This window comes from Bubalus bubalis, chromosome 3, assembly GCF_019923935.1.
Source record: "Bubalus bubalis isolate 160015118507 breed Murrah chromosome 3, NDDB_SH_1, whole genome shotgun sequence".
Classification (NCBI taxonomy): domain Eukaryota; kingdom Metazoa; phylum Chordata; class Mammalia; order Artiodactyla; family Bovidae; genus Bubalus; species Bubalus bubalis.
Window position 1 is genome coordinate 133,228,949 of NC_059159.1, and position 288,358 is coordinate 133,517,306.

The 288,358-nt window shown below is 38.8% G+C and overlaps 2 protein-coding genes across 3 annotated transcripts; both read left to right on the plus strand.

Annotated features, from left to right (window-relative positions):
* The first annotated feature begins 16,786 nt into the window (after positions 1-16,786).
* Positions 16,787-41,818, plus strand: ADAMDEC1 (ADAM like decysin 1). Of its 2 annotated transcripts, none has more exons than XM_006069536.4 (14): positions 16,787-16,964; positions 17,200-17,318; positions 18,101-18,177; positions 19,610-19,688; positions 22,145-22,221; positions 23,449-23,635; positions 23,861-23,923; positions 24,614-24,685; positions 25,679-25,848; positions 26,211-26,292; positions 27,571-27,701; positions 28,500-28,674; positions 34,108-34,191; positions 34,665-34,683. In XM_006069536.4, exons 1-13 carry the CDS (start codon positions 16,916-16,918, stop codon positions 34,186-34,188), a joined length of 1,362 nt encoding a protein of 453 aa, XP_006069598.3. In that variant the 5' UTR covers positions 16,787-16,915; the 3' UTR covers positions 34,189-34,191; positions 34,665-34,683. The 2 variants fall into 2 exon arrangements, with proteins under 2 accessions (XP_006069598.3, XP_006069597.3); XM_006069535.4 differs by lacking the exon at positions 34,665-34,683 and adding an exon at positions 41,115-41,818 and having other exon boundaries at positions 16,788-16,964.
* A 19,939-nt stretch (positions 41,819-61,757) lies between these two features.
* ADAM7 (ADAM metallopeptidase domain 7) lies at positions 61,758-179,732 on the plus strand. Its single transcript, XM_045164721.1, has 26 exons — positions 61,758-61,803; positions 62,962-63,101; positions 69,977-70,118; positions 71,553-71,656; positions 75,221-75,297; positions 78,719-78,797; positions 80,323-80,399; positions 83,822-84,014; positions 85,580-85,633; positions 86,864-86,935; positions 90,038-90,207; positions 94,425-94,509; positions 96,139-96,269; positions 97,817-97,991; positions 99,479-99,568; positions 100,632-100,827; positions 101,485-101,587; positions 108,977-109,163; positions 113,635-113,715; positions 115,165-115,243; positions 116,157-116,262; positions 116,639-116,738; positions 122,889-122,945; positions 151,603-151,725; positions 179,456-179,538; positions 179,612-179,732. Exons 1-26 carry the CDS (start codon positions 61,758-61,760, stop codon positions 179,730-179,732), a joined length of 2,871 nt encoding a protein of 956 aa, XP_045020656.1.
* Positions 179,733-288,358: the final 108,626 nt, after the last annotated feature.

A 288,358-nucleotide genomic window follows, 5' to 3' on the forward strand; every position in this document is an offset into this window, starting at 1 on the left:
CATATAAATGGAATCATGGAATATTTGTCCTTCTGTGATTCATTTATTTTATTTAGCATAATGTCCTCCAGGTTCACCCATGCTGTTGCCTATGACAGGATTTCCTTCCTTTTTAAAGATTAAGTAATACTCCATTGTATGTATATACCATATTTTTAAACATTCATTCATTTATTGATGGGCATTTACTTTGTTTCACATTTTGGGTATTATGAAGCATGCTGCAATGAACAGGGGATTGCAGATAACTCTTTGAGATCCTGATTTCACTTCTTTTATATAAATATCGAGAGATGGAAGTGCTGAAACATATGGTAGTTCCATTTTTAATTTTTCTGAGAAATTTTTGTACTGTTTTCCATAGTGGTGTCCCAATTTACATTCCCGCTAACAGGGTACAAAGTTTCCCTTTTCTCCACACCCTCGCCAACTCACGTTGTCTCTGGCCTTTTCAATACTAGCCATCCTAACAGGTATGAGGTGATATTTCATTGTGATTTTTATTTGCATTTCCCTGATGATCAGTGAAGTTGAGCACCTTTTTATATACCTGTTAGTCATTTGTCTGTCTTCTTTGGATAAATGTTTATTTGGTTCCTTTGCCTGTTTTTTAAAATCTAGTTGTTCTCTTGAAAAAAATAAATAAATAAATTTTACCATTTTAACCAGTTCCAACTTCACAATTCAGTGGCATTAAGTACATTCACAATGCTGTGTTCCCATCACCACTATCTATTTTCAGAACTCATTACCTCAAACACAAGTTTTGTATCCATTAAATAATTCCCCCTTATTACTTCCCCCAGGCCCTGATAACCTTTCTTCTACCTTCTGTCCATATAAATGTGCTGATTCTAGGTACTGTAATAGGGGGGATTATACAGTATTTTTTTTTTCTTTCATGTAACTTATTTATTTCACTTAGCTTTTCAAAGTTCATCCATGCTGTAGAATATTTCAGAATATCATTCCTTTTAAAGTCTGAGTAGCCTAATATCATTTTTTATAAAGTATTTTTAAAGTCTTTATTGAATTTGTTACAACATTGCTTCTGTTTTACGTTTTGGTTTTTTGGCCATAAAGCATGTGGGATCTTAGCTGCCTGACTGGAAAAGTGAAGTCTCAACCCCTGGACTGCCAGGGAAGTCCCCTAATATCATTTTAATATATTTTCTGTGTAAAACCGCCAGAGACAATCTCTGGGTGTCCACATCCTCATGCACACTATCATTGTGTTCAGACTTTCTCATTTCCTGACCCAGTCATGCTTTTTACACTTGGCTTCTTGGTGAGTGTCCTTTTAAGTGATAATTTTACTCACTTTAGTCTTAGTGTTTTAGAACCTTGTTTTAAAGCAAAGTTCTTGCTATTCTTTTCTTAGTAAGAACCACAGCTCAGGTTGTTTTCTCAGCCTTACCAAGCATCCATGTGAACTTAGTGTTGAAATCCTTATTGTATAACCCTAATAGGGAGCTAAAGAAAGCCCATAAGTTTGTCTAAATAAAAAAGAGGATGATGATAATCTGACTATAGATAATGGTCTCCATCTGGTCATCTTAGTAACTTCTAAGGAATGGGATCTCAGCCCCTTGACTGCAAAAAAATTGTTGCTTTTCTCATAGAGAAGGAGCTTGCCTGGTGGCTCAGATGTTAAAGAATCTGCCTGCAATATAGGAAACCTGGATTCTATCCCTGGGTTGAGAAGATCCCCGGAGAAGGGAATGGCCACCCACTCCAGTATTATTGCCTGGAGAATTCTATGAACAGAGGAGTCTGGTAGGAGGGCTACAGTCCATGGGGTTGCAAAGAGTCGGACATGACTGAGTAACTAACACTTTCATAGACAAGGACCCCGAGTCACAGGCCAAGTGTTATGACTCAGCTCATAACATTTTCCTTCTAAGTCAAAGCACTGTCACCAGTCTGGCTTTGTAAACTCTTCAACTTCTGTGAAGTAGCTCACTGTGATTTGTGTGTCTCTGGGGGCTTGTTGTAACTATAACGGTAATGGAGTCCACAGGAGTCAGTTCTAGGCAGACATTCCTTTGGTCCTATTTTCCAATAGCAGGCTGAGCAGATCTAGTGGTAAGCTGAAGTGTCAGAATGGGAACTGGAGAAAGTCAAGAGAAAATTGAATGAAAATGTACAGAAAAGAATAAGGAAAAGTAAAAAAATGAATTTATGCTTTTGAATTGTGGTGCTGGCATAGACTCTTGAGAGTCCCTTGGACAGCAAGGAGATCAAACTCAGTTAATCCTAAAGAAAATCAACCCTGAATATTCATTGGAAGGACTGATGCTGAAACTCCAATACTTTGGCCACCTGATGCAAAGAACTGACTCATTGGAAAAGACCCTGATGCTGGGAAAGATTGAAGGCAGGAGGATAGAGGATGAGATGGTTGGATGGCATCACCAGCTCAATGAACATGAGTTTGAACAAACTCCAGGAGATGGTGAAGGACAGGGAAGCCTGGCATGCTGCAGTCCATGGGGTCACAAAAAGTCAGATGCAACTTAGTGACTGAACAACAACAACAACAAAATTGCTATCTGGGGAAAATATACAACACATAGGGATAAAAGCAGAGACAGTTCCCCTGGTTTTACCATTAACTAACTTTTTAGACTTAGTAAATCACTTGAACTCTGTGGGCATCTTTAAATTTCCACACCTATGAAATGCAATGAACAATTCATAAATTGCCAATATCTAAATAGGATTTTCTAAGACATGTGTTTTTCTATGAAAACATAAAAAGAAAAAGAGAAAAGAAGAGAAATATCCATTGTGTAGAAGGGCAGATAATGTCCATATGTCTAGGATCTACCCATAAGATAATTGCATTCTTGGCTTTGTCAAAGGTGTGGCCTTCTCTGTACAGTCTATTGTTTCACATGTCTTTGAGCAGGAAATAGGGCCGAGTTACTTATTATTTGTAGATATTTCATCAATGAGACTCTATTTTTCTTTGTGCTTATTCTGCCTATGAAGTGCTTTTAGAATTTGCTTCATATCCTCATTCATATTCCTCTTCTTCCATTACGTTTAAATCTCAGCCAAAACTTCTGGGTTAAACTCAACACTGTCCAAGATTTGGGGCTGCCATGTGAAACGACCCTGAAATGATAGTTGGGGGAAATCAACAAGCACTGAATGTATAAAACTTTTATAAAAAAGCAAAATTAAAACTGATTGTAAATTTGGTGATTTTTTAAAAAGGTTAGAATACCATAGGGTAGTGTAAAAATTTATAATTATAGAATGCAATATGATTTATACAAGTCTGTATATATATGAGTGCACAGATGTCTTCATTTAATTCTTCTAACATTGTCTTCATTGGAGCTTCCCTGGTAGCTCAGATGGTAAAGAATCTGCCTATAATGCAGGAGACCTGGGGTCAATCCCTGGGTCAGGAATAATCCCTGGAGAAGGAAATGGCAACCCATTCCAGTATTCTTGCCTGGAGAATCCCATAGATGGAAGAGCCTGGTGGACTATAGTCCATGGGGGTCACAAAGAATCAGACACGACTAAGCAACTAAGCATGCAACATGCATTTTACAGATGAGAAAACAAAGATAAAATGAGAATATTTTTCTCTAGATTACTCAGCTAGGAAGTGTTGAAATAGGGACTCAAACCCAACTCTTCTGACTCTTAAGAGTTTAGTTCCTTCTGCACAAACTGTCTCAGAGAAGGCAATGGCAACCCACTCCAGTACTCTTGCCTGGAAAACCCCATGGACGGAGGAGCCTGGTGGGCTGCAGTCCATGGGGTCGCTATGAGTAGGGCACGACTGAGCAACCTCACTTTCCCTTTTCACTTTCATGCATCGGAGAAGGAAATGGCAACCCACTCCAGTGTTCTTGCCTGGAGAATCCCAGGGACGGGGGAGCCTGGTGGGCTGCCATCTATGGGGTTGCACAGAGTCAGACACGACTGAAGTGACTTAGCCGCACACAAACTGTCTACGTCAAAACTATCTTGCACAGGAAAGCACATTTAATGTTACAGTACTAAGTATGGAAACTCCATTTCATCTCCAGCTATCATTTCTTTTCTACAATATTACTAGTGACAATCTGTCTGATGTTGAAGTCAAATCTTATGTCTCTTGGCTGTCCACTACTATTTTTTCTCTCCATTCTGGCCACTAATGATTAGCAAAGAGTCTTGAAATGTTATATACTCAACAAGTCCTTAACAGAATTCTTCTGTCCAGATTCTAGATTTATGCATTATGCAACTTACACTTACCTGTGTTTCTTGTTCTTTAACTAAAACATTTATAAAAATGCCAGTTTATTTATATTATGTTGACCTTGAAGACAGAAATATTAACCTCTTTCCATGCTGTTCCAAGGCTCACAGCCTCATTCTAAAAAATGACATAAATAAATATGGAAATATAATCATTGCTAAAATAACAGCATAAGGGAGCTCATGGGAAATATTTGTCAAAGAAGGGAATGAGAAGTTTCTCAGGAAGGTACCATTTAAACCTTAAAATAGTAGGTTTGTCAGGCCTACAAAGGAAATAAAAAGAAAGGGACATTCTAGGAAGATAATGAGATTCGAGGATAGCATGTATAAAGTCATGGTTCAGCAGGTTTATCAAGGTTAGACTGAAATAAAGCATTTTATTTACTTATTTTTGAGTCTTTTTGTGTATTTATACACATTGCACGCACAAATTGAGCAGGTTTCAAGAAGCATAAAAGAAACAGGAAAATTAGAAAGCAAAACAAGATGTTTCAATGGTTGCCCAGGGAAAGGATGGAGGAAAGGGACAGTTAGGGATTTGGGGACGGACATGTACACACTGCTATATTTAGAATGGGTAACCAAAAAGGACCTACTTTATAGCACAGGGAACTCTGTTCAATGTTAAGTGGCAGCCAGGGTGGGCGGGAATTTTGGGGGAGACTGGATACATGAGTATATATGGCTGAGTACTTTCGCTGTTTACCTGAAACTATCACAACATTGTTTGTTACTTGGCTATATCTCAATAGAAAATAAAAAGTTAAAAAAAATAAAAATCTTACCTAGGGAAAAAAAGCAAGAACGTTCCAGAAACCATAAAGCCATGGGTAAGATGAGACCAGTGAAATATAAAACATACAGCCCTACATGGCTGATAAGTATGTGCTCCAAGTTCTCTTCTAAACTATTGGAAAACAAAACAACAAAAAAAATCAAAGAAACGAGAAGTAAACAAGATTGAAAGGAGATTTATAGCATCCATAAAGTAAAATTAATGTACTATCAACAAGGATAATAAAATTACATAAACAGGACAAAGCCAGCCAGCTAAGTTCAGTTCAGTTGCTCAGTCCTTTGCAACTGCATGGACTGCAGCACGCCAGGCTTCCCTGTTCATCACCAACTTCCAGAGCTAGCTCAAACTCATGTCCATCAGGTCGGTGATGCCATAGCCATCTTATCCTCTGTTGTCCCCTTCTCTTCCTGCCTTTAATGTTTGCCAGTATCAGGGTCTTTTCTAATGAATCAGCCCTTCTCATCAGGTGGTGAAAGTATTGGCACTTCAGCTTCAGGATCAGTTCTTCCAATGAATATTTGGGATTGATTTCCTTCAGGATGGACTGGTTGGATCTCCTTGCAGTCCAAGGGATTCTCAAGAGTCTTCTCCAACACCACAGTTCAAAAGCATCAATTCTTCAGCGCTTAGCCTTCTTTATGGTCCAAATCTCACATCCATACATGACTACTGGGAAAACAAACCAGCCAACCAAATAATAAAAATCAATGATTCAGAAGGAGCACAGTTCTTCCTGCTTGGCTAGGGGTGTGGGAGGAATGAATCTGCAGAATAAATAGGCTAGTGCCATACAAATGCTTCCCTGGCGGCTCAGCAGTCAAGCATCCACCTGCAATGCAGGAGATGCAGTTTGGACACCTGGGTAGAGAAGATCCCCTGGAGAAGGGCATGACAATCTACTTCAGTATACTTGCCTGGAGAAGCCCATGGACAGAGGAACCTGGTGGGCTGCAGTCCATAGGGCCACAAACAGTCGGACATGACTGATGCAACTGAGCACGAGCGTGGACTATAAAAATTAACAGAAACAACTTGTAAAGAATCAAGAACAAACAATACTTATATTTGAGATGCTTATATTTATCTTGCTGGTTGCTGAATAAGAAATTTGTGTAAGGATATCAAGTATAAGCAACAAAATATATGCAACTATGCATGTGTGCTCAGTTACTTCTGTCTTTGTGAACCTATGAACTGCAGCCCACCAGACTTCTCTGTTCATGGGATTCTCCAGACAAGAATACTGCAGTGGATTGCCATGCCCTCCTCCAGGGAATCTTCCTGACCCAGGAATCTAACTCCTGCACTGCAGGCGGATTCTTTACCACTGAACAGCCAGGGAAGCCTACATGCAACTATAGCAGAAACCAAAGCAATTGGGGTAATCTGATTAGCTGCAGCAAACACTCACTTCACTCATTTTATTTTGGTTCATTCTCATGACCGTAGAGAAGAGACAAAGATTTTATTTTCTAGAGAAGTTTTAGATTCACAGTAAAATTGAGTGGAAGGTACAGAGATTTGCCATATACTCCCTGCCCCTCACATGCACAACCTCCCCCATTATCAACATTCCCCATTGGAGTTGGACATTTGTCATAGTAGATGAAACTACGTTGACATATCATTACAATTCAAAATCCTTAATTTACATTCAGTTCAGTTCAGTTCAGTCACTCAGTCGTGTCTGACTCTTTGCGACATGAATTGCAGCATGCCAGGCCTCCCTGCCTGTCCATCACCAGCTCCCAGAGTTCACTAAAACTCATGTCCATCGAGTCAGTGATGCCATCCAGCCATCTTTTCCTCTGTTGTCCCCTTCTCCTCCTGCCCCCAATCCCTTCCAGCATCACAGTCTTCTCCAATGAGTCAACTCTTCGCATGAGGTGGCCAAAGTAGTGGAGTTTCAGCTTTAGCATCATTCTTTCCAATGAACACCCAGGGCTGATCTCCTTTAGAACGGACTGGTTGGATCTCCTTGCAATCCAAGGGACTCTCAAGAGTCTTCTTCAACACCACAGTTCAAAAGCATCAATTCTTCGGCACTCAGCTTTCTTCACAGTCCAACTCTCACATCCATACATGACCACTGGAAAAACCATAGCCTTGACTAGACAGACCTTTGTTGGCAAAGTAATGTCTCTGCTTTTGAATATGCTATCTATGTTGGTCATAACTTTCCTTCCAAGGAGTAAGCATCTTTTAATTTCACGGCTGCAATCACCATCTGCCATGATTTTGGAGCCCCCCAAAATAAAGTTTGACACTGTTTCCACTGTTTCCCCATCTATTTCCCATGAAGTGATGGGACCAGATGCCATGATCATCGTTTTCTGGATGTTGAGCTTTAAGCCAACTTTTTCACTCTCCTCTTTCACTTTCATCAAGAGGCTTCTTAGTTCCTCTTCACTTTCTGCCATAAAGGTGGTGTCATCTGCATATCTGAGGTTATTGATATTTCTCCCGGCAATCTTGATTCCACCTTGTGCTTCTTCCAGCCCAACGTTTCTCATGATGTACTCTGCATATAAGTTAAATAAGTAGGGTGACAATATACAGCCTTGACATAGGGTCCATCTTTAGTGTTATGTGTTCTAGGGATTGGACAAACACACAGTGATGCCATATATCCACCATTAGAGTACTAGACAAAGTATTGTATGGTTGTTATTGTTTAGACTCTAAGTAATGTCTGACTCTTTTGAAACCCCATGGACTGTAGCCCCCAAAGCTCCTCTATCCATGGGATTTTCCAGGCAAGAATACTGGAGTGGGTTGCTGGGTTGCCATTTCCTTCTTCAGGGGATCTTCCTGATCCAGGGATCAAACTGACCCAAGGATCAAACCTGCGTCTCCTGCATTGGCAGGCAGATTCTTGACCACTGAGCCACCTGGGAAGCATTTATAAGGTACTTGCCTCTTTTTTCTGCAGATTCTTTCCTCCCACACCCCTAGCCCCTGGAAACCATTGTCATACAGTTGAAATCAAAAGGTATGTAACTTTTCTTGTATTGGCTTCTGTCACGTGGCCATATGCATTTGCTTCTTCCATGTCTTTTCATTCTTGGTAGTTCATTTATTTTTACTGCTGAATAAAATTCCATTTCTAGATATACTGCTATTTATGTATCCATTCAACTACTGAAGGATATCTTAGTTACTTCCAATTTATGGCAGTTATGAGAAAGCTGCTGTAATTGTCCATTTTCAGGTATTTGCACAAACTTAAATTTTCATTCATTTGGCTAAATACCAAGGAGTGAGATTGCTGGACTGTATGGTTATGCTAAACTGTCTTCCAAAGTGGCTGAAACATTTTGCTTTCCCACTAGCATATAATGAGAGCTCCTATTGCTTTACATCCTCCCCAGCATTTGATGCTGTCAGTGCTCTGGATTTTGGCCATTCTAATAGGTGTGTAGTGATATCTTCAGTTCATTTCAGTCACTCAGTTGTGTCTGAATTGTTGCGACCCCATGGACTGCAGCACACCAGGCTTCCCTGTCCATCACCAACACCCAGAGCTTGCCAAAACTCATGTCCATCAAGTTGGTGATGCTATCTAATCATCTCATCCTCTGTCATCCCCTTCTCCTTCTGCCTTCAATCTTTCCCAGCATCAGGGTCTTTTCCAGTGATCATGTATGGATGTGTGAGTTGGACCATAAAGAAAGCTGAGTGCTGAAGAATTGATGCTTTTGAACTGTGGTGTTGGAGAAGACTCTTAAGAGTCCCTTGGACTGCAAGGAGATCCAACCAGTCAATCCTAAAGGAAATCAGTCCTGACTATTCATTGGAAGGACCAATGCTGAAGCTGAAGCTCCGATACTTTGGCCCCCTGATGCAAAGAACTGACTCATAGGCACCTTTTATTTTGTTGTAACTGAAGATAATGCCATAAGCAAACTTACATTTAAGTCTTCTAATTTCTCTTGAGATGGTAAATCTTCCACATGCTATGGCTCAAGTGACCTCAAACAATACCTCCATTAGCAATGTGTGGCTCTCACAACTAAAGATACAAGACCTGTTTGGTTTAGGCTTCTGCTTTTTTCTTGAAACACTAAATAGGGAAGCAAATAGGAAAAAAGAAGCAACAATGATACAAATTGGTTTCATAACTAGAAAGGGGATTTGAGGGACTCATTCAACAGAATGATCTAATTCTAAGCAAATTTAGTGAGGAAAGAAAACATGCATATCTTGCTTATATTTAAAAATCATCCAGGGATTTGGAGCAAAGAGCTGATGTGGCCCAGCTGACTATTTCTTTGGTCCAAGAAGAACTTAAGACAACTGGAAGACTTCCCTGGATAATGTGGGAGTGACTGTGGGCTTGTTTTTAGATTTCTGTGTGTGGTTTTGGCTTGGATCAGGAGGCAGCTTGGGCAAGTCTGTGAGAGGGTAAATAAGAGAGGAACAGGATGTATTGTGCTCCTCTGGCTGTTTGCCAGCTTTGCTTTGACTACGCAGTGTTGTCTACTATACCTACCACAACTGGGATAAGTCCTGGCAGACTCAGGGATAAAATTATGGCAAAAGAGAAACCCTGAGAAGTAAGAATTCAGAGGCAATGAGACTAATCCCTGAAAGTTGCTTTCTCACCCCACCAGCTCTAAACTGACAGAGGAAGTTAACAACTAAGGACTTTTTCTTATTAATACTATTTTTCTAGGTGAAACAGTGAAGATCTGAGAACTGTCTGTGAGTGTTGAGTAACTGACTTGTTTCTTGGTCTTTGAGGTTTTTCAACCTGTGGGAAACTCATCAACTTCCCACTTTCTAGCTTTTCTAGCTGATAATATCTGAGGCTGTCCATCTCTACATGTATTGCTTAATAGAATAAATAGCAATATCATGTAAAAATGAGGTAGCTGACTCCAAAATAACACATTAAGGAAGCAAACATTTCCAAAGATAAATGATAGTAGAAATGTTAAAATCCAAATAATAGAAATGCCCCAAAGACAGAAAGTTCAAAAAAGTAGAGATAAGGAAATAACTTGAATAATGGAAATGAATTTTCCAGACTTAAGAAAGAGAAAAGAGCATGGTGTGAGAAAAACCATGGAAAGTCAAAAGGAGAAGAGGAGCAAAACATTAAAAAAAAAAAAAATTGTGCCCCTAGGTAGTTATAGAAAATTTAGAAACATTAAAACAAAGAAAAAAAATCCAATGATTCCAAAAGAAATAGTATATCACATAGAAAACAACCAAGATTATATTGAAACCACATTTTCCAACAGCTGTAATAGATGCAAGAAGAAAATGCAATAGCAATTTTAAAATATTGAAGGAAAAGAACTTAGAACTATGATTTTATGCCCGACCAAACTCTTTATTCAATTATCAGAGTTTGATTCAAAAATATTCTCAAGCATTAAAGGTTTTAAAAATTAATGACATAAAGACCCACTTGAAAGACTTTTATATAAATTAATAAATAAGAAGAAAGAAAATCCAGTGTATACCACAAGAGATATATGAAACAGAGATGATCAAATACCTTGATAAAATGTATGTATCCTAAAACAAAATCATTATACCCCCCAAAAGTGTACTCATAATTTCCATGATTTGAAAATCTAGGTAATTCTATCCAAGAAAACTTTCTGTTTTGATGGACATCTTCTATATCATCACTCTGCAACCTGGGAGTCACCAGCAACATAGTTATTGAGTACTTGAATTATGACTTCTGTGACAGTGGAACTGAATGTTTCAATTATATTTAGTTTAATTAATGTTAACCTTAACAGCCACATGTGGCTAGTGACTATTTTTTAGACAGTGTAAGTCTAGGTAGTACTTTCACAGCATCATCTTTTACAACTTAAAATATCTCAACTGGAATTCCATCACCTCCACTATCTTTGTTCGTAGTGATGCTTCCTAAGGCCCACGTGACTTCGCATGCATTCCACAATGTCTAGCTCTAGGTTGGTGATCACACCATCATGATAATCTGGGTCATGAAGATCTTTTTTGTACGGTTCTTCTGTGTATTCTTGCCACCTCTTCTTAATATCTTCTGCTTCTATTAGGTCCATACCATTTCTGTCATTTATTGTGCCCATCTTTGCATGAAATGTTCGATTGGTATCTCTAATTTTCTTGAAGAGATCTCTAGACTTTCCCATTCTGTTGTTTTTCTCTATTTCTTTGCATTGATCACTGAGGAAGGCTTTCCTATCTCTCCTTGCTATTCTTTGGAACTCTGGATTCAAATGGGCATATCTTTCCTTTTCTCCTTTGCCTTTCACTTCTTTTCTATTCACAGCTATTTGTAAGGCCTCCTCAGACAACCATTTTGCCTTTTTGCATTTCTTTTTCTTGGGGATGGTCTTGATCCCTGTCTCCTGTACAATGTCACAAACCTCCATCCATAGTTCATTGGCACTCTGTCTATCAGATCTAATCCCTTGAATCTATCTGTCACTTCCTCTGTATAATCTTAAGAGATTTGATTTAGGTCATACCTGAATGGTCTAGTGGTTTTCCCTGCTTTCTTCAATTGCAGTCTGAATTTGGCAATAAGGAGCTCATGATCTGAGCCACAGTCAGCTCCCAGTCTTGTTTTTGCTGACTGTATAGAGCGTCTCCATCTTTGGCTGCAAAAAATATAATCAATCTGATTTTGGTATTGACCATCTGGTGATGTCCATGTGTAGAGTCTTCTCTTGTGTTGTTGGAAGAGGGTGTTCGCAATGACCAGTGCATTCTCTTGGCAAAACATTGTTAGCCTTTGCCCTGTTTCATTCCATACTCCAAGGTCAAATTTACCTGTTACTCCAGGCATTTCTTGACTCCCTACTTTTGCATTCCAGCCCCCTACAATGAAAAAGACATCTTTTGGGGGTGTTAATTCTAGAAGGTCTTGTAGCTCTTCATAGAACCATTCAACTTCTTCAGCATCACTGGTCGGGACACAGACTTGGATTACTGTGATATTGAATGGTTTGCCTTGGAAACAAACTGAGATCATTCTGTTGGTTTTGAGATTGCATCAAAGTACTGCATTTTGGACTCTTTTGTTGACTATGATGGCTACTCCATTTCTTTGAAGGGATTCTTGCCCACAGTAGTAGATATAATGGTCATCTGAGTTAAATTCACCCAGTCCATTTTAGTTAGCTGATTCCTAAAATGTCGATGTTCACTCTTGCCATCTCCTGTTTGACCACTTCCAATTTGCCTTGATTCATGATCATGGCAAATAGATGGGGAAACAGTGGAAACAGTGAGAGACTTTATTTTCTTGGGCTCCAAGGTCACTGCAGATGGTGACTGCAGCCATGAAACTAAAAGACACTTGCTCCTTGGAAGAAAAGTTATGATCAACCTAGACAACGTATTAAAAAGCAGAGACATTACTTTGCCAACAGAGGTCCATCTAGTCAAAGCTATGGTTTTTCCAGTAGTCATGTATGGATGTGAGAGTTGGACCCATAAAGGAAGCTAAACACCAAAGAATTGATGCTTTTGAACTATGGTATTGGGGAAGACTCTTGAGAGTTCCTTGGACAGCAAGGAGATCTCACCAGTCCATCCTAAAAGAAATCAGTCTTGAATATTCATTGGAAGGACTGATGCTGAAGCTGAAACTCCAATACTTTGGTCACCTGATGTGAAGAACTGACTCATTTGAAAAGCCTCTGATGCTGGGAAAGATTGAAGGCAAGAGAAGAAGGGGATGACAGAGAATGAGATGGTTGGATGGCATCACTGACTCAATGGACATGAGTTTGAGTAAACCCCGGGAATTGGCAATGGACATGGAGACCTGGTGTGCTGCAGTCCATGGGGTCGCAAAGAGTCACACATGACTGAGAGACTGAACTGAACTGAACTGAAGTCTAGGTAATATCAACACAATGTAGGACTTGGGAAAGAGGAAGGAGTATGAGAGCCAGGTGAATTCTTATATTTGGGGGAGAAAAAATTGTCAATTATTTAGTTGATGAGTATAAATAGGTTTTAATTATAGGCCAGAAGACTTGAGTGGGCTACCTTGCACTCCTTCAGGGGATCTTCCTGACCCAGGGATTGAATCTCCCTGGGTCTCTCACATCTCCTGCATTGGCAGGTGGGTTCTTTAACACTAGCACCACCTGGGAAGCCCATACATGTCCATACACATACATATATCCCCTCCTTTTGTACTTTCTTCCCATTCAAGACACCAGAGTGCTTTAAGTAGAGCTCCCTGTGCTATACAGTATATTGTCATTAGTTATCTATTTCATATATAATATCAATAGTATATATGTATCAACCCCTATGTTTAATTATTCTAAACCCTCTCTTCTCATCTCAAACCTCTCACTCAACCCACTAATTACTACCCTCTCATATTTTTAAAATAGACTTTTTCCTTGAAGCAGTTGAAGCCATCATGGATATCTCCCTCAATAAAATATTTGAAATACTTTAGTTCTCTTATCAAGCAACTCTTCTATGTCAGTGACCTAAGAGACAGATATTACATACCTTCTGGATGATTTGTACTAAGTATCTTTGAGTCATCTATAAATTGGGAATCATAATCTTTGAACCAAAGACTTAAATCTATTACAATTACCAAATAAAAGAATGCATGCAAAATATTTACATTTTAAGGGATTTTGTCATTTTTATTCATGTTGCTGTTTTATTTATAGTTAAACAGTATTTAAACAACTTTCCTAATCACCAAGTATACTTCATCATGAAACTTTCCAATTACTGTTAAGTTGTTAAGTTTTATGGGAACAAAATTCTCTGTGGTCAGGATATTTGCCATGATTTCTTAGTTTCATGGTCATAAATTAAGCCCTATGTTTAGTAATTCCTTGGATATTTTATTCAGAAGAGTACATGTATATATCATTCCTTGTTCCCTCCAGATGCATTAAGTAAATAACCCTTTCATTGTTATTTCCCCAGCTTTAATTTATAGACTGATACTCAACTCTCTAACAAACAGCATCAGTATCTCGGGCAGATAGTGCAGTTTACAAACTTTTTTCACTGAACATTCATATTTTCAAATATCTGTTATCTTCATGGTACTGTGCTCCTGAAGGACACACCAGAATTTATATATCCTGCCCTTAAGAGTTTTAACTAAACTGCAACTCTCACTAACTGACCAAATTGGAAGATAGCATCTGTCAAATTCATACAGTTGCTCAAACTTCACCTTAAAAATCATTCAAGATGTTTCTATATCCCTTAGTTGCTACATCCAATCAATTAGCAAATGTGATAATTTTATGAGCTAACTATTTCTAAGATATGTACCAATATGCACCATTGTCTTCAAGGCCTTTAATATTTGTCTCTCCATAAGCTTATTGTTGGTTAGTCGCTAAGTTGTTTCCAACTCTTTGCAATCCTCTAGATCATAGCCCACCAGGCTCCTCTGTTCATGGGATTTCCCAGGCAAGAATACCAGAGTGGGGTGAAAACATACTTTTTATGCTGTATTTAAGTCATGGAAATGGACTGTAGTTATACATACATTTGTGTTTTCTACATATCCATTGGCTTTTCTCACTTAGTTTTCTCTCACCAGAATACTCCTTCCACTATTTCTTTTCTAGCTAATAATAATCTCTCTCCCCCCACCCCACCCCCTGCACCAAATGATGTATTCTAAAATCTACCTGAATATAATGCACAAGCCTCAGTCACAATATTTACCATTTGCATAAACTGTATCTATTTGTAGATTAATCTCTATTATTAGACTTTATTACAGGAATACTAAGGATAGTATCGGGCTTCCCTAGTAGCTCAGCTGGTAAAGAATCCACCTGCAATGCAGTAGATCCGGTTCAATTCCTGGGTCAGGAAGATCTGCTGGAGAAGGGGATAGACTACCCACTCCAGTATTCTTGGGCTTCCCTGGTGGCTCAGACAGTAAAGAATCCGCCTGCAATGTGGGAGAACTGGAGTTCAATCGGAAACCACTGAACAACTTACACTTTTCATTTTCAAGGACAGTATCAGGGTCATCTTGAAATGCCCAGAAATGTAGTATTAATTTAGTGTAAACTCAAATTAACATGATCTCAAAAAATATTTAATTTATCTTGCAATATTAGTAGTATGCTGCTGCTGCTAATTTGCTTCTGTCATGTCTGACTCTTTGAGACCCTATGGACTGTAGCCGGCCAGGCTGCTCTGTCCATGGGATTCTTCAGGTAAGAATACTGGAGTGAATTGTCATGTCCTCCTCCAGAGGCTCTTCCCAACCCAGGAATGGAACCTGTATGTCTTATGTCTTCTGCATTGTTAGGCAAGTACTTTTATCACTAGTGCTACCTGGGAAGCCCTGTTATTTGTATAAATAGCAAATAATAATAATAATAATTTGTTTTTTAATAGTCTGAAAGCAGAATTTTCAACAGTAATATGAGTTGCCCCCCCCAAAAAAAAAACAGTAAAATAGTTCCCAAATGCTGATACATTTATTGTCATCCTAAAACTGTATTCCCACCTAACTACCATTAAAGAATATAGTGAAATAAATATAGTCTCCTGGGAAAGAATTTTAAAACACAGTACTCCGTTTACTCTAAGAGATGGTTTGTTAGAAAATATGTTTTACAAAAAGAAATCTTGGAGAAAAGAAGATGGTATGCTTATGAGTAATTTCAAATAGCATCTGTATAAAACACAAAACTAACTATAAAGACCAGGGGATGAAAATCATGGTAGAATTAAAACACCTGACAACAACATGTAAGGTGGCTAGGGGTGGGATGCTGAGAGTTACACCATTGCAGGATCTTGTATTAGTTGATGGTAGTTAGATGTTATTAAGATTTTATTTTCTAAATTTTAATGGTAACTACTATAGGATATGGGAGAAGGAAATGGCAACCCACTCCAGTATTCTTGCCTGGAGAGTCCCATGGGCAGACGAGGGTGGTGGGATGCTGTCCACGGGATCGCACAGGCACAACTGTAGAGACTTAGCATGTATGCATGCATACTATAGGATACATGTAGAATGTTGATCTTCTAGACCAGCAAAAGATATAGAAAATTATAGAGCAAACTTAAATGACTCAAAAGAATGTAGAAAAACAAAGAGAAGCATAGACATGGAGAGATTACTATAAAACTTACAATCTGATGCTTGCAAACTCCCAAATGTATCAGTAAAAAATAAACTCAGTAGTTAAAGAGCATTGATTTTTAGATTGGGAAAATTCTACTAATAGGAATAAAATTTAGAGTTAACTGAGAAATACCAGGCCAATGGATACCAAGAATCTCAAATTGTTTTACCTTTTTTACTAAATAATACTGTTTCTAGTATTTTATCCAAAAGAAGTCATCTGAAATCAAAGAAACATAAGCATAATCTTGGGCCATTGGGTGACCAACTATTTTTCTCTCAATTTAAGTTTTCTCTATAAGCATTTATATCTTTCGCTGGTCCAGAAAATCAACACACACTTTTTCAAACATGTACAGACTGATAGATTTTCTTATATATACAGATATCTCAGTCTTAGTAGGTACTTTCCCATGCTATTGGAGCACCAGGGCCAAGCAGTTGCCCAGATGTGAGTGCTTAACAAGATGTAACCACAGACGTAAATACTTCTCAGAAATGAGGAACATTCTCACGATCTTGACAGTGCAATGTCTTGGCAACTTTTCAAAGCCATTAGGAAACATTTCCCAAACTTCCAAAGAAGGTTTGAGATTTTTAAAACTTTTTTTCAATTTGTAAAGAGAAGTAGGGGGAAGATAAAGCTGGACAGTGAGGTAGGGGAGATAAAACTGGACAACTGGTCACATCACAACTTTGTGCTGAGTAGGACTTCTCAGCTACCTGCAGTAGCCAGCATGTCTTTGGTCCTGCTCTCCATCCTCTGCCTCATCATTCAGACTCAAGGTAAGCACTAATATATTGACAGTTCCAAAGAATTTTTTCATCATTGTCATGTCTTTCCAGGAGAGGGAGAGAAAGCTAAAGAAAAATTCTTTGTTATCAAAGCTTAAGTAGAAGAAGGAAATTATTCTTCTCAGCGTTTCTCTTCTCAACGGGAATTGTCTTCCACGCAATTTCAACAAACCAGTCAACAAAAACATTTACATATTTTATATCAATATTATGTCTCTTTCTCTAGCAATAGCCATAAGACAAACACTTGGATCAGAGCTGTATGAAGTAGTTCACCCTAAGAAACTACACATTTTACACAAAAGAGAGATACAGAATAACCAAACAGAGAAGCATGGCAAAGAGGTAAGCAATGGATTGACCATGGTGTCATCTAATGAGGCAGCAAAGTATCTTTTTACTAGTAGATGTGATGTCACAGTCAACATCTAATAGTTTAATTTTGAAATCCATTTATACAAAAGCTCCCCTTTGCCCTGGAGAGGGCATAGATTTTCTTCAAATACTTTTTTGCACTGAAGCAGCAGGAAGGAAGTTAACTGACTCCCTGGATCAGAAAGAATAAAGCAGCTTGGATATTCTCCAAGTTTGTGGGGAGAACAAAATAAAGGAAGACAGGAATGGCAGCCATTTCTAGGAGATAAAATTATCTCATTAATTTACAAGATTTTTTTTTTTTACTGTGTTGAAGATACTCTTTGACTATTACATTTTTGCAAATATTTTCCTCATTTAATAATTTTTATTTTAATCTTTAGTATGTTTTTGTTTGAGCTTTTTTAGTATACTTGGTTTAGCTTTAAAGCAGTAAAAATATGTGCCTTATTATTACCCTATTAGGATCCATTAGAGTACAGAACTGTATAACATACGTTAGAGCAAATGATAAGTCCCTATCTTACATATTAGAGTGAATTTGATCTGTATTGTTACCATGTTATTGTACTTTTTGGAAATCTATCTTGGTGTAAAATTTGTGTTTTCTTTTACATATTTTAGAAGCATGAGAACTGCTTTTATCTTACATGCATTTGTAATTATTATTCTGTACAGCTACCTATATCATTATAATTATTTTAGATAGATTCAGAAATGTAAATTATCATTATGTTATTAAATATTTTTAGGAAAGATATGAACCTGAACTTCAATATCAGATGATGTTAAATGGAGAAGAAGTCATTCTTTCCCTACAAAAAGCTGAGTAAGTTGCATTTTCTGCAAGTCTAATCTCTGGATTATTCTAAAAAAAATGTAGGAAAATATATCTTGAAACTCTATATAGTCTAATTTCACAAAGAAGACATAAAGCATATTGATCATTAGATGCTAATAGTTTGTGCTAATTTTATTGAAGAAGCTTGATGTTTCTTTAGGAAATTATATGCAAATTATAAAACAAAGGCAGCTGCACAAACGACTTTCTTCCTTGGTAATTTTGGAATTCGCTGCAAATATATTCTACCCAGATAAACTCAAACCTTTGATGTGACTTACCAGTACTTTTATTTAATTGGAGTATATTTTCTTTAAAATATTATGTTAGCTTCTACTGTACAGAAAAGTGAATCAGCTATACGTATATGTATATCTCCTTTCTTGAATTTCCTTCCCATTTAGGTCACCACAGAGCATTGAGTAGAGTTCCCTGTGCTATACAGTGAGTTCTCATTAGTTATCAATTTGATACATCACTTCAGCTCAGTTTTGTTCAGTCGCTCAGTCGTGTCCAACTCTTTGCGACCCCATGGACTTAAGCAAACCAGGCTTCCCTGTCCATCACTAACTCACAGAGCTTGCTCAAACTCATGTCCATCGAGTTTGGTGAAGCCATCCAACCATCTCATCTGTCATCCCCTTCTCCTCCTGCCTTCAATCTTTCCCAGCATCAGGGTCTTTTCCAATGAGTCAGTTCTTCGCATCAGGTGGCCAAAGTATTGGAGTTTCAGCTTCAGCATCAGTCCTTCCAATGAATATTCAGGACTGATTTCCTTTAGGTTTGACTGGTTTGGTCTCCTTGCGATCCAAGGGACTCTCTAGGGGAGAAGTCTAACACCACAGTTCAAAATCATCAGTTCTTTGACACTCAGTTTTCTTTATGGTCCAACTCTCACATCCATACATGACTACTGGAAAAAGCATAGCTTTGACTAGACAGACCTTTGTCAGCAGAGTAATGTCTCTACTTTTATATCTAAGGCTCATTCAGGGCACACAGCCTTGAGATACTCAGGGAATGGGGTTACACCAAGTTCTATAATAGTCAGTAAACTTCTCCCTGAATGCAATTCTCCTTGATGTGTACTTGTGACCAAACACCCTTCCGAGATTGCTTAGAGGCTGTGTTCTTGGTGTGAAGAATCCCAATAATACATTTGAAGTTAGAAAAATCACTCTCTGATTTCTGTGTTAGTAAAATATTGGAAGACATTTCTGTCCTCAGATCTAAGAGGTATAACTGAATGTTTGATTTGCTTCAGGAGCAGACTCATGATATTGGAAAAGTATCAGTGCATCAGAAATTCAGCTCTTTCTCACCATAAACATTATCATTCCTTTAATGCTGAAGATCGAATCAGGGATATTAGCCTTAATTATCACCATGAGAGTATTGTTTAACTTTCTGCTCTCTACAGGCATCTTCTGGGACCAGACTACACTGAAACATATTACTCACCCGGTGGAGAAGAAATCACCACAAGACCTCAGAACATGGTAGGTCTGAATGCTTTCTGGGACTCTTAACTTGGATCAGCTGCTTACATCATGAGATTCATAAGTCCAAGGTCAACTTAAAAAAAAAAATCAAAGGACTTGAAAGCAAGGGGCTCATCTATGACCAAGGAGACAACAGGTGAAAAAAAGAATTAAATCTTTTTTAAAAAGATAGGAGTAGTAGGAGGTTCTCCAGTGTTGCATTAAACTTTTTTTTTAGTATTCATGTATTTGAGTGTGTTGGATCTTAATTGTGGCACACAGGATCTTCACCGCAGCATGCTCAATATTTCGTTGTCATGCATGGACTCTCTAGTTGTGGTGCACGGGCTTAGTTGCTCCTCGGCATGTGGGATCTTAGTTCCCTGACCAAGGAGTGAACCCACAACCTCTGCATTGCAAGGCAGATTCTTCACCACTGGACCACCAGGGAAGTCCCTCAAGTGTTGCATTTTAAGAAGCAACTAAAAATCTATTTTCCCTTAAACCATTTTATCACCAGGTTAGAAATATCTCTCCTAGGTACTCAAAATGTTATGCCACTATTTACTATTTTGTAGTGATAAATGCATTTATCCTGAAATTCACAATGGTATATCAATTATTTAGTTAATAAAAATTTTTATCCAGTTAAAACACCATCATAGAAATGATGCCAAGGTGTAGGTGTCAGACATAGAGAATCAAGGCCAAGAAAAGAACAGGAAGAGAATATAAAAAGGCTCAGTCATATGTATACCTATGGTTGATTCATGTTGATGTTTGGCAGAAACCAATACAATACTGTAAAGCAATTATCCTTCAATTAAAAATAAATAAATTTAATTAAAAAAAAAAAGGCTCAGTCATGAGTATTATCAAGCTAGGGTGTTTCTCAGAGCCACCCTCCATGGTGTCCCAAACATCTGCTGCTGCTGCTGCTAAGTCACTTCAGTCCTGTCCAATTCTTAGAGACCGCATGGACTGCAGCCTACCAGGCTCCTCTGCCCATGGGATTTTCCAGGCAAGAGTACTGGAGTGGGTTGCCATTTCCTTCTCCGGTCCCAAACATCTATGTCTCTATAAAAAAACAAACAAGACTTTGGCCACAGAATGGTCCTTTGTTCTATTCTTACTCTCTTATTTCAAGGGCATCTGGAGTTTTGCTAACATTGACCTTTGGGGAAAGTATCTGATAAATTCGTTCATACTTAAGTGTGGCTTCCCAGGTGGCTCAGACAGTAAAACGTCTATCTGCAATGCTGGAGACCCAGGTTCGATCCCTGGGTCGGGAAGATCCCCTGGAGGAGTAAATGGTAACCCACTCCAGTACTCTTGCCTGGAAAACCCCATGGACAGAGGAGCCTGGTAGGCTACAGTCCATGGGGTTGCAAAGAGTTGGATATGACTGACACACTTACTTTAAGTGTGAATGGCCAGTGACATCTTAATATGGTACCTTTTCCAACTTGTCTACAAGAAAATGTTAATGACATTGTTATAATGAAAATGTTATAATGACAAGGTTTCTTGTAAAGGCAAGAAAGACACAGATGGAATGTCAGACCCCGAGGAAAGTCAATTTGTTTTGAACAAGAATTTATTCATTAGCTTTCTTGGACTGTTCTACACAAGTGATCCCCTACTTTGCTTATATGAAATGCCAAAATGTCTGAATCTCTGTGTGGTGGTTTAGTCGCTCAGTCATGTCCGATTCTTTGCAACCCAATGGACTCTAGCCCACCAAGCTCCTCTGTCCATGGGATTTCCCAAGCAAGAACACTGGAGTGGGATGCCATTTCCTTCTCCAGGGGATCTTCCCAACCCAGGGATCCAATCTGTGTTTCCTGCTTGGCAGGCAGATTCTTTACCACTGAGTCACCCGGAAAGCCAGTCTGAATCTCTAGCTGTAGACAAATTCTCTGGGCTTTCGAGGCTGATAAAGGGCTATCACTAACACACCAGTTTTTAAAAAAAATGAGTTGGACCCATAAATCAGAGGGTCTCAGACATGGTGGTATGGCCTCTTGAGGACTCTAGAATTTAGAAAAATTAATACCTCATTTTATTGATATGTAAAGCATAGTGGAGCTTGCACAGAGATACTAAATTCTCCAAAGTTGGCACTCGAACCTGAGAGTTCTTGGGGAGTGCTATGGACCACATAAAGCAACTGGTTACTTCTCAAATGCAGTGTCTACTGTTGCCCTGAGTCCATTTAGGTTCAAATTTCCTGAACTTTTCTTTAGTGTGAATTAGTGTCACAAAGACAGCTCAACCACCAGATATGGAGAGTTTCCAAGGTCATAGATGGAGAGGTCCATAAAACTGCTGAGATTCTCCATGTTTTGTTTCTGGGAGCTAGTCTGGTCACAGCCACTATTTGAAGAACATTCTTACATATTCAAGATAAGAGTTTTCAACACAACTGTGATACATTCCTTTTTGTAGTTAAATTTTTTTTTCCCCAACCTTAGGAACACTGCTACTATAAAGGACACATCCTAAATGAAAAGGACTCTGTTGCCAGCATTAGTACTTGTGATGGATTGAGGTGAGTTACCGCTTGTAAAAATATTAAACATCAAGCACTATTTTGTTGCATAATATTGAGTCTTCCTGGACACTATGTCTTCTTACTATTTTGGTAAAATTGTCTCCATTGATAAAATGCTGAATCTACGTGGTTAAAGTGAAGAATAATCCTTGCAGTTACCTCATTATCTGCAGTTCTAGTAAAAGTTAGAGTTAATAATTTTTAAACAAGTACTATATTTGGGAACATGATGACATTTGGATTCACTTTCATATTTATTATCCATCCACCCTTCATTCCCTGAAACCATCTGTTTTATCTTCTTAAAGATGCTACCCGTCAGTTGTCACATTAAACATAATTTTTAGAAGTTTGTGTGTATGAGTGTGTTTATGTTTCTGTGTGGTATTTCTGTTTACAAAGGTGATTCTTGCCACTTAGGGAAAATTTGTAAAGGGTGAGAAAGCACAAATAAGAAAATAACCACCAAAAAATTTTACCTCTGATTATCACTATTATTAGTGTTTGATCACGGTTCAGTCTTTTATACAGATAAACAAAAATATCATTTATATGATTGAAATGTAAAATAAAATACACATTCTTTGTCCAACATGGGACATACCACATGACATCAAAAACCTCTTCCCATATCATACAATGCTTTTGTAGATGAAATTTTTTTTTACCAGCTGTGTTAGCTTTCTAATATTTCATCATACAGTTTCACTGTATATTTCTGAACTAATTTTCCTTCTAAGAAGAGAAAATCTTTAAGTTACTACTAGTTCCAACTTGTTCCTCTGGCTGATCTGCTCATCAATCTTTCTCTTTGGGATTCTTGGTATCTACAAGATATCTACTCCTTTGCGAGGTATCCTTTGAAAGGTATCTACTCCTTTACTACATTCTTCCTTATATCCCTGGGATCTGCCAAGAAATATTTGCTAAATGTGAAAATAAACTATGGACAAATATTTACTGAGCTCATGGTATAAATTTCAAATTTGGGGGGATAGCTTCATCTTAGTACTTCTTGTTCAGGATGCCCTGGGTAATTAAAATAGGATCTATTTTTGTATTGACAAACACTGATTATAACTTAAATTAGCAAAAGTTAGCTGTAAGACATATGAATGAAAACTACGTGTGAGCTTGGTATTGAGGGAGAGGAATACCTTCACTCTGGTCAGCGGGTGTGACTCTGGCAGAGAATCTTGAAATAGGAGCCTCTGTGTCTCACAGGGGCTATTTTACACATCACGATCAAAGATACATGATAAAGCCTCTGAAAAGCACAGACGGAGAAGAACACGCTGTACTCACATACAACCAGGAGGAACTCAACCCAGCTAATCACACCTGTGGTGTAAGAAATGTTGGCAGGAAACAGGACCTTATTCGAACCTCAAGGTCACTCAAAAGTCCAGAGGTGAGTGCAGTTTCCCACCATCATTCATTTCGACTGACCCAGTAATGATGTATGAAATACTGGTATACCCAGAAATGGCTTGTGTGAGTAAAGTCCAACCCTTATTTACTTATTCTTCAATTTACTTTTCCTTTGAAGCAAAATAAATAAATAAATCTTTTTGTAAGCTTTTTAATCTCTTAGGTTGAAGATATTATTAACAATGTTCTTTCATTCTTCACAAAGATAGAAGAATTTCTTCAGGGTGAGAAATACATTGATCTGCTTTTGGTGCTGGATAATGCCTTTGTGAGTATGAAGTGAGCACTTCTTGGGTAGTTAAGTCAACTTTTCAGTTTTCTTATCAAGCAGACGCAAGCAATAAACTATTCTCATGAAAAATACAAAGCCTGTCCACGTGGTTGTCTTATCTGTTCTACCTGCCATGTCAGAAATAGTTTTCATTCATTCCTGCTCTTTTAAAATTCATCTGCTGCCAAAATATTCAGATATGGGAAATAAACTTAATGACAGATAGCAACAGTAAAACAACCACAATAACTAAAACCATAAAGGAGTTGGTTATTAATATCTTTTTAAAGTTCTCACTGTGACATATAAATATAAAAAATATATAAAATTATATATAATTTATTAATTACAGTCATATATTAAAATATATAAGAATTTATGCTTCATAACCAAATTTTAAAAATATCAAATTGGCTTGAAAACATTAAAATTAATATGATTTATTCAACTTAATTTGAATTGATATTTTATATGAATGCTTAAGTTTTCTTTTGCCAAAAACTTCTTACATTTGAAATAGAATTTGTTGAAACAGATTCTTAGATAAGTCTCATATAAGGTAGGTGTGGAATGAACAGACATTTATTTACATTGAAATGTGTACGTTTTCTTAAACTATAAAATCCCCATCAGCTTTCTCACTTTAATTTGTGGTTTTAATTACTCTTTGCATTTTGTATTTTACAGTATAAGATGTATAATGAGAATATAACTGTGATAAGAAGCTTTGTGTTTGATGTGATAAACCTACTCAATGTGGTAAGATATTTGTTCTATAAACATATGTTTCCACATAGGAGTTTAGGGCTTTTCTATATTTTAAGCAAATAAGAATTGGTAGAATTACAATGGATTAAGGTCAGCAGTTTGGGGAAATTTGGTAGACAAGGATTAACATCAAGGTAAAATCACTGTATACTGTAGCAAAGGCAACTTCTAGATTTTCTGTTTTCAAAATGGGATACATTTATCCATCACTTGCAATCAGTGAAATATCTAAAAAAAACTAAATAAATCTTTCCTACTGTATAGCACAGGGAACTACATACAATATTCTAGGATAAACCATAATGGAAAAGGATGAAAAAGAACACATATATGTTAGGTAGTTAGAATAGAAAACAGGAGTCCAGAGTGGCGGTGGCTAAAATATAAGGAAGGGAAAAACCCACAAAAATAGAACAAAGGAAGGTCTGAGGACCAGAGTGAGGACCTCAGGTAGAAAAACACTCCTGGCTAGCCCAATTTACATATGGCAGGCCTGGGGCAGGGAGGGTGGGGACATATAAAAAGAGGAGCCAAAGGGCAGGGGGTCTTTCTCTTTCTCTCTCTCCCGTGCGCTGCTCTTCTCTTCCATCTTTGGGTCGACATGCCTTCACGCCTAGAGGATGGATTTTCCTGCTATTTCTAAATAAAATAGAGCTGTAACACGGAGCTGTAACACTGATTTGTCTAAGAGCTATAACATGGTCTGTCCAAGACCCAAGAGCTGTGACACGCCGAGGGCTTTAATGTCTGTCACTCCAAATCTTTGTTGCGACGAGAGAGAACTGAGGAGCATAAGCTCGCCTGACATATATATATATATACACACACACACATATATATGTGTAACTGAAAACAAACAAACAAAACTCAGTCACTTTGCTATACAGCAGATATTAACATAACATTGTACATCAGCTGTATTTCAATAATTTTTTTTAAAAGAAATATCAAACATTTTCATAATGAAAAATGCTCTTCCCTCAGATTTACAATACCATAGACGTTCAAGTGTCCTTGGTAGGTATGGAAATATGGTCTGACAGTGACAAGATAAAGGTGGTGCCCAGCACAGCTGCCACCTTCAAAAACTTTCTGAATTGGCATTATTCTAACCTGGGGAAAATGAAGACCCATGACCATGCTCAGCTACTCAGGTAAGCACACACTGGTCAGGGCCAGGTCTATTTTGACAGAGAAGATAGTTATCCCAAAGGTTTCTTGGCAGAGATTCCTGTTCAATTCTACCTCCTTGTTCAGTGATCAGAGAGCCTAAAGTTCTATTATTAGCAACTCACCTGTGGGATTGTTGCAGACCCATGTCAGATCACTAAAATTGACTCTTGGATGTGGGATGACCATATGTGGTCATTCTAATGCTATAGAATAGCAGTGGCTTTTCTGGGACCTCAGGAATATGAAGAGGGTAGGGGAACTAGGGAAGTCTCAGACAGAGTTGACGGAAGCTGATGGTTCAAAAGACTCAGATTGTGACAATGTACCCGTAACTTTCACGCAGTGGAGTTGGCTTCAAAACTCAAATGGCAGGACTGGCGACCTCGAATTCCTTGTGCTCCCCATCATCCGTCGCTGTTATTGAGGTTTGTAAACATATAGATCCCTGAGGTTCTACAACCTCTATGAAGACAAGCACAATGTCTTACTTAGAGTTAGCACAATGTATATCTGCTGAGTCAGTAAATAAAAGTAGAAATGAACCCGTATTAGTAGATCACTATACTGAGGATTCCTTGGATTATGAAATAGAATATCTCTTTACATTGACCCTCCCAGAGGTTTCACTCTTTAGTTGGTGTTAGGGAGTTAGAAGAGGAAGATCAGAACAAAAACAAAATCCAGGTGCCCCCTGGGATCTGAGGTAACTTCAAATTAATCATCGCTAGTATCTATGGCCGGAGAAGGTAATGGCACCCCACTCCAGTACTCTTGCCTGGAAAATCCCATGGATGGAGGAGCCTGGTGGGCTACAGTCCATGGGGTCGTTAAGAGTTGGACACGAGTGAGCGAATCCACTTTCACTTTTCACTTTCATGCATTGGAGAAGGCAATGGCAACCCACTCCAGCGTTCTTGCCTGGAGAATCCCAGGGATGGGGGAGCCTGGCGGGCTGCCGTCTATGGGGTCTCACCGAGTCAGACACGACTGAAGCGACTTAGCAGCAGCAGCAGCAGCATCTATGGCCAGGGAAGTTGGGCAAAGTTCATGTCAGTGTCACAGGGCCAAACACTGCCGGTGTCATAGGCATCATAGCAATATTTTTTGGAATTGAGGACTTAGTGTGATATCTTTTAGTACTTCCTGTGAAGAATGAGCTTCCCTGGTGGCTTGTTGGTAGAGGATCCATTTGCCAGTGTGGGAGATGAGGGTTCTATCCCTGGCTTGGGATGATCCCTTGGAGAAGGAAATGGTAACCCACTCCAGTATTCTTGTCTGGGAAATGTCATAGACAGAGGAGCTTGGAGGGCTACAGTTCATGGAGTCACAAAAGAGTCAGACTCCACTTAGCAACTAAACAACAACAATGAATAATGGAATTATCATGATTTAACCATGGTTTATCAATAATCCATATCGATTGAGCAATGGCTCAGCAGTTAGATTTCCAATAGCAAATCATTTCAAATATTTACAATGTCATTTTTTATGTTTGAAGTGTAAACATTTTTAATGTTTACAATGTCCTGTCAGCTGTCTCAAATGTCTATAATTTACAATAACAATGACAGGGGAAGAAGCTCAATGATTCATTAATTTTCATGTGAAACTATTATTCTTTGTAATACCAAACATCAATGATAATGAACAAATAATTGAATAAAACCACAAATAATAGATATTTATTTTTTTTTTTCCACCAGGGCAAGAGAAAGAACAGTGTCTCTCTTGTAGGAGTGATGTCACACGAATTGGGTCATGTCCTTGGTATGCCTGATGTTCCATATAACACCAAGTGTCCCTCTGGGAGTTGTGTGATGAACAAATATCTAAGGTGAGACCTTGTCATTCTAGAGAAAAAAAAAAAATCTTAAATCTTAAAGAATTCAGATGCAGGCTGTATAATTGGATGAACATTTTTTAATGTAATGGCTGTGTTTCCAATGAATTCATGCTCTAGTTTCTTGATATACAGGATTTACTAGCTAGCAGAACTCATTATTTAAGATTTCCAAATATGCCAAGGTAGAGTTTATAAGTATAGTGATCATGTTAATCTAACTTAAAATAATTTTAGCTTAAAACAGTCTTTTCTAAAAAATGTATATAATTAAGATGAGAACATCCTTATAAATCCCTGTCACCAATCAATTCATTTTTATGTTATTAATGTTGCCTTTTAATTCTAAGCACTTTGCAAGGACTTGTGATAGAAAAATCAATAAACATATCTTACTGTTGAAGTGCTCATAAATAGGAAGTTTAATATCTCCATTGAACCTCTAAGTCTACAGTTATTTCCTTTCACTATTCATTGTTATTATCATTTACCTCTCAGCCTTCAATAGTGAGATGAGTGAATGATAACAAATGGTGAAGCTCATCACTGCTGCCATTTAGGGCAGAATTGAATCTGCACAGGAAGTGAAATTCTTCCAACTCCTACAACTGGGTATCTAGAAAAAGAATTTTCCAAGGAGAGTAGTATTCATGCTCTATCACACTCCGCATATAACATGGCTCATTTATACTAAATTTGGAGTTTTTGTTGAGCTAGTAAGACAAGTCAGATTATTATGTTAACTTATCACTGTATATAACATGGTATTTCTCATTTTTCTTCTGGTTACAGTTCAAAATTCCCAAAGGATTTCAGTACAGTTAGTCGCTCACATTTTAAAAAATACATGCTATCTCAAAAGCCAAGATGCCTACTGCAAGCATTGGTTCCTAAAAATATGACAAAACCAGTGTGTGGGAATCAACTTTTGGAAGTAGGTGAAGACTGTGATTGCGGCTCCCCTGAGGTATGCAAATACCCGCGCTCTAAAAAATCGACTAGAGACTTATTGTGGCTTTCTTTTGGTTTTAATTAGAGTTTAATTGCTTTACAATGTTGTGTCAGTTTCTGCTGCACAACGTGAATCAGCTATATGTATACATATATCATTTCACTCTTGCACCTCCCTCCACTCCCAACCACGTCCCACACCTCTAGGTCATTACAGAGCACCAGGCTGAGCTCCCTGTGCTGTTCATAATGTTATCTTTTTTTTTCCCTTTTAAAATGCTCTTTTGGAAATTCTTTCTAAAGACAAACTTGGCATCTTAGTAAAAAGTAGGCTTGTATTTGTTTTCAGTACTGACTTTAGTCATCTTTTGAAAAGCATTTCAAAAACCAGGATACGCTTATTATATGATTGTATAAGAACTTCAGTGAAAAGAGGTAAATCATTAAGGTGAAAAGACAGCTCTCAGAATGAAAAAAATATTTGCAAAAGAAACAAATAACAAGGGACTAATATCTCTTGTGATACAAACAGTTCATGCAGCTCAGTGTAAAAAAGGGGAAAAAAAATCTAAAAATAGGTAGGAGACCTTAATAGATATTTCTCCAAAGAAGATATACAGATGGCCAAAAAATACATGAAAAGATGCTCAACATCACTAGATATTAGAGAAATGCAAATCAAAACTATAATGAGGTATCACCTCACGCTGCTCAGAATGGTCATCATTTAAAAATCTACAAAAAATAAATGCTGAAGAGGATGTGGGAAAAAAGGGAACCCTCCTACACTGATGGTGAGAATGTAAATTGGTACAGTTACTATTGAGAATAGTATGGAGGTTCCTTAAAAATCTAAACATACACTACCACGTGTGTGTGCTAAGTTGCTTCAGTGGCGTCTGACCCTTTGCGACCCTATAGACCATAATCCACCAGGCTCCTCTGTCCATGAAATTCTCCAAGCAAAAGTACTGGAGTGGGTTGCCATGACCTTCTTCAGGGTATTTTCCCAACCCAGGGATTGAACTCATGTCTTTTAGTCTCCTGCATTGGCAGGCAGGTTCTTTACCACTAGCACCACTTGGGAAGCCCCCAGAGCTACCATATGCCCCAGCAATCCCACTCCTGAGCATGTATCCGGAGAAAACCATAATTCAAAAAGATACAAGCATCATAATATTCATTGTAGCCCTATTTACAATAGCCAGGATGTGGAAGCAACCTAAATGTCCATTGATGGAGGAATAAAGAAAATGTGGTACATATATATAATGGAATATTACTCAGCCACAAAAAGGAACAAAATTGTGCAATTTGCAGATATGTGGATGAACCTAGAGACTGTCATACAGAGTGAAGTAAGTCAGAAAGAGAAAAACAAATATCATATGGTATCACTTACATGTGGAATCTAGAAAAGTGATACAGATCAACTTATTTGCAAAGCAGAAATAGAGACACAGACATAGAGAATGGATGTATGGATTCTAGAGGCTAGGGGTGTGCGATGAACTGGGAGATTGTAACTGACATATAAACACTATTGATATTATGTATAAAATAGATAACTGTTGCTGCTGCTGCTGCTAAGTCACTTCAGTGGTGTTGACTCTGTGTGACCCCATAGATGGCAGCCCACCAGGTTCCTATGTCCCTGGGATTCCCCAGGCAAGAATACTGGAGTGGGTTGCCATTTCCTTCTCCAATGCATGCATGCATGCTAAGTTGCTTCAGTCGTGTCTGACTCTGTGCGACCCTATGGACAGTAGCCCACCAGGCTCCTTCATCCACAGGATTCTCCAGGCAAGAATACTGGAGTGGGTTGCTATATCCTTCTCCAGAAAATAGATAACTAATGAGAACCTACTGTCTAGCACAGGGAACTCTGTAGTGCTCTGTGGTGTCCTAAAGGGGAAGGAAATCCAATAAAGAAGGGATATACATAAGCATATAGTTTCTACTATACTCTACTTTGCTGTACAGTAGAAACTAACACATTATAAAGCAAGTGTACATTCTTTTAAAAAGTAAATCCTTAACTATATGTGTCACTTATGAACTTTCTTAAATGTATTAGTCAAATTTCTAAATCACATAAACTCCCAGCTGATTGTTTTGTTGAACAATAACAATTAAAAAGGGGTTTCCCATGTGGCTCAGTGGTAAAGAATCTGCCTGCCAATGCAGGAGATGTGGGTTATATCCCTGGGTCTGGAAGAGCCCCTGAAGGAGGAAATGGCACCAGTATTCTTGCCTGAAAAATCCCATGAACAGAGAGAAGCCTGGCAGGATACAGTCCATGGGGCCGCCAAGAGTAAGACACAACTGAGAGACTAAGTATGTACACACAGATGCAACAATTGAAAATCCAGAAGTAAATTCTCTCTGTTGAGAGAGAATTGGTCTTCTTTCATCAAGCAGTGGGAGAAGGCAATGGCACCCCACTCCAGTACTCTTGCCTGGAGAATCCCATGGATGGAGGAGCCGGGTGCGCTGCGGTCTGTGGGGTCGCACAGAGTCAGACACGACTGAGCGACTTCACTTTCACTTTTCACTTTCACGCATTGGAGAAGGGAATGGCAACCTACTCCAGTATTCTTGCCTGGAGAATCCCAGGGACAGAGGAGCCTGTTGGGCTGCCGTCTGTGGGGTCGCACAAAGTCGGACACGACTGACGCAACTTAGCAGCAGCAGCATCAAGCAGTGTGTGAGAAGGAGAAATTAAAACGTAAAGAGGAAAAAGAAAAATCACACAAGTCTGTAGAAGATGGATTAACATAGAACATCTAAGATAATTACTATACATCTGGCTAATCTTGATAAAAATCTAACCCCTTCGAGAAATCAGTGTACCCTAAAGAATATCTCTGATGGAATGTTCATTAGCAGTCTCAGACTAGGTTTCTAAAAGAAAGCGTTCTATTTAAGACTAAAAAAATGAATTACGATTTGAAGAGACTTTTTACATGTCAATCTGCCGAATGCTTTTATAACCACAGCCTCCTTTATTACTCACAACAAACCTGCAAAAAGGTTTGTTATTTTCCCAATTTAGAAAAGAAGTGAAACTCAGAAAAGCTAAGTAACTAGATCCAAGGATACAAAGCTAGTAATTGGTGAAACCTGTTGCAACCCAAGATTTATCCATTACTCTAAGAGACTTTGTGACAATGGGGAAGACATATAATCATTCTATGCTATTTATTTATTCAGAAATTTAAAGTTATTGAGGGCTCCCCTGGTGGCTGAGTGGTAAAGAATTTGCCTGCCAATGCAGAAGACATTGGTTCCATCCATGGTCTGAGAAGATCCCATGAAGCAACGAAGCCTGTACATCAAAAAAGAAAAACAAAACAAAAAAAAGAAAATTTAAGTTATTAAATTACATTAAAAGTTTACATGGTGCAACTTAATTATTCACAAAGAATAATGTAAATATTCTATTAATTATAATGAGATATGAAATTTTACCAGTGATTTGATGCTTTACAATAATTTAGATTTATGTTTATCAATGGCACCGCACTCCAGTACTCTTGCCTGGAGAATCCCATGGACAGAGGAGCCTGGTGGGCTGCAGTCCATGGGGTCGCTCAGAGTCAGACACAACTGAGCGACTTCACTTTCACTTTTCACTTTCATGCACTGGAGAAGGAAATGGCAACCCACTCCAGTGTTCTTGCCTGGAGAATCCCAGGGACGGGGGAGCCTGGTGGGCTGCCATCTATGGGGTCGCATAGAGTCAGGCACGACTGAAGTGATGAAGCAGCAGCAGCAGCATTATTACTTATATTCTCATATGGTTTCTAGAGTGGAGGATAACTGAAATTGTTCACAATCTTTGGTATTTCTAATTTCAACAGGTAAAATGCTGTGTGTTCAGTACACACACACACACACACACACACACACACAAGAGAGCGGGAAGAGAACAGGAGAGGAGAAACTACTATTATACCGTGTTTAATATCTTATTTTCTTTAACTATATTATCCAGTTCCCATATGCTTTCCATATCTTGTTGATTTTCTTCTTCTGTAGCTGAACAAAATTAGAAAGCTAGAGAGTCCAAACTTAAGAACAACTGAATTTTTAAATAGCTGTTTTTTATCAAAAAGTAGTATAAATACTTTATATAGAATTCTTTAATGAAAAATCCATTTTCCAGGATCTTACATGATATTTTATTAATTTTAGTAATCATTCTTTCTGTCTAGATATTATCAAATAACCATCATGCTATTTTAATGATTCTAACTATGTAACACACTTTAATATCAGTAATGGAAAATTTCTTCACTGACATTTTCTTTGCAGTGTTTGCATAGTAATTATTCAGTGTTCATTCTTCCATAAATATCTTGGTTTTATTTTTATTTTTTGTCAATTTGCCTGAAAATACATTTGAAATTCTGGTTGATATTTTTAAAATTCACAATTCACTCTAAAGGCCACTGGCATTTTCACAATATTAAGTATTGTCTTAAAAGATAAGTTGCCTTTGAAGTTTTTCAGAGAAGTTAAATAAAAAATTCTTCATGCAGTTCTTGCACATTTTGAAAGTTATTTTGAAATATTTTCAATTTTTTTCTTTTTGCTGTTAATACATATGTTTTCTTTTTATTTAGATTCTCATTTATTACTGTTTTTGACATTATTTTATTATTATCTTAAACAGCTATCTTAGTGACTAACTCAATGTTTTTAGAATTGATCCTCTTTTTTTTCTAGCTCAAGAATTATATCATATATAAACAGTGAAAACATTATTAGTATTATTTATAGATAATAATTATTATATATCTGATTATTATGTTTTCATATATTTTCATCTCATAGCATTTGTCAGAATTTACATAATAATATAGCATAAAAATAATTCTTTCTTTATACTTTATTGGATGTGTTTTACTATTCACCAGATAGATTTTCTTTATCATGATGATCAAAACACTGTTCATAGTTTACTAATATGTGTTAATTAAATAATGCTTGCCTAATTTGTACTAATTTTTGCCACCTATCACATTAGTATTAGTTGTTTTCTTCCCTCAGTCTTTTAATATAATGGATAAAGTTACTTTATTCTGTACTGTTGAGACACCCTTGCATTTTTGGTGACAAAAGGCTCTGCAGAATTTGTAATGGAGAATTATTATATTAATAAGCTAGTGTTTGGCTAATATTTTACTCAAGTTTTTGCATTTATACACACAAATGAAAATGGTATGGTGTATATATTCATTACCAGTTCTCATTATCAGGATTATGCAGGCTTGGTAAAATGAATTGAAGATTAAAAATAATTTTTTTCTCTATTGTCAAGCTGTTTGAAGAGAATAGAAAAGTGAAATTTCATTGTCGTCATATGCCAGAATTCTGCTCACCTAGTCTATAGGGGAAAAAAATGCTTGAACTCACTTTTGCATTGTGTGTGTGTGTTTTAAAGGAATGTACCAATCCTTGCTGTGAAGCCGTGACCTGTATGTTAAAACGTGAAGTTAATTGTGGAAAAGAGACTGAACAATAACATGTAAGACCTTTTTTTTTCTTTCTTTGTTCTCAAACATTTTCACATTTTTATGTGATTCAAGAAAGATATGACACTGAGTTCAACAAAGCTAAAACTCAATTTATTTCATTTTACACTTTTTAAATGACTCAATTTCAGAAATTAAAAAAAGCCACTATTGTGAACATAAATAGCTCAGACTTGTGTATATACTAATACACTAATGAGAAAAGTGGTTATTTTGTCATCATGAAACTAGGACTTCTGAAACCTGTGCTAAAATTGTATGAAATTCTGAAAGGTAATAATGAGTTTAAGTATAAAGTAATATGACAAACAGAAAAGTGAAAGTGAAAGTTGCTCAGTCGTGTCCAGCTCTTTGCAACCCCTTGGAGTATACAGTCCCCGGAATTCTCCAAGCCAGAATACTGGAGTGGGTAGATCCAGGGGATCTTCCTGAACCAGGGATCGAACCCAGGTCTCCTGTATTTCAGGTGGATTCTTTACCAGCTGAACCATGAGGGAAGCAAAGACCTCAATTGATGAGCAAATTCTTTTCTTGTGTAAGTGCTGATCATTGAAATTGAAAGGTAGTCAGAAGATAAAATTTAACAACACACTACAAGATTTGACAATTTTATTCCTTTTAAAATGCCTAGGGAATTCCCTGGTGGTCCAGTAGTTAAGACACAGTACTTTCACTGCCATAGGCCTGGGTTTGATCTCTGGTCTGGGAACTATAAGCTGTGTGGGATGGCCAAAAGATTTTTTTGAAATAAATAAAATGCTTCAATAATGCATAATTCATGGATTATTTTTGTATTTTACACACTCCTACATAAGTTGGGCTAGGAAACCTAATTGTTTTTGATATATTCCTTTCAGTAAAAACTAGTCTCCAAATCTGAAAATGGCAGCAACAACCAAATATTATGAATAGGAGAAAGACTTGGGACAAATTATTAATATATGAATGGAGTTATTCTTACCAACTACCACCCTTTCCTGAATTTCCTGAATCTTTTCTGGAATTTTTTAAAATTTATTTATTTTAATTGGAGGCTAATTACTTCACAATATTGTTGAGGTTTTTGCCATACATTCACATGAATCAGCCATGGGTGTACATGTGTTCCCATCCTGAACCTCCCTCCTACTTCCCTCCCCAGTTCCATCCCTCAGGGTCATCCCAGTGCACCAGCCCTGAGCATCCTGTCTCATGCATTAAACCTGGACTGGCAATCTATTTCACATATGATAATATACATGTTTCAGTGCTAGTCTCTAAAATCATCCCATCCTCGCCTTCTCCCACAGAGTCCAAAAGTCTGTTCTTTATATCTGTGTCTCTTTTGCTGTCTTGCATATAGGGTCATCATTACCATCTTTTTAAATTCCATATATATGCATTAGTATACTGTATTGGTGTTTTTCTTTTTGACTTACTTTGCTCTGTATAACAGGCTCCAGTTTCATCCACCTCATTAGAACGGATTCAAATGCATTCTTTTTACTAGCTGAGTAATATTCCATTGTGTATATGTACCACACATACATGTACCACACGTATGTCCATCATTTGTCTGCTGATGGACATCTAGGTTGCTTCCATGTCCTGGCTATTGTAAACAGTGCTGTGATGAACATTGGGGTACACCTGTCTCTTTCAATTCTGGTTTCCTCAGTGTGTATGCCCAACAGTGGGATTGCTGGGTCATATGGCAGTTCTATTTTCAATTTTTAAGGAATCTCCATGCTGTTCTCCATAGTGGCTGTACTAGTTTGCATTCCCACCAACAGTGTAAGAGGGTTCCCTTTTCTATGCACCCTCTCCAGCGTTTATTGTTTGTAGACTTTTTAATAGCAGCCATTCTGACTGGCGTGAGATGGTACCTCATTGTGGTTTTGGTTTGCATTTCTCTGATAATGAGTGGTGTTGAGCATCTTTTCATGTGTTTGTCTGCCATCTGTATGTCTTCTTTGGAGAAATGTCTGTTTAGTTCTTTTGCCCATTTTTTGATTGAGTTGTTTATTTTTCTGGAATTGAGCTGCAGGAGTTGCTTGTATATTTTTGAGATTAATTCTTTGTCAGTTGCTTCATTTGCTATTATTTTCTCCCATTCTGAAGGCTGTCTTTTCACTTTGCTTATAGTTTCCTTCGTTGTGCAAAAGCTTTTAAGTTTAATTAGGTCCCATTTGTTTATCTTTGCTTTTATTTCCATTATGCTGGGAGGTGGGTCATAGAGGATCCTGCTGTGATTTATGTCAGAGAGTGTTTTACCTATGTTTCACTCTAGGATTTTTATAGTTTCTGGTCTTACATTTAGATCTTTAATCCATTTTGAGTTTATTTTTGTGTATGGTGTTAGAAAGTTTCATTCTTTTACAAGTGGTTGACCAGTTTTCCCAGCACCACTTGTTAAAGAGATCGTCTTTTCTCTATTGTATATTCTTATCTCCTTTGTCAAAGATAAGGTGTCCATGGGTGCATGGATTTATCTCTGGGCTTTCTATTTTTTTTTTTTTTTTTTTACATTCTACACTCATACACATATTACATATTTTATTAACAGATGTCACTGCACCTGCCTTAGCTCACTCCTTGCTGGAGCAGTGACTTCCTGATTGGTGAATTTAAAAGGAGAAACTGAATATGTGTAGCCCATCCATTTTTTCCCCCCCTCTTAAAGGAAAGCTTCCATCAGGGAACTATCTTTGTGTTCTTCTCTGATCCATCAGGAGTGGAGCCTGGGGGTGGGTTGAGGGTGCTTGGTCCAGAGCTGCAGAGTTAATAAGCCTATGTAATTCGAGAGTTTAGCATTAGGAAGCTCTCTGTCCACAGGTAATATTCAATACCAGTTTTTTCAGTTGTAGTATACAGAATTACAGGTCCTGAAAGATTTTCATGCCCTTATCTCCAGAACCTGTGAATGTTACCTTTCGTGCCAAAAGGGACTTTGAAGGGTTTTGTTTGCTTTGTTTTTTTTTTTTTTTTGCATGTCGTTTCTTTGGGAGGTTTTTTTTGTTTTTTTTTTAATTTTATTTTATTTTTAAACTTAACATAACTGTATTAGATTTGCCAAATATCAAAATGAATCCGCCACAGGTATACATGTGTTCCCCATCCTGAACCCTCCTCCCTCCTCCCTCCCCATTCCATCCCTCTGGGTCGTCCCAGTGCACCAGCCCCAAGCATCCAGTATCGTGCATCGAACCTGGACTGGCAACTCATTTCATACATGATATTTTACATGTTTCAATGCCATTCTCCCAAATCTTCCCACCCTCTCCCTCTCCCACAGAGTCCATAAGACTGTTCTATACATCAGTGTCTCTTTTGCTGTCTCGTATACAGGGTTATTGTTACCATCTTTCTAAATTCCATATATATGCATTAGTATACTGTATTGGTGTTTTTCTTTCTGGCTTACTTCACTCTGTATAATAGGCTCCAGTTTCATCCACCTCATTAGAACTGATTCAAATGTATTCTTTTTAATGGCTGAATAATACTCCATTGTGTATATGTACCACAGCTTTCTTATCCATTCATCTGCTGATGGACATCTAGGTTGCTTCCATGTCCTGGCTATTATAAACAGTGCTGCGATGAACATTGGGGTACTCGTGTCTCTTTCCCTTCTGGTTTTCTCAGTGTGTATGCCCAGCAGTGGGATTGCTGGATCATAAGGCATGTCTATTGCCAGTTTTTTAAGGAATCTCCACACTGTTCTCCATAGTGGCTGTACTAGTTTGCATTCCCACCAACAGTGTAAGAGGGTTCCCTTTTCTCCACACCCTCTCCAGCATTTATTACTTGTAGACTTTTGGATCGCAGCCATTCTGACTGGTGTGAAATGGTACCTCATAGTGGTTTTGATTTGCATTTCTCTGATAATGAGTGATGTTGAGCATCTTTTCATGTGTTTGTTAGCCATCTGTATGTCTTCTTTGGAGAAATGTCTATTTAGTTCTTTGGCCCATTTTTTGATTGGGTCATTTATTTTTCTGGAGTTGAGCTGTAGGAGTTGCTTGTATATTCTCGAGATTAGTTGTTTGTCAGTTGCTTCATTTGCTATTATCTTCTCCCATTCTGAAGGCTGTCTTTTCACCTTGCTAATAGTTTCCTTTGATGTGCAGAAGCTTTTAAGGTTAATTAGGTCCCATTTGTTTATTTTTGCTTTTATTTCCAATATTCTAGGAGGTGGGTCATAGAGGATCCTGCTGTGATGTATGTCAGAGAGTGTTTTGCCTATGTTCTCCTCTAGGAGTTTTATAGTTTCTGGTCTTACGTTTAGATCTTTAATCCATTTTGAGTTTATTTTTGTGTATGGTGTTAGAAAGTGTTCTAGTTTCATTCTTTTACAAGTGGTTGACCAGAGTTCCCAGCACCACTTGTTAAAGAGATTGTCTTTAATCCATTGTATATTCTTGCCTCCTTTGTCGAAGATAAGGTGTCCATATGTGCGTGGATTTATCTCTGGGCTTTCTATTTTGTTCCATTGATCTATATTTCTGTCTTTGTGCCAGTACCATACTGTCTTGATAACTGTGGCTTTGTAGTAGAGCCTGAAGTCAGGTAGGTTGATTCCTCCAGTTCCATTCTTCTTTCTCAAGATCGCTTTGGCTATTTGAGGTTTTTTGTATTTCCATACAAATTGTGAAATTATTTGTTCTAGCTCTGTGAAGAATGCTGTTGGTAGCTTGATAGGGATTGCATTGAATCTATAGATTGCTTTGGGTAGTATACTCATTTTCACTATATCGATTCTTCCAATCCATGAACATGGTACATTTCTCCATCTGTTAGTGTCCTCTTTGATTTCTTTCACCAATGTTTTATAGTTTTCTATATATAGGTCTTTAGATTCTTTAGGTAGATATATTCCTAAGTATTTTATTCTTTCCATTGCAATGGTGAATGGAATTGTTTCCTTAATTTCTCTTTCTGTTTTCTCATTATTAGTGTATAGGAATGCAAGGGATTTCTGTGTGTTGATTTTATATCCTGCAACTTTACTATAGCCATTGATTAGTTCTAGTAATTTTCTGGTGGAGTCTTTAGGGTTTTCTATGTAGAGGATCATGTCATCTGCAAACAGTAGAGTTTTACTTCTTCTTTTGCAATTTGGATTCCTTTTATTTCTTTTTCTGCTCTGATTGCTGTGGCCCAAACTTCCAAAACTATGTTGAATAGTAGTGGTAAGAGTGGGCACCCTTTCTTGTTCCTGACTTCGGGGGAACTGCTTTCAATTTTTCACCATTGAGGGTAATGTTTGCTGTGGGTTGTCATAAATAGCTTTTATTATGTTGAGGTATGTTCCTTCTATTCTTGCTTTCTGGAGGGTTTTTATCATAAATGGGTGTTGAATTTTGTCAAAGGCTTTCTCTGCATCTATTGAGATACTCATATGGTTTTTATCTTTCAATTTGTTAATGTGGTATATCACATTGATTGATTTGCAAATATTGAAGAATCCTTGCATCCCTGGGATAAAGCCCACTTGATGATGATGTATGATCTTTTTAATATGTTGTTGAATTCTGTTTGCTAGAATTTTGTTAAGGATTTTGCATCTATGTTCATCAGTGATATTGGCCTGTAGTTTGCTTTTTTTGTGTGTGGCATCTTTGTCAGGTTTTGGTATTAAGGTGATGGTGGCCTCATAGAATGAGTTTGGAAGTTTACCTTCCTCTGCAATTTTCTGGAAGAGTTTGAATAGGATAGGTGTTAGCTCTTCTCTAAATGTTTAGTAGAATTCAGCTGTGAAGCCATCTGGTCCTGGGCTTTTGTTTGTTGGAAGATTTCTGATTACTGTTTAAATTTCTGTGTTTGTGATGGGTCTGTTAAGATTTTCTATTTCTTCCCGGTTCAGTTTTGGAAAGTTATACTTTTCTAAGAATTTGTCCATTTCTTCCAAGTTGTGATTTTATTGGCATATAGTTGCTGATAGTAGTCTCTCATGATCCTTTGTATTTCTGTGTTGTCTGTGGTAACTTCTCCATTTTCATTTCTAATTTTGTTGACTTTCTTTTCTGGAACTGAACTTGTAGAGAGATTATAAAGGAAATAATCAACTCAAAGTGGCTTCTCCATCAGTGGTAAAGAATTTTCCTGCCAATTCAGGAGACACAAGGGATATGAGTTCAATCCCTGAGTCTGGAAGATCCCCTGGAGAAGGAAAGGGCAACCCACTCCAGTATTCTTTCCTGGAGAATTCCTTGAACAGAGGAGCTTGGAAGGCTACAGTCCATGGGGTTTCAAGAGTCAAACAAGACTTAGTGATTCAACTACCACCACCCAATCAACTGAAAGATCACTGACTATCACCTCTTCAAGGAAAGGACCAGCAAGGTCATACGATAAGGAGTATCACTCATTCAGGGCTTCTGAATTCATTCCTGGAAAATTCCATGGACAGAGGATCCTGGCAGGCTATAGTCCATGAGGTTGCAAAGAGTCAGACACAACTAGCTACTGAGCATACACATCACTCATTCTCTTACCAAGCATCATTTCACTCAGTTGAACCCCTAGTGTGATCCACTCTACAGGAAATGCTAGAAATTAGTCCCATCTTCTTTCTTTGTGACAGAGATCAGAAGCATGTCATCACAAACCATAACCATTCAATTTTTTAGGGGCTGGGAATGATAGGTGGGCTTGCACCATTACTGGCCAATATAGGCAATTTAGTATCATGGAAAGAAAACTGAACTTGGACTTGGGATACTTTGATCATTTTCTCAGGTTAGGTACAAACTACCTGTAGCACTTAAAGTCAAATTATTTACTTCATTTTCTCACCTGTAAAGTGAAGCTAATGGTATTGTCTTTCAGTAGGGTTGTTAGAATTATTTAAATTCTATAAATATTTGCTATTATTACATAATATTTTATAATTTATAATGACCATGGCTTCCAAATTTTTTCTTTTGATCAGAGGATGAATCCAAACATCTGCTTCATTGAGATGCTACTTGCCAGGACAAGAATCAAGAAATCCAAACATGCCAGGAATCTTACATAGTCTTACCATTGTCCTTAACTATATTTTGCTTTTCACTTGTCCTTATACTTCCTGTAATATTACCTCTCCAGTCAGCAGGTCTATACATGTATTTAGGGAAGCTGCCTATTTTCTAAGTCTGATCTTTAAATGCGTTTTTTAAGGATCTTGAAGCTGTTGTTTAGCTCTTTTCTTTGGAGAACAAAAGAAATTAGTCTTTGACTAAAACACTGCAAAATGCTCTACTGAATTATGCAAGCTCAATTCAGAATTGTATAATGGCAAGTGACTTGTGTTTTAATCCCGCTTTTATTTTAGTTTAGTCCATGAAAAAATAAGATCATTTGATGAGTGTAATCTTTGGTGGAAGATAGGAAAGCAAAGTTCGTATGTCATTTCTTACTCCTCAGTATTCTGCTTTCCTTGCTCTTAGAAGTGTGATATTTTTCTATATCATGTCAAGGCTGATGAAGTATTTTTTATTTTATCATGTATAATCCTTTCACCATCACATTTAGCGTTAATTTGAAGAGGTCTGTATTGCTTACACTGTCATTTAGCCACCAAGAATTGCTTCATTCATCTATTGGTTTAATGAGCCACAGTGTCAGTGAATAAAAGCACAACTTTTTGAGGAATTTGTTTGTGTGGTCATTTTCGGAAATGAATATTTTCCAGCTTTGTTGTAGGTCTGTGTTAGATGGTAAAGCCTCACATAACTAGACAGTTTCCCTTTGGTCATTTGACAACACTGCCACAGACAGCCAGGCATAGTGATGGGGAGGAGAAAGGCACATTCTCTTTTAACGCCCAGAGTGAAATGACTTGAGGCCAGTCACACAAACTTTTTGAAGTTTCTCTAACAATTTACTCAAAATAAATGTCCAAATTTCCACTGATGCCTGGGTCAGGAGAACAAGAACTTAGACATACTGGTAAAAGCAAGCAACTTTCTGAAACAAGCAACTTTCCAGAAAGCCCTGCTTGCTAGTATTGGCTGCCTCCCCCTTCCTTGCCTCCATGTTGTTGGTGGCTTTGGCTCTACAAGTGTTACAGCAACACTCTATGTCTGATGTCACTGGTGGCCATGCTGCAGCCATGACTTGTCAATATCCGCAACTGTCCACTGTGTGTGTGTGTGCGTGCGTGTGCATGTGTGCCTGTGTGTGTGTGTGTGTGTGTGCTTATTTGCTCAGTCATGTCTGATTCTTTTGTGACCCCCATGGACTGCAGCCCACCAGGTTCTTCTGTCCATGGGATTGTCCAGGAAATAACACTGGAGTGGGTTGCCATTTTCTTCTCCAGGGGGCCTTCCTGACCCAGGAATGGAACCCATGTCTCCTGCACCTCCTGCATTGGCAGGTAGATTCTTTGCCACTGAGACACTTGGAAACTCCACCCAAATCTTCCAAGGAAAAAGGGGCTTCTTCAGGCTTATTTCTCCCACACTTCATGAACAGATAGAGGCTTCTTATAATAAAACAGCTTGAGCTACAGGGATTTAGCAAGTAGCATGCTGGTGACAGATAGGACTGGTTCATGAGTGTCAACTGCTAAAATGATCAGGAATATTATGAACTTGTTGTGAAACAACCATTACTAAAAAACCAGCCTGTATAAATTTTCAATTAAAAATCATATTAAAACTTAGAGTTCTGCAGAGAAACTTAACAGATTATGTTAAATAAACTATATTTAATAAATTATATCAAAACTTAGAGTTCTTCAGAGAAACATCATACATCCTATGTTTATATTTATTCACTCTGTGATATATATAAATAGATAGAGTGCTATATAGATATGTATCTATCTAAATCACAGAGTGAGCAAATGTAAATGCAATATGCATGGTGTTGGTAGAGTTCTAATATAAGTTTTAATAGATACATAAATATGTCTGTCTCTATCATCTGCCTATCTATATATATATGTAACAGAAAGAAAGATTGAATTATGTTAGGAGAAAATTGGCTCACAATTACGAAAGCTGAGAAATACCCAAATCTGCTATTTGCCAGTTGGAGACTCAGGAGAGCTAGTGGTGTCCAAGGGCAGGAGAAAATGAGATGAGATGTACCAGTTTGAGCAGGCAGGCAGGAAGAAGAAAAAACAAAGATTCTTCTTTTCACCAACTTTTGTTCTACTCAGATCCTCAACAGATTAGATGATTCCCACCTACCCTAAGGAGGGCACTCTGCTTTACTGGGCCCAATGGCATCCTGTGGTACAGTCAAGTTGACCCATAAAGTTAGCCATCACACTAAAAATGTTATATAAATAGAATTATACTGCAAACATTAAAAAAAAAAAAAACCAGAGACATCACTTTGGAAACAAAGGTCCATATAGTCAAAGCTATGGTTTTTCCAGTAGTCATGTATGGATGTGAGAGTTGAACCATAAAGAAGACTGAGCCCCAAAGAATTGATGCTTTTGAACTGTAGTGCTGGAGAAGACTCTTGAGAGTCCCTTAAACTGCAAGGAGATCAAATCATTCAATCCTAAAGGAAATCAACACTAAATATTCATTGGAAGGACTGTAGCTGAAGCTGAAGCTTCAACACTTTGGCCACCTGACATGAGTATCCAGCTTATTGGAAAAGACCCTGATGCTGGGAAAGATTGAAGGCAAAAGGAGAAGTGGGCAGCAGAAGATGAGATGGTTAGATAGCATCACCAACTTAATGGAGCAATGAACTTGAGCAAACTTTGGGACACAGTGGAGGACAGAGGAGCCTGGTGTGCTATGGTCCCTGGTTACCAGGGGGTAAGCAGGAGGGAATAAATTGGGAGATTGGGACTGACACATACACACTACTCTGTATATAATAGATGACTAGTAAGGACCTATTGTATAGTACAGAGAGCTCTACTGAACACTCTGTAATGGCCTATGTGGGTAAAGACTCTAAAAATGAGTTCATATAATCACACAGGATCACTTAGCTCTACCCCTGAAACTAACAAAGCATTCTAAATTAACTATGCTTCAATTAAAAAATTAAAACTAAATGCATAAGTTTAAAAACCAAAAAATATTAAAAAAAAAAAAAAAAAAAAAAAAGCTCACCAGAAGGAAAAGGTAAGGGTCAGAGAGAACAGAATGGAAAGAAATCTACTATCCTCAATGGATGTATCAGAAAATACCCTTTTCAGGGGCTACCACTCTGTTCTAGATGACTGTAAAAATCATTCTTCATTTTGACCATCCAGCATCAAAATATCAGAAACATAGAGCTTCCCTGGTGGCTCAGAGGGTAAAACATCTGCCTGCAATGCAGAAGACTGGGTTCGATCCCTGGGTCGGGAAGATCCCCTGGAGAAGGAAATGGCAACCCACTCCAGTACTCTTGCCTGGAAAATTCCATGGACAGAGGAGCCTGGTAGGCTATAGTCCACGGGATCTCAAAGTATCACACACGATTGAGCAGCTTCACTTCACTCACATCTATTCAGCTTTGCTCATCCCCAAGTTTACCACCATCTGCTGCTGCAGCTGCTGCTAAGTTGCTTCAATCATGTCCGACTCTGTGCGACCCCAAAGACAGCTGCCCACCAGGCTTCCCCAGTCCCTGGGGTTCTCCAGGCAAGAATACTGGAGTGGGTTGCCATTTCCTTCTCAATGCATGAAAGTGAAAAGTGAAAGTGAAGTCGTTCAGTTGTGTCCGACTCTTAGCGACCCCATGGACTGCAGCCTAGCAGGCTCCTCCGCCCATGGGATTTTCCAGGCAAGAGTACTGGAGTGGGTTGCCATTGCCTTCTCCTAGAGACCGGCTAAAATGGACAGAACTTTGAATTTCTGAAATAAAACTAATCGGGATTTTGGCAACTTCCTAGACAAATGACAATAATCAAAGAAAGATAAACCTGTAAAAGGGAGGTCTTCCCATACCCATCTTGGGGGGTGGAAAAAAAAAAAAAAAGAGTACTGTTTTCTCAGAGAGAATAATGTCCATGAAATTTTTTTTTTAATTTGCTAAACTTTTATTTTCTACCAATTTTATTTTTATTTTTTTTAATTTTATTTTATTTTTAAACTTTACAATATTGTATTAGTTTTGCCAAATATTGAAATGAATCTGCCACAGGTATACCTGTGTTCCCCATCCTGAACCCTCTTCCCTCCTCCCTCCCCATACCTTCCCTCTGGGTCGTCCCAGTGCACCAGCCCCAAGCATCCAGTATCGTGCATCGAACCTGGACTGGCAACTCGTTTCATACATGATATTATACATGTTTCAGGGCCATTCTCCCAAATCTCCCCACCCTCTCCCTCTCCCACAGAGTCTATAAGACTGATCTATACATCAGTGTCTCTTTTGCTGTCTCGTACACAGGGTTATTGTTACCATCTTTCTAAATTCCATATATATGCGTTAGTATACTACATTGGTGTTTTTCTTTCTGGCTTACTTCACTCTGTATAATGTCCATGAAATTTAAGAAAGCAGTGAGAAATTAGGATCAAGGGACAGATAGGAGGACACTGAGAGGGAGAATCAAGGTTTGAAAGGTCAGTGCTGTGGAATTAAATTAGAATTTTATATGGTTAGTTCAGCTTTATAGAGACTGCTTATAAGGAATTGAATCCATCATATAGGAAGCATGCATAACTTCTTCCAATATGTTGGAGCCCCAACTGTCCTCCTGGGCTGGACTCATTCATTTTCCTTCTCCTGATGTTCCATGAAAATTCCTGACATAGTTATTCCTCCCTTGTTACAAGCTAACCTTAAATAAGGAAAAATAATACCTTCTTTCTTGAGTTTCCCTTAGCAGAGCTAACAAAAGTTCTTTTTGAAAAACAAAACAAAACACTTTACTATAATCTTCATAATGGGAAGAGATAAATAACTCTGTAAAAAGCAAACATACATAGCTGTCTTCCCACAGCGTGGCACTGTTCTTTTGACAAACATCAGCCCAAAGGACTACATTTTTGATGTGGACCATTTACAAAGTCTTTATTAAATTTGTTACAATATTACTTCTGTTTTATGGCTTATTTTCTTAGTCACTGAAGCATGCAGAATCTTAGCTCCCTGACCAGAGATGGAAGCTGCATCCCCTGCATTGGTAGGCGAAGTCTTAACCACTGAACCTCCAGGGAAGTCCCAGGATTGTAAATTTTCTGAACTTTTCCCACTCCCCTTGTACCTCCCCTTTATTTCACTGGGAGGGATTTCATTTTATTATTAAGTTATTAATTTAAAATAAATAAATTAAAAACTTATTTATTTATTACCTATTAATGTTTCTTCCTCAATTTCTGATCCTTCAGTTCAGTTCAGTTCAGTCACTCAGTTGTGTCCGACTCTTTGCGACCCCAGGGACCGCAGCATGCCAGGCCTCCCTGTCCATCACCAAGTTCTGGACTTTACTCAAACTCATGTCCATTGAGTTGGTGATGCCATCCAAACATCTCATCCTGTTGTCCCATTTTCCTCCTGTCTTCAATCTTTCCCAGCAACAGGGTCTTTTCAAATGAGTCAGTTCGTCGCATCAGGTGGCCAAAATATTGGGGTTTCAACTTCAGCATTAGTCCTTCCAATGAATAGTCAGGACTGATTTCCTTTAGGTTGGATGGGTTTGATCTCCTTGCAGTCCAAGGGACTCTCAAGAGTCTTCTCCAACACCACAGTTCAAAAGCTTCAATATTTTGGTGTTCAGCTTTCTTTATAGTCCAACTCTCACATCCATACATGACTACTGGAAAAAGCATAGCTTTGACTAGATGGACCTTTGTTGGCAAAGTAATGTCTCTGCTTTTTAATATGCTGTCTAGGTTGGCTATAACTGTTCCTCCATGGAACAAGCATCTTTTAATTTCATGGCTGCAGTCACCATCTGCAGTGATTTTGGAGCCCCCCAAAAATGAAGTCTGTCACTGTTTCCACTGTTTCCCCGTCTATTTGCCACGAAGTGATGGTACCAGATGCATGATCTTAGTTTTCTGAATGTGGAGCTTTAAGCCAACTTTTTCACTCTCCTCTTTCACTTTCATCAAGAGGCTCTTTAGTTTTTCTTCACTTTCTGCCATAAGGGTGGTGTCATCTGCATATCTGAGGTTATTGATATTTCTCGCAGCAATCTGATTCCAGCTTGTGCTTCTTCCAGTCCAGTGTTTCTCATGATGTACTCTGCATACAAGTTAAATAAGCAGGGTGACAATATACAGCCTTGACGTACTCCTTTTCCTATATGGAACCAGTCTGTTGTTTCATGCCCAGTTCTAACTGTTGCTTCCTGACCTGCATACAGATTTCTCAAGAGGCAGGTCAGGTGATCTGGTATACCCATCTCTTGAAGAATTTTCCACAGTTTATTGCGATCCACACAGTCAAAGGCTTTGGCATAGTCGATAAAGCAGAAATAGATGTTTTTCTGGAACTCCCTTGCTCTTTCAATGATCCAACAGATGTTGGTAATTTTATCTCTGGTTCCTCTGCCTTTTCTAAATCCAGCTTGAACATCTGGAAGTTCACAGTTCACATACTGTGGAAGCCTGGCTTGGAGAATTTTGAGCATTACTTTACTAGCGTGTGAGATGAGTGCAATTGTGTGGTAGTTTGAGCATTCTTTGGCATTGCCTTTCTTTAGGGTTGGAATGAAAACTGACTTTTACCAGTCCTGTGCCCACTGCTGAGTTTTCCAAATTTGCTAGCATTCTTATCCTTCCTAAGGTACTAACCAAGTGAAGTCTGTCAGTCGTGTCTGACTCTGCGACCCGGTGGACTGTAGCCTATCAGGCTCCTCCATCCATGGGATTCTCCAAGCAAGAATACTGGGATGAGTTCCCATTTCCTTCTCCAGGGGATCTTCCCTGCCCAGGGATCGAACCCAGGTCTCCTGCATTGCAGGCAGATGCTTTACCCTCTGAGCCATCAAGGAACTTACTCATCACTAAAAATCCCGTCTAAGAACTGTCCGCGAGGGTCCTCCCTGTAAATTTCCAGGAAAGCCGCTTACTCCCCTGCAGGACACTTTCTTTCAGGAATGCTCTGGACAAGGAACGGGCTTCCAGTGACAGGGAACAGACAGCAGATTTGCTCAGCCTGGCTTCGGGGGACACAGAGCAGAGTGGGCGGGGCTCTCCAAGGAAAGGTGACTGGCAGGACCTCCCGGAGCAAGGATTTCCTGCCTTTTCCTATTCTTGCATCTCCATCTATTCTACTTTTCTCCTGCATCTGAGGAAAAAAAAAAAAAAAAAACAAAGAACAAAAACAAAAACAGAAGACTTCGGGAGAAGGGCGAGAGGACTTTAATTTGAAGTCTGGAAGCTTAAAGAGGGACCCAGGCAGGGCCGTGGTTTGTGGGCTCAAAGCTTGCTTGCCAAGTTGTGTTAGGACTTTGTGCGCCCTCGTGTGGCAAAAATATATGTAGCAGCAGAGCCTATGTAGAAATCCGCTGTTAACCTAGGAAATCCTCAGCGCTTCTATGATCCTGAGACAATACCTTTACTGCAGACCCTCGGTGTGCTTGTGAAGCATACGTGCTACAACGGCAGAGAGAAGAAACATACTTCCACAATTACTTAGCATCTGTCCCTGAATTAAGGCCTTCCTGCAGCCTCAATTACCAGTCCAACCTGCATTTCCTTCAAGTCTTCTTAACAAAGTTGATCCACTGGGTGGGATTGAAAACTGCCTCCCCAGCCAAGCTTTATCCATTCAGTTCAATAGAACAAACTGCTCTCTGGTTAACTGTTGGATGAGAGCCGACAGCAGAGAGAATTATTTGTTTCCTTCTTGTGTGCTAAGTAGCATCAGTTGTGTCTGACTCTTTGCAACCCTATGGACTGTAGCCTGCCAGGCTCCTGTGTCCATGGGATTCTCCAGGCAAGAATACTGAAGTGGAGTATTGGCAACATGGCAACTAGAGGGTTGCCATGCCCTCCTCCAGGGGATCTTCCCAACCCAGGAATCAAACCCATGTCTCTTATATCTCCTGCATTGGTGATGGGTTGTCTTCCACTATCGCTACCTGAGAAGCCCATTCCCTTCTTAATCACACCAAAATATAAATGGAAAGGAGGGTACGGCCTCCTGTGTCCATCAGCAAATACCGGGGCCACCACCATCTTCACCATCCCAGACCCTGTGGCCTCAAACCTCTCTATTGTTTTCTTAAAGCATTGGCCAGCAGGTATAATGATGCTCAGTAGGTACCCTCCACAATTAGGCTCTGCGCAAAGGAAACTGAACTGGGTAGATGTCTGGGACATGGGGAGGCAGTGGCGGGGTGCAACTCACCTGCCACTTGCAAATAGCATGTGGTTAGGGACCATATTTCCTTGGTACTAAGGGTAACATCCTTCCACACTTAAACATTTCTGAAGTTGGGATACTGCTCGTAGCATACTTGGATGTATTTTTTTACACACACACTTGATGAGGCAGTGTTTCCTTTTTCCCTTCACTGTGCATGCTCAGTCGTGTCAGACTCTTTGTGACCTCATGGACTGTAGCCCACCAGGATCCTCTGTCCATGGGGATTCTCCAGGCAAGAATACTGGAGTGGGTTGCCATTTCCTCCTCCAGAGGATCTCCCGGACCCAGGGATCGAAACTGTGTCTCCTGTGGCTCCTGCTTTGGCAGGCAGATTCTAACAACTGTTATTAAATCAATGCTATAGCTTACCAGTATGTTACTTGCCACTGGAGGCAATGCAGTCATGTCAAATTTCACAATGTGTTAATGATACTAGCTGCATATTTTTTAGGGCTTCTCTGGTGGCTCAGAGGTTAAAGTGTCTGCCTGCAATGTGGGAGACCTGGGTTCAATCCCTGGGTCGGGAACATCTCCTGGAGAAGGAAATGGCAACCCTCTCCAGTATTCTTGCCTGGAGAACCCCATGGATGGAGGAGCCTAGTGGGCTACATCAAGGTGATTAGTGCCTTAATATCATATATGAAACGAGTCTCCAGTCCAGGTTCAATGCACGATACTGGATGCTTGGGGCTGGTGCCCTGGGATGACCCAGGGGGATCGTATGGGGAGGGAGGAGGGAGGAAGGTTCAGGATGGGGAACATGTGTATACCTGTGGTGGATTCATGTTGATATATGGCAAAACCAATACAATATTGTAAAGTTAAAAAAAAAAGAATAAAAAAATATTAAAAATAAATAAATAAAAATAAAAAACTTCGAATATGCTTCTCTTTTATTAGGCAATCCTGACACCTGCTGTCAGAAACAAAGCATATACTTCCTAGTCCCTTGCTGGTCTCTCCTATGGAAAACAGCTAAATACTGCTAGAACATGAAAACTTCTAGAAGAAAATAAGCAAATAACAGATGATTTTTTTCTGGCCATTGAAATCCCGGTATAAAGTAGGTAGCATTACTTGTTGAAACATGTAAGCATCCCAAGAGGTGTCTCTGGGTTTCCCCTATATATTCCTGAGGATTTGGTGATGAGTGACTTAGTGATCACTAGATGGACAAATATTTGCAAACATCTACCCATTCTTTGAGCAGATAGATAGCACTCTTCTCTAGTTTCTAGTTCCCTTTGTACCTTTGTCCCCTTTGTATTTTCATACAATTTTATAGAGGTATAATTTGCATACAGTAAAATGTACTTACTTTAAAGATCTATTTCAATGAATTTTGACAAATGTCATCACAACCAACATACAGAGCATTTCCGTTCCCCATTCTTTATGCCCATCTTCCAGTCAACCCCAAGCCTCCTCTCCCCCAGGTTCCAGGCAATCACTGATCTGCTTTCTTTCACTATAAATGTCATATATACAGTTAGACTCATATAGTATGTAATTTTTCAAATTGGTTTCTTACACTCTTTCAATAGTAATGTGTATTTAAGGTATTTTCCTATCTTGCCATGCTTGATATCTTTTTTTTTTTTTTAAGCCCTGAATAATATTCCATTGTCTGGATGGAAACCACAGTGTATTTATCCATTTACCTAGTAAAGAACAACTTGGTTATTTCCAAGTTTTGACAATTATGAACTAAAGAGTTATATTTTTGTGTGGACTGAAGTTTTCAAAGCTAGGATGTGTAAGACAAGTGCAGAGAAAAAGAGAGCAAGCCCAGCAGTCAGGCCAGAAAAGGGAAATTTATTAGAGGGAAAAGAGAGGGTGACTGGCCCTTAAGGAGAACCAGCATCCTCCCTTTCTGTCAGGGTCTTTCTTCTACCCCACCAATGAAAAATTCTCTGAAGGGTGGTCACATAGCAGGTCTGCAATCTGGTGGTCTCGCAGCTTTGAGAAGATAGACACCAGTGAGAAAACAGCGTGCTATTTGGGCAATTTGGTCAGTCTCATGGATCACTGTGATTTTATTCTTTGTTTGAAAAGTTGACATAATGAGCCATCTTATCAATGAGACCCCATGTGGGCCCTATAATTCCAGCCTTTTTGATTTAGGATAAGGGCCTAAGGTCAATCCTCTGTAACTACTTCCTGCGGGACAGGGTCATGGGGATGGTATAAGAAAAGGCTGGAATGTGGGTCAAGGGGATTTGTGTGGGGTCCAAGTTTTTGATAATCTGAGTTAGATAATCTGAGTTAGTTAGCTCGTGGATAGTTCGGTTGGTGAAGGCTAGTAAGCAGTCCTCAAGAAATTTTGAAAAAAGACACATTAAACACGGGCCGAAAATTAGAATAAGTGTAATAGAAGGAGAGGATCTAGAAAAGGTAGGACCCAGGGCATCAAATCCAATTGCTTAACCAGTTTTCCCATGAATTACTGAGGCGATGACGTATCTTGAGGCACTGTTTCTCAGATTTCTTGCTGCTTCCTTTATAACATCTTATTTATTGGTGTAGAAACAGGAGGCTTCCTCTAAAAACAGGCATCAGTTCAGTTCAGTTCAGTCGCTCAGTCATGTCCGACTCTTTGTGACCCCATGAACTGCAGCACGCCAGGCCTCCCTGTCCATCACCAACTCCCAGAGTTCACTCAAACTCACGTCCATTGAGTCAGTGATGCCATCCAGCCATCTCATCCTCTGTCGCCCCCTTCTCCTCCTGCCCCCAATCCCTCCCAGCATCAGAGTCTTTTCCAATGAGTCAACTCTTCGCATGAGGTGGCCAAAGTACTGGAGTTTCAGCTTTAGCATCAGTCCTTCCAAAGAACACCCAGGGCTGATCTCCTTCAGAATGGACTGGTTGGATCTCTTTGCAGTCCAAAGGACTCTCAAGAGTCTTCTCCAACACCACAGTTTAAAAGCATCAATTCTTCGGCACTCAGCTCTCTTCACAGTCCAACTCTCACATCCACACATGACTACTGGAAAAAAAAAAAAAAGCCTTGACTAGACATACCTTTGTTGGCAAAGTAATGTCTCTGCTTTTCAATATGCTATCTAGGTTGGTCATAACTTTCCTTCCAAGGAGTAAGCGTCTTTTAATTTCATGGCTGCAGTCACCATCTGCAGTGATTTTGGAGCCCCCCAAAATAAAGTCTGACACTGTTTCCACTATTTCCCCATCTATTTCCCATGAAGTGATGGGACCAAATGCCATGATCTTAGTTTTCTGAATGTTGAGCTTTAAGCCAACTTTTTCACTCTCCTCTTTCACTTTCATCAAGAGGCTTTTTAGTTCCTCTTCACTTTCTGCCATAAGGGTGGTGTCATCTGCATATCTGAAGTTATTGATATTTCTCCCGGCAATCTGATTCCAGCTTGTGCTTTTTCCAGCCCAGTGTTTCTCATGATGTACTCTGCATATAAGTTAAATAAGCAGCGTGACAATATACAGCCTTGACGTACTCCTTTTCCTATTTGGAACCAGCCTGTTGTTCCATGTCCAGTTCTAACTGTTGCTTCCTGACCTGCATATAGGTTTCTCAAGAGGCAGGTCAGGTGATCTGGTATTCCCATCTCTTTCAGAATTTTCCACAGTTTATTGTGATCCACACAGTCAAAGGCTTTGGCACAGTCAATAAAGAAGAAGTAGATGTTTTTCTGGAACTCTCTTGCTTTTTTGATGATCCAGCAGTTGTTGGCAATTTGATCTCTGATTCCTCTGCCTTTTGTAAAACCAGCTTGAACATCAGGAAGTTCATGGTTCACAAATTGCTGAAGCCTGGCTTGGAGAATTTTAAGCATTACTTTACTAGTGTGTGAGATGAGTGCAATTGTACACTAGTTTGAGCATTCTTTGGCATTGCCTTTCATTGGGATTGGAATGAAAACTGACCTTTTCCAGTCCTATGGCCACTGCTGAGTTTTCCAAATTTGTTGGCATATTGAGTGCAACACTTTCACAGCATCATCTTCCAGGATTTGAAATAGCTCAACTGGAATGCCATCACCTCCACTAGCTTTGTTCATAGTGATGCTTTCTAAGGCCCACTTGACTTCACATTCCAGGATGTCTGACTCTAGGTGAGTAATCACACCATCGTGGTTATCTTGGTTGTGAAGATATTTTTTTGTAGAGTTCTTCTGTGTATTCTTGCCACCTCTTCTTAATATCTTCTGCTTCTTTTAGGTCCATACCATTTCTGTCCTTTATCGAGTCCATCTTTGCATGAAATGTTCTCTTGGTATCTCTAATTTTCTAGAAGAGATCTCTAGTCTTTCCCATTCCATTGTTTTCCTCTATTTCTTTGCAATGATCACTGAGGAAGGCTTTCTTATCTCCCCTTGCTGTTCTTTGGAACTCTGCATTCAGATGCTTATATCTTTCCTTTTTCTCCTTTGCTTTTTGCTTCTCTTCTTTTCACAGCTATTTGTAAGGCCTCCCCAGACAGCCATTTTGCTTTTTTTGCATTTCTTTTCCATGGGGATGGTCTTGATCCCTGTCTCCTGTATAATGTCATGAACCTCTGTCCATAGTTCATCAGGCACTCTATCTATCAGATCTAGTCCCTTAAATCTATTTCTCACTTCCACTGTATAATCAGTCATAAAGGATTTGATTTAGGCCATACCTGAATGGTCTAGTGGGTTTCCCTACTTTCTTCATTTTAAGTCTGAATTTGGCAATAAGGAGTTCATGATCTGAGCCACAGTCAGCTCCCTGTCTTGTTTTTGCTGACTGTATAGAGCTACTCCATCTTTGGCTGCAAAGAATATAATCAATCTGATTCCAGTGTTGACCATCTGGTGATGTCCATGTATAGAGTCTTGTCTTGTATTGTTGGAAGAGGGTGTTTTCTATGGCCAGTGTGTTCTCTTGGCAAAATTCTATTAGCCTTTGCCCTGCTTCCTTCCGTATTCCAGCACCAAATTTGCCTGTTACTCCAGGTGTTTCTTGACTTCCTACTTTTGCATTCCAGTCCCCTATAATGAAAAGGACATCTTTTTTGGGTGTTAGTTCTAAAAGGTCTTGTAGGTCTTCATAGAACCTTTCAACGTCAGCTTCTTCAGCGTTACTGGTTGGGGCATAGACTAGGATTACTCTGATATTGAATGGTTTGCCTTGGAAACAAACAGAGATCATTCTGTTGTTTTTGAGATTGCATCCAAGTACTGCATTTCGGACTCTTTTATTGACCGTGATGGCTACTTCATTTCTTCTAAGGGATTCCTGCCTGCAGTAGCAGATATAATGGTCATCTGAGTTAAATTCACCCATTCCAGTCCATTTTAGTTCGCTGATTCCTAAAAGGTTGACGTTCACTCTTGCCATCTCCTGTTTGACCACTTCCTATTTGCCTTGATTCATGGACCTAACATTCCAGGTTCCTATGCAATATTGCTCTTTACAGCATCTAACCTTGCTTCTATCACCAGTCACATCCATAGTCAGGTATTGTTTTTGCTTTGGCTCCATCACTTCATTCTTTCTGGAGTTATTTCTCCACTGATCTCCAGTAGCATATTGGGCACCTACTGACCTAGGGAGTTCCTCTTTAAGTATCCTATCATTTTGCCTTTTCATACTGTTCATGGGGTTCTCAAGGCAAGAATACTGAAATGGTTTGCCATTCCCTTCTCCAGTGGACCACATTCTGTCAGACCTCTCCACCATGATCCATCTGTCTTGGGTGGCCCCACACAACATGGCTTAGTTTCATTGAGTTAGACAAGGCTGTGTTCCATGTGATTAGATTGACTAGTTTTCTGTGATTATGGTTTCAGTATGTCTACCCTCTGCCTTTTCATACTGTTCATGGGGTTCTCAAGGCAAGAATACTGAAATGGTTTGCCATTCCCTTCTCCAGTGGACCACATTCTGTCAGATCTCTCCACCATGACCCGCCCATCTTGGGTTGCCCCACGGGCATGGCTTAGTTTCACTGAGTTAGACAAGGCTGTGGTCCTAGTGTGATTAGATTGACTAGTTTTCTGTGAGTATGGTTTCAGTGTGTTTGCCCTCTGATGCCCTCTCTCAACACCTACCGTCTTACTTGGGTTTCTCTTACCTTGGACATGGGGCATCTCTTCACAGCTGCTCCAGCAAAGCGCAGCCGCTGCTCTTTACCTTGGACAAGGGGTATCTCCTCACTGCCACCCCTCCTGACCTTGAATGTGGAGTAGCTCCTCTTGGCCCTCCCCGTGCAGCCACAGCTCCTTGGACGTGGGGTTGCTCCTCTCGGCCACCGCCCCTGGCCTCGGGCGGGGGATAGCTCCTCTCAGCCGCTTCTGCACCTTTGTAGGCTGGCACTCTTGGCCACCGCCCCTGACCTCCGTCACTCAAAAGGACTGAGGAAAGACGGGGCCTGTGGAGTAGCTCTAAGGTGAGCCAAAGCCATGGGAAAGAGTTCAGTCCATGGCCTTTGTAGTTCTACAGAGAGTTTGTTTAGGTGCATTTTGAGAATAAAATTTGCCTTTGATACTTTTCCAGAGGACTGGGGTCATTAAGGAATATGAAATTTCTAGGTTATGCCAAGGGATTGGGCTACCTGTTGAGGGATTTGGGAGATAAAAGCTGGCCCATTATCAGAATGGAGAGAGAGTGGGAGGCCAAAGCAAAGGATGATTTCTCATTTGAGAAACTGTGTTACCTCTGAGGCAGTTTCTGATTTCGTAGGAAAAGCCTCAATCTACACTAAAAATTGTCTACTAGAGTGATTATGAGTTTTATTTTTCATGTTGGAGGCATGTGAGTGAAGTCAATTTGCCAGTCCTCTCCTGGGTTATGTCCTTGAGCCTAATGTGTTGGGAATGAGGGAATGGGCTTTAGGGCTCCCTGTGGTGAGACTGAGGAACAGATAATGGAAGAGTGAGTGATTTGTTGTAGGAGTTAAAGAAGGTTATGATAGGTGATAAGAGGTCTTAGGAGATGATAAAGAAGTTTAGTGCCTATGTGTAGGATCTAATGAATGTCTGTAAGAATCTGTGTGGCCTGAGATTGGGGAAGGATATAGCAGCCCTGTTTTCATAACCAGTCTCCTTGTAGTTGGGCTCCCTCTTGTAATAACTGATTTTTCTTCAGGGAGGTAAAGGAGCTTATGTTGGGGATTACTATAAGTTGTTGAGCTGATGATCATAGTGAGGCTTGTTTTGCTTCTCTGTCTGAAGCATCGTTGCCTGGTGAAATGGAGTCTGAGGCCACCTGGTGACCTCGGCAATGCATGATGCCTACTTCAACTGGCATGTTAGCTGCTTTTAAAAGTTGGAGTATAAGTGGGGAGTTAGTTATGGGAGAGCCTTTAGTAGATAGGAGCCCTCTTTCCTTCCAAATGCAGCATATGAGTGTATGACGTGGAAAATATATTTAGAGTCAGTGTATATATTTGCTCTCTTGTTAGCTGCGAGGGTAACGGCTCTAGTTAGTGCAATAAGTTCTGCCTTTTGGGAAGAGGTTCCTAAGGGGAGAGGTTGGGATTCAATAATTTCGGTGTCAGAGACCATTGCATAAACAGCTACTTTTTTTCCTTCTGATGTTGTAGGGGAGCTGCCATCAATATACCAAGTAAAGTCAGGGTTATTTAAAGGGGTTGAGGAAATGTGGGAGAAATGGGGCATCAGGTCTTCTAATGCCTCTTTGCAAGTGTGGATGGGGGGCTCAGAAGAATTAGGGATAAGTGTGGCAAGGTTGAGAGTAGGACAGCGTTCAAAGGAAAACTCAGGAGATTTGAGAAGGGTGACATGAATTAGTTGAATGCATGAAGGAGATAGAAGGATCATAGGTTTGTGAGAAAGTAAGTCCTTAAAGTCATGTGGTGAACGAATGACAGTGGGTACTCTGAAAGTAAGTTTTACTTTTCTGAGCGAGGTGTGCAGCTGCTGCCAGAGCATGTAGGCAGGCTGGCATCCTTGAATTGTGGTATATAAGTGCTTTGATAGGTAAGCGATAGGGGTGAAAGAGAGGCCCTAATTTTGTCCCAAAATTCCCAGGGCAATTTTGTGTCTCTCAGTAGTGTAGAGTATAAAGGAGTGAGAAAGGTCAGGGAGTGTTAGAGCTGGGGCTGAGAGAATGGCTTGCTTAAGGTTGTTAAAGGCTGAATGGACATTTGATTTTAGCTCTAGAGGATCTGAAAGATCTCCTCGGGTGGCTTGATATAGGGGTTGTGCCAAGAGGATGAAATTAGGAATCCAGAGGCATAGATACCCAGGTAACCCCAAGAAGGCCTGGATCTTTGTTTTTGATGTAGAGAGTGGTAGGGTGGATACAAAGGACTTTATATTGGTAGTAATATATCTTTTCATTGGTGTTAAAAGGACTTCAAGACAGATGACTCTAGGAAGAGAGAGCTGAACCTTGGTGGGAGATACTCAATAGCCTCAATCAGCTAGAAAATTGAAGAGTTGTATATAGTGTGTTGTTGAGAGTATGTAAGTGAAGGACTACAAGGAGGAGATTGTCCACATATTGGAGGGCAGTACTTGGAGTAATGTCAAGAGAGGTTAGGTCTGATGCTAGAGCTTGGCCAAAGAAATGAGGGCTATCACGAAAGACTTTTGGGAGGACTGCCCATGTCAATTGTTGGGAGCAATGATTGTCTGGATCAGTCCAGGTAAAGGCAAAGAGGTCTTGAGAGTCTGGGTGTAAAGGAATAGTAAAGAAGGTAAAAAAGTAAAGATCTTTGAGGTCTAGAACAGTGAAGTGGGTAATGGAAGACAGAATGAGAGAGAGAAAAGTTTAGGGATTTGGAACTACTGGGTGTTTGGGGATAACAGACACATTGATAAAGCTCAGGTCCTGGACCAGGCAATAGGAGCCATTTAGCTTTTTGAGAAGTAGGATATATATGTTATAGGGAGAGTGAGTTGGGTGCAAGAGGCCCTGATGTAGGAGTTTAGTGATGATAGGCTTTAACCCTTGTTGATGTTTTTGGGAGATGGGGTGTTGTGGTTGATTGGGGAACTGTTAGGTAGTTAGAATAGGAAACAGGAGTCCAAAATGGAGATGGCTAAAAGACAAGGAGGGGAAAAGCCCACGAAAATAGAACAAAGGAAGGTCAAAGGAAGGTCCGAGGACTGGAGTGAGGACTTCAGGTAGAACAGCACTCCTGGCTAGCCCAATTTGCATAGGGAGGGCCCAGGGGGAGGGACAAAACATATAAAAAGAGGAGCCAAAGAGCTCTCTCTCTTTCCCACTCTGGCACACTCCTCCACTCTCTTCTCTTCGTGTCTTTGGGTTGGCATGCCCGCACACTTCAAGGATGGATTCTCCTGCTATCTTCTAAATAAAATAGAGCTGTAACACTGATTTGTCTAAGAGCTATAACATGGTTTGTCCAAGACCCGAGAGCTGTGACACATTGAGGGCTTTAATGTCCATCACTCCAAATCTTTGTTGTGACGAAACAGAACTGAGGAGCATACGCTCACCTGACAGGAACACAGGGGGTCTTTGAGATGGATATGAATTGGATCATGGTGAGAGGCAACAGATGGGTTATCTGTATCCCAAACTATGGGGTTTATGGACAAAGAGGGCAATGGGGCAGGGGAAGAGGAGGTGGGGTTGAGGAGCAGTAGCCAGGCTAGATCAGAGGGTGAGCTTGGCATAGTAATAGAGGCTTTGAATTTTGAGAGAAAGTCTCTCCCAGGAATAGGAGTGGGGCATTTAGGGAGTATGAGAAAACAATGGGAAAATGAGGTATCTTGAAGTGTGCAAGGTAGAGGCTTGGTTATTCATGGTGTAGATATTAAACCATCAATCCCCATAACAGAGACCTGAGAGGCCCTGGTTTTTCCAGAGTAGGCAAGCATAACAGAGTAAGTGGACCCTGTGTCAATGAGAAAGGAGGCTGGCTTATCTGCCACTGTAAGAGTTACCCTGGGCTCCTTAGAGGTGATGAGAGTTGGGGCCTGGGGCCCTGGGCAACTTCAGACTTCAGCAGTGAGTCCAAGGAGGCTGGGCAGAGCTGGGTCGGAGGACTCCTGCTTGGGAACAGGAGGGGATGTCTGGATTCTTGGAAGGAGATTTGGGCAGTTGACCTTCCAATGTCCCTTTATACCACAGCTGGGACATGACCTGAAGCAGGCCATGACTTTAGGCATGGGCAGGCCCAGTGGTCTTCTTTACCACATCTGAAGCAGGGCCTAGGCGGCCTCCTTTCTTTGTTGGTTGATGGAGGCTTGGAGCCATGTAGGGCAGTGGCTAAAAGGTGGCATTTGGCCTGATTTTGTTGGGCCTTCTCTAGCTTTGCCTGTTCTTCCCGGTTATTGAAAATCTTAAAGGCTAAATTTAAAAGATCTTGTTGAGGGGTTTGAGGGCTTTCTTCTGCCTTTTTTAGTTTCTTTCAGATATCTGGGGATGACTGGGAGACAAAATGGGTGTTAAGGACAATGGTGCCCTCTGCTGAAGTGGGATCTAATTTTGTATATTTTTGTAGGGCTTCTGTTAACCTGGCTAGAAATTGTGCCGGGTTTTCATCTCGTTTTCAAGTTATTTCCTGGAAATTATCAAAGTTGACAGCTTTATGCCTTACCTTTTGAAGACCCACAATGAGACAAGCAGTCATATGATTACGAGCTGCTCGCCCAGGTCTCCCTGCCTGATAATCCCTGTTGGGGTCATCTCCAGGGACAGCGCCTACAGGGACAGCTCCAGGGACTTAGTGTTATCTGTCCTGTGTATCTCATCAGCATGCGCTTGAGAGGCTTGCCATCCTCATTCCTTCTCTTCTGGGAGAAGATGGAGGAATGTATGATGTAAATATCATGCCAGGCTAAGTTGTAAGACTGGATAAGATACTTGAATTCTTTTAGATAATTATTGGGGTCTGAGGAAAAGGAGTCAAGATGCTTTTCAATCTGAGATAGATCGGTGAGGGAGAATGGGACATGAACCCAAACAATGCCTTCTGCTCCAGCTACTTCCCCTAAAGGGAGCAGTGGAGCAGGGGAAGGAGCAGGATCCTGCAATGAGGTTTCCTGTTTTGTTCGGGGAGGGGATCTAGGGACCCTCAGGATAGAGAGTGGGGCTGAGGTCTCAGAGCTTGCCTCAGGCACTGGCTGAGGACAGGGGTTAGGAGCTGTGACCTGCACTTGAGAAGGAGGGAGGGAGGAGGGGACTTAAGGTGGAGGTTGTGGAACTAGATCTGGAATGGGATTAGGAGTGATAGGGGGTGGGTTGTGGTTGTAAAGGTCAAGGAAGAAGAAGAAAAGTCTGACCCAGGGTGGGCTAAGAGTATTTGAGAAGTAGAACAGGACTCACAGAGAGTGGGTCGAGAGCAAAGAGCAAAGAAAGCCTGAACTTAAGTGATTTCTAACCACTTGCCATTGCAGCGGCATAAGTTACCAAGGTCCCATAGAGTATTATAATCGAGAGCTCCGTTTTCTGGCCACTGAGACCTGTTATCAAGTCTGTATTGCGGCCAGAGTGTGTTAGAACAGTAAATAAGTCTTTTTGGTCTTATCTCTCCTTGAAAAACCAAGGTTTCGGAGAGGGCATCCTAGAGGAGTAGATTTTGAGGGCTGGGATTGAGAATTTCCCATTGCAGCTGAATAGGGAGGTTACACAAGGGTGAGAGAAAGCGAGGAGAAAGGTCTGAGAGAAAAGGCGTCCCTGTTCTCAGGACTTTCTCAGAGAGTAATAATAGTCTGCTTTGAAATAGGCGTCCCCTACTTCAAAGTCAGACAGGGGCACAAGGCCAAGGGCCCAAGAACCTTGGGGATCCTCTTGCCTATGGCTAGGACTTGGAAATGAGGTGAAAGAGAGAGAGAGAGGATCCAAGAGAATGGGATTTCACTTACCCTTCTAACGGATGGATGAAATGTGGGCCAGCGTGTGGATGTCAGTCCAGCAAGGCAAGTGGAGAGTCTTGTCCCGGAGCACATCTCAGTTTCTCGGCAAGGTCCAAGGGAGGGACCACCGGAGGTGGGCTCGTGAGAGGAACCCACCCAGTTGCAGTGCTCTTCCCTCCCAGGTTTCAGGACCAGAATGTAAGCCGAGTGCAGAGAAAAAGAGAGCAAGCCCGGCAGTCAGGCAAGAAAAGGGAAATTTATTAAAGGGAAAAGAGAGGGTGACTGGCCCTTAAGAAGAACCAGCACCCTCCCTTTCTGTCGGGGTCTTTCTTATACCCCACCAATGAAAAATTCTCTGAAGGGATGGTCACGTAGCCAGAAGTCTGGAATCTGGTGGTCTCACAGCTTTGAGAAGATAGACACCAGTGAGAAAACATCATGCCATTTGGGCAATTTGGTCAGTCTCACAGATCACTGTGATTTTATTCTTTGTTTGTGAGGTCGACCTAATGAGCCATCTTATCAATGAGACCCCATATGGGCCCTATCAGCATGGTAATGTTCAAAATTCCCCAAGCTAGGCTTCAAAAGTACATGAATCAAGAACTTCCAGATGTTCAAGCTGGATTTAGAAAAGGCAGAGGAACCAGAGATCAAATTGCCAACATCCATTGGATCATAGGAAAAAACAAAAGAATTCCAGAAAAAACATCTACTTCTTCACTGACTATGCTAAAGCCTTTGACTGTGTAGATCACAACAAACTGTGGAAAATTCTTAAAGAAATGGGAATACCAGACCACCTTATCTGCCTTCTGAGAAACCTGTATGCAGGTCAAGAAGCAACAGTTAGAACTGGACATGGAACAACAGACTGGTTCCAAATTGGGAAAGGAGTACATCAAGGCTGTATATTGTCACCCTGCTTATTTAACTTATATGGAGAGTACATCATGTGAAACTGGGCTGAGTGAAGCACAAGCTGGAATCAAGATTACCGGGAGAAATATCAATAACTTCAGATATGCAGATGACACCACCCTTATGGCAGAAAGTGAAGAAGAACTAAAGAGCCTCTTGAAGAAAGTGAAAGAGGAGAGTGAAAAAGTTGGCTTAAAGTGACTGAAGTGACTTAGCAGCACATATTAATTTTGAGTGCTTCCCTGGTGGCTCAGCAGTGAAGAACTTGCTTGCTAATGTAGGAGAGCTGGGTTTGAGCCCTGGGTTGGCAAGATCTCCTGGAGAAGGAAAAGGACAACCCACCCCAGTATCCTTGTCTGGGAAATCCCATAGACGGAAGAGCCTGGAGGGTTACAGTCTGTTGGGTTGTTAAGAGTCAAACATGGCTTAGCAACTAAACCACTACACATTGCCTTAAGGACTTGGGTGTACACATAGCTCCACCACTTGCTGACCACCCTCAAATGGATGAATTTCTTTTTTGAGACTCAGTTTTTTCATTTGTCAAATGACTGAGTTATTGTTTCATTTAACCGCCCCATATCGTTAACACTGAACAAGCAAATGCCTCACAGAGTGAGTGCTCAGGGTGTAAGTTTTATATCATTACAAAGTAGTGGGGTTAATTTCAAGGTTGACTCAAGACTGTACAGTCTGAGTTAAGAGATATCCAGGTGCCAACATCCCCTCCCTCCCTTAATGTTCCCTCTGTGAGAAGACGACGTTGGCCCTGTGGGGGAGCTTCTGGCACAGGCTTGAGGGCCATTCCCAGCCTCTGCCCCACGATTAATGAAGTGCTACTGGTACAGACACACCGAGATCAAGTTGTGCCGGAAGGTATCCTCGTGGGTGAAAGTAAACTGCAGAATTTGAATGGGCAGACTCTAGAGATGGTATCACATCCTTTCCTGGTTTCAGAAGAAAGGCACAATGAATAGCCAAGCTATTTGAAATATTAATATGACCCTGGCTCCTAGTACTTGATGGTCCATGAATAGCTCCTAGTCTCAGGTGACTCTGGGGCTTTTAAGCCTTGGGTTAGCTATAACAGAGATCCAAAGAAGCTCAAAGATTCAGGAAAATAGGAATTTAAGTAGAATATTTGTTAAGTTCTGGTAAACTCATATTTATCATCTGCAAATTGAGTGCAGCAATAATGTCATGATAAATTACAATCAACTTCTTAAATTGGTATTTACTGAGTAGTAACAACATGAAAGCTCTGGTACTCTTAGACTCCACGGGGGACATGTGAATATTCGCAATGGTCTCTGTTTTCAAAGGGCTCGCACATACTTCAGGAGATAAGGTGAAAATTATACTAGTGATCTCTATCATTGCAGATATTTGAGAGCAGTGATAGGCACAGGATAACTCAGACATTGTTGTTGTTCAGTTGCTAAGTCATGTCTGACTCTTTGCCGCCCCGTGGACTGCAACACACCAGGCTTCCCTGTCCCCATCTCTCAGAGTTTGCTCACATTCAAGTCCATTGAGTCATTGATGCTATCTAACCATCTCATCCTCTGCCACCTTCTTCTCCTTTTGTCTTCAATCTTTCCAGCATCAGGATCTTTTCCAATGAGTCAGCTCCTCACATCAGATGGCCAAAGTATTTGAGCTTCAGCATCAGTCCTTCCAATAAATATTCAGGATTGATTTCCTTTAGGACTAATTGGTTTGGTCTCCTCACAGTCCGAGGGACTCTCAAGAGTCTTCTCCAGCACCACAGTTCCAAAGCATCAATTCTTCAACACTCAGTTTTTTTTTTAATGGTCCAACTCTCATTTTACTTTATTAAGATATAAACAAGAAAGCTCACTCAGTACTTCAGGCTCCATTATATCAAGTCTATTATAAAAAGCAGAGAAGAAAGATTCACTCAAAGATGCTTACATACCAATATGCCAACTGTACACCAAAGCTAGGCATGGTTTTAGGAATCACGGGAAGGAAGGACCAGTGTGTGCTATGGTGGCTAACAGAAATATCATGGAGAATGTGTTCCTAGGTGTGTTGGGTTTGGGGAAGGTGGGCAGGGTGGCCCCTCACTGAGAGAGTTATTTATTATATTTGTCAAACTGGAGGCAAAGAAGAGCATGAAATGAAGAATATGATGAAACCACAAAAGACTGACAAGTATACTCTGAGTTCTATTTAACCAACCTTGAAAAAGATGTTTCTGTAGGCAGATGAAAGGGTGGCCAGCTGTATAGGAGAACTCACACGGGCGTACTGATGAAAGGAGCAGGGGCACCAAGAACTGAACAGGTCAACCAACCGAACAATCACTCAAAGTAAAGTTCCACCACTCTTTTAGTTGATGATCTTAAAATACTGTGCAGACAGTGGGTAGCTAGAGTAACATATGTCTCCTTATATTTGACCATTCATGCTACTAAGAAGGGCTTCCCAGATAGCACTAGTGGTAAAGTAACTCGCTGTCAATCCAGGAGACACAAGAGAGTGACTTAAAGAGAGAATGAAGAACTAAGAACAGGAATTACTGAAAACTCCTTGAGAGGATTTTGTTATAAAAGGATCAGAAAAATATCAAGGTTGCTGGAAGGGCATGAGAGATCAAGAAAGTCACTATAATTTATTAAAATATGAATATTACAGTTTGTTGAGAAGTGAGGTGAATGTGTGACATAGTTCTGTAGGAACTGGACTTATGGATAGGATCATGAATGTTGCCACTTATTCAACTGGAGAAAACTTAATTACATTTCATTTCATACCTTGTCACCCATTGATTTTATGTTGTTTAAACATTTTGACCTCACTGAAGTTAATGTATTTCCTAAAGCTGTTATGAAGTAGAGTTAAATTGAAGGTGAGGAATAATGTCAACCCTTCAACAAGATTGAGAGTAGTATGTGTGCTGTGTATTAGTACTCATCATTAATGATCTTACTTAATCTACACAGTGATCTGGTGTAGGAAGCACTATTACCTTTAATTTGCCATGAAGAAACCAAAACTCTAGGAATATTAAGTAATTTGTTCAATGTCATTAGCTAAGTAATTTGATTATCAGAATTAAAGGGTGAAATGTCTATGCACTCTTTTTACTCAGGATCTGCTACTCCCCACGAATAACTTTTTTTTTTTGCATGGCAAAGTAAGTCAATTTTTTTATTGCTCTTGTGGCATCTATATCATGATATTTACTGTATATATCAATTTATAGACAGTAGGATTCACTAGAAAATACCCTGATCCTGAGAAAGATTGAGGACAAGAGGAGAAGGGGATGACATAGGATGAAATGATTGGATGGCATAGCTGACTCAGTGGACATGAGTTTGAGCAAACTCTGGAAGATGGTGAAGGACAGGGAAGCCTGGCGTGCTGCAGTTCATGGAGTTACAGAGACATGACTTGGTGACTAAATAACAACAAAAAAGGATAGTGAGAAAAAAAAAATCCAAACTTGTCTTTATTCTAACAAGTCAAAATTTCTATTTACAATGAAGAGGTCTTAGAAAAGGAAATTCAGTAAAAGCATGGAAACATAGCACCCTGATGTTAAAAAAAAAAAAGATCTTTGAGATCAAACAATCTAATATCCCTAACTTATACATGAAGCACTGGGGCCAAGAAAATAAATGACTTGCCAAAGAAAGAATAATTACTCACAGGTGAACATAGAGTTCCTTATTTTGAATCTAGTGTTCTTTTCAATGCACTGAAAACGCAATTAATGGGGTGAAATTAGCTTCTACAAAAAGAATTGCAAGTTCCCTTTAATGAATGTGACTTTGGAGTACTTTATAATGATATTTCTTTTAAAGTCAGATAGAAAATGCTAATCTTTCATCCAGTATTTTTGTGTTTAGTTTTTGCCGTTTCTATTGTAATTTGGATAAGATTTTCTTTATTCACTTAATTTATTGCCCCTTTTCTCATGTTTCTCTTTGCAAAGGACAGAAGAGAATAAGCTGTTTGAGTCTGCATGGTGGACCGCCTCTTGTTTCTGACTTGGAGTGTATTCTTTATCATCTGTCACACTTCCTGGGTTTCCACGATTGTGAATTCACTCTAAGTCTTTAAGAAGGGTTGAGGACTTGCTCTCTAAGTTGCTAGCTCAGAGAGAGGGAGCAGGACTGAGGAAAAGAAAGGGAGAAGGAAGCTCAAGAGGAAACCTGAAGGGGTATGTGGATTGTGAGGGAGATCAAAGGGAGAAAGCAGACATGCTCTTATCAAAGCTAGGAGGCCCCTGAGACACATACGCCTGCCTGACTTAAAGGGTTGATCCTAGCAACCATAAGGATTGGACACAAGAATCTAAAATCTCAGGATTTCCCTGGTGGTCCAGTGGTTAAGACTCCAAGCCAATACAGGGGACATGGGTTCAATCCCTGGTCAGGGAACTAAGATCCCACAAGCCATGTGATACAGCCAAAAAACTAAATAAAAATCACTTAAATATTAAAAAAAAAAAAAAAAAAAAAAAAAGAATATACAACCTCCAAACCCCTCACTGAAACCAAGATAGGAGTAGATTTGAGAACCTCCTATGAGAGGTTGCTCCACAAATTTGCAGCAGAGAAATAAGGAGGAAACAGAATATTCCCATATTTGTTTAATCCTTAAAATCTGCTTTTGTATGATAATTGGACTTCCCGGAGACACTTTCATTGAAATCTGCTTCAGGGTTAATTGTTTGTTTGTTTTTAAAGTTTTATATACTTTAGTGATGCTGTTATTTTGAAAACAGAAAGCTGTGACTTGAGAGTGAAAAAAATATATAAACTAGCTATCATATTTCACTATGCTACTCTAGTCACTTGGTAGGGTTCAGAATTGAAGTATAATATTCTCCAGGTTTGAATGCTTGATTATAGAGTGATTATACAAAAATAAAGCTTGTGTCTGTGTCCAAAAAACCACTAGCATATAAAAAGAACATGGGGTCAGGCAGAAATTTTAATGCCTGCTTTCCCCTGATTGATTATGCAGCCTGATTAAGTTACAAAAAGTTTTCTTCTTTGAAACTTCTGGGTTGTTTCACCTGGATTAACTGTGGATAATGCCGTATCTCTAATATTTTAGACATGCTGGAAAGTTAGCTCAGCCATAGCTAAAGGTATCAGACAAATGCCTTTAAGCCTTATCATTTAACATGACACCACAAATAATTAGGATTCTACAACTGGTATTTAATTTTTTTTTTCTATTTTTACTGTAATAAAGGCAACTTCAATATGGTTCCTACCTATTATCCAATTTAAAATGCTGTCTATAACCATCACTGTGAATGAAGCTGGTAAGTTCCATCTGATATGTGGATGAATATTTGTTTGATGACAGGTCGGATATATTAAGTATGCCCTTTGGTCTTCAACTATCTCTTATATTGACCTGAAAGAAACTCTGCTGGTAGAAGTGATCACTTAAAGTTATTCCAATTACGTTCAAAATTTTGAGAAACACATGAAGATGGAAGCAGATCCTACTCATATTGCAAATTAGTTTTATTGCATTGAACAAATTTATATTGAATACACTGTCTATATGCAAGACACTTCTACATTTATGGTTCCAGAGTAAGAAAAAGCAAGCAGAGTTTGCTTTCTGGAAGTTATGTTTTGTTTCAGGAAACAGATAAGCAATTGGATAAATAAGTTTGTGATAAACTAACAACTTTTCAGAAAAGAAAAGGGTATCTTGTTTCAACAAGAAGCTTGTTCTAGACCCTGAAGTAAGAGAAGTCTTTCTTGAGAGAGTGACCCTTGAACTAAGAATTGAAGCATGAGGAATTAATCTGGCCACAGAGAAGCAGAGAAACAAGTGTATCCAGAGGTTCTTAGATAAGAGAAAACAGCATGTTGGGGTAAAGAAAGGAAGCCAGAGCTCCTGAGTCTCAGGGAAGGAGAGGAAGATGAGAAGTGGATAAAATAATAAAAGCAAAATTCAACATTTATGTAGTTCTTTAAAAAATCATCACTTATCTAGCCTTTAATATGTAGCAGATACCACTTTTAAGTGATTGAGTTAAATTAACCCCATTTAATCCTGGTTATTAACTCTACCCTCCTCTAGGGGATCTTCCCAACCCAGGGATTGACTCCCACATTGCAGGCAGATTCTTTACCATTTGAACCAGCAGAGAACCCCCAAGATACTGTTGTTATACTTATTTTGGGAGAAAAGAAAACTGAGGTATGAAGAGGTCAGATCTTGTCCAAGGTTTGTAGGTAGGAAACATAAGTGCTGAGAACAGAACCCAGGTGGTTTGGATCTAAATGTCCGTTTTCATTTACTGCATTATAAAACCTCCTCCTAGTTAAGTTAAATAATTATAGTCTACTTTTATTGGGTGCTTACTATTATCGAGTATTTTTCCAAACTCTTCAATATGTTAATATGTGTGCTCAGTTGCTCAGTCATGTCTCTTTTGCAACCCCAGGAATGTAGCCTGCCAGGCTCCTCTGTCCATGGGATTCTCCAGGCAAGAATACTGGAGTGGGTAGATATTCCCTTCTCCAGGGGATCTTCCTGACCCAGGGATTGAACCTGGGTCTCCTGCATTGCAGGCATTTTCTTTACCATCTGAACCACCAGGGAAGTCCGTTAATTGGCTATACCCCAATACAAAATAAAGAGTTAAAGAAAACTTCCAGTTATAGTAGACTGGTTCAGTTTATGGGAATATTATGGGGATAATCAATAATGGAGATAGTGGAGGGATAGAATCCCAAGCAGATATGGGGTTATATTGCAAAGATATAATATAATATATCTCTTCTAATATAAGGAAAGAACACCTGCATATAGAAGGGTTTGTGCAGGTCCTTTGCACATTTGCCCATTAATGTTTTCTTTTTGTATTGATTTGAAAGAGTTCTATATTATCAGGATCTATGCCCTCACATTTTATTATATATGTTGTATGTATTTTTGGAGTTTTTATTTGCCTTTTTTTTGGAATTAATTTGTGATTTATAGCATAAATGAGCTTTCATAAATAAATTTAGATGAACGTGATCTATCCTAGCTATCAGACCAATAAGTACTAGGGATGTACAACATGATTAACAGGGCTAGGTGGTATATTTAAAGTTGTCAAGACAATAGATCTTTAGAGTTCTCATCAAAAAGAGGAAAAAAAGGCGGGGTGGTGGTTGGTGTCTATATGACATGAACCATTTCTTAAAAATACTGTCAAATCTGTATGACATATACCTTATCTGTTGTCAATTATATCTTAATAAAACCAGGGAGAAAGGGAAAGTTATTTCCCTTCATCTCTCCCTCTTACCCTAGTGACTCTCTGGATTCTTTTATCAGGGTGGGGATAAAATATAGATTCATATCTTGTGTTTCATTTAGTACCGTAAACATCATTATCCTCATGTCCTACATGGTCCAGGCCTTTATTTGGCTAAGAAAAAAAGTTCTCAATATTTCTATCTACTTTATTTTATCCAATTTTCCTTGACAGTTCTTACATGTGGCTTTCAGCATAGATGACTTTCTTCCACCACAGTTTATATGAACATGCTTCAGTAATTTTTTCCAAGACAAATGTGATGTTTTCACTTTAAAAATAATTTAGTACATCTGGAGTCATATTTATAACAGGTATTATATAGGGATCTCTGTCCAGCCCACTTCCTCCACCACCACCATCTCAGTGGTTGCCTTTAATTAGTACATGACGTCCACCCTCTAGGTTTTAGCCTAAAGCACCTCACAAATTGTGTAACACGATAAGGAGCACTTCCTTGTGCTGGATCAAAACTGCCTGTCTGTCTGCTAGGGTCTTCATCCTCTCTGTGGCAGCAAGGACCAAGAACTGTGCGCGTCTTTTCTCAAACACATGTGCCCCAGTTTGCCAGAATCATTCAGAATGTTTCCCAGGAGTTTATGTTTCATGATTTTACTCATTTTTCAGATTAAAGGTATGTGTTAATCTTTTTATGATGTTTTCTTAGTATGCTATGAGGCAACATCTCTTTTGTCACCAAGTTTAAATTGTAAATGATAAAATATTAATATTCACTGATTTTGCTGAAAACATAGCATAGAATTTGGACTAGATTATGGTTAATCTTGAGATTCAATAGTTCTATAAAACGCTGTATTAATCTTAAGTACTCTGATAGATGGTGAGAAGGATTTTACTGAATATCTGCAAGGCAGTAGACACCATGTTTGAGCAAGCTCCGGGACTTGGTGAAGGCAGGGAAGCTTGGCATGCTGCAGCCCATGGAGTCACAAAGAATCGGACATGACTGAATGACTGAACTGGAACTGAGACAACATGTTAGCCATTAGCCACTTTGTGTATTAGCACGCTTAAAATTCTATATTATCTCCATTTAGTGGTATGAAAATTGAGATTAATATCTGTAAATCAGAAAGATTAGACATATTACTCATGGTCATGTATGTGTGTTCAGTTGCTCAGTCATGTCCAACTCTTTGCAACCCCATGGACTGTAGCCCACCAGGCTCCTCTGTCCATGGAATTTCCCAGGCAAGAAAAATGGAGTGGGTTGCCATTTCCTCTTCTAGGACATCTTCATAACCCAGAGATCAAACCCATATCTCTTGTGTCTCCTGCATTGGAAGGCAGATTCTTTACCACTGCACCACTTGGGAAACCCCACTCATAGTCATACTGCTAATAAACCAGTAAAACTCTGGTTCCAATAAGAACAGATTCTAAAAGCCTATGCTCTTTCCTTTACATCACTCTGTAATGGGGTTGGCAGGGCTCATCTGACAGATGATTACCAATCTGATAGGTAATATAGAAATTATTTTAGCACTGATTCAAAATATCTAAAATCCCTTTCACATGGGAAAGTCTTACATTTAGCTATGAGAGTTGTCTTCAAATACAAATGCCCCATAGAGATAAAATCAGTAATTTACATTAAAACAAACTATTGCAGTGACTGGCTTCAACAGGAGGCAGGATCCAGAGACAGGCAGGAGAAGACAAAGGTCGCACCTGCAGAATAAAGTGAAAAGATGTAGGAAACTGAAGGACCCCAATCTGTTTGCCTACTTTCCAATGGAATTCTCCAGGCAAGAATACTGGAGTGGGTAGCCATTCCCTTCTCCAGGGAGTCTTCTCAACCCAAGGATCGAACCTGGGTCTCTCACATTGCAAGCAGATTCTTTAGTGTCTGAGCCACCAGGGAAGTCCATATTTTCCTAACTTAGATATATCAGTCTCAATTTCCATACTTGTAAAGTGGGGATGCTCTTCTACTGGGAACAAATGAACTCCATGAGAATAATTCTGTTATCCAATTACCATGGATCAATGTTAATGTCAAATATATCTCCTCCACCCCTGGCCCCCTGCTTATATTCCCTTTTAGAAAAGGTCATCCTTGGAGTAGAGGGTCAAGAACTGGTTCATCCTAAAAGGCTTCCTCTGATTCAGAAGCGAGATGTTTGGCACATCCATGAGGATGACATACAGGTATGGGCTTTGATTTAATAAATGAAATGCATTGTTTCGCAGGTATGCAGAAAGCAAACAAGTGCCATATCGTGTCTTTTCTGAGGATTCTTACTCCTCTTAACACATATGCTTGGGTGGAGAGTGGAGTGGGGCGGGGAGACCAATCCCTTAATGGATTAGAAAACAAACAAACAAAAAAAGTTCAGGTTTGTTGGTGGGTGGATCCTCCAGTTTACATGAAGAGTTCCACTAACAGTTTTCCAGGCTGATTCAAGACAGCCTCATTTGTTCTGAGCTGATGGCCATGGAGTGTCACTCTTGAGCATTTTCTCTCCCAGTGATCTGATCTGCAGGTTTATTGACCTCACAGATTCTACAGCATGGCTGAACAACTTTCACAGGAATACAAAGGCCTGCTGCTGAGCAGAGTGTTTATTTCAAGTGTTAAAATTTAAAAACATTTAAAATGTTAATCCCCAAAATAATAAATATTTATGTAGAAAATGCACAATACTCCTAATGGGGAGGAAGCTTCAAAATTAGGTTCTTTGCAATGCCCATTATTGTCAAAAAGGACTTCTCTGGTGGCTCAGGCTATAAAGAAGGCTGAGTGCCAAAGAACTGATGCTTTCAAACTGTGGTGCTGGAGAAGACTCTTGAGAGTCCCTTGGACAGCAAGGACATCAAACCAGTCAATCGTAAAGGAAATCATCCCTGAATATTCAGTGGAAGGACTGATGCTGAAGTTGAAGCCCCAATACTTTTGCCTGATGTGAAGAGCTGACTCATTGGAAAAGAAACTGATGCTGGGAAAGATTGAGGGGCAGGAGGAGAAGGGGGTGACAGAGGATGAGATGGTTGGATGTCATCACTGACTCAATGGACATGAGTTTGAGCAAACTCTGAGATGGTGAGAGACAGGGAAGCCTGGCTTGCTGCAGTCCATGAGGTTGTAAAGAGTTGGAGATACTTAGCAACTGAGCAACACTGCATTGTCAAAGACATTCAATGATTGTTTTTATTTTTATTTTTAAATTACTTTGTTCAATTTTTAAAAATTTTTTATTTTGTATTAGGGTATAGCTGATTAACAAACAATGTTGTGATAGTTTCAGGTGAACTGCAAAGTGACTCAGCCATACATATACATGTCAATGACTGTTTTTAGATACTTATTATCAGGCATTTCCATTTTGAGACTTAGGTTTTTCATTTGACCCATGGAGCATCCTGACTGTCACTTTGCCTCTGCACACCTTGAGAAAGCCGGCCTTTCAAATGCAATGACTTGTTCTCCCTCCACCATAACAGGAGCTCACTTTTTAGGTTTCTCGGTCACAAGTAAGACACAGTTCAACTTTCCAAATGGTCCCATAAGGCCTCTTTCCCATGGCTTGAGATGATTAAAAAAGTAACTCTTCATCTACTGCCATAAAGTCTATGTTTTTTTTATAATCTCCTTGCAAATAGTTTTTCTCTGTCCTTCTCTTTTCTCTGTCCTTTTCTCTGTCCTTCCTCATCTTCCCAGACCTTTTAATGGTTGGACATTGGTGCTCAGCCAAGAGGTCAAAACCTGCTTTCTACTCTCCATTGTGCAAAAGCTGGTGGGCTCTTTTGGTATCTATTGTCTGAAGACTTAATCCAGACTAAGATGAAAAGTTCCAGGATGAACCTACAAAATAAGCCTGGACAGGGCAGGAAATATGAGTTTGGAGCATCTTGCAGCTGTAGAAAGTAAGGAAGTTCTCAAACAAACCCAAGCTCACATTTATGGGAATGTGTCAAGAAAACAGAGGGATCAACAGAAGGATCTCCTAGTTTCCAAAAGAAAAATTTGAGCAACAAAGTCAATAATGTGGTTTTAGACCATAACGCAAAGTATCAGTCAATATCCATGAGCCCATATTTGCATAAAAAGTGATTGAACAAGGAAATTAATGAGGGAGAATAGACAAATCTCTCTTAAAGAAGAATCAGAAACTTGATGCAGAAATTTACCCCCCTCCCCAGGAGGTGGAGCATAGCACCCCACCTTTGAGCATGGGCTGTACTTCATGACTTCCTTCCCAAGAGTAGATAGAATAATATGGAAGAAAGAAAAAAGTATAACTTACAGTGAAGAAGGCTGAAAAATGTTGCCTCAGTGAGATGGTCCAGGTTAACATCAGTAATAAGTCATATTGACAATATATTCTTCTGATATGATGCTATGAAAAATGACATTTGATTTTGTTGTTTTCTATCAATTCTCCATAACTCCAGTCTAAACATGAGAAAAACATCAGATAAACCTAAACTGAGAGACATCCCACAAAAAACCTGACCAGTATTTTTGACCAGTACTGTTCAAAACCATCAAGCTCATTAGAAATAAGGGAAGTCTGAAAAATTAACACGATTTAGAGGAGCCTCAGAAGAAATGACAATCCCATGGACAGAGGAGCCTGACAGACTATAGTCCATGGGGTCACAAAGAGTCAGACACAACTTAGTGACTGAAAAACAACAACAACAAAAAGATATAAATTGAAAAGTCATATACAAATAAAAGGAAAATATCATTTTCAAAAGTAATCAAAAAGAACAATTTATCATAAAGTTATCATGTCATTATTCAAAAGACTTTTATTAGCAACAATATCTAAAGCAAGGAAACAAGAATGACTATAAATTTCTGTTGAAATTCTAATTTTGAACTTCCTTTATTCAAAGCTATCTGGTAATATTTACCAAAAGCTTTACATTCCCACCCCCCCCATTGTTAATAGTGAAATTCTAACTGCAGTGAATATCCCAAGTGAAATTTCTAATATAGATGTAGATTAAATAAGTTCATTTTGTGTCTTCAAGTAAAAAAAAAAATACATACTGTAAAAGAAGATATATTAGAACAGGAAATGCTCATGGTCATGATTTATTTTTATGTGAAGATGTAGAGTATAGGATAGTGTATACCAACTGTTAAGAATACATAAACAGAAGATCCAGGGGAGTAAAACTATAAGGATATATAGTAACTTGTATACCTCTGAATAAGGGGAAAGTATGCATTTTTTTTTTTCATTTAATTTCATTTTATAACTGGAGAAAAAGTCCACCAAAATTAAAAAAAAATAACTTGACAATTATCCTGCAATTAAAATAAATACATTTTAAAAACTGTACTCCAATATAAAATAAAAATTTAAAAAATAACTTGGGGGGACTTCCCTGGCAGTCTAGCAGTTAAGACTTCACTTTCCAATGTGGGGAGGCTGGTTGGATCCCTGGTTGGTGATCTAAGCTCCCACAGGCTGAGATCTTTGGATCTTGGCCAAAAAAGTAAAATACAAAGCAGAAGCAATATTGTAATAAATTTAATAAAGATTTTTAAAATGGTCTATGGAAAAAAAACTTAAAAAAATAACTTGAAAACAAAATTTTTCATAGAAATTCAGCTTTATCAGTATTTATTATTTTGCCTGAAAGGACTTTTGGGTTGCTGGGTAGAATGTGAAAGATCTGTAATTTTCCCCTCTACCCACCACCAACACAGACTCAATGGGCACACATTTAAGTCACATGATGGATACTGTTTTTCAGGAAGCTTATGAAGAAGAATTGTTGTATCAACTAAACCTAAATAGAAAAATCTTAATAATTCACCTTCTAAAATCAAGGTAAGTTTTATGATAATTCAATAACTTATAGACATATTAGTCTATAGGATCCTAGTTTTCATAAAAAACTTCTGGTAAAGTGAATTCCTTAAGCCCTTCTTATGTATATGTAATCTGAATTCTTACTCTTCTAAAATAAGCTTGTATCATTTCAACAATTTAATAACATTTAACAACAATTACAGACAATGTTCTCCCATTCCTAAATTACTTCCTATGTGGGGCACCTGGAGTATGCTCACTTTAAGAGCTCATACATTAATGCTTTGGAAATCAGTGGGACAAAAGAAACTTGAAAACTAAATTTTTTTAAAGTGACTTCTAAATTATTGAAAATAGACATCAAATAGAGTTCTGCTGGAGAGGACTCTAAGGGATGGGAAGAATTTAGTTTATCAAGCTATTTTGTGTACCTTAAATAATTCTAATGCATTAAACTTTCTTCAATAGCTCTCTTCACAACTGTTGCTGCTGTTTTTATTGAATTTTATTGAATTTCTGTTGGTCCTACACACAATAGCTCTTCCTTCCAGCCTCAAACATTGAAATCATGAAGAATTGTCAAATGTGTAAAATATTTATAAGGATAACTCAAGAAGAATTGTCAAATGAGTAAAATATAAGGATAACTCCACTGAAGAATTGAGACTCTGGCCTATTAGCTAAAAAAATTAAGTAAATAAATAAATTACAACAAAATCTCCTTCCACTTTGAGTCTCCCACTGGACAAATGTACAGAAATATGAACCTATTAACATACTTATATTAATAAATTTGTTCAAAATCTGCATATTCTAACATCCTCAGGATGGAAGGAAGCTAATATTTATTGAGAAATTTCTATGTGCCTTTCCTCAAAGTTCTCTTTTAGTCCCCATAAGTTCTGAAAGTGTTAACCTCTGCATCCATTGAAATGTCCACATGGTAGTTTACACTGATTGATATTTGAATGTTAAACCACACTTGCATCCTTGTGATAAAACCCTCTTTGCTGTGTTCAGTTCACTTAGATTTTGTGAAAGGTTTTTGAAACCATGTTAATGATGAATATTATTAAGCATTTCTACCTTTTTGTGATGTTTGTCACATTTTTATATTAACATTATGTTGGCCTCAAAAATGAGTTAGAAAGTATTCTCTCTTCCTATATGTTCCAAAAGATGTCAGTTTTAGAATGCTTGATGGAATTCATAAATGAAACTACCTGTGCCTTGAGGATTTGTGTGTGTGTGTGTGTGGGAGTGGTTTTATTATTACAAATTCAATTTTATTCAGAGAGGGTTATTCAAATTTTTTACTTCACTTTGTATCAGTTTTAAATTGTAATTCACAAGGAAAATGTACATTCGTGTAAGATGTCAAATTTTTGGTATAAAGTGTTTTTTATAATATTCTCTTATTATTCTTTTAATGTCTATAGTATCTGATAACACTTTTATAATTTCTAATGCTAGTGATCTGAGTTCTCCATCCTTTTCTCTTGACAAATCTGAAGAGCTTTATCAATGAGTTCATCTTTTCAAATAGCCAAAATTTGGATTTGCTCATTATTGCTCTATTTATTTCACAGAATCCATCTATTATCTTTATTATTTAATTTTTCTACTTATCTAGGGTTTACTTTTCTCTTTTTATAGAAACATTTCATCTTTTCTGTCATAAGTATTTAAACTATTTAAAACCATAATATTTCCTTCAAGTATTAATTTAGATGCATCTAAAAAACCTTGACATGTTTTATTTTTATTATCATTCCTTTCAAAATATTTTCTAATTTCTTTTGAGACTTCTTTGACTCATGGATTACTTGAGTGTGTTATTTATTTGATGCCAATATCTGATAGTTTATGGTATAACCTTTGTCAAGATTTGTATGATATCATTTTTTTAATAAAAATTTATTGCAATTTGTTTTATAGCCAAACCTATGTTCTAACTTGTTAAACATATCATATGCCCTTGGGAAAGAAAATATTTTTCAGTTACTGGATGAAGAGTTCTAGGTTGATAGAATTATTTAGATCTTTTATTTTTACTTACATTACTCTTTTATTTGTTCTGTCAATTGCCAAGGGATGAGTATTAAAACATCCAATTATGAATTGGAATTTTTATCCTTTGAATTTTAAAATAATTGCTTCATGTATTCTGAAGCTTAGCAGTTAGACTCATACATATTTATCGTTTTTTCTTTATGGTGTACTGACTCTTTTCTCATTATGTCATTATAAAATGTCACTCTTGCTGGGAAGTGTATTTTACCTGATATTAGTACAGTTTAGCTCTGTCTTCACATGTTTACTGTTTCCATAATGTACAGTTTTTCATCCATTTTCTTCAACCTACCTGTGCTTTAACATTTAAAATGTGTCTCCTGTAAGATGGCAAGTGGTTGGTCACTGCCTTTTAGTGACTTCTGACACTATTTCTAATTGGAAAGTCTGATTTCTAATTGGAAAGGTTAAGCCATTAATATTTAATGTAATGAATGATACATTATAATGTTATGAAAGAATGATATGGTTGTATTTAATTTCTGTTTGTCTCTATTTTTGTTTCTCTGGCCTTCTTTTCCTACTCTTCTTTGGATCTTTGAATTATTTGACTTCTTTTTTACTTTATCTACTGGCTTTTTGTTGTCTATTGTCTTTTTTAGCAATATCTCTCTGTTTTAATTTAAAGTTTTTGTTTTGGAGATTAAAATATATATTTACAGTTAATATTGTATGAAAGTGAAATGAAAGTCTCTCAGTTGTGTCTGACTCTTTGCGATCCCATGGACTGTAGTACATGGAATTCTCCAGGCCAAAATACTGGAGCGGGTAGCCTTTCCCTTCTCCAGGGGATCTTCCTAACCCTGGGATTGAACCCAGGTCTCCCACATTGCAGGCTGATTCTTTACCTTCTTTACCAGCTGAGCCACAAGGGAATATTGTATAATTTTTTATAAAATGTAAAACCTGCAATCATTTTAAGTCCATGTGTCATATGTACATGATACATATATCTTAATGCACATTAACCCAATAGATATATATTTTGATAAAATATATACTATATATATACATATATATCACATATACATATATGATATATAATATCACAAATATTTTGCATTAATTTTGGCACTTAAGGCAAGAGATTTTTCCTTAGATAATATTTTTCCTAGGTTCTTCTCAAAATGATGCAGTTTTAGAACTGCCAGGATCTTTTTCTGTTTCTTTTGTTGCCTGTACCACACTCTGAAATCTAGATAGAGAGTCTTCTCATGTGACCGGGATTGATTTTGCTTATGTTTAGCATAAGAGGATCTTGCTGAGAATTGAAAGCAGCCTAGAGGCATCTCTCTCACATAATAGGCTTTATCTGTTCACTTATTAGAATAAATGAATCTCACCACCTCCCTGTCCTCTTTTCCAGGGAGCTTTTAGCCTTAAATTACAGTGAGACGTACTACTCCACAAAAGGAGAGGAAATCACCAAACATCCTCAGATCACGGTATCTTACAGGACCTTCCTCTGTCTCTTCTTTGAAAATATTTATTTCCTTGCATAATTTTGAAACCATTCTAGCTTTACAAGTAGTTGCAGAAAGCATTACATCAGAATCAGAAAGTTGTGGGAAGTGTTAGTTAAAAAATAATAGTCATAAATAATTTTTAAAAATTTAAAAAACTGAAGAGTTAACTTGGTTCTAACAACTCATGAGAGCTTCTAAGCACTACTGTCCACTTGCTTCTCCCACTAACACTGGTCAAAGAGTGTGGAAAATACATAGAATAAGTATAAAATTAAAAAAAAAGAAATTAATGTTGCATTGACTACCATCACTGAATGAGCCTAGAATAGAAGCTATGATCCTCTGAATGCTAAAGGAGGCTGATCACTGCCTAACAAGCAAATCAATGACTGCTAATGTATCTTATTGATTTCTTTGTCCCCAAATGGTGTTAAGTCTGGAGGAAGGGTAAAGCAGGACTCCAAAGAAGTATGAGGTACCTGATGGAGTAGTAGTTAAGCTAAAGGATAAAACTTAAAGATATGGAACAATTTTAAAACCTCCATCTATTTGACTCTTAGGTGAATAAAATCCCCTTGCCCAGTCCTTCTGATGCACCAACACTGAGTCCTCTCTTTCATTCTCCAAATGAGTTTTGGTTCATTTACTATAGTATTATTTCAGTGGATACATGTTCTGTTTTTATATTTATTTTCCATTCCAGAAGATGCCCACTGAAGCCTTCTAGCCAAGGATGACTTTATTCTCTTCTACCAAATGTATACTTTTTAAACCATATCACCTCTATTTAAGGCAGTTATCAGCTATGAAATCTAAGTCATCATGCACTCTTTGCAAAATAGAACAGTAAGAAAGCTGGATTACATTCTTCTACAAAGGGAGTGGATATTAGTCTGTGAAGGTCTGAGGTTTAGGGCCATAGAAATTGTCACACATAGACAGGAACTGAACAGAAGGAATTGATAGAAAGAGAAATTATCAGTGGAATCACCATGAATGGAGCACCAAGGAGGAAGTAATAAAGATATCAACTGATTGAAGCAGAGAGGCAGGGAAGTCATGAAGGAACCTGGTTAAAGAGTGAGACCTGATTTTTGCAATCATCAAAAACTGATTTGATTTCATATGCAACAGGGGGAAATGTATAAGGATAGCACAGGGAGGGTAATTTGATAGAGATATTAAGATGGATTAAGGAATAATATTTCTAAGTAAAAGGTCACACTTCTGAGGTTAGCATCAACTCATAGACTGTTAAAATTGTGAGGGAAGAATTTATATACTGTTTTAAACAAAATAATCAAGCAATTAAAATAAAAGAATTCTAAAGTAGCTTTAAAATCTTCCAACACAAGAATGCAATGAATGAATGCATTAATGAATATAAGTGTAATTTGTGAAAATAAAATAATGATTATTATTATGAATATAAAATGTATATATATTAATATTTATATAATACCAAAACATGTACTTTTGTCAATAGCCTCTTCATCTCTTTTAGGATCACTGTTTTTACCAAGGATCTATCTTACATGAGTTTGATTCTGCTGTCAGCATCAGCACATGTCATGGTCTGAGGTATGCACTGTATCTTTCTACTTAAATGAGTTATTCTATGAATTTTCAAAGACATTCTCTTTTATTTTTTTATTTTTTTAATTTTTTTTATTTTTTTGCTTCATTCATCTGTTGAGTTTATTTTAAATTTTTTATTTTATTTTTTAACTTTACAATATTGTATTGGTTTTGCCATATAACAAAATGAATCTGCCACAAGTATACATGTGCTCCCCATCCTGAACCCTCCTCCCTCCTCCCTCCCCATACCATCCCTCTGGGTCGTCCCAGTGCACCAGCCCCAAGCATCCAGTATCGTGCATCGAACCTGGACTGGCAACTTGTTTCATATATGATATTATACATGTTTCAATGCCATTCTCCAAAATCATCCCACCCTCTCCCTCTCCCACAGAGTCCAAAAGACTGTTCTATACATCAGTGTCTCTTTTGCTGTCTTGTGTACAGGGTTATTGTTACCATCTTTCTAAATTCCATATATATGCATTAGTATACTGTATTGGTGTTTTTCTTTCTGGCTTACTTCACTCTGTATAATAGGCTCCAGTTTCATCCACCTCATTAGAACTGATTCAAATGCATGGATTGGAAGCATCAATATAGTGAAAATGAGTATACTACCCAAGGCAATTTATAGATTCAATGCAATCCCTATCAAGCTACCAATGGTATTCTTCACAGAGCTAGAACAAATAAGTTCACAATTTGTATGGAAGTACAAAAAACCTCGAATAGCCAAAGCAATCTTGAGAAAGAGAAATGGAACTGGAGGAATCAATCTGCCTGACTTCAGGCTCTACTACAAAGCCACAGTCATCAAGACAGTATGGTACTGGCACAAAGATGGAAATATAGATCAATGGAACAAAATAGAAAGCCCAGAGATAAATCCACGCACATATGGACACCTTATCTTTGACAAAGGAGGCAAGAATATACAATGGATTAAAGACAATCTCTTTAACAAGTGGTGCTGGGAAAACTGGTCAACCACTTGTAAAAGGATGAAGCTAGAACACTTTCTAACACCATACACAAAAATAAACTCAAAATGGATTAAAGATCTAAACGTAAGACCAGAAACTATAAAACTACTAGAGGAGAACATAGGCAAAACACTCTCCGACATACATCACAGCAGGATCCTCTATGACCCACCTTCCAGTATATTGGAAATAAAAGCAAAAATAGACAAATGGGACCTAATTAAACTTAAAAGCTTCTGCACAACAAAGGAAACTATAAGCAAGGTGAAAAGACAGCCTTCAGAATGGGACAAAATAATAGCAAATGAATCAACTGACAAACAACTAATCTCAAAAATACACAAGCAACTCCTACTGCTCAATTCCAGAAAAATAAACAACCCAATCAAAAAATGGGCCAAAGAACTGAATAGACATTTCTCCAAAGAAGACATACAGATGGCTAACAAACACATGAAAAGATGCTCAACATCACTCATTATCTTTTATTTTTTTAAAGACACTTCATACAGAAAAATTAATGGCAAAAAACGTACTGTATATTTTTGGCATGAATATCCAGCCTAGCCCATTTTTAATGTTCATTTTAGACAAAAAGATACAACATGCTCTAAGCAAGACTGATTTTTCAATATATGATCAAGGGATTCAGAATTGGAAGATAACTGAGATTTATCCAGCTTGGCCTCTCATGTTATCAATCAGGATACTGACATCAGAGATTTGTTCCTGAACATTCATTTTGCTGGTGGTTGAACTCTGTCCAAAAACGGGCCTTCTACTTCCTAATCCCATACATTCCTACCACATCACAGCACAATGCTTTGCAGCTTTTTACTAAATTAGGCAGTGTTTCCAGTCTCTGGAAAGTAAAAAAGTCAGAAGTAAAGCCTTTATAAGATGTCTCTAGCTCTTGGGCTCAAGGACAAAGGAAGAAGATGTTGGGAGGCAAAGTAGAAAAACAAGAAACTTGTATCTTCATTTATGAGGATTTTACGTGTTCAGTTTTCAGTATTTGCAAAGAATAAAAAACCCTTTAACAACACAATTACCACATAGCAGTGTCTGTACTTCATATATTTACTTTTTAATTAATACACACAAATTCACAAAATTTTTGCATGAACTCAGACTTGCCAGGGGTCCTCCCCATGAGTGGGAATTGCTACTCTACTCATGCTTCAGAGGAAAGATGGAGCTGTCAAACTTCTGAAATCCAGATGAGTTGTCTCTTAGCAGAGTCACATGCCATATCACCTCTTGTTGTTGTTCAGTCTCTAAGTCACGTCTAACTCTTTGTGATCCCACGGACTACAGCATACCAGGCTTTCCTGTCCTTCACTATCTTCGAGGGTTTGCTCAAACTCATGTCCGTTGAGTCAGTGATGCCATCCAATCATCTCATCAGTATGTCACCTCTTATTCACTCAGAATACCTGGCTACCTGCTGACATGAGGCCTTGACTCCACTTTCTTATTTTTTAAATTTATTTATTTTAATTGGAGGATAATTGCTTTATAATATGTTTCCCTTTCTTAAAAAGGCAAACTCCATAAAGTGGAACAGAGAAATACTGTACTAGAAATATCAATAATCTCAGATATGCAGATGACACCACCCTTATGGCAGAAAGTGAAGAGGAACTAAAAAGCCTCTTGATGAAAGTGAAAGAGGAGAGTGAAAAAGTTGGCTTAAAGCTCAACATCCAGAAAACGATGATCATGGCATCCGGAACCATCACTTCATGGCAAATAGATGGGAAAACAGTGGAAACAGTGTCAGACTTTATTTTTTGGAGCTCCAAAACCACTGTAGATGGTGATTGCAACCATGAAATTAAAAGACGCTTACTCCTTGGAAGGAAAGTTAGGACCAACCTAGATAGCATATTAAAGAGCAGAGACATTACTTTGCCAATATAGGTCCATCTAGTCAAGGCTATGGTTTTTCCAGTGGTCATGTATGGATGTGAGAGTTGGACTGTGAAGAAAGCTGAGCGCCAAAGAATTGATGCTTTTGAACGGTGGTGCTGAAGACTCTTGAGAGTCCCTTGGACGGCAAGGAGATCCAACCAGTCCATTCTAAAGGAGATCAGTCCTGGGTGTTCATTGGAAGGAATGATGCTAAAGCTGAAACTCCAGTACTTGGCCACCTCATGAGAAGAGTTGACTCATTGGAAAAGACTGTGATGCTGGGAGGGATTGGGGGCAGGAGGAGGAGGGGATGACAGAGGATGAGATGGCTGGATGGCATCACCGACTCGATGGATGTGAGTCTGAGTGAACTCCAGGAGTTGGTGATGGACAGGGAGGCCTGGCGTGCTGTGATTCATGGGGTCGCAAAGAGTCAGACACGACTGAGTGACAGAACTGAACTGAATGTAGCAGTAAAATGAGAGAGATTTTAAATAGACATTGTATTCCCAATTTCCACAGGGGGTTCTTCAGGGTGAGAGATCAAAGATACCTCATTGAACCAGTGAAATATTCAGATGAGGGAGAACATTTGGTGTTCAAATATGACCCCCTGATGCAGCAGCCTGCCAATTATTCTTGTACAGAGCTCAACTTTACCAGGACAACTGTTCCAAAGGGTAATACTAAATCCCTGGAAGATTCCAAAATGGAAGTGAGTGCTTTATTTTTAAATCATTTTTATCCCATGTCAAATGCCTCTTATTTTTCGTCTCATCTCAAGAGAGAGATTATAAACCCAATGAAAGCAGCGTACATGCTACCTGAATCTGACTCTTCACTGTTTGAAATCTGAAATGTGAATTTTTTGTTGTTCTTATCTTTATAGGAAGTGTTCATTTCTTATAGCAAATCTCAGTTTGTCTCACCAAGTTCAAAGAAGGTGGATATCTACAACCCTAAATATATAGATTTATAGTATTAGAGCTAAATGTGGTTGGAAGGAATGAAATTTATATCTTGAAATTGCTCCTAAATATTGTCTTTTCTTTCCTTGTCTTTCTTGCCACATTTTTTGGGGGAGGAGTTGTTGATGATAAACCAGATTATCTCCCTCACATCAAGCCAAATAGTCTAATTGTTAAGGTGGAATTTCTAGTGGAATGACACTACAACTATAGTCTGCTGTGTTTTAGGCTTTTCTATACTAGCTCATCGGAGAAGGTGATGGCACCCCACTCCAGTACTCTTGCCTGGAAAATCCCATGGATGGAGAGGCTTGGTAGGCTGCAGTCCATGGGGTCGCAAAGAGTCAGACACAACTGAGCGACTTCACATTCACTTTTCACTTTCATGCATTGGAGAAGGAAATGGCAACCCACTCCAGTGTGCTTGCCTGGAGAATCCCAGGGACAGGGGAGCCTGGTGGCTGCCGTCTATGGGGTCGCTCAGAGTCAGACACGACTGAAGCGACTTAGCAGCAGCAGCAGCAGTATGCTAGCTCATATCTTAAATCCCCACGAGGTGTTAGCCTTAAGATCTGTGAGTGTTTGTCTTCTTCACATATCCATGGTTTAGACTGTGTCTGAAACTTTCTAGATGCCTAAGAGGGGTTTTCTGATTAAATCAATCAATTAATAAATGATTAGTTAGAAAAGAATAACTTAGTCAAATAGTTGAACGATATGCCTCTGGTTTATACTCAAGAGAATATGCATGTACCTAGCGCCTGATACTGAAGGCTGAAAACTTAGAATTTCCTGGAACTGTGCTTTATAAAATAAAGATCTATAATTAGCAATGTTTTACAAGTTTTCTTGGAATTGAATTTCAACAAAGGGAGATTGGGAGACAGAAGAGTAGGAGGAATACAGTCAGTCCTATCGACTGGTTATATGTCCTGCTCTCAACTATAGATGGCCTTTTTTTATATGAACTTACTTAGTAAGTGTTTACTTTATAAAAGAAAAAAAAAACTAAATGTTAAAAACTATTCATGATTCCTTACTTATAACTCTTATTTTACCTGAAAGACTAAACAAAGAAATGAAGGAATATAAAATATGGAATGTTGCTTCAGTTTCACTAAAACCTGATGAATAGAGCCACATGTTTTAATAACATAATGGGTTTTATTTACCTAAATTTCTAGAATAATTAGATATATTCTTGGACCTCACCTTACATAATACCAACATTTTTCACCTTGAAAATTTTAACTTAAAATGTTAAGATAAGAAATATTAACCATACTTCATTTAATTTTCCATACATTTCCAGAGCAAGGAAAAAGAAAAGCATATTGAACTATTCATTGTTGCCGATGATAATGTGGTAAGTTTTCACTTAAACATTTGCTGTCTATTGTAGTTGTGATCTTTTAGCAAAGAGAAAGTAGTATTTTCATCAGAATTTCATTCCAGGTTCAAAGTTCTGTTTTTAGCTTCCCCGGACATATGTAAGAGACTATAAGGTCCTTTGGGTATACAGCAGACTAAGCCAAAATAGAACTCTCTCTCTCCATTATGAACATATGGAAATGATAACAACTTACAAAAAAATTGAAAATGTGTTTACAGTCTATATGTGGGTTTGTGCTCAATTGCTCAGTTGCGTTTGACTCTTGGCCACCCCACGGACTGTAGCCTGCCAGGCTCCTCTGTCTTTTGCAGGCAAGAATGTTGGAATGTGCTGCCATTTTTTATCCAGGGGATCTTCTTGACCCAGAGTTGAAACCTGTATGTCCTGCATTACTGGCAGTCTCCTGCATCACAAGCAGATTCTTACTGCTAAGCCACCAGGGAAGCCCAAGTGGAAAGAAGTGGGGTGGACCACAGTTTCTTGTCCTTCTCCATCATATCTCTGGCTCCAGGATGATCCTTGATTATATGCTCCTGAGCCTGTGGCCACCATGGATACAGGAGGGCTGATGAAGTTGTTTTTTGCAATATAGTGGTTGCTATGCAGCTTTAATAAGTTTTGTTATAAATATGGACTCTAAAGCAGCAGTCCCCAACCCATTTTGGCACCAGGAATTGGTATCTTGGAAGACAATTTTCCCATGGACCAGGAATCGGGGAGATGGTTTCAGGATGATTCAAGTGCATTACACTTATTGGGCACTTTATTTCTATTATTATTACTTCAGCTCCACCTCAGATCATGAGGCATTTGATCTTAAGGGTTGGGGACTGCTGCTTTAAAGAACTGTTATCACTTGGCTTAATAAATAAGTATAATGCTATATAATGTAATGTGAAGAGGGAACAGAGTTATAAAGAAACACCTTTAAATAGGGCCAAGTTAAAGCTGTCTTTAGAAACTGCTATATCTGGTTCTTTTTATTATTATTTATTATTTATTTATTTATTATATATTTATAATATATTTATTATTTTATTATTAAAAGTGTATTTCTGCATAAGTTGTCTAGATTTTTCAGCTCACTGGAAGGAAAGCCAATGAATTTTTTTCTTTGAAATATACCACGATGGGAATAATTTTGTTGAAATTGCATTCAGTTTCTATGATCAATGAATGTTAATTGAATGTCTATTTTTCCAGTATCGCAGAAATAGTCAACCTCATAGTAGACTGAGGAACCGAGTTTGGGGAATGGTCAATTTTGTCAACATGGTAAGATTTGACACAGTTTGAATCAAGCCAAAAACACAAATGAAAGAAACTTTTAGGCTAGATCTCTGCTGGATTTTTGTAGTAATCCTGATACTGATACAGCCCAAAATACAATTCACCAAGGCGGCTAATTAACAAAATTCCATGGGGGGGGGGGGAAATCAAAGCAACAAATGAATCACAACTGTAAGTTTTAAGTTTTCTAAGTAAATGACTTTTAATATTTACATAAGTTTCAAATATTCGTTACTAAGCACAAAATTTACAAGGCAATGTACAAAGACTTGACTACCCACCAAGAATAATCAAACCCATTCTTTGAAATTACTGTTCCATGACCTTGCATTGTATAGCAGAAAGGCTTTCAAGCACTAATTTATAATCCATCTTCAGACAGAGAGATCAGGGGAAATATTTCTATGAAAAGCCGCAAAATGATTACTTTGTCTAACTTAGAATGAACTAGAACCCTTTTAAATAAATAATACTGTGAATTTTACACATCTTTTAAAAACTGACTCCTTCTGAGTTAACCAGCTCCTTTACTAGGATAAAGAGGGCCCCCCCAAAAGACACTGTAGAAATCATCCCTTTAGGTCAGTGATTTTTTTCATTCACCAGCTGATCTGTTTCTAGTTTTTCACTAGAATGTTTGGGGACCTGAACCATCCCTGACTGTGCACTTTCCCGGGGTTAAGTGAGGCCACCAGTTTTGCTCTGCACATAGGGGAAGTCATGAGCTGACCTCTATTCAAATTCTACTGGGCCTAGGGCTGTTGAATGGGCTATGAAGATTCCATGGTGAGGGTCCCTGGTCAGACAGATTGAAGTCTATATTCAGCAATGAGCAGGGCTGCAAATCAGATTCCCTGTTTGGGCACAGCATGAGAAGCAGCTCTGAAACTGGTAAAGCTCTGTTAGCTGTCTTAAGTCAAGTTGACCCCCTTTCCTAGCTGAACAGGATCACTGACTTTGCTTGAAGACTATTAGCTCTGTCTGCCCATCTCTTAGGCCCATCTTTCAGGGGTTTTCACCAGTCCAGAAGGGGGTTTGCTCTGGGGGAATCTCAAGGGCTGCTTCTCCTGTTTCTTGCAGTTATCTTTATTACTCCCCTAACACAGATCTCTCTCCTTGAGTTCCCATCCACAAACTGTTGCACATTGCTGAATTAGTACTAAATATTTTCAGTTCAGTTCAGTGATATTTTCTCACTAGAAGAGAATATATCCAGAGAATGGCAAATATCATTTCCATTTGCACTTGATCACAATTTTATGAACCTGAAGTCCACCCAAGAAGCTATCAAAGAGTCCAAAGAACCCAGGTTAAGAAAAAATCTTACAGGACCTAACTCATCAAGAAAGACAAAGGAGTGGACATCTAGTTAGGTTTGAGATCATGGTTTAACTAAAGATCTAACTTTATAAGAGTTTATGAAAACCATAGTTCTTCATGGTTATGAAATGACCATGAGTCATGATTATGGTGTCAACACATGAAATTCTATATAGTCGTATTAAAAAAGTGAAAAATTAGTACACGATTATTGTTATAGCAATGATGTGAATATTAAACTTCTTAATAGTCAGTTACATCTTCTATGAATATTATCAAGTTGACCTCTCTATTTCTGTTCTTAACTCAGTGTTTATAGTTTATCATCCACTCCTCCTTTCAAGTGACTTGTACTGACTATTTTGAGATATAAAATTGATTTAACACATAGTTCTTTGTCTCAAAATCTTCATAATATTTGCTTAAATTCTTTTTGTCCTGGCATCAAAATATCTACCAACTATGTGTTTACAAAAGCAGATGGGAATAAGGGTGACAAGGCTTGAGCTACAACTATTTTTGTCTGCTTTGAGGCTTTGAGCAATTCCCAATAAGTTTTCTTACACAACAAAGTAATTCCAAAAATCAAACATGGAGCACAAACATGACACCTAGGTTACTGTTTTGTTTTGTTTTAATTTCTACAACTTTTTATTCATAGAAAATTTTAATCACATACAAAGTAAGCAGAACAGTATAATGAACCTCTGTATATTCATCATCCAATTTCAACAATTATCATCATTCTACTCTTTATCAATATCACTAGCCAATGCCCACCACTTGCATTATTATTATTGTATTTTTACAAGTTTGGGGAGGTAAATTCAATACTTTGAAATACACAACTCTGCATTCTTCTTCTTCTTATTTTACAGGTTTGAGAGTGGTAAGTTTAATAGTTTGAAATGCACAAAGTCTTAGCTATAAAAATTTGAATAATGAACCCATCTATGTGAGCCACACTCCTATGACCATAATAGAATCCATTTCCCGCAAAATTCCTGTATCCCTAGGAGTAACCTGCTGGCTCTCCACTTTTCTGAAAAATTTCTCTGTAGATTAGTTCTACTCTAAGAGTTTCACGCAAATGGAATTACACCATGTGTCCTCGTCTGTGTCTGACTTCTCTTGCTTAGCACAATGCCTGAGATGCATTCATGTTGCTGTGTGTATATTGGTGGTTTGTTCTCTGACATTTCTAGGTAGTTTTCTAGGGTATGGAAATCACAATTTGTTCACGCATTTTCCCATTGATATTCATTTGAGTAGTTTCCAATCTGGGCTACTGTGAATGAAGCTGTTATGAACATTTTTGCACAAATCCCTTTGCAGACAATGCAATATCAACATTCTAGTCTACTACCAAACCAACTCATGACCTCAGTAGAGAGATGGATAAGGAATATTCATTCCGTTGTGTGCCAGTGTTCATAAATTCATGTTTTCAGGCCAGGTATTATCTCAGAGCTTTACTTATGTATTTATTTTAGACATATCCTGAGCCCAGTGCCTATCAGAATTATAATTCAAAGAGAATCAGATGTTTTTAGTCAAGTTTCTTGGTTGGCCATGGCAGTTCACCCAATATTCTGGATGATTCAACCTCACATTCTGTTTCAGTACAACTATTTATAAAATGAGGCCTGAACTTTTGACTATGTACTTCACACATCAAAATTACTTTTTTAATATAAAGAAATACAGTCACAATAAAGGATCCTTCTGCAATTTGACATTGTGAAAAATTGTTTCTCCTTTGAACAGATTTATAAAACCTTGAGCATTCATGTGACATTAGTTGGCCTTGAAATATGGACAAATGGAGACAAAATAGAAGTAGATTCAAACATAGAAACTACCTTATTGCGTTTTTCAGCTTGGCAAGAAATAATCCTTAAAAAAAGGAAAAATTTTGATCACAGTATGTTACTCAGGTATGTAACTGCTCTATTTTTCTGCATATTAGATGGATTATTTTTAAAAAGAAAATAATACAAATAAACTAAAATATTTTTAAAGCAGTTGACTTTTGGATAAAAATCACAGGAATAAAACATTATGTGTGGTTATATAGAATATTTCCAAATGACCTTGTAAATGATCTTTTTCCTAATAATGGTCTTTCAGCATCTCTTTTGATGTCCTTAAAGCTACTATATAAGGGTGGTACCAGCTTTACTTATTTCATCTACCTGTAATCCCAGTATTTCTCCTAAGGCCTACAAAACAGCCCACCAATACACTTTCTAGAGATTTCTTCAAAAAAATTGGAAATATCAAGGGAACATTTCATGAAAGGATAAGCAAGATAAAGGACAGAAAAAAATAAGAACCTAACAGAAGCAGCAGAGATTAAGAAGAGGTGGCAAGAATACACAGAAGAACTACGCAAAAAAGGTCTTCATGACCCAGATAACCATGATGGTGTGATCACTCAACTAGAGTCAGTCATCCTGGAGTATGATGTCAAGCGGGCCTTAGGAAGCATTACTACAAACAAAGCTAGTGGAGGTGATGGAATTCCAGCTGAGCTATTTCAAATAGTAAAAGATGATGCTGTTGAAGTGTTGCACTCAATATGGCAGTAAATTTGGAAAACTCAGCAGTGGTCACAGGACTAGAAAATGTCAGTTTTCATTTCAATCCCAAAGAGGCAATTTCAAAGAATGTTCAAATTACCGTACCGCTGCTGCTGCTAAGTCACTTCAGTCATATCCGACTCTGTGTGACCCCATAGACAGCAGCCCACCAGGCTCCCCCATCCCTGGGATTCTCCATGCAAGAACACTGGAGTGGGTTGCCATTTCCTTCTCCAATGCATGAAAGTGAAAAGTGAAAGTGAAGTCACTCAGTCATGTCTGACTCTTAGCGACCCCATGGACTGCAGCCTACCAGGCTCTTCCATCCATGGGATTTTCCAGTCAAGAATACTGGAGTGGGGCGCCATTGCCTTCTCCAAAATTACTGAACAGTTGTGCTCATTTCACATGCTGTTAAGATTATGCTCAAAATCCTTCAAGCTAGGTTTTAGCAGTATATGAACAGAGAGCTTCCAGATATATAAGCTGGATTTAGAAAAGGCAGAGGAACCAGAGATCAAATTGTCAACACCCATTGGATCATAGAGAAAGCAAGGGAATTCCAGAAAAACATCTACTTCTTCACTGAATACACTGTATGGATCACAACAGACTGTGAAAAATTCTAAAAGAGATGGAAATACCAGCCCACCTTGCCTGTCTCCAGTGAAACCTGTATGCGAGTCAAGAAGCAACAGTCAGAACCTTACATGGAACAACTGACTGGTTCAAAATTGAGAAAGGAGTACAACAAAGCTATATATTGTCTCCCTGTCTGTCATATGCCCAGTAAATCATGCCAAATACCAGGCTGGATGAATCATAAGCTGGAATCAAGATTTCCAGGAGAAATATCAACAACTTCAGATATGCAGATGTATACGTGTGCTAAGTTGCTTCAGTTGTGTCCAGTTCTTTGCTACCTTGTGGACTGTAGCCTATCAGGCTCCTCCTCTATCCATGGGATTCTCCAGGCAAGAATAATGGAGTGTGTTGCCTTGCCCTCCTCGAGGTGATCTTCTTGACCCAGGGATAGAATCTACATCTCTTAGGTCTCCTGAATTGGCAAGTGGCTTCTTTACCACTCACACCACCTGGAAGCCCAGATATGCAAATGATACCACTCTAATGGCAGAAAGTGAAGAGAAACTAAAGAGCCTCTTGATGAGGGTGAAAGAGGAGAGTTAAAAAGCTGGCTTAAAACTCAACATTCAAAAAAAAAGATTATGGCATCTGATCCTATCACTTCATGGCAAGTAGAGGGGAAAAAGTGAAAGGAGCAGCATATTTTCTTTTCTTGGATTCCCAAATAACTGTGGACGGTGACTGCAGCCATGAAATTAAAAGACATTTCCTCCTTGGAAGGAAAGCTATGACAAACCTAGACAGTGTATTAAAAACTAGAGACATCACTTTGCCTAGTTTTAGTGTGTAGTCAAAACTATGTATAGTCAAAGCTATGGTTTTTCCAGTAGTCATGTAAGGATGTGAGAGTTGGATCATAAAGAAGGCTGAGTGCCAAAGAATTGATGCTTTTGAATTGCAGTCTTGGAAAAGACTCTTGAGAGTCCCTTGGACTGAAAGAAGATCAAACCAGTCAATTCTAAAGGAAATTAACCATGAATGTTGGAAGGACTGATGCTGAAGCTGAAGCTCCAATACTTTGGCCACCTGATGCAAAGAGTTGACTCATTGTAAAAGACCCTGATTCTTGGAGGACAGGAGGAGATGGGGGCAACAAAGGATGAGATGATTGGATGGCATCATTGACTCAAAGGACGTAAGTTTGAGCAAACTCCAGGAAATAGTGAAGGACAGGGAAGTCTAGCGTGCTATAGTCCATGGGGTCACAAAGACTCAGACACGACTTGGTGACTGAACAACAATAACAACAGCATTATCTCAATGTTAACTTTCAGTCTGAGCTCAGAACTATGAGGCTTGCAAGGCCCATAATTGGAGCTCAGGTCTAGTCATTTGGCAGATTGATGAGCAAACCAGAACTCCAGATATCATTTCTGGTATCACAATGGCTGTAACACATAGCTCCAGGGGAATAACTGTATCTGGTTTAGTTTCACACATTCATGTACTGCTATGTTCCAAAATCATGGGAGGTAAACTAAAATATCATCATGACCTTCATAGCAGGCAAGACTAGCCCCTTTGCCTAATCCATGGATGTATGTCTTAAAATACCTAATAAATTAGTCTAGGAATATTAATTTGTTTTACGTAGACAAACTTTTACTTCCATGAATGTCTCTTATTCTGAGCAGTAGCTTCACACACTAATAGTATGTCTACAAATAGGAATATGGGGAGGGGAATGCTAAATGTTTAACTGAGCATCATATTTGGAACTTCTTATGTGTTGGGTTTCTTATATGTCGTCTTTCTATATTCACATAGATCTAGAAGTGATTGGATACCATATATGACATTATCATGCTGTGACTTGGTTTTCAGTGACCATGAGCTAAGTTAGAATCAAGATGGTGCTTTCTCTGGTGTTTCATCTCCATAGGTGATATTATCTCAAGATCCCCCAAGTCTAGAAAGATCAGAATCCTAAATTCTTCCAAGATGCATAGTCAAGACTTTTAATATAGGGAGATAAATATTTCAGTAGTGAAGACAGAAAAATAACATCTCTTCTTGATGAAAAAATTTGAAGATTGAGAGTGGTCACCTGACCTGACAACCTTTCTTGTATTTGAACTCTCTGTATTATTCTCTGAGTTTCCTTGGTGGCTCAGACGGTAAAGAATCCACCTGCAATTCAGGAAACCTGGGTTCAATCCCTGGGTGGGGAAGGTCCCCAGGAGAAGTAACAGCTACCCACTCCACTATTGTGGCCTGGAGAATTCCATGGACTGTATAGTCCATGGCATAGCAAACAGTTGGACATGACTGAGTGACTTTTACTTTCACTTTATTATACTCTAAGAATGGCCCTCCAACCTATGATAGTTCTTTTTAGAGTGGTAAAAACTCTAAATGTTCTTCTTGAAAGCATATCAGATTTGGGTCCCTTTAGTATATGCATCTACATCTGTCTTTTTAGACAATCCAGGAATAGGCCTTTTTTTATATGACATGTGTTTTTAAATATCTGATAATAGTTATCAAATTCTCTATGAGTTTGTATGGTTAATTATTTTTGTTTTAATTTTCAAGCACAACAAACTAATCATGGTGTTGAGTCTGTTCACTATGCTGCATTTTCCCCTCTGAACCCTTTTAAATATTTCGGTCTTTTAAGTGACCTTATCCGAAGTTGAGTGTAGGGCAAATTAAAGTTAAGTCAAATGGACTCTGACCTTATTATTATTTTTTTTGGAAAGGGCATTTTTATGATTTAATTTCAAGATTACATTGACTTTCTCAATGCCTCTAAAATGCCACAGGTTTAAAATGAGCTTGATATCAGCTAAGGTCATCCTTCATTCCAGAACTCCAGGAAAAAGAAAAGGCACTTTTCATGTGCCAGGGTACTAGCACTGGGGGGTTCACTTCACTTCAGTCTTTGTGTTAATTGAACTATGGGTTTATTTGTGTCTTGTTCATAGTGGAAAGTGGCTCTACGCACAGGCACATGGAACTTCCTATCCAGGGGGGATGTGCCTGCCCTATTATTCCTCCAGTGTTGTTAAGGTGAGCTGTGTTTTATTTATGTTACATTACTTAATTAGAAAGTTTACCTTAAATTACTGTAATTTTCTGTGTTCTATTGAAAAGAACCACGTATGCATCTTATCATACATTCCCATCAAAATATGTCATGATGAAGCTCTCTTGTTTCTTTTTTAAGTGGGAAATGTATTATAAAAACTATAGATACATAATGAAGATAAACCAGTGTTTTTCAGAATCTAAAAAAACATTGGATTTTGGATGATTCTTCCTGCCTTTGAAACCTTCTCTAGCATGATAAAAATAATCACACTGATAGAATTTTGGTATATATTTCTATTTTTTTACAAAGTCAAATATGAAATCTGAAGATTTCAGCAGCAACTTTCTGTCAAACTCCTATTAATGGTATAAGCCTACTTAATGGTTCTTACGTATGAAAAGAGCATTCAGGACTTATGTTAATATATGAATTAACATGCAAAGACTAGGAAAGCTCTTTTGCCTATTACATATAGTTATTTATAAGGACATGTGATGTACATAAAACTTGATGGCTGGTTTAGCAAGTGAACATAACTGCTTTTATTCAGAAAATGTATTAACTACTTCAAATATCTTATCTAGATGGCCTTATCATTCAATTTTAGCAAGCCTACCACCTACAAACTGCCAACACCCCTTGTTTACCTGATGCCTTCCCAAGTCACTAGGCTTCCAGTAAATTCTGTCCAAGTAACCCTAAGATAAGCTTTAAAATATCAAAGTTGATTTCCTTTAGTGTCTTTACCTAGCTGTTGCTATGCTCAAGACAGTCTTGTAAGACCTTGAACTTAAAAGCTAGTACTTATTAAGATGACTACCTGATTTTTCATTCCCATGGTTCTTTTTATGATTATGATTTTGCCTATAGTATTTCAGAAATAAAATTTTGTATAATAGAGTCAAATTAATCTAATATAGGCTGTGCACTCCAATTATGACATTATAACCCATCCAGGATACATTTTAAATGTCATATGAGTAAAACGAAATTACCAAATTAGGGGTGTTTTTCCTTTATAGTAACCTGATATCCCACCCCTCTTCAGAAATTAAAATTTTCCACTAACATAGAAATTAAAATATAAAATAGAACTAAGAACAGTGATAGCAATCAATGCTGCCTTTGATTTTCCATTACTGATCTTCTGACTTTTTTCACAGTAGTAACTCCCTCCTCATGATTGTATCACATTATTGCCTAATGTGAGATTATAAATTGAAAACCCTAAACTCACATATTTTTATTTTTATGCCCTTTGAATATCTAGTAATAGGAGATAATCAATAATGCTTATTTTATTGTTAGGATGTTAATTAATAAGTTTGAGCTATTTGTAAGAATGAGTCTATATAAAATCAATAATGACTATTGTTTCACACACAAAAAAATTACAAATGTTAGAGTTAGAGACCATAAAAAGGTTTTGTCCAACTTCATTATGTAAGTGAGGAAATTAAGGTGCAAGAACGGAAGATAATTAAGTTCATAATCTCTCAGATAAGATACTAATTAGCCAGAAGCTAGAAACCAGATCTTAGTGACTACTTCAAAGTGTAGTGTGCTATTTTATAGAAGTTTCTAATGCAAGACTCTTTTGGCCTCAGGATCTCTTACCTGACCTCAATGCAATTGCGAGCAGAATGGCACACCAGCTGGGGCATAACCTTGGGATGAGTCATGATGATTACCCGTGTACCTGTGATTTGGAAAAATGTGTGATGAACAGTGGTGGAAGGTGAGATTCCAACAATATAGAGAAAATATTTCAATATTGGAGGAATGACTTTGATTAAAACTCAGTGTTACAGGGTTATATGGTTATTATATGGCTATGGTTTCCCTGGTGGCTTAGAGGGTAAAGAATCTGTCTACAATGCAGGTGGCCCAGGTTTGATCCTTGGGTCAGTAAGATCCCCTGGAAAAGGGAATGGCAACCCCTTCTAGTATTCTTGCCTGGAGAATCCCATGGACAGAAGGAGCATGGTGGGCTGTAGTCTATGGGGTCACAACTGAATAACTAGCACTATGGTTATTATCTGGAATTTTCCTAATATATCCTGGGTAAGAACTTAGTAACTGATATCTAATTTTACATCATTACCTATATAATTAGTAATATTTGGGAGGGAAACACACCATCCCTCTCAAATGTCTTTAAAAATCCATCTGTAGTTAATCATTGTATCAATAATAATGAGCAGGGAGTCAAAACCAGAGGAAGATAGAAGGGAGGTGAGTTTCAATTTGAAAAGAAGTATATCACATTCCTAGGATGTTTATGAAAATAAATTGCTTCAAGAAATGTTATAGAGAATAATTTTTGCCAGGTTTCCTGTTAGCTAGTACTTATTTTTTTAAAAACTTGAACATGATTCAGTCCCTGTATTGAGAAGCTAGTAATCTTGCACTCATGATAGACAAAAATATAGATTATTTCAAGTGGAACAATAAGAAGTGACATGGAAACAGTAGGTACAGTTGGCCTAGATGTAGGCTTCAGGGTGCTTCCCAGGTAGGACTAGTGGTAAAGAGCCTGCCTACCAATGCAGCAAACACAAGAGACGTGGGTTCAATACCTGGGTTGGGAAAATTCCCTAGAGGAAGGCATGGCAACCCACTCCAGTATTCTTGTCTGGAAAATTCCATGGACAGAGAAGCCTGGTGGGCTACAATCCATAGGGTCACAGAGGTGAACAGGGCTGAAGTGACTTAGCACGTATGCACACAGGCTTTAGGAAGCATATTCTGGAAGATATATGTAGTCTGAATATTTTCACTAAACTAGCCTGTGTTGGCAGTATTTCAAAAAGACATTTCATATAATAAAGAGCCCAGTTACTGCTCTGCTGTAACAGTAAGGCAAGAATAAGAAAGGTAAATGGACTTTGAGTCCATCATTTCTATTTGTTTTGTTTTGGCTGCTCTGGGTCTTTGTTGCTGCGTGTGGGCTTTTCTCTAGCTGAGAGGAGCAGGGACTACTCTCTAGGTGTGGTGCATGGGCTTCTCACTGCAGGGGCTTCTCTTCTTATGGTGAAAAGGCTCTAGAGCATGGGTTCAGTAGTTGTGGCGCATTGACTTTGTTGCCCTGAGGTATGTGGAATATTCCTGGATCAGGGATCGAACCCACGTCCCCTGCATTGGCAGGCAGACTCCCAACTACTGGACCACCAGAGCAGTCCTCTCTTTGTTTTTTGTTCTCATTTCTTCATAGGATTTTCACAGCTGTTCTACCACTATGCATTGATATGATTAATCTTTATTTTTAACTTGTCCTATTTCTAGCATTCCTGCACTGAAATTCAGTAAATGCAGCAAAACCCAGTACCAGCAATTTCTCAAGGATTACAGCCTAACATGCATGTTCAATGTTCCATTTTCTGACAAGTTTTCTGATTACCCATATTGTGGAAACAACAGGTTGGATGATGGAGAGGAGTGTGATTGTGGCCTTCTTCAGGTATTTGCAAATGATGCTGTTTTTCAATTTACAAAGTGTCAACTCAGCTAGAACCTAGGCAGGGATGTAGCCATTAATCAACCGTGGTAATCCTTGTAAAGCTTCAACAAGTATGTTTAAAAAAAAAAAAAAAGAATTGGAAACATGCTGTTGGGTAGCCTCTTTGCAAAGCTTCTTCCCAAGTCCTGAATTGTGTGTAGTGATGTTGCCTCAGGTCCAAAGCGTCTCATTAGCCTGGTTTATATGCTAATTGGCTTTTCTAGTGCGAAGGGCCCATAGGTCTCCTTAAGTCCAATCTCTCTTGCACAGTAGGATTTGTTCTTCAAAATCCCTCACAGTCAGTTGAGTTTGATTCAAGGCCTTATGACACTAATCTATATCCCTGTTGACCAGTTCACATTATTAGAAAGTTTAATTGAGCAGAAACCTTCCAAATGTACACAGATTTATAGCAGTCTCTGGAACATTTAGAGTAAGCCTTGCAGGCATATTTTAAATTAATTCTTAATCTGCTTTTCTCCTACATAGAAGCTCTTTCTTTCAAGAGCTCATCATATAGATATGTGTCCTAGATAACGACTTCTCACATTATCAAGTGCTCATCAGTCACCCCGGCATGTTGTTAGAATGTGGACTCTGATTCAGTATGTCTGGAGTAGAACTGAGATCCTATTCCTACCAACCTGTAACATTGTGATGATGCTGGAAGTCCAAGGACCACATTTTTAGTAGCTATTCTGTAGACATTGCACAATTCAAAAGAAGTGTAGTAAGATGGCCGCAAAGAGACTCCATGATCAGAGTGGAAACTGTGACAGGTCCAGAGGTAACAGCTTCTAGTTTTCAAATGTCTAGGATTAAATGTGAAGAAAATCTTAACTTCGGAAACTGATGCTTTTGCCCATGTGCATTATTTGGAATACTACTACAGCTTCATTCTACCACTTGAAATACCTTACTTCGGGGTTCCTAATTCAGGCCATGGACCAGTCTGTAGCCTGTTAGGAACTGGTCTGCACATCAGCAGGTGAACAGTGCAAGAGTGAGCAAAGCTTCATTTGTATTTACAGCTGCTTCCATTGTTCACATTACCACCTGAGCTCTACCTCCCATTGTATCATGGGAGGTATAATAAATATAATGCACTTAAATCATCCTGAAACCATCCCTCAAACTGTCAGTCTATAGAAAAAGCGTCTTCTATAAAACTGGCCCCTGGTGCCAAAAAGGTCACAAACTTTGGGCTTGTGAGAATTCACTAGCTGTGGAGTACTGAACAGCTCCAAGGGAAGGAAACAAAGTAAAAGTCCCAAACACTAGTTGTAAGCAGTACCCTTGATACACATATCATAGTCAAGGACCATGCATTTAAATTGGACTCTGAAAAACAACTAAGGCTAAGTTCCACAGAAACACAGTAAATGAACTCTTTAAACAGGGGCCAAAGTACAAAGCACTTCTGATCTTTCATTTCTGATAATTGCCAGGACTGCACTAATCCTTGCTGTGATGCACGCAAATGTATGTTGAAGCCAGGGTTCACTTGTGCTGAAGGAGAATGCTGTGAATCTTGCCAGGTAAGAGACTTTGCTAGGACTGGGTTTCTCTATAATCAGTTTATTAAGTATACATAGAACCAAAGAGTTGTCTGATCACTGAGTGACCTTACGTTACCAATCCCAGATTGCAGCCAGATATGCTGGTACTCAATAGAGCCTCTTCTGAAATGCTCTGACTTTTAAACCCTGATCTGTGCTGTGGTTTGGGAAGTGGAGAAGTGGGTAAGCAGTGCTTAGAATTTTAGAAGTGGAGTCATACAACCAACATTATTTTTGGTCTTTTTTCAATGACTACTAGCCGATTTCACCTTAGCTGAGGCGGCAAATGGCACCCCAACTGCAGTGAACTAACAGGGAAAACAGTTATACTGGAATTGGAAAGCGACAGTAACTAGCACCTAGAGATAGAGCCCTAGGAAAGATGACCAGAAACCCAAATGCTTCTCTCCAAGCATTCACTGACTCTTCCTTAATGCCACTGGATCATGAACTAAAAAAGGAAAGGAAGTGTGTTTAATTCATCTTCAAATCTCTCCAAAATCCCAGCACAATCAAATACGTATTGAATGACTAAATGGAGAATATTCCCATGTCATGCCCTCCCTAAATGAAAGCCAGCATATATATATGGCTTATATATATATAAGAAACTAATATATATATTAGTTTCTTCTGAAAAGATCTGATTTCTTGGAAATGGTGGAGATTTCTCATTAGAGTCAGGGGTTCCCGGTTTTCTGTGTATGGTGGGCTGGGGGAGAGGGACAAAGGAATGAAGAAGGCAAGATGAGACGAACACAAGCTCATTTCCCCATTTTATAACCATTCTAACTCTGCCCCAAGGCTGTTCTAATACCAAATTTCAATACCACCAGCTTGTCGTTCCTAAAATTATATACAAGCCAATAAAGATAGTAATTATCAGTGGAAAGGAGAAGGAAATCATGATCTCATGACCCATCCTTAAAACTTCTTTTAGTTAAATTAAATGGGTCAACCTACTTACTTCTTCCTACCAACAAACCCTTCCTTGCCTGCCTAAGGATGCCCAAAAATCAATCTCTTCATTTTTCTTCCACAGATGAAAAAAGCAGGGTCTATATGCAGGCCAGCAAGAACTGAATGTGATTTTCCTGAGAGGTGCACTGGCCACTCTTCGGGGTGTCCTAAGGACCAATTCCAAGTAAATGGATTTCCTTGCAAGAACGCAAAAGGCTACTGCTTCATGGGGAACTGTCCCACCCAGGATGATCAGTGCTCTGAATTGTTTGATCATGGTAAGAGACACTGATAGTGAATGATGGATAAAGATAATAGCTGCTATTTCTCTGTTACTGTCCTTTAGGAATTTGGGGGCAAGATTGGATATAATGTCATTTATGGCAGATATGACCTGGCACCTTTCTAAATAAAACCTTTAATATTCATTGATTTTACCTCTAGTATTAATTGACTGGCCTCCCAGGTGGCTCGGTGGTAAAGAAGCCACCTGTCAATGCAGGAGATGTAAGAGACACAGGTTCAATCCCTGGGTTGGGAAGATCCCCTGGAGGAGGAAATGGCAACCCACTCCAGTATTCTTGCCTGGAGAATCCCATGGACAGAGGAGCCTGGTGGGCTATGGTCCATGGAGTCGCAAAGTGTCAGACACAATTGAGCAACTGAGAAGGCACACACACACACACACACACATTAATTAGCTATCTAAGTATGTGGGTTAAGGTATGTTTGTTTCTTTTTTATATCCACATTCCTTCCTAAAATATCCTCCTGAGGCAATAAGATAGCTTTAAAATTATTTATTTATCCCATTCTGTTTCACTACTGTGTAAGTGATAATGAAATTTTGATGATATGAGAAAAGTAAGGCATTTATGATTTGTCACATTCATGTTGTCATTGTTTTACTTTTATCATACTGCTTTGGATCCCAGAAGCGAAAGCCAGTTCTGATATTTGCTACAAGATGAATACAATTGGAAATAAATTTGGATACTGCAAAAACAAGGGACGCATTTTAATTCCTTGTGAAGAAAAGTAAGTACATTGTGAAGAAAAGCATGTGCCCTCTCAAAGCATTTTGCAAAATCAGAACAGCTTTTATTCTAATAGCCGACAGTCTCTCTTTTTCACTCAGGGAATTAGGAAGAGAGGGCTTCCCTGGTGGCTCAAGTGGTAAAGAATCTGCAAGCAATGCAGGCGATCTGGGTTTGATCCCTGGGTCAGAAAGATCCTGTGAAGTAGGGATTGTGACCTACTCCAGAATTATTTCCTGGAGAATTCCACAGACAGAGGAGACCCGTGGGCTACAGTCCATGGGGTGACAAAGAGTTGGACATGACTGAGCAACTAAAATTTTTGCTTTTTAAAAAGAAAGAGGAGAGAGAAGGGAGAGAGCACACTTCCCTGATGGAATTAACTGGTTTTTATGTTCTGTATTTTGTAACCGAAAATCATGGAATGCAAGGAAGACAGATGGGAAAGAGTTAAGATTCTTAGAAAGAAAAGGAGGGGAAGAAACCACAAAAAAGAGAGAAAGAGATAGAAGGAAAGAGAAGGAGGGGGAAATAGGTAGAAAAGGGGAAAAGAAAAAGAAAGAAGGAAAGTCATAAGAAGAAAGAATGATAGACACTGACATTGAAGACAGAATGGGAAAATTGAATATTAGATCTAATTTCTAAAACACATGTGCTAAACCCATCTTCTGGGTTTGTTTCTGATGTATGACATGGTTTCTGTATTCTCCTGAACAGGATCTGTACTGAATGCAATGATAAAAACTTAGAGTCAAGTTCAACTTTGCTTCTAAATACACTTCTAAAAATGGGCAGTCTCTTAATTTACTTTATTTCCAACTGTTACATCATCTGTGAAAAGGGGGTTATGATAATAGCAATCTTATAGATTTTTTAAAATGAGAATCAACTGATGTGCTCTATGCAAGAAAGAAAAAAATTTACTGTCCTGACTCAAGTTCAGTCAGTTCAGTTCAGTCGCTCAGTCATCTCCCAATTTTTGTGACCCCATGGGCTGCAGCATGCCAGGCTTCCCTGTGTATCACCATCTCCCAGAGTTTACTCAAACTCATGTCCATTGAGTCGGTGATGCCATCAAAACATCTCATCCTCTGTCGTTCCCTTCTCCTCCTGCCATTAATCTTTCCCAGCATCAGGGTCTTTTCAAATGAGTCAGTTCTTTGCATTAGGTGGCCAAAAGTATTGGAGTTTCAGCTTCAGCTTCAGTCCTTCCAATGGATAGTCAGGATTGATTTCCTTTAGGATGGACTAGATGGATCTCCTACCTGTCCAAGGGACTCTCAAGAGTCTTCTCTAACACCACAGTTCCAAAGCATCAATTCTTCAGCACTCAGCTCTCTTTATAGTCCAAATCTCACATTCACACATGACTACTGGAAAAACCATAGCCTTGACTAGACAGACCTTTGTTGGCAAACTAATGTCTCTGCTTTTGAACATGTTGTCTAGGTTGGTCATAACTATCCTTCCAAGGAGTAAGCATCTTTTAATTTCATGGCTGCAGTCACCATCTGCAGTGATTTTGGAGCCCCTAAAAATAAAGTCTGACACTGTTTCCACTGTTTCCCCATCTATTTGCCTTGAAATGATGGGACCAGATACCATGATCTTCATTTTCTGAATGTTGAGCTTTAAGCCAACTTTTTCACTCTCCTCTTTCACTTTCATTAAGAGGCTCTTTAGTTTTTCTTGGCTTTCTGCCATAAGGGTGGTGTCATCTGCATATCTGAAGTTATTGATATTTCTCCCGGCAATCCTGATTCCAGTTTGTGTTTCATCCAGCCCAGCATTTCTCATGATGTACTCTGCATATAAGTTAAATAAGCAGGGTGACAATATACAGCCTTGACATACTCCTTTCCTGATTTGGAACCAGTCAGTTGTTCCATGTGGAGTTCTAACTATTGCTTCCTGACCTGCACACATATTTCTCAGGAGGCAGGTCAGATAATCTGGTATTCCCATCTCTTGATGAATTGTCCACAGTTTGTTGTGATCCACACAGCCAAAGGCTTTGGCATAGTCAGTAAAGAAGTAGATTTTTTTTCTGGAACTCTCTTGCTTTTTTGATGATCCAATGGATCTTGGCAATTTGATCTCTGGTTCCTCTGCCTTTTCTAAAACCAGCTTGAACATCTGGAAGTTCACAGTTCACATACTGTTGAAGCCTGGCTTAGAAAATTTTGAGCATTACTTTACTAGTGTGTGAGATGAGTGCAATTTTGCAGTAGTTTGGACATTCTTTGGCATTGCCTTTCTTTGGGATTGGAATGAAAACTGACCTTTTCCAGTTCTGTGGCCACTGCTGAGTTTTCCAAATTTGCTGGCATATTGAGTGCAGCACTTTCACAGCATCATCTTTTAGATTTGAGATAGCTCAACTGGAAACCCATCACCTTCACTAGCTTTGTTCCTAGTGATGCTTCCTAAGGCCCACTTACTTCTCATTCCAGAATGTCTGACTCTAGGTGAGTGATCATACCATTGTGATTATCTGGATCATGAAGATCTTTTCTGTATAGTTCTTCTTCTTTTTTTTTTTTTTTTATTTTTATTTTTAAACTTTACATAACTGTATTAGATTTGCCAAATATCAAAATGAATCCGCCACAGGTATACATGTGTTCCCCATCCTGAACCCTCCTCCCGCCTCCCTCCCCATTCCATCCCTCTGGGTCGTCCCAGTGCACCAGCCCCAAGCATCCAGTATCGTGCATCGAACCTGGACTGGCATCTCATTTCATACATGATATTTTACATGTTTCAATGCCATTCTCCCAAATCTTCCCACCCTCTCCCTCTCCCACAGAGTCCATAAGACTGTTCTATACATCAGTGTCTCTTTTGCTGTCTCGTACACAGGGTTATTGTTACCATCTTTCTAAATTCCATATATATGCGTTAGTATACTGTATTGGTGTTTTTCTTTCTGGCTTACTTCACTCTGTATAATAGGCTCCAGTTTCATCCACCTCATTAGAACTGATTCAAATGTATTCTTTTTAATGGCTGAATAATACTCCATTGTGTATATGTACCACAGCTTTCTTATCCATTCATCTGCTGATGGACATCTAGGTTGCTTCCATGTCCTGGCTATTATAAACAGTGCTGCGATGAACATTGGGGGTACTCGTGTCTCTTTCCCTTCTGGTTTCCTCAGTGTGTATGCCCAGCAGTGGGATTGCTGGATCATAAGGCATGTCTATTTCCAGTTTTTTAAGGAATCTCCACACTGTTCTCCATAGTGGCTGTACTAGTTTGCATTCCCACCAACAGTGTGAGAGGGTTCCCTTTTCTCCACACCCTCTCCAGCATTTATTACTTGTAGACTTTTGGATCGCAGCCATTCTGACTGGTGTGAAATGGTACCTCATAGTGGTTTTGATTTGCATTTCTCTGATAATGAGTGATGTTGAGCATCTTTTCATGTGTTTGTTAGCCATCTGTATGTCTTCTTTGGAGAAATGTCTATTTAGTTCTTTGGCCCATTTTTTGATTGGGTCATTTATTTTTCTGGAGTTGAGCTGTAGGAGTTGCTTGTATATTCTCGAGATTAGTTGTTTGTCAGTTGCTTCATTTGCTATTATCTTCTCCCATTCTGAAGGCTGTCTTTTCACCTTGCTAATAGTTTCCTTTGATGTGCAGAAGCTTTTAAGGTTAATTAGGTCCCATTTGTTTATTTTTGCTTTTATTTCCAATATTCTGGGAGGTGGGTCATAGAGGATCCTGCTGTGATGTATGTCAGAGAGTGTTTTGCCTATGTTCTCCTCTAGGAGTTTTATAGTTTCTGGTCTTACGTTGAGATCTTTAATCCATTTTGAGTTTATTTTTGTGTATGGTGTTAGAAAGTGTTCTAGTTTCATTCTTTTACAAGTGGTTGACCAGAGTTCCCAGCACCACTTGTTAAAGAGATTGTCTTTAATCCATTGTATATTCTTGCCTCCTTTGTCGAAGATAAGGTGTCCATATGTGCGTGGATTTATCTCTGGGCTTTCTATTTTGTTCCATTGATCTATATTTCTGTCTTTGTGCCAGTACCATACTGTCTTGATAACTGTGGCTTTGTAGTAGAGCCTGAAGTCAGGTAGGTTGATTCCTCCAGTTCCATTCTTCTTTCTCAAGATCGCTTTGGCTATTCGAGGTTTTTTGTTTTTCCATACAAATTGTGAAATTATTTGTTCTAGCTCTGTGAAGAATGCTGTTGGTAGCTTGATAGGGATTGCATTGAATCTATAGATTGCTTTGGGTAGTATACTCATTTTCACTATATTGATTCTTCCAATCCATGAACATGGTATATTTCTCCATCTGTTAGTGTCCTCTTTGATTTCTTTCACCAGTGTTTTATAGTTTTCTATATATAGGTCTTTAGATTCTTTAGGTAGATATATTCCTAAGTATTTTATTCTTTCCGTTGCAATGGTGAATGGAATTGTTTCCTTAATTTCTCTTTCTGTTTTCTCATTATTAGTGTATAGGAATGCAAGGGATTTCTGGGTGTTGATTTTATATCCTGCAACTTTACTATAGTCATTGATTAGTTCTAGTAATTTTCTGGTGGAGTCTTTAGGGTTTTCTATGTAGAGGATCATGTCATCTGCAAACAGTGAGAGAGAAGAGCTAACACCTATCCTGCTCAAACTCTTCCAGAAAATTGCAGAGGATGGTAAACTTCCAAACTCATTCTATGAGGCCACCATCACCCTAATACCAAAACCTGACAAAGATCCCACAAAAAAAGAAAACTACAGGCCAATATCACTGATGAACATAGATGCAAAAATCCTTAACAAAATTCTAGCAATCAGAATCCAACAACACATTAAAAAGATCATACACCATGACCAAGTGGGCTTTATCCCAGGGATGCAAGGATTCTTCAATATCCGCAAATCAATCAATGTAATACACCACATTAACAAATTGAAAAATAAAAACCATATGATTATCTCAATAGATGCAGAGAAAGCCTTTGACAGAATTCAACATCCATTTATGATCAAAACTCTCCAGAAAGCAGGAATAGAAGGAACATACCTCAACATAATCAAAGCTATATATGACAAACCCACAGCAAACATTATCCTCAATGGGGAAAAATTGAAAGCATTTCCTCTAAAGTCAGGAACAAGACAAGGGTGCCCACTTTCACCATTACTATTCAACATAGTTTTGGAAGTTTTGGCCACAGCAATCAGAGCAGAAAAAGAAATAAAAGGAATCCAAATTGGAAAAGAAGAAGTAAAGCTCTCACTGTATAGTTCTTCTGTGTATTCTTGCCACCTCTTCTTTATATTCTTGCCACCTCTTCTGCTTCTGTTAGATCCATGCCATTTCTGTCCTTTATTGTGCCTATCTTTGCATGAAATGTTCCCTTGGTATCTCTAATTTTCTTGAAGAGATCTCTAGCCTTTCCCATTCTATTGTTTTCCTGTATTTCTTTGCACTGATCACTGAGGAAGGTTTTCTTATCTGTCCTTGCTATTCTTTGCAACTCTGCATTCAGATGCTTATATCTTTCCTTTTATCCTTTGCTTTTCACTTCTTTTCTTTTCACAGCTATTTGTCAGGCCTCCTCAGACAGCCATTTTGCTTTTTTGCATTTCTTTTTCTTGGGGATGGTCTTGAACCCTGTCTCCTATACAATGTCATGAACCTCTGTCCTTAGTTCCTTAGGCACTCTGCTATCAGATCTAATTCCATGAATCTATTTGTCACTATTTGTCACTGTATAATCATAAGGGATTTGATTTAAGTCATACTTGAATTGTCTAGTGGTTTTCCCTACTTTATTCAATTCAAGTCTGAATTTGGCAATAAGGAGTTCATGATCTGAGCCACAGTCAGTTCCCAGTCTTGTTTTTGCTGACTGTATAGAGCTTCTCCATTTTTAGCTGCAAAGAATATAATCAATTTGATTTCGGTGTTGACCATCTGGTGATGTCCATGTGTAGAGTCTTCTCTTGTGTTGTTGGAAGAGGGTATTTGCTATGACCAGTGCGTTCTCTTGGCAAAACTCTGTTAGCCTTTGCCCTGCTTCATTCCGTATTCCAAGGCCAAATTTGCCTGTTACTCCAGGTGTTTCTTGACTTCCTACTTTTGCATTCCAGTCCCCTGTAATGAAAAGGACATCTTTTTTGGGTGTTAGTTCTAGAAGGTCTTGTAGGTCTTTGTAGAACCATTCAACTTCAGCATTCTTGGTCAGGGAATAGACTTGGATTACAGTGATATTGAATGGTTCATCTTGGAAATGAACAGAGATCATTCTGTCATTTTTGAGATTGCATCCAAGTACTGCATTTCAGACTCTTTTGTTGACTATGATAGCTACTCCATTTCTTCTAAGGGATTCTTGCCCACAGTAATAGATATAATGGTCATCTGAGTTAAATTCACCCATTCCAGTCCATTTTAGCTCGCAGATTCCTAAAACGTCACCGTTCACTCTTGCCATTTCCTGTTGGAGAAAGGAACAGTGACCCCACAAGACACTGACCCAGAGTTGCCTGAGAGTGTCCAGGAGTCTCCAGTGAAGGTGTGGGTTGATGGTGGCCTGCTGCAGGGTTGTGGGCACTGAGTGTAGCTGTATATGCATGGGATCTTTTGAAGGAGGTCACCATTATCTTCATTACCTCCACCATAGTTTGGCCCCAGGTAAATAACAGGGAGGCAACACAGCCCCACTGGTCAACAGAAAATTGGATTAAATATTTACTGATCATGGCTCCACCCATCAGAACAAGACCCGGTTTCCCCTTTTCCCATCAGGAAGCTTCCATAAGCCTCTTATCCTTCTCCATCAGAAGGCAGACAGACTGAAAACCACAATCACAGAAAACTAACCAATCTGATCACATGGACCTTGTCTAACTGAGCACAGCCTTGTCTAACTCAATGAAACTATGAGCCATGCCGTGTAGGGCCACCCAAGACAGATGAGTCATGGTGGACGTTCTGACAAAATGTAGTCCACTGGAAAAGGGACTGGCAAACCACTTCAGTACTCTTGCCTTGAGAAACCATGAACAGTATCAAAAGACAAAAAGATAGGGCACTGAAAGATGAACTCCCCAGGTCGATAGGTGCCCAATATGCTACTGATTCAAGTTATGCTCATCCAAATTACTAATAATATTCTCCTGTAAGCTTGAGCTAATATTGCTTTATGAGAATTACCTAAGTATCATAAAGAAATATAGTCATTTAGTATCTTCGTCTGCTCATCTCAGTTTTCAGGGTCAGGACTTTGTCCAGAGGCTTACCTGACCTCTCCTAGGCTCTGACAAGCCTAGGTTTAGAAAAAATAAGCAGGCCACTCCACTGCCAGCCTAGTTTCTAAAGTTCTATTTCTTGTCCCAAGTGTGAGAATATTCTTGCTTCCCTTCAGAGATATCAAATGTGGAAAGATATTTTGCACAGGTGGGCATCACTCTTCTGTCCTTGGAGAAGAGAAGATCTACCACCTTAAGAAGCATCTGAAACAGAATACCAGTGAATGCAAAACCTTCTATTTATACCATGATTCTAAGGATTTTGGCCTGGTTGCACCTGGCACAAAATGTGGCGATGGAATGGTAAGATGAATGCCCTTTGTTTTATTAAAACTTCTTGTTCAGTCACTTAAAACTTCATTGGATCCTGTAATTGGCCCCAGAGGACCTATCTATGGGAACACAGAAAAAAATCTGCAACATTTTTTAAATGAGCAGAATAGCAATAACACTATTAGTAAATATTCATTTTAATATTTTCATACCAATTATGTAAATGTTACAAATGTGCTTAGTATCTTACAGTAGATGCTTAATGAAATTATCATGCTTTGAATTTAATTGACTATGAAGTAGCCATACAGTCTTCATTTATTTTATTCATTCAGATGTATTTACTGGGCCTGCACTACAATGTCAGTATCTGTGCAAGACACAGATGATGTAAAGATGTGTGTACTTGAGAATTTCTTAGATTAAATCAAGTGTATCATTACAATTCAACTCAGTTGCTTTCATTGTGATGTGATCAATATGTATGAGTCCAAAGGAAGTGACTGACGTTTCTTAGAGACATGGAATGGCATCTCCAGATGCCATTAAATGAGAGACATTTCAGTTTTGACTTTATGAACGTTTTTCAACATACAGAAGAAGAGAAAGACATGTTTCTATGTTTTAACTAACTTTTATTGGTGTATAGTTGCTTTATAATGTTGTATTAGCTTCTACTGTACAGTAAAATGAATCAGCTCTACGTTTACATATATCCCCTCTATTTTGGATTTCCTTCCAGTTATATCACCACAGAGCACTGAGTAGGGTTCCCTGTGCTTTACAGTGGGCTCTCATCAGTTATCTATTTTATATATTGTATCAATATTGTGTACATGTCAATCCCAATCTCCCAACTCCTTCCACTCCTTCCTTTCCCCCTTGGTGTCCACATGTTTGATCTCTACATCTGTGTCTGCTTCTGCTTTGCAAATAAGATCATTTTTCTCAATTCTACATATACGCATTAATATATATTTGTTTTCCTTTTTCTGACTTACTTCACTCTGTATGGCAGACCCCAGGTCTATCCACATCTCTACAAATGACCCAATTTTGTTCTTTTTAAATATTATTCTGAATAATATTCCATTGTATATATGTATCACATCTTCTTTATCCATTCTTCTGTCGATGAACATTCAGGTTGCTTCCATGTCCTGGCTATTGTAAACAGTTCTGCAATAAATATTGGAGTGCATGTGTCTTTTTGAATTATGGTTTTCTCTGTGTATATACCCAGTAGTAGGATTGCTGGACCATATGGTAGCTCTATTTTTAGTTTTTTATGGAATCTACAGTTCTGCAATTTTTATGGAATCTACAGAATCTGCAGTTCTCTATAGTGACTGTATCAATTTACATTCCCACCAATAGTGCAAGAAGGTTCCCTTTTCTCCACACCCTCTCCAGCATTTATTGTTTGTATGTATTTTGATAATGGTCATTCTGACTGGTGTGAGGTGATATATCATTGTAATTTTGATTTGCATTTCTCTAATAATTAGTGGGAGAAGGCGATGGCACCGCACTCCAGTACTCTTGCCTGGAGAATCCCATGGATGGAGGAGCCTGGTGGGCCAGGTTGTAAAGAGTCGGACATGACTGAGCAACTTCACTTTCACTTTTCACTTTCATACATTGGAGAAGGAAATGGCAACCCACTCCAGTGTTCTTGCCTGGGGAATCCCAGGGACGGGGGAGCCTGGTGGGTGCCGTCTATGGGGTCTCACAGAGTCGGACATGACTGAGCAAATTTTCATGTGTATGTTGGTCATCTGTATGTCCTCTTTGGAAAATGTCTGTTTAGGTCCTCTGCTCTTTTTTTTAATTGGGTGCTTGTTTTTTGATATTTGAGTAGCATGAGCTGTTGCTATATTTTGAAGATTAATCCCTTGTCCACTGCTTCATTTACAAATATTTTCTCCTATTCTGAGGGTTGTCTTTTTGTCTTATTCATGGTTTGAGAAAATGCTTTTTTTTTTTTAAAGGCATACCTACATAATATACAGGGTACAAAGTATAATATATGGCATATCCAGGTAACTGACAGTTTGAGTGTGATTGGGGTTCTAGGTGAAATGGTAGAAAACTAAGTTGAACAGGTAGAATGAAGCTAGATTTGGAAAGGTTTTATCACTCTGAGATGAAAACTTGAGAATGTATACTAAAAACAATAACCAGCGCATCAAGGTTTATAAGCACAAGAGTATTTGAAAAATATAATACTGTATTAAAATCAGCAACTTTGAAACTGAAAAGTATCTATGACATGGCTCTCCTCTCTAAACCACCACCCACAAACATTACAGTAGCATTCATATAATGAGATATAAAAATTAATTGGAAAGCAAAAATTCAGCATATAAAAAAGGAATCAGAAGTTAATTTCATAGAGACCTATATTTCAAGTGCATAATTTTAAGTATAGAGGGACAGAGGAGCCTGGCAGGCTACAGTCCATGGGTCACAGAGTCAGACACAACTGAGCTACACACCTCATGAAAATGACTAAATAAATATAAAAATGGTGAGGAGTCAATAGTTATGAAAATTTGTTTGTGTATCAAGAAAGGTCAAGAGCTTTCAATAACAGAGTGTATGAGGCATCAGTTTAAAGAAAACATCAAATAGTTTTCTGTTCACTTCAGGTAAGGAAATTCAGCCAGAGGTATCAAGCAAAAGTATGAGGTCCCCTTCATAGAGTGACTGGGATTCAACAAAGAGGTTGAAAGGGGAGCTTTTGTTAAAGAACATTTGGTGATGGTGCAAACACACTGTGACTAGGTACTGCCACCGCACAGAGTATCTGATTCCTTCAAGAGAAAGCTTAGTGCAGAAGTGCACCACTCATAATGCTGTTGGTTCTTGAACTAGTTCCTGTGCATAGCAAATGCTAGTCTATAGAGATATCACAAAGACACTACTTATAGAATTTGTCATTTTCATATTTACACTATTTTTTAGACATGAGTTACTATTTTTTTTAGACATGAGGAACTTCAAATGCCTTAAAAGCATTCTAGTTTCTCTTAGCAGTTATTCTTTCTTGGTCAATTTAATATGGCATAGCAAAAGAGGGCAAACATATGCCATTACTCCTAGGTGCCCTTTTCCTTAGTTATACTACAGAATTTACAACATAGATAAGAAAAAAAAGACAAAAAGAGAAGGGAAGGTAAGATAGAAAGATAGTAGACTGCAGAGAGATTAAGAGTAGAGAAAAGAGGAAATTCGTTGGTTCGTTCTCTCATACAGAATTGCTCAAAATTGGTCTCTGTAGCTATCTCTTTAGTAAACATTTAAAATTGCAAAATAAAAATAAGAAACATCTCAGTATTTTCCTTTGATTGAGCCTGAAATCCTTGAAAAGAGGTCAGCATGGGTTTTAAAACAAAGTTTCTCAGTGTTTAATCATGTATATAGAAAACCCATTCAGTAAACATAAGGAAAGAAGACTGAAAAACAGATATGAAAGAAACCAGGATGGTGAACAAAGGAGACAGTATGAGAAATCAAAGATGATAGTTCCTGTGAAACTGATACATTTTTAGAAAGAGGAAAATCCTTTAGAAATAAATTAAATTTATATTTTAATGGATATATAACATTATATAGCAACATAGAAGAAACATAACATATATAACATATAATAAACATAATATAAAGCAACTATGTGCCACTAAAAATTAATCAAAAAAATAAAAGATGCTATTATTTTAAAATTTTTAAAAAGGGTACTAAATTTATAAAAATGATACAATTTGAAATCCAGAAGCACTGCCTTCAGAGTACAAAATGAATCATGATTGCTTTTATGCAATTTATGCAGTAAGCCATGGAATCAAAACTATAAAAATCAGTAAATTGAAAGCTACTTTTCTTAAAAAATAAAACTAAGATGAAATTTCTAAAAAGAGTGAATTAAAGTAAGATATGTAGTTTTAAGAAATCTGATACAGATTTAATAGGAATTCTAGATAAAGAAACTGTTTAGTCCCTTAGTCGTGTCTGACTCTGCAAATAAATGAGCTAAGATAAGCCAGGTAATAACCAAGAGCAACAGAACAGTAATTTGGTCATAAAACTTACCCCCCCAAAAGCATAATTTAAAACAAAATTAATAAGTATAAATCATAATAATAAGATTAATGGATATTGACAAAATGCCCAGCTAGCAACTGTGATATAACAAACATGGATCCTTATCAAATTAGAAGAAAATGTGGTAGAAATAATAGAAGAAATTGCTGCAATTACAATGGTAGAATCATTGATAGGTTAACATTTGAAGAAGTCATGAGGACATAGACATTATAATGATTAATGTATTTGTATATAACAATATTTGATTGTACAGTGCATTTTTTTCAAATACCCACTTAACATTTATAGAAGATTTCCTTTTCCACAGAAGACTCTACATGTGGTTTTTCATTAGGACAAATAATGCAAATTCTGAGTGAGTAATTCTAATTGATCTTGGTGACTTCATTTCTAGGTGTGCAGCAATGGTGAATGTGTGACTATTGAAAAGGCCTACAATTCAACTGATTGCTCTGCTCAATGCAATGAAAATTCTGTAAGGTTTGACCCCTTTTTAAATTAATGTCTTACCAGTCACTTGTTTGCACAAGACTTCATTCCCGAGCCTGTGTATAAGTACAGGTGCACCCATGAGTGTGTGTGTATGTATGTATATATGTATGCATGGTGATTTTTAAATCAAATATGCATTTGGGATCCATATTTTTTCATGCAGTAATAATACTGAATCAAATAGCCAAACCAAGTGTTATGCATAGATAATGCCAATATCACAAGTATATGTTTTATCATAACCAAGTGTTATACATAGATAATGCCAATATTGCAAGTATATGTCTTATTATAACCAAGTGTTATACATAGATAATGCCAATATCCCAAGTATATGTCTTATCACTGGACTGGTAATCTAGAAACCCAGTAATTTATTTATGTATGTATGATGTTTAAACCAAAAGTTTAAAATTGGGTCTATTGGGACTTCCTTGGCAGACCATGGTTAAGACTTCAAGACTTCACCTTCCAATACAAGAGATTCAGGTTCAATCCCTCATCGGGGAACTGAGATCCCACATGCCTCTTGGCCCAAAACCCAAAGCATAAAACAGAAGCAATATTGTAACAAATTCAATAAAGACTTTAAAAATGATCTACTTCCAAAAAAATCTTTTTAAAAAGTTGCTTCTATCATAATTTCTTTTACAGTTAAATTATACCAGTATTAACATTAGCCCAAAGCTTTTGAGAAAAACAAACAACAAACAAAAAAAGCAACAACAATTTTTTCACTCATTTTGATGCTGTTGAATACTAGCAGTATCTAGCAGTTTACTTTTGTGGGTAATATCTTTCCTAAATCAAATTAATCAGTAACACTATATAGAGTTGTACTCTTTCAAGAGTTTTATGTATATATTAAATTTTAAAAGTTTCATAATTGAAAGATAAGTAATATTCCTATGCCCTCTTTTAGAGATTGTGAAGCAATCACACTGATATTCTACGAAAGGAAAATCTGAGCTTTCAGTATAGAAACAGTGTATGTCCTTAACCATTACACGATGCTTTTGGATGAAGTAAACATTTATGTCACTGCTTTTTTTCCCTCACATTAATGTCATCTCACTAAATCTAGTTGAAGTCTTCTCTTTGTCTATGATATGCCCAAATTTAGCAAGAGCTATTCATTCAATAAGATTGATGGCTTCTGGAAAGATAAGCCAAACCATCTGGTTCATTGAGTTTCAAATTTGTCAGAATCCTTCTCTTGCTCCAAGGCCATCTTCAAAGATAGCTGCCTCTTGTATTTTATTGCCTTATTTTTCCCAACCTTGATTTTGGATTAGTAAATTAGTCAATAAAATGTTCATGAGTGTGTGAGTGTGTGTATTTTGGGTGTGTGTGAACACCAAGCTGAATGAGGTGGAAAACACAAGTTTTATGTCAGTCATGTGATGAATTATTTGATTGATGGCTCTTGCAGGTGGATGACGGTGAACTTGAGTGTCAGTGCGAGGGAATTCAGGCCTCTACGGAATGGGAGGAAACCTTAAATATTACCAGTGAGCATCCCGAAATAATATACTATCTTAGAATGTCCTGGTGGTCCTGTGGCTAAGACTCTGTGCTTCCACTGAAAGGGGCATAGGTTCAATCTTTGGTCAGGGAAGTTCTGCATTTTGTGAACTGTGACCAAAAAATAAATAAATAATAATCATTAAAAAATATATAGGGGCTTGCCTGGTGGCTCAATGGTAAAGATTTTGCCTGCCAATGTAGGAGACATGGGTTTGATCCCTGGGTTGGGAAGATCCCCTGGGGTAGGAAATGGCAACTCACTCCAGTATTTTTGCCTGGGAAATCCCATGCACAGAGGAGCCTGGCAGGCTACAGTCCATGGGGTCACAAAGGGTCGGACATGACATAGCAACTAAACAATAAAACAACAAAGTATATGTACATAATATCTTGCATATATCAGAAACCTCACCAGTGAGAATACTTTCTGCTTATATGCCAGGTCTGCTACACATGTGTTGTATTTCTGTATGGATTTGTATGATATTTTTCTTATTGTTAATGTTTAAATACCCAAGTTTGAATTTACTACAATTAATCTGAATGAATGTATCTTCTTCCAGTTAAATGTGGATTAGTTCCTTCAAGAACTCTTAACCTAGTAAGACCTTTTCTAGTTAGTTAAACACTGATAATCCAAATTTTCCCACTGACTGGGATTCTCTTAAACATAATGGAATCTTGGGTGGAGAGTCCATTCCTAATACAGATAATAATTTGTACAATGTCCTGGTCTTTGACTTTATTAAAAACAAACAAACAAACAAACAGAGGAGGGTAGAATTAAAGTCCTTCAAGGAAGACAGAAACATAACTGTAACTTCTCAGTTAAATGTTAAGATTCCACTGTTCCGAGGTTGATGTCTTGGCTGAAGCTCACGTGTTTTAATGTTACAGATCTCTCCATCCTGGTGGTCGTGCTTGTCCTGGTTATTTTTGGTGTTGTGGTTGTCATATTACTAATTCGTTTCAAAAAGTGTATTAGGTTGAAGCAAGTTCAAAGGTAGGTCTGTATTCTTATGTGTTGAAGGGGACCATTACCAAGACAGTATAAACTTTGTGGCCACAAAGAATATTTGATGGGAAGAAGGTATAAACCTCTTACTGAAGACCAAGTAAAAGTGTAACAAGTTGAGCTTTTACACACTTCATTCTCATTCAGATGTTAGCCCCATGGTTCCCAACTTGTCTGCACATCAGAATTACAAGTTTGTTTTTTTTTTTTTAATGCTAAATTTGATTCCTCCTTCAGATGTAATTGTTATAGAGTGGCACATGAATATCAATCAGTCTTTTAAAAATCTCCTAGATGATTTACTATTAACCAGAGGCTTATCCCATACTATAGCTGGTATCAATATTCAATTCCTTCTTGACAGCCCACCTCAAGAAACCGTAGGAGTGGAGAATAAAGGATACTTTGGTGATGAGCAGCAGACAAGGAATGAGCCCATCTTACCTGATATTCATCCTCTACATGTAAGAAAATATTGATTGCACTAGTTTTAATCAATTGCAAAAGTAGCTGTATGTATGTTTGAAGTGAACTATCCCTAAGCTAAGTGAAGTGGGAAATGTAGAAGAATAGTCTAACATGATTCCACATCAATGATCTTCTATTGACAGGTAAGGAAGGAAAGAATGTCAGGACTGAAATAAATCAAGACATTATTTCTGAACAGAATATATTGGTTAAATAAAATACTAATTTGTGCACAGCTGGAAAATTTTACAAATATAAATCACCACTGGGATATAAGACAAGTCTTAATAAATCTAAAAGAGTTGGTGTCATACAAAATATGTCCTCAAAATAAAATTCTATTAGAAATCAGTGGCAGAAAAATATTGGGAAAAGTCTTTTTCTCATAAAAATTAAAAATGTACAGTGTATAGTGTTAAGAGATAAATATTCAGGGGTGAAAGTATAATTGTGTGCAAGGAGGAGGTCATTACTTTAATATTGGAAAGTGGTTAATTTAGAGGGGTAGGAAGTGGGTGGCAATAATGATGGGAAACTTGAAATTTCTTAATCAGTTTAGTCATTACAAGCATATTTACCTTAAATGTTTCATTAAGCCACGAATCTGTTTTGTGTATTTTTTTATCTGTATTGTATTTTGTCATGAAATGACTAGAAATGAATAAGGATGATAATGCCAATTATTAGTGGGGATATACAGAGTGGAAACTCTCATAAAAGCTAATGAAAATTTGAATGGTACAACCAGTAGGTAAAACAGATACTATGGCCTAAAACTGATCATACACATTCCCTATAATCCGGCAATTTCGGTCATATGAATACACCCAACAGAAAGAGGTACATGTGCATATCAGAAAACATCAGTAATAATGTTCCAACAGCATTATTTGAAAAAAGCAAAAATAATACAAAATATCTAGTAACAAAAAAGGTGAACGATTCACTATATATTCATACAATGGAACACTACAGAGAAGGAAAAATGGACAAACTACTGAAGTTTACAACATATTATTGTAGGTGATGTAATACTACCACAAACATACTGCTAGACAACATGTCAAACTCAGAGGTAAACTGTACAATTCAACTTACATAAGTTCGAACTGACAAAACCAATCTATGATATTAGATGTCAGGGTAGTTGTTATCACAGGGAAGAGTGGATTTTTGGGGGCAGGGGGTGGCAGTAAAGTTCTTTTTTGGTCTTGGTGGAGCTTGGTTACCCAGATGTGCTCATTTGTGAAAATTCACCCATCTCAACATTTTTTATTCATATATTTCTTTGTGTATCTTTTTACCTTAAAGGGAAAGCTTATTAAAATAATACCCATAGAAATAATAATAATAAAAAAAGATGACAGTCCTGGAGAAATCCCAGAAAGTTATGGCTTGTTTAGTACCTTTAACAATAGTTATGATTTCCAATGTATTTGGCTCAGTGGGGGGAAAACAAGTGTGAGTGCTGATTAAGAAGCTATGAAAGCATTCTTTAAAAAAATTAACCAATGAAGAAAACTTGGTGATAAGATTATACCAATGAAACTGCCCACAAGGACCTATTTCTTGGAGGAAGTATGAACTGATTATTGATAGATGCAAATGCCAATGAAAATATAGTGGTGTTAGTGTTTAAAATTGGAATTTTTTTTTGGTTAGTGATCTTGCCCCAACTCTCCATTTCTGATAAGTCCTGTGCTTTTTACTGTACAGTATTATAGAACATGCTCCCACCATACCCCCAGGGACATATCTATGACATGATAGTAGAAAGGTTTTTACTGAACTTCTCTTACTCAGGATTGTGTACTCCTTCTGTGGTAATATGATGGTTTATCATTTTTATCCATGCTTACTTTTTATTATGACAATAGTGACCCCAAGAAACAAGTCTTCATTGTCCACTCAGATGAACAGGAAATATTGTGTGGTACTTTTTTAAGCTTACACTGAGATTTTCTGATATGGAAACACAGGATGTCAATGTCAGGGTTAAATAAGAAACTGTATATAACTGCACTTAGCCCCGTGTTTATATATATTTAGCACTTAATGTCTGTTAATTATCTACTATGCCTCATGCACTGTTGCAGTAGATTTCCCAATTGTATTTTCTTTAAAGTAATATGCAAAACAGTTTCACTCTCAGAGAAGGTAGTCGGGAGAAGGTAGTCTGACTATATGCTGTTGTTCAGTCACTATGTCATGTCTGATTCTTTGCAATCCCATGGACTGCAGCACGTCAGTTTCCTCTGTCTTTCATTAACTCCTGTTGTTAGTGTTAGGAGAAGGCGATGGCACCCCACTCCAGTACTCTTGCCTGGTGAATCCCAGGGACGGAGGAGCCTGGTGGGCTGCCGTCTATGGAGTCGCACAGAGTTGGACACGACTGAAGTGACTTAGCAGCAGTTAGTGTTAGACACTCAGTTGTGTCTGACTCTTTGCGATCCCATGGACTGTAGCCCATCAGGGTCCTCTGTCCATGGAATTCTCCAGGCAAGAATACTGGAGTGAATAGGCATTCCCTTCTCTAGGGGATCTTCCCGACCCAGATAGTGAACCAGAGTCTCTGCATTACAGGCAGATTCTTTGCTATCTGAGCCACCAGGGAAGCCCCTATCTCCCAGAGTTTGCTCAGATTCATGTCCATTGAGTCGGTGATGCTATCTAACCATCTCATCCTCTGACCACATGGTCAATGATAAATAGTTACCAGAAGTTCAAATAGAGCCTGGGGCATATTTATTGCACTTCTAGAATACAAAATCCCTAAGAGCTATCCAAAATTTTAGTTAAATGGGGGAACTTAGAAAGTGAAAGTGAAGTCGCTCAGTCATGTCCGACTCTTTGCGACCCCATAGACTGCAGCCTGCCAGGCTCCTCTGTCCATGGGATTTTCCAGGCAACAATACTGGAGTGGCCTGCCATTTCCTTCTCCAGGGGATCTTCCCAACCCAGGGATTGAACCCGGGTCTCCTGGATTGTAGGCAGATGCTTTTACCGTCTGAGCCACCAGGGAAGTCCGAAATTTTAGTTAAATGGGGGAACTTAGAAGAAGAGTTTAATAAATATTTGGGTGAATTTAGCTATATAGAATAATATGGGGCTTCCCAGGTAGCAGGGTGATAAGGAATCTTCCTGCCAATGAAAGAAACATGAGAGACACAGGTTTGACCCATGATTCAGGAAGATCCCCAGGAGGAAGAAATGACCACCCCTCCAATATTCTTGCCTGGAGAATCCCATGGACAGAGAAGCCTGGCAGGCTACAGTCCATGGAGTCACAAAGAGTCAGATATGACTAAGCGGCTGAGCACACACATGCACATAGCATGATATATTGTAAGTGTAGATTGTACAGGACTGGAGAAGGCATTGGCAGCCCACTTCGGTCCTCTTGCCTGGAAAATCCCATGGACGGAGGAGCCTGGTAGGCTGCAGTCCATGGGGTTGCTAAGAGTTGGACACAGCTGAGCGACTTCACTTTCACTTTTCACTTTTCACTTTAATGGATTGGGGAAGGAAATGGCAACCCACTCCAGTGTTCTTGCCTGGAGAATCCCAGGGACGGGGGAATCTGGTGAGCTGCCGTCTATGGGGTCGCACAGAGTCGGACACGACTGAAGCCACTTAGCAGCAGCAGCAGCAGATTGTATAGGACAGTTTGAGTCCTTGCATCTCTTGTTTAGGCTTTTTGTATTATTTGTCATAAAATTATATAAATAATGATTCAACTGATGCCTGTTTGATACATTAGGTACCCATCAAAAGGCTAGTTCTTAGGAAAACTGTGGTTTGGGGAAGGATGGTGTTTGGGATCCTTTTTTCAGTTACATTAATGATGCTTGGTTAGATTTTTGGTACCCAGGGCCTCTCCTGGTTCTGTTTCCACTGAACCATTCTTTCTGATTGTATTATAAAAACCACTGAAGGTTAAGAGACAGCACTTAACAAAGGGTAACTTAGGCCAGAACGTAAAGAAACTCCTGGGCTTCCCAGGTGGCACTAGTGGTAAAGAACCTGCCTGCAATGCAGGAGACATACAGAGATATGGGTTCAATCCCTGGGTCGGGAAGATCCCCTGGAGGAGGGCATGGCAACACACTCTAGTTATTCTTGTCTGGAGAATCTCATGGACAGAGGAGCCTGGCGGGCTGCAGTCCATGGGGTCTCAAAGAGTTTAAAATAACTTAGCACTAACACATGCAAAGAAACTCCCACTCTCTCAAAAGTATGATTGCTTTATAGGTAGGTTCTTAGACTCATCCTTCACAAGAGAACAACCTAGGCAAGAATGTTATCTCTGTGTGTTTCAACATTTGTACATTTACTAAGACTATATTCTAGGGAGGACTCAAAAAATGATTTTGTAGGCATGGGAAACAGTCCTATTTGAGCATTAACTGCAGGCTTAAGAGTATCTCTTTTCACCAGCGAAGAACGACAGAGTCCTTGGAGAGACTTCCAACCAGCTTCTCCAGTCCACACTACATCACTTTGGTATGTCCCTCCTCTGTATTAGTTGTGCTAATCTGTGTCCATATCACTAATAATCTTGGTGCCACTTAACCACTCATCAGTCCATTGAAAAGGTCCAGTGATATAACACAGCTCTCTGACTCTGGCAGAAATAGGAACTTCTCGGCAGGGCTGGGATTACGGTGATAGGAGTACAATGACTCCTGTAAGTACACAGATTCTATCTTTATTTAAAACACTGACTGTCTCATCATGAAGTCTTGGGAATTAGTTCTGATTTTTTTTAAAAACACAGTAACATGTTATTTACTATGATCACAGAGTTTGTCTGTAGCCCTTAAATGTTATTCCTGGGACAATGCCTTGCTTACCCTGCTCTAGACCCAGCCCTGGTTCTCAGGGGTCAAGCTGAATGATGGCTTCCAGAGAGGCCTTGAGCAGCAGAGGGCTTTCCACTAACTGAGGAGGTGTGTTTCCCAAATCAATATTGATGACAGAGAAACCAATTAGCTAAATCAGCACACACATGCATGAGAGACATGGAGCCAAAACAGAGACATTACATAAGTAGGAAAGCAGAGAAGTAAAATACATCTTTCTTTATGATAAATGAGCCCAGATATTTTTCCTTAGCTCAGATTTATAGGTTTTTTTTTATAATTTTTACCACCATATTGTCACTCAGTCGCTCAGCCATGTCTGACTCTTTGCTGCTCCATGGATTGCAGCATGCCAGTCTTCCCTGTTCTTCACTATCTCCCGGAGCTTGCTCAAACTCATGTCCATTGAGTCAGTGATGCTATCTAACCATCTCATCCTCTTCTGCCCCCTTCTCATCCTGTCCTCAGTCTTTACCAGATTCAGGGTCTTTTCCAATGTGTCAGCTCTGTGCATCAGGTGTCCAAAGTATTGGAACTTCAGCATCAGTCTTGCCAATGTTCAGGGTTGATTTCCTTTAGGATTGACTGGTTGGATCTCCTTGCAGTTCAAGGGACTCTCAAGAATCTTCTCCAGCACCACAGTTCAAAAGCATCAATTCTTCAGTGCTCAGCCTTCTTTAGGAGATGATTATTCGTGACAGGAAATTTGAGTGAATCATACAGTCTCTGAATATGCACCAATATCTCATAATCTCCAGTGTCTTTGATGGGCTTACTTCCTGAAGTCATCATTTACTTGGATGCAAAAAGAAGAGAGAGATTACAGGGTCTTTAAAATCACCTGAACCACTGGAGTCTTTATCTGCACCAGTATCCTCAAGTACACATAGAACATGTATTATTTAGAGCTGGGTGCTAATCCCCAAGATGCTCAACTATGTCTCTATAAAATCAGCAATTCTCATTTATGCATTCTTTAATGGATAGAATGGGTGACCAAGATAGCGTTCAGTCTGTGGCTTCACAGAATCCTCATATCACACAAAAGGGTCTCAGAGTGTGCTGGACAGGCAGGGTGGTTACAACAAGGCTAACAAGAAAGCATGGTTTCTGATAAAACGTCACTTAACCAGTACCACCCCCACCCTCACCCACCTTTGCCCACTTCATTCCTACACAGTCTTAGTTTTTCATGGATCAAAAAGGGGTGGTCTGAGTGTGTATGTGTGTCTGTGCACGATATCTTCTGGTTCAGTTCCTGACACAACAAAATATTTATTATAGAAATCTGCAAATAAAGAGCACAGAGGAATGGCAGATTCCAATTCAAGTGCCAAAATGGTAAGTTCCCACATCAAATGGTTCCCTCCTTTTCAAATGCTAGCTTATTTTTGTGTTTTTTGCCTACTCGTTGATTGGAGAGATTCTCTGTTCTTATCAAAAGATTGAGATGATTAAAATTGTTTTCCGTGATGTGCTTAAATGTCTCACAGATAATTCAGCAGTGCTCATTTTAGTCCAGGAGTTTTCAACCTTACCAAAGGAGCAAGCTAGAATTTAACAGTGTCAGAGTCTGAATGCATTTAGGAAATAATAACAAAAACAAAATAAAGATATAGAAAATGGGCTCCCCTGGTGGTTCAGTGGTAAAGAATCTGCCTGTCAACACAGGAGATGAGAGTTTGATCCCTGGTTTAAGAAGATCCCCTGGAGGAGGAAATGGCAACCCACTCTAATATTCTTGCCTGGGAAATCCCATGGACAGAGGATCCTGGAGGACTACAGTCCATGGGGTCGCAAAGAGTCCAACATGACTGAACAACTAAACAATTATAGAAAAGTTATCCTTTCTAATGGAACAGTTTGCTGCATGATTGCTTTGCTAAAGCTTTCATTTACAAATCAATAATTCACTAAACCTGATGGATAATTTTATTTTGAATGAGTATGTCTAATGATAGAAAATTTATCAAAAATTTGTAATTTTTGCCAAAGGGAGACAAAAGAGCAGTGTGTGACTGACTTCATTTTAGAGTTTTTGTTTTCATTCCCTCATTCATCCATTCATTGACTTTTCTTGAGTCTTTACAAAGTACTGGGTTAATAGGAGGGTTTCCCTAGAAAGCATTCTTCCTGGAAATCCTGCCCAATACACTTTCCCTTTTGGGATGGAGAAGGAAATGTCTTTTAGAAATGTGTTCTTTTTTTAAATATAATTTTATTTATTCTATTTTTGGCTGTGCTAGGTCTTTGTTGCTGTGCAGGCTTTTCTCTAGTTGCGGCTGGGGGGGGGGGGGGGGCGGGGCGGCTACTCTCTAGTTGTGATGTGAGGGTTTCTCATTGCAGGGGCTTCTCTTGTTGTGGAGCATGGGCTCTAGAGCACAGGCTCAGTAGCTGCGGTGCATAGTCTTAGTTGCCCTGCTGCATCTGGGATCTTCCCTGGGCCAGGGATCAAACCCATGTCTCCTGCATTGGCATGCAGATTCTTTAACACTGAGCCGCCAGAAATGTTTTCAAGCGGTCCTTCCACTCCACAAAGATGAAGCTACCTCATATTGGAGAGCGGAGAGAGATAGTCCTTAGGGCAAGCAAACTGTTTGCCTTTCTGTATTAAAAAACAAAACGGCTTTCTTTCTTCTGTGACAGACTGGTCGATTTTACAATAACTGCTTAATCAGCCATGGCTAAGGAGATCTGGGAAAGCATGGATAAGTATAGTACAACAGAATGTAAAAAGGTTACCGTAATTAGCAGATATAAATGAGTCACTGAAATATAACATGCTTATAGATTTTGCAGAAAATAATTCACTTTTAACCATCTCTTTTTATTTAGAGCTTGAAATTGGATATCCAAAATGGCTGTGCGAGGCTAGGCTGAGGATCCTGGAAGCAAGATCTTCTTAACGTTCCCTAGATATTTGCTACACAAATTCTGGTAGTTTCTCAGCTGTTCTTTATCCAGACAGAACACCCTGAAGAGAAGCAGTATCTTTCTATAACATTTACTTGTAGAATTCACAACCTGTGGCTTAGACATATGCTAATATATCAAAAAAAAAAAAAATCTATCCTTTTTCACATGCTCCTTTAGCTTCATACAACAATAAGTAGTCTTCTTACACTAGTGTGTTCTTGCAAAATATTAATCTAATTACTTAAAACTTGGAAATAAATTACACTGTTGAATCTAAGAAGGAAAACATCTTTTATTACAGGTTATTGCTTTGGGAACATAAAAGTACTTCTCTTAATTTGAACCTGACATAATTACCACTAATTATGGTTTAAATAAAGTTCTTTCCTGCAGAGATGCCAAGGAAATCTGTGCAGGAAGCATCAGATTCCACTTCCTAATTAAAAGGTCAATGGCTGTTCTGATCATTTCCTATCGGTGAAGGAGGAAAAAGAATAATCATTTTGGCTACCAAATCTTTCTTAAACTTGTGAGGGTGGCCAAAGAGGACATGAAGCTCTCCTGGTCATTCAAAAAGCCTAGAAGTCAATTCTAACTTCCTTAATTTTTTAGACTTCTTGAAAACTAGCCAGAAAACTCATAGACGTACAAAATTTTCAAAAAATTGACTCCAGCAGAGAGGAAATACAATTTCCATGAAAGGCTTTTGAGATCCTTGAAATATATGGGTTTGAGCACTCCAGTGTGCAATTTCTGTGCTGTTTCCAGTTGATTACTTTGGTATGTGGGGTTGTCCTGGGAATGATTTCAGCTCTTTCTTATAAGAGAGCATCTCATCATGTTCTCCTATGTTCTCTATTTTCTTTTTTCTTAACTGCTCAAGCTATCTGCAATCATTTTTTAATTTACTGAAATAAAGTTTTTAAGTGCTAAATGCAAATTTTTATTTAATGCAATTAAATAAAAGCTGCAAATGAAAGAAGAAAGCTGGTTGTTCCTGGTGCATTTCTGCTGCAATGCTGACTGGTTGATGGGAGGAGCTAGTTAAATTAGCAAAGAATAGCAGTGACTCAGCACTTTATACCTAGTGTGCTTTCAGTAAGCATCTGTTCTTATTAAAGCCATTCCTTGAGAAAGAATACTGATAAATGCATGCTTAAAGCAAAACATGCTAATTGAAACATTTTATGTAAATTTCTGAAAAAAGAAAAATTCTGTATCATATACACTAGCCTCATTAAAGCAAGCAATAATCTTCATGTCCAAGACAAATATCATGTGATACTGCTTATATGTGAAGTCTAAAAAAGTGGTATAAATGAGCTTATTTGCAGAAATAGACTCACAGATGTAGAAAACAAACATGATTACTGGGCTGGGGGGAAGGATAAATAGGGAGATTGGAATTGACATATATCCACATATCTATATAAAAATAGATAACTGTTCAATACTCTGTAATGACCTATATGGGAAAAAATATTAAAAAGTGGATATATGTATATGTACAAGTGATTCACTTTGCTGTACATCTGAAACTAACGCAACATTGTATATCAACTATGAATTGTTTTTTTTTTAAATAGACAAAATGGAGAGATGTTCACATATTCCAGTCCCCTGGACAATACATGTGTTGATGAACAATATACATTTTGGTGATATCTTATTCTCCCTTTAAAAGAATCATTTTTTGTTTTTGATTTGTTACTTTCCTTATTGTTCCCACATCTCTTTCAGGGAACTCTCCATCATCACTCATTTCCTCTGTCCTGGGCTCCACATTCAACTACCTACCAATTTCTAGTGATTTTTTTTTTTTTTTTTTTTTCAAATTTCTCTCTCTCTCCAATTATAAATGTCTGGAATTCCCTAAGTCTTCCCGCTTCATTGCTTCCTGCCTAGATAATCATTCTAGACTTCTAATCTGCTACCCTGTTTTTCAAACAACCCCAGGAGTCTTCTGACAATTAAGCCTCTTTTTAATTTTAAGTAATATTCATCATGCTCGTCCATATCACTCACCCTAGGCCTTCAAGACTTTACATTCATTTCAAATGCCTCTCTCTGCTCTATTTCCTAGGGATCTTCTTCTAATACTGTCTACAGACTCAGAAGCATTTTCACAGCCACCTCTAACCAGTGGTCCCCTTGTAGACACAGTTCTGTCTCTGGTTGTGGAGCAGTTACGATTTCATAGCTCTAATATTTCTGGCTCTTGTCATTTCCCCGGGGTTTGACTCCTATCCCTTGAATCCACAAGCACTGTCAAGGCTCCTTCTGGGAATGGACACACCTGCTAGACCTACTATCTAAGCAACTCTGCCCTCTGCCTCTGCCCCCTGAATGTCTTGCTGTCCAGTCATGAATAAACAACCCTTATTAATGCCTCAGCTTAATCTGAACTTGCTACCAGCCTGGAATGTTGTGTCTTGAGATGCTGGACTGGCTCTCTGCCCTGGAAGCTAACGAATCTGGGGCTCTTCAGGGCCCATCACATGTGCTGCTGCTTCTAAGACCTTTTGTCTAATTTTGCATTTATATTTTTTTTCAATGACATTCAGTGGGCCATTGTGGATTGGGAAGAAGAAATTCAAACCATATATCAGCCATGAGAAACTATTGTATAGCACAGGGAACATACTACTCAGTGTGTGTATACAGTACTCTACTCAGTGCTCTGTGGTGACCTAAATGGGAAGGAAATCCCAAAAAGAAGGGATATGTGTATGCATGTGGCTGATTCACTTTGTTGTACAGCAGTAACTGATACAGCAGTGTAAAGCAACTATATTCCACTTATAAGAATTAATTAAGTAAGACTTAATTAATCAAGACAATTAATTATTAATTAATTAATTTTTAAAAGTGCCAATCGGAAACAAATAGGACAAAGATGCACCTTAGACTGAAGTTGTAATCACGGGGAGGGTGAGAGTGGACCAGCCTGAAATGGTACAAGAAGGATGTAGGCATAGGAGAAGAATGGTAGGTTTGATGAGCCTCCCACATCCTCCCAGTTAACTGGGGAACGACCTGCCTGGGCGTTGAGTACTCAGGAGAACGCCACAAAGAGGAAAATCCAAGACTGGAGTGACACCCAGCTGAACCCTGACTATGCTCCCCAGCCCACATGCAGATCAATGGCTGAGGGCCAAAGGTTTATAGGCTCCCAGAGTTTGGACAAAACCAGTGCCCAAATCTCCAACCACTAAGTGATGCAGGATCAGGGAACCCCATAGAAAAAACAGTATAAAATATAAAAAGAAGTCAAATTGATCAGAGCTACTAGTGGCTGTACATCTCAAAGGGTGAAGGATGGGCAGGGGATGAATTCTGCAATGTAAGTTTCTGCAAGTCACTTTTAAAAATCCTCTGAAAAAATACATTAAAATCTGTATTTGTTACACTATATTATCTAAATGTTATGGTACCAAGGAATATCAAGTATATTTTTACATCAGTCCTGCCAGGACTGCAGTGAGCCATTCCCTTCTCCAGGGGACCTTCCCGACTCAGGTATAGAGCCCAGGTCTCCTGAATTGCACACAGATTTTTTACCATCTGAGCCACTAGGGAAGCCTAGTGCAGTGATGACAACACAAACTAAAACAAACCCAACATTCCCAGTAGCATCCATTACAGTCCTCCTTGGGCATCAACGGAGGATTAGTTCCAGGCCCCCAGGGGAGACTAACCTCCTCCCAAGTTCAAGTAGCTTACATAAAATGGTGAAGTTGTTCTTTTTTTTTTTTTTTTTTGTATTATTTGCATGTAATCTATGTGCTTCCCTGGTGGTTCAGATGGTAAAGAATTCACCTGCTATGCAGGACACTTGGGTTCAAGCTCTGGATCTGGAAGATCCCATAGAAAAGGGAATAGCTACCCACTCCAGTATTCCTGCCTGGGAAATTCCATGGACAGAGGCGCCTGGCAGGCTACATACAGTCCATGGGGTCGCAAAGAATCGGACAAGACTGAGCGACTAACGAGACTGAGTGACTAACAATACTGAACGACTAACAAGACTGAGTGCCTAACACTTATGCAATGCAAATGTATACTTTAAATCATTTCTATATTACTTATAATACCTAAGGCAAAGAAAATAGTACTTTTATTAATAGTTATAAATACAATGTAAATGCTACATAAATAATAGCTGAGATGTGGCAAATTCAATTTTTGCCTTTTGGAACGTTTGAATTTTTTTTTTTTTTTTTAATGTTTTTTCATCCACAGTTGGTTGAATTCCTGGATGCGAAACAGAAAACTGACTGTCTTCTCAAATATCAACCAGATATAGAGCCACTCTGCCTTTCTAGCAAGGCATCTGGACTGATAGGGGATTGTGGAATTAAAAAAATGGACTTTGGATGTGCTAAAATTGTGAAATCATTCTGAAGAAAGCTAAACATTTCCTTGTAAACATTTCCCTGCCACTTCTGCGGCAGGTCTCTGGGTATCTGATAATCCATCAATGAAGTTCCTAGAAGGGTCACTAGGAGGCGACATAGAAAACTAAATCTGCGAGCAGGTAGCCTGACTCCATTCCTTTGTTAGACACCAGTCGTAGGAAACAGTGATTTTAAACAAACTCACTAAGAATTTTGTTAAAGTCCTCTTGCTGATTTTTAAGGAAGTAGCTCTGGGTGAATTTTGACAGACATAACTTCCCTGTCTGCCAGGATCGTGGGTTCAGGGAGAAAACAAAGAGCATATCGCTGAAAAGAAAGGAGAGCCGGTTGGCAGCCTGAAAGCTTTGACTGGAGATTCTAACTGGAAAGACAAGTCCTGTTTATTCTGTTGTGAAATCCAGTCTTGTTGAAGCTGGCTTGTCAGTAGCCCCAAATAACCCAGTCTCCTGAAGACTCTTGTGAGTTTTGCTTTTGTTTTTAAATTTTGTAGTATCTTGTTTACTTAGTTTTTGGAGTCCATCAGTTTGGCCACTGCTGCCATGGATGCTTGAAGGTACCGCCTCCACACCACCACCACCACCACCCCCCCCCCCCCCCCCCCCGCCCCCTCCCCGGCCAACCAGGTACACCTAATGGATTTTAAATGTCATGAGAAGACACAGCCTGTGTGACTGCTGGGACTCAATGGTAGACCCTTGATGTCAATGGATCATCACCAAAGACTGAGAAATAATTGGAAGACTGAGCTGATTGGCAGCTTCCTGATCACTTTCTGGCTGAAGGCTTTTAGGAAATTCAGAAGCCATTATGTAAGGAAGTGGCTGTCTTGAGGCTTTTGACAGAATGCATTAACATCTTTCTCCAGGAAAAGCTATCCTGAGCTATATGTAATGGATATCGATTGCTCAGAAAAGAAGATATAACTTTAAACCTTCTGGGGTCTCCAGAGACGAAAGACATAGAAAAAGGAGGACTAGTTTGGAAGAAACCATGCCAGAGCTATCTTAGAGAATCCTAGATAAGTGACTGCAAAAGCTGTGGACACCAGTGATTTGCTACCAGGAGAGCAAAGACGGCATTTATTGAGTGCGTGCTATTTGTTAAGCATTAATCTAAGCACTTAATAACATAATTTCATTTTTAAATTGAAACAACTCTGTGAGTATTGTTCAGTCTAGTCCAATTCTTTGTGATCTCATGGACTGTATGCCAGACTCCTCTGTCTTCCACTATCTCTTGCAGGTTGCTAAAATTCATGTCCATTGAGATGGTGATGCTATCTAACCACCCCATCCTGTCGTCCCCTTCTCCTCCACCCTCAGTCTTTCCCAGGACCAGGGTCTTTTCCAATGAGTGAGCTCTTCGCATCAGGTGGCCAAAACATTGGAGCTCTGGCTTCAACATCAGTCCTTCCAATGACTACTCAGGGTTGCTTTCCTTTAGCATTGACTGGTTTGATCTCATTGCTGTCCAAGGAACTCTCAAGAGTCTTCTTCAGCACCACAATTTAAAAACATCAGTTGTTCAGCACTCATCTTTATTTATGGTCTAACTCTTACATTCATACATGTGAGCTAATATTATTATCCTCATTTTACAGTTTGAGAAAAATTAAGATCAAAAGTCAAATAATCCACTGAGAGAGAGCTAGCTGATTAAATATCATAGTCAGAACATCGACCCAGGAAGTCTAACTCCAAAGAGTATGCTTTCAATCATTCCCATGCTTCTCGGGTAAATATAATTTTGATAGGGAAAAGTCAGACTCCCTCAATTTCAGACTCCTGGAAAGGAAATGAATATATCTCACTCCCACTTTCATTTTCCATCCAGCAAACTTCCTAACCTTTGGAGCCATAGGGACAATGATTCATAGGTTTACACAGCCAGGAAAGACAAGAGAATCCACCCAGTAGTGACCCCCCAATTTAGGCACTTACTAGTTGAGATGCTGTTGTTCACAGAGGGGTGTGTTTGGAGATACAGCTGAGGCTTCAGTTCCTTTTACCATTCTGTTGGCCACTCCCTAGGGGGTGCTTATGATCCCAGAATCTTTTCTGTGTTTTACAACTACTTTAGGTTCTGGCTTCCCTGGGGGACAAGATGGTAAAGAATCTGCCTGCAATGCGGGAAACCTGGATTCAATCACTGTGTCAGGAAGATCCCCTGGAAAAGGGAATGAAAATCCACTCCAGTATTCTTGCCTAGAGAAACCCATGGGCAGAAGAGCCTAGCGGGCTACATTTCATGGGATCACAAAGAGTCCAACACACTGAGCGACTAACACTTTCACTTTCTAGGTTCTGGAAGATGCTTTCTCAACAGGACAGGGCTCTCTCTGGATGATGTTCTACTTCAGTTTAGCATCCCTAGGAAAGCTGTCTGATGCTGCCCCACCATCTGTGCAGAGAAGGAAGACCAGCAGAATTACTGACACTCAAAAGGAGCCAATGCGTCGGGGGATGGTAGGCATCAATACAGAGGCAGAGTCTCTAATGAAACCTTCTTCCTTGCTTGAATAAAGAATGCACCAGATGAATGGTCATATTTAATAGGTAAGGAAAGAGAAGACATTTTTACTGCACCCTTTTAGACTCCAGGTCTAAACTTCCAGACTTTTATACACTCACTGTGGGATGTCCACTGCAAAGCTTTGTGACCAGTATTATTTTACAGATGAGAAAACTAAGCATAACCGGTCCCCAGATATGCAGCTGTAAATGGCAAAACAAAAAAATCTGATCTATGCTTCAGACCAAAGCCACAATCTGAACTCTTCCCCACTCCAGTTTTGAGGCTGATTGGTCATGCCAGGTGGCTCAGTGGTAAAGAATCTGCCTGCCAATGCAGAAGACGCGGGTTCCGTCCCTGGGTCAGGAAGAGCCCCTGCAGGAGGAAATAGCAACCCACTCTAGTATTCTTGACTGGGAAATCCCATGGACTGGGGAACCTGTTGGGCTACAGTCCGTGGAGTTTCAAAGAACTAGACACAACTTAGCTGCTGAGCACTGAGTCCTGCCCCAAGATGACAACAACATCGCAGGTGGTCACAGAATGACTTAAGAGTTTACTCTTGGAGAAGGCAACATTGATCTAGAAAGTGGTTTGCCACCCAGGTGCAGTGGGTGGGCCTGTGTTTTCGCCATAAAGCAGCAGATATCAATTTCATTTTCACATCTTCTGCAGGTTCTTCAAAGTAATGATTAGAGGGAAGGAAATATTCAAAGGTCTGTCATCATTCCAGCTGGACTCAAAAAAGGCTCATTGGATAGAAACACAAATGATTTTAGGCAAATCATCCAGCATTTAAAAATCATTCTTGGGACTTCCCTGGAAATCTGGTTGTTAAGACTCTGAGCTTCCCCTGCAGGGGCTAAGGGTTTGATTCCTGATCAGGGAACTGAGATTCTGCATGCTGCGTGGTGCAGCCAAAATATATATTTTTAATATTTTTTAAAAAAGGATAACAATGTCCCATTGATTTCAATAAATAAAGAAATAATAAAAATCATTCTCATCTCATATTTAAACTCTTCCATTCTCTTACCTTATCAGCATCAGGCTCTTGATATAATAGCTTATACTGATGGCCCAGGAATGGTGAAATTAAAAAAAAAACCTCAGGTCCTGACTCAGGGACATGCTTATTAAGGTCCAGGGAAAGTAAATGGAGATGAATTTGATCTCAGAAATGTGTGTGGTACTCTCTTTGAAGAGAGACTTGGATTTAGATACTGTTACCTACTGGAGTGTTTATGCTGCTGAAGGAATGAAAAAATACCTTCCAAGTAGCACACAGAGCATATTAGGTGCCACAGTATTGAGGCCGTGCTGGTCAATCCAGAGTAGAAATCAATTCATTCCATCTCATTAATGCTGCCTTGGTGGTTTAACAGGTTCTATGCTGAAAACAACACCAGCTGGACACTTGACACGCAATATCCCACCTTCAGAAATGAATTATCAGTCCTAAGTCCAGTGTAATGCCAACTGCACCCTGCGGTCACTTGGATATTCAACTCTCAGAAAGAAGAGTGAGAAATCTAAAAGGGAGGGAATATATATATATATATACATACAGGGCTGCCCCTGTGGCTCAGCAGGTAAAAAAAATCCATCTGCAAAGCAGGAGACACAGGAGATGAAAGTTCAATCCCTGGGTCAGGAAGATCCCCTGGAGGAGGAAATAGCAACCCACTCCAGTATTCTTGCCTGGGAAATCCCATGGACAGAAGAGCCTGTCAGACTATAGTCCAAAGCATCCCGAAGAGTCAGACATGACTGAGCAACTGACTGAGAATGCACGTATGCAATACATATAGCTGATCCACTTTGCTGTACAGTAGAAACCAATGCAGCATTGTAAAGCAACCATACTCCAATAAAAGTTGATTTAAAAAAGAGAGTGTTACAATGAAAATCATTCCCAGGATCACAGAACAGCCAAAATATGATCTTTTTCACTAGGAACTCCCTCACTTAAAGTAACTCTTTAAGCAAACAAGAAAAATCTAGAAATAGAGACCAATAATCCTTATACATTTCAGAGGGGAAAAATGGCTTAAAATAACTAAATATATAGCAAATATGGATTGATACCATTTAGGTTCTGCTTCTTTAATTATCCATTTACTCCATTATTCAGCATGGATTCATTGCATACTTGCTGTATTGGAGGTTATTATTCTAGGTGAGTAGATGTCACCACCCTAATGGCAGAAAGCAAAGAATTAAAGAGCCTCTTGATTAAGGTGAAAGAGGAGAGTGAAAAAGCTGGCTTAAAACTCAATGTTCAAAAAACAAAGATCATGGCATATCCAGTCCCATCATATCTGGCAAACAGATGGGGAAACAGTGGAAACAGTGACAGACTTTATTTGCTTGGGCTCCAAAATCACTGCAGATGATGATGACAGCCATGAAATTAAAAGAGGTTTGCTCCTTGAAACAAAACCTATGACCAACCAAGACAGAATATTAAAAAACAGAGACAATACTTTGCCAACAAAGGTCCATATAGTCAAAGCTATCGTTTTTCCATTAGTCATGTACGGATGTGAGAGTTGGACCATAAAGAAGGCTGAGCACCAAAGAATTGATGCTTTTGAACTGTGGTGTTGGAAAAGACTCTTGAGAGTCCCTGGGACTGCAAGGAGATCCAACCTGTCAATCCTAAAGGAAATCAGTCCTGAATATTCATTGGAATGACTGATGCTGAAGCTGAAACTCCAATACTTTGGCCACCTGATGCGAAGAGCCGACTCATTAGAAAAGACCCTGATGCTGGGAAAGATTGAAGGCAGCAGGAGAAAATGATAGAGGATGAGATGGTTGGATGGCATCACCCACTCGATGGACATGAGTTTGAGCAAGCCAGGGGAGATGGTGAAGGACTGGGAAGCCTGGCGAGCTGCAGTCCATGGGGTCACAAAGAGTTAAACACAATTGAATGACTGCACAACAACGAAAAATTAAAAGTGAAAGTGTGAAGGTGTCAGTTGCTCAGTTGTGCCCAACTCTTGGTGAAATCATGGCTGTAGCCCACCTGGGTGCTCTGTCCATCGGTTTTCCCAGGCAAAAATACTGGAGTGGATTGCCATTCCCTTCTCCAGGGGATCTTCCTGACCCAGGGATTGAACCTGAGCCTCCTGCATTGCAGATTCTCTACCATCTGAGCCACCAGGAAAGCCCAAGGAACCCAAGCCCCATGGGAAGGCAAAACAGGTGATGAAAGGCACAAATGAGGAAGGTAATAGATGGGGTTGCCCAGGTTAACAAAGAGGAGGTGCACACTGTTTGTTAGAGTGGAGGAGCCTTCAAGACACATTTTCAAAAAAACAACAAACAAACTATAGAAGGCACATTTTCATTAAGATCTTAACAAATGTACAAAGATTTACCAAGCAGAAAATGAGGACAACAAGGAGAACTGGAAAGTATGTGGATACCAGGGTTTACTGGGTCCATTCATAGTGAGTAGTTACTGTAGGTGAATTATAAGGTATATAGGAAAACATGTATAATCAGCACACATTGAAGGTGACTGTAGAGGGTATTCTATGTGAGTTTACCTTAAAGGCTGTGGGACTTATTAAAGGGATTTCAGGGACAGCAGTGTGATCAAAATTGTCTTTAAAGGAAAAAAATACACTAATAAATATGGATTAGAGATAAACTCATGAATTGTCCAGATTAGAAGATGCCGTGCTTTATAGAGACCAAGGATGGTAAAGACAGACTGAAGACAGTGGCTTCACAAAGCTTTTTTTCTGAGTGAGGGGAGAGGAATGGGGCAGAGGGGAAGTTGATATTGGCTTCTAGGGTTCTGTTCTATATAGACAAGGCTTCATCAGGTCCTTCAACAAGAGAGAGGATGAGCCAGCTTAGACTAGAGGCAGTAGTAAGTTGGAGGCATTTTTAACTGACTCTTATGTAGATAGTGTACTGAATTAATATGATAGCAAAGTAAAACTAGGGAAAATTACGCAGAAAAGATTTATTACTTTTTTTTAAAAGGTGACTTAAAAATATTTATTCTGTTCCCTCTCTTAGCTCAGATGGTAAAGAATCCACCTGCAATACAGGAAATCCGGGTTAGATCCCTGGGTTGGGAAGATACCCTGGAGAAAGAAATGACAACCCTCTCCAGTATTCTCCCCCAGAGAATTCCATGGACAGAGGAGCCTGGGGGCTACAGTTCATAAGATCACAAAGAGTCAGACACGACTGAGCGACTAACACTTTTCACTTTTTCTTCACTGTCTCAATTATTGTGCTAAAAGCTGACTACCTCCAGCAGATCCTTGGATCAGTAGCACAGGGTTGAATACAAGATAGGTTCATTACCTACTGTTTAGATTTAAAATAAATGTGTTGCTTTTTAAAGTGATGAAAATAAAGCCCAATGAAGTCAGATACTTAGTGGAAAATAATTGAGATATTGATAATTCTTGGCACAGGACTCAATTCCCCTAGATGTTGATACAGGACATAGTTCCTCCCCATCCTCAGATTGATGGCTGGATCGGGTGAGACAGACTGGGACCTGGGACCTGAGACCTTTGCTGCAGTGTTTTCACCTGGACAAATACTTCCTCAAGCAACAGAACACCAAGTAACTGTTAATATAAGGGACTAAAAATAAATGTGTGCATGTGAAGTTGTGGCAAATTATTACAGCAAGATACATAAAGACCAAAACCCAGCTGCCATTTCCAAGGAGCCAGAAACAAAAGCAGGTTCACAGCTAGAGAGAAATTTCATCTTAGGTTGTGTCATACCTTGAGTCTCACCCATACCTGATTTAGATCATATTTAGATGAAAGTTTGGACTTCCAGAGCACATGCTAGAATGAGTTAAGACATTTAGGGCTGTTGTGATGGGGTGAATGTGTTCTGCATGCATGAAGGACATGAATATGGAGAAGCCAGAGGGAGGTGTGTTATGGGCTGAATTGATTCCCCATCTGCGAATTCATATGCTGAAGTCCTAATAGCTAGTACCTCAGAATTTTACTGTATTTGGAGATAATGCTTCTAAAGATATAATTAAGTTAAACGAGGTCATTAGGGTGGGCTCTTCTACAGTAAGTCCCCTAAATACAAGTTTCATTCCAAGAGCCATTTCATAAATCCAGTTTGTTTGTAAGTCCAACAAAGTTAGCCTCGGTACCCAACTAACACAATTGGCTATATAGTAGTGTACAGTCATAGGTTTATAAAACTTTTCACACAAATAATGCATAAAAAATAAAAGCAAAAAAAAAATAAAACATTTTTAATCTTGCTGTGCAGTACCTTGAAAAGTAAAGTAGTACAGTATAACAGTGGGCATACAGGGGCTGGCATCTAGTGAACAGGCAAGAAGAGTTACTGACTGGAGGAGAGAGAGAGGAGCTGAAGGAAAGGGGAAGTTTTAGTTGCTTAGTCATGTCTGACTCTTTGCAATCCTGTGGACTGTAGCCTCTGTCCCTGGAATTCTCCAGGCCAGAATACTGAAGTGGGTAGCCATTCCTTTCTTCAAGGGATCTTCCCAACCCAGGGATTGAATCCGACTCCTCTTCATTGCAAGCAGATTCTTTACCGTCTGAGCCACCAGAGAAGCAAAGGAAATTCTATGAATTCAGAAACCATGGGAAAAATGAATTCAGAAATGCAAGCTAAATGAATGCCACTTTAATCACAATTTCAATTTTTGTCTTATAGTAAGGATTCAATGAACAGCATACCACATTTTGGAAAATTTCAAAGCAGAATTGAAATTAAATCATTAGAAGTGAGAATTAGTAGGGAAAAAACAACAAACTAAAATTCACAAATATAATTAATGTTGGAATTAGCAGTTTCAAAAATAAGAAATAAGTACATAATGACTTTTAAAGAGTTAAAAATTGACTAGAAAAAGAAAAAAGGAACAAAAATAACCTGTAGATTTAAAAATAGATAAAATATAATTAAAAATTAAAATGCAATGGATGTGCTGAGCAGCATGTTAGACATAGCCAAAGAGAGAACTAATAAGTTTTATGACAGGTCTAAAGAAGGTATCCAGTTAAGTAGCATTGTGAGATATAGCTGAGGGGAAGCATAAGTGACTTATTTAGAAATATTGAGATAGTGGAAATAACTTATAGTATTGATTGTCTGGTGTATAGTGGATGGAAACCAGGAATGGGGATGTATGCAGCAGAAGCCCTTATCTTTCATTATAAATCTTGAATATTATTGGATATTTTAAACTATATGTATTTAATGAAAAATTACTTTATTTATTTTTTAAATTTTATTATATATTGGTTTATAGTTGATTAATAATGTGTTAGTTTTAGGTATAGCAAAGTGTTTCAGTGTTACATATGCATGCATCTATTCTTTTGGGGAAAAAAAAAAAACTTTTGAAAGAGATAAGACAGCTGTCCTTTATGAGACTCAGTAATCTAATTTAGAAATCAAAGTTTTGGTTCATATAAATAAGAAAATAATGTAGGCAATTGTGAAAATTTAATATATTTATTTTCTGGATGAAAATCAAAAGATGCCATTTTTCTGATCTTCACAATAATTTTTCCCCTATATTACACATTGGTTTCCCCTATTACTCTTGCCTGGAAAATCCCATGGGCAGAGGAGCCTGGTAGGCTGCAGTCCATGGGGTCGCTAAGAGTCAGACACGACTGAGCGACTTCACTTTCACTTTTCACTTTCATGCATTGGATTGGAGAAGGAAATGACAACCCACTCCAGTGTTCTTGCCTGGAGAATCCCAGGGACGGGGGAGCCTGGTGGGCTGCCGTGTCTAGGGTCACATAGAGTTGGACATGACTGAAGTGACTTAGCAGCAGCAGCAGCAGCAGCAGTGGAGAGTTTAGGCAGGGCAGACTAAATCCCGGCATTGATTCAACAAGCACCACGACTGTACCATCATCATTCTGCCAGAAGGGCAATGTAAAATTGACTAAGAGACAAAACTGAGGCTGATCCAAAGAGACATGTACAAAGTGGGTCCTTAAAATGCAGTAGAAGAAGTGTCAAGAAATTGCATATTGAAAATTAACTGGAGTTGGAGAGCTAGGCAATTTAGGGACAATTTGTTGGAATGAGTAGAATAGGAGGTGGTCTGGAATAATTAGAGAGATGGGAGTCTGTGTCTGCCACTAGCCTTGTGTGAATTCCTCATATACATTGGCATCTGTGAGTTCAACCAATAAAGAGGATGGAGGGGACAAGAAACCAGACTGTCCTATGAAGTGAATGAGTGAGTGATAGTTGCTCAGTCATGTCCAACTCTTTGCAATTCCATGGACTGTAGCTTGTTAGGCTCCTCTGTCCATAAAATTCTCCAGGACAGAATTCCTGGAGAGGGTTGCTGTTTCCTTCTCCAGGGAATCTTCCCAACCCAGGGATCAAACCCAGGTCTCCTGCATTGCAGATAGATTCTTTACCATCTGAGCCACAGGGAAGCTCAGTCCTATGAAAAGACTCAGAAATTGAACAAACAAACACACGTATGAATACAAAGGGTAAATTTCTCTCTTGTGAAATTCAATGCATGGCTTCTGAAAATCATGAGATTACCAGTCTTTGAGTGATCAAGACAGAACCCAGCTTTGCTGTAATGCTGAAACAGCATCATAAGATGTCAGTGCCACTAGAAATCTGACTGACTTGACAAAGCATCCTGCTTTTGACTAAGAAGTCTGGCACCGAGGGCTGATATCTTCTGGGTAATGGGTTTACTTAACCTCTTTAAGGGGCACTGCTAATATAGGACTGTTATAATCAAATCTACATAATACAGAAGGATTTTAAAAAGTGATTTACTATTTTAATTAGATGTAGTGGTGATCAGACTACCTTACATTACACTATAGTACTTAGCAGATGATAGTGCAATTTTCTTCTTATCACTGAGAAAAAATTTTATTAGCAGAGTCAGAGAATGCCCACTTGTATGAGATAACTAAAAATGGTTTTTAGAAGAGGAATAGCTATGTCACAAGAAAAATGGTAAAATCTTCTAAGCCAATGATGCTAATACTTACAGTCCTATGGTTAAAATCCTTCCCTTTTTCATACCAAAATTTTGATCTATGTATATGTTGTATGTGCTTAGCCATGATTGACTCTTTGTGACCCCATGGACTGTAGCCCACCAGGCTCCTCTGTCCATGGGATTTTCCAGGCAAGAATACTGGAGTAGATAGCCATTCCCTTGGAATCAGAGGATCTTCTCAACCCAGGGATTGAATCCGGGTTTCCTGCATTGCAAGCAAATTCTTCACTGTGTGAGCCATCAGGGAAGCCCATGCATATTATGTATATATTTTTCCCTTAATTACAAAACGTACAAAGTTCCTCCTTAAGGCACTTGCATTTTGACAACATATTAGAATAGGACTACAAGATTTGCTTTAGTTAGCTAGCTTTTTTAATAAAGCCAATGATAACCAAGGAAACTTTGGTGTTTCTAACGGCAACCAGAGTATGGTAGGAAGCCCAAGACATGGTTTGAAGTGCACCTTGGTGCTGGCTTGGGAGGTAAGGATTTATCTGATAGGACACAAAAGATACTTTATGTTTTCAAAGATTTTTTGATGTGGACCATTTTTAAAGACTTTCTGTATTGAATTTGTTACAATATTGCTTCTGTTTTTATGTTTTGACTTTCTGGTCCAAGGCATATAGGATCTTAGCTCCCTGACCAGGGATCAAACTTGCACCCCTGCACCAGAAAGCAGAGTCTTGACCAGTGGACTGCCAGGGAAGTCTCCAAAAGATACTTTAAATCATCCTGTTCTCAAGGCACTTACTTATATCAGCTTGGGGGAAAAAGGTTAATTTTTTTAAGAAAAAAGTCTCATGTTAAGTGGCATAAGTAAGTGTGGATTGATTTGAACCCCAGAGACTTTCTGATAGGCCATCTTTCAGGCTCAAAACTTTGATTATTGTAGAGAAAAGGAAATAAAGGAGGCAAGAAGATTATTAAACTTTTCTTTGTGTGTTTGCATAATTTACTAGTTAAAAGCCAATGGAGATTACTTTTTGTAATTTAAAAAGAAATACTGTGTTTTTAACTTAGAAAAATGAGTCATGCCTGATTTCCCATCTCCATTCTCAGCATAGAAAATGGTTTGTTGATGTCCTAAAACAGTCAGAACGAGAACAAATAATCTTCTGTAACAAGGGCATCCCATGCTCAGCCTCTGCTACCACTGAAGGCAGATCGTTAACATGCATTTTCAGCCTCACTGCCCACCCCTCTCCTAAGTTAGAAGCTATTTAGAGTTCCCCACCTACCCAGTGTGCTACTGGGGGATAAGCACTTAGGATGAAGACATTTGGCCACTGTTTACTTAAATGTGGCTTTTGTGCTGAATATTTAGTATGAGAGAGAAATCCTAGTTGTTGTTTTTTTTAAAAAACTCGGGAAGACACTGAGTAGACGTGAGATGCTTTACCATCTTTTATGACTCTCCTATAACCCTAATCACACCTTTTTCCAAAACAGAAAATTCTCTTCTTGCTATTCTTTTCGTGCATACTCATCAATTACCCTCAGCTGAGTGTGGCATCTGTGAGCTGCCTAGACCCCATTGACTACACGTGAAAATTCTGCTTAGTTTCATGCAGAGGTGGGGAGAACATTCATCCTTTTTCCGCATTTGGTGCCGCATGCAAATACATGGGACTCTAAAACAAATCGGCTTTTATCTAGCTAAGTCATTAAAATATTATGAAACTCAGTTCACTATAATCTCAGGAAACATGCAAAAAAAAAAAAAAAAAAAACACAAAAAAAACCTTAAACTACCCTCTCCATCCTTTGCATTAGGCCCTGTTCCTATTCACATCACCTCTTTTAAGCATAAAATATGGACACAGAGAGACACGGCTGGTAGGATTATGAGGAGGAAGGCTTGGCCTAGAGCAGGAGTCCCCAACCTCCAGGATTTAATGCCTGATGACCTGAGGTTCAGCTGATGTAATAATGATAGAAATAAAGTGCACAATAAATGTAACGTGCCTGAATCATCCCCAAACCATCCCTCCTCCCCCTCCCTGTCCGTGGAAAAATTGTCTTCCACAAAACCAGTCCCTGGTGCCAAAAATGTTTGGGGGCCACTGGTGGAGGCCATTAAGTTATCTAAGCAAAGCGTTCACAGTTCCAAGACAGAATTGTCCACATTGGTGGGGGGATGGTGAGGATGTTAGTGGAAGAGTGAGAAATTCATAATTACAAAAGTTGGACTAATCAGAAAAGTTTCATGGACAAGATGAGACCAACTTGATCTTGGAGAAAAAGGATTTGGGACGAGGGAGCTTGGAGTGCATTTCAGGAAGCAGGTGATGTTTATGTTAAGTAGGGGCAAGATATAGAGTGTTTCAGAATGGAGTGAGTTTATTAAGAACAAAGAGCAAAGATAAAGTGGGCACTGCGAGTGCAGTGTGCAGACCTCTGAACCGGCGAGGGAGAGTCATCAGAAGGGAGAATTTTATTTTATTATTATTATATTTATTATATTATTACTTATTTTATTGTTTATTAGAGTGGGGGATGTTGTTATAACAGCGGGCTGGCTCAAGGTGAACTGATTCTTTTCATGGGTTGGTAGCAATTTTTATAGTCTCAAAACCAAGAAAATTCCTGCTGGAAAGCTGGCATTAGGTGATTGCTTAGGGTGCTATAGGGTGAACACTGGAGTGGGTATTTTTTGCCTAATTTGGGGTCAGAAAGCTGGCTAGTGATGATCAGGAGAGCTTTTGACAACAGTTACAAAGGGACTCAGTCAGCTTCTGAGGTGATCTTGGTTCTGGGCTCTGCTTCTGTGGTCTAGGTGCAAGGCCTTTCAGCTGTGACCTTGGGCAAGACTCCATAATAACCCAGTAGAACATTAACAGCTTGTGGGCAGCAGGTGCTGGGGATCAAAGGGAAGATGGTATTTAATGAGTAGATGAAGCCATTCAGTAGAAGAGCTTGAGAGCTAGGTAGAAATATTTAAATTAGATGTTAGATTTAAATTAGCAATAGAAAAGCATTGAAGTTATAAGCTAAACATGATGAGACCACTGGGAGAAATTGTTTCAGTGATTTTGGTTAATTTAATAGGGTTTTGGATTTGTGATGGTGCTCTGTTGGAAAGATCTCCTGAAGAAAGGAATGGCTATCCACTCCAGCAGTCTTGCCTGGATAATTCCAAGGACAGAGGAACCTGGCAAGCTACAGTTCATGGGGGCTCAAAGAGTGGGACACAACTGAGCAACTAACATTTTCACTTTTTTCATTTTTCTCCTCAGAAGCACCACATTAGACTTTCAGGAAGATGCAGGACCCAATAGGAGCCAAGCCAATTCTTCTATCATGGCCCATTTGGAAATCCTGAAATCTTTAGTTAAAAGAGTTATGGCGCTTTGCTAAATCTCTGCTTGGTAGAGGAGAGGTGACAGATAAATAGACCTAGGACACAATTCTGAGCTCAGAAACTGCAAAGCTGTCAAGATGTCCAGAAACTCATCCAAAAATGATGGCTCCACAGGGAAGTTTCCCTAATTTCCATTTCTGAAAAAATGAGTCAATAATTCTTTAGCCCCATGCTACACGTATCATGACACATGTTTGATTTGCAGTCTAAAAGAAGCACTAATATAGAAAAGGGCAAAGAGATGAAAGTGACCCAGAAACGGTTGCAAGCAAAACCCATTCACAATGGACCCCAGAAGATTACAGGTCATAAATCGGTGTATGCTTTTTGATCATCTAAATGACTGCCCATGACTTTTTCTTTATTATCTCATAGACAAGAATAAGAAATACAGAATCAGCAGAGAGGAAAAATACTAACATGTTTCTGAACATTTAAGAAGGGCTGGGACATCCCTGGTGGTCCAGTGGTTAAACTTTGCCTTCCGATGCAGGGAGGATGGGTATGATCCTTGGTCAGGAAGGTACCACATACCTTCTGCCCAAAAATCCGCAACATATATCAGTAGGAATATTGTAACAAACTAAATAAAGACTTAAAAAAAAAAGAAGGATGGAGCTCTGTGCTGTTCTGTTCATTTCCTCATTTAATATCAGTTTTATTAAGCTCAGGGTTGTTAAGGAATTTGTCCATGATCACATGGCTGCTGCTGCTAAGTTGCTTCAGTCGTGTCCGACTCTGTGGGACCCCATAGATGGCAGCCTGCCAGGCTCTCCCATTCCTGGGATTCTCCAGGCAAGAACACTGGAGTGGATTGCCATTTCCTTCTCCAATGCATGAAAGTGAAAAGTGAAAGTGAAGTCCCTCAGTGGTGTCTGACTCTTAGCGACCCCATGGATTGCAGCCCACCAGACTCCTCCCTCCATGGGATTTTCCAGGCAAGAGTACTGGAGTAGGTTGCCATTGCCTTCTCCAGATCACACAGCATCAGGTTATAAATTAGGACGCACCATCTTGAACAGTCAATGATTTTCATGTGCTTCTCATCTGGTATAACTGACAGAACAGAAATAGTTTGTTCAAATCTATATATGTTCAACCCAATAGATCTGATTGTTTCTTCCAAGTATTTTCAACAGGTTCACTGCCAAGCTAAGACTTCCTGCTTGCAATCAGTCCTTTATCTCTCTGATCTAAATTAAGAAAGAAAAGGAAGTGAAGTCGCTCAGTCCTGACTGACTGTTTGAGACCCCATGGACTGTAGCTTACCAGCCTCCTCCATCCATGGGATTTTCCAGGCAAGAATAGTGGAGTGGGCTGCCACTTCCTTCTCCAGGGGATCTTCACGACCCAGGGATCAAACCCAAGTCTCCCGCATTACAGGCAGACGCTTTACCGTCTGAGCCACCAGGCTTAACTATTAAGCCTCTAATTAAAGAAGATCCACTCTCTATTCCTTCCCTGACCCTTTCATTGTTTTTGTTGTTTAGTTGCTCAGTCGTGTTCGACTCTTTGCAACTTTACGAACTGTAGCCGGCCAGGCTCCTCTGCCCATGGGATTCTCCAGGCAAGAATACTGGAGTGGGTTGCCATCTCCTCCTCCAGGGGATCTTCCCAACGAAGGGATCAGACTCACATCTCCTGCATTTACATGTGGATTCTTTACCACTGAGCCATCAGGGAAGACACTTTCATTGGGTTTCCTTAATTATTTTGCTCCTTAATTTTGTGTTTGAGAAAAAAGACTTGATGTTGTTTATTCTTTTATTTTTTCATATATTTTATCACCACCTATATGTAAGGCATTTACAAGGACTACCGGAAAAATTAAACTGCAGTCCCTTACTTAAGGAGTTTTTACAAAGAAAGGCAATTTTAAATGTATATTGAGTAATGTCTGTTGAATGAAACCCTGGAAAACATATCATGTTGAAGTGATAGATTGTATGTGGTGAAGGATCTGAATGCCTGCTTTGGGGATCTTGAAATTTACTTAAGCACTGAAGAGTCATTTTATATTTCTGAGCAGAAAAGTCATTTTAGCATTCCTTTAATCTGTGTCAGTTCCAAATACAACTGTGAGATTATTAAGAACTCCATTATGTATGTAGAATAAAAATAGAAAATATAGAAATGGAAGATGCTTTTAAAATCACTTTGTCTCACTCTCAATGTTCAAGTCAAGAGAGGTTTTTCTTACCTTTCTTTTATTTATTTATTTATTTTTTACTTTTTCACTTTCTTGTAAAATCCTCAAGGTCTGGAACAACTCTGTTAATGATACTGGTTAGAAAAATGTTGCTGCATCTATAGGTGACATTCCCAACTTGGAATAAAGTCATGTGCTTTACTCCTCAGTGATGGAACTCATGGCTTTGCCAACAGCCAGTGCTCCAGAGACGGCCGAAGCTAAATTTCCATCCTGGAAATAATAGAGATTGGTTTCTTTCCTGCTCCAAAAACCTTATAGCTCTTCTTAGCAGCCGGCCTATTTGCTGAGCTGTAGAAAAATCTCTTTTTCATGAAGGAATTTCATTTCACAGATTCAAAATGCAGTTCAAGGCTATCACAGGTTATTGGGCCATTTTCCACATTTTTTTTTTTCAGGTGAGGAAACTGCCACCCACAAAGACTGGAGGGCTGGCCAGCTGGCAACTGGGTAGAACCAGATCCCTCCACACCTGGCACATGTCCAGGATTGCTTCCTCTGCATCATGTTTCTTTGGTACATTCCCCAACATCAACATCATTCCCCCATCATTGATGAACTTGCAATGACCTGTTATTGGGTAGTTTCAGGAAGAGTTCTATCTATTCATTCAATGTCATTCCAGGTCTGCATGGATTTTTATTCCAAGCAGAGCCACTAGGATGAGAAAGAATGAGACACCATTAGGGTTTCCTCTTCCTTTGTGATAACTTTACTGGATGCACCATGTGCCTCTTTGTCTTCTATTGAGCGCCATTTGCTCTAGTGATATAGCATTAAAAACATTAGGAAAACTGTCAGATAGACATTCTGCTGGGCACTTTACCTGTTATCTCACGTAGCTCTCACAAGTCTCTGAGGGGTGTGTGTGTGTGTGTGTGTGTGCACGTGTGTGTTCATGGGTGCCCATGATTATTATAATATTATATATTTTTATATAGAAAACTGAAGCTCTGAGAGATTAATCTGTCCAGATCCCCTACCTAGTAAGTGCCAAAGCTGAAAGTAAAACTCTTGTCTCTTAGAACCCAAATCTACGCTTTTCACACTGCATCAGTTTCCTCACTGCACACATCAATTCTCCTCCTAAATTAAGCAAGTCATATTTGTTTTCATGCAAGGTTTACAATAAACAGAACTGCTCTTAAATTTATGTAGGATTTTGCATTTCCCAAATGCTTTGTATCCTTTTTTATTGCTTGCTTGATGGGGAAAATCTTTATGAGTGATTTTTGCAAGTCATTGTGGCTAAGAAAAAAGAAAAAGTAAGGACTAGGGGCCTGAGCAGTGATGGCTCTGGCATTCTAGGGCCTTAGAAGTAGGGAAGGATGACAACCTGTAAAGTTCCCTGAGTTCTGTTAATGTCTTAGGTTGATAAGCCCATAAGTTTTTAAGTCTAGATTTAGCATAGGATTGATTGCCTGGACCATGAAAAACTGAAGTATCAGATCTCTCTATTAAAAAGCAAAATGAAAAATATTACAGAGATAGACCTGGGAGTCACAGAAGCTCATGGTTGTGATTTGTGGAAGTCTTGTTACTGCCACTGATACATCAATGACATGTAATCCAATGAGCCAGCAGCCTTAAAGCACCTAACACGACCAATCCACTGGGGTAGAGGAGCAGGATACTATGTTACTGTGAAATACAGTTTCTTTCCTATCCATTTCCTTTGGCTCTATCGATTAGGCTGCATGAATTTACATAAATACAACAAAGATGCTACTTTGGTTTATACTGCAGTGACCTCTACTAAGAAACACCAATCCTCCAAAAACTCTAGCCTCATGTTTCCCAGAACTGAATCCTTGAGAACAGTACATTTAAGCACAATCGAGGTACTGTGAGGTTGAACTAAGATGTGGGAGTTAGTCTTCCCTCCTACCTCCAGATACAGAAATAGACCATGCAAAATGATTTAGATCCTAAGCAGAAAGAAAACCAAGAAATGCAGTAGTGATAAAGGACTTTTACCAGCAGGTTTGAAAACATTGCAGGAACAAATTCCTCTGTGAAATATTGTGGCTGAAATCTATGGGGATGCAACTCAAGTCTAAGACAGGTGCTATAAAAATTTGAACTTGCTTCTCATTCTGCACTGATTTTTTTTTTTTAGTAATATTAGACAGAATCTGAATATGGGTACTTTTTCCCACATCTGTAGTTTGTGTCATGTATCTTTTTGACCTACTGACAAAATGTGTTACTCATCTACAGCATGTGTTGAAAAGTGAAAGTGTTAGTCACTCAGTCATATCTGACTCTGTGGACTATACCCCACCGGGCTCCTCTGTCCATGGATTTCTCTGGGTAAGAATACCTGAATGGGTAGCCATTCTCTTATCCAGTGGATTTACCCAACCCAGGGAATGAACCCAGGCTTCCCTTTGGCTCAGCTGGTAAAGAATCCACCTGCAATGCAGAAGACCTGGGTTCAATCCCTGGGTTGGGAAGATCCCCTGGAGAAGGGAAAGTTTACCCATTCAAGTATTCTGGCCTGGAGAATTTCATGGACTGTATAGACCATGGGGTTGCAAAGAGTCGGACACAACTGAGCGACCTTCACTTTCACTTCACTTCACTCCTGCATTGCAGGCAGATTTTTTTACCATCTGATCCTAGTACCTAATTCATAGATGATACTAAAGTTAGGCTTATTAAATAGATCTTCTGATTGCTGATAGCATTCAACATCTTTGAGAGGCAGAAGAGTTTGGTGGTTAAGTGTATAGAAGGGACTCATATTAATAAATCCTATGTTTGATTCTTAACTACACCATTTACACATGTAAACCTGGTCAAATTTGGTAAGCTTTCCATGTCTATTTTCCTCAAGTGTAAAATATAACAGTATCCATCTCATAAGGTTGTTATAAGGATCAAAGGAGCTAATATATGTAAAGAAATTAGGACAGAAACTGCACACAGGAAATGTTCATGTCAGCAATATCACTATGTTAAAAATAGCTTCATTAACTCTGAGTCCTTTATTCTATTTATAATTTCTATGACAGGTATTTATGAACACTGAAATATCCGGTGAAGAGCAAGGGAAAGTGAAGGCAATGATTAATAATCAAAGAGCAAGAATAAACATCTTACACATCCCAGATCCCCCAGTTGGTTTTATATCCTAGAGTACAAACAAATCAATACATTTTAATAATGCACTTTCATAAAAGACAGTGTATGACTAACTCAGGAATGTGAAAATGAAAGGCATCTTCTTTCAACTGGTAAAGAGGACCAGAGGGCAGGTTTGCTATCTAATTCTCCTGTTTTGAATTCAGTATTATTGCTTGCATTCTTTTTGACTAGAATATCACAGGCATACGATGTTTATTGTAAACCTTTGTCTTTGAGGTTGTTAATTTGCTGGCCCTACCTCTTCATGTATTCTCATTAAGTCCCAATGGGGAAGCACTATTTCAGATTCTATATCTCATGCATGACTTAAAGGTTTACACATTCCACTGAGAAAAAGGGATTGTTACCCGAGGAATAAGGCAATACAATTTGTAATTTTGTCTTTAGAACAGATAAACTATTTACAGTGAGACCTCGCTGAATGCGTAGAATTGAAACCTTTTACAGGATCACCACCCTGAGCCCCTTCCAGCCCTAGTCATGCAGGCCTGACTGTAGTTTGTGAGTCTTCACATCTGAGTCAAGTTAGATAAAACCAAAGAGATCCAGAAGGGAACTGGCTGCCATTTTGAGGGTCAAGTGTTGGTTTTACTTCTCCAAGCCCAGGGTCTATTCTGCTGCAGTTATTCACAGGCAGCTGTTTGTAAATTGTGTTGCAGTCTTGCATTAATTTGTACTATCAGTTTCCAGACTACTGACTTGGGCTTCTGTTTCCATTTCCTGATTTGCTCTCCAGGTCCTGATGGCATTGGAAATTTGAAGCCGGAGTCCAGCTGAAGTGTACAGGACTCTGACACACAACTGAAGCCTCACTGGCATTTATTAATACTTTGGGGATTTGCAAGCCTATATGTAGAGATATGACTGGTTCAGCTGGTAAATAATCTGCCTGCAATGCTGGAGACCTGGGTTCAATCCCTAGGTTGGGAAATCCCCTGGAGAAGGGAACAGCAACCCACTCTAGTATTACAGCCTGGTGAATTCCATTGAACTGTATAGTCCATAGGGTCGCAGATAGTCAGACATGACTGACTGACTTTCTCTCACTCACATATAGATATATGAGCTTCCCAGGTGGCGATAGTGGTTATGAACCCAGAGACAGGGATTAAATCCCTGGGTCAAGAACATCCCCTGGAGGAGGACATGGCAAGCCTCTCCAGTGTTCTTGCCTGGAGAATTCCATGGATAGAGGAGCCTGGTGGGCTGCAGTCCATGGGGTCATGAAGAGTTGGACATGACTGAAGCAATTTAGCACACATGCATGCATATAGATATATACATATAAAAAAGGTATATTAAGTACTACTGATAATGTTTTTGACCTACTGCTGGATTAAGTTATTTTCCAAGTTATTCTTGCCAGCTGCTGTCGGGAGACTCTTGTAATGACTTAGGACAGCAGTCATACACTCAGTGTACTTTTTCAGCTACATGTTTTCATTATGTTTGCTTATCTAGTTCTTAATTTTAAAAAAGTATGGATTTCTTTTAATAAAAAAAATTTGTTTTCTCTACTTCCTTTATTGATTTCCATTTTGTTTGAGGCCAAATGAACCTCTTGCAATCATATGTTGATTTCACTTGACTAGATATATCTCTACTATCTAGACATTCTCTTTACTTTGCACCATCCATCAGATCACACCCTTTTGTGTTTAAATGATAACCCAGATCAAGATATAATTAACATTGCTTGTGGATAAACTCATTCAGGTTTATGTACGCCCTTAGAGATGAGTACTACATTTGGGTCTGTTAGTTTTGACCCAGCCTGTGTCTGTTGACTCTGCTTCTTGCTGAGCATCTGGAGATGATTTTTGAAGCCTCATGGCAAAGCCTCTTACAGTCATGCTCAACTAAACACGAGAATAAGATATACACAGATATATATGTATGTGAGTGTGGAAGTGTTAGTTGCTCTGTCATGTCCTACTCTGTGCAACCCTATGGACTGTGACCCCCCCAGTGTCCTCTGTCCAAATCCACTTTTAAGTCATTTACTCATTCTATAAATATTATTTGAGCAACTGCATTTTGCCAGGTACTGGAAAACAGAGGAAGGAACAAAGATTAAAGAGAAATGGTCCAACACAAGAAGAAATAGAATATCTAGATAATTTTTTAATTTATTTTTGGCTCTGCACGGCTGCAAGTTCCTAGAAGATGCAGTTTGTGATTTACTCATTTTTATTTCCTTAGCCCAAGTATAGTGTCTTGTATTCTATACTTTCTCAGGAAACATTTGTTAAGTAAATCATGCAAAAGAATTGCATGTTGACAGGACAGTATCTTCCTTAGAGGGTTAGGCAAGCAAGGAATTTGACTGGGAATGGTCAAAAATGCATTAATCAACAAAAACATTAGAATCTGGTCTTCCCAGATGGCTTAGTGGGTAAAGAATCCTCTGCAATGCAGGAAATGCAGGCGATGCAGGTTCAATCCCTGGGAAGATGCCCTGGAGGAGAGCATGGCAACCCACTCCAGTATTCTTGCCTGGAGACTCCCATGGACAGAGGAGCTTGGCAGACTACAGGTTGTAAGGAGTCAGACATGACAGAAGTGATTTAGCAAGCAAGTGAAATTAGAATCTAAACCCAAGGGTCATATCTCAGAGTCTGAGATGATACTAAATTGATATTTCATCCAATCATAGATAAAATAATGAAAGGAACCCTAGTGATAATCTAACTCAAGAACGTCAGTTTATACATGAGTTCCCTCAAGTGCAGAAATGCTTCCTCTACTTAAAGAAGCAAGAAAGCTACAGCTAGAAGCAAGGTTTCCTCTCTTCTCTAGAGATTTCTTCAGCGCGTCACATTGCTTACCTCTGAAAGCTCTGTTGCCAGGCAACCGTGGGCTCTTTCAACCACTTAAGTTTTAAGTGCATTTTATAAAATTTCTCTGCTTGACAGATTTGAGTAATGGTTGGGGTTTAGTAGTGAGAAAGAACAAACCTGGAAATGGCCAGTTCGTGAGCTTAGTGCAGTTAAACCCAATCCATTTCCCCAGTGAGAAAACGGGACTGTTCTGACTGTTGGGAATGATAAATGGGATAATGGCATTACAGCGTCAAGCACTCGGTGTTCACACGTGCCCTGGGAAAGCCGACTGAAGCACTCACATCTCTTTCAAAGGTAGTGAATATTAATCTCAGTATGTCCTTCTGGAATACAGCTTTTACATCAAATTACATTTTTTAATTATTTTCTTTCACAGGATTCTCACCTGGGATGTTCTGCATTTAATCTGATTTTTATAGCAACTCAGTGCAGCATAGTCTTTTCACTTTTCCCTGTTTTTTTTTTTTTTAAACTTTCCCTGGAAAATTGCCTCAGGATCCCTTCTGGCCCACTGCTGAACTCTGGTTCTTTCCATTTCCTTAGCTAATTGACCAAGGCAGCAAGTGGAAACTGAAGCTGATTCCAGAACTGGACTCCACAGTGCAGCTGCTGTTTATCTGCAATGCACCACAGAATCTCTTCCAAGCAGAGCTAGCCTTAATGCTGGTAATGTTTTCATTCCTATATTTTTTAATGTATAATATACTTCCAGTTTGGAACATGGACCACATGTATAAGAGGACAGTCTGTTGTTCTTCAAAGCCTTGGCAGTGAGGCACAGATTGTACCCAACTGCTGGTCTCCTGACAACTCTTTTGCCCGTGAGGCAAACTCTGGACATAGGGCTCTTTCCCCCCAAACTGATAATTGTGAGTTTTCTTAACAGCTTAATCCAATCCTGCCAATGTTAAGTCATCAATTAAGTTACAAGTGATAAAAAAGCTTAGGCTAATTTTTTAAAACTTTTTATTTTGTATTGGGGTTTGGCTGATTAACAATTTTATGATAGTTTCAGGTGAACAGTGAAGGGACTCAGCCATACATATACAAGTGTCCATTCTCCCCCAAACTCCCTTCCCATCCAGGCTGCCAGAGCTAAGGCAATTTTTATACTTAAAAATATTTGAAAGTGTCCAAGTGCCATACGCATTTTATTGAATAAATTCTTGAGTTATTTGTAATAAAACATGTTAGAAGACAACATATAATCATTTAGTTTTATGTAGTACCTTTCAGATGATTAAATATTTTATTTTTAAAGTTCATAATGACCCTGTGAGGCAGTCTGCTCTATAAAGAGAAGCTTTAGCTGTTTATACAGATGGGAGAACTGAGCCTTAGAGAGGTAACACAACTTGCCCAAAAGCATTCCATGGAAAAGCTGGAACCTGAAACCAAGGCTTGGAACTTCAAATCCACTATACTACTAATGCTTCTCTTTGTCAAGAGTCAGTAAACTATACTTACTGAGCTATTTATCCCATCCTCTGCTTGGTAGAAAGAAATGATAATTCTAATTATCTAATACTAATATGAAAAATAGCAAATGCTTTTGGAAGCCTATCACACAGGCCCTGTGACTGAAACAGAGCAGGACTCTATTGTCCTTGGTACCACCATTCCTCCCTGCCTCTGCCCACCATGTCCTCTGCCTTCCTTTTGTCTGTGGGAAACTTTAGTCAAAAAATAAGTTTTATCAGAGAAGTGAGGAATGCTGAAACAAAGGAAAACAGTCAAAGGAGACTAAATAATAATAATGCAATCATTAAAGATAATCAAGGACCTTTAGTTCTTTCTCAAGGACTATAGATAATATTCTGAGTCCTATCCTGTGAGCTGTCTTATAGATACTGAAACACCAGGTGGAGAAGTTAACTACATGATGACCAGACTGTACCCAGGACATGAGCTGCCACAATTCCAAGAACTGGCCACAAAGAAATGGGAACAAATGGACCCTGGAACTGAAGATTAACTGTACCTAAAACAACCAAGATGATGCTGGTCAGACCACCACGGACCAATCTGAAGATGACTCTTAGAGCTGACTGTGCTGTTTCTGTATGTAGTTCCCTCCCCACTCTGTCTATAAAAGGTCTTGCCCCGCTGGTTGCCAGTGGGGGTGGGGGGAGTTGGCCTTTGGACAGATGCCTGACACCCTCCTCCTCTCAGCTGCCAGCATCTGAAGTAAAGCAAACTTCCTTTTCCGCCAGCCTGGCCTGTTTATTGGCTTTTGAGTGGTGAGCAGCCAGAGCTCACACATACCTTTCAGTAACACTTTGACTGTGAATATGTTGATGGATTTGTTTATTAATTGATCTTACTGAAATATTTAAGCATTGATAAGATACAATAGTATGATGGAATCAATATTAATCCTGGAAAGTCGTTCATTTAATAGAAGAGAAAACTGACACCCAAAGAAGAACAAATTTTACTCTCTAGGGCATAAGCAAGCCAATTTTGATGGTGGTAATGCTTTTTCATCTTACTAGTGTATCCTTTAGCAAGCAACTATAAAACTATTTCACATGGGTGTGATGCATTGAAGTGTTTTCCTGTGTATTATCTCTTTTTGATCCTCAACTCAACACTAATTATTTCTGTTTGGCACATGAGAAACTAGTGCATACCTCACTAAGGAAGTTTAAAGTATAACATTGCCTTGGAATGAATCAGGTTCTCCGTTAGAGATTACAAGCTCCTTAAAGAAACAATGCATTGTGTCTTAAGGCACTGACATGGTTTAACTACAGAAAAAGTCAGTTTCAAATCCACATTTCCATAAATATTTATTTGCAGAGATCTTTGTAGCCAAATGGGCTTCCTTGGTGGCTCAGATTGTAAAGAATCTACCTACAATGCAGGAGTCCCAGGTTCAGTCCCTGAGTTGGGAAGATCCCTTGGGGAGGGGAATGGCAAACAACTCTAGGATTCTTGCCTGGAGAATCCCATGGACAGAGGAGCCTGGCGGGTGACAGCTCATGGTGGTGGAGAGTCGGACATAACTGAGCAAGTAACACACTTTTTTCGCACCTGCAGCCTACTGGGCTAATAGGCATTGAATCCTGGGACTTCTGCTTGTAGAGCTGGGAGGAAGAGTAAGGCACAGTGGCTAGCTTGAGGCTAAATGCCAAAGCCCTGCTAGTTGGAGCTGACCTTGCAAATGAGGTCAGCTGAAGAGATAACCAGGTAGCTCTGAGCATAGTGAAATAGTGGAACAAGACTCAGTTATGAGTTTCTAAGTGATCAGTGTTGAGGAGTAGAATCAAGTAGGCAGGACACGGTATGGAGAAATTGAAAGGGAGAGCAGCAGGACTCTTGGCAATCAGGTAAACTGTTGTTATGATTCTAGGAAATTTCCTCATTGAGCAGATTCAAAATTGAGCCCCTTGAGGAGACAGGTATTATACTTCTCCTATTAACACTCATTGTATTTTAAAGTAATGTCTTGTTACATACCTATCACCTCAATAGACTCTAAATTCTGTGGAGACAGGGAAAATCTCACCTTGTTACTGCAATAATACAGTACCTGGCTGACACATTGTAATTGTTCAATAAATATTTGTTTCAAAAATAAATGTATTGAAAACCTACAGAGAACAAGAGAATCTTAATCATTGAGACTACATTGTTGTTGTTGTTGTTTAGTCGCTAAGTTATGTCCAACTCTTTGAGACCCCATGGACTGTCACTTGCCAGGCTCCTTCGTCCATGGAATTCTCTAGGCAATAATACTGGAGCAGGTTGCCATTTCCTCCTTCAGGGGATCTTCCCAACCCAGGGATGGATCCCACATCTCCTGGATCTCCTACATGGCAGGCAGATTCTTTATCTTGGAGCCACCAGGGAGATTTGATAGGAGCAAATTAAAAAAAAAAAAAAAAAAACAAGGTTCAGATGGGAACTAACAATTCAGGGAGAGGAACCCTAACATGGAAATCAACTTGGGGTTCTAGGGCCAGCTAGAAATTCTGGTTGTGCTGTGCCCTTATTTCCACATACAAAATCCAAGGTCAACTTGACATGAAAAGAGATTCCATGTGACCACTGAAATTCAGACTGAAGTATATGACTTAATCCCAAGATCAACCAGAGAAAAGCAATTGCCAGTTGCAACTTCTGTTCCTGTAAGGAGTGGTTCAGAGAATGCAAGTCTGGCTGCCAGTGGATCAAGCATTGGAGGGCCACAAAAGCATTAGGGCATTTGTCCTTGCGTTAGGTCATTTTAAATAGACATTTCTGGCAGACTCTGTAAAGTCTACATATTGGCTTCATTCTTTATTACAATTTGATGGAAAGCTGGGTATTGATTTTTTAAATAAAAGCAAGAAATACTTGGAAAGATTTTGATCATTTCCATTAACTTTATTAGAACTGTAACAAATCAACCACTAGGAAGATTAGAGAATTTGTGTAGAGAAGACAGAGTTCTGTATGAAATTTGTTTTGTCCCATGCTCTGCCTCTCCCTAGGAAAGTGCAGTATGTTATCTAAAAACACTTCTAAAGATGTTGCTGTTTCTAACTTATTTTGTTTTTAATGTAAATAATTCTACTTGGAAAAGACTATTTGCTTATTTGTCTTTAGGTGAATTAAAGACTTCAGGAAATATCCAAACTATTCAATATGCGTTTGGATCTGTTAATGGCATTTTCATTTCCCATTTGATTATCTTTTCCTATAAATAGTAAAAGGTAGCATTTAAGGATATGTCAGGCTCAGCTATAAGTCATGTTGGGATAAGTGCTGTTTGAGGTGAAACTGAGACATGGTCAGATTGAAACCAATGGAACTAACTCAAGTATATTTTACTTTGCATCCTAGAATTTAGGGAAGGGTCTGAAAAAGAGTTTACATGCTCAGAAAATGAATAAAGGAATGAATGAAAAAATGAAACTGGGATTGAATAAACTAATCTTGAAAGATGTATGCCAGTTGTCTGCCCAGCAATGTAAAGCCCAGGACTTCTCTGGTAATCCAACTGTTAAGAATCCACCTGCCAAGGCAGGGAACATGGGTTCGATTCCTGGTCCAGGAAGATCCCCACATGCCATGGAGCAACTAAGGCCATGCACCACAACTACTGAGGCAGAGCACTAGAGCCCATGATCTGCAACGAGAGAAGCCCCACAGTGAGAAGCCCTTGCATCACAGCTAGACAATGGACCCTGCTGGCTGCAACTAGAGAAAGCCTGCACACAGCAGTGAAGACCCAGCACAGTCAAAAATCAATTAATTAAAAAACTAAAGCCCCCAAAGATCAAGACAAATAGGTTACTACTAGTAGTTATAACACAGAATCAGGTCAAGCCTGTGGCTCATGAACAGAGTCCCCATACTTTGAGAGGCCAGCATGGCTCATTCTTGAGGAAAGGTAGGTGCTGCCAACAATGGCTAGGTCAAAGGTTAAGACTTATTTTATCATGGAACTGAATAGTTGAACAGGAAAATAAGACACAGCCCTTCAGAACAAAGAAGTGCACTTCAGAGGTAAAGCTTAAGGCTGTATCCTTGTGACATTCAGATGTTCAAGGTAAAGCAAGATCCATTAATTTGGAAGCTGGATGCTGTTTATGTCCTTTCTGTTTTGATGGAGATTAGCTAGAGACTCAGAAAGTAGTTAAGCCATGAGTACAATGTTTCAGCATCTCATGATGGGACAGGAATGAGTAAAGTGGGAGGTGACACCAGAAAATTCCTGCTAAGAACAAAATAGGCTTCCTGGGTGGCACTAGCGGTAAAGAATCTGCCTGCCAATGCAGGAGACACAAGTGATGCAGGTTCGATCCCTGGCCTGGGAAGATCCCCTGGAGGAGGAAATGGCAACCTGTACTCACTCCACTATTCCTGCCTGGAAAAGTCCATGGACAGAGGAGTCTGGCAGGCTACAGTCCATGGGGTCATAAAGAGTCAGACACAAGTGAGCAACTAATACAAATAAAATATCATCCAGGATGAAAAAATTTCACCCAGAATAAAGGGAAGACAGTAAAGAAGATGGCAAGAGGGAAGAATCTATGCAACTTTTTGTAATCCCTACAACTATTTGTTGTAGGGTTCCGTTTCTCCTAGTTTTGTAGACAAGGAAAGTAAAGCTCATGTAATTCAAATAGCTTGTCAGAAATTACAGTTCAGAAAGTGATAGAGCAAGGTGTCAAATCTAGATCTTTTCCAAGATCATGACACTTTAAACCACCTTAAAACTCAGAGGAACTAGGTCTGTGAACTGTAAAAGAGACGGAAGACTCAGATCTTGTCTTCTGGAATAAACTTTCATCATCCTATTAAGTGAAGTCACTCAGTCGTGTCTGACTCTTTGCGAACCTTTGGACTATAGCCTACAAGGCTCCTCTGTCCATGGATTTTCCAGGCAAGAGTACTGCAGTGGGTTGCTTTTTCCTTCCTATTAGTTATTAAGAATTACAGTCATTTTGGGGGCTTCCCTGGTGGCTTCCCTGGAGACCTGGGTTCAATTCCTGGGTTGGGAAGATCTCCTGGAGAAGGAAATGGCAAGCTACTCCAGTATTCTTATCTGGAAAATCCCATAGACAGAGGATCCTGGTGGGCTACTGTCCATGGGGTCACAAAGAGACACGATTTAGTGACTAAACAACAACAACAAATTCCTTAACTGGATTCATCATTTTTTCACACATAAATAAATTTCTACTTCCTTCTCCAGAACATAAACCAATAGCAACCCCCAACTTGCTAAAGACAAATGTATGAGAAAGTATAATCCATGGAAAATACTGGATATTTCAGAAGCTGTGGGATTTGGTACATATAGCAGACCATCCGTTTGTGATTCTTTTTGCTCTTTTAGTTCAAGTATGATACATTTCTAGCATGCAAATACAGATATTATGATTCAGCAAAAAAGAAAATCAAGGTTTCTTTTTAAAAATCAAATTGATCATTGGCATTATAATATGTTTTTAATGGCGATAAGTGGCATTTGCTTCTTTAATCTAACCATACATTATGTGTATATCACATAGAATGTCTTTAGTATTAAGAGTTTGCTCTAACATTGCATCATGTAGGATTTACAAACACAAGGGTTAAAGTATTAGAAACTATTTTTAAGCAACTTGGAAAGTGAATAGCCAATGAAACATTCTTTGGGTGAGGTAATGCTATTTGCCTGTGCTTCATTGGTTGAATTTAAAATTCTTGTCTCCAGGAGTTGAAGGATAAGTTTCTCTGCAACCGGAAAGAACTGGATAGTCTCCAATTGCTTATATAAGATATTTTATGATCATTCAATAAAAGCAAGTCCCTCCTCAACTTGACAATAACTTCCTCTGAATTATATCTCAGCAACACTCGTACATAAACTCGACTGCAGGGATCCTTGCTGGGTCCAAAAGAAAACCTACATAAGAAATTAAGAAACACAAAGTTAAATGTTCAGTGATTATATTTGTGTACTGTGTTGTAAAGAATACTGCACCAGAAGTTAAGACACCTTTCCCTCATCTCAGCTCTGATAAAATCATCTTTGTAACTTTGTGCTGCTACTACTTCTAGAATGTAATCTATCATTTTAAAATTTAATTTTATTAACATTGTAAAAATTTTATTATTAGAGTATGATTGCTTTACAATGTTGTGTTAGCTATTCTTGGGTTTTCCTCCCACCCTCCATCCCACCCCTCTAGGTCAACACAGAGCACTGAGCTGAGCTCCCTGTGCTGTAGAGAAAGTTCCCACTAGCTGTCTATTTTACATATAGCAGTGTATACAGGTCAGTACTACTCTCCCAATTCATCCCACCTTCCACTCCCCCATGTTTCTTCTAGTCTCCTTTTCTTTTATTTTTTGGGGGACTTTGGATTTCTTAGCTCACACTGATACTAACTGTGCTGCTGCTGCTGCTGCTGCTAAGTCACTTCAGTCGTGTCCGACTCTATGCGACCCCATAGACGGCAGCCCACCAGGCTCCCCCATCCCTGGGATTCTCCAGGCAAGAATACTGGAGTGGCTTGCCATTTCCTTCTCCAATGCATGAAAGTGAAAAGTGAAAGTGAAGTCGCTCAGTCATGTCCGACTCTTAGTGACCCCATGGACTGCAGCCTACCAGGCTCCTCCGTCCATGGGACTTTCCAGGCAAGAGTACTGGAGTGGGGTGCCATCACCTTCTCTGAATAATTGTGCTAGTCCAACCTATTTCATAGAGTTTTGCATGCAAGGACATCTAACTACATACTGTATATGTGAGAGTTATAAAATACGTAAGTGTCTACCTCAAATTCCAGACCTGCCTATAATTTTAAGAAAGACGACACTGATGATTTCTTATTTTTGAGGCAACATAGCACCCTTTATAAGCAAGCACAGAAAGCCTTTTGGCTAGAAGTGATACTTTCATATGCTGAATAGTCCCTGAAGCTGAGAAAGCTGTCTGTGCTTTAACGCTAGAAAGAAAGATGCAGGCTTTCTCTGGACAGAGTTCTATCCAAGCTGCTTTGAAGCTTAATTATCTAATTAGAAGACCACATCTATCTTTGTGAAATATGGAAATACTGTTGGTGACTTTGGGACACTTAACTTCCATCTTCATATCCGTATGTTTTGAGGCAAGTAATCCACCTTCATGTTACAATGTCTGACCATCTATGTGTACGATCCACTGCATAGGCAGAACTACAGCTTTAAGTCTCTTGCTATGTTGGCAAGAACAAATGCAACATATTTCTTTTCTAAGAGACAGCACTGGTTATAGATTTTTAACAAATTCAAAAGCAAACTCCTAATCTCCTCACCACTCAACACCCTCCTTCCAAAATCACCACTCCTCTGATCTTAGTAGGTAGTAATCTTAGTCTTCATGTTGTTAAGAGAAAACACCATGGAAGCATCCTTCTTCCACTTTTCCCTCCTTCATCCAACTGTGACTCTATCAGCAAATCCTGCAGGCCTATCTCCAAAAATATATCCACAAACCAGCCCAGCGTTTGACTACACTGCTGGTCAAAACTGCTGTCATTTTCCTCTGCATTATTACATTCACCTCTTAACTACTCTCTTTGCTTATGCCTTTGTCCTCACAAAGTCTATGGTTCACACAGTGATTTGAGTGATCATTTTAAAAACAAAGACAGCTATATCACTCCTCTCGTGGGTTGCCATTGCCTTCTCCTGTCCCATCTTACTCAAAATTAAAATCCAGAGGCCATACAATGATCTGGCCCTACTATCTCCGGTGTACCTCCTCTCTCTTATCACCAGCCCCTTCTGCTCCTTGAATAATTCAACACTCCAACCTCACCTTTGCACTGAGTGTTCATATGGGATTTGTACAGGACGGTTTTTTCTCTCCCTCTCTGAATTTTTCCTCTATTATTACCTTCTCAGAGATCTTTCTCAGATCACTCCATATAAAACAACATCCTCTATATAAACCCCATCTCTTTTACATTGCTATATTTTTTATATTGCTATTTTTTTTTGCACTGTTATATTTTCCCCCATGTTTCTTACTGTCATTTTCTTGCACTACAAAATAAACTCTATGAGGATGAGAACTTGCTCTGGATTTTTCTCCATATTCTCAGCTTCTAGCAGTAGGTGCTGAAAAAATATTTAACAAAATACACAGGAAAGGTACTGTTTAATATATCTTTTGAGGTAGTCATAGGCATTTTAATATTTAAGAAACACTGAAGTGCAATTATGAAGTATTGAGCTTCCTAAAATACTGCAATTCATATGCTCCTGGGAGAGTTTTCTAGCATTTAATCAGTGTCAATATCATTGGAATAAGTGTACAGTTGCTTAAGGATATTATATTGATTAGGCAAATATGGAAAAGTAGCATATAACAAATGCTTAGACTTCGTTAGACACTGGATGATTTTCTTTTGTTAGCATTTTTATCTCATTTAGAGAATCTCAGTGGTCAATAATTATTTAGATGTACATATACTTTTGCATTATTTTATAAAACCAGTTTTTTATGTGTAAGTATGAACATATATGTATTAATGAGATATTAAAATGAGATGGTTGGATGGCATCACTGACTCAATGGACATAGGTTTGGATGAACTCTGGGAGTTGGTAATGGACAGGGAGGCCTGGTGTGCTGCGGTTCATAGGGTCACAAAGAGTCGGACATGACTGAGCGACTGAACTGAACTGAACTAAAAATGGTATTAGCCTGAATATAGATAGTCAAATTCTGACATGCAAGTAAGTTAGTCTTTAGACACAAATTAACCATCACGTAGGTTGGAAAGAACATCAATTCTGTAGAATTTTTAAAAGTAGTCTAGAAGAATCAGTGTACCTCTCAGAGATTCTCATTTATGTTCATCAAAGGGAACAACACAGCATATGTTAAAGAAAAATTATTTACTCTGACTTTAGCTAAAATGTTAAGGAATATTTGACTCAGGACCATTGCAAAAGGTTTCAAGACTATCACAACAGAAGAGATGTGCGTACTAAGTTGCTTCATGTCCAACTCTTTGTGACCTCATGGACTGTAGCCCACTAGGCTCCTCTGTCCTTGGAATTCTCCAGGCAAGAATACTGGAGTGGGTCACCATGCCTGCCCATAGAGGAGATAGATAGGGCTTAATACTGAATACAGTATTGTATTCAGTATTCATAGCCAAAGAGCAGACCTAAAGGCCTGCCCATAGAGGAGATAGATAGGGCTTAATACTGAATACAGTATTGTATTCAGGATTCATAGCCAAAGAGCAGACCTAAAGGTCAGTAAGTGGAAAATTACTAAGAGAAAACATAAAAGGCAGGGAGAGTTTTGCTAAACTTATTTAACAGAATTTTTGCTAAGACTGAACTCAACAGACCAAAGGACCCAAGGACAATGTAAAGTCACAAAGAGAGCTCAGAAGAACATGACTAAAGTTTGGGGAGAGGGTCTTTGTCACATAAAAGGTCTTCTTAAAAGCCCATCTGAAGTCCCTTTGCTTCCAGCTATCAATAATTAAATAAGAACCACTTATTGTTTAACTCAACAGTATTCATTCATCCAGCTTGCTCTAGGCGCTGCACTAAATAAGGAGGGAATACATTGGCATATGATGCATTCCTGACGTGGGAGCTCCCATCTAGTGAGGAAATCATGGGGTAAGTTAATAATTACAGTGCAATAAAGCATATGATTTATTAAAGGTATAAAGCATTCCTACTATAGAAACACAGGGATGAAGAGGGAGTTAGTGCTAAGTAGGAGAGAAAAGAACAGGGGTGGAGAAGATTCTTTGGGATTGGATCCAGAAAGAAGAGGAGGCATTAAACAGAAAAATGAGATTGCCTTTTTCAAGGCAAAAGCATCAACAGTTACACAGGTACACAAAGAAACGTAAAACATCAAATGTGACAACTTACTGAGAAATGTAGAAAGAAGCTAGACAAGCATTGGGAATCTGGAGGAAAACAGAAATAGTTAAGTATGATAGCCACCTGGAGCCAGACAGTGAAAGACATTGTACTTGAATACTTCATGGACTTGGGCTTGACCTTTGATGGGAGGAGAAAGTAAGATTTGTCATTTAGAAAGATTTCTCTGGCACGAGTGGAAGAGGATAGATTGTAATGTGCATGTGTTCTCAGTCGTGTCCAACTCTTTTGCAATACCATGGACTGTAGCCCACCAGGCTCCTCTTGTCCATGGGATTTCCCAGGCAAGAATACTGAACTGGGTTGCCATTTCCTCCTCCAGGAGATCTTCCTGACCCAGAGAGTGAACTTCTATCTCCTGCACTGGCAGGTGGATTCTTTACCACTGAGCCACTGGGGAAGCCTTAGATTCTAACAGGAACAGGCCAAATGGACTTAGACTAACTTAGTATTTCCAGAACCTAGGAGAAAAAAAAAAGTACTGAAGGTCTCAAGGATAGCTCACACCCCAGGCAAGAAAATTATAGATTTTAGAGGAGACAGATTTTATTAGTAATCCAAAATGAAGTATAAGGAAAAGTTAGAACTTAATAATGGCTCCCAGATTTCTGGGTTGGGTGTTTGTGAAGACAGTGCTGGTACCAACAAACACAGGAGTACAGAAAAGAATAGGTTGTCTGCAGGAATATAAAGAGATTCGCTTTGAATATGCTCAGTTTAAGGTGCTTGAGGGACTTCCAAATCTCGATGTCCAGTATGCAGATCTGTGTGTGGGTTTGCTGCACAGGAGGAGGTGGATGTTGAGAAGGGAATTTGCAAATCACTTCAATAGAAACGGAAGTTTGAAGCACTGGAGAAACAAAGGGGATCCAGGAAGAATATCAGATAAGGAGGTAAGTTGAAAATGGAAACTTGAAGCACCAACGCTTAAGAAAAAGCCTTGTGTGTCTAATAAGAAAAACATGTTTTATATTATATAATCCTAACTGTACTTTTTTTAATTAATTTATTTTAATTGGAGAATAATTACTTTACAATATTGTGATGGTTTTTGCATTAACATGAATCGATCACAAGTACACATGTGTTCCCCCTATCGTGAACCTCCTCCAACCTCCCTCCCCACCCATCCCTCTGGGTTGTTCCCAAGCACTGGCTTTGGGTGCCTTGCTTCATGCATTGAGCTTGCGCTGGTCATCTATTTTACATATGGTAATGTACATGTTTCAGTGCTACTCTCTCAAATCATCCCATCCTTGCTTTAAAGAGAAAAGTCTTTTTTGAGAGCAGATTGATAGGTTGCTGCTGCTGCTGCTAAGTCACTACAGTCGTGTCCGACTCTGTGTGACCCCATGGACAGCAGCTCACCAGGCTCCCCCGTCCCTGGGATTCTCCAGGCAAGAATACTGGAGTGGGTTGCCATTTCCTTCTCCAATGCATGAAAGTGAAAAGTGAAAGTGAAGTCGCTCAGTCCTGTCTGACTGTTAGCGACCCCATGGACTGCAGCCTACCAGGCTTCTCCATCCATGGGATTTTCCAGGCAAGAGTACTGGAGTAGGGTGCCATTGCCTTCTCTGGATTGATAGGTTAGGGTAAACAAATCTGAGCTAGGCAAGTTTGCTGAGTTACTCTGCACATTAAAAGGAACTGAAATTCCTTACTTAAAGAAAAAACAGGGGAAAAAAGAACACAAAAGAAAGGCAGGATGCTTAGCAAGATCAGAGGGATACACCTTGGCAGGAAATTTAGGAAAGAAATAGGCTGTAAAGAGATTGACATTCTGTGTTGTTTTAAGTTCTCACTCCCAAATGAAAACTTCACTAAGTCTTCAGTCCACTGATGTCTTTATGCCTGTGGATTCACTGGCACTGGGTGTAGGAGTTGGTAGTCCGTTCTCAAAAATCTATTGCTCTCCACTTTTGCTATTTAGTACAGCAGAAAATAACACAACATTGTAAAGCAGCTGTACTCCAAAAAACATTTTAAAAAATGAAAGAGATTAAAAGACAATATTCAAAATTAGTTCAGTTCAGTCGCTCAATCATGTCCGACTCTTTGTGACCACATAGACTGCAGCACCCCAGACCTCCCTGTCCATCACCAACTCCCGGAGCTTACCCAAACTCATGTCCATCCAGTCAGTGATACCATCCAACCATCTCATCCTCTGTCATTCCTTTCTCCTTCTGCCTTCAATCTTTCCCAGCATCAGGGGCTTTTCCAGTGAGTCAATTCTTCGCATCAGGTGGCCAAGGTATTGGAGTTTCAACTTCAACATCAGTCCTTCCAACGAATATTCAGGACTGATTTCCTTTAGGATTGACTGGTTGGATCTCCTTGCTGTCCAAGGGACCCTCAAGAGTCTTCTCCAACACCACAGTTCAAAAGCATCAATTTTTCTGCACTCAGCTTCTTTATAGTCCAGCTCTCACATCCATACATGACTACTGGAAAAGCCATAACTTTGACTAGACAGATTTTTAATATGCTTTTTAAATATGCTGTCTGCTTTTTAATATGCTGTCTAGGTTGGTCATAGCTTTTCTTCCAAGAAGTAAGCGTCTTTTAATTTCATGGCTGCAGTCACCATCTACAGTGATTTTGGAGCCCATCCCCCCTCAAAAAAAAAAATAAATAAAGTCTCACTGTTTCCATTATTTCCCCATCTATTCCCCATGAAGTAATAGGACCGGATGCCATGATCTTAGTTTTCTGAATGTTCAATTTTAAGCCAACTTTTTCACTCTCCTCTTTCACTTTCATTAACAGGCTCTTTAATTCTTCTTCACTTTCTGCCATAATGGTGGTATCATCTGCATATCTGAGGTTACTGATATTTCTCTTGGCAATCTTGATTCCAGCTTGTGCTTCATCCAGCGCAGCGTTTCTCATGGTGTACTCTGCATAGAAGTTAAATAAACAGGGTGACAATATATAGCTTTGATGTACTCCTTTCCCATTTTTGAACCACTCCATTTGTCCATGTCTGGTTTTAACTGTTGCTTCCTGACCTGCATACAGGTTTCTCAAGAGGCAGGTCGGGTGGTCTGCTATTCCCATCTCTTAAAGAATTTTCCAGTTTGTTGTGATCCATACAGTCAAAGACTTTGGCGTAGTCAGTAAAGCAGAAGTAGATGTTTTTCTGGAACTCTCTTGCTTTTTCTATGATCCAACGGATGTTGGCAATTTGATCTCTGGTTCCTCTGCCTTTATTATATTCAAAATAGAGGGGGCTATGAGAGACTGAGCCATACGAGCTGATCAAAAAGTATTGTGTCAAGGGTTCCTTACTTCCCATAAGGAGGGGAAGGTCCCAGTTGATGTTTGTTACATAGTATTTCTTGTCATTGTTGTTGTTTAGTCCCTAATTAATGTCCAACTCTTTTGCAACCTCATGGACTATAGCCAACCAGGCTCCTCTGTCCATAGGATTTTCCAGGCAAGAATACTGGAGTGGACTGCCACTTCCTTCTACAGGGGATCTTCCTGCCTCAGTGATCGAACCCACGTCTCCTGCATTGGCAGACAGACTCTTTAACACTGAGCCACCAGAGCAGCATGTTCCACAGTAGAGACATACATAAATAATGCCTATGAATAAGTCATATACACTGGCCTTAGCTAACTAGCTATGTGATTTTAGGCAAGTTGCCAATCTTTTCCCATATATCAGCTCTTTCATATATGCCTCCATATTCATATATCAAACTCAAATTCAAAATGATAGTCTCATTGAGATGCATAGCATGAACCATCATATTTAGTTATATATTTAACCATATTGTCTATATATTTAACCACCTTTCTACATTCATTGCCATGTTTATATGCAAAATGTCACTTCATTGTACATCCCAAAATAATACAGAAAGAATATATATATACTCTTTTTAAAGCTACATTATCAATCTCTGATTTTAGAAAATGACTTAATTTAATGAGGGTTTTGTGATTAGGCAGATCATGCACAACAGATAAAAGAAACTGAAAAACATTTCCAAGAGACCAAAAAGCTCATCAGAAAGGCTTTTCTATACAGGTCAATGCAGCAAAGCAAACCTCATCTCATTGTGCAGGCAGACTGCAGTCAGGTTTTCATGCTGCCCCGTGAGTCCCCAAGGATGCCCTTGATCTTGCTGCAGATACTGCAGAGATGTGGGTGTGGTTTCTAATACAGAAGCTGACTGTCTATGAATATTCATAGACACACTCTAGCTAAAACCTTCTGATGGTTTTCTGGGAACAGTTAAAATAGAAACAGTAAATTTTCTATAGCTCACCAGATACAGTTAGTTAAGGAGGAAGGACGCTAAACTCTTGGGAAATGAACGTATACAGCACCCCACTCCCAAGAGCAAATCTCCTCTGAATCAGTGTCCCCTGAGTTACGGGGACATGTGACTCTAAACAAATTGGTAAGAAATGAGGAGCACAATTCAGCCAGCTACAAAGCAACAGAATCATCCTCTTTCTTAAGATAGTGTCTATAACTGGATATTTTTTGGATCCCCACGATGGGTCCCAAAACTCAGATAGACTCAAACCTATTTATTTTGGTGAAACTGTCCACCTAAAGGGGTCATTTTCCCCTGAATCATCAGCTGATCTTTGTAAGAGTTGGGGAAAATACAAAGCTGTAAAAATAAGCCAAATGCTTTTAATCCCCTACACAAAATTAAAATTATAAAAGTGAACACAAGAGACTAGTATTTATTCATCATATATAAATTCCCTTATGCAAATTTTAAACCTGTCTACTTATCTATCTAACCTATTAATATATAATAATTATTTTTCTCTTTCTGACTTACTTCATTCTATATGACATGCTCTAGGATGGACTCAATATTTTTAAGACTCTTTAAAAGGCAGTTTTAAGTTCACAGCAAAATTGAGGGGAAGGTACAGAGGTTTCCCATATACTTGCTGCATAGCCTCCCCCATTATCAACATCCCCAACAGAGTGGTACATTTGTTTAAACTGACGAGCCTGCATTGATATATCATAAGCATCCAAAGTCCATAGCTTACGTTGGAGTTCACTCTTGGTGTTGTATATTTTGTGCATTTGGTCAACTGTATAATAACATGTGTCCATCATTACAAGATAATACAGAATATTTTCACTGGCCTAAAGATCCCTTGTGCTTCATCTCTTCCTCTCTCCACACTCATAACCCTGTCAACCACAAATCCTTTTATCTTCCACATAGTTTATCCTTGTCCAGAACATCATATAGTTGGAATCATACAGTATGAAGCCTTTTCAGATTGACTTCTTTCACTCAGTAATGTGCATTTAAGTTTCTTCCCTGTCATTTTATTCTTGATAGCTCATTTCCTTTTAATACTGAATAATATTCCATTGTCTGGATGTACCCCTATACATTTAACCATTTTTCTACTGAAGAACATCTTGGATGCTTCCCAATTCTAGTAATGATGAATAAAGCTTCTACAAACGTTGGTGTGCAGGTTTTTGCATAAACATGTTTCAACTTCTTTGGGCAAGAAGTACCAAAGAGTGCAGTTTCTGAATCCTTGCAGGGGATGTTTAGTTTTGTTTTTTCTTAAAAAAAAAAAAAAAAAAAAGCCATCAAACTATTTTCCAAAGTAGCTGCACTATTTTACATTCCCACCAGCAATGAATGAGAGTTCCTATCACTTCACATTCCTCACCAGCATTTGGGATTGTCAGTGTTCTAGATTTTGACCATTCTAATAGATATGCAATGATATTTTGTTATTTTTTTAATTTGAATTTCTCTCATCAGATATGATGTGGAGTATCTTTTCATATGTTTGCTTTCCATCTGTATCTCTTCTTTTGAAAGGTATCTGTTTAGTTCTTTGACCCATTTTTTTTTAATTGGGTTGTTTTCTTATTGTTAAGCTTTAATAATTTTTTGTATATTTGGGATAACAGTCTTTTATCAGATATGTTTTCTGTAAATATTTTGTCCTAATATGTGTCCTGTCTTATTATTCTCTTGACTTTGTCTTTCTCATAGAAGAAGTTTTTAATTTTATTCAAGTCCAGCTTATCAATTATTTATTTCATGGGTTATGCCTTTAGTGTTATATTTAAAAAGTCACCATCATACTCAAGGTCATCCATATCTTGTCTTATGTTATCTTCTAGAAGTTTTGTAGTTTTATATTTTACAGTTAGATCTGTAACCCATTTTAAATTAATTTTTGCACTCTTATAACCTTTATTATAAAGGTTATTGGACTTCCTTGATGGCTCAGTCGGTAAAGTGTCTGTCTACAATGCGGGAGACCTGGGTTCCATCCCTGGGTCGGGAAGATCTGCTGGAGAAGGAAATGGCAATCCACTCCAATACTATTGCATGGAAAATCCCATGGACAGAGGAGCCTGGTAGGCTACAGTCCATGGGGTCGCAAAGAGTCGGACATGACTGAGCTACTTCACTTTCACTTTCACTAACCTTTATTACCAGAGAAGGCAATGGCACCCTACTCCAGTACTCTTGGCCTGGAGAATCCTAGGGACAGGGGAGCCTGGTGGGCTGCTGTCTATGGGGTCACACAGAGTCAGACACGACTGAAGTGACTTAGCACCAACCTTTATTACATACTCTGCTTTTTAAGTACTATAGATGTACTATAGAATGTACTATAGAATGTATTAGATGTACTATTCGGAGTTAATATTTTTAATTTTTACTTTATATTAGAGTACCATTGATTAACAATGTTGTGTTAGTTTCAAGTGTACAACAAAATAATTCAGTTATACATATACATGTATCTATTCTTTTTCAAGTTCTTTTCTGAATTAGATTCAGCTCAATTTAGTTCAGTCATTCAGTCATGTCTAAATGTTTGCAACCCAATGGGCTACAGCATGACAGGCTTCCCTCTCTATCAACAATTCCCAGAGCTTGCTCAAACTCATGTCCATTGAGTTGGTGATGCCAGCCCATCATCTCATCCTCTGTGGTCCCCTTCTCCTCTTGCAAATTAGGTTGGTTACAGAATATTGAGCAGAGTTCCCTGTTCTATACAGTAGGTCCTTATTGGTTATTCATTTTAAATATATTAATAGCAGTGTGTACATGTCAATCCCAAACTTACTAACTATCCCTCCAGAATACTTCCCCCTTGGTAACTATAAGATTTAAGTTAGTTTTTATGAAGAATGTAAGTTCCACGTCTAGATTTCATTCTTTTGCAGGTAGATGTCCAGTTGTTACAGCACCATTTGTTAAACAGATTATATTTTTTCTGTTATATTGCCTTTTCTCCTTTGTCAAATATCAGTTGACTACATATGTGGGTCTATTTGTGGGCTCTCTACTCTCTTCCATTGATCTATTTGTCCATTCTATTGCCAATAACACACTGTCTTGATAACTGCAGTTTTAGAGTAAGTCTTGAAGTGGGGTAGTGTCAGTCCACCAACCTAGTTCTTCTCTTTCAATATTGTGTTGGCTATTCTAGCACAATATAATTAAATGTATATTTTATCTATCTAAAAATATTAGTATCTTACTATATACAGCTGGTTTTAGAAAAGGCAGAGGAACCAGAGATCAAATTGCCAACATCTGCTGGATCATGGAAAAAGCAAGAGAGTTCCAGAAAAATATCTATTTCTGCTTTATTGACTATGCCAAAGCCTTTGACTGTGTGGATCACAATAAACTGTGGAAAATTCTGAAAGAGATGGGAATACCAGACCACCTGATCTGCCTCTTGAGAAATTTGTATGCAGGCCAGGAAGCAACAGTTAGAACTGGACATGGAACAACAGACTGGTTCCAAATAGGAAAAGGAGTACGTCAAGGCTGTATATTGTCACCCTGCTTATTTAACTTATATGCAGAGTACATCATGAGAAACCCTGGACTGGAAGAAACACAAGCTGGAATCAAGATTTCCAGGAGAAATATCAGTAACCTCAGATATGCAGATGACACCACCCTTATGGCAGAAAGTGAAGAGGAACTGAAAAGCCTCTTGATGAAAGTGAAAGTGGAGAGTGAAAAAGTTGGCTTAAAGCTCAACATTCAGAAAACGAAGATCATGGCATCCAGTCCCACCACTTCATGGGAAATAGATGGGGAAACAGTGGAAACAGTGTCAGACTTTATTTTTCTGGGCTCCAAAATCACTGTGGATGGTGATTGCAGCCATGAAATTAAACAACGGTTACTCCTTGGAAGGAGAGTTATGACATACCTAGACAACACATTAAAAAGCAGAGACCTTACTTTGCCAACAAAGGTCCATCTAGTCAAGGCTATGGTTTTTCCAGTAGTCATGTACGGATGTGAGAATTGGACTATAAAAAAAGCTGAGTGCCGAAGAATTGATGCTTTTGCACTGTGGTGTTGGAGAAGACTCTTGAGAGTCCCTTGGACTGCAAGGAGATCCAACCAGTCCATCCTAAAGATCAGTCCTGGGTGTTCATTGGAGGGACTGATGCTGAAGCTGAAACTCCAACACTTTGGCCACCTGATGTGGAGAGCTGACTCATTTGAAAAGACCTTGATGCTGGCAGGAGGAGAAGGGGATGACAGAGGATGAGATGGTTGGATGGCATCACCAACACAATGCCCATGGGTTTGGGTGGACTCCGGGAATTTGTGATGGACAGGGAGGCCTGGCGTGCTGCAGTTCATGGGGTCACAAAGAGTTGGACATGCCTGAGCAACTGAACTGAATACTATATACTGTTGATAACTTTTTTCATGTTATCAAGATCCATGCTCCCAGTGGAATTCCCTGGCAGTCCAGTGGTTAAGACTTCACCTTCCAATGATTCGATCCCTGGTTGGGGAGCCAAGATCCCACAAACCTTGAGACCAAAAAGCAAAACATAAAACAGGAGTAATACTGTAACAAATTCAATAAAGACTTTAAACACCTGGTCCATATTAAAAAAAAAAATCTTAAAAAAGGAGATTATTCCCCAAAATCTTTAGCAATGATCTCAAAATTCCACATTAAGGATATACTGCTGCTAAGTCGCTTCAGTCGTGTCCGACTCTGTGCGACCCCATAGATGGCAGCCCACCAGGCTCCCCCATCCCTGGGATTCTCCAGGCAAGAATACTGGAGTGGGTTGCCATTTCCTTCTCAATGGATATACTATCACATATTTAAACAATGTTTTTTAGATATTAAGTACTTTCCAATATTTGCTGTCATAAATAAGAATATAGCAAACATTCTTGTATATAAATCCTTGTAGACCTCTTTAGATAATGTCCTATGAATAAAGTTCTTGATTAGAATTTTGGCCAGGATAATCTTCACAAAATGTTGGAAAATTTATCAGAATTTTCACTCAGAAATGAACACTTCTTCTTTTCCTACATTTTCACCATCATTAATAATCAAAACTATGGTCATGGTCATGAAAGCAAAAAGCTTTAATCTGCATTCTTTGATTGCTAGGGAAGTAAAAATCCTTTCTGATTATTTCCTCTTTCCTCCCTCTTTCCTTCCTCCTCTCTTGCCTCCTCTCTTTTTTCCTTCTTTTCTTTTTCTGTATTTTGGTAATGGTTGTATTATATCCTCTATCATTATCAGATACATTTTTTAGGCATGTGCATTTTTTGTTAAATGAATTGGAAAGCTTATCATCCTTGTTTTTCCTTCTAATTTGACATAATTTGTCATGGACATCAAATCTTGAAAGTTCAAAGTAAAAATGGGTCTGGAATTAGTTGGAACTACAGTATTTTTCAGATGAAATTTTTCTAATAAAAAAAAATTCCCTTTTGCCATATCCATGATCACCTCATTTCTTCTATTTTAAGCCCATTGAAGTAAAAAAAAAAGAAAAAAATTGTGAAATAACAGTACATTTCTTTTTTCAAGACAAATAAAATGTGTCAAGTTCTACATATTAGATTATTTACTAAAAACACTCCTTTTGTTTCCTCAGTCATGTACTCCATGTATACCTTTCATTTTACAATAATAAACCATCTAACCTTATTTTAGAATCAAGAGGTTGAAAATAAACTCTTAAAATGTTTGATTTTCTTAAAACAAAGTACACATTGAGTACATGTTAAAGATATTAATGCTAGTGTCCACTCCTGAAAAGTATAAGTCAGTACTCTGTGTTTGCATCTAAAGTCCAGTGTGACTTCTATCTTCATATAAATTTGGAAAATTCTACTTTGTGACCAAGAGAAAGTCATGCAAACAGTAGGTCTAAAATCCAAGAAAATAGCACCAGAAGCATAGAAAATAGAAAATAATGTATTCCCCTTTTACATGAAAGACAGTTAATATTTTCCTATTCCTAATTATTATAGAGTTGGACATAAGTGAGCAACTGAACACCAACAAAGATAATTTTTAAAGTTTGAGCAAACCACACATGACATGCAAAAATAGTTACGTTTCCCAAATTATTAGAGAAAGCCAAACCAAGTAAGAAAACTTAGCTTAAAAAGAAAAACAAAGAAAAGATAAAATGGGGGAAAAGAAGGCCAAACATGAGTTATGGTAAAATATTTAATCAAGATACTCTGATTATTCATACAGAGTGGTTAACAAAAGCAAAGAACAGCACTGTTATTAATTCTTAATCACTGGAAATCTGAGAGACAAAACCAAAGTTCATTCTAACATTTTTATTGACTAAATGACTATATTTTCATATAGTTATTTTCTATATGAATTAAATTACATACTCAAAATGTATGTAATTTACATACATTTAAAATGCACTATTGGCTCATTAAAAAAATGAAATGTATCACCTACAAGACACTGTTCTTGGAACTTACAACACAGTAATACATTTACTCTACCATTGAAATACTGATTTTACTTATCTGTAATAGATTCCATTTGGTAGGAATATCGAATCCTTATCTTTAACATGAAAATGACTTCTCCAGTTTTTGGGTTTTTTTGGTTTTATTTTTAACTTTATCATGATTGTTATTTGTAACATGATGATTCCTCCCCACCCCCTACCCCGTCTCCAACCTCCAGCCTCTCACCATAGTCAAAATTATCATCACTTTTCTATAGACTTTTTCCCATAGTGCCACACTGAGACATTATAATAGTCCCTTAATATTTATCAAAGCACTATTTTATTCTAGTTACATTTCGTTTTTCATCAACTTCAATTTATTTTTTATAAGAAGGAGGGAACCAACTTTATTTTGTTGAAATTCCTAGTCATTTAAAGATTAATCAATCTTTTGCTAAATGACTTGGAAAGGCCATCCCAAAATGTACTAGTATAAGACAGATATGCAATCAAAATATTTTGCAAAATAAATTTTATACTGTACTTATATATTTTTTAGAGATTAAAAACATAGAGTACAGATAAGTAGTTACATCTTCCCACACAATTCAGCTTATTTAATGGCATCTATCTAGTAATCTCAGATCTCTAGACTGCAACCAAGAACCTGCTGGAGGAAAAGAAGCCTGTAGTCATATATATTCCACATGATAAAGAGTATGCATTAAATCTCAGCCTCTTACTTAGAATCCACATTTTTTCAGTCAAGTGACCATGATTATAGAACTCCTGATTCACTAAGATCAGAAAGTATGAAAGGCATTAAATCTAAAAGAAGGCTTGTAGACAGCAGTAAGAAATTATGCTAAACCCTGACAGTACTGTGAAAGAAAAGGCAGAGCAAAACAAAATAAAAAAATTCTGAGGAATAAAGAACACAATGGTTGAAGGTCATTTAATATAGTGATAAATAATTCTACTTACTTCAAGATGTTATAAAAATTGATTCTCATGCCATTAATAATGAGTCATAAGTAAACAACAGATTTTTACATGATATTCAGCTAGAAGTGGCAAAAATCAGATAATTCATCTTTTGGAACTGTCTCAGTTCAGTATACTTAAGTTCAATCACTCAGTCATGTCCGACTCTTTGTTACCCCATGAATCACAGCACACCAGGCCTCCCTGTCCATCACCAACTCCTGGAGTTCACTCAGACTCACGTCCATTGAGTCAGTGATGCCATCCAGCCATCTCATCCTCTGTTGTCCCCTTCTCCTCCTGCCCCCAATCCCTCCCAGCATCAGAGTCTTTTCCAATGAGTCAACTCTTCGCATGAGGTGGCCAAAGTACTGGAGGTTCAGCTTTAGCATCATTCCTTCCAAAGAAATCCCAGGGATGATCTCCCCTACTGTACCAAAAAGATCTTCATGACCCAGATAATCACGATGGTGTGATCACTGGCCTAGAGCCAGACATCCTGGAATGTGAAGTCAAGTGGGCCATAGGAAGCATCACTATGAGCAAAGCTAGTGGAGGTGATGGAATTCCAGTTGAGCTATTCCAAATCCTGAAAGATGATGCTGTGAAAGTGCTGCACTCAATATGCCAGCAAATTTGGAAAACTCAGCAGTGGCCACAGGACTGGAAAAGGTCAGTTTTCATTCCAATACCAAAGAAAGGCAATACCAAAGAATGCTCAAACTACCACACAATTGCACTCATCTCACATGCTAGTAAAGTAATGCTCAAAATTCTCCAAGCCAGGCTTCAGCAATACATCAACCCTGAACTTCTAGATGTTCAAGCTGGTTTAGAAAAGGCAGAGGAACCAGAGATCAAATTGCCAACATCTGCTGGATCATGGAAAAAGCAAGAGAGTTCCAGAAAAACATCTATTTCTGCTTTATTGACTATGCCAAAGCCTTTGACTGTGTGGATCAAAATAAACTGTGGAAAATTCTGAAAGAGATGGGAATACCAGACCACCTGACCTGCCTTTTGAGAAACCTATATGCAGGTCAGGAAGCAACAGTTAGAACTGGACATGGAACAACAGACTAGTTCCAAATAGGAAAAGGAGTACGTCAAGGCTGTATATTGTTGTCACCCTGCTTATTTAACTTATATGCAGAGTACATCATGAGAAACGTGGGGCTGGAAGAAGCACAGGCTGGAATCAAGATTGCCGGGAGAAATATCAATAACCTCAGATATGCAGATGACACCACCCTTATGGCAGAAAGTGAAGAGGAACTAAAAAGCCTCTTGATGAGAGTGAAAGAAGAGAGTGAAAAAGTTGGCTTAAAGCTCAACATTCAGAAAACTAAGATCGTGGCATCTGGTCTCATCACTTCATGGGAAATAGATGGGGAAACAGGGGAAACAGTGTCAGACTTTTTTTGGGGGGGCTTCAAAATCACTGCAGATGGTGACTGCAGCCATGAAATTAAAATTCTTACTCCTTTGAAGAAAAATTATGACTAACCTAGATAGCATATTCAGAAGCAGAGACATTACTTTGCCAACAAAGGTCCATCTAGTCAAGGCTATGATTTTTCCAGTGGTCATATATGGATGTCAGAGTTGGACTGTGAAGAAAACTGAATGCTGAAGAATTGATGCTTTTGAACTGTGGTGTTGGAAAAGACTCTTGCGAGTCCCTTGGACTGCAAGGAGATCCAACCAGTCCATTCTAAAGGAGATCAGTCCTGGGTGTTCTTTGGAAGGAATAATGCTGAAGCTGAAACTCCAATACTTTGGCCACCTCATATGAAGAGTTGACTCATTGGAAAAGACCGTGATGCTGGGAGGGATTGGGGGCAGGAGGAGAAGGGGACAACAGAGGATGAGATGGCTGGATGGCATCACCGACTCGATGGATGTGAGTTTGAGTGAACTCTGCGAGTTGGTGATGGACAGGGAGGCCTGGTGTGCTGCGATTCATGGGGTCACAAAGAGTCGGACACGACTGAGCGACTGAACTAAACTGAACTAAACTAAGACCATAAGAATTTCCTATTGTTTGATGAGGATACAATTCTATCGCTATGCAGTCAAGGGTTAATTTGGGGGCTTCCCAGGTGGCTTACTGGTAAGGAATCCACCTTCCAATGCAGGAGACACGGGTTCAATTCCTGGTTTGTGATAATCCTCTGGAAGGAATGCAACTCATCTCAGTATTCTTGCCTGGAGAATCCCGTGGACAGAAGAGCCTGGTGGGCTACAGTCCACGGGGTTACAAAGAGTTGGACACTACTAGAGACTAACAAAAGGTTAATTTAGTAGGCTTGGGTTCCTAAACCCTACACATTCCAAAGAAATGTGCAAGTTTGTGTGAGAGAACCTCTAAGTCTCTGTAATTTTCTGTTTGATAAAAGTATCTTTAAATTCCTGGGGACTTGAGGCAAATTAGATTTATAACAATAATGTGATTTATGATGAGCACATATTTTTATTTGCTTGGGCTCTCGGTGTTGGTGTATCAGTGTGACCTCTGGGCAGTTGGAGGAGAGAGAGAGGCTGAGTAGCTAAGGTCGGTCTTGCAGGCACTCTATGCCTATAGGACTGACCTATGAGAAAATAAAAACCCTAGGCTCCAAAGCACAGATGAACTTTTCCATTAGCAATACTTCGGATGTATGATTCTACTGGGAGAGCACAATAGGAAAGTTAAGCCTGCTTTCCTCTGGACTACTGCACTATGCACCTTTTTCCTTCACTTATTTTAATCTGTATGATTTCATTTTGTAATAAATGTTCACCGTGAGGATGACAGTTTTACTGAGTTCTGTGAGTCCTTCTAGAAAATCACTAAATCTGAAAGTGGTCTTGAAATCCTTGACACAGTTGCTGAGACAACTAAAAATCTTCAATAAGTACATTAAGTGTCACAGGAGGTACTGAAATGTAAGTTTGGAAATGGCTACCATGGAAATCTGATCCAGCTGGAGCTGGATCTTGACTTCTGGATTTCATGTGTATCAGTAACTGAGAGAGGAAGCTGCATGCCAGAAGCATTATACCCAGGGAACAGACCTAGTCCGGGTGTGGAATAAACCAGGAAGATTCAGAGAGGTCCAGAGGGGTCCAGCCTAGTGCTCAGGGGTAGAGGTGAGGACACACGCATGGAATGCTAAGTCGCTTCACTCCTGTCTGTCCATGGGATTTTCCAGGCAAGAATACTGGAGTAGGTTGCCATTTCCTCCTCCAAGTGATCTTCCCAACCCAGGGATCAAATCTGTATCTCTTATGTCTCCTGCATTGCTAAGTGGGTTCTTTATCACTAGAGCCACCTGGGAGGATACAGTTTGAGCCAGATATTTGGGTTTATAACTACACCCTCCTTTTTCTGATGAAAGCAGTTAAGTTAACCTTCCTGTACCTCCATCTCTCACCTGTAAGATGGGAATAACTGTAGGTTGTTTGAACATTGGTTTAACACATGCAAATGTTAGAACCGTGTGTACCTAAAAGCTCAACAATTGTTAGCTATTAATATTATTGTGATTATATTGTTTTGTGGCTAGAAATCCAAGAACCCTATCACAGAAATGAAGATGAAGTTAGTTAATTTAGCAAAAAAAATTTCCTTGGTCACTTAACAAGGATAGACTAGTCTTGAGGTATACTTAAAATATATTAAAATAATATTTCTAAATAAATATATTAAAACATAGAAAATTTTAAGAAGCAACCATCAACAATATAAATCTAGAGATATGTCTTTATTCATAAGCTGTACCTATTTGTCTTTCTTCTGAATATTCACATTCAGAATTTATCATTTTAAAAAAATTTAAATGAATAAAAGTTTTTATTGGAGTATAGCTTTTTTACAATGTTGTGTCAGTTTCTACTCTACAGCAAAGTGAATCATCAATACATATACATACATCCCCTCTTTTTTGGATTTCCTTCCCACTTAGGTCACCAAAGAGCATTGAGTAGAGTTCCCTGTGCTATATAATAGGTTCTCATTAGTTATCTATTTTATATATAGTATGAATAGTATATATATGTCAATCCCAAATCCCCATATTCTGGCTTCTTTCTTTTACAGAATTATTTTCATGAGCTATATTGCCAGGGTGCGATTACTGCTATAAAAAATATTAATGTTTTTATGATTCCTTGGTGGCTCAGAGAGTAAAGCATCTGCCTGCAATGCAGGAGACCCAGGTTCAATCCCTGGGTCAGGGATATTCTCTGGAGAAGGAAATGACTACCCACTCCAATATTCTTGCCCGGAGAATTCCATGGATAAAACAGCCTGTCAGGCTACAGTCCATGGGGTTGCAAAGAGTCACACATGACTGAGTAACTAAAATTTAATTTATAATAATATTGTTTTATAACAAACTACACTCCACAATTCAGTGCCAGCTAAGCAGAATGTGCTAGGTGAAATTCTAGGATCCTTGAATCATTTGATTTGATGGAAGTAACCACCTCTGCCACCTACAAGCTCTGTGACATGGCACTCATCAGTGAAGTTCCTTGGCACTACATACCTCTATAGAATTGCAGTGATGACAACATCAAGATCATATGCATTTTGGAAAATTAAATGAGAAAATGCACAAAAGGTGGTCAGATTTAGCTCCAAGAGTAGATACTCCAAAAATATGTTGTATATGCTAATATTTGTTCTGAGTAGGTACTATATGCTTTATGTAGAGATTCAGGCAGAAGTGTAGAGATTCAAGGATTTAACAAATACTGAGATATGGGTAAGTGTAGGTACATAAGCATGAAATTACATGTGTCTCAAGATCCTTATGGGTCAGTAAGGAGATAGACATATATAAAGATGCAACACAGCAGAGACAAATGCGTTTTTGTACAGTCACTCAGTGGTGTCTGACTCTGTAACCCCATGGACTGCAGCACACCAGGGTTCCCTGTCCTTCACCATCTCCCAGAATTTGCTCAAACTCATGTCCATTGAGTGAATGATGCCTACAACCATCTTCTCCTCTGCAACTGTGTTGTGGAAGGGCATTTCAGGTAGAGGATATAGTCAGTCCTGGTTTGTGCAAAGGTGTGATGAGCATATTTAAGGTACAGTGAAAATTAAAGTTTCCAGAAGCTGTAAACTAGGCTGTGTGGGTGGAGATGAAGTGGGTCAGAGAGGGCACCCAGGTACTGGAACTGAATCTATTTCCCCTCAATTTCATCAACATTTCCTTAGTTGCTTTCCTAAAGGCAGAGAGTGTACAGGCATTTGAAGTCTCTGCCTTTAAGCTTTCCCCTTAGACTGTGCAGTCTGTTCCTTCAGAAGCTAAAACAAATTACCCTTATTGGCAGATGGCTGAGACGACTGCAGCTAAGACTGTCTGGTATACCTGCATTTCCAATGAGATCCTTCTGATTTATTTCGTCTGCAGTAATTAAACTTGCCTTTCCTTGCAGCAATGACTTCAAAATGCCAGGAGCTCTGGGCCTCATTGAAGAAGTTTGTCGTTGTGACGATCGGGTTACCCAGGGACAATTCCTGCTGTGGCCATTTCAGATTGTCACCTACAAACACTAGGAAACAGGCCCTCAGTTGTCATACTGAGGTGCATCTCACAGCCATTCCATCCATCAGAATCAAAGACTTAAAATGCTCTCATCTCTCTCTTTGTATTACAACAAAAATTGACTCCATCCTAAGATGTGCTTGTCAGGGTTCCCTTGGATAATAACAAGGGGACAGAGCTCTGTCAAGCTATAGAGAAAAGAACCATTTGGTAACATTATATTCATCTAAAGGATGCAAGGGGCTTCCTGGGTGAGTCAGTGATAAAGAATTTGCCTGTTAATGCAAGAGACACAGGTTTAGTCCCTGGGTTGAGAAGATCCCCTGGAAAAGGAAATGGCAACCCACTCCTGTATTCTCGCTTGGGAAATCCCATGGACAGAGGAGCCTAGCTATAGTCCATGGGGTCACAAAGATTCAGACACGACTGAACAACTGAGCAAAGGATGGAAAATATAGAGACTTAAAACCATAAATACACACAAAAAAACCATAAATAAATAAATAAACTTCTTAAGCATAAAAGAAGAAGGCCATTAGTGCTAGATTTCCACTTAAGAAATCCACAGATGGGATTTCTGTGGTGGTCCAGTGGTTAAAACTTCACCTTTCAAAGCAGGGGGTGCAGGTTTGATCCTTGGTCGGGAAGCTAAGATCCTACATGCCTGTGGCCAGGAAAAAACAAACAAACATAAAACATAAGTAATATTGTAACAAATTCAATTAAAGTGAAAGTCTCTTAGTGGTGTCTGACTCTTTGTGACCCCATGGACTATACAGAACACTGGTGTAGGTAGTCATTCCCTTCTCCAGATCTTCCCAACCCAGGGATTGAACCCAGGTCTCCCACATCACAGATGGATTCTTTACCAGCTGAGCCACCAGGGAAGCCCAAGAATACTGGAGCAGGTAGCCTATCCCTTCTCCAGTGAATCTTGCCAACCCAGAAATCAAACCAGGGTCTCTTGCATTGCAGGAAGATTCTTTACCACCTGAGCTACCAGTGAAGCCCAAAACAAATTCAATGAAGACTTTTAAAATGGTCTACATCAAAAAAAAAAAAAAAACAAAAAAAAACAACAACCAGGGTCTCTTGCATTGCAGGCAGATTCTTTACCACCTGAGCTACCAGTGAAGCCCAAAACAAATTCAATGAAGACTTTTTAAATGGTCCGCATCAAAAAAAAAAAAGAAGAAGAAAAGAAATCCACAGACATTTAAATTAAGTTTCTATCTCCCCACCTTCAATAACATGGTTTGATTGTCTCACTGAAGACTGCAGGCATAGCAAGAATGGTGCAGAAAAGACAAAGGAAGCCAAGTGAAAGGCACATGCAGTAGAAACACTCTGTATAATGTTACTGGAACAGATCATTCTGAGCAGGTCATTCTTCAGATAAAACTCAAAGGAGATAGCCAGGTATAATACTGTGATTTATAAAAATACCTATTTTGTCTTAGATCACTGTTGTTCCTGGCACAGAGCTTGTAAAACCCTTGGTATTTCCTGTAATGGACACAATAAAGATGTTTTTCTTTATGAGGTGACTTTTGGAAGACCCCTAAGGATGGAGACTGGTTGCCAGTAGAACTAACCTTGGGATTAGAGGATTGGAACTTTCAGTACCACGCTCCTGACCTCACAGGGAGTGAGGGGGGCTGCAATCACTCATGGCCAATGACTTAATCAATTGGTACCTAGGTTATGAAGTCTCCATAAACCCCAAGGGCAGGGTTCAGAGAGCTTCCAGGTTGGTGAGTACCTGGAGGTGATGCACCCCAGCTTCATGGGGACAGAAGCTCCCATGCCCAGTACCCTCTCAGATCTCACCCTACGGATGTCTTCATCTGGCTGTTACCTTCAACATTCTTTGTAAGAATTCTGTAATCTGGTGAGTAAACTGATTTCCTGAGTTCTGTGAGCCTTTCTTGCAGATTAATCAACCAAGGAGGGGAGTCATGAGAACCTTTCATTTATACACAGCCAGAGGCACAGATATGAACCTGCACTTAAGACGGACATCTGAAGTGGAAGCGGACAGCTTAACCTGTGGAATCTGACGTTAAGTCCAGGCAGATGGTATCAGAATCGAGTTCAATTTATGGGACATTTGGTAAAAGTCCCAAGGAAATCAATGTATAAAAAAATCAAACACATAGGTTGAAATTGGTGTCTGAATTGTACCAAGTTAATGGCTGGGTGCAGGAGAACGAAAGAAGCACTTGATGTGGCAACCAGTAAGGTTTGTTAAGACTGGAAGGAGAGTGTGTGGTGGAAGTGGTTGGAGATAACAATTATAATTGTTGCTATTCTTGTTGGTTAGTTGCTAAGTCGTGTCCAACACCATGGACTGTAGCCTGCCAGGCTCCTTCTGTCTGTGGGATTTTTCAGGCAAGAATATAGGAGTGGGTTACCATTTCCTTCTCCAGGGCAACTTTCTGACTCAGGGATCAAAACTGCATCTCCTTTATTGGAAGGCAGGGTCTTTATACTGAGCCACCTGGGAAACCCAGCCATTAAAATTACTGTTATACAATTATAGTTATATGGCCAACATCTTGCTCACTTACTCCATTCAGGGCACTGAGCAAAATCTGTTAAATGTCTTATTTCATTTAATCCTCACCAGGGCCCTATGAGGTAAAACCTTCATTATCCATTATCCCAGTTTTGAAGAGGAGTGAACTGAGATGCAGAGGCTATGATGCACTGGTCAAGGTCATTCAGCTCAATAGCTAGGCAAAGTCCAAGTGATGAAATGTCTTATATTCCAAGTTAGACTTCAAGTTTTCCTCTGAAAGCAATGGGGATACATGGAAGGATTTTAACTAAAAGAGTGGCATGCTCAGACCTGCATTTTATAAAGATAGACTTGGAGATGAAGGTGGAGGCAGAAAAGGGGAGTCAGAGGCAGAGAAAAGCAAATTAGGATCAATTAGAAAGCCTTAGCCCATATTGAGATAAAGGATGAGCAGAAACTGGGAAAGGAATCACTTTGAATGATGTAATGAACAAACTTTTTTTGTTCGTTTGGACCATCATCAGCAATTCAAGGGTTACAGCAATGTTCTAAAGCAGATATTAACAACATTTTATTACTTTATATTTCCCAAAGGATGATGGAAATCTGCACAATTAGACAGGATTCGCATACTGGTAAATATTTATTTGGCAATTTGGAAAATCTGCTTAGTGATTAGTAGACCAAGTTATTTTAAACTCATGGGCCAGGGTCATTAAGAACAAGAAAATTGCCTCTCTTGTTGCATTATATGTATGTTAATTCCAAGCAGGAAGATTTATTTAGCAGCCTTTGTCATAGAGCTTATAAACAACAGTTTTTAAAAGTGAGACAACATGAACAGCTTCATTCTGACGCTACATGAGTCAGCCTCTGCAAAAGAGGACAGATTTCTACAGCCCCAGACCAATAGCCTGTTTATGATGGGTCAAAACTCATTCTCTATCACCACCTCTTAGCTCATGCCCTTGAAATACAAAGTTACAGATCTCTGCATGTGTGCATGCTAAGTCACTTCAGTCGTGTCCAACTCTTTGCAACCCTATGGATGTAGCCCACCAGGTTTCTCTGTCCATGGGATTCTCCAGGAAAAAATACTGGAGTGGGTTGCCATTTCCTCCTCCAGAGGATCTTCCTGACCCAGGCATGCAGGTCTCTTGTGTGTCCTGCATTAGCAGGCAGGTTGGTTTTTTGTTTGTTTGTTTGTTTTTTACCACTAGTATCACCTGGAAAGCCCTTCAGATCTCTAGGGGTATTGCAATTAAAACCATTTGGTTAGCATCCCCAGAAACAGATTCCCTTCATTTCTCTCTCATATATTCATGAATACAGGTCAAGGACAAATTTGCACTAATCTTGGTTTCCCCATTTAAAAAAAAAAAAAAAAACAGTAAAAGCAGTAGCTACTTATGATTTCCCAGGGAAACCAGGATGAGAAAAGTACCAGAACTTGAGCCTCCTTTACCTCTCTTCCAAGTACCTTCCCCCACAATACTAATAGCACCCTGGGGACTCAAGGCATGAAATAGAATGATTCAGAATTTTGTAGGAAGGCCAACAAGAAATTAAGTTCTTGCTAAATTTTTTTCTATATTTTTAATTACCTTTATTTCACCAACATAGTATACATGTGCTTTATATACACATATCTTAAACTTCATTTTCAATTTTCAACAATCCAAATACACAATATATTATCATCTTAAGAATACAAAGCACACAATGTACAGGAAATTTGAGAAAATAGGTTCCCAGCAGTTAGTCACTAGTGATTGCATAGACTTGCCTTCTAATGTTTTCTATTGAAATTTTTAAATGTCCTGCCACAGCTCTGTAAGAATAGAGCTGCAGGGAATGGGAAGCAATAAAAACAAAATGGATCCAAAGTTAAAAAGAGTCAAGAAGGAAATCCAATCCAATTCTGTATTTTAAATCTTAAAAATTGTAATTTGTAAATAGATTTGTTATTTGTGTTGAATTTTCATAAATCATGTTCAAAAAAGGCTTCATATTTAGAAAACTGGACAACTTTTTTAGAAGTGCCAAGTAAAACCTAGGATGGGAAACGTGATTGAAATCCATATAGATTATCTTGACCAGCTCCCTAAGTCTCAAAAGGAGCAAGAGCCATAAAGTTATAAGAAGGACATCATGTAAAGTTTCTGAGAACCTTTAAAAAACATAAAATGTACACCAAAATGTGCACAGACTTTAAATGTATAAATTGTTGTATTTTTACAGTGATCCCATCCATGAAAACAGTGACCAATTAATAATCGGAACTTGGCCATCACTTCGATCACTACTTTCTCTTGAATGATGATGCTGTAGATAATGCTTGTACCTTCTCAAAATTCATTTGTTGAAGCTCTTACCTTTAACGTGATGGCATTTGGAGATGGGCTTTAGGGAGATAATTAGGGTTAGATGGGACCATGAGGGTGGGGCCCCCACGATGGGATTAGTGCCCTTAAGGAAGAGATACATGAGACCCTGATCCCTCCCTATATATGCACAAAAAGGAGAGCCTGTGCACAGACAGCAAGATGTCAGTCACCTACAAGCCAAGAGCAGAGGCCTCAGAATGAAGACTGACACCTGGATCTTGGACTTCCCAGCCTCCAGAAAAGAACAAATTTATGTTGAATAAGCCACCCAGTTCACAATATTTTGTTATGTCAGCCCAAGCAGACTGAGAAAAATAGTAACCACTGTTCGGACCTCTAACAGCATAAATTATTCTTCCTTGGTTTTTAATTTTGTATAACTAGAATTACACAGTATACACTCTGCATATTTGGGTTTTTTTGCCTTGATACAATGAGAAATTCATCCATATTTACCAGAATAAGGAAATGTTTTTTTGTATTTTTAGTCTACAGAAAAGTTTCTTTCTTTTTTTTCTTTAAACTCTGAATGGTGTTGAGATTTCTCCAATGTTTTCAGCACCAAGAGAAAAGATAATTTGATTTCCCTCACACACTCATTTTCCTGCTAATATGGAGCACTGCTGCACTGGTTGATTTTCAAATATTAGCTGACTCATATTCATGGAGAATACACAGAAGAACTGTACAAAAAAGATATTCATGACCAAGACAATCATGATGGTGTGATCACTCACCTAGAGCCAGACATCCTGGAATGTGAAGTTAAGTGGGCCTTAGAAAGCATCACTATGAACAAAGCTAGTGGAGGTGATGGAATTCCAGTTGAGCTATTCCAAATCCTGAAAGATGATGCTGTGAAAGTGCTGCACTCAATATGTCAAATTTGGAAAGCTCAGCAGTGGCCACAGGACTGGAAAAGGTCAGTTTGCATTTCAATCCCAAAGAAAGGCAATGCCAAAGAATGCTCAAACTACTGCACAATTGCATTCATCTCACACACTAGTAAAGTAATGCTCAAAATTCTCCAAGCCAGGCTTCAGCAATACATGAACCGTGAACCTCCTGATGTTCAAGCTGGTTTTATAAAAGGCAGAGGATCCAGAGATCAAATTGCCAACATCCGCTGTATCAAGGAAAAAGCAAGAGAGTTCCAGAAAAACATCTATTTCTGCTTTATTGACTTTGCCAAAGCCTTTGACTGTGTGGATCACAATAAACTGTGGAAACTTCTGAAAGAGATGGGAATACCAGATCACCTGACTGGCCTCTTGAGAAACCCATATACAGGTTCCAACAGTTAGAACTGGACATGGAACAATACACTGGTTCCAAATAGGAAAAGAAGTATGTCAAGGCTGTATATTGTCACCCTGCTTATTTAACTTATATGCAGAGTACATCATGAGAAGTGCTGGGCTGGAAGAAGTACAAGCTGAAATCAAGATTGCCAGGAGAAATATCAATAACCTCAGATATGCAGATGACACCACCCTTATAGCAGAAAGTGAAGAGGAACTAAAAATCCTTTTGATGAAAGTGAAAGAGGAGAGTGAAAAAGTTGGCTTAAAGCTCAACATTCAGAAAACTAAGATCATGGCATCTGGTCTCATCACTTCACAGCAAATAGATGGGGAAACGGTAGAAACAGTATCAGACTTTATTTTTGGGGGCTCCAAAACCACTGCAGATGGTGATTGCAGCCATGAAATTAAATGACACTTACTCCTTGGAAGGAAAGTTATGACCAACCTAGATAGCATATTGAAAAGCAGAGACATTACTTTGCCAACAAAGGTCCATCTAGTCAAGGCTATAGTTTTTCCAGTAGTCATGTATGGATGTGAGATTTGGACTGTGAAGAAAGCTGAGCGCCGAAGAATTGATGCTTTTGAACTGTGGTGTTGGAGAAGACTCTTGAGAGTCCCTTGGACTGCAAGGAGATCCAACCAGTCCATTCTGAAGGAGATCAGCCCTGGGATTTCTTTGGAGGGAATGATGCTGAAGCTGAAACTCCAGTACTTGGGCCACATCATGCGAAGAGTTGCCTCATTGGAAAAGACTCTGATGCTGGGAGGGATTGAGGGCAGGAGGAGAAGGGGACGGCTGGATGGCATCACCAACTCGATGGGCGTGAGTCTGAGTGAACTCCGGAAGTTGGTGATGGACAGGGAGGCCTGGCGTACTGTGATTCATGGGGTCTCAAAGAGTTGGACACGACTGAGCGACTGAACTGAACTGAACTGATTCATGGAGAGAGATTAGTCAAGATGTATTATTATATATAATTATAATATATATATATATGTATGTGTGCATGTGTAGCTGAATTCACTATGCTAAAATTTTGTTAAGAATTTTTGCATCTATGTCCATGAGAAAGATTGCTGTGCAATGTCATTATCAGGTTCTGAATTTTAGGTTATATTGGCCTGAAAAAGAATAGGGAATTATTCCTTTTGTTTTCATTCCTTAATAATATTTTTAAATTGGTGGGATTTGTTTCCTTAAATATTTGGAAACATTCATTGGTATAATTACATGAGGATGTTTTGGGATTTTGTTGTTATATATATATATATATATTTTAATAATGAGTTCAATTTCTTTGCTAACTATTTAAGCAAGAGTTTTTTGTTCCCATTACCTTCACTTTGAATAGTTTTTTGTTAAGGAATTTATTTCATCCAAATAGTCAAACTTACTGGCAGAAAATTGTTTCTAACATCCTCATCACTTTAATGTGTGTAGCATATGTGGTGATGTTCATTCTTTCTATTGATAATTTGTGTTTCCTCTCCCTTGCTGCCTTTCTTCTTTCTTTCCTTCCATCCCTCTTTTTAATTTCTTTTTTTTTTTTTGATCACTCTTTCTAGGTTTTTATCAATGTTAATTTTAAAAGAATCAACTTTTGTCTTTGTATTCTTTTATACTTTATTAATATCTACAGTTAACTTTATTATTTTCCTTCTCTCATATTTAATTTCATTTTCCTGCTTTTTAAAAAATGTACCAGTTTCTTTGTTTTCTAATACATACATATAAATTTAAAAATTTGCCTGAGTCTTACTTTAGCTTAATCTCGTGAGTTGCTGTCTAAGTTGTATCTTTGCTGTAATTCTATTCAAAATATTCTCTAATTTCAGTTTTAGTTTCTTCTTTGACCTACTAATTACTTAGGAGTGTGTTGTTTAATTTCTAAAAGATTGGTAATGTTCAAGTCATCTTTTTATTATTCATTTCTGGCTTAATTCCACTGGGGAGGAGACATCGTAACTAAATTTTATTAATTATTTGAGTTTGTGAAGCATACGATGATTTTAGTGAATTTTTTAACTCTCTTTTTATCTCTCTGTGCTTCTCTTTAGATATTTTTCACTGTTTTTCCTAGTCTCTGTTCTGTCTTCTATTATGTTCAGACTTCCCTGATGACTGAGTTGGTAAAGAATCTGCCTACAATGCAAGAGACCCAGGTTCAAACTCTGGGTCAGGAAGATGCCCTGGAGAAGGAAATGGCAACCCACTGCAGTATTCTTGCCTGGAGAATGCTATGGACAGAGGAGCCTGGCTGTCTAAAGTCCGTGGGGTCGCAAAGAATCGGATACGACTTACTGTTATGTTCAATTTGCTATTAAAATCATCAATTCAGACTGTTATTTTTCAGCTCCATAATGTCCATTTGACTTTTTATATGTATTCCAACTCCATGTTAAAGTTGTACAATATTCCTGTTTTCCCTCTTTTCCTCTGTTTTCTAGAACATTCTAATCAAATTTATTTTTAAAGAACTTGTCTGCTAACTCCAGTATTTGGACTACTGACTGGTTTACCTCTAGTGTCTGTTTTGTGTCTTAGCATTTGGTCCTATATTCTGTCTCTTCACATGCTTAGTAATTTTTTATTGAATGCCATATATTTGGGCAAAAAAATGTGCAGATGCTTCCAATTATTTTATCTGCCATAAAAAAGTTTCCCATTTCCTTTGCTAAATAGTTAGCAGGAGACCAGTTCATTAATCTTATCAAGGTTTCTCTGGGCCAATGCTGAGGTGCAGTGTGGTAAGACTCAGTCAACTTCCTTTTTGAACCTGTTCCTAGGGCATGGCCTCTCATGGTTTTCCACTGAGATCTTTATAAATCTCTGTCTCCTCAGCAATGAAAAACTCCAGGAATTTCTGCTCTAATTCCAGGGGGGGTTCAGCTTAGCTCTTTAGCCTCCCATCCCACACAACATCACAGCTTGACAACTGTCTTGAGAAGGAGGCCAGCTGTGATTAAAGTCCCATCAAGTTTCCAATTTTATCACTCCAATTCTGAGTAAATCACAAAAGCTCTGCTGGTTTCTCTGTCTATAGCGATGGTCCTCTTTCAGAGGTCAAACCTGTATTCTCAGATTACAGCTGTATCAGATCTGCAAGTGCCTCCAGGGAAAAAGTTGAAACTTCGCATCTGTGTCAGCTCACCAGTCCTAAAAGAGTTTTCAGTTCTCACCTCTTGCTTTCAAGTTCCCTGCCTCTTGCAAGTGTTTGTTTTCTAAATAGCAGGAAACTGGGAAATTCCACTCAGCTCTTCTGAGATTTGGGCTTAGTTCTTTAGTCTCCCATTCTATGTATATTTGTAGTTCAGCTCATGTATTAAAGGGAGATTGGCCATCTGTTTAAAACGTCCACATCTCTAAATCTGTTACTCCCCAGGTGGCTCTAGTGGTAAAGAACCCACCTGCCAATGCAGGAGATTTAAGAGACCTGGGTTCCACCCCTGGGTGGCGTAGATCCCCTAGAGTAGGAAATGGCAACCTGTTCCAGTATTCTTGCCTGGAAAATTCCATGAACAGAGAAGCCTGACAGGCTACAGAACATGGGGAGTCAGACACAACTGAGCACACACCAACCCTCCATGACTGCTCCAATCTCTGGTGCTTGTTTTATACTCGAGAAGTAGCTTGCAACCTAGGCTGAGCCCAGACTCAGCCCATGCCCTGAATCAGATAATGTCTGCAGTGAGAGCTGAATGTCTGGATTTCACCATCTAAAAGCTTTCCTCTCCCTAGAATTTTACTCTCTGCTGCTGCTGCTGCTGCTAAGTCGCTTCAGTCGTGTGCAACTCTGTGCGACCCCATAGACGGCAGCCCACCAGGCTCCCCCGTCCCTGGGATTCTCCAGGCAAGAACACTGGAGTGGGTTGCCATTTCCTTCTCCAGTGCATGAAAGTGAAAAGTGAAAGGGAAGTCGCTCAGTCGTGTCCAACCCTCAGTGACCCCATGGACTGCAGCCTTCCAGGCTCCTCTATCCATGGGATTTTCCAGGCAAGAGTACTGGAGTGGGGTGCCATTGCCTTCTCCGAGAATTTTACTCTCTAGTCCCCACAATTCTGTTGTTCTCAGGCACATTAAATCTTTAAAAAAAAAATTATTTTATCTGACTTTTCTAGTTTGGGTAAGAGCATTGGTCTCCTTGCTCCTATCCCAGTGCAGAAATCCTGAATTGGCCTTTTACATAAATTAAATAAATGTCATTTCTCTCTCTTTTTTTTTTTTTTCACTTCTACATGGGAGTTACTTTCATCTTTTCTGGACATATATCAAATCACTTTTACTCAGGGCTTCTCAGCATACAAATGGAGACTGATAAAATTTTATTTCAAAGGAAGGAAAATCCATACATCATAATTTAGTTCATCTTTTCCCAAAGTTGCTGGATATTTTTTAATCTACAACCACTGATAAGAGAAACCATCAAAACCAGGTTTCCTGTAATTGTTAGCTTTTAGATAATATCTATATTTGTGATTTCTGAATAGGAATTTCTTTTCTCATAAATTTTATAGAAGAGTGTTTTCTAATTATTCATTTAAAGATTGGTAAAATCAAGTTCTAATGGGCTTCCCTGGTGGCTCAGCATTAAAGAATCTGCCTGCGAATGCAGGAGACACAGGAGATGTGGGTTTGATCCCTAGGTAGGGAAGATACCCTGGAGAATGAAACGAAACTAGCTTCAGTATTCTTGCCTAGGAAATCCCATGGACTGGAGGGCTATAGTCCATAGGGTTGCAAAGAGTAGGACATGACTCTTAGTGACTAACAGCAACAAAATTCAAATTCTACTTCATTACTTTTTTGTCCCCTATCTCCCCTTCTGTGACTTATTGGCAGATTAACCCCACTCCTGCCCCACACTTGACTTCAAGCATTCAAACATGATCATCTCCCTCAGTGTTGTTTATCAGGAGTTTTGATACTTCTGAGTTTCATAATAGAATTTTAGTTGGGAAACATGTTTGTAGAGGGATTTGATACTTTTTAAATGGAAAGGCATTTGATATCAGCTTTTGTCTGGTATCATGAGATGGTAGAGTTATGACACCTCTTTCCTTTTGTAGAATAATAATGGTAATATTAGGGTAGAGCGTTTTTGCTTACAAAGTAGCTTTACAAAATTTCACATTTACCTCTCAAAAAGCATATAACAAAGTTATTATTATCCCCATTGGAGAGTTTTATTGATTTCCCCAAAGTGAAATGGCTAGAAGTAAACTGAACTGGGACTCAAATTCAGGTCTTCCAGTTATAAATTCCATGCTGTTTCCTTTTACTTCATTGCTTTATTGAGGATAACTGGTCTAGTAGGTATTGTGTGAGAAGCTAGGAAAACATGATTATATAAGGTCCTGCCCTAATGTTTATGCAGTCCATGTGAAACACAGACTAATGACCCTCAATTTTCAGATAGTGTAGAAAGCATCATACTATGCAGATGGGAACATGGAGACTTAATATTTAAATAAAAAATAACATTAGTAAAGGTTTATCTGTGGAATGACACATGCTGAGTTTTCAAGCTGCAAAGGTTGGGCTAAGAATAAAGGAAAAACATTTCCTAGAGGCAACTGTAAATGAAAAGATGCATATTCTAATATTCTAAGAACAATATTTCATGTAGGGAATGGTTCAGAAATCAATGACTAATTTATGGTCTATTCTTAGAGCTAGAATTGTTCTCCAGAGTCTACCTAGCCAGTCTATTTGTTAGTAGCCTCAAAGCATCTTTTTAAAAACTTTTATTTTTAATTTTTAAATTAATTTTTATTGTAGTATAGTTGCTTTACAATGCTGTTACTTTCTGCTGTACAGCAAAGTGAATCAGCTCTACATATACATATATCCCCTCTTTCTGTATTTTCTTTCTATTTAGATCACCACAGAGCATTGAGTAGACTTCCCTGTGCTATACAGTAGGTTCATATTAGTTATCTATTTTATAGATACAATACTGTATATATGTTATACTAACACATAGTAGTGTGTATACTAACATATTAATATGTTATAACTAACATATATATGTATATATTATAACATATAGTAGTGTCTATATGTTAATCCCAGTTTCCCAATTCATTCCATCCTTCTGTTCTCTCCTTGGAATCCATAACTTTGTTCTCTACATCTGTATCTTTATTTCTGTTTTGCCAGTAAGTTCATCTGTACCATTTTTTTAGATTCCACACATAAACAATTTATACAATATTTGTTTTTCTCTAACTTATTTCACTCTGTATGACAGTTTCTAGGTTCATCCATGTCTCTGCAAATGGCCCAATTTTGTTTCTTTTTATGACTAATTAATATTCAATTTTATACATCTACAACATCTTCTTTATCCATTCCTCTGCTGATGGGCATTTAGGTTGTTTCCATGTCCTGGCTATTGTAAATAGTGCCACGTAGCATCTTACTGATGCCAGCCAAGTGGGCATTAGTACATAAAAGAAACCTTTATACACTTTCTAATAATATTTTCCATTTGCTAACAAGATTTATTTTATTTCTGAATTCTTTCAATAAATAATCTTAGAGTCATATACTATCTGTTTCTGCTGTGGGTAAGACTAATGACCATAGATAAATGAGAACACAAAGAATGCAAAATTAATGTTTCAATGTGTTAAACTCACCATATATTTTACCAACCACACTAGAAAAAGTCATCACAGCCTTTGAAGACATCAATTTCCTTGCATGTGGAGCAGGTCATCATAAATTCTCAGCTACATCTCCTTTTGTTTAATGGACCAAAATTTATACAGTTTTTAATGTATTTTTATGTTTTTTATGTATTTTGAGGTCCTTCACTTTCATTTAGTGACAATTTTCTAATGTGAAAAAGATGATAAAGGAAATGTAATTTTTATTATAATAAAATGCAATTAAAATGTATCCTTGATCCCACTGTAAATTAAAATAGTTTGTGAGTCATATGAATTATTAAATTTATAAAAAGTATACTTCTCCAAGATGTCACATACTTTATTTCACGCTTGCATTTAATGACAGGCTCATGAGCCACAACAGACATCACATCTGCCTGGCCCTTGGTCACAAGTACTGAACCAAAATGAAACTCCATTTCAAATCCAGTGATTTTCCTCTTATTCTATGCTGCCTGACCACTGGTATCCCTCTCTTCCTCTCTCTCCTTTTCTCTTATAGCCTCTACTTCTAAAATTTTTTATACCTTATAAATTCTACAGTGAACAGCCTGGAGTTACCATCCCTTGAGTTTATGCTGTTGATTAGAGTTCCTGAATTCCATAACCAACTGACAAATGACTTTGACTTTGGGGAGATCTCTCTTTGTGTCAATTACTGAATATTCCCTTTCTGAATCTTAGACTCATTTTTTATTCCTGACACAGATGTAGGACTTGACCTACTTTCTAAATTTATGTTACATTGAACTTTACCCTCACTTCTAACAACCCAATTTATCTCACTGCTTTAAAGAAAAAAAAAAATGATGTGAACATACTTCTTGGTAAATGTGATATTGTGGTCTTTAAGAAATATGTATTTGTCTATTCAGATAAAATACATTTCTCATATATATTTCATCTTTGTCCATAGTTCCTGGCTCACAGGTCTCAGAATTTCTCTAAGTGTTGAAAGTGATAACGGTGTCTTATATCATGTTAATAGACTTCCCTGGTGGTTCAGATGATAAGGAACCCACCTGACAATACAAGAGACTCAAGAGATTCCTGTTAGATCCCTGGCTCAGGAAGAAATAACAGCCTGCTCCAGTATTTTTGCCTGGGAAATCCCATGGACAGAGGAACCTAGCAGGCTACAGTCCATGGGGTCGCAAAACAGACATGACTTAACTATTGAACAGCAATTATGTTAATAAGATGACTTTTGTAAAGCACTTAAAGATGGGAGCTGGTTGCCAAAGAAGCCAACTAGGTAGTTTATTGCTGCTGTTTTAGTCACTAAGCTGTGTCCAATTCCTTGGCAATCCCATGAACTATAGCCCATGAGGTTCCTCTGTCCATGGGATTTGCCCTGCAAAAATACTGGAATGGATTGCCATTCCCTTCTCCAGCAGATCTTCCTGACCCAGGGATCAAACCCAAGTCTTTTGCATTGACAGGTGGATTCTTTACCAGTAGTACCACCTGGAAACCCTAGGTAATTAGGGGGCTGGAAATTTCAGTCCCACCCCCTCACCTCTGCAGCAGGGGAAGAGGTTAGCAGCTGAATTAATGGCCAATGGCCAATGATTCAGTTAATCATGCCTATGAAATGAAGCCTCCATAAAAACCCAGTAATTCTGTGAGCCACTCCAGCAAATTAATTGAACTGGAGGAGGGGTTTGTGGGAACCTCTGATTTAAAGCCTGTTGGTCAGAACTAATGTAAAACCCTGGGCCTGTGATTGGCATCTGAAGTTGGGCAGTGTGCAGTCTTGTAAGACTGAGCCCTCAACCTGTGTAATCTGATGCTATCTCTGGGTAGAATGTCAGAGTTGAATTAAATTTAAGATAGCAGGAGAACCACTTGGTGAGAGTGGGGAAACCTTTGTATATTTGGGGACCAGATTTGAAGTGTTCTTGAGAAGGTAATGGAGACACACAATGAAGAGAAACATATAATAGAGAAGAACTGGGTTTTTCCTTACACAGGAGAAGAACTGTAAGTTTTCTATCAGTGACTTTTTAATTTAAACTCTTAGCAAACCCATCAGTGCAAGATGAGATGTGTGAAACTACTGAAGAGATAAGAGGGGAAAAAATGAAAACTAATCCTAGTTCATCACTTAACAGAAAGGTTAAGCACATCAAAATAGATTTTGAGGTCAAGCTCATTAAAACCATAATCTTTGTAAGCAAGTTTGGGAAATAACATTCTGGTAAATCATTTCTATCTCCCAGTGAAAAACTGCAAAATGGAAATTAAGATTAAAATGTAAGAAAGCCAGAGGATCTATCTAGAAAAATTTAAGAACAAAGAAAAAAGGGAGAATCTTATAAAAACAGTAACAGAATAAATTTTTCAGAGCTGAAGAAATGAATTCCAGATTTAAAAGTTATAATACATGAAGAAAAATTGAAGAGCTTCCACTAGAAAGAAAATCACATGAAGAATATTTGGGATTTGAATGTTTTCAAATTTCTAGTGAACTACTGTTTCACACTTCCCTGGTGGCTCAGTTGGTAAAGAATCCGCCTGCAATGTGGGAGACCTGAGTTCGATCCCTGGGTTGGGAAGATCCCCTGGAGAAGGGAAAGTCTACCTGCTCCAGTATTCTTGCCTGAAGAATTCCATGGACTGTATAGTCCATGGGGTCACAAAAAGTCGGACATGACTGAGCAACTTTCATTTTCACTTCACTGTTTCTCACAGAGAAGTGACATAATCATATTTATAATTTATATATAATGAGTCCAGATGCTGGTAAATGAATGAATTTGAATGAGAGCAGGGAGGACAGTTATGTGGCTACCGCTACTATCCGTTGACCTAAAACACAGAACCTGTCAGTTAATTCTCCAGAAAAAACAAATGTATGCAGTATCAGCACAGAACTGCAACTGGAGTTCTGCAGCCATGGCAAGCTATATGCAAATCCCTGCAAAGCAAAGGATGGAAACTCTTCTATTAAGAAGGGAGAGGGTAACTGGGAGGGCTATCATAAACAGAGTTGATGGCTTTTCATTGACTGGGTTGTTGCCAGAAAAGAAATAGATTTTCTTCCTTCTTTTGAGTGCTGCCACCATCATAGAACCTGAGAACTCCCCCTCTGATATCTCAACTCTATTTAATTCAGGTTTGTGTTTACTAATGTTTTTACACATCCAACCAATATGATGCTGATAATGAGGATGGAGAGTTGTCAGAAATGTGAGATAAAATCAATAGGAGTGTGAAAATAAAGAATCCTAGGGGAGGGAGACTTAACTAATTTCCTCAGTCCCATAGATACTGCCTATATAGTTTCAGTGTGACTGAAAATGATACAAAGATTGTATCTGCAGATAAGCATAGTCTGAAGATTTGGAATTCTTTTCATGACATCAAATAACCTTTACTTTTCTATCCCTACATCATATACATACATCTTTTTGGCTAAACATGTTTTTAAAAGAGGGTGGTTTTCAAACTGCCAGAATACAGAAAGGACACCCCAAACTCAGCAATTTAAACAAGATGAAGAGACAGAGGAATACCCAGCACATAAAGGAACAGGATAAATGCCCACCAAACCAAACCAAAGAGGAAGAGATAGGGAATCTACCTGATAAAGAATTCCAAATAATGATAGTGAAATTGATCCAAAATCTTGAAATTAAAATGGAATCACAGATAAATAGCCTGGAGGCAAGGATTGAGAAGATGCAAGAAAGGTTTAACAAGGACTTAGAAGAAATAAAAAAGAGTCAATATATAATGAATAATGCAATAAGTGAAATTAAAAACACTCTGGAGGCAACAAATAGTAGAATAACAGAGGCAGAAGACAGGATTAGTGAATTAGAAGATAGAATGGTAGAAATAAATGAATCAGAGAGGATAAAAGAAAAACGAATTAAAAGAAATGAGGACAATCTCAGAGACCTCCAGGACAATATTAAATGCTACAACATTCGAATCATAGGGGTCCCAGAAGAAGAAGAAGACAAAAAGAAAGACCATGAGAAAAGACTTGAGGAGATAATAGTTGAAAACTTCCCTAAAATGGGGAAGGAAATAATCACCCAAGTCCAAGAAACCCAGAGAGTCCCAAACAGGATAAACCCAAGGCAAAACACCCCAAGACACATATTAATCAAATTAACAAAGATCAAACACAAAGAACAAATATTAAAAGCAGCAAGGGAAAAACAACAAATAACACACAAGGGAATACCCATAAGGATAACAGCTGATCTTTCAATAGAAACTCTTCAAGCCAGGAGGGAATGGCAAGACATACCTAAAATGATGAAAGAAAATAACCTACAGCCCAGATTACTGTACCCAGCAAGGATCTCATTCAAGTATGAAGGAGAAATCAAAAGCTTTACAGACAAGCAAAAGCTGAGAGAATTCTGCACCACCAAACCAGCTCTCCAACAAATACTAAAGGATATTGTCTAGACAGGAAACACAAAAATGGTGTATAAATTTGAACCCAAAACAATAAAGTAAATGGCAACGGGATCATACTTATCAGTAATTACCTTAAACGTAAATGGGTTGAATGACCCAACCAAAAGACAAAGACTGGCTAAATGGATACAAAAACAAGACCCCTACATATGTTGTCTACAAGAGACCCACCTCAAAACAGGGGACACATACAGACTGAAAGTGAAGGGATGGAAAAAGATTTTCCATGCAAATAGGGACCAAAAGAAAGCAGGAGTAGCAATACTCATATCATATAAAACAGACTTTAAAGCAAAGGCTGTGAAAAGAGACAAAGAAGGTCACTACATAATGATCAAAGGATCAATCCAAGAAGAAGATATAACAATTATAAATATATATGCACCCAACACGGGAGCACTGCGGTATGTAAGACAAATACTAACAAGTATGAAAGGAGAAATTAAAAATAACACAATAATAGTGGGAGACTTTAATACCCCACTCACACCTCTGGATAGATCAACTAAACAGAAAATTAACAAGGAAACACAAACTTTAAACAATACAATAGACCAGTTAGACCTAATTGATATCTATAGGACATTTCATCCCAAAACAATGAATTTCACCTTTTTCTCAAGCGCACATGGAACCTTCTCCAGGATAGATCACATCCTGGGCCATAAAGCTAGACTTGGTAAATTCAAAAAAATAGAAATCATTCCAAGCATCTTTTCTGACCACAATGCAGTAAGATTAGATCTCAATTACAGGAGAAAAACTATTAAAAATTCCAACATATGGAGGCTGAACAACACGCTGCTGAATAACCAACAAATCACAGAAGAAATCAAAAAAGAAATCAAAATTTGCATAGAAATGAATGAAAATGAAAACACAACAACCCAAAACCTGTGGGACACGGTAAAAGCAGTCCTAAGGGGAAAGTTCATAGCAATACAGGCACACCTCAAGAAACAAGAAAAAAGTCAAATAAATAACCTAACTCTACACCTAAAGCAACTAGAAAAGGAAGAAATGAAGAACCCCAGAGTTAGTAGAAGGAAAGAAATCTTAAAACTTAGAGCAGAAATAAATGCAAAAGAAACAAAAGAGATCATAGCAAAAATCAACAAAACCAAAAGCTGGTTTTTTGAAAGGATAAATAAAATTGACAAACCATTAGCCAGACTCATCAAGAAACAAAGGGAGAAAAATGAAATCAATAAAATTAGAAATGAAAATGGAGAGATCACAACAGACAACACAGAAATACAAAGGATCATAAGAGAGTACTATCAACAATTATATGCCAATAAAATGGACAACGTGGAAGAAATGGACAAATTCTTAGAAAAGTACAACTTTCCAAAACTCGATCAGGAAGAAATAGAAAATCTTAACAGACCCATCACAAGCACGGAAATTGAAACTGTAATCAAAAATCTTCCAGCAAACAAAAGCCCAGGCCCAGACGGCTTCACAGCTGAATTCTACCAAAAATTTAGAGAGGAGCTAACACCTATCCTGCTCAAACTCTTCCAGAAAATTGCAGAGGATGGTAAACTTCCAAACTCATTCTATGAGGCCACCATCACCCTAATACCAAAACCTGACAAAGATCCCACAAAAAAAGAAAACTACAGGCCAATATCACTGATGAACATAGATGCAAAAATCCTTAACAAAATTCTAGCAATCAGAATCCAACAACACATTAAAAAGATCATACACCATGACCAAGTGGGCTTTATCCCAGGGATGCAAGGATTCTTCAATATCCGCAAATCAATCAATGTAATACACCACATTAACAAATTGAAAAATAAAAACCATATGATTATCTCAATAGATGCAGAGAAAGCCTTTGACAAAATTCAATATCCATTTATGATCAAAACTCTCCAGAAAGCAGGAATAGAAGGAACATACCTCAACATAATAAAAGCTATATATGACAAACCCACAGCAAACATTATCCTCAATGGTGAAAAATTGAAAGCATTTCCTCTGAAGTCAGGAACAAGACAAGGGTACCCACTTTCACCATTACTATTCAACATAGTTTTGGAAGTTTTTGCCACAGCAATCAGAGCAGAAAAAGAAATAAAAGGAATCCAAATTGCAAAACAAGAAGTAAAGCTCTCACTATTTGCAGATGACATGATCCTCTACATAGAAAACCCTAAAGACTCCACCAGAAAATTACTAGAACTAATCAATGACTATAGTAAAGTTGCAGGATATAAAATCAACACCCAGAAATCCCTTGCATTCCTATACACTAATAATGAGAAAACAGAAAGAGAAATTAAGGAAACAATTCCATTCACCATTGCAACAGAAAGAATAAAATACTTAGGAATATATCTACCTAAAGAAACTAAAGACCTATATATAGAAAACTATAAAACACTGGTGAAAGAAATCAAAGAGGACACTAACAGATGGAGAAATATACCATGTTCATGGATTGGAAGAATCAATATAGTGAAAATGAGTATACTACCCAAAGCAATTTATAGATTCAATGCAATCCCTATCAAGCTACCAACAGTATTCTTCACAGAGCTAGAACAAATAATTTCACAATTTGTATGGAAATACAAAAAACCTCAAATAGCCAAAGCGATCTTGAGAAAGAAGAATGGAACTGGAGGAATCAACCTACCTGACTTCAGGCTCTACTACAAAGCCACAGTTATCAAGACAGTATGGTACTGGCACAAAGACAGAAATATAGATCAATGGAACAAAATAGAAAGCCCAGAGATAAATCCACACACTTATGGACACCTTATCTTTGACAAAGGAGGCAAGAATATACAATGGATTAAAGACAATCTCTTTAACAAGTGGTGCTGGGAAATCTGGTCAACCACTTGTAAAAGAATGAAACTAGAACACTTTCTAACACCACACACAAAAATAAACTCAAATGGATTAAAGATCTCAACATAAGACCAGAAACTATAAAACTCCTAGAGGAGAACATAGGCAAAACATTCTCTGACATACATCACAACAGGATCCTCTATGACCCACCTCCCAGAATATTGGAAATAAAAGCAAAAATAAACAAATGGGACCTAATTAACCTTAAAAGCTTCTGCACATCAAAGGAAACTATTAGCAAGGTGAAAAGACAGACTTCAGAATGGGAGAAGATAATAGCAAATGAAGCAACTGACAAACAACTAATCTCGAGAATATACAAGCAACTCCTACAGCTCAACTCCAGAAAAATAAATGACCCAATCAAAAAATGGGCCAAAGAACTAAATAGACATTTCTCCAAAGAAGACATACAGATGGCTAACAAACACATGAAAAGATGCTCAACATCACTCATTATCAGAGAAATGCAAATCAAAACCACTATGAGGTACCATTTCACACCAGTCAGAATGGCTGCGATCCAAAAGTCTACAAGTAATAAATGCTGGAGAGGGTGTGGAGAAAAGGGAACCGTCTTACACTGTTGGTGGGAATGCAAACTAGTACAGCCACTATGGAGAACAGTGTGGAGATTCCTTAAAAAACTGGAACTAGAACTGCCCTATGATCCAGCAATCCCACTGCTGGGCATACACACTGAGGAAACCAGAAGGGAAAGAGACATGTGTACCCCAATGTTCATTGCAGCACTGTTTATAATAGCCAGGACATGGAAGCAACCTAGATGTCCATCAGCAGATGAATGGATAAGAAAGCAGTGGTACATATACTCAATGGAGTATTACTCAGCCATTAAAAAGAATACATTTGAATCAGTTCTAATGAGGTGGATGAAACTGGAGCCTATTATACAGAGTGAAGTAAGCCAGAAAGAAAAACACCAATACAGTATACTAACGCATATATATGGAATTTAGAAAGATGGTAACGACAACCCTGTATGCGAGACAGCAAAAGAGACACTGATGTATAGAACAGTCTTATGGACTCTGTGGGAGAGGGAGAGAGTGGGAAGATTTGGGAGAATGGCATTGAAACATGTAAAATATCATGTATGAAATGAGTTGCCAGTCCAGGTTCGATGCACGATACTGGATGCTTGGGGCTGGTGCACTGGGACGACCCCGAGGGATGGTATGGGGAGGGAGGAGGGAGGAGGGTTCAGGATGGGGAACACATGTATACCTGTGGCGGATTCATTTTGATGTTTGGCAAAACTAATACAATTATGTAAAGTTTAAAAATAAAACTAAATTAAAAAAAAAAGAGGGTGGTTTTCCACTCAATTTCTTTTTCTTTCTCTACAATACTCAAAAGAACAAGAAAAAAAATTATAAAAGTTGGTGACCTGAAGTGTCTGCTTTCAACATAAATTCTAAATAACATAGCAAGCTAAGTAATTTTATGAGCAAATACATTAAGATGTAAAAAATAGCATGACAACAATGTTCTTTAGGTTTTTAGAGGGAGGGTGTTGTCTTTATACTGGTCATAGAAGTGGAGACTTGGCAGAGCAGATATATTAAGTATGGATGTTTGACAAGTGGAGAATAGATAAGAGACATTGCAAAAAGGATAACATAAATAATAGGGAAGACATGCTTCATATGTAGGGTGTAGAAGGGCCTGGTTCGAGGCATGTTTAGTACTATCCATAACAAACATTTTTTGTGCTTTAGGAGGGCCTAGAGGAGCTATCCCACGTTGAAGGTCAGGAAGGGCGGTGGTGAGGAGATACCCCTTGTCCAAGGTAAGGAGCAATGGCTGCGCTTTGCTGGAGCAGCCGTGAAGAGATACCCCATGCCCAAGGTAAGAGAAACCCAAGTAAGATGGTAGGTGTTGCAAGAGGGCATCAGAGGGCAAACACACTGAAACCATACTCACAGAAAACTAGTCAATCTAATCACACTAGGACCACAGCCTTGTCTAACTCAATGAAACTAAGCCATGCCCATGGGGCAACCCAAGATGGGCAGGTCATGGTGGAGAGATCTGACAGAATGTGGTCCACTGGAGAAGGGAATGGCAAACCACTTCAGTATTCTTGCCTTGAGAACCCCATGAACAGTATAAAAAGGCAAAATGATAGGATACTGAAAGAGAAACTCCCCAGGTCAGTAGATGCCCAATATGCTACTGGAGATCAGTGGAGAAATAACTCCAGAAAGAATGAAGGGATGGAGCCAAAGCAAAAAGAATACCCAGCTGTGGATGTGACTGGTGATAGAAGCAAGGTTAGATGCTGTAAAGAGCAATATTGCATAGGAACCTGGAATGTCAGGTCCATGAATCAAGGCAAATTGGAAGTGGTCAAACAAGAGATGGCAAGAGTGAATGTTGACATGCTAGGAATCAGCGAACTGAAATGGACTGGAATGGGTGAATTTAACTCAGATGACCATTATATCTACTACTGTGGGCAGGAATCCCTTAGAAGAAATGGAGTAGCCATCATGGTCAACAAAAGAGTCTGAAATGCAGTACTTGGATGCAATCTCAAAAACGACAGAATGATCTTTGTTTGTTTCCATGGCAAACTATTCAATATCACAGTAATCCAAGCCTATGCCCCAACCAGTAACGCTGAAGAAGCTGAAGTTGAACGGTTCTATGAAGACCTGCAAGACCTTTTAGAACTAACACCCAAAAAACATGTCCTTTTCATTATAGGGGACTGGAATGCAAAAGTAGGAAGTCAAGAAACACCTGGATTAACAGGCAAATTTGGCCTTGGAATACTGAATGAATCAGCACAAAGACTAATAGAGTTTTGCCAAGAAAATGCACTGGTCATACAAACACCCTCTTCCAACAACACAAGAGAAGACTCTACACATGGACATCACCAGATGGTCAACACCGAAATCAGATTGATTATATTCTTTGCAGCCAAAGATGGAGAAGCTCTATACAGTCAGCAAAAACAAGACCAGGAGCTGACTGTGGCTCAGATCATGAACTCCTTATTGCCAAATTCAGACTTAAATTGAAGAAAGTAGGGAAAACCACTAGACCATTCAGGTATGACTTAAATCAAATCCCTTATGATTATACAGTGGAAGTGAGAAATCAATTTAAGGGCCTAGATCTAATAGATAGAGTGCCTGATGAACTATGGAATGAAGTTCGTGACATTGTACAGGAGACAGGGATCAAGAACATCCCCACAGAAAAGAAATGCAAAAAAGCAAAATGGCTGTCTGGGGAGGCCTTACAAATGGCTGTGAAAAGAAGAGAAGCGAAATGCAAAGGAGAAAAGGAAAGATAAACATCTGAATGCAGAGATCCAAAGAATAGCAAGAAGAGATAAGAAAGCCTTCCTCAGCGATCAATGCAAAGAAATAGAGGAAAACAACAGAATGGGAAAGACTAGAGATCTCTTCAAGAAAATCAGAGATACCAAAGGAACATTTCATGCAAAGATGGGCTCGATAAAGGACAGAAATGGTGTGGACATAACAGAAGCAGAAGATATTAAGAAGAGATGGCAAGAATACACAGAAGAACTCTACGAAAAGATCTTCATGACCCAGATAATCACAATGGTGTGATCACTGACCTAGAGCCAGACATCCTGGAATGTGAAATCAAGTGGGCCTTAGAAAGCATCACTACGAACAAAGCTAGTGGAGGTGATAGAATTCCAGTTGAGCTATTCCAAATCCTGAAAGATGATGCTGTGAAAGTGCTGCACTCAATATGCCAGCAAATTTGGAAAACTCAGCAGTGGCCACAGGACTGGAAATGGTCAGTTTTCATCCCAATCCCAATGAAAGGCAATGCCAAAGAATGCTCAAACTACCGCACAATTGCACTCATCTCACATGCTAGTAAAGTAATGCTCAAAATTCTCCAAGCCAGGCTTCAGTAATATGCGAACCGTGAACTTCCTGATGTTCAAGCTGGTTTTACAAAAGGCAGAGGAACCAGAGATCAAGTTGCTACCATCCACTGGATCATCAAAAAAGCAAGAGAGTTCCAGAACAACATCTATTTCTGCTTTATTGACTATACCAAAGCCTTTGACTGTGTGGATCACAATAAACTGTGGAAACTTCTGAAAGAGATGGGAATACCAGACCACCTGATCTGCCTCTTGAGAAATTTGTATGCAGGTCAGGAAGCAACAGTTAGAACTGGACATGGAACAACAGACTAGTTCCAAATAGGAAAAGGAGTACGTCAAGGCTGTATATTGTCACCCTGCTTATTTAACTTATATGTAGAGTACATCATGAGAAACGCTGGACTGGAAGAAACACAAGCTGGAATCAAGACTGCCGGGAGAAATATCAATAACCTCAGATATGCAGATGACACCACCCTTATGGCAGAAAGTGAAGAGGAATTGAAAAGCCTCTTGATGAAAGTGAAAGTGGAGAGTCAAAAAGTTGGCTTAAAGCTCAACATTCAGAAAACGAAGATCATGGCATCCGGTCCCACCACTTCATGGGAAATAGATGGGGAAACAGTGGAAACAGTGTCAGACTATTTTTCTGGGCTCCAAAATCACTGCAGATGGTGACTGCAGCCATGAAATTAAAAGCCGCTTACTCCTTGGAAGGAAAGTTATGACCAACCTAGATAGCATATTCAAAAGCAGAGACATTACTTTGCCAATAAAGGTTCGTCTAGTCAAGGCTATGGATTTTCCTGTGGTCACATATGGATGTTAGAGTTGTACTGTGAAGAAGGCTGAGCACCGAAGAATTGATGCTTTTGAACTGTGGTGTTGGAGAAGACTCTTGAGAGTCCCTTGGCCTGCAAGGAGATCCAACCAGTCCATTCTGAAGGAGATCAGCCCTGGGATTTCTTTGGAAGGAATGTTGCTAAAGCTGAAACTCCAGTACTTTGGCCACATCATGCGAATAGTTGACTCATTGGAAAAGACTCTGATGCTGGGAGGGATTGTGGGGCAGGAGGAGAAGGGGACGACAAAGGATGAGATGGCTGGATGGCATCACTGACTCGATGGACGTGAGTCTGAGTGAACTCCGGGAGTTGGTGATGGACAGGGAGGCCTGGTGTGCTGTGATTCATGGGGTCGCAAAGAGTCGGACACGACTGAGTGACTGATCTGATCTGATCTGAGTGTCTTCCATTGACAATTTCGGCATCCACCCACAGGATTCTATTCCTATTGTTATACTCACTCCTTCCCTCATGCATCCCATACATGCAGGGGTTTCCTAGGTTGCACTAGTGGTAAAGAATACTCCTGCCAATGCAGGAGATACAGGTTCAATCCCTGGATCGTGAAGATCTCCTGGAGGAGAAAATGGCCACTCACTCTTGTATTCGTGCTTGGAGAATATCACAGACAGAGGAGCCTAGCAGGCTATAGTCCATGGGGTTGCCAAGAGCTGGACATGAATAAGCACACCCACATGTCCATAGCTAGTCTTGGGTCTGATTATATTAATATGACCAACACAAAAATAATTTGGCCCTTATAATTTTGAGTGTTTATTTTATTTTACAGCCCCTCTTTATGGTAGGATAGGGTTAATTCACTCAGAATTCCCTTCAGTAGAAGCTGATGTAGGGAGTATTGTTGTTGTTCAGTCGTTAAGTCCTGTCTGACTCTCTGCAACCCCATGGACTGTAATACACCAGGCTCCCCTGTTCTTCACTATCTCCCAGAGTTTGCTCAAACCTCCTGGTGCCTCACTGTGAGACACACGTTCGTATTCACACAAAAATACACTTTACCTAGGCAGCTCCCAGCCAGTAACTGAGCATAGCAGAGATATTTGAACTGGGTCCCTTCTATATACTGGCATGGCCCAAACTCCCCAGAACTGCACTGAGATCCAAGGCTCTCTCTACCCAAAGCCTTCCATCCCCTGCCCCCTCTTTTTTTTGCACCAGTATCTAAACAGCATTACAGATTTAAAGCTTTCCCTACCTACACAGGTATTTCCTATGAATCCCTTGTACACTGAATTCCACCCTGGTATCTGCTTATTGGAGAAACAAACTGACACACCTAGACATTCTTGTTAAGAATTAAAATCAACATTTATTCCTGTCAGAGGCACTGCAGGGTATACATCTTTTAGGAAGCCACAGTTCTGAGACAAAAGAATCATGAATTTCTTTCAAGTGTGGTTAAGTTTCTGTCCCAGGGTTGGAACAAACCATAGTGGTCGTTTAATTCAACCCCTCATTCCGATATGTAATTACTAAAGTAGATGGATTACAAAAATTGTCTCATTCTCCACCTCTGCCTGTATCCACACTCTCTGCAGTATAACTGAAGCTTCTGCCATCAAGAAGTGATGACCATTCATTCTTCCACCTCTTCCATCTAGGCTGGCCTCATGACTGACTTGCTTTGGCCAACAGAATGTGATGGAAGCGACTCTGAGCCATTTCCAAGCTTAGACCCCAAAAGACCTTGTACACATCCACTTTTATCCTGGTCCTCTGCTGTCACCAACAGAACAAGACTAAGCCCACTTGCTGGAGGGCGAGAGGCCTCAAGAAAACAGAGCTGACAATCTAAAAAGCAAAGACTTTTCTCACACACTTCAGAGAACTGAAGACATAGAACAAAACACCAGACCCCAAATCTGGAAAGACAGTGGTATCCAGTAAGATACACAGGGGGAATCTACTTACTGGAAGAGGCAAAATGGAAGTCATTAACTGACAGGAAAATTCACAATTTAGATTTATTGTTGGAAACTGAGTGTCAGCTAGCATGAAAGTGAGAAACCCCTGGAACTCAGTCTAAGGGAGCCCACACATTTTGGGAATTTTCTGCCAGGAAACTCACAGGGTTTTTTCACAATTAGGGTCCAAGAAAGAACTACAAAGTAGCAAAAAAAAAAAAAAAAAAAAAAGACAAAACGTCAACAGTAAATTTTTACCTATTAATAATTAATTGTAAATGGATTAAATTCTCCAAAAAATGGATTAAAAATAATACAAACTACATGTTACCTATAAGAGACTCACTACAGGTTTAAGAATGTACACAGGTGGTAAGTGAAGGGATAGAAAAAGATATCCCATGTAAATGGAAATCAGAAAAGAATGAGAATAACTATGTTAATGTAAGACAAAATAGACTTTAAGACAGATATTGTAACAAGAGACAAAGAAGGTCATTTTATAATGGCAAAGGAGTCCATTCATAAAAGGATAAAATTATAAATGTTGTTGTTTTTGTTCAATTGCTCAGTTGTGTCCAACTCTTTCTGACTCCACAGACTACAGCACACCAGGCTTCCCTGCTCTTCAGCATCTCCCAGGTGCTTAAACTCATGTTCATTGAGTCAGTGATGCTATCCATCTCATTCTCTGTCGTACCCTTCTCCTCCTGCCTTCAATTTTTCCCAGTATCAGGGTCTTTTCTAATGAGTCAGCTCTTCGCTTCAGGTGGCCAAAGTATTGGAGCTTCCGTTTCAGCATTAGTCCTCCCAATGAATATTCAGGGTTGATTTCCTTTAGGATTGACTGGTTTGATCTCCCTGCATGACCTTAATATGAGCTTTTCAGGTGGCTCCGTGGTAAGGAATCTGCCTGCCAATGCAAGAGCCATACAAAACATGGGTTTGATCCCTGGATCGGGAAGATCCCCTGGAGGAGGGCGTGGCAACCTACTCCAGTATTCTTGCCTGGGAAATCCCATGGACAGAGGAGCCTAGCAGGCTACAGTCCATGGGGTCTTGAAAGAGTCAGACTTAGGGACTAATCAACAATGACTATTCAGCCTTAAGGAAAAAAGAAAATTCCTCCATTTGCAACAAGATGTATGATATTGGCAGAACATGTTATGTCAAATAAGCTAAACACAGAAAGATAAATACTGCATGATCTCAGTTGTATGCAAAATTTTTTAAAAGTCAATCTTGTAGAAACAGAAAAGTAGAATGATGATTACCCAGTCTGGTGGGGGGAAATGCAGAGTTCTTAATCATGAGTAAAACCTTTCAGTCAACATATATTTAAAGTGGTGAGAGAAAGGAAAACACCAAATTAGAATTCAGCCTCAGTGGCATTCTTAAAAAGCAAAGGACAAATATACTTTCTCAGACAAATAAAAATGGATAGAATTTACAGCCAGACAAACTGTCCTACAAAGGCTTCAGTGAGAAGTGAAAGGATATATGTCAAAACTTTGATATATTTACATAAAGAAATGAGGTAAATCAGAAAAAGAATAGGTGAGGGTTAAATAAAACTTTTAATTTTTTTATTCTTAACTAATCTAAAATATAACTCTATTTACATCAATAATAGTAAAGTATTGGGCAATGATAACATTTAAATAAATTAAATGAATGACGGCGATGCTAAGAAATATGAGAGGAATTAGGAATCCAATTGGCAGTCCATATGCGTGTGTTCCATATATGTGGAGTCAATGAATCACATATCAAAAATGTATGAAAAAAGTCCCAGAAAGTTTAAAAATCAAAACTTGAATTTGCCAGATGCTGTTAATTATTTACATATAATTTACATTGAATTTGCAACTATTAACATAGCATTTACATTGTATTAGGTATTATAAGTAACCTGGAGATGATTTAAAGTATATGGGAGGATATGAATAGGATATGTTCAAATATTATGTCATTTTATACAAGAAACTTTAGAATCCATGGATTTTGGTTTCTGTGGGGGACCATAGAACCAAGCCCCCCATGGATACTAAGAGATGATTGTACTCTGTTATAAAATGAATGCATTGTAGATATGTACTATAGTTATTTGAAGGTGGATTTAAATTAGTTTAAAAATATTGCAAACTCTAGGATAACAACCATTTATTTAAAAGAGAATAGATAAAATAAAATTATATTAAATGTTCAATTAAAACTAGAGAAGCCCAAAAAAGGGGGGAAAACAAACAAACAAAAAAAACAAAGAACAAACATAATGAATAAAAAGCATTGCAAACATGATGAAGTTATGTTTCAATACTATTTCAATAATCACTTTAAATATGGTCAAAGTAAAATATACCAATTAAAACAGAGATCATCACAATGGATTAAAAAAAAAGTCTGACTACTTTGTCTACAAAAAATCACCTTCAATATAAAAATTCTAATAGGCTAGAAGTAAAGAAGTGGAAAAGATTTATCTTACTGATATTGATCAAAAGAAAGTTGAAGTAGTTACATTAATTTTAGATCAAGAAAAGCAGAATTTAGATCAAAGAAAAGTACCTAGTTATAAAAAAGAACATTACATAATAGTAAAGGGGTCAATTTTTCAATAAAACGATTCTTCAAGAATCCTGAAGTTGTCAAGCAATAGATCACCAGAATACATGATCTAAAAACAGAAAGAAGAAATATTAATAAATCCATTGTTATAGATGAGGACTTTAACACCCTGTGCTGCTGCTGCCCCCATCAATAATGAATAGATCAAGTAAGCAGAAAATCAGTAAAACTATAATGGACTTGAACAACACTATCAATCAACTTGATCTGGTATTTTTTGAACACTCCTCTCAATAACAACAGAATAGACATTCTTTTCAAGCTCACATAGTACATTTACCAAGATAGACCGCATGTTGGCTCACAAAATACATGTTAATGAATGTAAAATAATATAAATTATACAAATCATATTTGCGGATAGTAATGGATTTAAAATGAAAATCAATAACAAAAGTAGCTGGAAAATTCTCAGATGTTTGAAAAGTAAAAAATATACTTCTACATAACACATAGGCCCAAAGGGAAGTTTCAAGATAAATTTTAAAATGTTATCAACAAAATGAAATGAAAATATATGTTATCAAAATTTGTGGGATGAAATAAAAGTTATAATTAGGGAAATTATAGAACACTAAATGCATATATCCAAAAAGAAGAAATATTTAAAATCAATAATCTAGCTACCACCTCAGTAAACTAGATGTTTTTAAAAAAAAAAAACAAACAGTTTAAACATAAGCAAGGAAAGGAAAAAAAATTTAAAAATTAGAACAGAAATTAAGGAGATAAAAACAGGAAAACAGCAGAGAAAAATCAATGAAACCAAAATTTAGTTTTTGAGAAGTTCAATAAAACTGATAAATCTCTAGCCAGCCTAACCAAGGAAAAGGAGAAAAGTTACCAATAATATGCATCATGGTCTGTGACACTAGTTTTCAGTACTTTTTTGTATCTCTCTCCCCAGGCAAGGGAAACGAAAGCAAAAATAAACATATGTGACAACAAACTAAAAAGCTTTAGCACAGCAAAAGAAACTTTCAACAAAACGGAAATGCTGTGTATTGAATAACAGAGGTTACATGCAAATGGTATATCCGACAAAGGGTTAATATCCAAAATATACAGAAAACTCATATAACTCAACATCAAAAAATAAATAAAGAGTAGATGAACTAAACTGATACTTTTTCTCAAGAAGACATAAAGGTAGTCACGAGGCATGTGAAAAGATGCTCAACACTAATCATCAGTTCAGTACAGTTCAGTCGCTCAGTCGTGTCCTACTCTTTGTGACCCCAAGAATCGCAGTATGCCAGGCCTCCCTGTCCATCACCAACTCCCGGAGTACACTCAAACTCATGTTCACCAAGTCAGTGATGCCGTGCAGCCATCTCATCCTCTGTCGTCCCTTTCTCCTTCTGCCCCCAATCCCTCCCAGCAACAGAGACTTTTCCAATGAGTCAACTCTGCATGAAGTGGCCAAAGTACTGGAGTTTCAACTTTAGCATCATTCCTTCCAAAGAAATCCCAGGGCTGATCTCTTTCAGAATGGACTGGTTGGATCTCCTTGCAGTCCAAGGGACTCTCAGGAGTCTTCTCCAACACCACAGTTCAAAAGCATCAATTCTTCGGCGCTCAGCCTTCTTCACAGTCCAACTCTCACATCCATACATGACCACAGGAAAAACCATAGCCTGGACTAGATGAACCTTTGTTGGCAAAGTAATGTCTCTGCTTTTGAATATGCTATCTAGGTTGGTCATAACTTTCCTTCCAAGGAGTAAGCATCTTTTAATTTCATGGCTGCAGTCACCATCTGCAGTGATTTTGGAGCCCAAAAAAATAAAGTCTGACACTGTTTCCACTGTTTCCCCATCTATTTCCCATGAAGTGATGGGACCAAATACCATAATCTTCATTTTCTGAATGTTGAGTTTTAAGCCAAATTTTTCACTCTCCTCTTTCACTTTTATCAAGAGGCTTTTGAGTTCCTCTTCACTTTCTGCCATAAGGGTGGTGTCATCTGCATATCTGAGGTTATTGATATTTCTCCTGGCGATCTTGATTCCAGCTTGTGCTTCTTCCAGCCCAGCACTTCTCATGATGTACTCTGCATATAAGTTAAATAAGCAGGGTGACAATATATAGACTTGATGTACTCCTTTTCCTATTTGGAACCAGCCTGTTGTTCCATGTCCAGTTCTAACTGTTGGTTCCTGACCTGCATATAGGTTTCTCAAGAGGCAGGTCAGGTGGTCTGGTATTCCCATCTCTTTCAGAAGTTTCCACAGTTTATTGTGATCCACACAGTCAAAGGCTTTGGCATAGTCAATAAAGTAGAAATAGATGATTTTCTGGAACTCTCTTGCTTTTTTGATGATCCAGTGGATGGTAGCAATTTGATTTCTGGTTCCTCTGCCTTTTCTAAAACCAGCTTGAACATCTAGAAGTTCAGGGTTGACGTATTTCTGAAGCCTGGCTTGGAGAATTTTGAGCATTACTTAATTAGCATGTGAAATGAAGGCAATTGTGTGGTAGTTTGAGCATTCCTTGGCATTGCCTTTCTTTGGGATTGGAATGAAAACTGACCTTTTCCAGTCCTATGGCCACTGCTGAGTTTTCCAAATTTGCTGGCATATTGAGTGCAGCACTTTCACAGCATCATCTTTCAGGATTTGAAATAGCTCAACTGGAATTCCATCACCTCCACTAGCTTTGTTAGTACTGATGCTTTCTAAGGCCCACTTGATTTCACATTCCAGGATGTCTGGCTCTAGGTGAGTGATCACATCATCGTGATTATCTTGGTCATGAAGCTTTTTTTTGTACAGTTCTTCTGTGTACTCTTGCCACCTTTTCTTAATATCTTCTGTTTCTGTTAGGTCCATACCGTTTCTGTCCTTTATCGAGCCCATCTTTGCATGAAATGTTCCTTTGGTATCTCTAATTTTCTTGAAGAGATCTCTAGTCTTTCCCAATCTGTTGTTTTCCCCTTCTTATCCCTCATCCAAGGTAAGCAGCATCGGCTGCACTTTGCTGGCACAGCCATGAAGAGATACCCCACTTCCAAGGTAAGAAAAACCCAGGTAAAATGGTAGGTGTTGCAAGAGGGCATCAGACGGCCAACACACTGAAACCATAATCACAGAAAACTAGTCAATCTGATCACATGGACCACAGCCTTGTCTAACTCAATGAAACTAAGCCATGCCGTGTGGGGCCACCCAAGATGGGCAGGTCATGGTGGAGAGGTCTGACAGAATGTGGTCCACTGGAGAAGGGAATGGCAAACCACTTCAGTATTCTTGACTTGGGAACTCCATGAACAGTATGAAAAGGCAAAATGATAGGATACTGAGAGAGGAACTCCCCCGGTCGGTAGGTGTCCAATGTGCTACTGCAGATCAGTGGAGAAATAACTCCAGAAAGAATGAAGGGATGGAGCCAAAGCAAAGACAATACCCAATTGTGGATGTGACTGGTGATAGAAGCAAGGTCTGATGCTGTAAAGAGCAATATTGCATAGGAACCTGGAATGTTAGGTCCATGAATCAAGGCAAATTGGAAGTGGTCAAACAGGACGTAGCAAGAGTGAACATCGACATTCTAGGAATCAGCGAACTAAAATGGACTGGAGTGGGTGAATTTAACTCAGATGAATTTAACTCAGATGCATATCTACTACTGCGGGCAGGAATCCCCCAGAAGAAATGGAGTAACCATCATGGTCAACAAAAGAGTCTGAAATGCAGTACTTGGATGCAATCTCAAAAACGACAGAATGATCTCTGTTCATTTCCAAGGCAAACCATTCTATATCATAGTAATCCAAGTCTATGCCCCAACCAGTAACGCTGAAGAAGCTGAAGTTGAACGGTTCTATGAAGATCTACAAGGCCTTTTAGAACTAACACCCAAAAAAGATGTCCTTTTCATCGTAGGGGACTGGAATGCAAAAGTAGGAAGTCAAGAAACACCTGGAGTAACAGGCAAATTTGGCCTTGGAATACTGAATGAAGCAGGAGAAAGGCTAATAGAGTTTTGCCAAGAGAACGCACTGGTCATAGCAAACACCCTCTTCCTACAACACAAGAGAAGACTCTACACATGGACATAACCAGATGGTCAACACTGAAATCAGATTGATTATATTCTTTGCAGCCAAAGATGGAGAAGCTCTATACAGTCAGCAAAAACAAGACCAGGGGCTGACTGTGGCTCAGATCATGAATGCCTTATTGCCAAATTCAGACTTAAATTGAAGAAAGTAGGGAAAACCACTAGACCATTCAGGTATGACCTAAATCAGGTATGACCTTATGATTATACAGTGGAAGTGAGAAATAGATTTAAGGGACTAGATCTGATAGAGTGCCTGATGAACTACGGATGAAGGTTTGTGACATTGTACAGGAGACAGGGATCAAAACCATCCCCACGGAAAAGAAATGCAAAAAAGCAAAATGGCTGTCTGGGGAGGCCTTACAAATAGGTGTGAAAAGAAGAGAAGCAAAAAGCAAAGGAAAAAAGGAAAGATATAAGCATCTGAATGCAGAGTTTCAAAGAATAGCAAGAAGAGATAAGAAAGCCTTCCTCAGTGATCAATGCAAAGAAATAGAGGAAAACAACAGTAATCATCAGGGAAATTCAAATCAAAACCTTGAGATGTCACTTCACACCTGTCAGAATGGATATTATCCAAAAGGAAAGAAACAGCAACTGTTGATGAGGAAGTATAGAAGAGGGACTCTTATGCACTGTCATTGGTAATGTAATGTACAGCTGCTGTGTAGAACAGTATAAAGATTTTTCAAAAAATTAAAACTAGAACTACTATACAATCCAGCAATTCCACGTCTGGGTAGTTTTCCAAAGGAAACAAAAATACTAACTCAAAAAGATATATGGATCCCCAGTTTCAATGCAGTATTATTTACAAGAGCAAAGATGTGGAAGAAATCTTAGTGCCCAGTGATAGATGAATGGATAAAGAACATGTGAGATATATATATATATATATATATATATATATATATATACACACACATATACACATATATATACATCATTCAGTTCAGTTCAGACACTCAGTCGTGTCCGACTCTTTGCAACCCCATGAACCACAGCACGCCAGGCCTCCCTGTCCATCACCAACTCCCGGAATTCACCCAAACCCATGTCCATTGAGTTGGTAATGCCATCCAACCATCTCTTCTTCTGTCATCCCCTTCTCCTCCTGCCCTCAATCTTTCCCAGCATCAGGGTGTTTTCAAATGAGTCAGGTCTTCGCATCAGGTGGCCAAAGTATTGGAGTTTCAGCTTCAGCATCAGTCCTTCCAATGAACACCCAGGACTGACCTCCTTTAGGATGGACTGCTTGGATATCCTTGCAGTCCAAGGGACTCTCAAGAGTCTTCTCCAACATCATAGTTCAAAAGCATCAATACATACACATATACAATTAGAATACTACTCAGACATTTTTTAAAAAGTACTGAAGTCTTGACATTTGCAACAACATGGATGTATCTAGAAGATATTATGATAAGTGAAATAAGTCAGAGCCAGAAAGATACATATTGTATGATATGTATGTACATATTGCATGATTTCACTTATATGCGTGATCTAAAAAACAATACAAATGAACAAACACATCAAAAGAGAGACAGAGTCGTAGATACATAAAACAAACTGGTGCTTTCTGGAGGCGAGAGGAGTAGAAAGATGAGTTAAATAGTTAAGGGAAATTAAGAGTACAAACTTTCATTAATAAAAGAAATAAGCTTCATCTCAATATTTGGCAAAACTAATACAATATTGTAAAGTTTAAAAATAAAATAAAATAAAAATAAATAAATAAGGTACAGTGATGTAATGTACAGCATATATAGCAGAGTCAATAATATTGTAATAACATTGTACAATGATAAATGGTAGCTAGATTTACAGTGGTGTTCATTTTATAATGGGTACAAATATTGAATCACTATACTTTACACATGAAAACTAATATAATACTCTCTCAGTTACACTTCAATAAATAAATAAATAAGTTAACTGCACCCCCTAATAGTATTCATTTAAAGACGCATCAGTTTCCAAGTGAACAATGGATTTATTCTCTCTAGACAGTCCTTCTGGAAACATGCTAAAGGAAAAAATGGTAAGATGCCAAAAGTTAAGATTTATATGTTTGGCATTAGCTCTATCAGAGGAGAACACATTTAGGTTTGGTTTAATGTCTTGATATTGATGGCCTATAAGATTACATTGAAAAATCAATGTGTTAAAATGTGTAAGGGACTGTCAGGAAAATGGAGAAGCCATTATGATCCACAATTGCTTTTATATTCTAAAATTTAAATCCATTGCTGCAATATGTCTATGGTTATAGAAAGACTTTTTCTGCCAATATTTGGATGAGAGCCTCTCCCCACACTCAGATATCTTCTTTTTAAATTCAGAGCTAATTTTGATAGAGAAAAATTTTTAGGTCTGTATTTATATGAAAATTATTTTCTTGACTTTTAGAAGCATACAATCATTAGCGAAATTACTAGCATTCAAGCTAACATTTGTAGAACTTGCTTCCTGGCCTTGCGTGAATAGAATGTAACATTGTTTGAGGTTTTTGCTATGCTTCCGTGTAATAGAGCTTGATTTGGAAATATAAATTGTGTTAAGAAGATTCTGGTTGCCTGATGAAGACTGCTATTGTTGTTCAGTCACTCAGTTGTGTCTGACTCTTTGTGACCCCATGAACTGCAGCATGCCAGTCTTGCCTGTCCTTCACCATCTCCCAGAGCTTGCTCAAACTCATGTCCATTGAGTCAGTGATGCTATCCAACCATTTCATCCTCTGTTACCTTCTTTTCCTTCTGTACTCAATTTTTCCCACCATCAGGGTCTTTTCCAATGAGTCAGCTCTTTGCATCAGGTGACCAAAGTATTGGAGCTTCAGCTTCAGCATCAGTCCTTCCAATGAACATTCAGGGTTAATTTCCTTTAGAGTTGACTGGTTTTATTTCCTTGCAGTCCAAGGGATTGTTAAGAGTCTCCTCCAGCATCACAATTCAAAAGCATCAATTCTTCAGTGCTCAGCCTTCTTTATGGCCCAACTCTCACATCCATACATGACTACTGGAAAAACCATAGCTTTGACTATATGGACCTCTGTGGCAAAATGATATCTCTGCTTTTTAATATGCTGTCTAGGTTTGCCATAACTTTTCTTCCAAGGAGCAAGTGTCTTTTAATTTCATGCTAAATGTAACTCAACCTTGTCTCTAAAACAGTGCTTTCCTGAAGACCCCATCCATGCACAATAGTGATGAGTTTCCTAAAAGATATAGAATATTTTCTAGCATCTAGAGTCAGATTTTCTGAGTCTGAATCCTGGTTCAGCCACTCTGAGTAAATTCTAGAGTGTGTTATTTAATGTTTCCAAATCTCAATTTCCTCATCTGTAAAATGGACTTAAGCGCCACATCTGCCTTGTTGGTTTGCTGTGAAAAGTATGAATGTAAATAAGATAATGTGTGTCAAGTGCTTCGCAAGAGGAGCTTACACTTATTAAGCACTAAACAAATGTTATTGTTAAGAAAAGAGATACAGGGGTTACAGAACAGGTTGCAGGATTATTCTGTGGTATTTTCTAACGAGTCCTTAAATTGTGGAAGAACTTGGTTTGAGGTTTACTTTCTTTAATTTACTAGGGAGAATGTGACAGAGGAGACTTGAAGTCTTTACCCAGGTCAGTTGTCCCCAAAACAGCATGCATAACCATTTAGGGATAGGTCAGTTAGCAATCTACTCCCCAAACCAAGCTTAAAAAACAGAAAATGATAGCCAGTGCTCTGTGCTATGCTCAGTCCTGTCCAACACTTTGAGACCCCATGGTGTGTAGCCCACCAGGCTCCTCTGTCTGTGAGATTTCTCAGGCAAGAATATTGGAGTGGATTGCCATTTCCTCCTCCAGGGGATCTTCCCAACCCAAGGATCAAACCTGCATCTCTTGCATCTCCTGTGTTGGCAGATGGATTCTTTACCACTGTGTCACCTGGAAAGACCAGCCAGTGCTCTAGGGCAGCTCAAGTCTTCTTCCTCAGTCTCACTCCCACTTAACCCTGTTGAGCAAAAAGATCACTGATACTGTGCAGCTTTCTGGATAAAAGTTGAATTTTTAATAGAGATGAAGCATTTATGTTATAGAATACTCTCACTTCCTTGAAGCACCACTTCTTGACTCTTGCATTTGTGCTTCTTACCTGAAGACTCTGTTAGAATCTTTTATTCCCATAATTAAAAGTTTTTGACTATGTGGATAATGCAGAAAGAGAGGCCATGACCTCTTTTTGCCTTGTTGGGGGGAGGGACTGTCCACTGTCTCCGAGAGAGTCAGGAATGCCGAGTGAAGTAGGGATAATCCACTGACATCAATTACTGATAACTTTCTTGGGAATGCGAGAGGCTGGGGCATGGAGGCAGTGAGAGATGGAGAAGGCAAGAGAATTAAGGCAAAGATGGAGAGAAAAATTCCCTGTGTGTCACACTAAGGATTTTGGATATGTTTTGGTAAATGAGGACAAAGGGGTGGGGGGCATAAGAGAGACCACTAGAAGTTCTAATTCAGGAAATGCAGAAACATATTTGCATTCAAGGAAGTACAGTGGAGACAATGGAAAGACGCAGAGACAACTAAGGTGATTATTGCTAGCCCATGCAAGAGGATGAGAGGAATGAAAGTCTGAACAAGGATACCAGCAGGGAGATGGAGGGGAGGATGGGGTATATTCAAAACAATTTTAAGAAATAAAGGATTTGGTCTCATGTCTCCAATGTATTTTTTCACTTTCACACTTTACCACACATTCAAAGTATCTAAGACTAAAGTATTTTTTCCTAGATAAATATTTTTCATTTGTGACTGGATTCATCACTCATAGGAGCATCATCTAATCACTTAGAGGGGAAAAGAACTATAATCCTTTTTCAGAATTGTGGTTAATTTAAAATGTGTAATTTCTGCTGTACAGCAAAGTGACTGTTATACACATAAATATATATTCTTTTTTATATTCTTTTCCATTATGGTTTATCCCAGGAGATTGGATATAGTTCCTTGTGCTCTACATTAGAAACTTTGTATGACCTTTCTCATTCAGAGACTTTCTCTAATCAACCCAGTTATATTCTGAGAATTCCTTCTTCTCTTCTTTATGATTTTTCCATGTGGTCTTTTTTCCTCCCTCTTTCATTAATATATATTATATATGATATCTGTGTGCATGCTAAGTCACTTCAGTTGTGTCTGACTCTTTGCGACCCTATGGACTGTAGGCCATCAGGCTCCTCTGTCTGTGGGATTCTGCAGGCAAGAATACTGGAGTTGGTTGCCATGGGAGAATCCCATGAGCAGAGAAGCCTGGTGGGCTCTGTACAAGAAAGTTCAGACGAAGGCTACTAATTGCAGTCTTTCTTTTGATGTCTTAGGGCAGTGTGTTACTTAACAAAAATATGCCCAAAGCAGAGGGTTGGACATATTGAATCAAAAGCAGTTGTTGTTTCAGTTTGTAACAGGCATCTGTTGGAGCCTCTCAAATCTGAAATTTCCTGTCCAATTACTTACACAAGGTTTTAATCAGCACCACAGAATTGAAAAGATCTCATATTTTAGTTATTCTCGGTTTGCTTGCATTTAACAGCAATCTTTTTATCAAAGCTGCCTATATTTTTACATACAACCAATCAAATCAGACAAAAAAATCCTTAAAAATGATTCTTATTTGAATTAATGGGTTCGCTTACTTAAATAGACATGCACCCTTAATAAAGGTAGTTAAGTAGTTTGCATGAAAACACTATGAAATAAATTCTCTTTTATATAACTTAGGGATGTGTAGAGAAGGACCCTAGCCAGTAGCCTGCAATTGTTCCTGAACTTCATGGTTTATCAAACATTTCCCCTTTCATGTGTCACTTGAACTACATCACCCTTACGATAGCTAGTGTATTTTTCCATTTTGCAGATGAGGACATTAAAATTCAGAGAATATAGGCAATTTTACCCAAAACATGATTATAATAAATTAGAAAGTCTGGGTTCAAAACTGAGTCTTTTCTCTAGAAACACCATGACACTTAAATTACTTGCTAGCTTGTCAGATGTTCAGTCCTGTTCAACTCTTTCCGACACCATGGACTGTAGTCCACCAGGCTCCTCTGTCCATGGGATTTTACAGGCAAGCATGCTAGAATGTGTTGCCATTCTCTACTCCAGGGGATCTTTGTGACCCAAGGATCGAACCCAAGTCTCCTGTGTCACCTGCATTGGCAGGAGAATTCTTTGCCATTAGTGCCCCTTGAGATGCCTGCACTTACATTACTAAAGGTCTGTAAATGTTACTGGGCGTTGGAATAACTTGGAATCTTGTTAAATGTAGACACCCAAGATAACAGCAAGGAAACCCCTGGGATGACATTGTAGCAGGTGATATTAGTATCAAACACTGAAAAACAATATCCTATGTACCATCTTGCCTAGTTTATTAAAAAGTATAGTGGATTTAAAAGAGTTGGACAGGTATGATGTTTAAGGTGTGTATCTTTTTAGTAAGTAAGCAAGAAATATTTCTTCTATTTGCAGCAATATCACCACAAAGGCACTAATATGAATATTAATCTACTTAGATTCTTCATATCAAGAATATTAAACTAGATATAAATTATATCACTATGATTATGCCATATTTCTTTCTGATTAACAAAAACAAGCAGTAAATATTTCATTGTTTCAACATTACCAGGAGTGCTATTCATCACATATGCAGCATAACTAACCAAGGGTAAGACAGTTCCAAATATCCTGATTTAGGGGAAAACCAAGGCACTATCCATAGGAAAACAGTTTTCTGGGCTATGTAACATTTTATCAGATTTTACTGAATGGTTTTATGATAAGTAAGAAGAGTCAAGTGGGGTGGATAAAGTATTCAGCCTAGTTTTACCCAAATCTTACAGTTTCCAGAAGTATATATGAAATAAATACATGGAACATGGATTTTCAACATGTTTTTAAAAATATTAGAAGGTTCCAAGATTAGGATAATTAGCTCTACCAATTTGCCCAGGACTGAATGGGTTCCTATTTGTGGGACTTTTCGTTTTAAAACTAAGACAGTCCTGGGCAAACCAGAATTACTCTACCCAAGATACTGCAAACTGAAAATTCTCAAATATTTAATCAGCTTGACATTTTAAATGAAGACATTTTTCACAAATCATGCCTGGGCAGATGAAAGTATGGGGTATGAAAGCAGAAACTACAGGGAATAGCGATTCTCAAGTAAATGGTAATTAGATACTGAACAAATGAAGATTATCCACCCAGTCTGTGTTCTGGGCTACAGGCTGCAGATTTAAAGATGATCAAGGACCATCCATGACCTGGAATAATTAATAAGATATAACATGGATACGGACTTCCCAGGTGGCTTAGAGGCAAAAAATCCGCCTGTCAATGTAGGAGATGCAAGAGATGTGGGTTTGATCCCTGGGTTTGAAAGATTCCCTGGAGGAGGGCATGGCAACCCACTCCAGTATTCTTGCCTGGGAAATCCCATGGACAGAGGAGCCTGGTGGACTATAGTCCATGGGGTCATAAAGAGCCAGACACCACTAAGCAACTGGGCACACACGCACAACATGGCTATAAGAAGCACGTATATTTCTTATAATAATTTCAAACAACACAAGTTCTCAGCATGCCAAAGTGCAGCTCTAGGGGAAAAAAACTGAACAGTACATAATGAAGGTAGATATAATTAGCCATAAATTATATGTGTAAATAAAATGTAAAGGTAGTTCTATATATAATGAAAATGAGTACAATGTTGAAAGAAACACTATAAAAGCATTTTTAATAAAATTAATTAGCTGAAAGCATCTTTTTTTGATTACAGACATGCTTTTGCTCTCCCAAGGAAACATACCAATTGTCACTGGCATAATATTTTTTTTCCTTTTTAAAAGAAGTTTTCCAGTTCTTATGAAATTGTTGACAGTCTGAGAATCTGGCATTCAGCATAGGCGTAACAAAAACATTAAAAGTAATTTTTCTAAAACAAAAAGTAATAGTAATTCTAGAGAACTATTTCATATTTATTTTCACCATCTTGGCAATTTAAGAGGCTGCTATTTCATAAATTATAAGAAAAGTACACATTCACAACTGAAGAGGTTCCATTTGGGATCATATTCTCTTTTCTTATTTATGTACTGACTTGTTGTTTCTCATTTTTTATTTTTTAAGGTTTTGGTTTTCTTTTTCCCCAACAGAAAAAAAAAAAGTTATCAATTCCATGTTACAGCTAAGGCTTTAAAAAATAAGATAAAATGTGGTGAGAATTAAAATTGTGTAAACAGGAACTCCTTATTAACCCTTGGATTAGGTCTTTTCTATGATTATTTGTGTCTCAGGAGGAGTAAGACAAAATCAGGTCCTGGCCAAGCTCCCTGTACTAGACATAGGCTCCAGGACAGACTGGCCTGCTTTCAAGTGGGTAAAAGTTACAATGAGCTTTATCATCTCTCAGACAATAACTAGCATCAAGATTTCCAAAGAAGATAGCAAACTGTTGGGAATCCAGAAATTAATAAGTCCCAGTCACTCCATTCGGAGAAGGCAATGGCAACCCACTCCAGTACTCTTGCCTGGAAAATCCCATGGACGGAGGAGCCTGGTGGGCTGCAGTCCATGGGGTTGCCAAGAGTCAGACACGACTGAGCGACTTCACTTTCACTTTTCACTTTCATGCATTGGAGAAGGAAATGGCAACCCATTCCAGTGTTCTTGCCTGGAGAATCCCAGGGACAGAGGGACCTTGTGGGCTGCCGTCTATGGGATCACACAGAGTTGGACACGACTGAAGTGACTTAGCAGCAGCAGCAGCAGCAATCACTCCATTTAGAGATTCTCTAAATAGTTCCCAGTCAAGAAACATAGGTCCCAGTCAAGATGCTTATAGTACAATTTGAAATACTGAGTGTGGCTATATATATATATATATATATATATATATATATATATATAGGCTTCCCTGGTGACTCAGAGGTAAAGAATCCACCTGCAATGCAGGAGTCACAGGAGACAAGGGTTTGACCCCTGGCTTGGGAAGATTCCCTGGAGAAGGAAATAGCAACCCACTCCAGTATTCTTGCCTGGGAAATACAATGGGCAGAGGAGCCTGGCAGGCTACAGTTCATAGGGTCTCAAGGGTCAGACAGGACTGAAGTAAATGAGCACACACATATATATAAAGAGGCTTAGCAGTAAAAAAGAAAACAAACAATGTTTGGAGAATAAACTGGAATCAAGGGAGATTTGTTTTCTTTAAAGACTGAAATAGAGGACTTAGAATAAGCATGGATGCTGGAAATACATAAGAGCAATGATTGAATCAATGTCCCAGAATAGGCTGAATAGAATTCTGTACAGACTCAAGATTGGTAATTCATTAATTTCAAGACTTTTAGGTTTTTTTTTTCTTTCCATAGGTTCAGTATTTATAATTTTCAGTTTGAAAAAATTATAGATTTCTGGGAGGTTGCAAAGAACTGCACAAGGAAACCCTGTGCACCCTTCCACAGTTAAAACTAACCTATAACACAACCGTAGTATAAAACCAAAATCAGGGTATTCATACAATCTATATAGCTTATTCATCTTCCAACAGTTATACAAGCACTCATTTTTGCATGTCTGTGTGTGTGTATCTTTGCAATGCTATCACATGTGTACCTGCCTGCTATTGTTGTTTAGCCACTAAGTCATGTCCAACTCTTTTGTGACCCCATGGACTGTAGCCCACCAGGCTCCTCTGTCCATTGGATTTCCCAGGCAAGAGTACTGGAGCAGATTTCCTTCTCCAGGGGATCTTCCTGATCTGCTTCTCATACACTGGTAGGCAGATTCTTTACCACTGAGCCAAGAGGAAAGCTGGTGTATCTTCCAAACCACCACCAAAATCAAGACACTCAACTGTATCATCACTGCAAGCCTTCTTTGCATTACCTTTTTATTACGACTTAACTCCAGTTTTCATTCCAATCCCAAAGAAAGGCAATGCCAAAGAATGCTCAAACTACTGCACAATTGCACTCATCTCACACGATAGTAAAGTAATGCTCAAAATTCTCCAAGCCAGGCTTCAGCAATATGCGAACCATGAACTTCCTGATGTTTAAGCTGGTTTTAGAAAAGGCAGAGGAACCAGAGATCAAATTGCCAACATCTGCTGGATCATGGAAAAACCAAGAGAGTTCCAGAAAAACATCTATTTCTGCTTTATTGACTATGCCAAAGCCTTTGACTGTGTGGATCACAATCAACTGTGGAAACTTCTGAAAGAGATGGGAATACCAGACCACCTGATCTGCCTCTTGAGAAATTTGTATGCAGGTCAGGAAGCAACAGTTAGAACTGGACATGGAACAACAGACTGGTTCCAAATAGGAAAAGGAGTTCATCAAGGCTGTATATTGTCACCCTGTTTATTTAACTTATACGCAGAGTACATCATGAGAAACCCTGGACTGGAAGAAACACAAGCTGGAATCAAGACTGCCGGGAGAAATATCAATAACCTCAGATATGCAGATGACACCACCCTTATGGCAGAAAGTGAAGAGGAACTCAAAAGCCTCTTGATGAAAGTGAAAGTGGAGAGTGAGAAAGTTGGCTTAAAGATCAACATTCAGAAAATGAAGATCATGGCATCCGGTCCCATCACTTCATGGGAAATAGATGGGGAAACAGTGGAAACAGTGTCAGACTTTATTTTTTGGGGCTCCAAAATCACTGCAGATGGTGACTGCAGCCATGAAATTAAAAGACACTTACTCCTTGGAAGGAAAGTTATGACCAACCTAGATAGCATATTGAAAAGCAGAGACATTACTTTGCCAACAAAGGTTCGTCTAGTCCAGGCTATGGTTTTTCCTGTGGTCATGTATGGATGTGAGAGTTGGACTGTGAAGAAGGCTGAGTGCTGAAGAATTGATGCTTTTGAACTGTGGTGTTGGAGAAGACTCCTGAGAGTCCCTTGGACTGCAAGGAGATCCAACCAGTCCATTCTGAAGGAGATCTGCCCTGGGTGTTCTTTGGAAGGAATGATGCTAAAGCTGAAACTCCAGTACTTTGGCCACCTCATGCGAAGAGTTGACTCATTGGAAAAGACTCTGATGCTGGGAGGGATTGGGGGCAGGAGGAGAAGGGGATGACAGAGGATGAGATGGCTGCATGGCATAACTGACTCGATGGACGTGAGTCTGAGTGAACTCCGGGAGTTGGTGATGGACAGGGAGGCCTGGTGTGCTGCAATTCATGGGGTCTCAAAGAGTCAGACACGACGGAGCGACTGATCTGATCTGATCTGATCTGAAGGGGTTAGGAATGGGAGAGGAGTTCAGATCAGATAAGTTGCTCAGTCGTGTCTGACTCTTTGAGACCCCATGAATTGCAGCACACCAGGCCTCCCTGTCCATCACCAACTCCCGGAGTTCACTCAGACTCACGTCCATCGAGTCAGTTATGCCATGCAGCCATCTCATCCTCTGTCATCCCCTTCTCCTCCTGCCCCCAATCCCTCCCAGCATCAGAGTCTTTTCCAATGAGTCAACTCTTCGCATGAGGTGGCCAAAGTACTGGAGTTTCAGCTTTAGCATCATTCCTTCCAAAGAACACCCAGGGCTGATCTCCTTCAGAATGGACTGGTTGGATCTCCTTGCAGTCCAAGGGACTCTCAGGAGTCTTCTCCAACACCACAGTTCAAAAGCATCAATTCTTCGGTGCTCAGCCTTCTTCACAGTCCAACTCTCACATCCATACATGACCACAGGAAAAACCATAGCCTGGACTAGATGAACCTTTGTTGGCAAAGTAATGTCTCTGCTTTTCAATATGCTATCTAGGTTGGTCATAACTTTCCTTCCAAGGAGTAAGCGTCTTTTAATTTCATGGCTGCAGTTACCATCTGCAGTGATTTTGGAGCCCAAAAAAATAAAGTCTGACACTGTTTCCCCATCTATTTCCCATGAAGTGATGGGGCCGGATGCCATGATCTTCATCATCTGAATGTTGATCTTTAAGCCAACTTTCTCACTCTCCACTTTCACTTTCATCAAGAGGCTTTTCAGTTCCTCTTCACTTTCTGCCATAAGGGTGGTTGTTGGGGGCCGGCGTGAGGCACTCTGCCCATGGCAAAGGTCATGAGGAAGGAGGCTCGACATACGCAAAGGCGGGATCGAGCCTCAGGAGTCCCCCTGGAAATCCTCGAGCATCTACCCCCATAACCAGAGCCTGCCTACTTTACTACTTTGTGCTCTCACCTACACCTCTGACTTTACGGGGGGCTGTCCCCCACCACCTCTTTCGGAGAAGGAGTTAACTTAGAGCTCCAGTTAATAATAATTCCTGGGTGTGATAGGAATGTTTCAACCTACAAACTCCTCTGAAGGTTCTCTAGCCTGCCTGACAGGCTTGTCCGGCCACATGTGATTGCTCACAGCCTCCCAACTGTGAGAGGCACGAGGTGCTTTAAACCTTCTAAAAACAGGTTCCTTAGAAAAGTTAGAAAACCATAAGTATAATGGGCTGATTAGAAATTGTATTGGTGAAGGGTTTTTCATTTGTTGAACCAATGTTTGTTGCTAAGTCTCCATATCCCCTGCCCTTAACACACATTAATGAATATATAGAAGAAATAAGTATTAACCTTTGATATTAATCATGTTAGACCTTAGGCTAAGTAAATTCTTTCCTTAACTAAAACCCACTACACCCTCACCCTATAGGAATGTAACTTTATTTGGGTGGCGTCTGTTTTAAGAATAATCACCCCTGGAGAAATAAGTGTCCTGGTTGACTGACCGCTGTCACAAGGAGAGGGTCGTAAATTGTCAGCAGGCCCCCAGGCCAGAAGATGATGTAACACCCCTAAGACCTCTGTATATATTTGTATGAAGCACCTGACTTTGATAAAAGTCAGGACTGCTGACCCTGTGTGACTTTTGCATAAAGTCACTTTTGCATACATCTCAGTGTATAAAAGTAGACCATGGAAAATAAAGAATTGGGATCAGTTCCTCGAAAGACTGGTCTCCCCATGTCTCTCTCTCACTCTGGCTGAGTCTCCATCTGGAGCGTGGAACCCACCATGCTTACTAATTATGCCTGGGCTTCTAAGATCCGACCAGGGAGGCCTCAGTGTCTCCTGTCCTTTGGGAGAATGGAAGGACGCCTGTGGCCTACGTAAGTGGTGCAAACTTCTTGTCTTGAAGTTTTATTGGTCTCCCGCGTAAACCAAGCTACTCAGCCTCTTTTCTCCACTGAATTTTCCTACTGAGCTATCCTCATTCTATTACTCTTTATATCCTTAATTAACGTTTAATTAAGCAGTTGTTCCCTGACCCTCGCCTACGCCGTCTCTCCTTCGAATACCCTGGATCAGCTGGGGCTGGACCCCGACAGGTGGTGTCATCTGCATATCTGAGGTTATTGATATTTCTCCCGGAAATCTTGATTCCAGCTTGTGTTTCTTCCAGTCCAGCGTTTCTCATGATGTACTCTGCGTATAAGTTAAATAAACAGGGTGACAATATACAGCCTTGACGAACTCCTTTTCCTATTTGGAACCAGTCTGTTGTTCCATGTCCAGTTCTAACTGTTGCTTCCTGATCTGCATACAAATTTCTCAAGAGGCAGATCAGGTGGTCTGGTATTCCCATCTCTTTCAGAAGTTTCCACAGCTTATTGTGATCCACACAGTCAAAGGCTTTGGCATAGTCAATAAAGCACAATCACTAAAATGTTCTCCATCTTGATAACTTTATCTTACAAATGTTACATACAGGAAATCATATAGGATATACCTTTTTGAAACAGCCTTTTCTTAAGGAATAAAGCAGTTGTCTTGAGAAAATTACCAAAAACAATGTTTTGCACACTTTGTACTGAAGTATTCTGTAAAGATGATATTTAGAACAGCAACTTCAGTTTCTGGATATAGAAACATCTTGACTAGAAAGTAGTGCTTGTTGTTTTTAGAATATAGTTGTATTTAAAGTTTGGGAATGACTTTTAAATGACTCAATGGTTTCTAAACACAAAAGACTATTGAAATAAGTTTCAAAAGAAGGTAATTCCTGTGAGATGCTGCCTCGTTTCCTACAGTAAATAATTACATAGATCCAATTATAGAGACTTATAAATATGCTCTCTCATGTTTTCAATATTCACACTTTCAGGCAAATGAGCTTCTCCAAGTTACTAATACAACCTTAACATTTATGAACCTTGACAATACTTATTTTGGAATGCAATATATTCCACCCACCTTGCTTTAAAAAAAAAATGGGGTAAACCCAATAGAATTTAGCAAACTTTTATCCATGTGGGAAAAGTTGAAATTAAAATAGAAATCTTGAGAAGGATATCTGTAATACTGTCTTGATCAGATTCAGAGGAAGAATTCAGAGAAGTACTGCAGTGAATTCAATTATGAGCAGGGGCATATACAGGCCAGAGGCTCATCTTTAAAACTTTCTCTACCTCTGTGTCTGTATTCCTGCCCTTCAAATAGGTTTATCGGTATCATTTTTCTAGATTTTATATATTAATGAATGCATGCATGTTCAGTCACTTCAGTCATATCTGACTCTTTGTGACCCTATGAACTGTAGCCCACCAGATTCCTCCGTCCATGAAATTCTCCAAGCAAGAATACTGGAGTGGGTTGCCATGTACCTCCATGGGAATCTTGCCAATCCAAGGATCGAATCCATGTCTCCTGTGTCTCCTGCACTGCAGGTGGATTCTTTACCTACTGAGCCATCTGGGAAGCTCTCCATGTATTAATATACAATATTTGTTTTTCTCTTTCTGATTTCACTCTGTATGACAGACTCTAGGTTTTTAGACATCACTAAAAATGACCCAGTTGATATATAAATATATACACTAACACGTATAAAATCAATAGTTAGTTGGAACCTGCTGTATAGCATAAAGAGCTCAGCTCAGTGCTCTATGATGACCTAAAGGGTTGAGATGGGGAAGGGGTGTGAAAGGGAGGCTCAAGAGGGAGGAGATATATGTATACATATAGCTGATTCATCTTGTTGTACAGCAGAAACTGACACAACATTGTAAAGCAATTATACTCCAATTTTTAAAAGTTAAATGAAAAAAAAAGGAAAAAAAAATCACCTTTTTCTCCCTTGCTAGAGCCCTGCATATTACAGACCACCCAGGAGCCTAGGAATCACCTCAGCTACTAAAAGAACAATTGTCCATTTCTCCCCCAAACAAATCAGCTCATCTTATAATGAAGGACTTTTGTACCACTTTCGGCCATAGAACAATTTAGGGCATGTAGATTAGATGGTGAAATATTGTGAAGCTTCTAGTATTTTCATGGCACTTGTAAAGAGAAGAATTTCAGAATTTGCACATTAAATCTAGTAAAAAATGTCCAGTACAAATATAAGAAGGTCTAAGCACTCTTTTTCTGTGCAAAGAGTTAATACTAGTTTTCAAGTGTTGCCAAAACAGAGTACCATAAATTGAACGGCTTAAATAGCAGAAATTGATTGTCTCACAGTTCTAGAGGCTAGACATCTTAGGTTAAGGTGCTGGTAGGGTTGATTCCATCTGAGGACTTAGAGAGAAGGATCTGTTCTAGATGTCTCTCCTCAGCTTATGGATGGCCACTTTACTGTTTACACGGCATTACCCCTGTATGCATGCCTGTGCCCAAATTTGCTCCTTTTCTAAAAACACCAGTCATATTGAATTAAGAGGCCACTCTACTCCAGTAAAACCCTTGTCTTAACTAATGACATCTAAAACAACCATGTTTCCAAATCGCTTCACATTCTGAGCTACTGAGGGGTTAGGACTTGGATTCATGCCTTTGGAAGAATGGTAAAATTCAACCTACAAATAGGGCTCATTTGTTAAAAGAATCTTTCAATCTACTTTATCTTAGCAGTATTTCCTGTAGGAACTGGCACCTGCAGAGGATAACCTGATTGAGCATAACTGTAAAAACTGGATCTCATCTTCCCCTATGAGTGAAGACAAGTCACCTTTGACCACAATTTTTCCCCCCTGGGAAAGCGATGCTTGTGTGGCTGTTTCCAATTGTATAAATGTGAGGTAAGCTGACACTCATCACCTTGAGGATGAAGTATTACAGAACCTTCACTGATTAGTCTAACAAGGATGACTACTTCTAACTACCTTTAGTGAGTGGACTTTGCCTGCAGCGAAAAGACTGGCAAAATTTTGGCATTGAGTATCCTGTAAGGAAAGTGATTGAGAACCCAGTTTCTTTGTTTTGTTGATTCTGTAATGGACTGAGACAGTCTTAACTAAGGTTTGCCAGCACTGAAGACACCAACAGTCCCCAGGGACAAGTTTTAGTAAGAGTAAGTGTTTGAAACAGAGAACTGGTTTAACAACCTTGCAAACTACTGAGGTGGGGGTGGGGGGGAGGTCGGAAAGGATTTGTTCAGGTATATTTTGAATCCCCTTCAAACCTCTGTGACCAGTCACAGAGTCATGGCAATGCTTTGGAGCACAAATTCAAAGAGCAAAAGTCTTGGGAGACTGAAAGGAGAGTGAGTGTTAGCATACATAATATGGATGAAATTGTCTTTGCTAAAGATCAGAGGGCTATGCAGGGAGGTAGACCAGAAAGACAATTATCACAGCTATGGATGCTGCTGCTGCTACTACTGCTAAGTTGCCTCAGTCGTGTCCAACTCTGTGCGACCCCATAAAGGGCAGCCCACTAGGCTCCTCTGTCCCTGGGATTCTCCAGGCAAGAATACTGGAGTGGGTTGCCATTTCCTTCTCCAATGCATGAAAGTGAAAAGTGAAAGTGAAGTCGCTCAGTTGTTCCTGACTCTTAGCGACCCCATGGACTGGAGCCTACCAGGGTCCTCCATCCACGGGATTTTCCAGGCAAGCATACTGGAGTGGGGTGCCATTGCCTTCTCCAGCTATGGATGCAACTGTGATCAAAACAATGGCAAATGAAATCTAAGGTCCACTATTCCTCTTTTATACAGTGTTTGCAGTAGGAGTGGCCCCTTTGGCTGCAGTCAATCTGCTAGATCTCTAGGCAAGTCAGAGGGAAAGGTGCTCAGAGCTGCAGAGAGTGGCTGGTGGCTTTTCTGGCACAGGTCATAGCTATCACATTAATTCTGTTAGGTCGGGTAAATAACACAACTATTGTCAAATGTGATTTTATGTATATGGAAAATGAGTATGAATTTGTATTATTATTATTGTTTTAAATATTTATCTCTCTGTGGGAGGATTGTTAGGGAAGGAAATGGCAACCTACTCCAGTATTCTTGCCTGGAGAATCCCATGGAAAGAGGGGCCTGGTGGGCTACAGCCCATGTGGTTGCAAAAGTCAGACATGATTTAGCAACTAAACCACCAATCACCACCAGGAGGATTATGTTGCTGCTATTGTTCAGTCAGTAAGTCGTGTCTGACTCTTTGCAACCCCATGGACTGCAGGGCTAGGCTCCCTGTCCCTATCTCCTGGAGTTTGCCCAAGTTCATGTCCATTGAGTAGGTGATGCTATCCAACCATCTCATCCTCTGGCATTCTCTTCTCATTTTGCCTTCAATCCTTCCCAGCACAGGATCTTTTCCAATGAGTCGGCTCTTCACATCAGTTGGCCAAAGTATTGGAGCTTTAGCTTCAGCACCAGTCCTTTTGCTGTGCAAAAAGCTTTTAAGTATAATTAGGCATTATTTGTTTATTTTTGTTTTTATTTCTGTTACTCTAGGAGACAGATTCCCCTAAAATATTGCTGTGATTTGTGTCAAAGAGTGTTCTGCTTATATTTTCCTCTAAAAATGTCATAGTATCCAGTTTTCCATTTAGGCATTTAATCCATTTTGAGTTTATTTCTGTATACGGTGTTAGAGAATGTTTTAATTGCATTATTTTCCATACAGCTGTCCAGTTTTCCCAGCACAACTTTTGAAGAGACTCTCTTTCTCCACATATATTCTTGCCTCCTTTGTTGTAGGATAATTAACCATAAGTGTATAGGTAGAATTCACTCTTAAATTGTAATGTATTTGTATCAGAATCAAGAATTTCAAATTCTCTCTAAGGAACATGTTGGTAGAATAAATTTTCTGGATTGAAAAAAAAAAAAAAAAAAAAGACATACATCTAGAAACCTTGACTTGGAAATGATTCTTCAGCCTGAAGAACTGCCAAACATTTAAGTGTAGTAAATTTGATATTGCCTATTCCTAGCTTAAAAATATTCATTCTCTTGTGATGAATATAAAACTCACAGTGAGGGAGTCATACTGCTGGATGCTGCTGATTTGGATGTGCCAATGATGGGATTATATCTCAAAATAGAAAGAGAAAACCGGGTGTGGTACAATTTATATATTAATAGCTACTTTCAACACCAACTGTACAAAAGGTTTGCATTACATATAAATGTTTTAGCCTTGGTTGCTCTTTAAAACTATTTTAACCAATATATTTGGCAAAATAAATACGTTATTATGTTTCTTAGATTACAATAGGACATCCAAAATTATACTCTGATGAACTGAGGGCATGGGAAGACAGGAAGGCCTTTATTTCTTCTTTTAGAATACAGGGCAATTATATATACATAATGAAAAATATTACAAAATTAATTTAGTTTGTATTTTTTTCACTTTCAGAGAACAAGAGGCAGAATGGATTCACTTCAAACTACATCACTGTGATTTTAACTTTTGAAAATAAAAAGCATGTGGAGGTGGAAAATCAATGAATAAATAAACTAATATGCACAGTATAATCTTCTATCAGATTCAGACTTAGCTTTATTTAGGAAAATACAAATACAATAATTATTTGTGCTCCCTGAATATGATCCTGTAGATAACATTCTTATCTACAAGTCATTAATGGAAAAAATTATTCACATAATGATTATCTGAAATACGTTTAATAGCTCATCCAATTTACACATAATACATCTGTAGATGCTATTTGAAAAGCATGATATAATGAACAGTGCAGAGTTCGAATATCTTGTCATGATTGACTTTTTTTATTAACTATAAAGAAATGTGTTGGTATAATAATAAATTAAGGCGTATGTTACAAAAATATTTTACAGAATATCATTGAGCAATTTTATTTTGAATATTATTGACAGTATTATTCTGAATAATACTCAAAGCTTATGTTTACTGCTAGAATTATACATCTCAAGAAACATAAAATTCCTAGAAATAAATAGAAACATCTTAGCTTACAAAATTACATTTAAATTTAACCCTTGGTATGATAAAGCATTTATACTTTAATGAATATAAAATAGGTTGGTGAACAGCTTTAGTGATGTTTTATAAATATATGTATGTAGTTCTATGGGCTTCCCAGATAGTGCTAAAGGTAAAGAACCTACCAGCCATAAGAGACACAAGGAGACCCAAGAGACCCAGGTTTGATCCCTGGGTCGAGAAGATCCCCTGGAGGGCATGGCGACCCACTCAGGTATTCTTGAGTGGAGAATTCCATGAACAGAGGAGCCTGGCCGGCTCCATTCCATAGGATTACAAAGAGTCGGACATGACAGAAGTGACTTAATATATACACACATGATTTAGCCATTAGTTTTTAAATGATTGTGCACAGACCTGATACTGCTGATCTAAGAAGATCCACCACATAGGGCTTCCCTGGTGGCTCAGTGGTGAAGAGTCTGCCTGCCCGTGCAGAAGCAGGTTTGATCCCTGAACTGGTATGATCCCACATGACATAGAGCAGCTAGGCCCATGCACCACAACTATTGAACCCCTGCTCTAGAGCCTGGGAGCCACAACTATTGACCCCACATGCTGCAACCACTGAAGCCTGCATGCCCTAGAGCCTGTGCTCCAAAAAAAGAGGAGCCACAGCAATGAGAAGCCCATGTACTACAACTAGAGAGTATCCCCCATTGCTGCAAGTAGAGAAAAGCCCATGCAGCAATGAAGACCCAGCACAGCCAATAAATAAATAAAATTATTAAAAATAAAAAGAAGGGCGGTCCTTAGATGGCGGAGGAATAGGACAGGGAGACCATTTTCTCCCCTACAAATTCACCAAAAGAACATTTGAACGCTGAGTAAATTCCACAAAACAACTTCTGAATGCCAGCAGAGGACATCAGGTACCCAGAAAAGCAGCCCATTGTTTTTGAAAGGAGGTAGGAAAAAATATAAAAGATAAGAAGAGAGACAAAAGAGGTAGGGACAGAGCTCTGTCCCCAGAAGGGAGTCTTAAAAAAGAGAGAAGTTTCCAAACACCAGGAAACACTCACTGCTGAGTCTGTGGTGAGCCTTGGAACCACAGAGGGCAACATAACCGGGAGGAAAAATAAATAAATAATTAAAACCTACAGAGTATGTGCTCAATGGTAACTCCCCCAGTGGAGAAGCAGCGCAGACCCCTGCATCCACCACTAGCAAGCGGGGTCTGAGCAGGGAGGCGCAGACTGCACTGTTTAGAGTAAGGACTAGGCCTGAATGCCCCAAGGGCAATCTGAGGGAACTAACTTGGGATAGCAAACCAGACTGTGGGATAGCTAACACGTGAAAAGCCCTAACCTAGGACACCGTCAGGCCTGCTCACAGAACAAAGGACTGAGCAGAGCTAGCCGCCCATCCCCCTCCAGTGACAGGCAGCCAAGGGCAGCCAGAGCTGGAAGAGGGCAATCGAGGCCCCAGAGAAGCATTATCTACCAAACTGCAAGCATTGCTAACCAAGACTTCTTGGGATTCTGGACGGTCAACATCCATTTGAGAAAGTGTGCCAGTTGTACACCCAGAAAACCGAGCGGCAGGGACTGGGGAGGCGATAAGTCACAGTGACTGTGCTCGCCAAACACTTGGTCACCTGAGTTGCTCGGACCTGGGAAAGGCACAAAACGCAGGCTCAACCGATTCTGCGCCTCTGAGGACTACCCGAGTGCCTGAACCTGAGTGGCTTAGACCTGGGAGGTGCATGCAGCCCAGGCCCGGCCTCGGATGGTTCCTGGCGAAGCAACCTAGAGCCTGAGCAGTGTGGACAGGGAGGGCACACGTGCCGTGAGTGGGGGCAGGCCCAGTGTGGCTGAGACACTGCGAGCACATGCCAGTGTTATTTGTTTGCAGCGTCCCTCCCTCCCCAAAGTACGACTGAACAAGTGAGCCTAAAAAAGTGTCTACCATTGCCCCCTTGCATCAGGGTGGAAATTAGACACTGAAGAGACCAGCAAACAGAAGAAGCCAAAACAGAGAGAACATCCTTGGAAGTGACAGGTGCAATAGATTAAAACCCTGTAGTTAGTACCGACTACATAGGAATGGGCCTATAGATCTTGAGAAATATAAACTGGATCAAGGAACTATCTGAAAATGAACTGACCCCACACTGCCCACAACAACACCAGAGAAAGTCCTAGATATATTTTTACTATCATTCTTTAATTTTTTTAAATCCTCTATTACTCCTTTAATTTTCATTTTTATAACCTACTATTACTTTGCAAAAAAAAAGAGACCCTATTTTTTAAGCAAATTTCATATATATATATTTTATAATTTTTGTGACTTTGTGGTTTTTTTCTTTAATATTGAATTTTTGAAAATCCAACCTCTAAATTTTTAATCTTTGCTTTTTGGTATTTGTTACCAAGCCAGGCTTCAGAAATACGTCAACCCTGAACTTCCTGATGTTCAAGCTGGTTTTACAAAAGGCAGAGGAACCAGAGATCAAATTGCCAACATCCGCTGGATCATAGAAAAAGCAAGAGAGTTCCAGAAAAACATCTATTTCTGCTTTATTGACTATGCCAAAGCCTTTGACTGTGTGGATCACAATCAACTGTGGAAAATTCTGAAAGAGATGGGAATACCAGACCACCTGATCTGCCTCTTGAGAAATTTGTATGCAGGTCAGGAAGCAACAGATAGAACTGGACATGGAACAACAGACTGGTTCCAAATAGGGAAAGGAGTTCGTCAAGGCTGTATATTGTCACCCTGTTTATTTAACTTATACGCAGAGTACATCATGAGAAACGCTGGACTGGAAGAAACACAAGCTGGAATCAAGATTTCCGGGAGAAATATCAATAACCTCAGATATGCAGATGACACCACCCTTATGGCAGAAAGTGAAGAGGAACTGAAAAGCCTCTTGATGAAAGTGAAAGTGGAGAGTGAAAAAGTTGGCTTAAAGCTCAACATTCAGAAAACGAAGATCATGGCATCTGGTCCCACCACTTCATGGGAAATAGATGGGGAAACAGTGGAAACAGTGTCAGACTTTTATTTTTCTGGGCTCCAAAATCACTGCAGATGGTGACCGCAGCCATGAAATTAAAAGACGCTTACTCCTTGGCAGGAAAGTTATGACCAACCTAGATAGCATATTCAAAAGCAGAGACATTACTTTGCCATCACAGGTTCGTCTAGCCAAGGCTATGGTTTTTCCTGTGGTCATGTATGGATGTGAGAGTTGGATTGTGAAGAAGGCTGAGCGCCAAATAATTGATGCTTTTGAACTGTGGTGTTGGAGAAGACTCTTGCGAGTCCCTTGGACTGCAAGGAGATCCAACCAGTCCATTCTGAAGGAGATCAGCCCTGGGATTTCTTTGGAAGGAATGATGCTAAAGCTGAAACTTCAGTACTTTGGCCACCTCATGAGAAGAGTTGACTCATTGGAAAAGACTCTGATGCTGGGAGGGATTGGGGGCAGGAGGAGAAGGGGACAACACGGGATGAGATGGCTGGATGACATCACTGACTCAATGGTCGTGAGTCTGAGTGAACTCCGGGAGTTGGTGATGGACAGGGAGGCCTGGTGTGCTGTGATTCATGGGGTCGCAAAGAGTCGGACACGACTGAGCGACTGATCTGATCTGATCTGATCAATTTTGTACCTTTAAGAACCCAATCTTCAGTACCCATTTTTACTTGGGAGAGAGATTACTGGCTTGACCACTCTGTCCTCCTTTGGACTCTGCTTTTTCTCCACGAAGATGGTTGCCTCTATCTCCTTCCTCCCCCTTCTCTTCTCTACCCAACTCTGTGAATCTCTTTCTGTGTTTCAGACGGTGGAGAACACTTATGGAACTGATTACTGGCTGGATCTGTCTCTCTCCTTTTGATTCCCCAATTTGTCCTCCTGGCCACCTGTGTCTCCTTCCTCCCTCTTCTCTTCTCTGTATAACTGCGTGAACATCTCTGAGTAGTCCAGACTGTGGAGCTCACGTAAGGAAGTGTTTACTGGCTAGCTTGCTCTCTCCTCTTTTGATTCCACCTCTCTCATCCTGGTCACCTCTATCTCCTTCCTCCCTCTTCTTGTTTCCATGTAACTCTATGAACCTCTCTGGGTGTCCCTCACTGTGGAGAAACTCTTCATCTTTAACCTAGACGTTTTATCAAAGGTGCTGTATAGATGGAGAAGTCGAGGCTACTGTAAAAATAAAACTGAAAACCAGAAGCAGGAGGCTTAAGTCAAAATCCTGAGAACATCAGAGAACTCCTGACTCCAGGGAACATTAATTGACAGGAGCTCATCAATCACCTCCATACCTACACTGAAACCAAGCACCACCCAAGGGCCAACAAGTTCCAGGGCAAGATATACCACGCAAATTCTCCAGCAACACAGGAACATAGCTCTGAGCTTCAATATACAGGCTGCCCAAAGTCACTTCAAACCCATTGACATCTCATAACACATTACTGGAAACTTCATTGCACTCCAGAAAGAAGAAATCCAGCTGCACCCACCAAAACACCAACACAAGCTTCCCTAACCAGGAAACCTTGACAAGCCACCCATACAACCCCACCCACAGCAAGGAAACTCCACAATAAAGAGAACTCCACAAACTGCCAGAATACAGAAAGGCCAGCCCAAACACAGCAATATAAACAAGATGAAGAGACAGAGGAATACCCATCAGGTAAAGGAACAGGATAAATGCCCACCACACCAAACAAAAGAGAAAGAGACAGGGAATCTACCTGATAAAGAATTCCAAATAATGATAGTGAAATTGATCCAAAATCTTGAAAACAAAATGGAATCACAGATAAATAGCCTGGAGACAAGGATTGAGAAGATGCAAGAAAGGTTTAACAAAGACCTAGAAGCAATAAAAGAGAGTTGATATATAATGAATAAAGCAATAAATGATATCAAAAACACTCTGGAAGGAACAAATAGTAGAAAAATGGAGGCAGAAGATAGGATTAGTGAGGTAGAAGATAGAATGGTAGAAATAAATGAATCAGAGAGGATAAAAGAAAAATGAATTAAAAGAAATGAGGACAATCTCAGAGACCTCTGGGACAATGTTAAATGCCCCAACATTCGAATCATAGGAGTCCCAGAAGAAGAAGACAAAAAGAAAGACCATGAGAAAAGACTTGAGGAGATAATAGTTGAAAACTTCCCTAAAATGGGGAAGGAAATAATCACCCAAGTCCAAGAAACCCAGAGAGTCCCAAACAGGATAAACCCAAGGCAAAACACCCCAAGACACATATTAATCAAATTAACAAAGATCAAACACAAAGAACAAATATTAAAAGCAGCAAGGGAAAAACAACAAATAACACACAAGGGGATTCCCATATGGATAACAGTTGATCTTTCAATAGAAACTCTTCAGTCCAGGAGGGCATGGCAGGATATACTTAAAGTGATGAAAGAAAATAACCTATGGCCCAGATTATTGTACCCAGCAAAGATCTCATTCAAATATGAAGGAGAAATCAAAAGCTTTACAGACAAGAAAAAGCTGAGAGAATTCAGCAGCACCAAACCAGCTCTTCAACAAATGCTGAAGGATCTTCTCTAGATAGGAAACACAAAAAGGAAGTATAAACTCGAACCCAAAACAGTAAAGTAAATGGCAATGGGATCATACTTATCAATAATTACCTTAAACGTAAATGGGTTGAATGCCCCAACCAAAAGACAAAGACTGACTGATTGGATACAAAAACAAGACCGCTATATATGTTGTCTACAAGAGACCCACCTCAAAACAAGGGACACATACAGACTGAAAGTGAAAGGCTGGAAAAAGATATTCCATGCAAAGCAGGAGTAGCAATACTCATATCAGATAAAATAGACTTTAAAACAAAGGGTGTGAAAAGAGACAAAGAAGGACACTACATAATGATCAAAGAATCAATTCAAGAAGAAGATATAACAATTATAAATATATATGCACCCAACATAGGAGCACCACAATATGTAAGACAAATGCTAACAAGTATAAAAGGGGAAATTACCAATAACACAATAATAATGGGAGACTTTAATACCCAACTCACACCTATGTATAGATCAACTAAACAGAAAATTAACAAGGAAACACAAACTTTAAATGATACAATAGACCAGTTAGACCTAACTGATATCTATAGGACATTTAACCCCAAAATAATGAATTTCACCTTTTTCTCAAGTGCACACGGAACCTTCTCCAGGATAGATCACATCCTGGGCCATAAAGCTAGCCTTGGTAAATTAAAAAAAAAAAAAATTAAAATCATTCCAAGCATCTTTTCTGACCACAATGCAGTAAGATTAGATCTCAATTATGGGAGAAAAACTATTGAAAATTCCAACATATGGAAGCTGAACAATATGCTGCTGAATAACCAACAAATCACAGAAGAAATCAAAACATGCATAGAAATAAATGAAAATGAAAACATAACAACCCAAAACCTGTGGGACACTGTAAAAGCAGTGCTAAGGGGGAAGGTTCATAGCAATACAGGCATACCTCAAGAAACAAGAAAAAAGTCAAATAAGTAACCTACCTGTACACCTAAAGCAACCAGAAAAGGAAGAAATGAAGAACCCCAGGGTTAGTAGAAGGAAAGAAATCTTAAAGATTAGGGCAGAAATAAATGCAAAATAAACAAAAGAGACCATAGCAAAAATCAACAAAGCCAAAACCTGGTTCTTTAAGAGGATAAATAAAATTGACAAACCATTAGCCAGACTCATGAAGAAACAGAGAAAAATCAAATAATAAAATTAGAAATGAAAATGGAGAGATCACAACTGACAACACAAATACAAAGTATCATAAGAGACTACTACCAGCAATTATATGCCAATAAAATGGACAACTTGGAAGAAATGGACAAATTCTTAGAAAAGTATAACTTTCCAAAACTGAGCCAGGAAGAAGTAGAAAATCCTAACAGACCCATCACAAGCACAGAAATCGAAATAGTAATCAGAAATCTTCCAGCAAACAAAAGCCCAGGTCCATACAGCTTCACAGCTGAATTCTACCAAAAATTTAGAGAAGAGCTAACACCTATCCTACTCAAACTCTTCCAGAAAATTGCATAGGAAGGTAAATTTCCAAACTCATTTTATGAGGCCACCATCACCCTAATACCAAAACCTGACAAAGATCCCACAAAAAAAGAAAATTACAGGCCAATACCACTGATGAACATAGATGCACAAATCCTTAACAAAATTCTAGCAATCAGAATCCAACAACACATTAAAAAGATCATACACCATGACCAAGTGGGCTTTATCCCAGGGATGCAAGGATTCTTCAATATCCGCAAATCAATCAATGTAATACACCACATTAACAAATTGAAAAATAAAAACCACATGATTATCTCAATAGATGCAGAGAAAGCCTTTGACAAAATTCAACATCCATTTATGATCAAAACTCTCCAGAAAGCAGGAATAGAAGGAACATACCTCAACATAATAAAAGCTATATATGACAAACCCACAGCAAACATTATCCTCAATGGTGAAAAATTGAAAGCATTTCCCCTAAAGTCAGGAACAAGACAAGGGTGCCCACTTCCACCATTACTATTCAACATAGTTTTGGAAGTTTTTGCCACAGCAATCAGAGCAGAAAAAGAAATAAAAGGAATCCAAATTGGAAAAGAAGAAGTAAAACTCTCACTGTCTGCAAATCACATGATCCTCTACATAGAAAACCCTAAAGACTCCACCAGAAAATTACTAGAGCTAATCTATAAATAGGGTAAAATAGCAGGATATAAAATCAACACCCAGAAATCCCTTGCATTCCTATACACTAATAATGAGAAAATAGAAAGAGAAATTAAGGAAACAATTCCATTAACCAATGCAATGAAAAGAATAAAATACTTAGGAATATATCTACCTAAAGAAACTAAAGACCTATATATAGAAAACTATAAAACACTGGTGAAAGAAATCAAAGAGGACACTAACAGATGGAGAAATATACTGTGTTCATGGATCGGAAGAATCAATATAGTCAAAATGAATATACTACCCAAAGCAATCTATAGATTCAATGCAATCCCTATCAAGCTACCAACGGTATTTTTCACAGAGCTAGAACAAATAATTTCACAATTTGTATGGAAATACAAAAAAAACTCGAATAGCCAAAGCAATCTTGAGAAAGAAGAACGGAACAGGAGGAATCAACCTGCCTGACTTCAGGCTCTACTACAAAGCCACAGTCAACAAAACAGTATGGTACTGGCACAAAGACAGAAATATAGATCAATGGAACAAAATAGAAAGTCCAGAGATAAACCCACACACTTATGGACACCTTATCTTTGACAAAGGAGGCAAGAATATACAATGGAGAAAAGACAATCTCTTTAACAGGTGATGCTGGGAAAACTGGTCAACCACTTGTAAAAGAATGAAACTAGAACACTTTCTAACACCATACACAAAAATAAACTCAAAATGGATTAAAGATCTAAACGTAAGACCAGAAACTATAAAACTCCCAAAGGAAAACATAGGCAAAACACTCTCCAACATACATCACAGCAGGATCCTCTATGACTCACCTCCCAGAATATTGGAAATAAAAGCAAAAATAAACAAATGGGACCTAATTAAAATTAAAAGCTTCTGCACAACAAAGGAAACTATAAGCAAGGTGAAAAGACAGCCTTCAGAATGGGAGAAAATAATAGCAAATGAAGAAACTGACAAAGAATTAATCTCAGAAATATACAAGCAACTCCTGCAGCTCAATTCCAGAAAAATAAACAACCCAATCAAAAAATGGGCCAAAGACCTAAACAGACATTTCTTCAAAGAAGACATACAGATGGCTAGCAAACACATGAAAAGATGCTCAGCATCACTGATTATCAGAGAAATGCAAATCAAAACCACAATGAGGTACCATTTCACACCAGTCAGAATGGCTGCTATTCAAAAGTCTACAAGCAATAAATGCTGGAGAGGGTGTGGAGAAAAGGGAACCGTCTTACACTGTTGGTGGGAATGCAAACTAGTACAGCCACTATGGAGAACAGTGTGGAGATTCCTTAAAAAAAACTGGAACTAGAACTGCCATATGACCCAGCAATCCCACTGCTGGGCATACACACTGAGGAAACCAAAATTGAAAGAGACACGTGTACCCCAATGTTCTTCGCAGCACTGTTTATAATAGCCAGGACATGGAAGCAACCTAGATGTCCATCAGCGGAAGAATGGCTAAGAAAGCTGTGGTGCATATACACAATGGAGTATTACTCAGCCATTAAAAAGAATACATTTGAATCAGTTCTAATGAGGTGGATGAAACTGGAGCCTATTATACAGAATGAAGTAAGCCAGAAAGAAAAACACCAATACAGTATACTAACGCATATATATGGAATTTAGAAAGATGGTAATGATAACCCTGTATGTGAGACAGTAAAAGAGACATAGATGTATAGAACAGTCTTTTGGACTCTGTGGGAGAGGGCAAGGGTGGGATGATTTGGGAGTATGGCATTGAAACATGTATAATATCATATGTGAAATGAATCTCCAGTCCAGGTTTGATGCATGATACAGGATGCTCGGGGTTGGTAAACTGGGATGACCCAGAGGGGTGGTATGGGGAGGGAGGTGGGAGGGGGGTTCAGGATGGGGAACATGTGTACACCCGTGGCAAATTCATGTTGATATATGGCAAAACCAATACAATATTGTAAAGCAATTAGCCTCCAATTAAAATAAATAAATTTATATTAAAAAAAATAAAAAATAAAAAGAAGATCTACCACACTGCATCCCTCCAGCATGTGCTCTGTAAATCTGCTTGTCTCAGCTGCCCACTGTTATGCAGGCAGCTTCTGATTGCAGGGACTGTGACAGTGGGCTTTCCATCAAGCCCTGACCTTTGGCAGGTGTCCTCAGAGTGCTGCAATAACTCATGGACTTTTCTACAATTCTAAATAAGTGAGCAAATAACAACAAATAACAAAGAAAGAAAAAATCCCTTGCTTTTTTTTCTGTTACACTAAAATATGCCCTCTTCACCCTTCCTCTAACAAAGTCCAATGCCCTGGCACTACTTACTGTCTCATATTCCCTTAAGCATCGATAACCAAGCACATGAAAAAGTAGAAACATGTGCCATGTTCAGGAAAGGGTGAGGCATTGGTGAACTGTGTGATGAGAGTTGGGGATGTTCTTAAGAATAGCAGCTAGAAAGTCGATTCAAGGCAACAAAGACAAGTTGTAGTCAGACTGTAAAGAATACTGTTGCTCGGCTAAGGTGTTTGGACTTGATTTTACATATATGCAGTAGATTGAGAGATTTTAAGCAGACACAGAACTTGATCAACTTTGTATTTTATATATTTATAACGATCACTCAAATGGCAGGGAAATCTGTAGATATATATATATATACACCTTTGGGCTTTTCAGGTGGCACCAGTGGTAAAGAACCTGTCTGCCTATGCAGAAGACAAGAAATGTGGGTTCAATTCCTCAGTTGGGAAGATCCCCTGGAGGAGGGTGTGGCAACCCACTCCAGTATTCTTGCCTGGAGAATCCCATGGACAGAGGAGCCTGGCGGACTACCATCGATTGGGCTGCAAAAAGTTGGACATGACTGAAGTGACTTACCAGCAGCAATGTATACACCCTTGGGAAAATTTTTGTAATAATTAAGTGAAGGTTGATGAAGGTCTGTGCTAAAGCCATGGGAAAATGGAGATGGGAATGAATGAGGAACTATTAAGGAGGGACAAGTCACAGGATTTGCTCACTGGCTAGGTATTGGAAGAAGACATGCTATGGAGTCAGATAGACATGAGTGGAAGCACTGGTTCCACCACTAACTACCTGTGACTACTTGGACACTTAAACTCTATGACTCAGCTCTCTCGTTTGTAAAATAGAGAAAATAGCAATGCATATGCATAAGGTTTCTATCAAGAGAAAATAAAATAACACAAAACTGTAATGCAGTGTCAAGTACAGAATTAAAAATTAATAAATTTAGCTTCATATAGCTTCCCTGGTGGCTCAGATGGTCAAGAATCTGTCTGCAATGCAGGAGATCCCATTTTGATCTCTGGGTTAGGAAGATCCTCTGGAGAAGGGAATGGCAACCCACTCCAGTATTCTTGCATGGAGAATTCTGTGGACAGAGGAGCCTGCTAGAGTCCATAGGGTCACAGAGTCAGACATGACTGAGTGACTAACACTTTCACTTTCATTTTTAGCTTCATATAGGATAGGTAAAAGCTTTAGGAGGACTGTGAAATTCCTGACTGAGCATTCCATTAAGAATAGCATAGAGGAGATGGACACACTGGGCTTGATGAGAATCTATGATTACATGAGTGGAAAAAAATATATAATTCCTCTGACAGAGATAAAGAATATTTTCCAGAGCACAGTTTTTATTGCCTTTAGAATCAATTAACTGCATCAGAATCACTGGTTGCTGATCTCACCCTGGGCAACCTGTCCTGCTTCCTTTGATTAATTGATCCTTGCAGAATTCTAAGAGACAGCATTTGACTCTGCAGCTTTAGAGGCAATTCCTTATTTCAGAACAGGCTGATCACTTTAGACTCAATTTCCAGCCTCAGGTCATGCCCTTGTCAGAATGTCCCAGCTGCTCCAAAGCAGAAGGCCCCTGGCTCTCCATTAAATGCATCATATGAAGCCTTAGTAACCATGGCAATAATCCTCAGAAGACACAGTCCCATCACCATCTTGACCTTTTGATCATCCATAGTGCGAAACACAATTCCTGTTTAAATGTTTTAAACTGAACCCTCATATGATCTGCTTTCAGTCAAGGGAAAATACCGCATGTCTATGTCGACAGCTGCCTAATATCAATCAAAGCAAGATACCAATGATAAAATGCTGTTCTAACATAATTTGGGGCAAAAATGTAATCAGTCGTTTATCTCTAATGGGCAGACAACATTTTTCACTTCTTGCATGATTCTGAAGTTTGAGATGTCTGCTTACTATTTTAGAACATTTTCTGCATGAAGAAATCATTTTTTGTGTTTCTCCAGTAGGAGTATTGTGAGAAAAGAAAATTTAAGAGTGTTACAATCAAAATGAATTCTAATGTATTTTCTTGTTTTCTGTGTAATTTTATAAAGGAAACTGAAGCACAAAAATCAGATAAAATAGATTGTCCAAAACCAAGTCTTGAGGGATCACTGAGACTTTAAATATTTCTCTTGGAAATCTCATGGCTAGAGGAGGCTGGTGGGCTACAGTCCATGGGGTCGCAAAAGAGTTCGACGTGACTTAGCAACTAAACACCTACAACCTGATGTTCCTAGAAACTGTTCTCTACTGCATTCTGCTCCTTGCTGTGTACCAGAACAGTGTCAAAACAGACTGTGCTGTCGTTTTTACAACTAGGCTTTGAAATTTTAGAGATCATCAGCAACAAAATAGCACCCTTGTCACTGGAAGACAAGTCTTAAAAATCAGACAGACTTTAGCTCAAACCCAGCTTCTACCATTATCTTGGAGCCAGTAGACAATCTTTTGAGTTTTCAGTTTCCTCACATACAAAAGATGACAATAGTTATCTATCAGATCAGATCAGTCACTCAGTCGTGTCCGACTCTTTGCGACCCCATGAATCGCAGCACGCCAGGCCTCCCTGTCCATCAGCAACTCCCAGAGTTAACTGAGACTCACGTCCATCGAGTCAGTGATGCTATCCAGCCATCTCATCCTCTGTCGTCCCCTGCTCCTCCTGCCCACAATCCCTCCCAGCATCAGAGTCTTTTCCAATGAGTCAACTCTTCGCATGAGGTGGCCAAAGTACCAGAGTTTCAGCTTTAGCATCATTCCTTCCAAAGAACACCCAGGGCTGATCTCCTTCAGAATGGACTGGTTGGATCTCCTTGCAGTCCAAGGGACTCTCAAGAGTCCTTTCCAACACCACAGTTATAGTTATCTATGCATAGAGTTAAAAGTGAGAATTAAAGCCATCTCTATAAAGCTAGTAGCCATCTCTACAAAGCTAGTGGACATGACAGAATTCCAGTTGAGCTACTTCAAATCCTAAAAGATAATGCTGTGAAAGTGCTGCATTCAATATGCCAGCAAATTTGGAAAATTCAGCAGTGGCCACAGGACTGGAAAAGGTCAGTTTTCATTCCAGTCCCAAAGAAAGGCAATGCCAAACAATGCTCAAACTACTGCACAATCACCCTCACCTCACATGCTAGTAAAGTAATGCTCAAAATTCTCCAAGACAGGCTTGAACAGTACATGAACCGTGAACTTCCAAATGTTCAAGCTGGTTTTAGAGAAAGCAGAGGAACCAGAGATCAAATTGCCAACATCTGTTGAATCATCGAAAAAGCAAGAGAGTTCCAGAAAAAAATCTACTTCTGCTTTATTGACTATGTCAAAGCCTATGACTGCATGGATCACAAAAGACTGTGGAAAATTCTTAAGAGATGGGCATACCAGACCACCTTACCTGCCTCCTGAAAAATCTGTATGCAGGTCAAGAAGCAACAGTTAGAACTGGATATGGAACAACAGACTGGTTCCAAATCGGGAGAGGAGTATGTCAAGGCTGTATATTGTCACCCTGCTTATTTAACTTATATGCAGAGTACATCATGAGAAACGCTGGGCTGGATGAAGCACAAGGTAGAATCAAGATTTCCAGAAGAAATATCAATAACCTCAGATATACAGATGACACCACACTTATGGAAGAAAGCAGAGACAAACTAAAGAGCCTCTTGATTCAAGTGAAAGAGGAGAGTGAAAAAGTTGGCTTAAAGCTCAACATTCAGAAAACAAAGATCATGGCATCCGGTCCCATCACTTCATGGCAAATAAATGGAGAAACAGTGGAAACAGTGAGAGACTTTATTTGGGGAGGAGGGGCTCCAAAATCACTTCAGGTGGTGACTGAAACCAGGAAATTAAAAGACGCTTGCTCTTTGGCAGAAAAGTTATGACCAACCTAGACAACACATTAAAAACCAGAAACATTATTTGCCAAGAAAGGTCCATCTAGTCAAGGCTATGGTTTTTCCAGTAGTCATGTATAGATGTAAGAGTTGGACTATGAAGAAGGCTGAGCACCGAAGAATTGATGCTTTTGAACTGTGGTGTTGGAGAATACTCTTGAGAGTCCCTTGCACTGCAAGGAGATCCAATCAGTCAATCCTAAAGGAAATCATCCCTGAATATTCATTGGAAAGACTGATGCTGAAGCTGAAGCTCCAATATTTTGGCCATCTGATGCAAAGAACTGACTCATTTGAAAAGACCCTGATGCTGGGAAAGATTAAAGTTGGGAGGAGAAGGGGATGATAGAGGATGAGATGGTTGGATGGCATCACCCACTCGATGGACATGAGTTTGAGTAAACTCCTGGAGTTGGTGATGAACAGGGAGGCCTGGGGTGCTGCAGTCCATGGGGTTGCAAAGAGTCGGACACAACTGAGCGACTGAACTGAACTGAACTGAATCTCTGTAAAATGTCTAGCATTAAGGCAAATAGACAATGTGTTCATTTCTCTCTTTTTTAGATTCTATATTCAAATTATAGAAAGAGATAAACAGCATATTTCTAAAGTTAATCTAGATAGAGCATGAGGATGGGTTCGCTTCATTATTTTTCTTCCCTTCAGAGAATAAAAAGATGATGTCATCATACATACATAGGTCACATAAAGAAGCTAAAAGATAATTAAAACAAATTTTTTAAATTCACAAAGTGAATAGTATTCACCATCCTTTGAAATAATCAAAGCTCCCTGAGGACCTTGTCATGAGGGAAGCTGATCTAACAATGGCAATGAATGGACAAGTCAGCTGGCTCATGGGGAAGTCACTGAAGTGAATGAAAGTGGAAAACAAGTTATTTTCCTTGGAAACATCTTTTTCCAATAAGAAAGTGTTTCTAAAAACCACATTTCTCACATGCAAAGGAGAACAATATTCACAATTCAAAATTGCAAGTAAGGAAAATAGACAAATATCAACAAGACCAAAAATCAAGATTAAGATACATCTTCATACCTGTATCAAGGTGAAACCCTAATTATTAATTAACAGGACAGGTCAAATTAGGTTTAGAAGAAATCCTACTTAGGACTGATTTTAAACCAATATTTCTTCATAAAATAAAGACATAATGAAAAACAGTAATAAGGAAGAGGGCACCTGCTGTCCCCCTGGCTGTCTTCATACTCCAGGCATCAACAAATGCAGGTTCACAAGACAAAATGCTATGGCCAACCCCTGCCCTTCCTCACAACTTTCACTCTTTCGGTCGCACCAATGTCTCACCATTCTTATTAGAGTTATGTTTGATAAGAAGAAATGCACATAGAAGAGTGTGTCAACAATATATTCTTTCATATATTTATTGGGTTTCTACTGTGAGCAGTGGTACACTGGTAAATATTAACCATCAACTCTCCAAAAATAAGATGTATGTGTATACATATGTATCTCCTGGTAGCTCAGTAGGTAAAGACACCACCTGGAATTCAGGAGAATTCCAGGTTCGATTCCTGGGTTAGGAAGATGCCCTGGAGAAGGAAATGGCAGCACACTCCAGTATTCTTGCCTAGAGAAGTCCATGGACAGAAGAGCCCAGTGGGCTATAGCCCATAGAATCACAAAGAGTTGGACACAACTAAGCCACACACACACACACGAAAGTGAAAGTGTGAGTGAACAGTATTCACCATCCTTTGAAATAAAGTTCACTGACAACCTTGACATGCAGCTGATCCAACATGCTCAGTTGTGTCTGACTCTTTGAGACCCCAGGGAATGTAGCCTGCCAAGCTCCTCTGTCCATGGAATTCTCCAGAAAAGTATACTGGCATGGGTAGTCATTCCCTTCTACAAGGGATCTTCCTGATCCAGGGATCGAACCTGGGTTTCCTGCACTGCAGACAGATTCTTTACCATCTGAGCCACAGTTCAATTAAGTTCAGTTCAGTCGCTCAGTCGTGTCTGACTCTTTGTGACCCCATGAATTGCAGCACGCCAGGCCTCCCTGTCCATCACCAACTCCCGGAGTTCACTCAAACTCACATCCATCGAATTGGTGATGCCATCCAGCCATCTCATCCTCTGTGATTCCCCTTCTCCTCCTGCCCACAATCCCTCCCAGCAACAGAGTCTTTTCCAATGAGTCAACTCTTTGCATGAGGTGGCCAAAGTACTGGAGTTTCAGCTTTAGCATCATTCCTTCCAAAGAAATCCCAGGGCTGATCTCCTTCAGAATGGACTGGTTGGATCTCCTTGCAGTCCAAGGGATTCTCAAGAGTCTTCTCCAACATCACAGTTCAAAAGCATCAATTCTTCGGAGCTCAGCTTTCTTCACAGTCCAACTCTCACATCCATACATGACCACTGGGAAAACCATAGCCTTGACTAGACGGACCTTTGTTGGCAAAGTAATGTCTCTGCTTTTCAATATGCTATCTAGGTTGGTCATAACTTTCCTTCCAAGGAGTAGGCAGCTTTTAATTTCATGGCTGCAGTCACAATCTGCAGTGATTTTGCAGCCCAGAAAAATAAAGTCTGACACTGTTTCCACTGTTTTCTCATCTATTTCCCATGAAATGATGGGACCAGATGCCATGATCTTAGTTTTCTGAATGTTGAGCTTTAAGCCAAACTTTTCACTCTCCTCTTTCACTTTCATCAAGAGTCTTTTTAGTTCCTCTTCACTTTCTGCCATAAGAGTGGTGTCATCTGCATATCTGAGGTTATTGATATTTCTCCCAGCAATCCTGATTCTAGCTTGTGCTTCTTCCAGCCCCGCATTTCTCATGATGTGCTCTGCATATAAGTTAAATAAGAAGGGTGACAATATACAGCTTTGACATACTCCTTTTCATATTTGGAACCAGTCTGTTGTTCCATGTCCAGTTTTAACTGTTGCTTCCTGACCTGCATACAGATTTCTCAAGAGGCAGATCAGGTGGTCTGGTATTCCCATCTCTTTCAGAATTTTCCACAGTTTATTGTGATCCACACAGTCAAAGGCTTTGGCATAGTCAATAAAGCAGAAATAGATGTTTTTCTGGAACTCTCTTGCTTTTTCCATGATCCAGCAGATGTTGGCAATTTGATCTCTGGTTCCTCTGCCTTTTCAAAAACCAGCTTGAACGTTTGGAAGTTCACGGTTCACATATTGCTGAAGCCTGGCTTGGAGAATTTTGAGCATTACTTTACTAGCATGTGAGATGAGTACAATTGTGCAGTAGTTTGAGCATTCTTTGGCATTGCCTTTCTTTGGGATTGGAATGCAAACTGACCTTTTCCAGTCCTGTGGCCACTGCTGAGTTTTCCAAATTTGCTGGCATATTGAGAGCAGCACTTTCACAGCATCATCTTTCAGGATTTGAAATAGCTCAACTGGAATTCCATCACCTCCACTAGCTTTGTTCATAGTGATGCTTCTTAAGGCCCACTTGACTTCACATTCCAGGATGCCTGGCTCTAGGTGAGTGATCACACCATTATGATTATCTGGGTCATGAAGATCTTTTTTGTATAGTTCTTCTGTGTATTCTTGCCACCTCTTCTTAATATCTTATGTTAGGTCCATACTATTTCTGTCCTTTATTGAGCCCATCTTTGCATGAAATGTTCCCTTCGTATCTCTAATTTTCTTCAAGAGATCTCTAGTCTTTCCCATTCTATTGTTTTCCTCTATTTCTTTGCATTGATCACTGAGGAAGGCTTTCTTATCTCTTTTTGCTATTCTTTGGAATTCTGCATTCAGATGCTTATATCTTTCCTTTTCTGAGCCACTAAATGTAACTAATTCAAAGATGAAAGACAGCAATATGCAAATAATAAAATATGCAATATTCTTTATTGTAGATCCTAAACTACCAATTAATTATCACAAAAATATAGTTCCTTCATTTTTGCTAAACGTTTATGTTCATAACCAACCTACAGTTGCAATTGACAAATGGGTATTGTGGCATAAATGTTGATGAATTGGTTGTGTTAACAAAAAAGAGGAAACATGACACAATGAAGATACATGTTAGAACTTCATTCATTAATGACATGAACAATATTTTTTGCTGAATCAGTTAAGAATTTCCAAATATTTAGAGGAATAGTTCCTCTGATTCCAGCCTTAGTGACAATAGATTGGCTACAGACAATAAGTTTAACATTTTCTTGTTCTTAACATTTTCATCATTTTTCTAAGACTAGACAATCAACAAAACAATGAACAGTAATGGTTTCTGATTTCCATGATGCAAATACTGCCACCATGAGTAATTGTAAAGGTACCTACATAGATCACTGAATGCAGAGAAGAGATGCATGGTAGCACACCACAATATAGTATTTCATCCACACAAATACAATATTCATACAAAATCTCGAGAGCAAAGGATATAGGAAAATGTATAAAATAATTAGGAAGTAATGGAAAGTGAGTTTTTATTGCCTCTGTTTTTTACTATAAGTTTTTTAATTGAAAGTTTATATAATTTAATTTTAACAATTAATATGTTCAATAACTGGCTCATAAAACTCCTGAAAATTTAATAACTTATACTTGCAGACCAGAACAAGCTGACTCTCAAACAGGACTGAATGTGGGAAGTGCTGTGTTCCACGCTGGCATGGCCACTGTTTATCTTAAATAAAAATTCTTATAGGAGAGACAAATATAAAACATATTTATTATTTAATCACACTGCCTTCATTCATTCATAATAAATATTTATTGACCTTACTATGTACCAGACAGAAGTAGAAACATAAGGCACAATGGGAGTACAGCAATGTGTTCCTAAAGAAATAGCATTTTCTAAGAGATGCGAAAGGATTTATACTGGAGAAGGTAAGATTTAGAGAGGTTAGGAGGAAAAAACAGCTGTACAAAATCTATGAGATGAGAAAAAGTATGATATTATAGGGAATTTGAAAGTATGTTTCTAATGCACAGTGGATGAGAAGAATATAGCATAAAATATTGGTAGGAAACTAAATCACATAGAACATTATAGGAAGAATATCCACACACCCTGGTTTGCCTCAGATTCTCCCACTTTATTCTTATTGCCCTAATTATTGGTATAATTATAAATAGCACCCCTCATTCATATGTAAATGTGTGCTATTTTAGATAACAAATTATATAGTCATCCTACCTATTAACCATGTTAGTTCAGTCACTTAGTCATGTCCAACTCTTTGAGACCCCATGGACTGCACTATGCCAGGCTTCCCTGTCCTTCACCATCTTCCAGAGCTTGCTCAAACTGAAGTCCATTGAGTCAGTGATGCCATCCAACCATCTCATCCTCTGTTGCCCACTTCTCCTGCTCTCAATCTTTCCCAAGATTTCAATCTTTTCCAATGAGTTGGCTCTTCACATCAGGAGGCCAAAGCTTCAGCTTTGGAGCTTCATCATTGGAGCTTCAGCTTCAGCATCAGTCATTCCAATGAATATTCAGGGTTGATTTCCTTTAGGATTGACTGATTGGATCTCCTTGCAGTCCAAGGGACTCTCAAGAGTCTTCTCCAGCACCACAGTTCAAAAGCATCAATACTTTGGCACTCAGTGTTCTTTATGATCCAACTCTCACATCCATACATGACTACTGGAAAAAACCTAGCTTTGACTAGACAGAACTTTGTTGGCAAAGTAATGTCTCTGCTTTTTAATATGCTGCCTAGGTTGGTCATAGCTTTTCTTCCAAGGAGCAAGTGTCTTTTAATTTCATGGCTGCAGTCACCGTCCTCAGTTATTTTGGAGCCCAAGAAAATAAAGTCTGTCACTGTTTCCATTTTTCCCATCTATTTGTCATGAAGTGATGTGACCGGACTCAGCATTCATCATGAAAGATTTAAGCAAGGAAAATCTAGGAGGATTTTGGCCACATCTGTGTGTTTCAAAGAGTGGCTACTGTATATAGAGAGAATTACAAAGAGTCAAGAAGCAAAATAGGAAAATCCTGTTTGGAAGCTATTACGGTAATCCAGTGAGAGGCCATAGGAGAATAGATAAGAGCTGTGGCATGGATTTTAGGGCATTTAATTTGACATACAATGAATAGGCAAGACTCAGTGATTCATGGAATAGAGAGGGAGAAAGAGAAAGACATGTCAAAAGTATTCTTGAATTCTGGCTTACCCAGCTGATTGAAGGGCTGTTCCAGTCACTGAAATGGTGAATATCAGAGGAATACCATATCTAGGGAAAGGAGATCCAACCAGTCCATTCTAAAGGAGATCAGCCCTGGGATTTCTTTGGAAGGAATGATGCTGAAGCTGAAACTCCAGTACTTTGGCCACCTCATATGAAGAGTTGACTCATTGGAAAAGACTCTGATGCTGGGAGGGATTGGGGGCAGGAGGAGAAGGGGACGACAGAGGAAGAGATGGCTGGAAGGCATCATTGACTCGATGGACATGAGTCTGAGTGAACTCTGGGAGTTGGTGAGGGACAGGGAGGCCTGGCGTGCTGCGATTCATGGGGTCGCAAAGAGTTGGACAGGACTGAGCGACTGAACTGAACTGAACTGATACCATTTTTGTGGAGAAGGCAATGGCACCCCACTCTAGTACTCTTGCCTGGAAATCCCATGGATGGAGGAGCCTGGTAGGCTGCAGTCCATGGGGTCGCTATGAGTAGGGCACGACTTAGCGACTTCACTTTCGCTTTCATGCATTGGAGAAGGAAATGGCAACCCACTCCAGTGTTCTTGCCTGGAGAATCCCAGGGATGGGGGAGCCTGGTGGGCTGCCGTCTCTGGGGTCTCACAGAGTCGGACATGACTGAAGCAACTTAGCAGCAGCATACCATTTTTCTAGATTCCACATGTATGCATTAATAAACTATATTTGTTTTTATCTTTCTGACTTACTTCATTCTGTATGACAGTCTTTAGGTCTTTCCATGTCTCTACAAATGAAACATTTTCATTCCTTTTTATAAATATCAGAACTAAATTAACCTTATCTCTAGAAAAGGAGGATCTTGGAATCCAATAAGTGGATCCTTAGCCACCTGCTAACCATGAAGAAGACAAACAAAAGAGACAGCTAGGTAAGGGCACTTTTTTTTATGATATATTGGTGATCCATCACTATATGCCAGTTTGGAGCCTCTTAAATTTGGTGATTTGTACTAGGAAAACCTTCTTGGTGCAAACGGCCTAAATAGAACATGCTTCCTATGGCCCATATTGTTTCTACTGGGGAAGGGAACCTCTGCTAAGGAGGCGCTAACTCCAGTGTGCGGGTGGGAAGGGGAAGTATGGTGAGGGTGGGAGACAGAAAAACAGAACGTTCCATAGAGAGATTGAAAAAATTAAAGTACCAAATGATAATTAGAATGAGAAAAATTTACTGAGGACTGAAAATATCTAACTGAATCATCACATAAATCTCATAAGGTAGATGTTCCCATCTGAAAGACCAAAGTCTGATCCATGGGGAGGGTAAATATACAGTAAATCCATTTTTAAGAAGCAGAGACATGATTTAATCTCAAGTCTATCTAACTCCAGGGTCTCTCTATATTTGTAGTTACTGGTACTAAAGAGAACTCGTATTGATTTTTCATGGCAAAAAGACCTCTTGAACAGCATGGTCCTTTTTCTTTTTCTTTTTTTTTAGAGGTGCTAGTCAAGTGAGGGAGAATAAACACAAGTTCATTCAGAGAAGAGACAATAAACTCACAGTACAATGATGCAATGGAAGACTATGCACTCCAAACAATTGACAAATTAGAGAACCAGTTAATCATACAGGCAATGGCTTTCCATATGAGGTTGTCTTGTTGTTTAGTTGCTGAGTTGTGTCTAACACTTTGCAACCCCGTGGACTGTAGCCTGCCAGTCTTTTCTGTCCATGGGACTTCCCAGGCAAGAATACTGGAGGAGTGCCACTTCCTCCTCCAAAGGATCTTCCCAATCCAAGGATTGAACCCACATCTCCTGCATTGCAGGTGGACTCTTTACCACTGCGCCAGCATGAGGTTGTCTACATTCCTCTAAAGGAGATACCCATTCCATTACATGTGAGATGATGCTTGACATATAGGATAAACATAACTTATCTCCAGACTGTCAATTTCATTTAAATATATCTGAGGGACAATTCGTTAAAACTAACATGGATGAATATTGCAATGCAAAATTCACATGAAAGAGAAAAGCATGAAACTCAAAGAAATTGTCTATTTTGGTAGACCTGGTTAGACTTCTATAACAAGACTCTCAAGGTTAGTTATCGCTTCTTGTTTACTTTTAAGGGAAAAAAATTTAGAAGAAAAATCTCTATGTGAAGAGAAAAAAATCATGCAATATAGTGTATACAATCTCTATACAACACAACCTCTCTACAATTATACAATATAATCTCTGATTACAGAAAAGCTTTAAAATTTTACATAATACATATGGAGAGATATATTAAAAAACCTTAATTGGAGAAAAAAGATACATAATGGAAATACACCAAAATGTTAACAGTAGTTATCTTTTGTATGATTACAAGTGTTTACTTTCTTCTTTATGCTTTTTTATATTTAGAGATCAAATTGCCAACATCCGCTGGATCATGGAAAAAAGCAAGAGCGTTCCAGAAAGACATCTATTTTTGCTTTATTGACTATGCCAAAGCCTTTGACTGTGTGGATCACAATAAACTGTGGAAACTTCTGAAAGAGATGGGAATACCAGACCACCTGACCTGCCTCTTGAGAAACCTATATGCAGGTCAGGAAGCAACAGTTAGAACTGGACATGGAACAACAGACTGGTTCCAAATAGGAAAAGGAGTACGTCAAGGCTGTATATTGTCACTCTTCTTTTTAACTTATATGCAGAGCATATAATGAGAAACTCTGGGCTGGAAGAAGCACCAGCTGTAATCATGATTGCCGGGAGAAATATCAATAACCTCAGATATGCAGATGACACCACCCTTATGGCAGAAAGTGAAGAGGAACTGAAAAGCCTCTTGATGAAAGTGAAAGTGGAGAGTGAAAAAGTTGGCTTAAAGCTCAACATTCAGAAAACGAAGACCATGGCATCCGGTCCCATCACTTCATGGGAAATAGATGGGGAAGCAGTGGAAACAGTGTCAGACTTTATCTTTTGGGGCTCCAAAATCACTTCAGATGGTGACTGCAGCCATGAAATTAAAAGATGCTTACTCCTTGGAAGGAAAGTTATAACCAACCTAGATAGCATATTGAAAAGCAGAGATATTACTTTGCCAACAAAGGTCCGTCTAGTCAAGGCTATGGTTTTCCCAGTGGTCATGTATGGATGTGAGAGTTGGACTGTGAAGAAAGCTGAGCACTGAAGAATTGATGCTTTTGAACTGTGATGTTGGAGAAGACTCTTGAGAGTCCCTTGGACTGCAAGGAGATCCAACCAGTCCATTCTAAAGGAGATCAGCCCTGGGTGTTCTTTGGAAGGAATGGTTCTAAAGCTGAAACTCCAGTACTTTGGCCACCCCATGCGAAGAGTTGACTCATTGGAAAAGACTCTGATGCTGGGAGCAACTGGGGGCAGGAGGAGAAGGGGACGACAAAGGATGAGATGGCTGGATGGTACAACTGACTTGATGGACGTGAGTCTGAGTGAACTCTGGGAGTTGGTGATGGACAGGGAGGCCTGGCGTGCTGCGATTCATGGACACACATGAGTGACTGAACTGAACTGAACTGAGCAGTACATGTATGTGGCTTTTAAAAAATATTTTTTAAAATCCTTGCTATTTTTGAATGAATAAAATCTAGAGGAACTCACTTCTGTTATTAATGACCAAAGACTAATTTCAAATTTAATAAAATAATAGCATGACTCTATTAAATAATAAAAATGAACATTAGAATATATGAGATCTCTGGATTATTAATAGTCCTCCTCTGGAATAAATTATTTAACTTTCATGAAATGATTGAAGTTTTGGAAATGGAAGTTTATTAATATCTTTTTTAATTGTATGGATATATTAAATCCTGCAAGTGGAAGCTGTATTTTCCCCCATGTGACAAATATATAAGAAACAATACCCTAGTGCATCCAAATATAGTTGCCAAATGTTTCACAGCTTTATTCATTATTAATCATGAAGAATCTTTTAACACGTGCTTTGCACTCCTTCTTTTGAGAAGCAACTTTAATTTTATTTTCTTGGACCATACTCATAAATGTTAAAAAGGAAGGATACTTTAATAAATACTTACCATGTCATCAGTCTCTGCTATGCCATCAGAGGGCTTTAGTGCATTACAGAACTAGGACAGGGAATCTGTGGTCCAGCAAGACCAAGTTCTGTGAATTGAATATTCTATCTGGAGATGAATGATCTCATTGTGTATACAGTCCAGGAGATAATCAGTGTTAGCAATGGACTGCAGTTTCAGGTTTGTGAAATACCAGCATGGCCTTTTCATGAAACCTCTCTAAACCAGTTTAAAAATCATAGGCACTCTTTTAATTCTGTGTCTTCAAATATACAAATTATATAAATCATCTGTATAATATGTGTTAAAATATTTTTGACTGTAATAGACATAAAACACTTTAAGGGTAAGAATCAGGAGTCATGGATCTGAGACCAGTTCCATCACCTTTCATGACTTTGAAGAAAGTCACTAACTTTTGGATATCCTATTTTCATTTTCAAAATGTGACGAACAACACTGCTTTTTGTTATCTCACAAGACTTTTGAAAGAGTCAAGTGACTGGAAATATACTTTGAAAAGCATAAGAGAAAAATGCAAATACAAGATAATGTGATTTTTAAAACTGCAATGGTCATTTATTTATAGATCATTTTTCTCATGTTTGGAAAAAGAAAGTGCTTTTCTTTTTTCTTTTAAAAAGAATGTGATCTGAGGCATTATATCTTTTTTAGAAGACAGAAAACAATAGAATAACTCTTTTATCTTCCCAGTAGACACTAATAGTTTTTGACTTTCAGATTCAGCTGAGTCAAATAAGGTATATCAACTTTATGATAACCTTCAAAACAGAAATCAAATATTTGCTTCAATTTTTTTTTGTATTAAAATAGGAAGGTGGCATTAGTAGTAAAGAACCTGCCTGCCAATGCAGGAAACGTAAGAGATACCAGTTCGATCCCTGGTCAGGAAGATACCCTGGAGGAGAGTATCTCACTGAAGTGAGGGCAACTCACTCCAGTATTCTTGCCTAGAGAATCCCATGGACAGAGGAGCCTGGCATGCTACAGTCCTTAAGGTTTTGGAGTTGGACATGACTGAAGAGACTTAACATGCAGGAATAAAAGGTGACCCCCTCCCAGTCTATGTAGCCATCTAGCCTCAGGTCCCAGGGAGAATGACACCCTTGACATCTCCTTGAGATAAAATTCCAAAACAAGCAGACTGAGTTCTCTTTGGCACCATGAGGTTGATCGCTTTTATATGAGACCTTACTCAGCATTTCCTTCTCTTCTGCCCTTTCCCCGAAAGCTGTAGAGTCCTTGGGAGCAGAGAATGTGTCTTATTTATCTTTTTATCCTTCCCTGCCTTACCATATAGAGCTGTGTGAATTATAGACACAAATAACAGTTGTTAAATAATTACCATTTACATGCTTGCAGCTATTCTAAGAACCATTAATAGCATTTATTGAGCACTATGATCTTGGTCACCTGGCTAAACTCTTTGCAGAAATCTCCCTTCATCCCTAAGGGGATGTTACAATCAGTGCTTAGAACATAGCCCTTCGTGTTAACTGTGATTGAGATAATGACCATTCTTTTTATTCCCCTTCAACAGACAAAGAAAGTAAGCTTCAGAAATGTAAGGTGACCAAGGTAACATGGTGAGTAAATGGTAAAACAAGGACTTAAACTCACACCTATCTGATGTCAGACCTTACACATGGCCGTTTTACTCCATGGAGAAGCAGTTACAGCTTTTATGCCTTTTTTTTTTTACAGTTTTCAGCCTTTACGCTTCTCCATAGATGTGGATGTGATTACTGAAGGGTTCCCCCAGGCAAAAATGCCATCTTTGTCTATTATTACAAAATTGCCCTATCCCTCTTTTTGGTTTGAGAGACCCTTTAAGGAGTCTATGAATAGTCTGGGCTTTTTACTGTGTGTCTCCTTAATCAGATTCAGCTTCAGACTCTTTTCTTGTTCTGCCCCTCTCACACACTGGGATTCATAATGTGTGCCTCAGGAAACTGAAAGTCACTCAGTCGTGTCCCATTCTTTGCGACCCCCTCCAGGCCAGAATACTGGAGTGAGTAGTCTTTCCCTTCTCAGGGGATCTTCCCAACCCAGGGATTGAACCCAGGTCTCCTGCATCGTGGGTGGATTCTTTACCAGCTGAGCCACCAGGGAAGCCCAAGAATACTGGAGTGGGTAGCCTATCCCTTCTCCAGCAGATCTTCCTGACCCAGGAATCCAACTAGGGTCTCCTGCATTGCAGGCAAATTCTTTACCAACTGAGCTATCAGGGAAGCCCATGTATGTCATGACTTCTCGCTAAAAGCAGACTGAGTTTCTGTGTAAATAGTTTATACTTACCAATTTATGTGCTATGATATTCCTTTGGTTGAAGCATGTCTCAGTCTTTTTATTTTAAAAATATTATTGTTTAGTTTTATTCTTTATAAAAGGAATACTATGTTTATTATAGAATACCTAGTAATGCAAAGAAGCAACAAGGAGGAAAAAGACTCATCCATTTACAATATTTACTGCTGTCCACAATTTTCTAGATGTCCTTTTCTATGTATGATATGTATGTGTATAAACACTATGTATTATGCAGATACATGACCACACATACAACAGTCATATCACAGAATTCATACTAGTAGGTGAATTCTGTTTTTAATCTGATAACATATTTTGAGTCTCTTACCATTACATAAAAATATTCTCTTAAATTATCATGCATGTGGCTGAATAATAATGCTTTGTATAAACATATTATGTTACTTAGCCGATCTTTCGTGTCTAACTCTTTGCACCCCATGGACTATAACCCACCAGGCTCCTCTGTCCATGGAATGCTCCATCAAGAATATTGGAGTGGGTTGCCATTCCCTTCTCCAGGGGAACTTCCTGATCCAGGGATCAACCTTGGGTCTCCTGCATTGCAGGCAGATTCTTTACCATCTAAGCCACCAAGGAAGCAATCCTTTATTATTAAATACTTTATTTTCAATTGTAAACATAATGCTGCAAGGGTTATAAATGTAGTTGAGTATTTATCTTCATCATTAACCATTTCCTTAGAATGACTTCTAGATTTTTGTCTTCTCCAAATGTACAGCTTTGCAAAGGGGAAAGAGTTTGTTTTGATCTGTTGTTAAACGAATACAGAAAGGTCATACAGCTAATGCATAGAGTGGCTTGGAGTCGAACCCTCAATATGCATAACTTAAAAGTCTCTATGTTTCACTGTACCATATGGTCTCCGATTACGGCATACAAGTCAGAAAACTATATCCAGTCCACTTGCCCAAAATGCATAAGGGAATTAAAAAAGAGAGAGAGAGAGAAATAGGAATGCTTATCCCAAGGAAATTGTAATTTTGATGATGTGGTCCTGTTTTGGAATCATCTTTGCATTTAAATTTTTAATTTGCAAAATGCTGCAGGGAGCTTGACATGCAGTCTCTGAGTTCTAGAGGTCTAACCATGAAGTATATTGGTCTTTCTAATGAGCTCGGCAGTTTTAAGGGGAAGAAAAATGCATATATTGATTTGGCTCAGCTGTCTCGGTTTGGGAGCTGTCCCAGTAATCTCATTACTACGGTATGTATGCTTTTATTCCCTCCGCATCAGAATTAAGTCTATATATAGAGCCAGCAGCTGCATTCTCAGCAAGACCTCAAGGTATCAAATGCACCCAGGAGCTCTCAGCTACCCATTTTCATTAACACAAGGCACTGATGACAAATAACTTTTTTTCTTTTTGTGACCAGTATGTTATTTCTAGCCCACAGGCTTTTTTTTCTCCTTTGTATGTCTTTGTCTAAACTAACTCATGACTTTTATCATTTCTGGATTCAGGCCTCATATGTTTAGATTTTGGCTAAGATTTGATTATATTAAAACAAAACTTTCTTTTTATCTGACTCATGAGATGGTCAGATTGACCCTAAGAATATTGCATGAATCTAGTTACAGAGAAAACCACAGGGAATTTCCTGGTGGTCCAGGGGTTAAGACTTCCAATGTAGGGAGTGCAGGTTTGATCCCTGATCAGGAAGCTAAGATCTCATTTGCCTCACGGCCAAAAAACCAGAGCATGAAACAGAAGAAATACCGCAACAAACTCAATAGACTTAAAGTGGTCCACATCAAAAAAAAAAAAAAAAAAAAAGAAAGAAAGAAAGAAAGAAAACTATGATAACTAAGAATGATATTGTATATCTTCATTATTGCCCTTTGCATCAAAAAAATTAATTTCAAGATAAGTATATACATTTTTTTCTCACCAAGAGAAACTCCCTCCAGGGCTAGTCCTTTACATTTTTCTCTCTTCTGCACAAGGCAATACATGCTTATGTATAGAAAGTCTGGCTCACCCAAGCCTCTAATTCGCACTCACTTGCCATATGCACTGCATAAATTTATAATGTGTTAAGCTTCAAGAACAGCTGACGACAAATTTCAACTTTCCAACCAAGGTTTAATTTCACCTCGACTCTCTCTCCTCTTTTATCAGCTCTGTGCATTGTGAAATGCTTTTATGACTAATCAAATATCTTCTGCTGCAAAGATTTTAAGGGCTCTTTGGGAAAATGAAAACCTGTATTAATAAGAACTTGAGAAGTGCTAATGAATTGTATTTGTCTGAACATCATGGTTTTTTTTTTTTTCTTCCTTAACCTTGAAAGGTCATGGGCTTCCAGAGCAGAGGTTTCTCCTATAGCCAGATTCTATGACATTCAAGTCAAATGTTAGGTTATAAGGTTATTTTCTTAATTAGTAAGATTAGTTCTTGCATTATTATCATTTGTTTTTAGTATCTTAAGTAGAAACTATGTTCAACTTCTATTCATTTACTTGGGGCAAAACATAGCCATTAAATCTTCTTGCTACAGATAATTAGGCAGTTTTAAAGGAGAAAGAGAATGTTTCAACAACCTTTGTTCATATAGGAAAAAATAAATGAAAATTAACACCACTCAATAACAATGCAGCTATAGCTTTAAGTGTAGTTCTCCAAAGGATCTTCCAAAAGAACACATCAAAATATATTTGATCTTCCTTAAATGCTAAAATACAAGGGGAAAACGTATTTGCCTGTTTAGTTTATCCTGGTGTCTTAAAAAAAAAAAAAAAAGCTGATTGAGTGGATCACAGTTAGTAGCCCCACAGAGAAAATCTTTTGCTATTTGATTAAAAATCTCACTAATGTGTTGAATCAAATCAAAACTAGGTACCTACTAATCTAAAGCTGACATGAATCAGCAGGCTAATGAAATAAATTATAACATAAAAAGAAAAGAGTCAAAGTGATGCTAAATAACTCATCATCGTGGATTTGAGAGTATGAAGTAAATGATGGAGATGGAGACTAGTTCATTAAGTTATCTAAGAAGAAATTTAAAACAGAGATTAAAGCACTTTCTAGAATGATGGCATTTTGAATAAAAACATCTAAGCCAGTTTCTTTCTTAAAGTACACTAAAATGACCGAAGGAATAGAAAGTTGGGAGAAAATATGTAGCAGCATTAGATACTAGAAAATAATGCTATCCACATCTTAGAAAACATGAAGTCACACTCTGCTAAATACTGAACAAATAGGAATATATTGAGTAGAAACAGCAAGAATCAACTCATAATCACTCTCTCTGGAAAGCAATATGATTTCAAGTGTAGTAACAAAAGATATACCAGCAGAATACTGCTAAGAAATCCCAATTTGCAGGGGCAGAGGGAAGATGTTGATGCATGGCAAAGCATTCTGAACCATATTTGCTAGAAAACCCTGGAGGTTTGCTATAACAAACTGTGAAAATGAAGCCTCTGTCCCAGCTCTACCATTTTCTCTCCATGCGACCTCAGGTTAGTTAATTACTCTTTCTGTGACTTTCATTACTCTAAAATGTCAAATAGTGATAATAATGATACTTACCTCAAGGGTTTGTGGAAAGGAGATGAAAGAATATGTGCAAAGCTTCAATCATGGTAACTAGCTTAAAATAAGCACTCAGTATGTGGCAGCCGCTATTGTCATCGTTTCCATCACCATCATCACCAAGACCTTCCCTTCTTATAGTAGTTCAAGGAAAAAATCTGGACAAGCTCTCCTGTGTGAAGACAAAACAGAACAGAAAATCAACTCCAGAAGGCCTCTGGTGGTAGATTTATGCAACAAAGGAGCATGGAAACTAAGTTCTTTATGCTCTAACTGCATGTCAGGGTGCTCACTGTTTTCTCAGAATGTTAGGATCAAAGACTTGACAATAAAAATACATATTAACCGGTTATTCAACTTCAGATCTGAAAAAGAATTTCATAAGCTCTCAAGTAAGGAATTTCTTTTAGGGTTTCCCTGGTGGCTCAGTCCATAAAGAATCTCCCTGCAATGTAGGAGACCCAAGTTTGATCCCTTGGTCAGGAAGATCCCCTGGAAAAGGAAATGGCAACCCACTCCAGTATTCTTGCCTGGAGAATTCCATGGAGAGAAGAGCCTTGCAGGCTGTGGTCCATGAGGCTGCAAAAGAGTTGGACTCAACCTAGCAACTAAACCACCACCAAGGATCCTATTTTAGGATACACCACCAGACTAGAATTCTCATTCTATCTAAATATCAAAGAACAAAAACACAAAACCAATATGGAGCCTGTGGTAAGTTGAATGATACCCTCCCACCACGAAAGCTTCTCATCTTAATCCTAAAAATCTTCAAATACATCATCTTACATGGTGAAAGGGGATTTGCAGGTATAATTAAATTAAGGAATTTTAGATGAGGAAATTATTCTGGATTATCAGATGAACCCAGTGTAATCACAAAGGTCTTTTTAAGAGGGAAACTAGATCTTCAGACTTAGGTCAGAGTAGAAGATGTGACAATGGAAGCAAGGGGTTGGTATAAATCATGGAAAGAGTCACTAGCCAAGAAATGCAGGTTGCCTCTAGAAGCTGGAAAAGGCAAGGGAATGGATTTTCCTCTTCTTGAAGAAACCAGATTTGCTAGCAACTTAATTTTAGGCCAGGGAGACTAATTTTGGACTTCTGAACTTCAGAACTGTAAGATAATAAATTTGAATTGCTTTAAGCTATTAATTTCCTGGTAACCTGTCATAATGAAAAAAGGAAATGAATACAAGTCCTTTGAAATTATTCTTTTTGAAGAAGGAAGGTTATGATGCAGCACTTGAAAAAGTATATATCAGAAGAATATTCTTGCAAAAAAGATAAATTCAAAAAAAGATGCAAAGAAAGAGAATCTTCTCTATGGTATAAGCAAAATTCAAGAACACCAAGACATCATGAGAAATATGCAGAAATGATTACAAAACTGTATGGAAAAGGAAAGGAAGGAATCCAGCATTATTAAGGAAAAAAAAGGTAATTGTTATGGTCTGAATATTTGTGCTCCTCCCCCAAATTCATATGTTAAAATCCTAACCTCCCAAAAGTGACATGATTAAAAGGTGGGGTCTTTGAGAGCTACTTAAGTTTCCACCCTTACAAATGACATTGTGTGTGTGTGTGAGTGTGTGTGTGTGTGTTAGTTGCTCAGTTGTTAGTTGCTCCAACTCTTTCTGATCCCATGGACTGTAGCCCACCAGCCTGCTCTGTCCATGGGATTCTCCAGGCAAGAATACTAGAGTGGGTTGCCATTCCCTTCTCCAGAGGATCTTCCTGACCCAGGGACCAAACTCTGGTCTCCTGCATTGCAGGCAGATTCTTTACTATCTGAGTCACCAGGGAAGCCCACGAATAACATTAGTGCCTTATAAAAGAAGCTCCAGAGAGATTTATAGCCCTTTTGGGTTGGCTATATAAGGATACAACAAGAAGCCTACAACCTAGAAGAGGGCCTTCACCTGGCCATGCTGATACCCTGATCTTGGACTTCCAGCCTCCAGTACCACTTGCTGTTCATAAGCCACCCAGTCTATGATATTTAGTTATAGTATCATGAACAGACTATGAGTACTGATCATTTTAGAGCAGAACTTAAAATGGCATTATGAACAGTCAAGGTCAGAAGGAACACTGCAGAAAAGAGATCCATTATACATAACATAAACACAGACAATGTCCTCAGGATGTGGAATAAAAAAATAAATACATGAAAGTGAAAGTGCTAGGTCAAGAAAGATAACAGAGATCTAAAACACATGGTAACCTGCCTAAAGAAAATGGCATATCAAAAATAACTAATAAGAAAAAACACAATAGAAAAAAATGCTTTTGAGCAAAACCTTGGTTGCTTTAGACAAGATAATGTGATTAAAGAATCTTAGACAAAAATACTGTCTTTAAAAGACTACCACTATAATTAAACAATCCAACTTACTAATTGTGTGACAGCATTAAATTAACATGGCTCTTGATGAGATGCAATATAAAGAACAGAATACCACCTAAGCATAATTTATAAAAAATATTAAACTTGAATATGGACTTAACTTCCAGTTTACCTGGGAATTTTGGGGACAGAGAAACAAGATAAAATGATACCATAATCAGAAATATAAATGCAGAATATAGCCCATTCGACAGTACAAATTGTCTCATCACTTCAGAAATGTTATTAAATTAACATAGAACTCTCCTAAGATAATGAGCTACAAAAACTAACTATAATATATAAACCTTAATTGGATTGTTTGGGAAAATGCAACTATAGAAGTTATTTGAGGGATTGGAGAACTTTGAAGATGGATTAGGTATAAGATGAAATTATGTAAATACTGATATTTTGGAGACAGTTGTATCATGATAATGTAAAAAAAGTCCTTTTCTTAAAAATATTCATAAAGATGCTCTAGGGGTAGAGTCTGTAGGTTCTATGAAATGGTTTGGCATATATACACATACACACACCTACTTGTAAATAGGTATGATAAAGTGTTAATGTCATTGTTTCTGAGAAGTGAGTTTATGGATGTTCACTGAACTACTCTTCAACTATTTCGTATACTTAAGAATTAAGAAAAAGCACTGGGAAGGATAAATGTGAATTGATATCAAAGTTACAAAAATAAGAATACTGCTTTTTGAGTTTAGAATGTCTAATTAAAGTATATGGCATTATTAACACATGGGTAAATACTTCTATGTGTTTTAGCATTCTCATAGAAGTTTTAAAAGTAAGGATTTGCATTGGATAATAAGTCATAACTCATGCTGTCATCTTTAGGGTAGCCATTGAAAGAATGAACAAGTAATTACAGGTTAATAGAGGAATATGAGGAGAAGGCAATGGCACCCCACTCCAGTACTCTTGCCTGGGAAATCCCATGGATGAAGGAGCCTGGTGGGCTGCCATCCATGGGGTCGCTAAGAGTCGGACACGACTGAGCGACTTCACTTTTACTTTTCACTTTCATGCATTGGAGAAGGAAATGGCAACCCACTCCAGTATTCTTGCCTGGAGAATCCCAGGATGGGGAAGCCTGGTGGGCTGCCATCTATGGGGTCGCACAGAGTCGGACACGACTGAAGCGACTTAGCAGCAGCAGCAGCAGCAGCAACAGACATACACAGTCAACAAAAACAAGACCAGGAGCTGACTGTGGCTCAGATCATGAACTGTGTATTGCCAAATTCAGACTTAAATTGAAGAAAGTAGGGAAAACCACTAGACAATTCAAGTATGACCTAAATCAAATCCCTTATGATTATACAGTGGAAGTGAGAAATAGATTCAAGGGATTAGATCTAATAGACATAGTGCCTGATGAACTATGGAATGAGGTTTGTGACATTGTACAGGAGACAGGGAGCAAGACCATCCCCAAGAAAAAGAAACGCAGAAAAGCAAATGGCTGTCTGAAGAAGCCTTACAAATAGCTATGAAAAGAATAGAAGCAAAAAGCAAAGGAGAAAAGGAAAGATATACCCATTTGAGTGCAGAGTTTCAAAGAACAGCAAGGAGAGAGAGGAAAGCCTTTCTCAGTGATAGTGCAAAGAAATAGAGGAAACAACAGAATGGGAAAGACTAGAGATCTCTTCAAGAAAATTAGAGATACCAAGGGAACATTTCATGCAAAAATGAGCTCAATAAAGGACAGAAATGGTATGGACCTAACAGAAGCAGAAGATATTAAGAAGAGGTGGCAAGAATACACAGAAGGACTATACCAAAAAGATCTTCATGACCCAGATAATCATGATGGTGTGATCACTCACATAGAGCCAGACATCCTGGAATGTGAAGTCAAGTGGGCCTTAGGAAGCATCATAACAAACAAAGCTAGTGGAGGTGATGGAATTCCAGTTGAGCTATTTCAAATTCTAAAAGATGATGCTATGAAAGTGCTGCATTCAATATGCCAGCAAATTCGGAAAATTTAGCAGTGGTCACAGGACTGGAAAAGGTCAGTTTTCATTCCAATCCCAAAGAAAGGCAATGCCAAAGAATGCTCAAACTACTATACAATCACACTCATCTCACACACTAGTAAAGTAAAGCTCAAAATTCTCCAAGCCACGCTTCAACAATACATGAACCGTGAACTTCCAGATGTTCAAGCTGGATTTAGAAAAAGCAGAGGAACCAGAGATCAAATTGCCAACATCCACTGGATCATCAAAAAAGCAAGAGAGTTCCAGAAAAACATCTATTTATGCTTTATCGACTATGCCAAAGCCTTTGACTGTCTGGATCACAATAAACTGTGGAAAATTCTGAAAGAGATGGGAATACCAGACCACCTGACCTGCCTCTTGAGATATCTATATGCAGGTGAGGAAGCAACAGTTAGAACTGGATATGGAACAACATACTGGTTCCAAATAGGAAAAGGAGTACGTCAAGGCTGTATATTGTCACCCTGCTTATTTAATTTATATGCAGAGTACATCATGAGAAATGCTGGGCTGGAGGAAGTACAAGCTGGAATCAAGATTCCTGGGAGAAATATCAATAACCTCAGATATGCAGGCGACACCACCCTTATAACAGAAAGTGAAGAAGAACTTAAAAGCCTCTTGATGAAAGTGAAAGAGGAGAGTGAAAAAGTTGGCTTAAAGCTCAACATTCAGAAAACTAAGCATGGCATCTGGTTCCATCACTCTATAGCAAATGGATGGGGAAACAGTGGAAACAGTGGGAGACTTTATTTTTCTGGGCTCCAAAATCACTGCAGATTGTGACTGCAGCCATGAAATTAAAAGAGGCTTGCTCCTTGGAAGGAAAGTTATGACCAACCTAGACAGCATAATAAAGAGCACAGACATTACTTTGCCAAAAAAGGTCTGTCTAGTTAAGGCTATGTGTTTCCAGTGGTCATGTATGGATGTGAGATTTGGAATATAAAGAATGCTGAGCACCGAAGAATTGATGCTTTTGAACTGTGGTGTTGGAGAAGACTCTTGAGAATCCCTTGGACTACAAGCAGATTCAGCCAGTCCATCCTGAAGGAAATCAGTCCTGAATGTTCATTGGAAGGACTGATGTTGTAGCTGAAGCTCCAATACGTTGGCCACCTGATGCGAAGAGCTGACTCATTTGAATAGACCCTGATGCTGGGAAAGATTGAAGGCAGAAGGAGAAGGGGATGACAGAGGATGAGATGGTTGGATGGCATCACCAACTCAATGGACATGAGTTTGAGTAAACTACAGGAGTTGGTTATGGACAGGCATGCCTGTTGTGCTGCTGTCCATGGGGTCATAAAGAGTCGGACACGACTGAGCAACTGAACTGAACTGATAAATGGACTAAATATTCCAAGTGGATAGTGAGATCAACAGAAAAGATCAAACAAACAAACAAAAAACCTACAAAAGCAACATAAACAATCATGTTGTCATTAAAAGAATATTTCTTAACTTTAAAATCAAAGAAAAGTGAAAATAAAGATATATATATATATATCTACTATATATTATATGTAAACATATAGAGATTTTACAGAGAACCAAATTCTACATATATATATATACATGTAAATTCTCTCATATATAGTTTATATATAATATATAATACAGGTTGATATATATGTTGATATAATGTATTGTTGTTTGTTTAGTTGCTGAGTCATGTTCAACTCTTTGCAGCCCCATGGACTGTTCTCCCCCGGATCCACTGTCCATGGGATTTTCCGGGCAAGCATACTGGAGTTCATTGCTGTTTCCTTCTCCAGGGGATCTTCCTGACCCAGGATTTGAAACCACATCTCCAGGATCCCCTGCACTGACAGGCAGGTTCCTTACTGCTGAGTCACCAAGTACATCATTAGTAAAGTGCATTAGTGACTTACTTGTGGAAACTACAGCTCCTCAGGTGCTATCAACCTTTATTATCATCCTAAATATAAGTTGTTTCCTTGGTGCCCTAAATGAATATATTCACTTAGTGAAGAAGAACAAAAATAACCTGGATGCTCAAAAAACAGCACCCATACACAAAAGGGCCATTTTTTTTTAGCAGAAAGGAACAGACTGTGAGAGTTTGCATGTGTCTGGCAGTGGGGAGAGGAGCAGTGCAGAGATGGAAAAGTGTTTTTATAATAGCTTTAACACTTTTTGTCTTGTGTAAATATTTGGATTTCTTTGGTTCAGTTTGCTCCCAGTTAAAATTTTTTTACAGATTCTGATTGTTATCTGTCAGTCCTAACTTTATATTCTTCTCGGGTATCATATGGGCTTCCCAGGTTGTGCTAATGGTAAAGAACCCTCCTGCCAATGCAGGAGGCCTAAAAGATATGGGTTTGAGACCCGGGTTGGGAAGATCCCCTGGAGAAGGAAATGGCAACTCACTTCAGCATTCTTGCCTTTAGAATCCGATGAACAGAGGAGCCTGCTATAGTCCATAGGATCCCAAAGAGTTGGACACAACTGAATCAACTTACCACAGGGTGTCATACCCTTTTTCCTTCATAGGTATTTAGTAGGAAATTGGAGAAGGTTCATCAGAGGCTTGTAGCCAGACTTCATTTTAAACTGGGAATCTCTGATTCAATGATTTTTAATCAGATACATAAGCAATGTGCAGTAGAGCTGATTAAAACATTAAATACAATTTCCTTAAATAGAGTATTTCTGTTTTACTCTATATCTGTCACTGTATTATCACAAGCTATCAGATATGCTAGGAGATAATTCTTACTTCCAGAATTAAAACCTGACACCACTTAACACAACTCTCCAATACAGAGATTTACAAATAATTTTGGCTCTCCCAATTATGGTTCCCATACCACCCCCAAGAATCCCATTGACAGAGGAGCCTGGCAGGCTACAGTCCATGGGGTCGCAAGAGTTGGACACACCCTAGTGACTAAAACACCACCACCAGTCCCCAAGAAAGAAAATCTTATATTTCTCAGTACATTTGATTAATTGTAAAAGAAAGTCTTTTACAGACTATTTTACAAATAGTTTTGGTAAAATACATTTTACAAAATGATTTTACAAAAATTGTAAAATCAGTTTTTAATTGCTGATTTCATCAAAGACCTTGGGAAATATAATTTGTGGTACTTTAATTCTCATTTCCAGATGTAAAACAGAGGTAGAGTTAGTTCGGTTTCTTTATTTGTCCATTTCTTCTGAGAATTTTCCTACATCATATGAGCTCTATCAATGTTGAAAAGACCCCATTTTAATCATGTGGAATACAAAGATTCATGTATAGTATATAGATTCTGTTTAGTAAAACTTACACCAACTTAAAAAAAAATAGAGACATTTTTGACACTGAATATCAAAACAATTCTATGATATGACTCCATCAATGTGCAAAATTACTTAAATCTGCTTCCTCCATGCTTTAAAGTGAATCATAAACTATCCCTCTGATACTGATGTTTTACAAGATACATGATATTTTCTGTTCCCATGTATGCTACAATATTAAAAAATCCATTTTATAGGTTAGAAGTTAGCTGACAGCTATCTTTTCTCTATTATTCACCATCTAAATTTTCTAAAAGTGTTTTTGAACATACATACACTCAACTCATTACAGTAGGCCCTCAGAAGGGTAATTTCAGGTACCTTAATCTGATAAAAGGAGATAAATGCAAAAGCAATAAGAGAGGGTTACATTTTTATTTTATTCCTCTTTTCCAAAAAATTGTGCAAATAAATTTTACTTGAACCCAAGTTTTACAAAACAAACAAATACATTTTGTAAGTATTATCACTGGAATCATCACAAACTTAGTAAATCTGTATTTCATATGTGTTTGGAGGAAATTTTATGACACTGTTTTTTTGTAAATGCACATTCCATTATTTACCCACATTTGTTAAGTACTTAATATGTATTAGCAAAGTGTTAATTGTGCTACATAATGTTGTCACATTGTGTTCTCACAATCTCTTTTATTTTACTTCTCCATTTAACAGAAAAAAATTGAGACTTGGAGAGCTTCAATAACTGGCAAAAGTCATGTAACTGTCAAAGGACAGAGTGAGACTCTGTTCTTCCAAAGCAGGCTTAATGCTACTAATGTCAGAAATTCATGAATTCTCAACCAGTTAAAAAATAAAGGTATCTACAGATAACATCATACTTTCTGATTAGAAGCTAAAAGCTTTACCACTAAGATCAGGAACAAGTCCTAGATCAGATCAGATCAGTCGCTCAGTCGTGTCTGACTCTTTGCGACCCCATGAATCGCAGCACGCCAGGCCTCCCTGTCCATCACCAACTCCCGGAGTTCACTCAGACTCACGTCCATCGAGTTGGTGATGCCATCCAGCCATCTCATCCTCTGTTGTCCCCTTTTCCTCCTGCCCCCAATCCCTCCCAGCATCAGAGTCTTTTCCAATGAGTCAACTCTTCGCATGAGGTGGCCAAAGTACTGGAGTTTCAGCTTTAGCATCATTCCTTCCAAAGAAATCCCAGGGCTGATCTCCTTCAGAATGGACTGGTTGGATCTCCTTGCACTCCAAGGGACTCACAAGAGTCTTCCCCAATACCACAGTTCAAAAGCATCAATTCTTCAGCACTCAGCCTTCTTCACAGTCCAACTCTCACATCCATACATGACCACAGGAAAAACCATAGCCTTGGCTAGACGAACCTGTGATGGCAAAGTGATGTCTCTGCTTTTGAATATACTATCTAGGTTGGTCATAACTTTCCTTCCAAGGAGTAAGCGTCTTTTAATTTCATGGCTGCAGTCACCATCTGCAGTGATTTTGGAGGCCAGAAAAATAAAGTCTGACACTGTTTCCACTGTTTCCCCATCTATTCCCCATGAAGTTATGGGGCCGGATGCCATGATCTTTGTTTTCTGAATGTTGAGCTTTAAGCCAACTTTTTCACTCTCCACTTTCACTTTCATCAAGAGGCTTTTGAGTTCCTTTTCACTTTCTGCCATAAGGGTGGTGTCATCTGCATATCTGAGGTTATTGATATTTCTCCCCAAAATCTTGATTCCAGCTTGTGTTTCTTCCAGCCCAGCGTTTCTCATGATGTACTCTGCATATAAGTTAAATAAACAGGGTGACAATATACAGCCTTGACGAACTCCTTTTCCTATTTGGAACCAGTCTGTTGTTCCATGTCCAGTTCTAACTGTTGCTTCCTGACCTGCATACAAATTTCTCAAGAGGCAGGTCAGGTGGTCTGGTATTCCCATCTCTTTCAGAATTTTCCACAGTTTATTGTGATCCACACAGTCAAAGGCTTTGGCATAATCAATAAAGCAGAAATAGATGCCTTTCTGGAACTCTCTTGCTTTTTCCATGATCCAGCAGATGTTGGCAATTTTATCTCTGGTTCCTCTGCCTTTTCTAAAACCAGCTTGAACATCAGGAAGTTCACGGTTCACATATTGCTGAAGCCTGGCTTGGAGAATTTTGAGCATTACTTTACTAGTGTGTGAGATGAGTGCAATTGTGCGGTAGTTTGAGCATTCTTTGGCATTGCCTTTCTTTGGGATTGGAATGAAAACTGACCTTTTCCAGTCCTGTGGCCACTGCTGAGTTTTCCAAATTTGCTGGCATATTGAGTGCAGCACTTTCACAGCATCATCTTTCAGGACTTGAAATAGCTCAACTGGAATTCCATCACCTCCACTAGCTTTGTTCGTAGTGATGCTTTCTAAGGCCCACTTGACTTCACATTCCAGGATGTCTGGCTCTAGGTCAGTGATCACACCATCGTGATTATCTGGGTCGTGACGATCTTTTTTGTACAGTTCTTCTGTGTATTCTTGCCATCTCTTCTTAATATCTTCTGCTTCTGTTAGGTCCATACCATTTCTGTCCTTTATCGAGCTCATCTTTGTATGAAATGTTCCCTTGGTATCTCTAATTTTCTTGAAGAGATCCCTAGTCTTTCCCATTCTGTTGTTTTCCTCTATTTCTTTGCATTGATCGCTGAAGAAGGCTTTCTTATCTCTTCTTGCTATTCTTTGGATCTCTGCATTCAGATGTTTATATCTTTCCTTTTCTCCTTTGCTTTTTGCTTCTCTTCTTTTCACAGCTATTTGTAAGGCCTCCCCAGACAGCCATTTTGCTTTTTTTGCATTTCTTTTCCATGGGGATGGTCTTGATCCCTGTCTCCTGTACAGTGTTACAAACCTCATTCCATAGTTCATCAGGCACTCTGCCTATCAGATCTAGGCCCTAGATGAAACTGACCAATTCCTTGAAAGACACAAAATGCCAAAACTCACACAAGATAGAAAACTTGAATAGACCTATATCTATAAAAAATTGAATCAATAATTAATAATCCCCCCAAAGAGAAAAAACACTAGGCATAAATGGGTTCGTTGGTGAAGTCTATAAAACATTTACAAAGAAGGTATATTGATTCTCTACAACCTCTTTTAGTAAGCAAAAACAAGGAATTCTTCCTAACTCATCCTATGAGGCCAACATTACCCTACTATCAACAGTAGACAAAGATATTGCAAGAAATCTATAGACTAGTAATTATCTTGAATATCAATGCAAAAGCCCTCAACAAAATAATAGCAAATCTAGTGCAACAATGTATAGGAATAATTACACAACATCACCAAGTGGAATTTATCTCAGGTATGCAAAGCTAACTCAACATTTAAAAATCAGTTAACATACTCCATCACATCAACTGACTAAAAAAGGAAAACCACAGGATCATGTCAATAGATGCAGAAAAAGCATTTGACAAATTTCACCACCCACTCATGGTAAAAACTATTGGTGAACTAGTAGTAGAGAAAACTTTCTCAATTTGATAGAGAAGGTCTGCAAAAACCCTACAACTGACATTACATTAATAGTGAGAAACTTGAAACTTTCTTACTAAAACCTTACTAATTTTCTTACTAAAAGTACAAGGCAAGAATATCCCCTCACCACTTCTTTTCAACATTACACTTGAAGTTATAGCTAATGAAATAAAATAAAAGGAATGAAGTACGATTAGGAAGAATTAAAATGTCTTTGTTTACAAATGACATTATTGTCTATGTAGAAAATCCAAAAGAATCAAAAATAACAAAAAAGAAACTCTTGGAACTAATAAACAATTATAACAAGATTTCAGGATACAAATTTAATATACAAAACTCAATCAATTTCCTATCTACAAGTAATAAGCAAGTGGAACTTGAAATTAAAAACACATCATTTACATTAGCACCAGAAAGTTAAATGCTTAGGTGTAAGTCTAACAAATTATGTATAAGATCCCTTTGAGAAAATTGCAAAAGTGTGATGAATGAAATCAAAAGAAGGCTAAATAAATGGAGAAGCATTCCATGTTCATGACTAGGAAGGATAAATACTGTCAAGATGCCCGTTTTCCCCATCTTGATCTGTAGATGTGATTCAATCCCAATCAAAATCCCAGCAAATTATTTTGGGGACATTGACAAACTGATTCTAACATTTATGTGCAGAGGCAAAAGACCCAGAATACCAACACAATACTGAAGAAAACAAAGTTGGAGGACTGGTGCTACTATCTCTAAGACTTACTATAAAGCTACAATCATCAAGATAGTACGGTATTGCAAAAAGAACAGACGCACAGATCAATGAAACAGACAAGACTGACATAAATATACTCAATTGATCCTTGACAAAGGAGCAAAGTTAAAACAATGGAGCAATAATAATCTTTTCAACCAATGGTGCTGGAACAATTGGACATCCACTTGCAAAAAAAAAAAAATTAATTTAGATACAGCTCTTATACCTTTCCCAAAATTTAACTCAAAATGGATCATAGAGTTAAATGTAAAATACAAAACTATAAAAGTCCTAGAAGATAACACAAGATCAAAGTTAGATAACCTTGGTTATGGAGATGGTTTTTTTAAATACAACACCAAAGACACAATCCATGAAAGAAAGAATGATAAGCGAGCTTCATTAAAATTAAAAATTTATGCTCTGTGAAATACAATGTCAAAAAATGAGAAGATAAGCCACAGACTGGAAGAAAATATTTGCAAAAAACACATCTGATGGAGACTGTTTCTTACAAACACACAAAGAATGTGTAAAACTCAACAATAAGAAAACCAATAATCTAATTAAAAAATAGGGTAAAGATTCTAACAGATTCCTCACCAAAGAAGATATGCAGATGGCAAGTAGTCATATAAAAAGATGCTTCACATCATAGTTAATCAGGGAAATGCAAATTATTTTTTAAATTTCTTTAAATTTTTTTTATTTTATATTGGAATATAGCTGATTAACAATGTTGTGTGGATTTCAGATGTACACCGAAGACATTCAGTTTTACATATGCCTATTCTTTTTCAAGTTCTTTCCCCATTTAGATTATTACAGAATATTGAGCAGAGTTTCCTGTGCTATGCAGTAGGTCCTTGTTGATTATCTATTTTAAATATAGCAATATGTATTAAAACAAAGACAGGCCACTACATACCTATTAGAATGACCAAAATCCAGAACAGTGACAACACCAAATAGTGGCAAGGATGTGGAGAACAGAAAGTCTTATTCATTGTTAGTAGGAATGTAAAATGTTCAGACATTCTGGAAAACAGTTTGGCAATATCTTACAAATTTAAATATACTCTTATCATCAGTCAGCTAAGTTCAGTCACTCAGTTGTGTCTGACTCTTTGTAACCCCATGGACTGCAGCATGCCAGGCCTCCCTGTCCATCACCAACTCCTGGAGTTTACCCAAATTCATGTCCACTGAGTTGGTGATGCCATCCAACCCTCTCATCCTCTGTCATCTCCTTCTCCTCCTGCCTTCAATCTTTCCCAGCATCAGGGTCTTTTCAAATGAGTCAGTTCTTTGCATCAGGTGGCCAAAGCATTGGAGTTTCAGCTTCAACATCAGTCCTTCCAAAGAACACTCAGGACTGATCTCCTTTATGATGGACTGAGTGGATCTCCTTGCAGTCCAAGGGACTCTCTAAAGTCTTCTCCAACACCATAGTTTAAAAGCATCAATTCTTCATATTCCAGCAATTGCACTCCTTGGTATCTAACCCCACCCCACCCCCAAGAAAAAAAACTTGAAAGCTTATATTTGCAGAAAACCTGCATGCGGATATTTACAGCAGCTTTATCACTGCCTAAACTTGGAAACAACCTAGATGACCTTCAACACATGATGAATAAGTAAACTGTGGTACATCCAGACAATGGAATAGTATTTAGCTCCAGGAAGAAATAACTATTAACCATAAAAGAATATGAAGGAAACAAATGCATACGACTATGTGTAAGAAGCCAACCTGAAAAGGCCATATACTGGTATGATTCTAGCTACATGACATTCCAGAAAAGGCAAAACTATGGAGACAATAAAAAGATCAATGGTTGCCAGGGACTTTTGGGGAGGAATGAACAGATGGAGCACAGTCCGGACTTGAGTGATTCTGAAATGTCAATATGGGCAACTCTATGCATGTGTGGAAGCAAGGCTCTGTGGGCAATCTTTTACCATTCAATTTTGCTATGAACCTAAAATTGCTCTTAAAAAAAATGAAACCAAGCTACATCAAGCTACACAGGATCAATGTGTGATAAAAAGAGGGATAGTTTTAAAAGATCTTTTTCAATGTCAACCATTTTTTAAAAGTCTTTATTTGAATTTGTTACAGTATTGGTCCTGTTTTATGTTTTGATGTTTTGGCTGTGAGGCATATGGGATCTTAGCTCCCTGATTGGAGATCAAGCCTGCACCCCTTGCATTGGAAGGTGAAGTCTTAACGACTGGACCACCAGGGAAGTCCTCCAAAGAGGGATTCTTAAGTGGACAAACGGAAAATATTTTTTACAAGATCAAATTTCTAAAACGTTAGAGTGAAATATATTAAAATTACCATTAAATATCAAAACTGTAAAGATTAAGTCTTCTATGACTCCTACTGGTCTGTACCTGGGTCTGGAAAATGTGCTTCAGTTTCTTCAACTGAGATTTTTATAATTATAAGTTTTACTGTACATGATTTTTTTCTACCTTATTAATTCTACTTATATTGCTTTTTCTGTCTTCAGCATTTTCACAGATCCATAAAGATGACTGGATTTCAACAATCATGAATTCTGCCATGGTTGCTTTCTGCAGCATTTCTTTTGTTTCTAAACTTTGCTGATATTGTCCACAAATATTCCTTTATAAAGATATGTTCTCTGACTGGTGTGAAACAGGATTTTATAGACCTTTTCAACTTTGAAAAAGAAAATCTCACAGCTGGCAAACTCACATCCATTACTTAGAAGCCATTTATTCTTTAATAGCTTTCTATCTCCTGTTATAAAATAATCCCCTGCACACTCCTTGGCTAAAGTGTCAGTAACTGCCTGCATCATATCCATTTTCATGTGATACTTCTTCATTCAGCACGTCCGTTATGTATCAGTGACTAATCAATGCAATAGGAAAATATTAGTAAACAAAGAAACAAAACTTCTTGCCTTCTAGGAGTTTACATTACATACAGGGAAACAGGCAATAAACGTGGTGATGCGATTAATTATAGAGTAGTAAGTATGAACTGGAGAATCCCAGGGACAGGGGAGCCTGGTGGGCTGCTGTCTATGGGGTCGCAGAGTTGGACATGACTGAAGCGACTTAGCAGCAGTAGCAGCAGCAAGTACGAACTGATATCTGAAAGTGATGTGTTAAGAATATTTTAAAGGACAAAAGGGGGATCCAAAGATGCTCAGGGTTTAGGAAGGATAGCTGGGAAGATCTAACTTAGGTGACTTGAGATCTGGAAGAAGGAAGGTATTTGAGATTTGACATAAGTTTGAGCAGACTTAAGCACAGTGGTAAAGAGTCCGCCTGCCAATGCAGGAGATGAGGGAGATGAGGGTTCAACTCCTGGAGAAGGAAATGGCAACCCACTTCAGTATTCTTGCCTGGGAAAATATGGACAGAGGAGCCTGGTGGGCTACAGTCCGTGGGGGTCACAAAGAGTTGGATACGATAGAGCACGCATGCACACAGTTACACCTTAGCACCCATCTGAGAACCAGGAGCCACTGACTGAAAATGGAGCACTGTGAACCTAAGTGCCCCAAAGGAGATGAAACCCACAATCTTGGCCTCACCTGTTCCCTGAAACAATAAGCTTTTTGTTGGTTAAGTTATGAATAAAAGTAAGTATTTTGAATCTGTAGGTTCTTCTTCCAGGGTCCTAGGTTTGTATCTGTTTTATGTTATTCTGGTGAGTGCAATTGGAGTTTGTTCTTTTCTGATGAGGGTGTTTGCAGTATTTAGATTGGCACAAGTTTATGAGCATATACGTGAACTTGGTCCTTGATGCTGGGACCAGCAGCATACTAATTCCCCTGCTCATCCTTTTCCTATTTATAGCACCATCAACATACAAGTCCTTCAATATACACCTGACAAAGACTAGCAAGGACAGAGCGAGCAACTCTACGCCATTGTTGCTTGAAGAAACTATTGTCTCCATATCAGTGAAGCACTATTTCTACAAGCAATCACAAGCACAGAGAATGTTATCTTGTAGTATCAAAGACTCCTTTAAAATTATATTAAACAAGATGCAATTTTTATATATTTAGCTACCAATATTGAAAGAGATGATCTGAATGTTTACTGTAATTTTTGCTAAGATTTTTTAAGCACAGAGATTTTTAAAAATATTCAATATTCCAAATTGCACCCTGCATTTATGAAATCCCTCCAGGTTCCGAAGACTGAATTTTAGACCTGTTAGATTATAGAGAACCCAAAACAAACAACCCAAAGAAAGGCAATGCCAAAGAATGCTCAAGCTACCATACAATTGCACACATCTCACATGCTAGTAAAGTAATGCTCAAAATTCTTCAAGCCAGGCTTCAGCAATATGTGAACTGTGAACTTCCAGATGTTCAAGATGGTTTTAGAAAAGGCAGAGGAACCAGAGATAAAATTGCCAACATCCACTGGATCATCAAAAAGGAAGAGAATTCCAGAAAAACATCTATTTCTGTTTTATTGACTATGCCAAAGCCTTTGAATGTGTGGATCACAATAAACTGTGGAAAACTCTGAAAGAGATGGGAATACCAGACCACCTGACCTGCCTCTTGAGAAACCTGTATGCAGGTCAGGAAGCAACAGTTAGAAATGGACATGGAACAACAGGCTGGTTCCAAATAGGAAAAGGTGTATGTCAAGGCTGTATATTGTCACCTTGCTTATTTAACTTATATGCAGCAAACATCATGAGAAACACTGGGCTGGAAGAAGCACAAGCTGGAATCAAGATTGCCAGAAGAAATATCAATAACCTCAGATATGTAGATGACACCACCCATATGGCAGAAAGTAAAGAAGAACTAAAGATCCTCTTGATGAAAGTGAAAGAGGAGGGTGAAAAAATTGGCTTAAAGCTCAACATTCAGAAAACGAAGATCATGGCATCCGGTCCCATCGCTTCATGGCAAATAGCTGGGGAAACAATGGAAACAGTGGCTGACTTTTGCTGGGAGCACTCCAAAATCACTGCAGATTGTGATTGCAGCCATGAAATTAAAAGACACTTGCTCCTTGGAAGGAAAGTTATGACCAACCTAGACAGCATATTCAAAAGCAGAGACATTACTTTGCCAACAAAGATCCATCTAGTCAAGGCTATGTTTTTTCCAGTAGTCATGTATGGATGTGAGAATTGGACTATAAAGAAAGCTGAGTGCTGAAGAATTGCTGCTTTTGAACTGTGGTGTTGGAGGAGACTCTTGAGAGTCCCTTGGACAGCAAGAAGATCCAACCAGTCCATCCTAAAGGAAATCAGTCCTGGGTGTTCATGGGAAGGTTGAAGGTTAAAAACTCCAATACTTTGGCCGCCTGATGTGAAGAGCTGACTCATTTGAAAAGACCCTGATGCTGGGAAAGATTGGGGGCAGGAGGAGAAGGGGATGACAGAGGATGAGATGGTTGGATGGCATCACTGACTCAATGAACATGAGTTTGGGTAAACTCTGGGAGTTGGTAATGAATAGGAGGCCTGGTGTGCTGTGGTTCATGGGGTCGCAAAGAGTCAGACACAACTGAGCAACTGAACTGAACTGAACTGAAAACAAACAAGCAAAAACAAATCAAGATGGCACATAAGAGTTTCATATCTTTATTTTCCCCTTGAATGTCAACAGAATGGGAATTGCATAGAAAATTCTCTATCTACAATTTCTCAATCGTGGACTTGGGAACACACCGACAAAGTTCATCCTTACTGTGACATCTTAATGTATCTTTCTCATGATAGCCCAGAGGAACCAGAAAATTAACTGTGTATTTCCATACCACACTCACTCCCACTTTGTCTTCTCATGCCCTGCTTGAGAACTCTTTTCCTCGAGTATCTTAAACAAGTCTTTGATATTTGCTGTAATAATGAAAAGGGTATTGAAAGTAGGATTCATCTTACATAAGGAGTTAATATAAGAATCAAGATTTCTTCAAGCACTGATTAGTGATGGGATCTCATAAAACATCAAAGGGCATTTATTCTATGAAAATAAGAGTAACAGTAAAAAATAGTACAATTTAGTCAAAGTAGGTACACTCATATTATCAGAATTTAAATTTTTCATTTGGATAAAAGGCCTTGATAGAAGTGACGATATTCTTGTGGATATCAATGTCTAGAAGTATTTGAAGTGATGAATCACTGTAGTCAGTGAGATTAAGAGGAGAAACTTACCTAGAGAAACAAGATTAGGAGAAAGAGAAGCAAATTGTACCTGCCTATTTGAGGCTAACTGAGGGATATAAATAAGAACAGAGTTGGAGCTCAGATAAGAGGGTCAAAGTCTTCATAAAGATTGAATTCTCCATAGTTTACTTCTAGGAACCCAGTGATAAAGTTACTGGTCCATTTACTGTTATTATCGGAGAAGGCTATGGCACCCCACTCCAGTACTCTTGCCTAGAAAATCCCATGGACGGAGGAGCCTGGTAGGCTGTGGTCCATGGGGTCGCGAAGAGTCAGACACGACCGAGCGACTTCACTTTCACTTTTCACTTTCATGCACTGGAGAAGGAAATGGCAACCCACTCCAGTGTTCTTGCCTGGAGAATCCCAGGGACGGGGGAGCCTGGTGGGCTGCCGTCTATGGGGTCGTACAGAGTCAGACACGACTGAAGCGACTTAGCAGCAGCAGCAGCACTGTTATTATACTTAAACCCGTAAATAGATAAATAATAGATAGATGATAGGCAGATAGAGATATCAATATGTAAGTGAGGTAAAAACAGCTCTCAAGTGTGAAGCATCATGTAGTTGGTTAGTTCCATTTTAAGTCAAAAACTATGAATGACTTTGCCCAGTAGGTAATAATATGTATTTCCTGACGGGGTGAATTTTGTGAAATTTTTATGAGTGCTGATGGCCTCATGCCTCTTTTTTCATCTTGCTGTCTCCAAGGACAGCTAACCTTATCAAGGAGGACTAGTAAAAATGGAATGTTACTTTTATTACTATCAACTAATATTTACTGAGAGCCTACTAGTGCAGGCCATACTGTTCTTTGTTTCATTTATCTTCACAACACCCTGGTGGGGCAGTGACTATTATCTCTTTCCTCTGCCTTATGAATGAGTAAACAGCTCAGACATGGTAAACAATTCCCTGCAAAGAAAGTGCTAGAACTTCAATATGAACTAAAAATCTAACCACTAAACCTTAGGTGTCTTTTCAGGAGCCATTACTGACCAGTTTTTATTCACTTACCTGCCATCTACTAAATTAGGTTTTGTGGAAAACATGATATGGTCCTAGGTAATTACATAGAATTTCGAGGCAGAGAAGGCTAAAATTCCAGCTTTGTCATTTAGAAGCTATTTAGCCTTGGGGAAATTACTTTTCTTCTCTAAGCATAAAGTGCCTCATCTATAAAATGAAGGTTAAAAATATGCCAATTCAGAGGATTGTTTTGATAAAGAAAATGTTGCAGAAAAATACTTAGTTCAGTGCCTCAGTCAAGGTAAATATTCAGGAAATGGAAACTTCTCTAATTGTGATAAATATGCCATGGCCTCTGCCCTCAAGGACAACAGATTTAAGGAAGGAAGATTAGATATATATCAAATGACTGTAATAAATAATTGAAGAAGGCATTGTGAGAGTTGAGAGTCAAGAGTGATAAATTCAAGCTAGTGAGATCATGGGTATCATTGAGAAGGAGGACACATTTTATTAGGACCTTGAGGAATTGGTGTCTGTAGACCCAGTGACAGGGCATCCCAAGAGAAATATGAGCAACGCTGGAGGCAAAAAAATACTAATCTTGGGTAATAAACAAAGAGAATTGAGATTGACTTGACTTAAGTGTAAAATCCATATAGGAAAGCAGTGGAGACCAGAAAGTATATTAGAGACTTAAATGTACTGCTAAGGAATCCTTTCTTTACTTCTTGTTTTTGTTCAGTTGCTAAGTCATGTCCAATTCTGTGACTCCATGGACTGTAGCCCACCAGGCACCTCTGTCCTTCACTATACCCAAGTTTGCTCAAATTCATGACGATTGAGTTTATGATGGTATGGCCTCTCATCTTCTGTCACCCCTTCTCCTTTTGCCTTCAATCTTTCCCAACATCATGGTCTTTTCCTAGAAGTCAGCTCTTTGGATCAGGTGGCGGAAGGATTGGAGCTTCAGCTTCAGCATCAGTCCTTGCAGTGAATATTTAGGGCTTATGTCCTTTAGGATCATCTGGTGTGATCTCCTTACAGTCCAAGGGACTCTCAAGAGTCTTCTCCAACACAGTGGTGGCACAATGGTAAAGAATCTGCCTGCAAATGCAGGAGACATGGATTCGATTGCTGGTTCAGAAAGATCCCCTGGAGGAGGCAATGGCAACCCACTCCAGGAGTCTTCCCTAGGAAATCTCATGGATAGAGGAGCCTGGCTGGTTACAGTTCATCGGGTAACAAAGAGTCAGATACAACTAAGCACACAGCACATAAGAAACCCCAGTGGAGATGAAGTGAGGAGTAAGATTTGCAACCTTTTCTACCCTATTCCCCAAAAGAGAAGTTAGTTTTTAGTTCATTTGATCTATTTGTATGTAAATAATCATTACATAGTTGACAGATGTTTCTAAAATTCAAAATAAGTATCGGGGCATGAGATTGAGGTTTGGAAATCATCAGATAGTAATTCAAAACAAGATGTTGAATGAGATAATCTAGGTTGATGGTAGACTAAAGATGAGGAAAGAGCTTTAGGGAACCTCCAGTGAAGTGAAGTTGCTCAGTTGTGTCCGACTCTTTGTGTCCCCATGGACTGTAGCCTACTAGGCTCCTCCATCCATGGGATTTTCCAGCAATAGTACTGGAGTGGGTTGCCATTTCCTTCTCCAGGGGATCTTCCTGACCTAGGGATCGAACCTGGGTCTCCCACATTGTAGACAGATGCTTTACCGTCTGAGCCATCAGGCAAGTCTGGAGAGGCATATTGCTGTTGCTCTTGGGATGTTCTACTGCTCTTCACTGTACATCTGAAACTTTGTGGACTCTCTCATGTTGCCTTAGACCTGAGCCAGAGTTATCAATACAAGCTTACTTTTAAAACATTAGATAATCCTCTACTGCATTATCTATTCTATAGGATTTTGGAATGGATTAGTCAGAAAATGACAAGGCAAAGTCATCACAGTGAAGTAACATTTTTAATTCTACCAATTCTACCAGATCTCAGCAAGAGAGATAAAGAAAAAAGGTGCCATTATCTCCTTTGATTTATACCTCCTGAAAATATAACTCAATCTTCAAAGCCTGCACTTTTCATTTCTTGCTTATTTGAGTCTTTAAATCCTTGTTCAAATGAAAATACAGTGATACCTTCTTATTTTAACTCCCTTCTGAAGTGACCTTGACAGCCTAAAGAAGATCTTACAGTAGTTTCTTTTCTTGGGGTCTTGGTAAAAGAGGATGAAAATGCTGACTTGTCAACTAAACAGCATTGGATGGTTACAAATGAATGCACCCCTTCCCAGGGGATGAGGCTGTATCCAGGCAGAGACTGGCAGCCCTACAGCATTGCACATAAATGAGTGATGCACTGCAGATAAAATGCAAATCAACCTGTCTTCTGGGCAGCAAGCCCATTCAAGGAAGAAACCATGTTCTTTACTGGAAGCGCACCATCCTCCTTGTCCACATTCCCCAAATGCCTGTCATTTCTTCAAGAAAATATCAAATAAAGGACTAGCCTCAGCAAAGAAGCCAGTGTCCTACAGAGGAGGGACTTTGACCTTTCCAAGCAGCTATCAAATTATATTTCCTGAAGACAGAATCAGCTCCAAGGAGTTAGACGTGAGGAGAAATTTTATTTCTTTACTGATTCATTTCAAAGGATGTTTATAAAACATCGCAAGTAAAGCTGACTGAGAACATTTATGTCTATTTTCTAGCATTTGGAAGGTTGATGGTAGCTTTAAAATCTGTAATTTTGTAATAATGACTATCTTAAAGATAGAAAAGACTTTTAGAGTACACTGAGTCTATATATGTGACATAATCTATCCCTAGCAGGAAATTTCCTTTACAATGTTTCAGGAGGAATTTTCTTTTGCAGTATTCCTGGATAATTCTGCCTTATCTAGGGGCAGTGGGCCCACCCACTATAAGACAGCTCATCTCTTTGATTCAAAGTTCTAACTAATAGACAGTTCCTCCTGATAGAAAGACAAAGTGTGCATTACCTACCTTCCCCCATCCTGTCACTCTATTGAATCCTACCTGTTCTTCTGCATGAGAGTTTTTACATATTCCAAGGATTCTTCTGATTGGTCACCACCAAGATGGCTCCGCCTACATTTGTGGTCCTTTTTCTCAAGCAGGTGGTCTGGTTCCCCAGGCCCTTCAGGAGTCTTACCCTTAGGGTTGCGTGAGGCTCACTCTGGCGTTCAGGGGTGGCCAGCAGTGCAGGAGGCTCAAAGTGAAAGAAAGTGAAGTCGCTCAGTCATGTCCAACTCTTTGCGACCCCATGGACACCAGGCTCCTCCGTCCATGGGATTTTCTAAGCAAGAGTACTGGAGTGGGTTGCAATTTCCTGCTCAAGAGAATCTTCCCAACCCAGGGATCGAACCGAGGTCTCCCGCATTGTAGACAGATGCTTTACTGTCTGAGCCACTGCAGGATCTGTTCAAAAAGTTCTCTCCCAAGACGGGCACGGAAATAGAACTGCCAGGCCTTTTTCATTCTGGTAAGGTGGGCAGCTTTCTCTAGACCATATCTACAAAGCATCCTGTTGACTTTTCAGTGGCCCACTCTTAAATAGGAATTTACAGTCAATACTAGTTGCATATTTGAGGAATATTTTTTGAAAAAGACAAAAATCACAAAAAGCAACAGGAAGGACACAGACATAATACAAGGAGAAAAAAAGATTTTAAATCTATATTAATACCCTCTGAGATAAAAATATTATATCCATGAAGCAAAAACAAGCTGCTTCAAAATATATTAAGAAAAAGATATGCATGCACAGTTACTTCAGTTGTGTCTGACTCTTTGCAACCCAATGGACTGTAGCCTACCAGGCTTCTCTGTCCATAGGATTTTCCAGGGAAGAATACTGGAGTGGGTTGCCATGCCCTCCTCCAGGGAGAAAGAGATATAAAGAATTAAAAATGAAAAAAAGTAAATTTGAAGAAATCTCCTAGAAGGTAGAACCAAAATATAAAGAGTTAGAAAATGGAGGGGACTTCCCTGATGGTCCAGTGGTTAAGAATCTGCCTTGCAATTTATGGGACTGGGGTTTGATCCCTGGTCAGGGAATTAAGATCCAATATGCCTTGTGGCAATGAAGCCCAAATGCTGCAACTAAGACCCGATGCAGCCAAAATAAATAAGTAAATAGATAAATAAATATTTTTAAAAGAGTTAGAAAATGGAGAGAAATAAGAAAATTGGACAACTTTTCCTGAATGTCCAACATACACATATAGGAGTCACAGAAAAAGAGGACAGAGAAAATATTAATAGAAAGTAAGAAATTAGCCATAAGATAACTGGAGAAAATTTCTCAGAATTGTAGGATATGAGTTTCCAGATTGGAAGAGCCCACTTCTTGCTGAGCACAGTGGATGAAAATAGACCTACACCAGAACTCCTGAAAATTTTCTGAAGACTAAAGATTAAAAAAAGATTCTAAAACTTCCAGAAGGAAAACTGATTTCTTGCAAATGATTAAGAATCAGACAGTGTCAGATTATGCAGTAGAATGGACTCATTCCCTAGAACAGTGTAAGTCAGAAGACCATGAAATATACTTTCAAAAAGAAATTAGTTTCAATAAACAATTTTATTCAGCCAACTTTCAATCAAGTAAAAGGGTAGAAAGAAAGACATTCTTAGATTTTTTTTTTTAAGGAAAAGATACAAGATCTAGAAAGTAGGGTATTCAACATAGCAACTGTGTGTATCAATCAAAAATATGAGCTGGTCCACACTGGAGTGTGTCAAAAAAAAAAAAAACTGGGATATTTATTTTGCTAAAAGATATTGAAAAATACCTAATGAACCTGAACATATTGAGAGATTTACATCATTGAGAGAGAATTTGGGTATAAATTAATTATAGGTACATACAAACTAAATCAAATGGGAAAAGGGCAATTGTTAACTTCAGGGAGATCAAAAAGAAAATATTGATGAGAAAAGAAAGAAACTGTGGTATATAACAGGACTCATCTATAACATATACTTTATAATGTAAAGATAAAATGGTTTTATCACCCAATGGTTTCCACAGTGTGGTGGTTCCTGGGCCAATTCAACAGCATCATCAACATCACCTGGAAACTTGTTGGAACTGCAAAATCTCTGGATCCTCCCTTACTGAATCAGAAGTGAGTAGGGGAAAGTTAGGGAGTTTGGGATGGACATGTACACACTGCTGTACTTAAGATAGATAACCAAAAAGGTCGTAATGTATAGCTCAGGGAACTCTGCTCAATGTTATGTGACAGCCTGGATGGGAAGGTGTTTGGGGGAGAATGCATACATGTATATGTACAGCTGAGTCACTCTGCTGTCCACCTGAAACTATCATACATTGTTAATGGGCTATACTCCAATACAAAATAAAAGTTTTTTTTAAGAAGAAGGAAAGAAGGGAGTAGGACCTCTGAATGTATATTTATTCAAGTGATTTCAAGGCACTCTAAAGTTTGAGAATCATTGATCTGACCAAGGTTACAAAATCTAAACCACAGAAAGTGACAGGCTGTTTGCACATGTGTAATGAGGATTAGGGTCTTCCCAGATGATGCTAGTGGTAAAGAACCCATCAGCTAATGCAGGAGATTTGAAAGATGCAGATTTGGGAAGATTCCCTGGAGAAGGGTATAGCAACCCACTCCAGTATTTCTGCCTGGAGAATCCCATGGACAGAGGAGCCTGGCGGGCTACAATCCATAGAGTTGTAGAGCCAGACATGACTAAAACGACTTGGCACACATGATGAGGATGAGCAGAGGAGAAATTTAGTAGCCAATGCTTAAAACAAGCATTAATAAAAACCAGGAAATGCAGCCTAAGCATGATATTTAGCGATATGGAAGCAGAAAGGGTGAGAGAGCAGGTGGATGCTGCTGTTAAGTTTTATTTATGAATCTTGTAGGAAAGCTGACCCTTAAACTATGGCCATATTCCAATTGATAAAAATAAAAATTATAAAAGGATAACTGATCTGCTCAGTCCAATTGACCTGATAGTCTCAGGTTCACTGAAATTAAGGATGTTTTCTTTTTGTAAATTATAAAGAGTAGCTGATCCATAAAAGAGACTTTGGTTATAGATATTAAGGACATATATTTTTATTTATCTTACTTTAACAACCACTCATACATCATAACCATGAATATTGTAAAATATTCAGCTAAAAATTGGTGTTACTTTATTATCCTATAGGTGAGGGATCTAACTGAACACCAACATATGGGGGAAAGCATGGCACCATGACTTCTGTTATTGAGCATGGTATGTGTGGCACATTATATATATATATATATATATATATATATATATATAGGATTAAATGAAATTAAAGAGATTATATATATTTATAATATATGTGTTAGGGCTTCCCAGTGGCTCAGTGGTAAAGAATCCACCTGCCCATGCAAGAGACATGGGTTTGATCCCTGGGTAGGGAAGATCCCCTGGAGGAGGAAATGGCAACCCACTC

Coding starts and splice junctions, on each gene's coding strand:
- ADAMDEC1 (XM_006069536.4), top strand. CDS start 16,916: ATGTCTTTGGTCCTGCTCTCCATCCTCTGCCTCATCATTCAGACTCAA. Junction 26,293..27,570: donor CATCCGTCGCTGTTATTGAG/GTTTGTAAACAT, acceptor TTTTTCCACCAG/GGCAAGAGAAAGAACAGTGT. Junction 28,675..34,107: donor GTGATTGCGGCTCCCCTGAG/GTATGCAAATAC, acceptor TGTGTTTTAAAG/GAATGTACCAATCCTTGCTG.
- ADAM7 (XM_045164721.1), top strand. CDS start 61,758: ATGAGCCATCTTATCAATGAGACCCCATATGGGCCCTATCAGCATG. Junction 78,798..80,322: donor CCAAACATCCTCAGATCACG/GTATCTTACAGG, acceptor CATCTCTTTTAG/GATCACTGTTTTTACCAAGG. Junction 100,828..101,484: donor CTCTGAATTGTTTGATCATG/GTAAGAGACACT, acceptor TTTGGATCCCAG/AAGCGAAAGCCAGTTCTGAT.